Here is a 271,934-nt window from a genome sequence, read left to right as displayed (position 1 = left end):
CACACTGATTCCATCAAACATTCGACACAGTGTGGAGCAAATCTCCACACTCCGGCGTGTGGACTACTTTTCACAATAGGAATTCATTAGATAAACCGTAATGACCTCTTCTGCATGGAGCCGCGGCGCCGCCATACTGCTGGCGCTCTGTAAAGCCTCATGTAAAAGAAACTCTTAAGCAAGAGACAAACAGACAAAAACAAAACAAGGGAGAATATCTTCCCTGCTGTCGTGTTGGCAGGCAGGTTTAAGCAGGCATAGATAAACAATTTCTCCTACATTGTTTCACTTTATGGTTAAATTTTCTCATATCAAATTCCTCACTGATACAAATGCTCCCTGAAAATATGGCCCCTCCAAAATACACTCATATTTCAGCCCTCATAATGCGGAGCCCAGAGTCATCCAGCCTGGAAATTGCCCATGGAGAATTCTTGTTCGTCTGGATATTATATGTGCCACATCCTATCCCAGCCTTTGTGAAGACCCTCATCCCTGAATGGCCAATTTCCCTCTCTCTTCCAGACTCTGACATTTCAGCTATCACACTGCCTTCGGTCACAGGGAAAGAAATCCGGCCCCCCCCCCCCCCCCCTCCCTTCAAATGCTGTCAGAGGAGAATCTCTCCCAGATACCCTGATACCCCCCTACCACCATCCGCACCACCTCTGCCATACACTCCATCCCCGGCGGCAACATTATGCTGTCCTTGATGTTTTATCATTAGTTTGGGAGTGTGTGGTCCCCCACTGCTGTCTTTTGATGGAGTGCAGACAGTAAAGGCATGGAGACAGCCAGCCAATTTCCCCCGCTGCGACTCTCCCACAGCAAGGGGTCGAGCTATCTTTCCGCGGCGCCACAGCCCGGCATACACTCCCCTGATGAGGAAGCTTTCAGTCCTCCTTAGTACTGTTGCAGACCTGAATTGCCCTCCATTTTGTTTTTCTGATTATTTTGTTTGGGGGTTAGTGACAGGCCTAATCAGTGCGGCGCGGGGCAGAGGATGCTGCTCGGGGCTCCGCGGCGCCGCTGCAGCAGGAGACCACCGGAGTGGTTTAATTTGCAGTTTGACTTAATTATTGAGACTGTGGAAAACGGCAATACCTTTCCCTGATTGCCTGGCATTATTATTCATACATAATTAGAAAATTAATCTGAAAAAGAAACACAATAGCTTGCCATAACGTAATATCATACCGCCGCAGTAAGGTGAAAAATGTGGCTTTTCTTGGCGCTTTCGGCCGTGATAGCAGCACCACTCTGCCGCTTGAGCTCGATAATAAAATATCTCAACACAAACAGGATAGCCTGACGTGGGCATTACTGCAGGTTCACAAGCACCAGATAACGTGCGTGAAATCTTTTGGTGAACCTTTGCAGGGTTTTGAACCGCCACCATAAAGTTGGTGTTTTTTTTGTTTTTTTCTGTTTAATGAAAGTAATCACAGTTATTTATTCACGGTTCCCTGTGGAGTCATACGTAAATACCTCAGTATCCACCGAGCAGCTTAAAAAGTATATTTATCCTTATCCTCAAATAATCTATGACAAACTCTTCAGTCATTTTGTTCCATGTAATGTATTTAAACAGCATGAATTTGTATGTAAACATTTTTGACTTTGACGGTTACCTGTATTAAGATATAAAGGAGACGAGTGTCAGGAAGGATCTGATAGAAAGGTCTCGGTGAGTAAGACCAGCTTCAGTGTAAGGCTTAACAATTATCTGCAGTAGCCAAAACACAGGAGGCTAAACTAGAGGAGGCAGAACCGAAGGTTTTCACTGAAAGTGAGCAGAATGGACACGAAAAGGAATGAAGGATGAGTTTTGTCATAAACGGTGGAGAGATGACGGCCTCTTGTAGCTTTGAGGCAAACAAAGAAGAGGAGCTTCATGGAGGTGACTGATGTGAGAAAGAAAGATCCAGGAGACCAGAAGATGATCAGGACAAGGTGAAAGAATACTCTCCTCATTGCCCCCTGCTGGATGGTTAATAGAGAGGTCATGAAACCAAAACCTGCCCCCCTTCATCTTCTTTTGCCCTGTAGACATGCATACTGATCCCTCGTTTTGTTTTGAGGATTTAACCGTTTATTAAAAAGACAGCAGCGTCACGTCATCTCGTCACTGCTGCCCTCTCAGAAGAGCTGGTTCAGGTAGGTACTGCAGCCACAGGTTGAGGCGGATCTCAAGCGAAGCTGGCTTGTAAATGACGTCGCCGTCCTTCCTGAGCTGGATGGCTTCATTTTCCACAGTGGGAAACAGCAGAGACCTGTCAGTCTAAAAGACAAACCTTTTCAAAATAAAGAGGAAGCCTGCTAACATCACCTGGACCGCTCCAAACAGGGAGGCCAACCGTACCCAACATGCTCTGTTTCAACGCTCCCATGACTTTTCCCCTGCAGAAGTGCAGAGCTGCCCTTTGAGTTCAGCTTCATAGCTTTTAGCATGGGCTCACACCGTAGCTAGAAACATGTGCATGTTATGATTTCTGTAGCGCAGCTTCTCATCCTCTATGACTTTTGTCCCTTTCTTTACTCTTGTCTTTATTTCTTATACATGTTCTTTATTTTGTTTTACTCTTTTCATCTAGATGCTCCCACTACTCTCCCCACACCCACCACCAACCCAGTCAACACGCAAGGTACTGTATGCCCCCACTGCTGTCGCTCTCAGCACCCGTGTGTGTGTGTGTGTGTGTGTGTGTGTCTCCCATCTGTGTGTGTGTGTGTGTGTGAGCTTGCATGCACGTGTGATAAGGTGTTTGGGAGAGAGAGAGAGAGGGAACGAGGGCTTGTAACTACAGCGAAAAGAGACTGTGGATGGCCAGTTTTAATCAGATAGCGCTGCTGATAGGTGACAATGAGGACAGGCGGCGCGCGGCTGTCAGAGACACCTGTCACAGCCTTTTTCCAGTCACATGTTTGATCTGAGAAAATTTAGAGACTCTGCTTTGCTGTTCTGCTATCTTATCAGCATCTGCAGCTATATCTCGCCCGGCCCATCCATCATATTATAATGCCCTTTACATCTCCTCTACAAATGCCAGTCACATTCCGTCTTTCCCCGGCCGAAAAACATCAATAACTATTTTCTCAAAGACATACGAAGTGAATGAAAGGCAGTTCGTTTCGCCATGTTTTCTGACAGTGCAACCTTTTGGCACCTCGTGTACAACCTATTTTATACTTTGATCCCCTTCTGTTACAAAAATTCATTTCAATATCAGCCATTAAAGAGGAAAAACATTGCTATTATTTCAAAAGCACCGTCAAGGCTAGACAGCTGGGGAGGCAACCTTGGGAGTTGACATTTGGATATGCCAGAATGTGACATTTCAATACAAAAAAACTATCCTTAAAGAATAGATCAGTTTATCAATAGCTGCTTTGGAGATATGGCAATTTTGCTCTTTTGTCACAGCCACTCAGTAATTCATGTAGCCTACATATCTGGAGAGGGAATGTATAATAAGTTTGAAACTTAAAGTGAGAGTGTGCGCAGTGTGACAGCTCTCAGGTCGTTCATCCTTACCTTCCTCTGACAGAAAAACTCGCCTTTCTGTCGTATCTATGTTGTGAAATGATTAAAACCAGAGTCCGCTATGCGGGCTTCTCTTGAACTCTCTGCTGAAAATGACTCAGCTCTCCTCCGTTGCATGTTTCAAATCACTTTCTTGTGCCTGAAATTTCTCCTCCAGCCCGGCGTTTCCTCCGTTTGAGTATCTGCAGTGCTGTCTGTCAGCGATCGTGCTGCATGCTCTCAGCTCTCTGACTGTCTCCGGGCGAGGCGCAGCCAGAACAGGAAGTTGCTTTGCGGAGCCGTGCATTACTCTGCAGTTTTCTCTAAGCTCTCTCTTCCCCTGACGCAGCCGCGTCTGTGTTTTCTACTGTAACATTCCAGTAATTTCCGAAGGACAGGCTTGAAAGAGGATTTAGCGTGATTTATGCAGTACATGCTGGGAGGATGTAATTGAGCTTTCTTGCAGTTCACTACTCTTCTAAATACCCTGTCACAGGGGCAATGCTAAGCTGGCTTGCGGTAGATTGCTTTGCACTACCTTAATCAGCATACCACCACAGTATCGCATTTTTCCCCAGCCAATGGGAGAGTATACGGTGAAATGTCTTACTCACACAAAATAACCGCAGTGCCAGTTGGTTTAACCTCTGCCGTCACCATTTCTGACTCAGTGACGATACCAGGAGCCACTTCGAAGGTAAAATCTGTCCACTGCTGAAGGAATTCCTCTCAGTGATATCGTTGCCTTTGTTGATGTCTCAGTTGGTCGAGCGGATCGCCTTCCGTTTCAAACCCTGGCTGTCCTGAAGAGAGATAGTGAACCCCACATTGCTCCCAATGGAGGTTGAGTACTTGATAGAGTGTCCGTTGCCATTGGCGAGGAGGTGTGTGTGAATGGGTGGAAGTCCTTTTACCAGATGTAGACCAAATATCTTCCACAATAGTCCACTTCCTCCACAGTGTTTTGGAGGAGCTCAGGATTTTTTGAGGAATTGCAAACAACAGTCAACAGCGACCTGCGCTTGTTGCTTCATCCTCCTCACATCAACAGCAGGTTCTCTTACATCCACTGACAGCAGTCGTCTGCTCGGCCCCGTCCGCACAGCCGATGTAACGACCACAAGGCGAGCATCGACGTGGACCAGAGATCCGGCAGTGTGAATCGTAGCGACTTCGCATTTCAGTCCATCCAGGGAGCACAGACCTGGTCTCCAGACCAGTAAAATAGCAGCATCTTTGACTGCAGTATTTTCACGACTCTACACGTTTTCAACGTTTCAGTGGAAACATGGTAGAAGATAGCTGAACAAATGTAAACTTCTTGAATTGAAAGTAACGTTTTGTTGTAACTTAATTTGTTTTATTCATGTTTAATACTCCGGTTTGAGTAAAGTTTACTTTCATTATAAAGTGATGCAACCTCAATTTATTGACCTAACCAGCGCCAAAGATTATCTGGTTCAAGCTTAAATAAAATTCTGAACTCATTCAATTGAGGAAATTAGTTTGTTAAATTCATGTTCGCCACTTCTGAAGAAAACACTCCTTGTAAAAACTGCTGGTAATAACTGGATTAGCTGCAGCATCACTCAATGTAAAATTACAGGTCACCTAAATAATTTCAAAATCCTTGAATTGGAATTAAAACAATTCTAGTTCAATATCATATAAAGTAATCCACAATGACACAATTAAAAGTGTCATGAATTCAATAATTGATTAGCTTCACAGAAAGAAAAATTAGTTTTAGTCATTTTACAGAGTCCAGATGAGACCAGGTGGTGGGACGGTTTTGGTTAATGTTTAACACACTGTGGATATTTACTAATAAACAGACTAGAATATATGAACGGAGCCACGTGCATGGATCATGCTGTGTCCTCGTGGCTTTACACTGATCAGGGGAGTCAAACACACTTTGTATTCAGGAGCCACAGACAGCCCAGTTTCATCAGTAGCAGGCCGTACTGCTAAAATCATAACCATTAAATTAAAATTTTTTTACGTTTTTCTTTAAAAACGTACGCAATGAAAATGTTTATAATTGGACTAAACCAAACAATTACTTTCAAAAATCATGACAATCTCAACCTAAAGCCAATTTTAATGAAACTTCTGATGTTCAATAAAGTAAAATATGAAAAGAAGATCTTCTCCTATAGCTGTTGAATTATGAAGCTCACCCTGACAGCATGGCTTGATGTTTGGTTAAGCCATAACCGGCTTTCACCTGCAGCATCACTGATATCGAGCTCAGTAAAGAGTATTCTGATTCTGATTCTGAATCTGAATCTGAATCTGAATCTGATTCTGATTCAGGTCTCAGTGTTGTGTTGTGTCCCCAACTGTAAAGACTTTCTTTTTTTTTTTTGTTTTTAAACGTTTTCTTTGATATTCTTTCTATTTGCTTGGTGGCTTGGCGACCAGATTGGAGCCACTTGCGGGCCAGTTTTGGTCCACGGGCCTCATGTTTGACACCCCTGAGGCAGATGATCATGTTATCCTGAGTTTGCGGTCATTTAGGACTGATGAATTTGTGTTTTTTGGCCGCATGGTGTAAGATGAATCCTGCCTTTAGCTGTCGTGTTAATCGTTCAGTGTTTTGCAGACGGTTCTCAGTCTTACATCCCCCAAAATATAAAAGGAAACATGTAAGGTGCTTGTGAATGCTTAAAACCTATTCTTAACTCAGTTGTGGATGATAATTGGTGCAAGATAAATCTTTTTTTTTTTTTTTAGTGTTGTGGTTTTTACTTGCCAAGTTTTTTTTTTTTTTTTTTTTTAGTTTTTTTTTGGGTTTTTTTTTTTTTTTTTAAGTTTTTCTTTCTTCTTCTTTTTCTTTTTTCCCCGTCTCTCCTCAGAAGTTCCAAGCCTAAATGCTGTTTACAGCAGTCGGGGAGCAAATGCCACGATGAAGCACACAAACTCTCAGTTGTTTGTGTTCTGTGTGTTTCATGTTCAGAAAGTTTCTCAGGAGTTCATATTGTCAGGTCTCTCAGTGTCTTTAAAGATGCACGGAGTGCGTGTGTGTGTGTGTGCGTGTGTGTGTGTGTGTGTGTGTGTGTGTGTGTGTGTGTGAGTGCGTGTGTGTGTGTGCGCCACCGGGGAGAAATAAGTCACTGTTTCATAACAGCATTTCTTTCATGCGTTTGAAAGTTCTCAGACCTTGTTTCTCCGCGCATGTTTATCGTTGAATATTTACACTGAAACTAAAAGCATTTAGTTGGCGTCTTGTTGGGGAAAAGTTGCGGCAGATATCTGTGACCTTCACTCTCATTGATCTAAACATTTGATCCAGACATATCGCTGCAAGCGCTGTAGTACGCAGCTTTTTTTTAATTTTTTGTGTGAATGAGGCAGAATATTGTCCTCAGATCTGAAAGTAAATAATCAGAGCATCATGGACTCGAAACGAATAAGTAAATAAAACCGTACCCCCCCCACTACATCTTTGCCGGTGGGTGTACTTCTGGACAGAGGGGGGGAATTTACCCAGAATCTCCAGCTCAGAGGGAATAACGGGAGTCTGTGGCGATAATGCTCCAGCTCGTCAGATGCTCAGTGATGATCCAAGGCAGGGACATCATATCCTGACTAAGCCTCCAGTAAACCCCCCTCTCCCCCGGCTTGTCGAGAGGAGCCAGCGGAAAGACATGGAATGAGGAATTATGTTGTAGACTTGATTGAAATCGCCCTATGTTTTCACAGATCTGCCTTCCAGGGTAAATTGTTGTTTAGCATGCTTTAAAAAGACCTCTGCTGATTAATTGAAAGGCAAACGCCGGGCGGGCGTGCAGAAGGGGCTGGCGTCCCTCACGCGCCTTTGTTTCGGCGTTTCGTAGCTTTACATGGGAGTTCTACTCCATTGTATAAGAACTGCTCCGCAGATTTCAGTTAATAAAATGCAACAAAGGGGATAGCGCTTCGTACCTGCATAATTCATGAGCTAAACATGATGGGTGGAAGGCGCATTTCACAGGTTCGCCCTCATTTGCTCTCTCGACAGAACAAAGCTGTGAATTAACAGCCAATAAGAGCTTTGAAAGCAAACATTACACCACACATGAACCCGGACGCGGCCTCCATACGTCTCCCCCCAGATTTGCTAATGTCGCTAACACTAATATAGTTTTTATTGCTTGCTTGGCTAAGCTGTCAGGGATTTGTAAATCTTTATGACTTTATAACGTGCTGTGCAAAGGAAACATACGTGACTCGGGGGTGACTCTCGTGTGTTTGCTTTGACAGAGCACGTGGGATTTCTTTCTTTCTCCCAAGTGAGGAACTCTTGCGATTCGGTGCCAGATGGTATTTTAGGAATGGGTTTCTGGCAGGTTGGCAGACATGTTTTGTTTGCTGTTTCCTCCCTCAGCACCAGTGCGTTTTAGGTGTTGGCAGGTCTCCACTGCTGTTTAGTGTTGGAATTGTGGAACTCTTAACTCCGTGCACGCCACTGACTGCCACAAAGACGGTTACCACTGCATTTAGTATGCGGCATAATTAGTCATTAAACGTTTACCAGCATTGCTTTAACCCTCACATGTATCATCTCTCTTTGAAGTATTTCATTGGAAAAATTACAGACTCATTTATGCTAATTATTTTTTTCCCCTCACATTTATTTACTCTGATTCCCTGACTGAATAGTTTTTTTGTTTGTTTGTTTTTTTCTTCCCTCCCTGACATGCAATATTTGTTTCTCTCTTTAAATAGGTATTAAAGAAAGAAAATATTGTAATAGTCCATTTTAATTGGTCTCCAGGGAACAGGTTAGTAAGGCTGGCCCACCCTGAAGTTAAAACGAGTAATTCACTGCAGTTTTTTTTTTTTTCTTTTTAATGGAACGGTTGTAAATGGTTATGAGAGCTCTTCTTAGCACATTAGGGTTTGAAGATTGAATGCAATGTGCCGATGAACTCACACCGCGTCCTCGTTTCCAGCTGATAAAGCATCGCTCTGTACAGTCTGTCTCTGCAGCCAGAGTGCAATGATTTCCATTATTTTGTCAACATTTTTCCTCGCCTTGATCTCCGGCGGGGTGAAGCGGGCTGAAGGGGAAGGCTGGAGTGTCGATGGGTGCTCCTCTGCTCTGCGTGGGGAATTTTGCCAATTTCAAAACACACAATGCGCTGTCATTGAGGAGTTCAAGTTCACTGTCACAATTTCCATTCACTTGCCGTTTTATAAGCTGTAGTCAGACCTTCACTTGCATCTCGGCTCCTCCGCTAAATGTCAGTGTTGTATTTGTACATCTTCGAATCATTGTTTGGGTTATTACAAAGGACTCGGGGAATCTATTTAGCGAGCAGGCAGTGGCATTGGAATTCAGCAGAGGACAATGTTGTGCTCTGTTGACAACAGCAATACAAAATGTGATTTGGTGGAGATTGCCCACGTATGCTCATTTTATTACATTCATTTCCCCTTTCGAGAAGTAACAAATGCTAGGGCCATGGATGTTAGCAGTTCAATGCTGCTGAACAGCTATTGACAGTCCTGAAGTTTATTTTGCAGCAGAAGCGTTGTGCTGCTAGTTTATAAAGAGTCTGTTCAGAGCGTGTAAAGCTTTTTCTCCATCAGTGCAGAGTCATTGTTTCAATTATACTGACGACACTACAGCTGTAACGCGATGTTGCATGTGTGGGCGATTTGCCTGAGACAGAGAGAGGGGAAAAGACGAGCGTGTCCGGCGTGGCGGTGACGGCGGCGGTCTGATAGGACGCTCTGTTACAGACCGGAGACGCAATTAGTCACTCCGGTACAGAGAGGAGACGGAGCGGCGGCGAAGCACCAGGTACCGAGGAGTTCAGTGGACCAGACTTCACCGCTGTGCAGACCCGGGCATCAGTTGCAAATCCTCTTTATTCCCCCATAAATCCCCACGGCTGTGCACATGCTGTCAGGACGCCGGTGTGGGCATGTCGGCGCTCCCCGATGGAGGCGTGAGCCGAGCCGCGCTGGCGGAATGGACACCAGCCACATTACAGACATAATCAAATTCCACTTAATTCAAGTGAGAGGCCACAAAGGCTGCTGTCGTAACGCTGTCTGTCATTTGGAGCCCGGTTCTCCTGCTACTGCAGAGACATGTACGTTTTGAGCATGTCGGCCGCGGGGAGTCACCGTCCTGATGGCCGCTGCGCCGAATCACAAAGTCATGAAAATGTAACACGGCAGGAAAACGCACCGATCAGCTCCTTTGCAGATTAAACCTCCATTTTGAATCTGTTAACCAAATGAAGTGAGCAGACAAGAACATGTCTGGGATGACAGCCCGTCGAGGCGGATGCCGCCGCTCAGCAGGGAGACCCAGACGTGACAGATTCTGGAGATCGCCGGAAGTTCTCCGACAGTCTCAGGGGTTGTCCTGTTTGTTCCTCGTGTCTTTCAGCAACAACACTGAAGCCAGATAACTTCAGTAGTTTGACACGCATGCTTGAACAGGAGAACAAAGCTCTGGATGTGTCATTTTTGGCAAAATATTTCAAAATAAAGTTAAACAGCTTCATTCTCTTGATGGTGTTTTCTTTGTAATTTAGTCACAACCCGAAAACTGTGGACACATTCTGTGTTTTCTGATGTTTGTTTTAGTAAAGTGAGACATGACCTTCTTTTTCAGCATGTACATTAAAACTATTAACTGCAATGAAGCCGTTCATCAGGGACTCAGAAAGAACGGCAACATTTCAACAGAAGCTTTCAGTGCTGTGTAAACACAGCTTCACTTTACATACACATCCAATGACATCTTGCTGTAACAGTGAATTATGGGCACAGAACAAAAAAGAAAGGTGTATGTTTCCTTGTGTCATAATGCACAAACATCCCGGTGTTTGATTCAGCCCATCAGTTCAAACCGTTACATAATAATGTTGGAGAATAAGTAAATATGAATGTAAAATAAACGAGAACAAAGTCCTAAATTTAACTGGAAGAACCCCTCAAAGACCTCCTAATTGTTATGTAAGCGAGGTGTGAGTCTCCGCTTACAAAACGCTGCTCTTCTGTGTATATTTTAGTCCCCCAACATGAGTCAGGCTCCCAAAATGCCGCTCTTTCATTCCTCGTAATAAGTAGAATTCTTTTTTTCTCCCCGCTTGAAATCATATTCATTTGTGAAACACTGAATGTGTTTGCTCTAGAGCACGCAAGACTGAGCGTTACTCCTCAATAACCAGTGACCTTTCTGTTTGAAACCCTCTCATAATAAACTTTCGCCCGGTGTTGGATTGCATTATATGCCTCTAAAGCTCCTTATAATAAGCATGTGTGGGCTGCGTCGCCGCCGCCGAATCGACGGAAATGAGCATGACGGCGTTATTCATTGCGTGCGTATTGAATGCGAGGCCATGTTTTCCCAGCTCTGCTGTGTAGTAAATACAGAGCTGATAAACAGAAAACCAGTGTTCAGTAGTGTACTTAATGCAGGCGACATGAAACGCAGCCAACCGTAGCAGTTGATACTGTGGGTGTTATGGGATTCTTAGTTTCTCCCTGACATTTTTTTGTGACGGAGTCTCGGCGCTTTACTGCGGGCGAATTCCTCTGCCTGTTAAATAAAACTCTGGCCGGGTGTGCAGAGGCGGCCCGGACCCCGCGTGTTTCCGTGCGGAAGTGTCAAATGGGAGACAGCGGGGAGCAAGGTGAGGGCAGGAAGGTGCGGGGCGGCGGAGCGGAGACGGCGCCGTGCACAGGCCTTTTAGCGGCCGCGTGTTCATTAGCATGGAGCGCGGGCCGCTCCCCGTCCTCCGGGAACGAGCGGCGCTATCTGACATCCCTGATACAGTAAACAAACGGCGCCGCGCGCACGGCAGCCGTGAAGAAAAGTCCATTTTAAGAGAGCAGTCAGCTGAAACCAAACTTTTCTCATTAATTAGCTTCGGCGGAGCTCCTCTTCCAAGATGTCCGCCCGCTCGGCGAACGCAGAACAGTGGTGCCGTTTTTTAGGGGCGGCTTTCCTCGGCTCCCGCTCGCGATGCCCTCGGAGCGCCGAGAAACTCTGCACCCTCCACTCGTCTTTTATCAAAATCGTTCAAGTTCAGGGCATGACTAGTGAGATTGATGGAAAATTGAGCTGCTCTCTCATGCAGCAAAGAACAGTGCAGCCATTCGCTCGCCCGCCACTCCTCCATCAGCCCAAATGTGCACAGATATAGACTATTGATAAATGCCTCTGAACTATTCTGAGACTGGAAATTTAAAGGCTTCAGATTTTGCCTTGTTCTTCTGTGGTGCACGGATAAATCTGGCTAAGTGCTAGACAGTGATACTCTCTGACACCTGAGGCTGCCACGTATTTCTCTGCATGGGGACACCGGGCGCCAATTTATCTCCAGACTTGTGTCTATTTCTGATGATTGAGCTCTATAACTTCCAGAAATGGCCTCTTAAATCACAGTGCATTTTACAGTGTGTGAACTCTCGCTGAAATTGCAGACGGTGTCTACTGTTTCATGGTGAAATAACTGTCTTAAAACATTTTTCAACATTGCTCACTCAAGTGGCTCGGGCAGCCATTTCAGCTACGGGAGTGCTACAAACTTTCATATAATGAGCCAGGTTCAACAGTGTGACACCGCAAATGTAGAGTCTATAACCTGAAGACACAGTCCGGTTTCAAAACCATCTTAAAACCAAAAGTGTAGGGAGGTTGCAGCATTTTGACAAGTATATATATTTATCTTTTCAACCACATCATGAGCATGAGGATGAGATTTAATTTCAAAGTCTCTCAGTGTGTCCATGTCTACTTCTTCTATTTTAACTGTGGATGAACTGATTTACACCCCCACCCACTTTAAAAGCCTGCTTGGTCATTGCTATTATGAGAGCAGATTTATTAAATAATGCATGTCGTGTGTGCCATTAAAATCCTAAAGCAAACGCTGCTCGGACTGCAGGAACAAACTGCTTTCTGATCCGCTTCAGTATTTCCACCAACGCACCTGACCGCATCTGATCTCAAGACAAACAAGCCCACCGGCTCACACGGGCCTGCCAACACGTTTACTAAACAATTTGGGCTTTTTCGTCACTGAAAACCTGACAAAGACACTTTGATGTTAATCTGAGCGGCGCTGCTAACAAGCTGCAGGCTGCAGCCGTACGTTTTAGAAGAAGCGTAGTTTTCTCCTTCAAAGTGAATCCAACCCCGTTCGACTTTCACATTAAATGTAATTTTTGAATAGATTGGGTGAAGATGGACTGATTTCATGAACATATATAAGCAGAAAGGGGAATCGATAAGGAAAAATTAAACATCGTAATGAGCAGATCGCCTATTTCTGGTTATTTGGATCAGAATTGCTGGCAGCGTTTTCCAGGGTTTGTTGTCAATAAGCGAGAGCTAAATAGTCCAAAGCTCTTTTGAGGGGCGCTTAGTTCCACATCGTGCAGCATTTAGAAATCCTCCGCAGACCAACCTGGGCCGCGGTTCCCTCGCTTTCTTCTGCTGGTAAACAATGTGAGCCGGCGTTTCTCCCAGCAGCCCTTTTCAAGTGTTTCCACTCGGCGGTTAGGTCATGCTAAAATGCTTTGAGACAAAACAAACTGATTTAGCTTATTTTGGCAGCCTAATGGTTTAATGGGCAGAGCCTCCAGTGCGGCCCACCTCTGTGTGAAGGTATTAGTCTTGTTCCTGGCTGAGAGGGTTTGCTGATCATGAAATTATTTACGGTTATTGTCCTGTTTTTAGACTCCAGAGCCGGCGAGGGGGCACCGCAGAAAATTGACCACGCTGTCATCGGAGGAGTGGTTGCCGTGGTGATGTTTGCCATCCTCTGTGCACTCATTGTTCTTGGTCGATACTTTGCCAGACACAAAGGTAAAGCACCGGCGGTGCAATCATACTTGATCATGAACACATCTCAGAGTTCAAGTGTTTTCTTTGTTGCGACTCAAGTGCAATAAAATTGAAGGGTCTGGGGAGGTGGGGGGGCGTGGGGGGGGGGGACGTGTGGCTAATTTGTGTTTTCTCTCCCTTCGCAGGAACTTACTTCACACACGAAGCCAAAGGGGCGGACGACGCGGCCGACGCCGACACGGCCATCATCAACGCCGAGGGAGGACACAACAACACAGACGAGAAGAAGGAGTATTATATCTAAAGAGGACAGGCCAGGAGAGACGGGTGGGGATGCTGGGGGTGATGGGGGGGTGGGGGCTGGAGGAGCATTATGTCCGACTGCGAGTGGTTACGAGGCGGCGTGGGGGCAGAGGGGGCGGGGCTTGAAGTGGAAGAGCAGAAGGAAGCAGTGGAAAGTGGGACTGGCAGTGGCCATGTGGCGAGAAGAGGCTGGTTCTCCTGTCCGACCCTTCCTGGACTGCTGGGGCCTATTCTGTACAGTTTAATTATTTTACAGACAATTTTGTGCCTTGTTCTATTGCTTTTATTTGTTTTGTTGTTTTCCCTTCACATGCTTGTTGGATTGGATTCCCCCCACATACTCCACCTGATCCTTAGTTGCGTTGGGCTTTCGGAGGAGATTAAATGATTCCGGTGTTTGTGTGTGTGTGTGTGCTGCAGCTCGCTTTTAGCTCATGTACGCAGATCTGAGGAGACGGCTCATCTGCACCTCTTCTCTCCCCCCTAGTTATCTGCGGAAACCGGAGCACAGTGTCAACACGTCTCTCCCCGCTCAGTCAAATCCAGCAGTGCCTGCGAACTCGCCACATCTCCCACATCCGGGCAGGTCTGATTGGTCCTTGACGCGACTCCACCCAGACTTCATTCAGTCCCTTCGAGGTCCGGCTCACTGTGCGCGCTGCTGTTGTGCCAGCCGTGGGTGATTGCGCTCATCATAGAATGTATTTGTTTATGGGACTAAAAGTAGGAGAGCCGTCACGCATCGTTTCACACCAAACCGCAAAGTACGACCGATGAGACAGGGGCGCGGGGATCAGCAGACGTGCAGTCAGTTTGGAGTCCGTGGGGTTCGGTCGGAGGCTCGCTCTGGCGCCACCGTCGACGGAGAACATCTGAAACGTGTGCTGTTCCTAAGTCTGTATCAGCATCGTCTCATTTGCAGAAATCGGCGAGAGCAGAGAGCAGTTTGTAGGGAGAACGTTCCTGTTTTGTGCTCGGATCACCACTGCCATGTCTGTACGATGAACATGAAGCTACGGCCTGCAGTTTGTTAGCTTAGCGTAGAATCCTGATGGGAAATGGAGTCTCGACAGACCTGAGCTTTTTTTTTTTTGTTTGTTTGTTTTTCGTGTTTATTTGTCAATTTGGTTAAATCAAGCGAGTTGTTTCCACCCTCGTCTAATAATGAGTCTGATGGCAGGAGGCGTGTCGGCTGCAGCTTCAGACTTTCACCCTTATACCAAGAAAAAGCTGTAAAAAAAAAAAATAAATAAAGGAAAAAAACAACCTGGCCCTGCTGCATTGATCATAAAACCTTATTAAAATGTAATTTTTGTTAGTTATTAGTACAGCCTGCTGTGTGTGCTTTTGCTTTAAACATGAACTTTTTCACATTTTCATACCACACGCATGGTCAGCCCTGGACCAAATATAATAATTTTTCAAGTGTGTGTGTGTGTGTGTGTGTGTGTGTATGTGTGTGTGTGTGTGTGTGTGTGTGTGTGTGTGTGTGTGTGTGTGTGTGTGTGTACAGATACAGTAAATATTACTTGTATAGGGAAAAAGGCTGAAAGTCCACTTTGCAGAGAGCTCTTCTCTCTATATAATTGACTTTTTATCTGACAGTCTATTGACCACTTTACAGTGAAATGACCCAGAAGGACTTTGATTAATACATTTTTCAAGGTTTAAGTTTTTTCTTTCCTTCTTTCTTGTTTTTTTGGATTGTCCTCTGTTGCAAAAGGAACAAATGTTACTCTCAATGTTTCCTTTCAGTTATGTATACAGTATCAAGGTATGTCTGTCTCAATGCTGATAGCAAGTTAAAAAAGAGAAAAAAAAAAACCTACTTTTTTTTTTCCTGGCTTAGAAATGCTTGCATATCACATATTTTCTGCCCTTACCCATACACCAGTAAAAAGACGTTCAATCACAGCAGACATGAATCGGCTGTACTTCCCAGCTGCCTGTAAAGACGTTTTACCTTTGGGCTGCCTTTGATAACTTGTGAAGGCTCTCGGCCTCACAACTTATCAAAGATTTGCGTATAGCTTTCGCCTCGGTGTGGGAGAGATCGTTTTCTCACCGTCGTCCTGCAGCCTCAAACCTTCACAGAGGAGCCGTTTATTGCAGGTTTTTTTTTTTTTCTTTATCTTTCCAGCGTTCATTAACACTAATCAGAAATCGCCCGTGTGAAACGCCGTGCATGCTTCGCGCCTCCGTCGCAGCTAGAAGAGCAAAGCCAGCGATTTCATTGCATTGCCTGAAAAAGAATAATCAAAATCTGTAAATGTATTATGACAAAGGATGACCACTGCCTTAAACCCGCCTCTTGATACTTATTGTTATAATGATAAAGACTGAAGGACTTAATGTAGTGCCTTCTGCTGATATCGAGGCGTCTGGTTAGTTTCCCTCACGCACCGTACCGTGTGTGTTTCCGACTCGTCCGTGCTCATGCGCCGTACGCCCGCGTCTCGGTTCCAGCCTGCAGTAGAATACCCCCGTGCTGAAAAGAGAGTGTGTGTTTCTGGGGTGGCGTGGCAGCTCCCACTGACTCGAGCGTCGTTTGGTCAGCTTCACTTCGTTTCTTATTCATCTGGACATCTTCAAGGACAAGGCTCACTGCTATTATCAGAGAGAAATACAGTAGTAAAAGCTATAATAAGCTACAGTACGAGTAACTTTGTTTGGTTCTTTTCTGGATTGTAGAGTTTTCGGTGTCATGGAAACAGTTATGTGCATGACATTCTTTATTCTGGGGTTTGATATTTATCTTTAACGGTGGCTGCGACTTTTAATCTCGGTACATTAAAAGATTGTGGGAAGCGTCATTCTAATCCAGTTTTCTGATTTGTTTTTGAATACTTGATATTTAGTACAGTACGTTTGTTTTCACTCTCTCAGGTTCATGAGTGTTAAATGAGTGTTAATAGTTGTGTTTTTTTTGCATCTCAGGTAGAATGCAAAGTTTAAGGCCCCAAGTATATACTGTAGTACCACGGCTATTCAAAACGTAAAGAGAAACCACAAGATGTACATGTTTTTCTCAGTTGTACATGTTTCTGTGTTCTTAATATGGTGCACTGTTACAGTAAACGTTAAATATTATTTTGCATAGACCTAGTTCACAAAGAAAGAAAAACTAGATTTGTTAAGCAGACGAAAACGATGTACAGTCAGTGTCAACAAAATCACAATGATGTTCATGAAACTTCTTCTTCTTCTTCTACTTCTTCTTCTTCTTCCACTGTAACACTTTGCTCATGCAGTATTGGTTATTTAGTAATTCTAGGATGTGACCACAGACAGTCAATCAAGCATCTGTTTGCATTCAAGCATAATGTTTCCTAGATGAAGATGGTGTATTTACTGTGACATGAAGTTTTCTGAATGATCTGTAGTGTCCTGGATATTTGGATGGAACTAATGTTTAATGCCTGAGGGGGGGAGGGCGGAGGGGGCGGAGCAGGGAGGGGGGGGGGCTGGCTGTTTTATAAACCCAAAATGATGGTTTTTGTTGTTAAATCTTAAATTTCCCCTCTGTTCCCAGGTGACTTTTTTTTTCTTTTGTGTAGTGAAGAGGATGTTTCTCATACGACCATGCATATTTTGTATTGGTTCACACCAACATTTTTACAAAAGAAAAAAAAAATCAGATGAGTACTTGTCTTAATAAAAAGATCTCAATGTTTAAAGAGTTGTGCTGCTGTTGCTTGATCAAAACCTGCTTTATTTCTTTAGTTTTTTTCTTTTTTTCCACGTTGTCGTCCCGTTTGGAGATGCAGCAGAATCTATTAACTTGTATTTGTTGTCATATTCTCTGAATACATTATCTGGATTGAACCTGCTCCTTCATCCCCAGCTGCTGATACTTGTCAAACTTCTCCCAAGAAGCAAAAGATCTCGGAAAAACAAAACGGCAGCGTAGCAGGCAGACCGGATGTGGCTGAGCGTCAGCCGCGGCGGCAATCTGAGCTCCTGTCAGCGAGCGACGGAGGCGAGGAGCGTTTTAAACGACACCGTGACTGACACCGCCGGGCTCGGGGCCCCGGTAAGGCTCCCAGCCCAACGCGTGGATCCCGGTGATTTGACAAATTGATAGGCATTTTGAGGAACAAGACCTAATTCATAACCATAAGCTCCTCTGTCGTCGTAATTCTGTCACTGCCACCGTTTCCCATTACTTTAAGTGATCCATTCCAGGTAAAGGTCAATAACATTATTCAAACTTTAATGGGAATAGTTTAACCTTAGAAACCAGCCGCTTTCCTCCCTTATGCACACAGTCGCTGAAATATAATGCTTCTCACCAGGAACGTTAAATAGCTCTTCGTTGATATGCCAGATTTGTTAGTGTGCCTTAAAATTTTCCTTCAAGTTTAAACACCTCAGTTTAGTCTGACTGTATGGAGCGAACGTCGGCACCACCAGGACGCTGGGGGGGGGGGGGGGGGGCTTTCAGTTAGATGCTACTTAATCCCATTTAAATGTTCAATTTTAATTTGGAATGACATGTTTAAGTGTAATTAGCACAATGGGGAAATTGAGAGTGAACGAATGTCTGAGCATGGCTTGTTTAGTTGCCTAATTGATTGATTGAGATTGATGGCATGTAGCACTTGGCTTGGCTGAGGTATAATTAAATGATGTGGGATTAAATAGCGGGTGAACAAAGGCAAACACAACCGGCTCTGTCTGCACGCTCATCTCCCTCTACGCCACCGCTCTTTAGCACAAATATTCACTGACTTGTGTATATTTTTGTTGTTGTCTGATGCAGTTGTTGACGAGCAGACCGAACCGGAGAGGCCCTGGTTTTAAACTGCATGTTTATTCTGCACACAGAGCAGCTTCAAGGCTGTTTGTACTGCTACGCATTTCTGCACAAGGTTTAGCCCATCTTCTATACTGTATTTACACTGTAGGAAAAAAAAAAACTGATTTATAGCTGAATAGTTTTCAGTTGTTACATTTAATTGAAAACCATCATGATCAAACAAAACGGCCAGATAATTTAGTTACTGTCAAATAAATGGTGCTTTGAGCACTTTTCACAATAAAAGGATAGTTTAATGGGTGAAAGGTGCAGGATTTGACAAAAATCACCAAAGAAAATGTGACAAATTGGACGCCAGCAGCTGAAGAGCAAATTTCAAGAAAGTAGTCTGAGTCAGAACAAGTTGGTGAATCCGACATTTCTTCTCTTGAAGTTTTTGAACCGGAGACCTGTTCGAGGTGCGCGGTGTGATTCACACAGGACTGACTTTTGCAAACAGGAACCAGGTATGAAAAATGAATGAGACACAGAGTGAGAGACAGTTTAGAAATTCCAAAAGAGCCTCAATTCAAAAACTGAATTAAGAAAAAAAAAAAAAAACAGAATGAGGGAAAAATTGCACATTTTTAAAATCCTGCACTGTAAAGTGGCCAAATCTAATGTGAAATATCAAAATGTTATTATTTCTGAAACGACAGGTCTGAATTTAAATGTTAACAGAGCGATGTTTATTTTCTGTGTTTTTTAATTATTATTTGTTCTCTGGTGATCAGAGCTGCAGCTGTGCAGACACACAGACACACTGGAATGAAGTCAGATTTACATCGATAACAGCAGATCAGACGTCAACTGCTCCGTTTGTGAAAACTGTGAGAAAAACTCAGAAAGAACAGCTTTAATCAGCAAGTTTTTAACACCCAGCAACAACCACAGACATACAGCAGTTATGTTGTCTGCTCTGAATGGAATAAAGCCGATAACATAACAACATGCCGATAATGTAATAGAATAAATAGACACTGTGTTTTATGAATGAGCATAATAACTGTCCGGTCCAACCATCTGTTCAAAAGCACATTGTAGAAAACCTGAAAAAAGACTTTTATCTCCCTGAAACGCAGTGTTGTTTAAGTAGTATTGCAATATTGTCTGATTACAGTAATTACATGTTTAAAGGATTTGTTTAATGCTGCTTCCATCATATTATGAATTTACATTATTGACAGCATGGTGCTATGATAAAGGATTGAATATGGTTGCAGGTTATTACGCTATGGGCTTTATTACACTGAAAAAGTGCCAAGTATTACTTTATTTTCATTTGTTATATTATTGGCCATTGCAGCATAATTGTTGTATAATTTGATATAATATTAGATCTGAGAGACAATCTCAGTATTGATCATGTGATTTGTCATATTATCACTCTGTTCTTTTAATTACAAGTCTCATGAAATGGGATGACACCTAAGTGCTACACAAGTAAATCATTTGTAATGATTGGTTTTTATATTTTAATAATGATATATCTGATTCTATATATCTAATAATGTAATCGCTTGCGGATGACAACATGTAAACAAAGTCTAATTATACTGAGGAAGCTGCACCTTCATGTGTTACACAAATTAACAATTGCCAAAAAGAGGAAATTGGATTGACTCAGTATTTACTAACAGCTGATCTGGGTATGTAAAGAGAAGCATCGCTGGCGTCTCCTTCCTGTCGGGGCGAAAACGCTCAGTCATGTCTGGTGAAACAGACCAGCTTCTTGTTTCAGACAATGATGAAGGACAAGCACCTGAAGCCTGCGATAACCACAACACAATTATCTCCCGCCGCTACAGTATGACCCAGAGAAACGTGCGTTAATTACGCCACACACAGGCCGCCTGCTAATCCCATATGAGAGTGTCAGGGAGAGGAGACTTGTGTTTGTGAGGTGATTAAACTCCCAACCTGAAAGATGCTGTGAACAGCACTATAGGCTCCAGTGTCAGCCGCCGCCGCCGCCGCCGCCTCATCTTTAATACTCTGATGCTTAATCAGACACTGATGTTTACCAGAGGGAGGAAATGTGCTGGATGTTGATGTGGAACTTTTAGGTGTTATTAATGAGGGAGAAAAAAAGAAAAAAAAAAAGTCTTTTTTACCCTTCGCTCCCCCAAAAAGGTTAAGTGTTTCAGACAGGAAATCTGTAATTATCTGCTGAGCCTAAGCTTCAAGCTGCATCCTCTGAAGTTCCCTCAACCAAATCTCAAGGTGACTTCTCTCTGCAGAGGCAAAGAGAAGTTTTATTTCGCCAAATTTACATTGATGTTCCGCTTCATAGCCGCCGCCCAGCGACAATAAGCAAGGCAAACATTTTCCAATCTTCTCCTCTTATCTTTTATTCAGCTGCGTCTTGTGCGTAATCTTTCTATCATATTTAGTATTGTCAATGCATAATTAATTTTCATTTAAAGCACATTCCTAATATGAAGCACTCAGATAGCCATGTGCGATTATCTTTCAGAGGCAGCTGGAAAAAAGCCATTGTTGCACTAGAAGTTTATTTAGTCATCCAGCTTCTTTGTGAAACACCGCAGCTCCTTTATGGATGTTTTCCCCCCCCCACTTCGCTTATGTTTTGTGTGTGTATTTCTGCTGTCAGCATATGAAAGCGTTCTATTTTTGCGGGACAGCCTGTTACAGTCGTCTGTACAGAGCCTTGAAGTCAGTCACATGGAGCCTCGGCGAGCTGCAGCAGGAACATTGCCACCTCAATAATTTATCACTCCGAGTCTATTTTCACTTATTAAATTAATTAGTTAGGTAATTAAAAGTTACATGTTTTAATTAAATTGGCATTGAATTCTAACACAAGGCCTCCACCTGGAAAGAAAGGCATCGTGGGATGAAGTTCATCAACTTGAACGAGCTTGAAGTTAAATTCAATCCCGTTTGGGGAGATGTGGATAAGTTAAAACTTATCTGTTTCATGCTCTGTAACCATTTCAGCCTCTCCCTTTATGAACGGGAGCTGCAGATAGTAACGCCTTGCATTGTCTTACAAAGGCAGGCAGCGGCGGATTGAAGTTCAGAGAGTGAAAAACAAAGGATGGAAAAGTTTGGGAGCTCTTCAATAAAACTTCAGAACGCCAACGCTTCCCACTACGGGTGGACGACTGGAAAACACAAGAAGGACGCATCTTTATCCGTATTTCTTTGGGCTCCACTGTCCAGTTGAATCCATGTTTAAAGGAAATAAAGTTTAAACAGTGGAAACTGAATGTATGGCAATCCTTTAATTCACAACTGACTCAACAATTATACCCAAAAATATATTTTACTCCAAATAAAATACGAATTGTGAGTGAAATCCAAGTGTTTTGCGTCTATTCTATCTGTTTCTGCACAGGATCTAAGCTAGAAAAACCAGCGATTTGCTGAAAGCCACTATTATGTGCTGGTGTTGGCACGGAGTGAGGAGGAGCACGTTTAGCGGAGCGGTTCTGTCTGTTTCTAAACAGGAGGCGTTCAGGTGAAGTGCTGTGGAGTGTTTTGGAAGAGCTCAGAGTCCATTGACTGCAGCAACATATATGAAAAGGAGGATTTAGAATGGCGGTTTTGCCTGCGGTTTTAGCTCAAGGCTTCCAAAACTAGGACGCTAAAACCTGAATTCAGTGGATCATGATTTCTATGTGAGGTTTTCAAAGATATTCATGCCAAAATAAATTAAAACAAGTTACTTCTTGTGAAATAAATGTAAAAATAAATTCATAGACCTGTCCACGAGTCCTTCTCTTGCAGCGGCTTCATATTTTGGCGGCAGGACCTGCAGCCTGTTCCAGGTCACACTGGGAGAACAGCAGGGTTCATCCTGAACAGGACGCCAGTCCGCCACTAGACCTCCTTCTCAGGGCCACCAATTAACCTTATGAGCATGTCTGCTGGTGGGGGGGCGGAGGTCAGAGAACCCGGAGAACAGCCGCACAGCACAGAGAAACACTTCAGTTCAAAATCGCAACACATTTCCCAAGATCCATGCAGTGTAGGACGTTTCCGCTGCAACAGATGAACATGTTGTACAACTTCCATTGTATATTATATTGCTCTGTTTGTCAACAAGGTCACTTCACTATGAAATCAAACATCTTAAATAAACTTTTAACCAGAAAAAAGCTCCAATTTCATTCCATTTTGCACCTAAAAGTGTCATTTGAATTGGCTCTATGTTGAGATTGTAATTGCTTTTGGTGTGTTCTTGGTTTAAAAAAAGAAGAGGTGTGAAAACAAAGAAAAACTTTAAATCTTACATTTAAAGGTTATTATGGCACTGTTTGACTGGCTCGGCCCCTCAGGATGACACTGGCTCCTGAACTAAAATGTGTTTGACACCCGGATCTAAGAGAATTGTAGATAATTCATTGACAAGTATTTGAAGCAATGCAACCTATAAAAATGCTTCTATAGGTCTGAGGCAAATATCCCAAGGTCAAACAAAGGAAAACACATATTCTGTTTTTGATTTAAAAAAAAAAAAAAAAGATCACAGTAAGCTCAGGTCTTTCAAGTTAAGATTCAACGGAGGGAAAATGAGTCACTTTCAAAAAGCCGTGCTCTGCTTTCACACACACAACACGTCATTCATAACAGCTAATCTAGATCAATAATGGCTTCACCGAAAACTCAAACCATCCTGCACAGCTGCTGTCAGCTCGGCAGCGTTGAGAGAATTGATTCTTGAACCAGGGATGCGAGCAACTAGTTGACTAAATGATAAAATATCAAACCTAGTCTGCAGCAGCCAGCTAAGTCCAACTAGCTAGTTCGCCGCCGCTCTGCTGTTTTCATGCTGTCGTGATGTTTGAGTTTGTTTTGTTTTGTTTTTTTGTTTTTTTTTAAGGAAAAGACAAATACTCTTTAGTATGATCGTTTTTCAGAGTGAGGTAAGATGTCAACAACAGTAGTTATTTGGTTTGGCAGCACAGATTAAAAGTCTGGATGTAAAGATCTACAGACAAATACAGAGAGATGTCTGGTGTTGGCTTTCTTTGTTCAGCTGTGCAGAGGATTGGCGTTTTGGTTGGTGAAACGCCGCCGAGAGGAGCTGTTGATCCAGTCCGCCCGTGTGGTCATCTCTACGCGTCGACGCCACCGTCGAGACGGCACGCATGCGGCGGGACAAACTACCCCGAGGTGAGGGAAGCCGCCATCCAGAGCGTGATTCGGGTCTTCGCTTTGAGACGACAAGAAGAAGGACCCAGTGTTCGAGCGCCTCTCACCAAGTCATCGTGACGGGAACAGAGACAGCGGAGCGAGTGAAACCAGGAGGAATGTGTACTGAAAAGAACAAAAGAGACAAGTTAATGGAAACAAGATGGAACACACGTTTTTCTCCTACTGCAGTTAATTAGTATTTTGAGGAATAGTAGCAGTTCCATAAGTAATTAGGGAAAAAAAATTCAGGTTTGGAAACTGAGTAATGATGGCAAACTTCATTTTTTTTTAATGGCACTCTTCAGTTACATCAATAATTACCTGTAAACACATCATTAGGTCCTTAACCTCCATTCTAAATAGTTGGTCACGTCTCGCTCTATCAGGCTTCTCGCTGTATTTCTGCGTCAAGCTGAACCACATTTGCATCTTTCACATCTAATTAACGGCAAAGAAGCTTTTTATGATCAACTGTTTGCCGACCTCTGTCAGAGAATTCGTCCCAAAGCTCGCCACAAACCTATTTTTAATCACGCAAATTACGAGGAAACATAAACAACACAGGCGAAGCTCGTGTCATTAGTTTACTTTTAAACATATTAGCCAGAACACGTGTTCGGTAAGTGGTTTAGTGGCTGCCCAGACCTTAAAAAGATTTTTTCCCTTTTTTTTTTTTTTCCCAGAAAACATTTTGCCTTCACCCTCAAGCGTATTTGATTTAGTCCAATTTAAAAAGGGCATGTCAGAAAGATAAATTATATCTGAGCATGCTTTGTTTCTTAATGCAGAAATTTAATTCAGGTCTTAAATGCATAAATTAAATACTTGTGAAATTACAGAAGGTGGAGCCTGAAGCAAGGAAAGCTCTCTGTGCTGATGTGCTAAATGACTGCATGAATGTAATTACCTTTTTGCTAAGTTATGGCGTTTTTTTTTTTTTTTTGCTAAGCATATAATTTCCCTTGCTGAGTTTTGGTCAAACATATCATATTGTGGTTGTGTGTGTGTGTGTGTGTGTGTGTGTGTGTGTGTGTGTGTGTGTGTGTGTGTGTGTGTGTGTGTGTGTGTGTGTCACCTGCAGCAGAGCGTCACCATTGGTAACCATAGGGTTTAGTTTATTTCTTTAGTCGTTTTATCTGATGGTTCCACTCAGTGATCCTAAAACAAACATCTTCCTGGCCTGTTGACGGATGGAGCTCCCTCCCGGTTGTTGTCTTTTGTTTCCATCCCCTCATTAGTGATGCCTTACGGTTCTAAATTTTCCAAAATTCAAAAATCACCCGACTGTATTCAGCGCGGAAGAGCCGTGCCCCAAAATAACAGATGTAGCATTTACAAGTAAATGCCCCAAATGGATTCACATGGCTAAAGCTCACTGGGCTGGTGGTTACCTTCTGGACCAACTGTAATGCCTTGGATAATTACATTCTGTTTCTCAGGCTATTATTCATCAACTAAAGGTCAAGAGCATTATTTGCAACGCAAACTGAGCCCTGCATTGTATGGACCGGCACACCGTCTGCTAGTTGCTTAGTGGCTTTGATATGCATGTGAATGTCAAATTAGAGAACTGAGCCCTAATAGGCAGCCATTACTGCAAGTGAGAAGCCTTTGTGTAAACCTGAGGTCTAATCACTTATTCAATCACCAAGCATTGTGTCCCTGTTCTCCTCCAGCCTGCCACCACTGCTCCTTCTAAAAAGCAGCTGATTTTCATTTTCAAAAACCATGGATACACTTGAATAAAATATTTATTTCTGCCCATAGCCGGGGCCTAATTGGTTATCTGAAGTACTAACAAGGTTCTCTTGGTTGCTTTAATTAAATGGGAATCTATTGTCATGTTAACTAGGTAATTAAGTGAGACACAGATGATCTCTGAGAAGTTTCTCCGGTCTGTGGTGCGACACTGCGTTCTACAAACAAGTACACAAATGTGAAATCCGCCGGTGATTGCGGCGCAGAGAAAGCCGCGGCGTCTCCTAACTCTATAATCAGCGAGATGTTGGAAAGATAACAGGAACGTGCCTAAAAGTAGAAAACGCCGCCTTCTTGTTTAGCTCTCGTGAAGCTCGTCTGCGGATTGTCACCGCCGAGGACGATGTGGCACGGAGCCAGGACGGCGGCGTGCGGATCAGACTTCTCCTCCGCCGCGTGAACGAGGGAGAGCTCCAGAAACTCACGTCTGAGGCTGTAATAAAGCCGAGGTGCTGCTTTATGTGTTCACGAAAACATCTATTCTGAGGCACAATGTGGGGCCATCACACACTGCTGTCGACGTACAGTGGCGCCGTTTTCAAAGACAAAGCTTCTTTATACATATTCACAGAGAAAAATGAGAAAAATAGATCCATATTCAGGCTGATGGTGGATTCAGAACTAAACACCAGCACTGTTCATTTCTTTTTAAAGCGATCGTACAAAAGGTGCAGGCCCTTTACTGCCGGATTTCACTATTTGAATATACTCTGCACTTCACAGTCAAGATCCATCAAGGAAACAATGAGGAAGTGTACATTCGGAAAGTTCCAATAATGTTTTGTAATGGAACATTACACTGTAATGAACAACCAAAAATGGTTCTTTATGGAGCCACTAAAGTGCCGCGAACCGGAGAAACACATCCGCTGCCATGTGCTGTGTTGCTAATAGATGTGCACACTGCAGTCACACTCACAGCCATTAAGGTTCTGAAACTGTTCCTCCACAACCTAAAGGCTCTATAATGTACCATTTTTTCTCTGGAATCTGAGGAGTCATCTCCACAAGTGTGTAGGGCAACTATTATCCAGCAGATCGGCTGCCCCCGGAGAGGCGGCGGCCCTTTCACCTTGCACCTGCCGCTGTTTGGCTCAGCACGCCTCGCACTTCCCGTCTCTGCATCTGGACCACAGCAGATGTTCTTGAATAATTTTTGCGCGCAGGTCGAAGTTCCCTTCCTTCATCGCTGAACCTTGACTCCCTCTCCATTTCTCCCCTGCTCAATTCAGACACATGAAGACATGCGCACGGAATGCCTCCTCCGACATTGCTGCTTTTAAAAACCTTCGCAGCGGCGAGGTGAGGTGAAACCCCAGATGGAGGGACACCAGGGAGGCCGTCCTCCCCACCCCCCACTCATTTCATTTGCCCCCCTGCTGAAAAATAAGACTTTAACTTGATCCTGAAAGGTAGCATGTCTGAAATGCATCACAATGTCCAGAAAGCGGACGGCTGTCTAGCAGGGCAACAATTCTTTCTCTGAAAAGCTGAATAATACATGCATATCTCGCTGTGATCCAGCGAATTCAATAGCCTATAGAACGGGATTGCTCTCAACGTAAACCATTTTGCTAGAGGCCGCTCGCTTTCCTCAGGTCCAGTCTCCCATAAATAATTTGCCTTCAACCTTCACATGCATAAAAATTGCAACTTGTTGGTTATGAGAGAGAACAGTGAGGATGCTCTTTGAATGCCAATGTGGCGATGAATAAACAATGGCTCGCTGCTCCAGGAGCAATGCAGAGCTGCCAGGAGACATTGCTTTGAGTCCGCAGGCTCTCTTAATGGTCTTTGCCACAGACCAAGCCTTTCAGTCAGCTGTGAATGGGAGGCTGTTTTGATCTGGGGGGGGTGGGGGGCACTTTAATAATTTTTAACAAAGCAACAATTCCCAAGGCATTTTGGACAACCTTGGCTGATTCCCCCTGATTATCCTCCAGCCACTCAACAATCTTTAAACCATGATTGAAAGGGCTTTTTATGGCTACCAGCTTATGGTGTGAGGGAAATAACCTCCTGCTGGCGTTTCCGAACATGCATGTCGTCCGCAGCTGAGTCCACCTGAGGGGCCTGCCAGCTCTGAACACATCTGCGCAACAAATCCAGGTAGTTTTCATATCAACCTCTGCAGAAATTCAAAGGCAATACAAACAATGAAATAGTCAGGATCCTCTGCAGTGCTTCAGAGCAGATATGAGATGACTGAGAGGAGAATCAAAGTCTGTGATCTCCCATACATGCAGCAGGAGCTGGGGAGGTTTCTGTGGCACCACAGTGCCATCTGGTGAGGAGCTCCGAGGGTTTCAACCACAAATCAACCTTTAAACCTAAATGACTGCAATATTTCTGTAGATGTAGTTTCTGTTTGAATATTAAGATGTCAGCAAATGGGACGTGATGAACATCATAACGTCCATCAAGATATCGACATAAACCTGAAGTTTACTGTCCTTTTTTGACATGCTGAAAATGTAAATACTAGTCAGGCGACAAACGACGTATTGTTGTTTAAGTGTCTCTATAATCTTCAAAGGCTTGACAGCCCAGATGTGATCATCTCCTAAACGATTGCTAATATCTTAATATCTTAATCTTCCAAAGATCAGAGGGTACCACGAGACTCAGATCCTCATTTTCATTAATGATGCTGCAGTCAGACGGATCAGTCGGCACTGAATACTGTTTATCAGATCATTGGCCCGTTTCTGCTCTTCTTCACACACGTTAGTGTTTGCTTGGCTTGTCTCAAAATAACATTAAATCCAAGTTTAATAAATCAGTTCTTGGTGTAGAAAGCGTTATCTGCTCTCAGTTAATGATGCTATCAGCTCAAAGCTTCATTTCCATGAAAACACTGAATGGCACCAACAGCAGGGCTGCCATTCATTTTGTTTGACATTTTATTTAAATTCTTCAATATGAAAAGGTAAACACTGAGTATATCGTAACTTGTTATTAACTTGCAAACACACAAACTGACATAAATGAAGTTCAAATTTATTTCTACCTCTCATATTCATCTCTGGTATATGTATTAACAGGATTTCTTTTGAACTCAAAAAGAAAATAACTGATTTGAAGACTGACTTGGAAAAAGAGAATTACTAATTACTATCGTGTTATTTTGAAACTGCTAAGCCATAGAGACACACTGCAAATTCAAAAGACTGTTTTGTTACCATCAGCTGGTGTTGGTTGAGATTCCCTGCAGATACGACAGAAGCTGGTTTTCCTTCACAGTTGTTGGAAAACATCTGCAGCATTATTATTATTATTACTATTTGTAAAACTGACCATTTCCTATTGAGGCCTGTTAGAGAAAAGCTTCTCCTCTAAACTACAGCACCGACACAAGAATGGGACAAACTGCATTCATTGATAATATAGCTTTATTTTTGATCACTAAAATAACGCATTTAACATGTCTTAACAGAATATCGTCATCTACATGTTTAAATTTGAAATAGAATGTTCAGTGGTTAAAACAACAGCTTTTTTCTTTCTTTTTTTTTAGGTAAAACACCACATTGTTAAAAGTTCCTTATAAAGAGGAAAGGAAATGTTATCGTTGTGACAAAAACCACAATGCCATACAAAATACATTGATCCACTTAACTCAATTAGCTCGTTTGCATTTAAGTCATGCCATGATGGTAGCTTCCATCGGAACAGAAATCAGAGCACTGGTTTTTATCTTAAGACTGCATTGTACAATAAGTGATCAAGAGAACTGCAAAATGTTAGAAACCATGAGGTCTTCATCCGTTTCCTCCCCCCAGACTGCTAATTTAGCATTAAACGATGATCCAAAGCAAGCTGCTTCTCACAGAAAAAAATATATATATATGCTGTATATCAAGAGGCTTCATGTACACCACGTTAAGACAATGTGTTTCATACACAGTTATCCTCAAAAGTGCTTGTTGGAGTCTGGTCAGACTAGAATAGAAAACAAGATGTACAGTACGTTGGCCACGTTTTAGCTGTGTGTGTGTGTGTTATCGATACAAATATAATACATTTGAAATGAACGTCGTCGTATGCACATTCCTAAACTTTAAAATCATTAAAACCAGTTAAGTTACCTTGCCAAGTTGTTTAGACGTTAAACAAAATATTTAAACTGTTTTTTTTTTTTTCTCAAACATGCTTCTTACAGTTACTTCCAGATATTTACACTTAAGACAATATCTGCAAACGGTTCACGTGTTCCCTTTCAACTCCCTCCAAAAGCCACTGCAAATAATGAAACCGCCGTTTCGGCTGCTGCCGCCGCCGCCGCCGCTTGATCCCCAGCAGCAGCCCCACGCCGCGCCGTGGCGGCGGCTCCTGAAGGTTAAAACAAGCACACTTTGAACAGTCTGTTGGTCTGGCTGAGGATAAAGTGCAGTTCTCCTTTGGCCCCGAAGTGGAATCAGATAAAAAGCCGTGGTCAGAATCAGTCGTAGACCCCGGCCTCTGATCTCAGTGCAGCGTGATAAAAAGCCTCCGGACCCAGAGCCTTGGACAGCAGCATGTGGCCGCGGGGAGACATGCAGCCCTGGCTAGGCAAATATCCTGCCGCGGCTTTAGCGGCTCTGGTGGGTTTAGGTTTGTGTGCTGCATAATACCCCTCCATGTGGTCATATTGTGTGGGCCTGACTTTAGTGCTCTGGGTCCTTCTGTTGGGCTGAGTGGAAAAGGATCCCAGATGTTCGGGATCTAAGGGGATTTGGAGTGGTAATGATAGTAGTGGCGGTTTTCTCTGGTGCTCTGCGACCGCCCAGGTCTCCTGAGGATGCTGGGTTTCACAACGCCGGAGTAGCTGTTGACAGCGTTGGTCATCTGCGATCGATGCTGGTCGTGACCTCGCGTATGGCTTCTGTCGTTGTGCTCGCTGTTCTTGAGGTTGGGACAGCCCCTCTCCGGGAGGGACGGGACCTTGCGGAGCGGCGGCTGCTGCGATGAGCCCTCTTTCATCTGAATCCGCCTGGACGACCTGGAGTCCGCACTTGAGCGGTGACCAAACTCGTGCCTGCTGACCCCGAGGTCTGCGTGCTGCGACGGCGGAGAGACCGGAGACGTCACCACGACATTCTGGCCTTCCATCTTGTCCGTGGAGAGGAGGTTGGCGTTTCCGGGGTCTGACTTGCTTCTGGTGTGCATGATGTCCCTGTTCCTGGAGTCGGGGGGTGAGGCCGGACTGGCACACGGAGACGTTACGGGATATGTGTTTTTGTGTCGGGACTTGCTCTCATGCTTGACTGGCTGATAAACGAGTCTTTCAAACACCTCGGCGTCTCTGGCCTCGTAGACGACGGTGTCCCTGCTCTGGATGTAGAGCTCTCTGTTCACAGGCGGCGCGTGGCGTGGAGAGTAGTTGTAGTACTCCGCCTGTGGCCCGCCTCTAGTGGAACGCACGGTGTAAGACTGACTGTGCCGGATCCCGCCCTGGCGGCTGGGGTCCACGTAGTACCGCGGGCCGGCTGCTGGATTCATGTCTGAATAGGGGTTGTAGTGATAGTCGAACTGCGCGTTCTCGAACTGCGAGCGAACAGGATGCAGGCCGGTCTGGATCAGCCTCTGGTACGGAGCTTCCTGGCCCGTCGTCTGCGCCACGTAAAACATGGTGTCGGGAGGCAGGACCTCGGTCTCCGTCAGCTCGTAGTGGCTGACGTGAGGGGCGTGGAAAGAGCGAGCCCTTCGGATGGCGGGGTGGCCGACGCCGCGGAGGTCCTCCGCCCGCTGCCACTGGCCGTGCGCTCTGGGCGACCCGCCGAGGACGTGCTCGTCTCTTCGGTAGCGTCTGTACTGAGGCGACAGAGGCTGTCTCAGGCCCAGGGAGCTGTAGCGGCCTTCGGACGCCTGCCGGTACAGGCCTCTGGGGGAAAGGTGAGGCGGCAGGGCGTCGGGCCGAGGGCAGTGAGGCGCCGGAGACCGTCCCGCCTGGAAAGGCCGGTGGAGAAGATGATGGCGACGGTGACTGCTGTAGACGTCGTCGAACACGCCCGCGGGCCTCTCCTCCTCTGGGCTGTAGCGATGAGCGGTGGAAGACTGCAGCGGCCGGGGGAAGACCTCCTCGATGGAGGCAGGCATGGAGGCCTCGGCCAGAACCGCACGGAAATTAAAAACATTGATGGCGTCCGTGTTGACGTACACGGGAGAGGTGGACGGGCTGTCCGCCGAGCAGACGGGCTGAGTGGGCGTCGACACGCCGACGCTCTGATAGGTGTGCTCTGCCTGGGCGTCGTCTCTGAGCCCCCGCTCCTCCCTGCACTCCCGCCTCTCGGCGCTGTCCTCGTCCAAGCTGCCCGACCCCAGCGGGCTGACGTTAGGGGTGAAGTTGCAAAGGCTTTCCTGTCCGTCAGCGACCTGTGGCGGTTCTGAGCAGAGGTGTGAAGGTAGAAAACGAGCAGGGGGGGGGCAGCGGCGGGTCTCCGCGGGGCTGTGGCCTGACGCCGGAAACTGCGAGACCGAGGAGACGTGGGGGCCGCAGTACTCAGGATACACTTCCAGGTCGAGAACGGAGGGCCGGGGTAATCTGTCCTGGGCGTGAGGCGTGTCCTGTCGCTGGAGAGGGTGCAGCGGGGCGTGGCTTCTTCTCTGGGAGCCGCCGCTGGCCTTCTGGGCGGATTCAGCCAGCGCCAGAGCCAACTTGCGTGCAGCACTCGTCAGGGGAGGGTGAGGAGGGAGAACAGATACTGAACTCATAAGTCTATCTGTTCCTGGGGAGGGATAAGACAAACAACGCTACAGTATGACAGGACAAACAAAGCTATGGTAAGACATGATGGGACAAAACACAAAAGCTTTCATAAGAAACTACAGAGTGCATTAATGTTTTTAAATAAACTAACTATACAGCATACAGTCGACACGTTTAGGCTGAGGAGGGAGTGGCACTGACCTGGATCAGGCAGATTCTGCGTGGAGGGACTGAGGTCTGTGATGGCTGACGCCTGGCTCGCTGTGCTGAGGGGGCTGCAGTGTGGAAAGGACGCTCTCGTGTCTTTTTCAGCCGCCGCCAAGCCTTCGCCCTTCTCCTGCACGTCTGCTTGTGTCTTAAAGGATTTCTTCCTGAGTTTAGGAGAGACTTGCTTGAAGGGAACCCTCTTCCCAGTGTTATCCAGAACTGGACTGATATCTGGAGACTGCGGACTGATGTTGTTGTTGGGAGACGAGATGGGGTCGGACTCGCTGGAGCATCCCGCACTCTTCCTCCACTTGCTGTCATCTTTGCTGCGCTGTGGCCCCGGGGTCGCCGAGGTCGGGCTGCACTGATAGGACATGGGGTCAAAGTCTAGCGTGGAGATTCCTGCAGCCGGCGGCGACAGGTCCAGCTCGTCCTCCGGGTGTGGAGGGGAAACGCACGGCGCCCTGCGGAACCGATCGGCGCCGTTGTGACGCTCGTTCAGCGGCGTCCTGCGCTCGTCCTTCGTCCTGCTGCCGCGGAGGTCGTCTCGACTGGCGCTAGAAATGGCCTCACTGGTTGAACGAGGTCTGAGGGGACGGTAGCTTGGAGGTTCCCCTGAGGTGGATGAAAAAGAAAACGCATCAAAAATGCACATTTATCGGGAGTCTGGAGTCTGTGAAGCAAGAGAAAAACATTCAATTACAGATTTACCTTCAAAATTGTGTAAAGAGGTAAGAGACTCTTCACTTTTGGTGGAGCGCAGAGTCCCGCTATCTCCTCTTCCGCCTGCAAATGTTTAAACAGATTTATTTCTCACAACATTAAAATCAGCATTTCAAAAGCAGCATCGCCTCCAGCTGTGACGATTTGTAGAACAATTCGGACTGAAAAGAGAGGAAATGAAAAAAGCTTTGAGAAGTTGTTCTGGGGTTACATAACAGGAGCCGTGAGCTGACCTGGCAGTGCGATGCTCTTTATCTCGTTTGGCTCGCTGGGGTGTCGCTTCAGTTTACGTTTGGACATAGAGTGCGACTTGCCCAGGTGGAAAAATGAAAGCCAGTTCCCCACAGGAGACTTCTTAGCCTTGGCAGTGGGTCGCTTGCCGCTGCAACACAAACACAGATCCTTTCCAGCACTTGTTTCGTTCAACAAAAGTACTTCACGAGAAATGATGACAGATCATAGCAAGCTGCGGCTGCAATTATTTTGCTTCTCTATGTTCTCGTGTATCTTTACCCACATCATTCTAAATGCAGCACACATTAGCTGGAAGTAGGCGAAAGGAAAGACAACAAGCAGGTTGTCAGTCAGTCAGAGGGTTTCTAGAGGGAGGCACCATCAGCCACACACTCAATAATCTGTTTTTATCCCTGCTGTGATTGTTTGAATTTGTTTGTGTTGCGTTGTTTATGGAAAGCCACACTGCTGTGTGGATTTGTTCCACTTGTATGTTTTATATATTATAAAATGTGAATAAAAATCCATGTTGAAGCACAGCTGAACATCTCAGCCCATCTTCATATAAAGTGCTGATAAGCCCACCTCTCCATCGGAAGCTCGATGACTGTGTGAAACTTCCCCAGAAGTGCTTCTGGTCCCTCGCCGACCTCGATGTAGTCGCTCTGGGTGAGGCAGGTGGGGGTGGCCGGGGAGTTCAGCTGGGCCTGAGTGCGAGCCTGGGCCTCCTCCAGGGAGAGCAGCTTGGTGGACGGGGAGCAGACCATCAGGGACTTCGGTCTGGCTAACGTGTTGTTCCCTAAAGTCAGCGTTTTGAGATACGTACCCATGAGCCTTTTCTATCTGTTTCTTTAACAGCTTGTTGTTTGGATACGGAGAACGTACCAGTGCCGTCTCTGATGATGGCGTTGAGTTTGGGACTGAAGAGCGTCTCGGTGTTGTTCAGGATGAACTCCACCACCACGGACTGGATGCGCACCTCCATGAAGGCTGCTGTGCCGCTAAAGCAGGCCGACTCGATCTGCCTGGACCTGAAACACAGTTAGAGAGCGGCCTAGTTCACAGCTCCGGACCGCTGAGACCTGCTCCAGTTCACTGCCACAGAAAGGCTGGAAGGAAGCCGCACTGCCAGCGCCGACGCCGACGCCGACGGGACTGCCTCACGCACCTGAGGAGGTTCGGAGCCCAGACGATGGCCAGGTTCTTGGTGTGCATGCTGGTTGTAGAGCTGAAGGTGGCGAGGCAGGAGAGGTGTCTCATGAGGAACTCCAGAGTCCTGAAGGAAGAAGAAACATTGACCTTCGACTTTTAAGAAATTTTAAATCTTCCTTTCCAACATCCAACATGCCATTGAGGCTCAAACTCATCTAAAACTGTCATACTGACTATTTCCAGCAGGTGGAGTCATGCAGGTGAGCTTCATGTATTTTCCAACACAAATGAAGAAAAAAGGCTTGAACGCTGCACTAACTACACTCCACCTCAACCACAGCAGGCTGACTCCAGTTTGCAGTGGTTACGTTTACGCTTGCAGCCACCAGGGGGCAGCAGTGGGCTTCCAGGCTGACCTGTAATGTGGAGGAGGCAGCTGCTGAATGACATTGTGGATTTTGACAAGCCGTTCCTCATCCGTGGCTGCAGACACAGCCTCCTGCGAGAGAGAGAGCGGGGAAGACAAAGCACACATCACTGGAGGCCGAGGCAGCCGTCCCCTCGCCCCCCGCCCGCCCCGCCGCCCCCCCTTACATTCAAAGCAGTCTGTGTTTGGGCTGCTTAATCTGCCACTGGCTTTAGGCATGCACATTCCCTGCTGTTCTTAGAAAGCCCAGTGCAACGCAATGACCTCGTTTTGAGCAGCACTTCAAAAAAGGCTGAAATCATTTCTGCTGTTCTGTCCTTATCACCGGGAAAACGGGAAAACTGTCGCCTACAAGCTTCTCCGCGACTCGCAGAGCCTGACAGACACTTAATATCTGCTCCCACCACATCCAGTCCCAGCAGGAGTCCCTGACGCGGCGCGGCGTCTTACTGAGAATCTGTCGTAGAGCTGGTAGGTGAGGAGCGGGTTGGGCAGCTCCCTGAAGTACAGCTTGCAGAGCGAGCCGACCGAGTGGATGTCCTGCCTGAAGACGTCTCTGCCGAGGTCCGGGATCTGCTCAGAGTCAAACTCGTGCCTGGACGGAGAAGGACAGACAGAAAGAACAGCGTGGGAGTCATCCTACAGCCCATCTGCCAGGGCGACACGGAAAAAACTACACAGATCTGAGCTTCATCCAGGCTGTGTACGCTGATGAACTTCTTACATTTTTTTTTAAACCCAAGAACGCCGTGGAAGAATTTTGCTTTTTCTGCAATCCACATTTTCACAATCAAAATATTTTAAAGGTTCAGTGTGTAATATTGAGTAACTTTAATTTCAATCTGTTTACATCCTGACTTCCATGGTTTTTCCAGACACTGTTGAGTTAACGGAGTGAGTCTGCAGTCCAGACCTGTCCTGCGAACCTCGGTAGGTAAAATCTTGCTGTTCACCAGACTGTAGGTCTATCATCAAGTCAAGTACCTTATGTGATAAATAGGAGTAAACCCACTGGACCAAATCTGGGCCACTGCTACTACCAATCAAAACTCTTCATTCCAGACCAAAGACAGAGTGATATGACTCCACACAAATCATGTCTTCAGTGCCTAAAGACAACGCAGAGGACGAAGCAGTGCAGAACAATACCTGCAGAAGGGAGACAGTGTGAGCTGAGACCTGAAAGACTCATTTACTACCAATGAAAAGGAGAGAGACACGAGGCAGGCAGCACACGACGCAGTGAGACCTCGTTTCCTCCAGCAAAGCACGAAACAGATGAGCTCCCGCCGCAGCTTCTCAAAGACGCACAGCTGGAAATAAAGTGTGTTTGATGGAACTCAGGAAAAGCAGCTCACACACACACACACACACACACACACCCACACACACCCACACACACAACTGCTGCTGGACTCAATCTTTACAGCTATCATATCAAGATTTCCAGTGCATTTCCATCTCCTGCTCGCTGGTCTATCGCCGCTGCCCCTCGGTGCTGAAAGCTACACCGAAGACCGGGGATGAATAATTGACGGAGAGCGGCCCACCCGGCGCTCGGGCAGGATGCTGAATGCTCAGAGGGCAGAGGTCGGGTCTGGAAGAGGAGCCACACTGCTTGACTCTGAGCTATGATGTGAATTAAAACCGGGCAGGAAAAAGAAAAAAGAAGCACCAACCTGAGTTTCTGGATGTTGGAGGAGATCCCTGAGAGCCTGTAGATACCGTCCACCACTCCGTGCTTCTCTATGAACTCGGCGCAACTCTTAACCACCTGCGGGACTATGGGAAACAGGAAGACAGCACGGTCAGCAGGTGCCTCAAATATCCTTCATACAAATTCATTCAATCATAATATTACCTCTGACATACTAAATAAAAGGTGTTAGCCAAAAGATAACTTTATTCTTAGATACAGAAGGTGTCCACAATATGAACATTTGTATGTGATGCAGTGATCCGGATGAAACCATCAGCCTCATTTCATCCTGAACGAACATGACTTGGAGCCATCTTTCACAGAGGAGGTCATAAATAGGATTTAGTTCATTATATGATGTTAAAAAGGTTGAGGATCTCTTCATCCTTTGACTAGAACCCATGTGATATAATCCAATAATCTGCAGATTACATAATCAGCCCTAGATGAGTGAAATCCTTGTGAGCTCCCTCTGCCTGCAGCGCCAAAGGTTTCCGTAAGACTCACACAAGAATTAGAGTCTCGCAGTTTTCTGCCTCCCTCAAACAGCACAGACAAAAATCACGTTATTGTCTGTGAATACTTATATAACACAAACACCGAACACTGTTAAAATGCACTAAAAGATCAATAAAGGAGAATATAATGATAATTTTTCCATTAAAAAGTTTAACATAAGGTCAAAGTGTCTGATTTTTTTAGGAAAAAGTGCCTGAGAATGATTGAAAATGTCAGAGAGTGGGGGTTTTATTTTAGTAGCTTTGAAATATACTAAGGATCGACCAATTATCGGCCTGGCCGATAATATCGGCCGATAATTGCACATTTTTCTAATAATCGGCATCGGCCTTTTTTTCCCACCTATAGTTGATAAAATAAATGTATTTAAAAACGTGCTCTTTGGATCATATATACAGCCGTCTCTCTCTCTCTGCCTGAAGCCACTACTCTGGGCTGTGCAACAATATTAAACTATTAATTATTAAATATTAAAATATACAGTACAATTAATTAAAAAGTGAGTTCAAAGTAATGCTTGATTGTTGTATTTCTACCAAAATCAGGATAATTATAATAGGAATTCTGAGTTTGGTTTATGATTTGGCGGTTGAACTGTAGCTTCCTGGAGGTCACTGGAAGTTTTTTTTTTTTTTTTTTTTCCCTATATCAGTGCCTGGACTGAATTATTTCATTCGTTCAGAATATGACATTCTTATATTAGAATAACTGAATCAGATTAAGCAGAGTGGAGGATGGTTGAATGTGCACAAATCTACCCAGAAGCGTAAATGAACTCGATAAAAAAAAGCCTGCAGACCGTCACAGTTCTTCCCTCTTTTAGAACCGGCAGTGTTCTCTGAAATGTGAACTGCCAGCAGGGAAACCAGCGAAAGACGTGGAATAAAAAAATAAAATAATAATAAAAAAAAAAGCCTATTGTAGGAATATTCTACCTTCATGTCCTGAGTTGTGAAGATGCTCCCCCAGGTCGCAGCCGAACACTCGCTCTCGCAGGATCCCGCGCTGCCGGAGCTTCTGCGGCGGCGGCCGGGACTTCATGAAGGACCTCAGGAATGTCACCAGCTTCCCGTGCTTCTTACACACTGATGGAGACGGAACACACACACACACACACCGATAACAGCCGCTTTGAATCAATTTGACTCATATCCTGGGAGCCAGAGTTAAATAAGTCATCAAGGACACACACACACACACACACACACACACACACACACACACACTGAGGACTACCTGGCTTCGGCACTGAGCTTTGAACACTGGGGGGAATCTTGTCATTTATCAGCTCGACACAGTCGCAGGGGAAGAAGCCGACCTGTGAGAAGAGAGACGAGCAGACACACACCACGATACACTTCAAAGCTGAGCAGACCCGCGGGGCTGTTTAACGCTCCGGCAGACGAGGTGCAGAAATGGGTCAGGAGGCAGGAGGGTACGCCACGCCGCGGGCTCAAACCCGCCTGTCTGCGGTACCTCTGTCTTCCCCGTCATGCAGCAACAACAACAGACCACCTTAAAATTGGATTTTCCTTCTTTGAAATAGAGGTTAACATGTGTAGTGTTCCTGACAGCCAGACGGGGAATCTCAGAGCGAACAGCTGGACTCAGGAGGAGGATCTGAGCTGTATTCAATGTTTTACTGCAGTGGATTGATTCGGTTGAAGCAGGAGAAGTCTTTACTCAAGCCTTTTCAGTCTACATTTTTCTTTTCTTCTTCTTTTTTTAATTTAGGGGTTAAACCAGGGGTGTTGAACACTTTTCACTTCAGATGCCACAAACAGTCTTGATGGTTAAAATGGTGTCCTAATAACCTTTAAATTTAAACCTTAAATCTTTTCTTTGCAGTGTATCAGACGAAAATGTCGATATCTTCTGCAAAAACCAAACAATTCAACACAATGTTCAAAAAACTTCACCAAACAAAATGTAAAACTGTCAAAGAAAACACTGATTTCTTTAAGCATAGGGGGTTTGGTGGGCCGGATTGCAACCTCTTGCAGGCCGGTTTTGGCCCACGAGCCTTATGTTTGACACCTGTTGGTTAAACTACTAGTTCAATGAAAAATATCTATTTAAAACTGGATTTATTTTCACTTCAAAAGATACTAATTAAACATATAAAATGAGCTTCAGAACAAACAATAAGTTGCAGACAATCTGTAAAAACCATCAGATTTCTAATTAATGTTTTTATTGCCTAAATATGTGTCCCAACAGCTTTTAATTCAGGAAATATGAAGAGAAGAGCCTTTCTGGAGAGTCTGTATGAGAGGATGTATGGAGGCTCATCCTCCCACGCTGCAGTGTTAGACGAAGGAAAAACCAGCTTCCAGCCTTCCTCAGTAAACAGTGTGTGTTCAGTCGGGGGGCCGTGGAGGATTCTGCTCCCTCTGGTTTACGTATTATTCCCCATTTCTGCTCGATTTATTTTTACCAACAGAATATTAAATGCTCCTTCAGCAGCAGCCCGAACAGAACGCCGGTCACGGCTGTTGTTACCTCGTGATGGCCAACTCTGTGGAGCGACTCCATCAGAAGAGGGAGAACAGAAGGAGGACGGAGAATACACTCCGGTGTGAGCACATGGTTCGCTGGTGCTCCAGCACCACATTGGTGTTCTGCTCCTTGTCCTGCTGTTTTTAAGCCGTTACTTTTATGAGTTCTTCACAGGGAATTGTTTTTGTATTTGTTGTCATTTTCTGTGTATGTATGGGATTTTTCCGTGTACTTCTGGATTCTTTCAAATCTAAAGGTTTGATTAGGTTGATTGGTGACTGTGACCTGTAATTGTGTTATTATCAGTCTTTCTGTGTGTGACTTTCAAGGTTCAACCTGGCGTTGGGCGACCGTCGTCCTGGATAAACTCCAGCTTCATGTAACCCTGAGCTACATGGAGCAGATACAGGGCAAAGATGATTGAATTAAATCCTGTTTCATGTTGACAGGAGGATAAACTGCATTTGCTGATGAGTGCCAGTTAAAGATATATGATGAAAAGGGAATTTTTCAAGTTTTGATCCTGGCTCAGTGGGCTTCAGTCACCTCTGGATCTCTCTTGAATTATCGCCCCCTAAAAATGCTATTTTAAGGTTTTCCTTCCTTTAAAGTTCTGGAGGAATCATTAATTGACCAATAAAATATCATCAAAATCTGAAACACAGACACTCTACTTTTAAGTATTTATAATGGAAATTAATAAATATATATAAAAAAAACCATTTAGCTGATTCATTAAAATAAGTTTTAATTGAGCATTTACTCCTGAGAAAGCCTGTTCTATTTAAAACTTTATTTTATCAGCTCTCTTTCCAGAGCACGGCAGGATTACACGGGGAGAAGCTCTGACTTCAGCTTTAAAGGATCCGCAGAGTGACGCAGGTGTTTACCTGGAAGCCATGTTTGCCCCTCCACCAGCCCGTGTCTTCCTTCGGCGGCATGTCGATGACGGACACGATGTCTCCCACCTGATCGCCAAACGAGCCGTGAGGAGGATAAAGAGAGTCACAGCTGAGCTCAGGAGGAAGAGTCAAAACCCTCCAGTCACATCGAATCTGCTCAGGATGCAAAAAAAAAAGCCCCATGTATTTTTATGTGCTTTCTGTAGCGGCTTGGCGGCTCACCTCGAAGGTCAGCTCGTCTGTGGCCTGGGCCGTGTAGCGCTTGGTGACGTGGGCGGCGGCGATGGCGGGGACATTGATCGAGGCTTCTTCAGACACCAGGAGATGGTTCCCCTTGTTGTCGATCTAAAAATAAACGCAGCAGAGACACGTTGGCCTCGCTTTGCTGGGAGATGAGAAGCAGGGAGCGGGAGCCGCTCTGGATTCGGTTACCAGAGACAGGAAGCAGCAAAACACAAAAAACCAGAACGCCGACGAGTTTTCCGCTTTCATTTTTACATTTACATTTTTACATGTTTTTACATGTCTATTTGATAACATTGCACCATCAGTAAAACATCTGTGTAACATGAAGCAATTTAAATTATGAGGAAATATTTCTAAAAATAAAGTTTTCCTAAACACAATAATTGTGAATGTCTCCACAAGGAGATAAATAAAGGCTCATCTTAGCTTTTCTTACATAGAATATGACTTCGTTGAACCAACTGACAACATTAGTAGTGAAAGTATCTTTCAGCGTGAAAAACTGGAGAATGAAAGTTTGAAACTTCAAGCTGATGCGATGTCTTGAGAAACAGTGAATAAACCTAAAGAGTTTCTGAGAGAAGGAACCGGTCTTTACAGAAAGTTCACAGGGAATAATTTCCCGTAACGCGTCCTCTAAATCCTGGAGAATGACCTGAAGTCTGCTCAGTTGCCTCCTTGTTTTTGTATCTGTGGCCACAGCCTAAAGCAGCAGTAAAGAGGGAACTGCTGGCGGAGGACGCCTCCTACCTCCATCCATGTCAGGACGGGTCCACAGTTGATCTTGTTGTCGGCGATGGCGGAGAAGCGGGACAGGTAGGCTGCCAGCATCGTGGAGACTGACTGAGGACGGACGCCGGAGAGTCAGAACTCAAAAAATGTGTCGAATATCCATGAAATGTTCACTATATGTTTGATAATTATGGCCGTTCATTAACAAAACACAATACATTGAGATGCTTTTTCTCATTTTCATGACTTGCAGGTTAAAATAACAAAGAATCACACAAAAAACTGTTTTAGAATTACACAGTTAAATAAAGGAACTTTTCTGCTGCGTGCTGTGGAAACGCGAACAGACGGCGAGCCGTACCTCCACCGTGTCCTTCAGCGCGTTGTGTCGCGGCAGCTCAGTCAGCTCAGAGTAACGCCGGTCATAGATGCACAGATGCAGGTGTTTGTCCAGAACCCGGAAGTCTTCGTAGGACCGCTTCACCAGCCAGCTTCGACTCTGAGAGGGGGAAGCATCAGAGTGATGAAGAGATCTTTTACCTTCATCATCAAGCAGCAGCAACAAGACATCAACAGCAATGTCCCAGTAAATATAATTAAAGCACAATTTCTCATGTTTTTTGGGATATGCTCACTTTTTTACTTGTCTTGTTTCTGCAGAATTAACTTTTAGAAGTTGCCAACAGTTGCAGAACACATTGATTTCAGATAATAAACTTTTACTAGTTGTGAAAGTTTCCTGAGCTCATCGAGAGAATTTCATTCTGTTTGCATATATTTTGATTAGAAATTGTGAAATATTTTGGTCCCCAGCGGCACAGAAAGGTGAAGACACTCCTTTTAAAAAGTTGTGTTACCTGGCAGGTGATCTGGACCAGGAAGACCAGTTCTTTGGAGTCCGGACCGGCCCTCTGCGCGTCGCTCTGCCCCTCTGCAAAGGCCAGCTGAGGAGAGAGAACAACGCCAAAAACAGGAGAGGATTGAGAGGAGTGGTGTTTTGAATAATGGATGGGTGTAATACAGGAACCTTTCTGAAGCGACCTGGTCTACAAAGAGGAACATCATGTCCATGAAATAATAAAACCACTTTCACACTGAGTGCTGGAGTTTAAACACTCCCTCACAAGTAACCAGGTAACACCTTCAGAGAGAAAAAGGCTGCAGAATTTTTTTTAAGAGACTCTGACTGAATCAGAAAAAAGAGGGGGGCGATGTCTCTTATTCACAAACCATGCTGGTTTTTATTTGTATCCTCACTCCTGCATAAATCCTGCAGTATGAAATGCATAATAGATCAGCTGCAGAGACGTCAGCGGCTCGTAGGCGGTGGAAATCCAGCACAGATTCCTTCTTCTTCCTCTTCACCAATATTTAATCTGCTCCAAAACCGAGGAGATCAAAGACGGGAGGAGTTTGGGAGTTTCTTGATAGACGTTACTGTACCAGCAGCTTCAAAGGCCTCCGCCGCCGAGGGAAGTTCTGGTTATTTATAACTGTTCCAAACTCATCTGGATACGCCGTTACACAACACGCAGCGACCTAGTTAATGCAACTAATACTGCGAAGCCAGACGGACGGAGCGCTCGCTGAGGAATTTCAGAGAGTCCTGACGGAAAGCCAGGATTGTTTGGTATGAAGTGACGAAGCAGAACGGCGAGATGAAGTTCTGAGGGCGGGTCGAGGGGCTGAAGCAGGATCACAGAGAGATTTACGCATCAACAGAAATAATCAAGCTGCAAACTACTGAAAGATACGGAAGGAAACAGGAGGAAGTTTTGACTGAAGGCATGCTCCCTCCATGATGCTCACACCTCCAAGGCTACTCCCTTCAACCTGCAGCCAAAACCTCCAGGCTTTGCAAGGAAATATCCCTGCATCATGCTGTCTTTCACCAGAATCTGCAGACAGGAGCTCAGATCAACACAGAATCATCCACATGTTCATGTTACCTGCCACTAAGGCATGTCAGAGATCCGTCCGCAGCAGGGGGAGGTGGCTTTCTCTTTGTGTGCAGCCGCAGCCGCGGACCCAGGCGAGCTCCTCCGACGAGCCGAACCCCGGCCGAGGGCGGCAGAGTCCAAATTCTCCTCCTCAACTCGTCCGCTAGCCGTCTCGAGCCGCCTCACGCAAAAAAAAGCTCATTCACAGGATCGCCGCACGCTCAAGATAGACCCACAACAGAAAATATGAAAGGAGGATGCTTCCTGCTGAGTCTGGCCCCCCTCACTGCCTCCCTATTTCCATCTCATCCCCCTCCTCCCGCTCCTGTACTCCTCCCGTCTGCGCTGCCCTCCCCCCCTCTCTCCATCCCTCCCTCCGCCGCTCTCCTTTCTCCGGCGACAAAGAGGAGGGGGTTTGCCAACAAATGCGCTCGACCAACACACACTCGCATGCATCCGTCATACGGCTGCAGGAGACAGATAAACGACCCTGCCTCCCTCCCAAACCGTTCTCATTCATCGCACTCTCAAGGCGAGACTGGAGCTGATCCGAGGAGAGATCAGTCAGGACGGAGGCAGACGGAGGCAGACGGAGGCAGTCTGCCGTCCTTGAGGCTATTCTGCCATCAGGACACATGAGACCTCATCGGCGCCTCGCCTGCTTGCTGCCCCAGTGTGAGAAATGCATTACAGAGACGAGTAAAACCTCAGATTTCACTGGGACCCGTGACCCCCGCATGCTTTGATTCAAACATCCTCCTCCACAGACGCCTCCTGCAGCTCAGCTCTTTGTCTCCTTGAGGAGCTTTTCAAGGTCGAGGCTTCACACCCACCAGTCCACAACAGCCACGGCAGCCCAGCCAGATGTTTACCCCCCACAGACTGGCAGAGCGAGGGAGGAGGCGTCCTGTGAGGAATACAGTCCAGCCTCCTGCACTGCGCCCTCGTCTTTAATGCTGCATGCTGGGATTCAGTCAGAGAGCGAGCATCACTCAGACACTCCTTTCTGTCAGGCCACAACCTCTGGTTGTGCAGGGACGACTGGTGCCCTCTGCTGGCAGGCAGACACAGCTACAAGGTGAAACAGGTGGGGAAAGCAATGAAATACAAATACTTTGGTGCCGTACTGAAGCAGAATCTTTAGGTGTACATACCGTAACAGCCTTGTTCCTCATATTTCATTTGGATTTTCATCATTCCAAAAAACATCTCAACACATCGCGCCATCCAGATGGACTTAATTTATCTGTGAATGATTGAAAAGTATAAATAATACTACTCCCAGGCCCTGTCGGTTTGTGCACAATCTATTCGCCCCATTAAGAGGCCCAGCAAGAGCTACAACCAGCACTGCTCCAAATAATCCAAACACACACAACACACTCTGTCCTGGAGCCAAACTAGGCAAACACACACCACACACTCTCCTAAATGTCAAGACAATCTGCACCTTAATTTATCATGTGCAAACATTCAACACCCATTCAGCTCTGTGAAACTCCTGTGTATATATCTTTTTGTGTTTCTCACATTTTTCCATTATATTGTACATGTGTCTGTCCTAGATTTCTATTTAAATTATATTTAATTTATATCTGTTAGTTTATATCTGTCCTAAATTTATATTTATTTTTTCTATGTATGGCTGGCTCTGTGAATTTTCACATTTCACATTTATATTTCTTTTCTCTGTGCTGCTGGAACACTGCAGTTTCCCCCTGTGGGACAAATAAAGGACTTTCAATTCGATTCAAATGCTTGAATCCTAAAACGACAACTTTCGAACAAGAACCGTGAGCGAATAGCTTTCAAAAACTCAACATCTAAATTGAAAAAACACTCTGAGGTACACTGAAAGTTTATTATGATCAGTCACTTATTGATCAAATATTGTACTAACCTAGTAACGCATTAATGGTCAATTTGCCATGTTTGCTCTGGCTATGTAGAACCTATTTTTCTGATTAATCACCGGGATTAATCATTCATTCTGAGAGCGCACTAATATAACCTGTACTTCAATGTTCTTGTCCAGCTTGTTCATACATTTACATTCCAGTGATGGTTTTATTGAGCGCATGCCTCTGAAGTCTGACTTTCTGGCATCATTCCAGTCCTGAGGTTTACAACCAGTCGTCATATCAAAAGGGAGCACATGTAGCGTCATATGGTTCTTTCATGTATTTGGATTGTAGTGAATTTTATTAATTTTCAAAATTAACATCTTAATATAGCATTAAAGTCATTATGGCATTTAGAGAAATGTTGGTTTTGTTGGCAGGTGAGTTTGTGCACTACAGAGCCCTCTGCTGGTTTTGTCCTTAATGGCATCTTTTTCTTTACATTAGTTAAATGTAAACTTTGAAGTTAGTATTTTCGCTTCTACTTCAGTAAAACGCTTGAGTAGATACTTGAGCTTCAACAAAAGTCTTTTTAAACTCCAGTATCTGCACTTCTCACTTGAGAAAGTAATTAGTAAATATGAGAGACACACACACTGCTGCCACATCCTGCACTCGATCCACTCGTGGATTATAAAGTATCCCGGACATCTCTGTCCTCCAGCTGCGACCCAGAAGTCTATCCTCTTCAGCTGGTCCCGGTTCGACCTCCAGGTCTCTCATCCAGGAGGCATCATAATCAGATGAACCACTGCAAACAGACTCCTCTTAATGAGAAGGATTAGCAGCTCGCGTCCCAGATGGTGGAGCTGCTCACTCCGTCAGAGTCTGCCGCTCGGAGCACAAAACTCATTCCAGCCTGTTGTATCCACAGCCTCATTATTTCGTCACGACCCAAAGTTTATGACCTTACGAGGGGCGGGGATAAACAGAGACGGGATTACTAATGAGGTAACTGAGATAACTGCGACGCGGCCACGCCATCTTGTTCATGAGAGTCCTGGAATCAGACCTGGAGCCGCTCACCTGTGCTGGATACGCCGTCACTCATCACAGGTTTTAATCACTAACTTACTCATCGAAGTTCCTTTTTTCCCACACTGACCCATCCTATCTCTGCAGGACGCACTGGACACGCACAATACGGTGCTCCAGGGGTCAAAGGTGACAGATCTGACAATGTAATGCCCCCCAGAGGGGCATTACATTACACTACAGGGATCATGGCTTCATCAAGACGCCATTTTTAGTTCCAGGCAACATTCATCTGTGTGGCCAAAGCTTTACACTGTCACATAATGTTGTTTTTTCAATCTCCAAATTGTCATCTGTGCCGATTCCTGAATAGAAACATCCGTCCAACAGCTGTAATGTGGATTCAAAGGAAAAGGAGAGAATCTGTACTGATGAACATGTACTGTCAAGAAAACAAAAAAACCTAACAAGGACATCGATTCAGCTGCCACACTGCATTTAACAATGATGCATTTCTGCAGTAATTCCCCAAAATGGCCACTGAACCGGAGCCAAAGACTCTGAATGTAGTGAGAGTGTGCAGCTGGAGGCTGCAGGAGCTTTTCTCGTCGCTCACCTGGACGTTGCCAAAATCCACGGTCTCGTAATGGAAATGGGCGCACTCTGCCAATCTGGGGAAGTGACCTCTGGGGAACGTCAGCCTAAAAAACACACGCAGGAGCGAGTTATCAGTATTCACAACACAGCGAGGCTGTGATGGAGAGGAGAGCGCAGTGAAAGAGAGCCGAGGGGGGAGATCAGCTCTGCATGTGAGAACAGGGTTAGAGACGCAGACTCGCCTGTCGGTGTCGCCACCATCGCTTCACGGGTCCTCATTTCTCTGGCCTGAATAAGAGGCCTGGTTTACAGCCTATAATAGCAGCGACACTGTCGCCAGGAAAACCTACTTCTTCACGTTCTTGACCTTCATGCTGGCCGTGCTGACGCAGGAGCGCAGGAGGGGCTCGGCCGGGGGCTCCGTCACGTCCTCGCCCCTCGCCTGGGGAAAGCAGAGAGCAGTCAGCGAGAGGCGGCCGCCTGGTTAAAGTCCACAGTCATTACGCCGCTTGCATAAGGCGGGCGGGGCCGCGGACGGCACGAGCCGCACTTTAAAACATCAGGATGAAGACGTGAATCATCTGCAGACGCAGATAATCAGCACTGACGACATGCTGCAGCCACGTCACAGTGTCAGGCAAAAACCAATACGAAGCTCAGATAATAGCATGTCAGTATCACACAAATATAACATTTATCAGACAACTGGATTTGGAAAAAACAATGTTTACTAATGACAATTCAAAATGATGAAAACAAAGCAAACAAGGTGCACAAAAGCTTAAAAAATGTGAAAGATCGATGTTAGAAATGGTGTGTGTAATGCACATTTATGCAATACAGTACACAACACAACACAACGTAACATAACACAACTCAACACGACACGGTACAGCCTCAGAGTGATGCTGTGCAGCATGACTGGATCACACCAGGCCTTCTGATGCCACACTATTTCTTTCCCTCTCATGTTGTTCTGGGCTCTGCTCTGCTCAGGTTACATTACATTCTGTTGTGGAGCTTGTGTGAAGCATGTATATTTATATTTGACTATTCTGTGCTTTGGCTTACGCTGCACTACTTGTATCGTAATGCAGCTGTACATAATATTGTGCTTATTTTATCTGAGGTGTGTAAAGTTATTTATACACAGCATATCGATCTCTGCTCCAATAAAGAGAACTGTTACAGCATATAGAAGCTAAGGTTACGTTCAAGTCATCTGATTTCATTTCACTGTGTGAACAGACTGGAGGAGAAACAGCCGCTTTGTGTAATGAGTGCTTCAGATGTCTTTCTTTAATTTTGGAGAAAAAAAACCCAATAACACATCTTAACTAAGAGGCAGATTATATGATCGCTGTCGTCACACCAGGCAAGGTGCCAGCACACTCAGAGAAACGTAAGTTTCAGAGCGTTGTTAAAGGACTTTAAGACACATGAACAGGATAAAATGAGGGAACGAACTCAAACCAAGATGAGCCGATCGGCATCCATCCCAATAAAATAAATTCTCCACATTCATTAGTGCATTTCCAGGAAAGTGAAGAGACTCCTTCTGCAGGTGGTGCAGGTATAACAAGCTTCTTTTCTCCTTGGCTTCACAGAGGTTTATTTGTGTTCTACGGCAGGGAGAATTAGATTTCTGGGAGGTGTGAGTGAAACCAATTCACAATATCCCGGTGTGTGAAAGAAGACAAAGCCTGGGGGTTCAAAATCCGGCCCAGCAGGAACCTCTTCAAAACACACCCTCGACTCCAAAAGCAGCCGCATGGAATCAGCGCCAAGCTCTGATTTAAACAGACAAACTGTGGACTTTTCTTTTTTTAATTATACATGTATTATTGACCTGCATCCTAAAATGACTTAGCTACACACACTCTTAGCCAGCATGTGTTTGGATGCTATAAGCGCTTTATAGTCTATATACATCCATCTACAGTGCAGTATAATGAAAATGTTCTGAGTAAACTTTATATTGGGGATATTACAACTTCAGCTGTCTCCCAAGATAAATCACATTCACCTGTTAACACACACCATCCACACACTCCTGCAGTAACAGCTGCCATGCACCATGTTTACACACCGTCTCAGACTCGTGGACACAGAGAAATGGAGGAATGACACTCTGGAAAAGGACAACGAGTCGCTCCATGTTTAAACCAGTTTACGCTGAAATTCATGAACTAGAGTGGGAAAGGAAGTGTGGTAGTGAGATTCATTTCAACTGTCTGAGTTTCTGAATCAGTGGATTCCCCTGGATATATGGATCTAATTATAAAGAGATAAAAATAGAAAGAAAGACAGAGATTAAAAAAAAATAAACAAAATCCAAGAGGCTTAAAGCACAAATCCTTCCCACGAGGAGGAGGGAGGGAGGGAGGGAGGGAGGGAGGGATGTCGTTACGTCTCTAAAACAACAGTGTGTTTGCAGCCTCGCCCATCAGCAGATGAACCACGAGGCTCACAGGTGACGCATCCTCCAGCTCAGGGAGAGACGAACTGAGAAACCAGCTTTCTTCAGTTTGAATTAAAAAAAACATGGAAAGACTTCATGTTTTAACCCCCTCACTGTGAAAACCACTTTTACCTTATATTTGTAGGGCAAGGCAAGTTCAAGCTTATAGCACCATTCATACACAATGTTCACAAAGAAAGACACAAAAAATTATGCTAAAATCATAGAAACGAATCAGGGCATCTGAAAACATATAAACAACTTAAACAACAAAGTCAGTTAAAACATTAGAATAAATAGTTTAGAAATTTCAAATGAAGTTATTAAAAGTGCATTTGGAATAGTTTATTTTGTATTTTTTTAAATATTGGTATTTGGCGTCCCAAATCGCCCTCAAATATTACGCCCAAATGTCACACTGTTCCAGGTACTTTCACAAACAACACACTCGCTCCACACATGCACTACAGAACTGACACGTTTCTTTAAGAGCGGAGGAGGCGCTTCACTGCATCACCTCAAAAGTCAATGCACGGTTAATGTCAAGGAACAATTTACAACTCAATCACTGTTCCAAACATGAGTTACAAGGGAAAAAAACAAATAAACTTTACTCCGTTCTCTCATCAGAGAGGGTAAATATGCTAAACATGCAAAGAAGTTTCTGTATCTTATCATTTAAATTGTACTATATTAAAATAATAAACCTAGAACCGGCCTGCACTTGGTTATAGTCTAAACATGAGGCTGTTCAAACATATGATGCACTGTAGCTTTTAGTGTGTGTAGTCTGTAGTCAGTCGCTTTACTGTAATTTAATTTAGTTTTAACTACCTAACAAGATAATTTGAAAAGAGTCACATTAAATCCCCCCTGGTGTAACGAAAGTTTACATGAGTTCCCACTTCTGATCCCCAATGTGAAGCACGTGACCCCAGCGACCTGGAAGTGACTTCATGGTGTGAATCACACACACCGCCACATGTGAGACACGTAATAACTGATGAGTCACGGCTGTGTGTGTGTGTGTGTGTGTGTGTGTACCGTGGCAGTGGCTGTCTCCTGTCGCTGCGTCTCCTCAGGAGGATTACTGTTGTTTGCTTGAGGTATGGCGTCGTCATTCTCCAGGTCAGCAGATGGGAGCACATCACTGCAGGAAGACACACGTCTCAGAGTGACACGAGAAGCATGAGGACATGTCAGGCCGCCAGCGGACGCCTGTAGTTTGCTTAAAAAAACACCAGAGGGAGCAAGTGAAGGGGGGATTCACACTGTGTGGCTGAAATCATGACATTGCAGCAGCATGGCCCAGAAAACATCATGTACTCATTTGGTGATCTCTTAATATACTGGTATGTGCAAATAAAAATGAGGAAACGCCAGTTTTGCTGCTGTGAGGTGTAGCTGGAAGGAAACGCAGCAAAAAGCTGTCCTTCATGCAGCTCATCCAGAGAAATGGCAGCATTTCCGGTGGGGTCAACAGAAAGCCACAGGGTCTTTTGTATGCACTCAGGAGAGCAAAGCCCATCTATTCAGAGAGCCATAAAGGCAATCTACCCACAAGGGAGTGCTTCAGCAACAAAAAAGGCCTTTAGTGATGTGACTCAGTGTGTTCGTGAGAGAAGGGTGAGGTCTATTCAGCTTAACTTTCAGTAACAAAGGGAAGAGAGGCAGAGAGACAGGGCTTAGATTTGTCACAGTGATTCAGCGTGACGACATCAGGACATGAGGCCAAGAACACGAGCGCACGCTGTAATTTCTGTGATCCACACTGACACGGCCAATCGCATAAACAGTGTGTAAGTCAGTGGGGAACGCGGCGCAGCGTGAGCCTGATGAGGCTTGAAGCAGGGGCAGTTAGTGTTTCCCTCTCTCTCTCTAACAGGGTCACGTTTCCGCCCCGTCGTCTCACCGCTCCTCCTTCCATTCACGCTGCATCCCGAACGCAAACGTGCGTGGAAACGAGCAGCGCGAGTACATAAAGCTCAACTTCTCCCAGCGTGAGTCAAGATGGCTTTGCATCATTCTGATCAGCTGACATGTAGCGTGGAAGAGGAAGGGGGGGGAAAAAAAAAAAGGGAGTAGCTCACCCCTCAAGGACGTCACTACTTCCTGGTTCTCCCTGGGGTCCTGAGGCAGCATTCTCAATCACCGCGGCAACCACGCATCCAGCCTCCATGATGCTGCCTTACTGCACCGGCCCGCTGTGGAGACGGAGGAGGAGACAGGGAGAGAGAGAGGGAGGGAGGGAGGGAGGGAGGGAGGGTGAACGAGAGGAAGAGTTAACCCACATGAGGCAGCAGCCTGCGCGACTCTCAAGGCGAAAATCCACCCAGACTGTAATCTGTGATGGCATCAGGCTCCGGCGAGCCGAGCCGCCTCCGTGATGAGGCACGGCTTCGTCAGAACGCCAGCCTGTTTTTAGCACCGCGCTGACGGCGCACGCCGATCCGTCACGGCAGCTCCGGCGCCGGTCCCGGGGCAGCGCTACCATACTGAGGGAATAGCTTCACCTGAGGAAGAGCCGGCTGCTTTCCTGTGGCTGTTTTAAGAAACGTTTTACAACACTTGAAAATGAACCTCCGGTTTATGTGAGAGGAATAAAACTCCATGTGTTTGCGCCGCAACACTGTTTCTGCCAACTCCTCCTTCAACAGAGACAATAAAATGTGTTTTCCAAGAACAATTTAACTGAATTTGGTCTTGAGCTGCTATTAAATGGAGTAAGGTCTGCTAGCTGTCCAACTTGCTCCAGCAAGGTTAGTCCTGCACTACACGACTGAACCACAAGATGGTGTATTGAGTCACTTCAAGAGCGTAGAAACAGTTAAAGGTGCTGTAGGCAGGATTCCGCATCTCCGCCATCTTGCTTAGGGTTACCTAAGCAAGATGGCGATTTGACCCATCTAAGATGGCGATTTCAAACCCAGCACAGCCAATCCTGTCCTGTTTTCTCTGACATCACGCCCTTACGCAAGTTAAGCCCCTCCCACAAGAACGTGCGACGAACGCCCCTCGACCAATCACGGTTAGAGCCTCAGGGGCTCTTCTGATTGGTCAAAGATACCTGGAGCTGTCGAGATTCCGTTTCAGCTCAGAACAGAGACAAATGGAAACGCTGCGCCCTCGCGGTAGTGCAGTTATGCTACACTCCTAAAGGATTATCAATGAATACTCTAACATTTAATCCAAAGAAAACACAGAAAAATTAGCATTGACTAGCAAAATCCTGCCTACAGCACCTTTAACGCGACAATGTCTGAAGAGAAGAAGAGCAAAGACAAAACTCTGAAAGTCATTTTGAAGAAGCGAATGCTGCCACTCAATGTACAGTGGTAAAAGACTGATTATATTTGGTCTCTCCATTTTTCTCTCTCGCCAAACTAACTTTAAAATTTTGCGTTCATGGCAATCACAGAAGATATGAAAAAAACTGTAAAGGGATGCAGTAAGAAATGTGCAGCTTGTCTGATTTCTAGAATTTGTGTACCAAAGATGAAAAACCCAGCATTTTTCTGTGTAACACTGTCATGAACACTGATGACTTCTGTCTATTTTCCTTCAAAACAAGCCTCTTTTCATAGTAAATGCACTAAATCAAGCACTTATTCTAGTATTCTGATGAAAAAGACAAGATGTAATAATAGTTTGATATAATAATTATAGTGTGTTATCTATACAAAAGTGGCAATAGATGCACTGGGACAGACCTATATGAGAATACAGGACAGCAGCACTGAATGAGATGTGTCAACACTGTATTATGACCTTTTTCATCATGATATCTCATTCACACATTACTTTAATCTATTTCTCATGAAATATGTGTGATAGTTAAGCCAGTTTGACACACGTGGCATTTGATCATGTTAAATTTAGACCAAGGCGGCTCCGAATAGTCTCTGGTAAAAAAAAAAAAAAAAAAAAGTACCCTTGAAATACCAGTCAGAAGGACACAAGGGTGGAGATTTTAACTGTTAGGTGTTTTTGTGTTACTTATAAAGACAACAAGGTTACCAAACTATGCTAAAAGAAATAAAAAAGGTAACAAAATCCACAGTGCTGGGTCACTGTTACATTTTTACACTGTGGTTGTTGCATCCTGAATTCTTCTTTTCAGTATCAGCAGTGTTGAAGTGAGCAGAGCCATACATGAATATAATACTACGTTAACAAAATGACACAATGCTGTGGTCAGAGTTAAATATTTTGATTCACTTCTAAGGCTGTTTAAACATCTTGTGTTGTAGCAACTTAAAATAGTCACTATATTATTGGCAAACAGTAAAAATGCGATGTTATCATCAGTATATGTACATGGGGGAAAGCCCGTACAGAAAACTCCAAACCTATTTGAATGTATTTATTGCTGACAGGTTATAAATGTATTTGAAGCATATTTTATTGTTTTTTGTTTGAGGGGGGGCAATAATGTCAAACTTTAACTCAAACATGAGTTTTTTTGGGGAAAAAATGATCAAGCTTAAAACGTAATAGCACATTTTATATAACAAATTTTGTTTTTTCTCCTATTAAAAGAATAAGCGAATGATCTGATCTAATAGATTATTCTAAAATTTTTGAGATGCTGCTTTTACATTTATTTTAATAACTTAAAGCGGAACTATTATGCTATTTTTCAGTCACGTCATAGAGGTCACAGAAGCCCAAAAACATAGTATATAAGTTTGTTTGCCTCAGGGGGGGATGCTTGTTCCTCTTGTTGACATAGACAAAGTAAGATTCCAGAATCGCGTGTTTGAGTGTATATTTCCTTAAAAGTGGGGTGCGCAGTTGAGGGAGGTGACTGAATTTTTCACTCCTGGGGGATCATACAGAGGCTCTGGGAGGCAATATGACTGTAAAGACACCTTTTTAAAGTGAATTTTGCATAATATGACTCCTTTAAGACAAATTAACACAAAAAAATGCCTGAAATAGTTCAGTTTCTGGCCTAAAAATTAACAATACTTGGGAGTTCCACTCCAAATGTTTTGAAAAAAAAAATTAAAACTGAGTTAAATTTAAGATGTTGTATTTGCAGATACATAAATAAAAATAAAAGAATTTGCTTTCTCATGTGTAAAACTGAAAACGCATGTCTTGCTGCAGCTCTGCCGTTGTATGTCCGTGTCTAACAAGTCTTCTTAATGTTGTATTCACACACATGTTGACCTTTAGAGTTAAACCTAAGTTTAGAATAATTGAGTTTCGGTGATGCTCACATGGTTCCCGTCCATCCGTTCATTACATCGCCTCTCTGTATGTCAGCAGACAAACCACTTTACCAGGAAGTGAGTTTTCATGGTCCAAACTCAGAGTCTTCACGTCTAATTTGTTATTCGTTTAACAGGCATCACTGCAATCTGAATTAACACATGGCTGTAAATACCATCAACGTGTTAAAACAAGCATTTTCCTTTTACTTCCACTTCTGCCAATAATCACGTATTTCAATCATAAAATAAGTTTGAGGTGTTTAAAAGACGTACATTTGATGGTAATTGGTGATTCTAAATCGTTAATTTGAGTGTGTGTGTCTGTGTGTGTGAGATGTGAGTGTGTCCTGCCTTCGCCCAGATGAGTTCAGCTCCAGCGCCCTGCGTCCCTGAATAAGGCAAAGGGGTGAAAATAGATGAGAGGATGACTATAAAGAGGAACTACATGCATGCCTGTCGTAACAGGCTCAGGTTAGTGTTGATAAGAATTAATATCGACGTGTTTGGACTGAAATCACGATAAACCCTGAACCTATTGAGAGAGAAATGCATGCAATTCTACTTCAGACTCAGAGCAACATAAACAACTTTTTCCTGATGTTGCTTTAATCCTTGGTGGATAAAATGAATCTGCAGAAACAGACTTTAGATGCAATTACATCTGTGAAGCTCACAGTCTGAATCTGCAGCGGCTCTTAATGATTCCAACGAGATCAACAGCGGCGTGTTTCAGCGCTTCACTCCCTTGTTGTATAAACATCCGTCTGCATGTGCCTGGACCGTCTCAGCCTGCAGGAGGGCCGATGCTACGATGGCCCCCATCACTCACTGGTGAGAGCTACTCCTCTCTTTATGTACTGTAAACAAACAGGAGGAATGTCCTGATGGGGCAGAATAATTCTGCTCTAATGTTCTCATGGCTGGCTGGTAAACATGCTTATTGTTTCAACAGGGACTTGAGGGCATGCGGGCGGGGAAATGGACGACCCCTCTGAAGTCCGGCTGTCAGATTAACACTGAGGCAGGTTCACCTCTTCCCGGAGGAGCCCCCGCTAATCACCAGTGAAATGTTTGGAGTGGACTCGCTGGGGCCCGGCCTGCGGCGGCCAGCAGCGGCAGTTTCCCAGCAGCCCCTCTGGCTCCGAGCCTCACCGGGGTCTGCTGTTGACGGACTTCCACAAAGCTTCCTGACTCAGCAGAATGTGCGCCGGCAGACAGATCGCACTCCGCTCTATCCGCTCCATCTCGGACTGTATCTGCTCTCTAATGGGCAGAATGACCTTGGCAGGAGGGGAGCCGGCGCAATACACTTACAGAAAATTAATTCACCGTTTAGCCGGGTTACATCAAGCGCTGCTTCTCAAGGGTCACCTGGGAAAAACATCTCTGGAAAGTCAAAAGACGTAAAACAATCCGTTTCCTCTTCAACATGTAGAACAGCACAGAAACAAAGTTGCACTGCAGAAGTGTAGAAAGTTCAGATTTGTTACAATATCAGGGTGAGTTTGTGCTGAGAGGACACCGAGATTCCTTTAACCTCCATGAATTCAGCGATTTAAAAAAAGAAAAAGTTGCGCGGCTCTGCGTACAGTACCTGACCTTGCTGATTGCACCACATCAGACGGCAGGAACATGCTGTACGGACACATAGCAGAGGAGGACGGCCGGCTGAGCTGCCTGACAGAAAACTCTCTGAATAAAGCCGGTGGGTGAGGAGCCCAACAGCAACATGCGACGGAGCTCTGTGAATCTCACACATCAAGAGAGAGACTATTTTGGAAATGCCCCAAATAGCTCAAGTTATAAAAAGACAAGGCTGTCATGAGTGTAGAAAATTGAAATAAATAAATAAATAAATAAATAAATAAAAAAACAAAGAGTTCTCACAGATATTTAGGTGAGAAAACAAAACGAAGTCAAAGCCTACACTGGTTAAATGTCAGGTGTCACTGCACGTCTTCATTGTCCCGCTTGTCCATCACTCGTCTCCAAAGTAACAACGATCCAAGATGCAGGAATATGAAAAGTCTCTCCACCTGCCACTCTGAGAAACCGGCCGTCCTCTGATGTCGGGAGACTGGAGAACAAAAGGGAGTTGTCCCGGTATCTGATGGCCTACATGGAGATTTGAAGGAAAATAGGCCAGCCTACACAATCCTGAACACAGTCTCTGGAACCGGGACCGGCGGAAGATGGCCGCCCGTCTATTTGTGGCTACAAACAGAGCAGATGTGTCCGAGTGAGTCACAGACGCCTCATCACATGTGAGAGGAGCGAGAAAGAAGAAGAAAAACTGGCATGTCAACTTTTTAACAATAATTACACATGAAGCTGCCTGGCATTAGCTCTAATGCGGCTCCTGTGGAGGGTATTAAGAAGCTCGTCGGAGGGTCTCCACATGTGATTAAGACTCTCACAGTCTTCACAGTGGTCTGAGGTGGGCTGTAACACAACCGCTTCACTTTTTCATAATAGAAATTAATGAGTTGAGGAGGATGTAACGACAGGGTGGAGTAATAAGAAGGCTGATCAGAGCTGGAGGAGTCCAGTGTGTTTCACATCGGTTTATTCTACATGCACAGCTTTACTCTGCACTGTGCTGCAGTGGGTCGCTCCTTCACCTCACAGCTGAAGGTCTCTGGTTTGATTGACATATTACCATTATGCTTATTCACTGTTTTTACTTTTACCGACAAATGTAACATCTTGAAGCCCTCTGAGGCAACTGTTGTTGTGATACTGGGCTATACAAAAATAAATTGATTGATTGATTGATTGATTGGTTCCAGTCTGGACTTGGGAGCCTTTTTCAACATGCATCTTAAAACACGCGCTTCAGGTTAATTTCTGACTTTAAAACTACGAGTGTGTGTGTGTTTTTCTGTCTGTGTGTGTTTGCCCTGTGATGGATGGCCCGGTGACCTGTGAGCTTTGCAGCACTCAGTGAACCTCAGTTGGGTGAACCGCTAAAGAAGAGTTGTGCAACGTTTGGCCTTTTATGAGCTAACTTCTCTGTAATGTGCTATATGTGACCTGGTGTGTTGCCCCACTCTATTTATTCAGTTTGCTGTTTGCTCATATTACACAAATATATGTGTGTGCTCATGAAAGAAAGCATGAGAAAGACATATGCACTGAACTGCCTTGTTAAAAAGTGCAGCTGCACATATGCATATATGAAGGTAGTGAATGAGAGTAATGCTGGCATTCATCTGGATGTCCGTTTGTGAATTAAGTGCTAAAATCCCATCTTTTCTGGCACTTTTTTTTGCTATTTTCCTGTGCACCACCTCCTGAGGGAAGTACAGCTGCGCTGTTCGCCTGTCGTTTTGTGCGGAGCAGACTCTCTTTCAGACATGCTGTGGCTCGAAACGATGCAGGCGGTGGAGATTAGATGGAGCCCACAGAGAAAAAGTAAAACAGTCAAAACACTCAGAGGGAGCTCAGGCAAACAGCACAAAGTCTGGCAGGTAATCCCGCCGAGCTGAGGAGACGGAGCGGTGCTGTGTGAATTAGTGGAAATTAGGAATTGATTACAGTTATCAGGTGCTTGTAAAAGTACGACTTCATAAGGTTTAGTCTCTCTGTGGATCAGTGTAACGATTGACTCTCATTTAGATCTGCTGGGTTGGATCAGTTAGTCTGGATTCGATATTAGCTCAGTATTTTCAACGTCATGAGCTACTGGCAGGCGGACATATTTTTTAGATGTGTCGAAATTCTAGTAACACTGGTTCTTAGAAGAAATGCAAATATGAACTAACAACACTGAGGAAAGTGGAGCATAATAATGTTGCAAATAAATCACAGCAATAACGAGGCTAAAGCTGACTAAAGCTTCAGAGAGACAGCAGCTCTGCATCCGTCACCCTGTCATTAAAATAATAAGTACCAAGCACAAGGAAGCTGGAACTTTCATGGTGTTAAAATGATATTACTTATGTCCAACACGGGTTATGAATGACCCTGTGCTCAAAAGCACTCAATCACAATCTAATATTAAGCCAAACGCCCGGACTGCAGCAGCGTAAAAGTGGAAGCGGGCCGCTGGCTTCGGTGGGGGGTAAAAGTTTTGGTGTGGAGCTCTCATCAGCTCCGCTCTGAATCAAGCACAGACACGACGCACAGCGGAGAGAAAGCCCGGCGGTTGCCATGGCAACCCCTCTCCCATCCATCGTGACTTGATGCTCCTCCAGACTGAGGATGAGGTAACTCGAGGAGGCAAATGGAGTCTCGGAGGAACCTCCGACCGGCGGCGGCGCTGCCCGTCACTCCTCCCAACATCCAGCACGTCGCCGCCGCCGCCGTGAACACCCACCATCGATCACAGGAGCACCCAGTCACTCCTCCTCACAGGGCCAGGAGGAGGAGGAGGAGGAGGAGGAGGAGGAGGAGGAGGAGGAGGAGGAGTTGGGGTGTAGATGGTGACGGAGGGGCAGTCATCTGATCCTATAATCTTCTTGAAATGTACTGGAGTGAGATTAACTTTATTTCATCTGGTAGCGAGTCAGTGTCACGGCTCAATCTTTGCCCCTCACCCTGCGGAGTCGCAGTGATCCCTGATGAAGGGGCAGGAGGCGGGGCGGGCCGGGCGGCAGGCCGATTAAGTCGCGCACGACAAAGATCCAAATATTTAATCAACAAGCCGATCTGTCAGTCAGGATCCCTCCACCAGCCTCGCAGGGGAGACTCAGGGAAAACACCAGAAGATGTTGTGAGATGAAATGCTGAGATATGACTGGAATGCTCAGAAATACAAACCGAGCAACCTTTAACCACCGAGACGCTCTCACTCTGACACCAACACAACTAAAACTCTGTTCACATCATGTTCAGATACGACGACGTCGACTGCAGACAACGATCCTGTTTGTTTCCTCGTCAATTAGTTTATTCATTAAGTTTGATTTAGAAAATAGAAACGTTTCAAGAGAGTCTTTGATGCAAGTGGAACCTCTGGAAGTTTATAGATAATCTGAAATAAATTAGAAAAGTCTCAGTGAAGTATACAATAAAATATAAGACTAGCAACAACAAAAAGACTCCGTGTCTGTAAAGCAATGCTCTCCATCCATACTAGTTAAACGTGTTACCAGTTGCCAGGCAACGTTCATTACAAGCTACAGAAAGCAAAAGAAAACTGATATTCAGATTCACTCCTCTTTATGTTTTATCATCCATGCAAAGCATCACAGCTGGAACAAGTTCCTACTTAGAACATGTGGGGAACTGGGAAGTTTCCCGATTGGTGAAGACACTCGTTCCCAGTTGTACCAATATTATAAATAGTTGAGCCAGTTAGCGTCGTGAAGGGGACTGAACTGATAATAGCATCTTCTGTAATGAAAACCACTTCAACATTCAAACATGTTTGGTTTAGGACCATTTAATAAGCTCAAAATCAGGAAGTGATTTGTTTTGAAAGTTATCAACAGAGACTAATAAAAGCTGGAAACTATTTGACAACCACTTGACTTTTCTATGAACACGGATCCAGAAATACTTTCAGCTCAACATGAAAATCCAGACATGTGCTTCTCACTTTATCCTCAACATGATGTTGATGAAGTTTAATGGAAGATGAGTGGATTTTCATGGATCGCTCATTACTTAATAGTTCTATGAAGAACACCTCAGCTGAAATCCAAATGTGCAACGAAATAACTTCACATGTGGACATTTGTCTACAAACACTCTCACCATTTTACTCCCATTAAACTTCTTCACACCCGTCCCAGTGTAAAACACTCATCCTGACCCATTTTGACTGAAGATGGTCAAAGCCTCACAGGATACTGTGGAGATTGTATTCTCAACATTAAATTGTTGTTATCAGCTTTTGAAGTGGATATAAACTTTAACTCCAGTAATGCTAGCAACGTAAATTATTTGATAAGTCTTCATGTATAGACTGCAACCACCGCAACTGTTACACTTTATAGTTTTACACATAGAATTGTACTTAATGATGAAATAATTGATAGTTTTTCACACCACCTATTGTGAAAAATAATAAGAAAAACATTCAGCTTAAATTATAGTCCTGACGCCCCCACCCCACCCAATCCCACCCCCTCCAAAAAACACATTTATTTTGGCCATCTGTATCACGAAAAAGCAAAAATAAAGCATATAGCTTGGACGTATTTTTGACTTTTACACATAATAACAATTTATGGCAATTCTTTAATAATTTCTTTAGTACATCATGAAAATCATGAGTCTTTTTTTAACCTGGGGTTCCTCTTCATTACAGTAAAACTTTTTCTCTTTTATATTCTTTGAGAACAGACAACTGGTGAAGTAGCTGACTTTTTAAAATGCACGTTTGCAGGATATGTTGGCAGTGTGTGTGCTGCAGCCATTCAGGTTGTTATTTTGTGTCGATATCTGGTGTTTTCCAGTGTGTCCATGAAAAGAAATAAATATAAAAAAAAAACGAAAACCAGGAAATCTGGTTGTTTTTCTAACGTGATGTGATGCAAATCAAAGCAAAACTTCACCAGCAGTGTACTCTGACCTGTTCAGCATGACAGATCAGCAGTCACACACACACACACACACACACACACACACACACACACACACACATACACATGCACATTTAAACGCGCGCAAACACACACACATGCAACATGTCCGCTCCGCTGAGGATCGACGGTTCATGTGGAAATAATGAAAATACAGCAGGTGTTTTGCTGTCACCTGCCCCTGCAGCAGATGAGCACACGGGCGGTGTGTGTGTGTGTGTGTGTGTGTGTGTGTGTGTGTGTGTGTGTGTGCCTACCTGTGACTGTGCGCCGCGCTGCGCTCCTCCTCACGCTGAACGCCGCTGCGCTTCTCCACCAGCAAACATCCCGTCCGCATCGCACCGCGGCGGCCTCACCAGCAGCGCGCGGCCGGCCTGCTCGGGCGGGTCTCCCCGGGAGAACGACCCCCGGCCGGGTGCGGCATCGCTCCAGCGGCGCGCGTGTGTGTGTGGGAGAGAGAGAGAGAGTGAGATTGTGTGTGTGTGTGTGTGTGTGTGTGTGTGTGTGTGTGTGTGTGTGTGTGTAGTCTTTCCGGGCGAGCAGTGGCTGAGTGCGCGCAGAGCTGCGAGGAACTGCTGCCGCTCGGCGCCGGGAGCGCGCACTCAGACACGCACGCGTGCACACGCCGATACACGGATCTCGTGCCCGCGCCTGGGATGTTGGAGCCTCAGGGCTTCCCAGACCTTTTTTTTTTTTTAAATTTCAGAGTGGAGGACCCAGATCTGAGGGAGGCGTGCGGGCGCGGGCGCGGGCGCGGGCGCGCGGGCCCATGCTGGAGAAGACTCAGCCCATGTGGCAGGTTGGGTGGTGTTAGGTAATGCCTGGTACCGGATTACATAACCCTCCAGTGTAGGTGGGTGGCAGCAGTGAGAGGAGTGAAACCTGCTGGACTCATCACTCACACTCCTCATCCTCCTGCTTCCTCTGGAGGAAGCACAAAGAATCCTCGTTTGACCCATTTCAACCAGACCGGAGTGTCATGGACGGCATCGCTTTGTCAAAAATGTCTTCATAGTCTTCACATTATCACATATTTTATTTTCCCATGCGGCTTGCTGCCTGCCAGGTTACCTGTTCCATATGGCGTTTGCCATAGAGAAGCACCATATTGGATTTGTTGTCTATTTTTGAAACGTCAATGTTTTTTTCCATTCACTGAATGACTGTCAATGCAAACACAGTAAAATCTATCTGCCATGCCACTTTATCGAAGATGTCACTAGTTTGACTCAAATGTATGTTTTCGGAACTGGAAAACCTGCAGAAAACACAATTAGAATTAGAGTTTTTCCCAGGCCTCATCTTGGAGAACCACCATCCTCCACTACCTCCTCAAACTCAGATAACATGTTACTCATTATCAGGCAAGTCGGATCTCTCGGAGGTCTGAAGCCTGCAGGACTATGCCGCCCACCAGTACCAGGGATGGGCAGAACACAACTCCAGCCCCCGGTTATATAAAACATGCCAGATTTAGCTGCTCAAACTGATGTAACATGTTGGAGAAATCATGATTTCTCTTTTCTCTACAGCCGTATGCTGCTTCATTCTTTCAGTCTGTCACAACGGTAACTGATGAAGATATCTGAAATTAACCTGACAAGTAGATTGTACTGATTGTCAGTGATTAATGAAACTTTTTAAAATAAATAGAATTACAGCTGTTCCTCACGACTGACTGATCTCAGCTGAATGTCACCTGAAGTCCTGCAGCTTTATCATGGTGACCATTAGAAATATTTGGTTTTAGACGAGAGGATTTGAGGCAATTTGGACTTTAAACTGATGTATTTACCCACTTTCAGACTCATTACAAAACCTATATGAAACACATCTCACAGTTTAGGTTGTCAGATTCAGACAAAGGGTCAAATCTGAGACACCAAGACTCCCTGATCGGATCACTGGAGTTCCTTAACACTGTCAGTTTCCTCATCTTAATACACAAAAAATAGGAGCTTTGTATTGAACGTAGACCACATGGTGTATTGGTAGTAATGCATCAATTAGAGCGGCTCACTTTCATTCCTCACAGTGGGAATATCATTGAATATCACCTTTTTTTTAGGATAAATTTTACTTTCTCATGTGTTCCTTCTCTCTTTCATATAACGATTTTACAAAGTGTAGCTTGTAACCAGGAGCTTGCTGGTTCAAATCCCACCACACACAGGTCAATACTGTGGATCCATTAGCAATCCCTTCAACATGCAGCTGCTCCGGCTGTGTCACTAAAGACACATCCGGCATAATGTGTGTGTGCCAAACCAAACATGCAAACTGGAGAGAGCTTACACACTGACAGAGCTGACAAACACTCACCATTAACAATATGAATTCCCATCTCTTTAGCCTGGTTTTCAGGTATTTAAAATTCAGATATAACTGAAGATCCTGTCATTTAGGTGAAATAAAGCGACTCTCCTATTGGCTGTTACTTATACTATAATTAAAGGACATGTAACATGAAGAGCCTGCTTCCACATTCATGCCTCTGATGATCTGCGTGTTTGAGCAGCGGATTAACTGAACTTTTCCTTCTGCTCAGGTGTATTCAGATGGCTGTTCATTTGTTTGCTTCCCAGCCTGCCGCAGGGAATTTGAACAGGAGCACAAAGGTCAGCCTGACGGACCTCATCCTCTTTCAGCCTGTTTGTTTTCCTCGCTCCGGCTCCACGGCCGACACACACTTCATTCTGAACATCTGCAATCAGATCGCTGGAAATATTACTCAATAAATAACGAAAGGTTAGGCTTTCGCTTCACTGCTCTGCATGATGTTGCGTTTGTCAGATTTAACAGTGAATTAATTGTTTTTTTAAGAGAGCGATACAAAGATTTCAAATCCTCCTCTGCTCCCGTTTCTGAGTCCAAGAATTAAAACAAAAAAACAAAAAAGGCTCCTGACCTGATTAAGCAGCTCACTATCACCACCATCTCCTCCTCTCTCTGCCCAACACTTACACCCTGTGTCCGGCACATGAACTACACCTGCGTGCTCGCAGACAAAGGCACCACAGCAAGAATAAAAGCCTCTTTTCATTTTTTTATTATATCAAAATACAAAAATTTGAGAGGAAAATTTCATATGGGACTAAGCATTTGAAATGATATGGTGACATGGATACAACACTGCGTTCATCTTCTCACAGACATGCCATAGATAGAGCGCAGATCATGTGCCAGGCCCATGTCTACGTCCTGATGAGCCACCGGGAGCCAACCTGTGCGTTTTCCCCTCTAAAGGCTTGTCACTGTACATCCAGGCCGGGTGGTGACAGGCCAGAGCGTTGGTATCATCATCCTTTTTTAATCTTTTAAATCTTTTTTTTTTTTTTTTTTTTTTACATCATAGTTCATTCGGGTTTCTGTTGTTTTACTCAATAAAGAAAGAAGATCCATGGCAGTTGAACATGAAGAGTGAGTCAGACATGGTCTCAGACGATACAGAGTTCACTGGACAGCAGTGGCAAAACAAACAAAAACAAAACAAAACAAAGAAAAGGAATACAAATATTATACATAAGGCTTTGGTACAGCACCATACAGTATGAGTTAATCGTTCACAAAAAGTTAAGTGAAGCGTAAATATAACCGATGCGGCGACCAAACAGATGTCTAAAAACCGACAGAAAAGAAAAGAAGATAGAAAAGAAACATCAGGTTATAAAAAGCCAGAAAAGTAAAAATAAAGTTTGAGATATTTACATATGAACAGGATGGAGACAGATTATGCAGAGAAAGCAGAATAAACGACAGGATGTAAACATGTGATGTACAGCACAGAGACCCGTGATGACAGCGAGATGGATGAAGTCAATTTTCTTCCTTTTAAGCACTACTTGGTTTGCTTGAGTATGAGCATCAGCTAAAACAGTCAACGATGTAGTGCTTATTGTAGCCTACAGTAATCAGAATCAGAATCAGAATAATCATAAGAATAATCATAATAATACATTCTAGTTTCTCAGTGCTGGTACACATGAAAAAACAGAGAATATAGAAAATACTACATATTTCTATTTTCCGTCCAATAACAACCAGCTGGGATGTCCATGAATGACTGCTAAATAGGCGTTTTTGTATTGTCTCTACATGCAAGATTAATACAATTAAAAAATCAAATTTGTTCTAAGTATCATCCTACCAGCACCTAGTGATGCACTAAAAGCTGTAAGCAGAAACGTTTGGAACATAAAACATATATAAAAAAAAAAAAAAAGAAAAGAAAAAAAAAGAAAACAGGAATAGAATTCAGAAAGAAACCAAACGGAGCTAACAGTACGTCCAAAGCAGCCCTCTTTAACGCTGTACATGTTTCTGTTGGATATGCAAAAGAAAAGAAAAAGCCCGGAAGACGACATCCATTCGTTTGACAGCCATTCTTCAGGATGTGTGAGCTTTTCCCCCAAAACCTTTCTACCCGCAGGGGCGAGATAAATGTGGACTGATGGACCACTCATGGCTCTACTGTACAGTACTAGAGGGACCTTCCACGAGGCGGCGGCGGCGGCGGCGGCATGATCTGAGACGGTTACGCCCCCCTGCAGTAGTGTGCTTGAAAAAACAGTGCTGTTAACCAAAACAAGAAGTCCTACAGGAAGTGTGTAGAAAAGGTTATGTTTCTCCTTTTTAGGCTGGGTTAATATTCTCGTTATCATCACAAATATACTTTAGAGAGGGTACCTTGGAAGCACAGACAGACATTGCAAACACACGATAGAAAACAGGTCATCTTGAATTCATTTGAATGTCACAAGTCTCTATTATTTGAGGTTATACTACTACTTTCCAGTATTGTCTATCACTGTCGTCACACCATGATACTGTTATGATAAGGACCTATAGTGCCCGGCGGAGCCAGTTCAGTTGCTCAAACACACAGGGCCCCGAAGAGTTGCTTGTGGAAACAGAAAGACAACCCCACCCCCCAAAACGAAACTAAAAAAAAACAAAATTGTTAGACCTCTATTCTACAGCACCACAAAGTTAAACATAGCACCAAGTCGTAATGTTCAAAGCAACTATGCCCTAACACACTTTTTCTCCATCGAAACTAATGTAAACACAATTTCCTCCACAGCACGTATTGTACATGACTATAGCATGTCCTCCACGCTCGGGAAAAAGTCTCCGTCCGGTTATTTGCTTTGGACACGTGAAGGCGAAGAGATCTGGAGCGAATCTACATGTGTGCTCATGAACGGGCAAAATACAGGATTACTTTGTTCCAGAAATATTATAGAGGGCAACACACTTCTGCTTCTAAAGCTTTTCCAGTGGGCATTCACGTACTATACATCAGAGAAAATACTACTCAACTTGTGCAGCCAGCGGGCTATGGCAATAATACACTGTACGGTACTAACATTGAGTTTTCTTTTCTTCTCAGATAAAATAATGTCTGCTAAAGTATGACAAATTAGGCACCTTAAAATGTTTTAAAAACATTATCCACTTAAAGCCGTACTGTAAGCAAATACTTTGATATATAATCTAATTTCTTTTTCGGTGGGATCTGTCCCGTCTTTTCATATATCCCTATACAAGAACATCTTCCTGTAAAACATGGTTGGATTTATCTTTACAAATACAATACACACCATGTACAGTACATAACAAATATAGATTTTTTTTTTTAATCTCCTCTCGTATCTTACACGAAAACCAATTGGTTAAAGTAGAATATGTACTTTTGACGCTTCGCTTTCAGGCAATCACCACTTCCTGGAAAGTCTGGAGAGATTTCGGTGGATATTCCGCGGATCGGTTGAAGGAATCTGGTTTGACTGATATGTCTCGGAGCAATTTAACTACACGTATCACACAAAGAACGCAGATTAGTGTTGGGTGGATTGCTTCTTTGTGCCACGGTGATTCTAGGCAGTAAATCTGGTACATTTTAGAAAGCCGTGGCTTTTAGGAGCCAGCTGGAAGCAGACCTGAATAAATGAGTCTGCACAGGGAAAACCAACAAGCCTGTGAACGTCCAGAACCAGGTCCAGCTCTCTGGCCTCCAGGCCTCCGATGCCACCGGTTTTCCTGGACTTTGTGGGATGAGCAGCAGAGCTGACTGTCTGGTTTACATCTATAATACAACAGATATATTCTCCAGTTCATTCTGATTCTGCCATTTGTTGTTGTTTTAGACTCTCTTGAACTCACCAGCAATCCTGACCTCGACTCCAGTGAACATTTCTCAGCTCACCTTAGAGGGATCAGAAGGAAACGTCAGTCTGGATTTTCTATTTTATTTTCTAGGTCAAGTTGCTTTAGACTTCAAATATCCAGCAAACTGCAAAAGAATGGTGTTTTGCACTGGAGCTCAAGATTTAACAAAGGAAACTCCCCACATACTCTTTGCTTTGCTGCTCATATAATAAATGCATATTCCATGCAAGCAGCGCCATTAAAAAAAACCAAAAAACTATCCAAACTGACTTTTTAACAGTGCAGAAATGCTGGAAAACACTTAGCACAAGATTAACCTGAACAAAACAGTTTAATCATCCATTCTACGAGCTGGCATTAGCAGGGAGGATTGCCAAAACACACATATTAATTGCTGCTCATCCCACAAATGCAGCCCCTTTTACAAAAGGAAATAATTGGGCTTTCCAACAATTTAACATTAGTTACCAAGAAGCTCTGTTGAAACAAAGAAGTTCTCCACCAAACAGAAATGTCCTTCCTTTATGTTTAGATTTAACAACACAAGGAAAGCTGTTATTTGTAACCGTCAGAGCAAAAACAAAGAAAAAACAATTTTTTTTTTTTTTAAAGAAAAAAGAAAATAAAAAAAGAAAACTTGGCTTGGAAAAACTGCACAAACAGGAATCTGGACTTGATGTGCCGACTGGTCGTCTCACTGCTCACAGCTGCACTGTGAGCAACATAGTGGGTCATTCAATGTACTGCGACATTGGGACATTCATCTCCTGTACAGCAAAACATACATTCATTATCGGTTAGTGTCGGAAAAATCAACAGACATACAGAGAAGTAGCTAGCAAGTAAATATACAGTTGTTAAAGATAAACAGTCAGGGTGGCCATTGTTTGAGTTTTTCCCATTGCTTTTGAACAGCTTTATGAAGCGATCACATTCTCTTCTAGCCGACGTTAAACATTAACATCCTCACTTTTTTCTTTTTGCATGAAATCTTTTTGCACAAATGGTGCTTCAGTACTTTTCCTCTACAGTAGAATGTATTCGTTGTCCACCTCCCCACAACTAAATGTCTGTATTTTTTCTTTCTTACATTTATGGTGGTTGTGTCCCACTACTTGGATTATACACAGTTGAAGCAGGTTAAAATCAAACCGAACAAGAGTTATGCATTTTCTCTCACGTGTCCTTGGCAGAGAAAGTAAAACCACACAAAGTCCTGGAGTCCCTCACTCCCCCAGAGAGACAAATATATGAAGGCGAAGGAAAAAGGCAAGTTTATGTTAAATAAAAAAGAAACAAAAGAAGAGAAAAAGGCAAAAAAAGGCACCTCGAAATGTGCCACATTTCACAAATGATTCCTTAATAATGAAATACATACTACAGTACACGTCACGACTTTTCACCCCCGGTTCCTCTGAGTCTTCTCAGCATTTCAGTCCCAAATTCATTTGAGAGATCTCTTGAAGGCTTCGATCTTAACGCAGCGCTGCGGCGCAGACGCGCCCAGCACCAGGATTAAGACTCAGGAGTCGAATGGTTGGCATCGGATCACAAACTGAAGCAAACACAATAAGCCAGCTGTCGCTGATAATAAAAAAAGCGTCTTAATCAGATAAAGTTAGGCCATATTGTTCATTTGAATGAGTGGCGTGTGTGTGTGTGTGTGATATAAACCTTTTTATCCATACGTTTCATATGTAAAAAGGTCAAGTACGTACAGTATACCACAAGAATTACAGCAACTCTGCGTTTACTCTGAGGTATATTTTGTGGTAAGAACCCTGTGTTTAAATACTGACACTATTTGTATTGTAGGAAAGGTAGAACTCGTGTCCCCGTCTGAGGACGCACCAGGATTAACAGTACGCTGTATCACTGAAAAACCTAAAGTTATGGACCCCTCGATGACCAGTGAGTGAAAAATCTTTAACGTGTTGTGACATACTCAACCAACACTTTTTTATTACTGTAGTAGGAAGCTTCATTCCCTTGTTTTACTATTTATATACATTATATATTTTCAGAGCATTTTCAAGTGAAATTCCTCAGAGACAAGTGGTGGTGACAACTCATAAAAAGCCATTGTTCTTGTCTTGGGAGACGTTTTCCAGCCCCTCGGAGTCGTCGCCTCCGCGTTTCCCCGCTCCCCGAAACACACGAGACTTTCAGAGATTATAAGAAAGGTGTTTGTTTGTTTGTTTGATGGAGTCGATGTGGAGCAGGGGGGGGGGGGGGGGGCTGAGGCGGGGTGGAGGGGGGCGGAGTCAAGTCGAGTCCAATGGCTTGGCGGACACTCGGGTCAGCGTAGAGTCCCGTAGTTGGGGCCCTCAGAGTCTGCGCTGGCCAGGATGCCGGTCTGGTCGTCCTCGGACCGCCTGCGCTGCAGGAGGGAGGTCAAATAGAGATAGGGGTTCTTCTTGTTTTGCCTTTTCCTCTTTCTGCGGAAGTTGAGATCCTCTCCCTCCGGGGGTGTCTGAGATTGCTGCTGGGTCTGAGAGGGAGAAACACCTGAAAGAGAGTGACGACCACCGATTTATCAATCAACCAGAGACCAAGGCCTCGTCTACAAGACAACCCGTGGCAGTTTTCAGGTTTGGCATGGTTCTGACTCCCTCATGGACATTTGAGTGTCATGTTTCATGTTCTTAGCATGTTCTGTTCTGTTCCTCTGTCTTGTTTCGGTATTTCAAACCCAACGTGTTTGTTCAGGTCACAGGCTTTCGATTGTTGAAAACTTTGTTCACTCTTGTCTCTTCTTGAAGTTATGAAAACACAGTGCTGACAGATGTAAGACTCTTCTGGTCGAGCTCCATCCCGTCTGTTCTCACTGCTGCTGGGTTTCATAGGTTTTAAATCATTTTGCTTTGGTTTCATTATTTCCATGTGCTTCATGTTTTGTCATGTTTGATCCTGTGTGGTAGACTACATGGTTTTAGTCATAAGGTCAGGGTCAGCCTGACCCTGACCCCAGTCCAGTCATGTCATACGTGTTCATATGGATGGAGACGATGATTCGATGAATGACTGGATGAAAACCCGGGGTTAAAAGATCCCGTGGTAATGCCCTAAAAATAGAAAATACCAGCAAAAATAACACTTGTCAGGCTTGTCAGAACTGTGTGTAATGGTGCTTTCATAAGCAAATATCAGTAGGATTAGGCCTCACTTCCCTCTGGGAAAATTATAAAGTTGAACGTAGTAAAAGTGGTAGTTTCCCACTGGGAAAGTGGGAGGATCTGAAGAGCTTTGAGATCCAAGTCTGTCGTCACTCAAAACTATCAAACTTCATAGAAATAGACTGACTGTAATACCTTTATCTTAACAGGACTGCACTGCAGCTCCAATATACTTCTGTATAGTACTTAATTTTATATTGATGTGTTGACGCTGGAAGTCTGGCTCTGTTTATGGGATATTTCAGGTAAATTAAAAGACGGCATGGCAGTCCCAGGTCCCAGTTACTCTGCAGGAGTAATTTATCTGCCACGCAGCAGAAACAGGTCCGTCACATCTTTTGTGCGCCTCTCCTGTGATCTTCAGACTAACCTGTTCTCCACCTGGAGTTCGTGTTGTTATTGTTGTTGGCAGCCACTCCCTTGGCTTTAGTAATACAGTGGTGTAGCAGTGCTGGTAAGCTCTCAGACCCGGCAGTATCACTAGACGCACCTAGAGGTTCCCTGAGAAGACGAGACACAGCACAGCACACATCGCTCTGCATTAATGGATCGGCCGCGTTCGGCGCTGAAGCAGTGAAAAGACAGAAATGTCTCGCTCATTGTTATTTTCCGGTAGGCGCTATCGGATGATTGGATGAGCTCTTCAACTTCTAGTGCGAGCTCTTTCACTAAGATGATGAGTTTCCACTTTCTACAGGCTTTGATGGATGATAAAAAGTTAGATTCAAAGAAATGAAGAGAGAAAGAAAAGGCAAAGAATGAGAAAGAGAAAGCCAAAGGAAGAATAGCTGACAAAAGGTGGCAGTGGATCTGGTGGAATTATCGGCTCTACGTTCATCTCAAGCAATCATCACATTAAAGACCCAGCCCAAGATTGTCAAGAAGTTTGGGATTTATTTTGTTTTTCTTTGTCGTAACTTGTAGAAATAATTCAACTGAAACTCAAGAGAGTAACTTGAGGAAATTCAAAGAAAAACTTTGCAGTCCAGCCTGACAGTAACAGCGCTCAGTCTGGGCCTTTAAACTGTGACTGCTTCAGAAATGCGGGCAATATTGGTCTCTTTGTTGTATAAAACTCATAAAATGAAAATAATTTCTGGAACTGTGAAACTTCTGTTCCTGGTAACAATTATCCAAACTCTTTTGAAATCCACCAATAACACTCTTTTTAATAAAGTTTCGGCCAGGAAGGATCTGCAGCCTTTACCATAAGAGAATAACGTAAATGACCATTTATGTGTAGGTGATGCAGTTTGAATTATTTCCTGCATGAATTCCCAAAATTTGGCTTAACTTATTGTTACTTATTGTTAGTTTAGGCACCACATACAGCTCAATTAACAATTGTCTGAAAACATTAAAATAAGAGCATATAATAAAGATATGGATAAAGTTCAAAATGTACCGAAGTTTTACTGCAAAAAAAAAAAAGCCAAACCATGATGTGCACTTAGCAGTAAAAACACTGCATGCATGATGACAGAGCTAGTTTCTTCATGCCTAAAACTACACACACAGCGATGACTGTTAATGGAAAACACAGGTTTACTCTTGTATTCCTTCTTAAACTTCCTGTAAAATGATGTCAGATGCCTGATTTCTTATCCTCAGCTCTGATATGCATCCAGTAGAAATGAACCTTTACCTTCACAGGCGTTTCTTCTACACCAGTGTTTTATTTTTCCCAAAATACATAGTTATGCAGTACTTTAAGAGGCTTTTAACCTCTTTATTATAAAATGGGCTCAGTCTACCTTTATTTAATTTGTGAAGATGAGTGTTTTTGAGTTTACGGCTATATATGTGACAGAATGTTGCCTCTGCTTTGACACTGAGACGTAACTTTAATAACAAATATATGGGTGCAAAGCACCATTTCACTGCTTTCTGTAAGTTTTTGAAAATGTTTGACCTCATGGATGACCCAGAAGTTTCAGTTCAGGATCGTTGGTGAGGCTTTCTGCATCTTTCATCCCTGCAGCGTTAAAGATAGAGGAGCTTTACATTTTCCTCATCAACAGATCCTTCTGTCGTCTGCGTGAACGACTGACTGGATCCAGTGCAAACACCGCACCTGCGGCTCCGCCGGTACAGTAAACAAAGTGTGTCAACAAGCTCTCTGCACCGTGTTAGTGTTGCTACAAGCGTCACAAGCCAACACAGGAAAAGGCTGCAGACCCTCGCAGTGAGCTGCACTCAGTCAGCGTTTCTCTGGCCGTTTGCTCAGCGCGCTGAACAAGAACCGACGGCAAACAAAAACTCAAGAACTATTTTCATTTTATGAGTGATACATGCTAAGTTGGATGGAAATAATCGATGTTTAATCAGCACAAAATAACCACATCAAGTCAAAAGAGTCTTCCGGCTCAGAGTCTGTTTTAGAAGCAGTTTTACCTCATACCGAATACTCTGGTTTTGCTGTCCATCTCTCATAGAAAGATGCATTAAACGTTAAATAACCTCACAAACATTTAAGTTCACGTTCATGAGGCTGAACGGCGGCTCTCTTTGCCTTTCAAAGAACTGAATACAAACAGCCTCAAAACCTGACTTAATGCCGCCATTAAGTCAGGTTGTTGTGCCAAACATGTATTGTTTCAAAAGGCATAGGAACACAAAGCTTTAGAGATGCTGTCCATCATCTGTCACTGCGGAGAGAGAGATTGAGAACCGTTAGCAGGGAGGGGGGGACAAGTCGGAGAATGTGCAACAGTCCTGGACAGATAGAGAACACTTCCATCATCAGAGGCCACAGCGTGTTAAGGTAGAGTACATTTCCATAGACATAAACACTATACAGCACAGTCTGATCAGAACATGAACACTGCGTACAGAGGCTTCACCATGCTGACGGGAGGAGATGGCAGGAAGAGGAAATGGCCGTTAAAGAACGAGTCACATGACAGGAGGAGGAAATGGCCATTAAAAAACAGTCACATGACAGAAAAAACGAAAGCACTTAGGACGACAAATGTGACAAAGAATTTAGTTTGAGAATTGTTGTTATTTGTTTGGTCGTAGAGAGAAGTTTAGAGAATGCATGCATGGCATTTTGCACATGGAACAAAACTTTAAAGGGGAATACTCCAGTCTATCATTCATGTGCGCCCTCTATTGATTCAAGGCTTTTTCTTTTCTTTCTGTTTGTTTGTTTGTTTGTTTGTTTTTTTCTTATTTTGAAGCAGGGAATCATGTCTGTATTCAAACAATGAAAAAGACAAAATCAAATGCTTCTCCACGGTCCAAAACCACTCCTCGTGCTTGCTCTCAGGAATACTGGCTGCAGCCTGCGCCTCGGCAGGCGAGCTGAGCCATGGCACTGTCCGAATCATGTGTCCTGCACTCATTGTTACCATTAGTTGAGCTTCACTTGAATCCAGCACAGAGGCACAACCCAAAGCGATTCCCCTTTAAAGGAGAGAGTGATTAGAGCCCTCCCCCTGCTGACCCCTCCCCTCTCAGACATGGGTCCGACCCTTACCTATTGCGGCGTAGGGGACCGGGTCACAACAACGCTGCCCAGATAGCTGAGATCAATCAAAAACAAATGAGGTAAGACCCTTACCCTCTATAAAGCAGCAGCAGCAGCAGCAGCAGCAGCAGCAGCAGCAGCCCTACAAGCTACCTTCCCTTTCCGGCCAGTGAAGAGCAGGAGCTGACCTCTGCTCCGGCTCTGGCTACCACTAGACTGACGCCTCTGGCTGTGAGGAGGCTGTGAGGGGCTCAGGAGTGTGTGCTGTGGAAACTCTCTGGGGCGTGGATGAGTCTCTAATACACATAAATCCTCCTGCTTCGGCGAAAGCGTTTCCCACTGTGGGTAAAACACTCTGCTCTTTTTGGGCACAGCTTGTTTTTAGAGGCGATGCTTTTGTGAATAACCAGTTCAATAACTGTCTATAAAACTTTTAACTTTTCAAAACTTTCATCCATTTCTTAATTTGTGTTTTAAGCTCTTAGGAAGACCCTCTGACGACCTCTGGCCTGCTGGGAAACGACTACAGAGCACCTGAATGAAGCTGACAGCTTTTTATTGAATAATTAATCAAAGAACTCTGAAGATCTTCCTATTTATGTCTCAACATCATAAAAATATAATTTATCAAAAGATATGACCGCATGCTTGATGGTTTGTGATTCTACCTTTAAATAATACATGAATGAGAGTATCTAATGACTTTATTAAACGTTAATCAGCTGCTTACCAATGCTTCATAGATTAGTCATGATCACTTTTTTTTGGAGGATAAATCTCCTGTACTGTTTAACTAATGAACAGTTCCTCCTAAACAACTGTAGTGATTATTACAATCATAATACAGTATCGCAGGGTAATTTTCAGATTATTTTTTTCCATGAAATGTCTTTAACATGCTGTTGAACCATTTGATCTGATCAGTTTTTTTGGAACCCCTTTAGACCCTTTAGGGCCTGGTTCGAATAATTCAGGAACCCCTTCATGTCTGGCGGAGATTCAAGATGATTAAATTTTAAAGTTTAAAGATAAAAATCACTGTAGTATTTTCAATCCACACTAACGAACAGATATTAAGTTTACAAAGTGAGTTTGCTTTCATATAATAATTTAGCACAGCGTGGCATTGGTATGTTAATATTATAATACTGCGTATGGATTTTATGACATTAGGAGAAAGAAGAACAAACACATCAGTCCAAACTGCAGCTGCGTTTGGTCCTACGTGTCAGTAGAGATCAATCTGATTTCATATCTGTGTGTGAAAAGTGATTTTTTTCTGTCTCTCTTTACAGACCGTTTGCTGGTGATAGTTTCTCTTATCAAAATTCTACTGGATTCTTTCAAGTTTAAACTACACCCTATTTAAAATCTTTTTTAAACAAACAGTGTCTCATTTGTGTAAAAAAATAAAATAAAAGTGAATTATAAAGTCTGAATATATTGTTAAAAGTTTGAGTGGTTTAAAAAGTCCAGGTGATTGGTTGGTTCAGTGTTACTTTAAAAGGGCCTGAGTGAGTTTTAAAAAGCTCCGCTCGGGGCTCAGAAATAACTTTGAGTTCTTGTTTTTTTCCTTGAGAGGATATTAAAGATTTACCTGAAGTGGTTACACACACTTCACACACACACTGTCATTACTTTGCACCAGATGGCATCGCAGTATAAAACCTGCTCTCTTCTAAATGAACAGAACAGACACACAAAGTTCCCCGATGTTTTGAGGGAAAGTCAGAATAATCTGAGTTTGTCGTTGTGGTGCAGTACAAGCAAAAGTCTCCTCAAATGACCAGGTGTGAAGTTACGCTGTGATATATTGACAGAATATGGAGCTGACACAGTCGTTTGGACCCATATTGTCTCAGAAGAGCGGGACAGGATTCAGTCCTGCAACACTATTAGTGCCAAAGGTTCCAGGATAAGCAGTTGTGTAAAATATCAACAAGACAGGACAAAAAAACAATAAATGAACAATTTAAAAGAGGGTTATTATTGAAACTGTTTCATATGTGGTTAATCTGTGTCTCTAAACGTTGGTGCTGTCTGAGTTGTTACTTTTGTGATCTGTTTTACTTCTAACTGGAGGCCATATGCATGAAATCCCTTTTTTAAGCAGCCATTAAGATTAATGAAACATCAGGTCTGAAGTTTCATACCTTATCGCTTCACTCTTTACTCTGAATTAGTAATGAGCTAAAAGCTCAGGTTAGAAAAACACACATGCTGTTTTCTTCAAATAAAACTTGTTTCATAAATGATGGCCTGAAATCACATTTTTAAGAAGAGTCGTTAGAACATTTTTATCTTTATTTCTTAATTCTATCTGTCAAGTTTACGAACTGTAACAAGAGGAATGCCAAATCATCCATCCTGCTTTTGGAAAATAGAGACTGAATAATGATTACAGCACTCTAAAGCATTAGCAAACAGTTTATTAACCATTATTCGAGCTGGCCTTAAGTTCAACTCTATTTTTTTCCATTTTAAAACGTGTATCAGTCACTGATCAAATTAAATTGAAGTTTATCTTTAACTGTGGGAATATGTGAACTAAATCCTTCTAGGTTTCCATTATATGGGTGATGTGGGGGGTGGTGTTGGGGGTGGTAACAGGGGGGGAAACAGTTTTAAACATCCTAAATTTGATCGTTTCTGTCGTCAGAAGCTGAGTGCTTCATGAAAATGATCCTTTTAAAGTTGATTGAACTTTTAATTGTTGTCAATATTTGATCAGATTAAATGCGCCTCATAGAAAAATAAAGACAAAAATACATGAGTGTCCATTCAAATTGAGCTTTCACATGCCGTTAAACTGCAGAGGGCTGTCAGAATGTGCTAAATGCAATTACATGCCTTCTGCATATTACAGTACAATATGCATCTTAATTATCCCTAAATGGAAACATCAAAGTAAAACTGTGGATACGTTTGGAATAGTGAGCAGACGAGGAGACGAGTCTCCTCATCCCATAAAAGTGTGACTATTCTCTACTGGAGTGGATCACCTACCCTGAGGCTGATATCTGGAGCTGGGAGGGCTCTGAGGGCAGCATCTCCTCCTCTGTCCTTCTCTGGGATGGCCTCTGCCCGAAAACATCCCTGCCTTCCGGAGGGGGGGAGGGGGACTGGGAGGGGTAACTGGCTGCAGTGGAGGCGTAGGACATGTGGGCGTGGTAACTGGGGCTGGGTTGCGTGGCGCCCTGGCTCTGAGTGGGGGAGGCGGTCAGGGAGGACCTCCGGGAGAAACTGACGGTGGCCGAGGGCTGCAGGGTGATCTCCGGCATCTCCAGAGACCGGGAGGTGCGGAGGATGCTGGGCCGCGGCGGGGGCCGCACCAGGATATCCGGGGACCCCGGCTGGGTGCTAAGGGGGCTTTGGGAGAGCGGAGAGAGGCGGGAGGGCTGGAGGACTAGCGGGGGTAGGCTGGGGTCCGCCCGGCGCCCCGCCCTCGGGCTGAGCCAGGACTGAGGGCTACTACTGGGGGCTGTGCTTGGGCTCCCTGCGCGGGCTGCCGGGTCAGGGTAAGGCAACACTGGTACGCCCACACCGTGGGCCGTGTGTCTGAGCTGGCCGAGACTCTGGGCCTGTTGCATAGCTAAGCGCCTAACCGGGGGCCCCGGGGGCCTGTCCCTGCCCGGGGGAGCCACAGGGACCTCCAGCTGCAGGAGTCCAGGGCTTGTTGGATCCTTCAGGGGAGGGAGGTGCAGGCGGCTGGGGGGCAGAGAGTGAGGAGGGTACGGGGGCGGGTCGGGGAGGTCCTGGGGGTGGTGTAAAGGATGGTGAGGTGGGTATATAAACCGCGGGCCCTCGAGGCCCAGGAAGGGTAACTCGTGAGGCTGCCAGCTTTCGGGCGAGCGGGGAGGGCTGTGTGTGTGAGAGAGAGAGTGGCCGGAGGCGGTGTACTGATGGTGCTCCAGCTCTCCACTCTCCTCGGGGATGGAGGGGTAGCCGAAGGGCCCCTCCGCCGTGCCCGGGGGTGACGACAGAGCGGAGCTACGCGGGCTGATGTCAGGCATGTAGAATGGCGGTGGAATCCCTGATTCAGCGCGGCTGCCTAGATACCCATAGAATGGGCCCTGGGGAAAGCCCCTGTAGCGGGAGGACGGGGCCTGCCCTGAGGCGTGAAGTGCACTGCCCTCTGCAAAGCTCATACCTTCCATGGGCCTGTGTAGGCGGGGGCTGTAGGTGGGGGGCTGCGTAGACTCCAGGCTGGAGGACGTTGGGGAGAGCTGGGGCCGCAGCGTGGGCATGATGGGCGGCAGAGGCCCGGGGTCAAAATCATTCTCCTCATCGGACTGCCGGAACTCGGGGTACATGTCGGACTCCTCTGCGAAGGGGAAGCCCTGGATGCGGCGGGGAGGCGGGCTGGTCTCCATGACGAAGCGGCCGTCGGGGCCGCGGCTTATCAGCTCGATGGGCGTGGTGACCTCCGCCTCGTGTTTGGACACGCTGTATTTCTTGCTGGCTATGGCACGCTTGGTTTTCTTGTAGAAGGAGAGCTCTTTGTCTTTTTCCCTCTGAGGGCTGGGCAGCTTCCTGACATACAGGCCCGGTCCGTGGGAGCCCTCCGACGAGAGAGAGCGAGGCCGAGATGGAGGGGAGCTCTCTGGACTTATCTTCCCCGATGATAACCTGATTTTAAAGAAAACGCAGAAACAAAACTTAATCCGACAGGTAGGGGATGAAACTCAACGAGACAATGGGAAGCTTCAAACAGAAAACTTAATGCTGTAAATTAAAAGGCATGGTTGCACTTTCTAAACAGATGAAACAATGCAAAGCTGAAGCGCTCGATCAGGCAGCCATAATGAATTACATTATGATAATGACCAGTTTATGGCAGCAGCAGCAGCAGCAGCGGCATCCCAACAGGGTGGCAGCTAATGAACCAAACCACAGTGGCGAGATGAGGAGAACCAACGACGCGAACGTGACAGTCGTATCCCAGATCTATTGACACTACATCTTCTTGAGCGGACGTGAGGCCGATTCTCATATGCTGCACCAAATGGTGATGTGAGGGAAGCAGATGACTTCTAACCAGGCCTCATTTGCCCACACCAGGAGCAGCACACTCGACACTTACTGTACTGGGTCACCCAATGCGTCGGATAGGCACTGTACTTAATGAGTGCATATACACGCCCTGGTACTGTGCATGCAGCTGAGCTAACACAATTTAACCCTCATTAAGGTGCATGGAGGTCTGTGCATGCAAACTAGTCAGGAGTAGGCTCCTCTACGGCTACGAAAGGCCATCATCAGCTGATCGTTTCTATGCAATGCATTAACCATGCAGCCAAGCCAGTGCAGTGCAGCACACTCTGTACTTTGGTGCAGGCAGGCACTCACAGGGGGCTGGCCGGCGGGGGCAAGAAACTGCTCCTGGCAGGCTCGTCCCAGCAGGGCTCTACCCCTGGCAAGGGGGTGAGAGGAGGCCTGCGATGGGAGACAAACGACACGGGCCTGGTTCATCTCCAACTATGCTACTTTCAGAAAGGACTAAGTGTGAACTCCCTGACCTGCCTGGACCATTTCATTTAAAAAAAAACAAATAACAAAAAAGAAAAGAAAATTGTCAAAAGTGATCTGAAAGCTAATCTCTCAAGCACACAGACATTTACACTGGAATGGGATTTACACAGATTACTGTCTGAGATTGAAATGCAGTCATAGATGTACACAGGATTTACAGACAGACAAATACACACATGTAGCTGACTGATACTGTAGAGGAAAACAGCATCTCTGAACACTGAGGACCATGCAGAAAGCAGACAGCGTTTGAGGTTAAAGAATACAGATGGATCAAAAATCAATACACATACTGCAGCTCGGGCACTCGGGGTAATGTGCTCAAAAATGCTGACTTTGCTGCTTTTGAACTCTCCTTAATTTGCCCGTGATCTGCTAGAGGTTGCTACTGTACATGTTCTTCCACCCTCCAAGTAGCCCCAACATTTAATTACCATTCACCTGGCCTCCTTCTTGGACGCACACCATGTCCTGCCAGTTTACCTCTTGTCCTGAAGCACCGGAGATGCATGCTGTTTGTAATCATCGGCCTTCCAAATGTCATTCTGAGGAGTCTCCAGTGTTACTTTATCGTTTAAATGCATGCCTGTTGTCACATCATGCATGTGAGGAAGACTTTTTGGAGAAGGTGTAGAAGAGGATGGACAGTAGCAGCCGCCTCTGGCAGCCTGCAGGGGCTCCGGTGTGGCGTTACTTACGGCGACTCAATGCTTTTCCTGAAGTGTGTCACCGACAAGGGAGGATCTGAGAGGACAAACACATTTCAGTTCAGCTTCTGCTCTGCTGAACACCACAGAGAACAAGACCACAGACTAGACGCACGCTGAACCTTCATCCGTAGATGCTATAGATTAGATATAGATCAAAGATAAGCAAGAAAAATATTTACTCACTACTATTTGGTCAAATTCAACATGTCTACTGCCAGGATACAGAAGTGTAACATGTATGCATTTGATATTTTTCACCCTGAACAGCATTCATACTGTAGATGAATTCTGATTGATGTATTTGTCAAAAATTGGTTAAACTACAGGAACCTGAATTATTTATCCCCCAAGGGAAATAAAACACACAGAGGAGACTCATTTCAACATATGGCAGATTTTTGGCATTAGTTTGAGAAAACCAAGACCTGAACAGCAAAACCCCTTCATGAGGTAAAGCTGAATGGGAGACTTTATGAGGAGCTTTCATTCGACGTCTGAGGCTTAAAATCACGTTTCAGATAAAAACAAAACTCCAACCGGCCAGTCTGTAGGCGACATAAAACAACGACAGCAACGTATCGCGGCCTTTCGGCGCTGCTCGTGGTCATTCTGCGTCTCTGTGATCAGGATTAGGCTGTACTGGGTTACTTACACGTCGGCTAAAGACAGAAACCAACAGAGGTCAAACCAACCTGGTTTACGTTTGAGTTTGCGACGATGCTGCTTATTGACAAAACAAGCTGCGAGAGTGCTGAACAGTACAGCCGCTGCCAGAAAACAGATGGTTGCCACGACGCCCGCCACCACGGGCCGCGCCAGCCCCTCGTCGGGCAACTCAGCAGGGGGGAAGGGATCTGCTGGGGCGGTCAGACAGCTGGAATGAAGCAACCGCACCGCAGCGCGCCGACCGCGGCTCCCCAGAGGAGAGACTTACCTGTGCTCGACACTCCCACTACATTACTGCTCTCACTGATCAGGTCGTCCATGACCGCCATCACTCGAAACTCGTACCAGGACTCCTGCGAGGCACACACACACACACACACACACACACACACACACACACACACACACACACACACACACATTTTAATATTATTATTTCTATTTTTGATGTAAAAAATCTGAAAAAAGTTAGATCAAGGTGAGAAAGAAGGTCATAAACTACAAGAAAATACAAAATTATATTAAATGAAATTAAAAAACTGTAATTTAAATAATTAATACGAAAAAAAAATTATTACATAAACCCAATAAAATACATTGATTTTTGTATGATTGGACAAAAAATAATGGTCTCAGTTGTCTCAAACTCAATAAAATATAATAATAATATAATATAAACAAAATTTCAACATTCGATTTAAAGAAAGAGGGAAAAACTTGAATCAGGTGTTTTGACCAACCGACCTGAACGAGGTCTCGGGCGATGAGCTCTGTCTCGGTGGACGGGATCAAGTCGTCCAGGACCTCCCAGCGCTCGCCCAGGCGGAACTCCATGATGTAGCGGTCGATGGGGGAGGAGTGGTTGGCCGGGGGGAGCCAGGTGAGGAGGACCCCGTGCTGCGTGCGGTTGGCTGTGAGGCACCGTGGTGGAGTAAGAAGCACCAGAGGTTCTGGGGTACCCAGAGGAGAGCCTGAGCACCGGGGGGACACGGCAGAGAACCCCCTCAGCCAAAGCTTAATGAAACGTTTTATGATCACAAGATTCATTTCAGTGATGAATCTACTGTAGATATCGAAAGAGAGGAAAAAGCCATAGCTTGAGGTTTGTGGTTTAAAATGTAATCAGTCAGTTCCGAGCGTCTGCTGGCTGCCGTCCCAGCGTGTGAATCAGGTCAACACTTTGCAAGCCTCATTTATCCTTTGTTGAAAGAAGGGAAACTTTGATTGTTGGAATCCTGCTGTGGACTGCATGGAAACACAGCAACCCCCGTAAAGATGTTCTAATTAAAGCCTCGACCCCACTGTGTTCTCTAAACCCAAATTCTTTAGTTTCCTCTGATTAAAAATGCTTTTTAACTGAAATGAGTGTTTCGCTGCTCGGTAACCTGAAGACTTGATGCATCGATTTCTGCTGTAAAGTAAAAGTAAAACAGCTTCGCTGATGAGTGCGCAGCTTTGTTCCAAACCTTCCCTTCTTTTGTCTTTCCCATTGTTCAAGCCGTGCGCTTCTGCTTGCACACTCTGTCTTTCTGGCTGAGTCATGGATTTTAAATAGGACACACCTTGAATTCAGTTTCTGTCGGAGGAGAGGAGGAAGACTGAACTGGAGGCGTCGGACAGGCAGTTTCTCAGACGGACTTTATTCTCCACTCATCAAACCCAGCTACTCACATCAGTGACGCCGCTGGTGTTTGACTGGCATGTCTGGAGAGACCAGCACCAACTTTAAGGTCAAAGGTTACACCTGCGTCTTCCCTCAGACCCACTCGTCATCGTGTGAAAACTTTAACGCTGTTGGGATTTTTTGGAAAGAGCTCATTGAAATATTTCAGAATTTTAACACTCAGGAGAATATTTCAAGGCTAACTATTAAGGTTTGAGATGTTTTAGAGACAGCATTACCCAAATAAATGTAAAAAAAAAAACGTCCAAAACTGACTAAATTTACAGCATGATTAAAATAAATCTCAAAATTAACAGAATGAATTTCTCACTTGATGTCGTTAAAAGGTTTTTAGAATTATTGTGTCGTTGCTGTATTGATTGATTAATTGATTCCCTTCAGAAACTAAATTATTTCCTTCAAAAACACAGCGTTCATAGCTGTTAACATCCAGCAACGGTCAGTTTTAAAGAAACCAGAAAAGATGAAGAAGTGACCTTGCTCAATAAGAAAAAAAAAAAACAAAGACTTTTTCATTTAAAAAATTACACTTTTTATGTTGCTGACTTTAAAATCACCAAAAACATCGACAAATGTGAGTCTGATCTGTTTTTATAAATATGAGGGATTGATGAGGTAGAAAAACATCACATATATTGTTTGTGCACATTTAGATCAGCATCATTTAATTGTTGTTCATGGTATTGTGGAAATATTAACTTTCTATCTATAATACTGCTTTGAAATGGGAATAAAACATGGCAAAGTAGTTTTCTGATTAATAAAATGTTCACATTCACATACAGAGGGTCATTAAGCATCATTCTCCCAAACAGCTCTCGAATATTAGCATTATCCTCAGCACCTGGACTTCTGTGCTTCACCGCATTCATCTTCAAAAAAAACTTTTAAACCTGATTTTATTAGAAAATTGTTTTTTTTCTTTTTTCAGATGCTACATGATGATCTTCCAGGAGGGACTGATGTGTTTCTGAGCCTTGAATGTTCGTCTGCTCCTCTTCAGATTCATCTAAAAACATTGTGTCAGAGTGAACGTGGCCTGAGAGGAGCATCTCCAAGGTACAGAAATCCCATAAAACCCTGAGTCTGATTTGGATCTTTGAATAATTATCCTAAAAGACCAGAAGAGAAGAAGACAGGAGACTGATTTTCGGCTGGATGTTTTTCCTCCTCCCCTCCTCCCGATGAGAGCGCTGAGTTCCACCCTGACATACGTTAATTTAAACATCACTAGAGGGCAGTGTGCTTCATGCCCACCATGTTCTAAAAATAAAAAGTGTCTCGGAGGCTCGACTCTGAAGTCAGAAAGCAGAAGAGGGAGACGGCCGGAGCGGCGCCCACCTGCAGTGTTGACTGTCACAACTTCACTGAAGGGGCCGGTGCCCAGCTTGTTCTGCGCCAACACACTGAACTGGTACTCCGTCCCCGGCTCCAGGCCCGGCACCAGCAGCCAGGTCTGAGCACCAGAAACCGGCATGGAGTGCCAGTCGTGAGGACCGAAGTCCATTCTCTTTGACCTGCGCACAGAAATAGGGAGATGGATTACTGTCGGGAGGATGGATGAGAAACGGTGAAACGAGGCCGAAACACCAGGCTGCGGCTCATTTAAAGGAGAAGAACTGAAGAATTCATTATTTATATTACGCCTGAGAATCTACTTTCTCTTGCTCGTGGAGTTCAATCAGTGACTCCACTCCATCGTATCATCCACTTCATTTGCAACAGTCTATTTTAAACCTGCACAAACTGTGAGTCAAGTTTTGCAACAAAAAAAAGTGGTGAAGATCAATATAACTCTGATAATAGTGATTTTAGATTTGCATCTAGAAGTGCCATCAACTATTACTATTTAGCAGAAGAGTGAATTTTTTTGAGTGAGAAAACATTAAAAAAGAAATTAATTACTTGATTTATTCTTACATCTTCACTTCTATACATATTTATTTATTCACTTTCTATAATTATACAATTTCATTACTTTAAACTGTCTTATTTTGTCCATGTTTTTTGTACTTTTAGTGTATGAAGTCATGATACGGCGGTCTGTACAGTATGAAATTTATTATTTGTGACACTGTCTCATGTTAATAATGATGTGGACAGTCCATTATCTCTTTTCCTCACATGTTAAAAACCTAATGAAGCAACCTGTGTTCTGACGGCGTGTGTGATGCTGGGTGGGATGTTGGTGCAGCGACACTCTCTTTACACTCCCAGTGCACGCCATGAATTATGCACCCGCTCACTTCTGCTAAATACCCCGAGAGATCTGCTGTCAAAACACTTCTGCTTTGAGCTTCTGATTGAATTTCTTTCCTGTTTTAAAAAAAAAAATGTAATCCTCAGTCAGCGAAGAGGGGCCTGTCAAACTAGACTGACACTGTCCGGCGAGTGTGTCTGCGGCCGGCCGCCATCGATGGGAAGTGAAGCGGAGAGCACTCACACTGGACCGTACCACACGGAGAACGTCTGCTCGAAGCCGCCGTCGTAGCCCGGTTCCCAGGACACGTTGGCGGAAGTGGTGGAGGGCAGGACGTGGATGTTGCCGGGAGCGTGCGGGCTGGTGCCTGAGTGGTGCAGACACACACACACACACACACACACACACACACACACACACACAGTGGGAATACACACCTGACCCTCAGGGAATCACTCAGTTCTGCAACCATGGCTTAAATTCACTTAAAATCTGAGTTTATGAGCTTTTATTCTCTTTATAAATATGTGACAGAGTCTTTTTTTAATCCTTCCTGGGGAAGAGCGCTCCTGCAGCAGCTCTCTGCCGTGCGGAGGCGGAGTTCAGCAGCAGCGGCGTTCTGTCTGCAGCTCCACAGCTGTGCGGCGTGGCCCGCCGCCAGCGACAGTCTCCCCGGGATGAGAGCGAGACCGGAGCCCGGGCTGAGGTGCACGGATATCCGTGACACCTGCCGGCTCGGGGTCGGTCGCACGGCGGCCGGCGCGGCGCTGCCAGCTGTGCGACACCAGAACGGCGACCTGCTGACCTGCTGGCAGCTCAGAGGCAGATTATAGACGGTCTGCTTTGATTAAAGATGGGAGCAAAATGAGCTTTAAGTCTGAAGACCGCTTTCAGATCTGGAAATGAACTCACACTCATATTTTTGCTTCAGCTTTCGTGCTGTATCTTCTTTTATTTTTAATCTTACTCATTATTTAATTTGGTGTAAAGGGGGGGCGGTTGTTATTTCTCTCTACTTCTGTGTTCAGCCCTGAGGGAAAAGAATCACTTAAGGTTTATATGATCTAATCTAATCTGAATAATTCTATTTAACATGTTCTGTTCTCAGTTGTGTTTCCTCGTCTGAGGCAACCCCACTTATTTGACCTAAAATTAGCCTCTCATAAAGTCATATTAGGTTCCACGCATCAACTTTTCCTTTTTCCTCCATTCTTCACCGTCTCCATCTGTGAGGGTCAAACTAACACGATTCTCACAACTTCCAATTCACTTTCTTAGTTCGGATTTTCATTATATGTGAAATTTAAGTGTCTCTAAAGAAAGAAAAACGTGTTTTTTTCAACAGACACATTTCTGACACATCTTTTTCTCTTATTTGTAAAGAGGCTGCAACTGTTAAACAAACTGATGTCTCATTTCTGGAAATAAAAGCTGATAAACTTTATTTACTCAATGTTTCCATTGTATTATTCCACTTTCAGTGGGCAATTTATATTTCAAAAGAGATTTTCAGTTGAGTTTTATTCCTAAAGACTAAACTAGGCTCTTGAAATAGGCTGTAAATCTACTGAAGATTTGGAGAAATCTGTGGCTGAGCTGTAAAGACTGTGTCTAAAGGCAGGAAAAGGCATAATTAGAGCAACAATATCAATCAGAGTCCAAGGATGCCTTGATTATAAAAAGGGCTTTAAAAACATTAAAGTAACATGGTTGGTTATTAAAATCTGAATGGGTCAATTTGTGTTGCAGCTCCTTTATGTTCTAAATGAATAAAACCAAAGGACGGCCTCTCGCTGGACATCTGCACCTTCAGTTAACTTTATGACCCTGATTGTCTTTGTCAACACTTCAGTCAATCAATCTGCGAGTAAAAAGACGTCCTTGGTCCACTGACTCCTCAGACCAGCGTCTGCAGCAGACGGCGGATCGGGCTCACTGTACTCACAGAGCCGGGCTTTAAATTGACGGTATAAAGCTATTCCAGATAAGATCAAATTAAATTTTAATGATGCCCGGGGGGAAATAGGGAAGAGGCGATGGAGTTTGAAGGACGAGGGTCACTTGTGCCTCATGCAAATCACTGGGACTGGAGGTGACCGGGGAAGGTCGGTGGAGGAGGCGGAGCAGGCGGCAGGCGCCGTGCCGGCGGTTTGTACCGATGACTAGGATACGCGTGCTGGCAGTGATGCTCGTCACCACGTTGGTGGCTACACACTCCCACTCCCCGTGGTCCTCCTTGCTGAGGGACAGAAACTGTAAGCTGCCGCTGGGTAGGATGTTGTGCTTACTCCTGCTCGGCTTCCCCACCTTCAACGGACAGGAAAACCAGGGTTAGGCGCAGACCGAGGCGGCGAGCGCTCCGAGGAGGCGCGAGACAGCGGGCGGCACCTTTCTCCAGCTGATGGTTGGTATATCAGGGTCTCCAGAAGCAGCACAGGGGATTACTAATTCTCTCCCCGCCTCCTGACGGTACTCCCCCCCAGGCCGAACGTTAAAGTAAGGGGGATCCTGCACGAAGACACACACACACACACACACACACACACACACACCAGTTACGAAAGATCCGAAAGCAAAAGTGGGGAGGAAGTGAAAGAAAGACAGTGTGCAGCGATGCACCTTTAGCACCAAAGTGGCAGGGGGGGACATGCCCATGGTACCCAGGGCGTTGTAAGGCACGCAGGTGTAGGTGCCCAGGGAGTCTTCTGTAGCCTCCGCCACCCGGATGCTTCCATCAGGCAACAGGCTCCAACCGGGGTACTGCAGGGAGAGCAGGGCGGGACAGGCCACTGTCAGGCTCATACTGAAGAGTTTTTAACATGTTTCAACGTGCAGCATGAAGCTGTGGCTGAGGGACCTTCTCCACTCTGAGCGGATATCCGTCTTTCTCCCACTTCACTGATGTCACGGGCGGGTTGGCGTCCACCGGGCAGCGGATGATGCCTGGCAGTTTCCGTGGGACGTAGATGACCGGGGGCATGTTGATCACTCGGGCAGGATCTGCAGGTGAAGGGGGATCGGGGTTAGAGGAAGCTCCAGTGCAAACATGTTCACGTGTTTTGACTCTTTGTCGACGGTTGAATGAAGTAACTCCATAAAGAGACTTCGGTATAACTTATCTACCGATTCAACTTCTTTACTTTGAGAAAAGTTTGAATAAATACAATTCCACAAATGCATTCAGGAACATTTTGAGTTGTTGGTATTAATGTGGTTATAAGAAGGTAGATGCACACAAAAACACATCATTGCTGTTGCCACTGCAGTGCTTTATTGAGGAACTGGCGAGCGAATGTGTGTGTGACTGGGTGAATGTGATAATGCAGTGTAAGGTGCTTTACACCCTGCTGTAGCAGTGTAAAAAACACAGTGTAGTCCATTTTCCATTTTTATACCATCTTTATATTTAACATTTGCTGTTTGTTGCACTCTGTTGAGTATACCAGCAGATAAAGACAACACACATCTGTTATAATAAGTTCTAATAAGTATTTATCTAGGAGCCACTTGGGAAAATTTCCCATCACTACTAATAAAGAGAAGCAGAAAAGACAAGCAAGGAAAGAAACAGTTGGGCTAACGATAGAAATAGGTAGTAATGTGTTTGTGGAATTATCCTATATTTCTCCAATTTAGAAAAACTGTGCTTAAAATGAAAACAATGCGATTGATTACTTCTGCTGTAAATAATAACCGTACTCCATTGAGTTAGTGAGGTTTTAACAGTAAAACTTGTTTTTAATGTAGCTTTACATCATTTTGCTAGAGAGCTGACTGTATAATTGATATAACTGTGTATCTTTATACTGAGTTTAAAGTCTTAAAGTATAACAATGTCCTTCAACAGATTCACGGGTCCCTCAGGTTAAGATGTTCAGTTCTGTACTGAACACACACTGTACCTCAGTGAGCACGCTCTGCAGGGCTAACATGCAGTGTCGGTGCTTCCAGTGAGTCTCAGGGATTTTAGAGTCCTTAAAAAGCCAGGGCGTGTTTTCCACGTGTCGCCCAGGACGCTGCGTTTGAAGCCAGTGATAAAACCCGAGCCTGCAGCGCTGTGCACCCCCCTCGCTCGCTCTCCCATACTGGAGCACAGTAATCAATGGCCGGCAGCAACTTGGGAGCAAATTAGCTGAACGCAGAGGGCTGGGGATGAAACGTCGTATGGCGGGGAGTGGCGCTGCGCTCTCATCAGTCGACGCTCATGCACGTTCCCCGTGCATGAGCGGCGAGCGGCGTGTTTTCCTTTTCGTATTGAAAGGGCCTGAATCAAAAGAAACCGAGAAAAATGGAGTCTGTCTCCATCTTTGTGCGCAGGCGAGGGGTGCTGAGGCTATGTGGAAATGTTCGCTGTGCCGGACGAGGAAAACGGCGTGACCTTGAAATTCAAGACGGGGGCTTTACGTTGCAGCTGCGGAGCGGCGCTGCCAAATACTACAGCCTCCATACTGCTGCTGCTGCCGTCTCCACCGCGCAGCTCGCTGTAGCGGCGGCTGTACCCGCCCCTCCCCCCTGCACTTTGTTGCCATGGTAACACTCACACTGAACAGTCAGGTAGGCTGATGCTGACGGCGAGATGCCGAGGCTGTTGCTCGGACTGCAGGTGTACTTCCCGGCATCCTCCGGCTTGACCCGGAAGATGATGAGGGTGCCGTCGATGAGGATGCGCACTCGGAGCTTCAGATCACTGCGAAGGAGACACAGAGGTTCTGCTGAAGCACATACACACACACACACACACACATACACACACACATGTTGGCTCCATCCTTTCTTTTTTTTTCCCCCCTTTTCCTTCCTCTTGTGCTAAATTACATCAAGGTGCCATAAGAGAGCAGCAGAGAGTCAACCAGCAGCCAGCTGAGAGGCGTCCAAGGAACACCGAGTACAGACCCGAGCAGCACACTCAAATAAATCTGCTAATTGCCATCATCACCAAATGGTGCAGCCCTCGTGTTTCCCCCCTCGACACCATCTGAATCAAACACAGCAGCACATATTGAGCCCATTTATTTTAAAGCAAATAAAAAATATAAAAATATTTTTATGAACATACAACACTTTCAAGTAAAATCCTACTTTAATTCAAATTTTAATGTCATGTTTTTTTAGTTTGTCTGCTTGTCAGTCACAGAAGATACTGTTTAGACACTATAACCACTTCTGGAAAAAAGCTGAATCAAAATCCCTCCTCAGTTTATTAATGCGTAGCACACGCTGCCCCAGCAATGATTATTTAACTCAGCATCCTGTGCCGTCTGTTGCCTGCGGCTCTTTACTTTTTGTCATTAAATATCTCTGAGTACCCTTGAAAGTACTCTACAAATAACTATTATTATCAGACTTCACTTTAAAAGCTTTTATTGGTCTCCATGGGAAAACTGACACGGAGCTGAGCTGAGAGGTAAGAAAGCAGATCTACCTACTTATTGAATAAATGCCACAAAAAGGAAACATTTCAGCAAAAGAGGTCATTTGCAATGTTTTAGTTGCATTATTTGTTTAAGTTTTATGTGAATCACAATCAGTTCCCCACCCTCTCTACATGCAAGACAATTTCCAAAATATGAGACATGATTGGTCTGACAAGCCACAGCACTACAAAGGTCATTTTTCAGATATTTGCTGAAATCTTGCAGAAAAGTGCAACAAACCGCATGATTACTAAACTGACGGCACAAATGCAGAGAAGACATGCTGGTGGAGGGAGATATCAATCATACCTGTTACTATAAACAAGTCTCAATTTGACAAAAAAAAAAAAAAAAAAGAAAAGAAAAGAAAAACTGATAACAAAATCCACAAATAAAAGTCACGGGGCGCCAGCTAAGAAAACGCCTCATACCACTAATAACAGCAGATCAGAGTTTGCTTCATGTTAAGTAGGATTTTGTAGCTTATAGACTGTGGTGACCTTCAGAGAATAAAAGGGACTGGAACAAAGCTGCTGGAGTGTTTTTTACTTTCAAAAACCAAATTCACTTTTATATACAGGCTCTGAATCACTGGAGCATTTACACTCGCTGTTGGCGCCTTGTGTTACAGCCATAAATATGTTTTTTTATTTTATTTTATTCTATTTTATTTTATATAAAGTGAAATAATAAGTGTAATAATATCTGATTGCAATAATGATATGATCTGCAGTAAATAAAAAAGCTGAAGTGGATGATGTTATTTTCCTTGTGGTTTGAGCCAGTGCTCTTTCTCGTGACCAAATTTACACCAGCTGTCACTTCTTCCATTTACCTTTATTTAATATTTTAATAAAATTCCACAAGTTAATTGTAGACTCATGAACTTTGAGCATTTTGTCAATTTGCCCTTGCTATCATAATTTTCTAGAGAAACTATTAGAAATAAGAACGCTGGGAAAAGACACTCCAACCAAAAAAATATCCCATTGTTACATTTCTTAGCAAATTAGATACACAACACACACACTCACACACACACACACACACACACACACACACACACACACACACACACACACACACACACATACCAACATGTACCTACAGCTCAGCATACAACCTCTTAATAAAAGCTGTGCTACTTCGAGAGAAATGCTTTAAATCTCCATGTTATCACTGCAACATGTCTCAGCAACCGAGCATGAAATGAAGAGTGGCATTAAAGCGGCGCTCTGGACTGAAGTCCCTCAGACACTTGTTCTAAAGGCCAGTCGGAGCCTCGCTCACTTCTCCTCTTCCCACTTGTCCTGTCTGTCACTGGTTGGCTGTAAAACCCCTCTCAGACTCTGAAGCCTCGCTCCGGGGGGCCGCGGAGGTCCCGGCGACGCTGCGGATCATCGCCGCATGAGCGCCTCATCACGACACAAGGCCTGAGTCATGTGACGTTCCCGTCAGACCGCACTAACTCGGCTGGCACGCTGCAGAAGGAACCCCGGCGGGACCGCTGTGACTGCCCCCGGGGCCGCGGCGTGCCATCACACACACACACACACACACACACACACACACACACACACACACACACACACACACACACACACACACACACACACACTGCTCGGACACACACGGCGGTCATCTCATCTCATTTGACTGCAGCTACAGCACAGAAGTGAACTCGATCATAACTTTACTTCTTGAAGTAGACGTTGTCCTCCTCCCAGAACCAGGTGTAGGTCAGGTTGCCGGGATACGCCTCCGCCTGGCAGGTGAAGAGTGCATTTTGGGATATGTTTACAGTGATGTTTTCAGGTGGCGAGACGATGAACGGAGGACCTGAAAGAGACGAGGAGCACAACACCAGGGTCAGCAGCAAGAACAGAGACGTCAAAACATTTAGCATTTAAAGGTGCTGTCGGCAGGATTCCGCATCTCCGCCATCTTGCTTAGGGTTACCTAAGCAAGATGGCGATTTGACCCATCTAAGATGGCGATTTGAAATCCAGCGCAGCCAATCCTGTCCTGTTTTCTCTGACATCACGCCCTTACGCAAGTTAAGCCCCTCCCACAAGAACGTACAATGAACGCCCCTCGACCAATCATGGTTAAAGCCTCAGGGGCTCTTCTGATTGGTCAAAGATACCTGGAGCTGTCGAGATTCCTTTTCAGCTCAGAACAGAGACAGATGGAAACGCTGCGCCCTCGCGGTAGTGCAATTATGCTACACTCCTAAAGGATTATCAATGGATACTCTGACATTTAATCCAAAGAAAACACAGAAAAATTAGCATTGACTAGCAAAATCCTGCCTACAGCACCTTTAAACTATGTGTAAAAAGATGTGACGCTGTTTGAGGTGCTGAACCAAAAAGAAACGGCTTTTGTTGTACATCAGTTAGTTTGGCGTTACAAATCACAATGTTTAGGCATCATCCACTTCATGAAATTAAACTATAATGCTCCAGGTCCACTGTCATACTTTCAGCTCATGAATTCAAGGCAAAAAATGCCAACAAAGCAGCTACAAAGGACACATAACTAACACAGACTCATTTTTCAATTGCTGTGAAAATGTTGATTTATACATGCAGCAGTTTGATGAGAGACGAATCTGGAACCTTTTTCCTAAAACAATCACTGACTATGACAATGACTCTGCCTCTGCTCTGGTTATGGTCTCTGCCAGTTTCTGAAGTTCAGGTTCATTTCTGAGAAAATGTGCTGTGAAATGTTCCCCAGTTTATGAGCCACTGGACTCCTGATAAAAGTTGAGTTTATTATAAAACAGTTTGAGTAGAGATATGACTGAAATGGCATCTCCGATGAATCTCTTTCTGCTTTAGCTCTAAATTTGGTCTCCAATAGCTTTCTGAGAACATAATCATAAACAAATGAATGACAAAAATTAATGGCGAAACTGGCTGATTAGCTGGGTGAGAAGATTAAGATTTAGTTGACTCATTGGCTACTTTATGAGCTGCATTAATCATCCGCAGCCATCTAACTCATGTGATCCAGGACAGCAGCTGCTCTCCTGTGCAACAGCCTCCACTTTGTAAATGTCGGCCTTTTCTCTCTCAGGGACGCATCACGGTGACAAAAAGCACACGCCAAGTATTATTTACAAGACGCGGCCGCGCCGTGATGTAAAATACAGTGAGCAGCCAGCTGCTGTAACCTTAATAGTAGTGGGTGTTGCAGCTCATGCGTGCTTCACATCGCAACCTCTCAATCCCCCGAGGCGCTCCGGCTTCGCTCTTAACTCTCAATAAACCGGCAGAAGCCATGAAAGGTAAGCTGTCTTTTATGAGCGGGCCCAGATACAGGCCCTCTGCTTCTTTTCCCCGCAGCTTTATACGTCAGGTGGGACGAGCGGCGGCGCTGCGCGGGGGCGTCTCCTCAAACAATTAAAAACAGATCACCGGAACGAGCGTCTGAGAGACCGACTCGGGTGTCTGCCTGCGTTCTGCTGCCATCAGCCATTCATCTTTTCTTTAATATTCAGACTTTTACCTCAAATCTTTGTGGTTTTTCTTTATTGCTGCTGTGCAGAGTTTTGCACGTTCAGCCAGCGGAGGAACGTATTTGTCCCTCATCACTCAACCTGCTGCAGGAAGGTGCAGGCCTGAAGTCTTGAAGTTGCGTCCCGTGCACGAGGGGTTCGCTATAGGTAACAACCGGTTTACTGTCTGCAGTGAGTGAGCCCACGTCAACTCCACCCTCAAGAAAGACGAACGTAATTGCTGCGTGCTGAAGCCGAGCATGGAAACAGACCTTTCGCCAACTCGACCATGAAACCAAGACGCTCAGCCGCTTGTTAAATACACAGTGCTGGCTCCCCAAAGCCCCGCTGCATCAGGAGAGCCGGAGGAACTGCAGGCTGGTATCACAACCATCTATCTGATCTGTGTCTAGCAGAGAGCCTGGTTAATGGACCGGAGACAGACAGTGGCGTTCTCGCAGACGGAGAGTGTTGTACACACACACTGTGGCTGTGCACAGGCGCACACACACACACACACACACACACACACGCCCAGACTGAGCTATCGACTGCCTGCTGCAGACCCACAAGGTATGTTACAAACAGCAGTACATCAGGGAGCTGCATGGATTTGCCTGTGAGTATAAATAATGAAACTCGGCTACATGTTTCATTTCCAAACGGGGCGATCTGTGCAGATGTGTGTGTCCTACTTGGAGGTATTACCTTGCACCAGCAGGCGGGTGGTGTGCAGCACCTCTCCCTGGTCGCTGTAGGCTCGGCAGGTGTACGCCCCTCGGTCGTCTCTGGTGATGCCCAGGATGGTGAGAGTGCCGTCGTGGACCTGCAGGTAAACCCAGCAGGTTAGCATCCCCCCGAATGCTCCACAAAATATGCAAATACTGTAACGTTTAATGTTTAAAACTCAACTGAAACGAGTACAATTAAAAACAAACAGTGGATCCTTTAAAACTTTTCCGTTTTAATTCTACTGAGCTTCTTCTTAAAGATGACTAATTCCACAGGGTGGTTATGAGTTGGTCTAAAGATGGCTAAATTATGACTAAAGATAATTTATGAATGAATTTAACCTTAATTATTGTTAACAATCCTAGAAATCATCTAGATTTGACGTGCATTACTGAAATTGGAATAATAAATACTGGCGTCACCTTGATTCATTAAAGCGTTACTATTTTAAGTTTTTATTTGATCAACCTTTAATAACCAGTTTATCTGCAGATGGATCAGATAATTTGTCTGATAAAAATCAATTAATCCAACAGTCATCAAATGATTTACCTGCTGACACACTTTCATGTAATTTATTCACATTTTGTAGACACTTCACATATATTTTCATGGAAAGCGTCTTTTTTAAATTCAGTTTTATTTATACAGTGTCCGACAGATGATCCTGCACTCCACCTACCCGATACACCGTGAATCATGGATAAATTAATCTACATTCTGCTCATGCACTGACAGCAGATTTAAAAGTATTAAAAACATTTAAGCACTCTGGCACAGTCCCTTAAATTCTTACTCTTTTCAGTGCTTATCGACTGCAGATCAAAAAGACACGACACTCCCGCTCCTGAAGTAAGTTTGGAGTGTGAGTCTTCTCTCAGAAAAAAATACATCGATGTTTCCCACTTTAGTTGACTCCAGGTCTGCATACGGTAACCGTGGAAACGTCCAAAGCCGCGTTGCTGCGCGCCGCTGTGTACAGCCTCTGATGAGAACCAATAAGTGGCGAGGAAACACATTAAACAAGCCTAATAGAAACACCCTCATAAATTATACAACAGGTTGCTGGAGGCTCTGTCCATTCAAGTCACACACAGCTGTAGTCTGTCCATTCACACAGCCGAGGGCCGATCTGCTGCGCCCGCAGAATCCACCCTATTCATGCTCCTCTCCAATATCTCAGAGCCGAGCGAGGCCACGAGTAGACCAACCCGAGCAGCTTTCAACTTGTGCGAGTCTGCTGGCAAACCGCTTCTTCATCGTCCTCATCATCGTCCTCATCGGCAGCAGCAGTCCGTCTATCGCAGGATCACACTTTGTGCGTCGCTGTTGTAAACACTGCAAACTGGCGGCGTGCTGAGCGCTGCGAGTGTAAACTCATCTCCAACGTGCTGTGAGGAATCACAGCGAGGTCCGGAAATTCATTTCAGTTAGTACAAAGAGAAAGTAGCAGGATCTTAAAATCACATACATAAAGATTTATTGTTCAGTGGAGTGACTGGCGGATCAGTAAATCCACTTAGTGCCAGGATTTCAGCTGGACTTGCTTCAAGATTTCAGAACAACGTTTTGACCCTTCAACATTGAGTTCATTCACAGGAAACCGACCCAAACCGACCGCCCTCTAATCAATCCAGCTGAAGCTGGGAGTGATCGGGAGCTCCCATCTTCAGTCTGATGATGTTCCAACAGACAAAGAGGAATGAGGAGCATGTGAGGACCTTTTATGAGCAGTGGCCGTTCACCAAATCCAAAACAGACCAGAGGAAGACAGAGAGGAAAACAGGGAGCACAGGACTGCCATCGTCCTGCTGCTATGTTTTCCTTCTGCCATTTCAACAGTTCTGAAGATTTGTTTTCCTTTCCTATCTGTTTCAGGTTGTATCATGTTGTCATTATTTTGATTCTTGCTTCTCCATGTAAAGAGGGAAAACACTACCCTTCAAAAACGGAGAGTACTGCAAGTGCACAGCGTGGCAGCAGTCAGTATTAGTCCCTGCATAAGCCTGATTAGATCGACAACATAACAAAACATCCAGGGATCTGCAGCAGAGCCACATTGGTTAAAATGAATCTGCTTGTTTAAATCAATGTTTTTTCCAGATGAGATTTAAGAGTCCAGGGATTGAGCGTTACTGGGGAGAGTGATTCCCAGAATTGAGGGTCCAGCATCACACTGAGGAGTGCACAGAACACACTGAGAAAATACAACAACGTGGGCACGAGGAGATGACTCCTCAGGACAGGACTCAACTGTGAGAACAAAGCTCAACCAAAGAGGGGATCTGACACCCTCCTCTCCACGCAGAACCTAAAGCCTTCCACGCAGAGAAACCAGGCCACACGAGCAGCTCTCACCTGATCACAGTTTTCACATATGAGATGTCTTCAAAGGCGCAGGCAGGCCCAACTGCCGTCACCATGTGAATTAAAAAGAGTCCGTCTTGCATCAGGGGTGAAAACTTCACTTTAAAACCTGAGCAGCAAAAACTCGCCGCAAACTGGCATTAACATCCCGTTCAGTCAGTTTCTGAGGCGTACCGGGAACCCAATCACTCTCACCTGAGTGATCAAAACAGGACTGCTGCTGCTCTGCCTGGATTTTCTGATATGAAACAGTAACCTGACCCAACTCCCCTGAATTTTTATTAATTTAATTTTTTTTTAGCCTGAAGAGAACAAAATGTTTCTGACGGCTTGAGCAGCAACAACCTGAGCACATTAATCGGCACCGTGGGATCTCGGGTGATGTGCTGCATCGACATGTGAAAATAAAAGGTGAGATTCAGAGGTGAACTTTGTGGAAGTGATGCAAATGACTGAAATCAGCTTCTGGTGTGTGAACAATGAACAGCAGGTTTACCCGTGTCTGTTAGCAGCACTTAAAGTTTCAGCGTAAGAAGACAAAAAGGAAGATATTAAAGGGGCTGTTTCATGCTTTTTTAGCTAGTCCAACCCCTAGAAATGGCATTAACATGGTAATAGTTTATTTTTGGCGCTAAGGAAAGGTCATTTTGTGTGGAAATAAAAGATTTTCTGGGGCTAATTCTGAAACCCGAAAGAGAAAACGCTCAGAAAACGCGCGCTCAGGGGAGCCATCTTCACCGTGTGACGTGAACATGGGAAACAGAGCGTTTTCACGGGTGCGGGAGGGGCTGCCTCTCTGAGCAGCAGAAACACGAGGAAAGCTCAAACACGCAGGGGGTGTTTTTGGTGAGTACATAACTATATAACAAGGTTACAACATACAAAAAATGAATTTTGCATGATACAGCCCCTTTAAAGACTGAGATGTGGGGAAATAAGCACGTTTTGGACGTGTTGACTTGGTCCGATTAAGATCAGGTTTTGTCGAAATGCTGAACTGACGTCCATTTATGCTAGCAAAGCACCTGAGTTCACACCAGATAGATGGACCATTTGAAAAGCAGATCTCGGCACTACGGTGTGGTTCAAACACAAAACTGGTGTTTTAGCTCATTCATACATCTGGTAAGTGAAGTGAGTGAGTGCAATTTGCTTTATAAAACCGTGAACAAAGAACACGGCCCTGGAGAAAACTGGCTCTCAATGGTTAAAAAGAAAGTCCGTCCGTCAAAATACAAGCTGAGTACAAACACATTGGATCACACATAGAGTTTTTATGCCACTGTGCCATTACCGGCGAGCCAGAAGAAGCCATGCATGCAGTTTATGGCTGGTTTTTTTGGGGGGGCTGGTCCAGTTTGTTTTCAAATCCTGGGATTTGATGTTGCAGCAAATCTGAAAAAGTCAAAGACTCCAATCTCAGCTGGATGAAGTCGCTGCTCAGGACAGTAACCTTAACAGGACGTGACGCCACGCGGTGGTCATCCGCCTGCTCCAATCCGCTCTGAGCTCCGTCCAAGACGAGGGAGGAGGGAGGATCAAACACGAGCAGGAGGAGGACGTCTGCGGTAGATATGGTGAGGCGTGAGATGAAGGCAGGATCTCACTTTTCTGTCACACACACTTCACTCACACATCCAAACAGATCGACGCGCAGTCCTGAAACAGCGGGACGCCGCCGTGGTTCTGCTGCTTGTACTTTTGTCGTTTGTGATTTTTGAAAGGTCCCATATAATCCCAGCTGGGTTTCCATCTTCTAACGTCTCAAGGGTTTGTTTTTTTATTCAGTGGCTTTGTCTTTTATTTTCTGTGGGTATGAAAAAAGAAAGTAATGAAGAAAAGCAAAGAGAGGAGGAGGATTCCTGCTTCTCGCTAACCCCGTCTGTCACATTCCTCCCGTTCTCCATGACGTCTCCATGGATCTGAGTATGTGAGCGAGCAAACATACCCTCATGCCTGCTCTGTCTCTCTTTCATGCATGCTCTCCCTGTCTTCATTGTGCTTTCCCACTGCTGTAAAACACCTCACAGCCTTATAACTGAACCCTGAACTTCACAGCTGAGGTTGAAAGGTTTGTGCAATAGTAGATGCAGACTTGACATTCACACACAGGTGTGAGAAGGTGGATTTATTAATGGGACCCATGGATGACTGCGACTGATGGACGACAGGACCTTCATGAAAATGGAATATTCGTTGTCGTCCAGATTGCACAAAATACTGGGAAGAGTTTTTCCTGATTCTAACCCCAATTACAACCAGCGATGGGAGTAACTGCGTTAAAATAAACGTTAGTTTTTATTAATGAGAAATCGAACCAATTACTTTTCCCAGCAATACAACGCCGTTATAATAATATGAGGTGCAGTTCTGTAATTCACTGCTTTCACCTTTTTTATCCTCCTCCCGAGTCCAGCTGAGCCGATGGAGCATCAGGTTTTTTCAATGAAAGAAGGAACCACATTGGTGCAAAGTGCATCACGTGATGCGACAGAGATACAGCCATAGAGTCCCGATCATTCAAAGGCAGCTTTTAAATGGAAGCACAGACATCTATCAAATGTGTTTTATTTAGGGCTGGGTATGTTAACGTGTTATTAACTGCTTCCATAACGTCGACAAACATTTTATCAGGCGTTAACGCCCCCCTGTCCCCCCATACCCACCGTGCTCCAGCTGAGTGTCAAAAAAAGCACACAGGCCACGGCGCTTTTAGCGGTGAAACACGGTCCATTCCTCATTATTTGCCATTGAACTCGGCCGAATTATCAGAAAAATCACGAGGAAAAGGCCGGTATAAGGGACAAGCTGAAGTAAGGAGCGCAAATATCACAAAAATGAAAGTGAAAGTTAAATTGCGTGTTTTGCCGGCTCGACCTTTCTGCCCGCTGGACCTCCTTCAGGAACTGAAAACACGCAAAATAAAGTACATATCCCTTTCAACACAAATTCTGGTTCAATAAAGGGAAGTACGAGGCACAATTCGGCGTGACTGAATTTATCCTGTCTTCTTTGTCTGAGGGTCAGAGATAGAATTTGAGGAAGTGTGCGCTCAGAACAAACTTCCATTTTTCATCTGCTCTGCTTTTCTTTCCAGTTTAGTGTAAAATGGACGAATATCTTTCGGATGAAGATGTTGTGGACGAGAACTTTGAATGATTTTCTCTTTAGCAAAAGCACCGTGTGTAGCCTCAGGTTGCCCCGAAGAAACAATGAGCCGTACTGCGCATGGCGCGGCAGCCGTAAACAAAGCTTTCAGTTCAGAGGTCAACAAAACAACCGAAACATTTATCTGTAATATGCTTGAAAGAAGTCCAGAGGCGTTTGGCAGCGTGAGGACGTTCATTCCAAGAGCAGGTATCAGAAACATGCGTTAGGATCAGCAGTCGAAAAAACACACACATACAACAACACTGCGGCTCCCGCCTAGACAAACAGACATAGATATCTAGATGTAGGCGTCTAGATACGCGTGGACGCCAAGTAGTAAATTCAAATCGAACATATATCTGCATATATATCTCACGACACCGGGCTGTGGTGGAGGACAGGCGTGAGCGGACCGTGATGAAATATTGGTGAAACTATTGAGGTTTTGGACGATTAAAGCCGTTTTACGAGCGGCGTCACCGATGCCCCGTCTGCTAACAGTATAGGGATGTGCGCCGCTCGATTTTGGATCTAAATTTCTCCCAAAGCACTGTTCGGATCAGAAAAGCCTTCTGGGTGAGTATATTGTTGTACTTCATTCTATAAACAACGTGAAAACTGTATAAACCGCACTCATCCTTTAATCCTCACAAGTTTCTCATTCTCCTCCTGCGAACATCAAAACCTCCACCGAATTGTTACCATCGCCTTAAAACCAGATCTTCACCACTGGCAGCATTTCCAGAAGTGTTCTGCGCTCACACTTCACAAAAACAGAAATAACAGTTGAAAAGATGAGGAAAGCTGACAAATGCAAAGTGAGCCCAGTGAAATATGGCCTTTGGCTCTCACCAGAGATTTTCCTTCTGAGTGTATCATTATTGTAGGAACCGACTGAATACTGATGTAGAAAAGTGGTTTGTAATGCATCGGAGTTATCTAATCGCTAACTGGGAGAATTGTGTTAAAAAGAAAGAGGCAGTGGGGGGATAGACGGAGGAGCCAAGCAAAGGCCAAAAATAAAAGAGAGAGAGAGAAGCTGCTGTCACTTCCTCCACTTTATCACACGGGTAACGACTGCAGCGGACATACAGGAGTGAAGGTGTGGGGAAAAACAGAGATTCCTAAAACGATGATAAAACACCATCACATCCGAATAACTTATCACAGCAGAGGGAAATCCTGCATAAAATGTGAATTATAAAGAAGAAATGAAACTGTCATGACACCAAGGATTTGTTAAAGTCTTCTCTTCGTCCAATTTTGTGTAGAGTTAGTAAATCCTGCTGAGCCGCTAGCGCCCCCCGCTGAGAAGGAACTATGTCAACTGGGTGGGGATATTTTAAGATACACAACAGAGAGACACACGTAAAGTGAACAGTGAATGAAGCACAGGGCTTGTGGTAAATAACCCAATCATACAACAGTGACAAAGTGGCACATTTCCCATCAATCAAACCATAATTTACACTGCCTGGTCTACGATGAAAGAATGATCACGTTTCACTCTGTGAACAACAACACGCCAATTTCAACAGAGGAAGGTCTGCTGTAAGGCCACAAACAGGTAAGGCCAAGTTAATAAGGTCATTTTTGGACGGATCATGTTTCCATTTATCCTTTAAGGAGAGCATCAACCCTGCAGGGAAAAGGCCAGAATTCAGAGGCACAATGCAATTTAAGTTCAAATCTTAGTAAAAAAAAATAAATGTTGCAGCTACACAACATAATAAACTCAGTCTATGAGTTGTTGTTTCATCATTAGAGTATCATAGCAATACTCAAGAGGTTTTACTTTTCAAAACTTCTGCTGTACCTCATGTTGTGCTGAATACACTGCACACAATCTGCTGTTTTCAAAAACTTGGAATTTATTCTTTTGTTCAAATTAACCTGTAATTCCAACTTTCACACGCCGAACTTCTGACGAATCCCAGATGTGAAGGTGGAGAAGTTGAGAGACGTGTGGGAGGGAGGAGTGTGTGTTTGATAGTACGGTGAGAGCAGATTATCCGCAGGTGACGACGTGACGTTTCCACCTCTGAGTGAACACGCGACCTCCCGCGGCTGCAGTGCATCATCGCCTGAGACTCCGCTGCACATCTCTGATGCTGTGCGGCGTGAAGCCGACGTTTATTGCTGTTGCTTTCTGCAGCCGGGATGTTTTGTTGCAATCAAACCGTGCTGAGACCGGGCCAGAAATATCTCCTCGTGACATCAGCCTGTCTGCGTTTTGGAGTCTATTCACAAAACCAGGCTTCACCCAACAACAAAGACGAGTGAAGAAAGCGAGGCGTGCTGCCACTGGCTGCTCTTAATACTGTGTGAGACAGACAACAGTCGGCTTGTTTCCATCCACGGAGCCAATTTACTAAAACCTACTTGTCGGATGCCAGCTGACGGGAGGAGGAAGGTCAGTTTAGCCACATGTCAACCAGATATCACTTGCTTCTAATTACTGTGCCACAAAAAGCGCTCTAAAGCAACATCAAGAACACAAATTAATATGAGGCCTGCTTCCCTGTTTCACTTCATCGTTTCAACATCATCATCAGAAACACAAAAACACAATAATCAAGAAAAATGGCTTCTGAAACTGGTCTCTCTGACTAAAATCGGACCAATATCGTACAGCTCTCGCATGTGTGAGGACTTAATAAACTTGAATTTCAGACATACAGTTCTCATTACTGCCACAATGCTCAAATATCCTCGTGGTCAAAGCGCTCGATCTCGATGTGGAAATGTGGAAAAATAATCTGAAAGTAATGAGAGTTGCCTGGTTTAAGTGATTCATGGTGTGTTTCCCATTTTCACTAAACACACAGCAGGAGCAGACATAAGTCACTACACATTAATCACACATTTCTCACTTAATTAACCAAATAGCTCCAGTTTTTAACCACTTGATCAGACAGACAGAAATGAGCTTGTTTCATACTCTCACTATTGCTAAACCTATGCTGTTGACATTTGTATTGTTTGCAGGATGTAGATTACATGAACTGGATGGTGCGGCAGTACCTTGAATGGGAGAGGTCACTATTAGAGAAGAAAGCTATAATTTCAGTAAAATCGATTTAACGTTCTCCATTTCAATGGATTTTAAAGGCAGACACAGCCATGAGCTGGATTTTTATTTTCTAAAATCCATCCTCCTGCAGGAAATGCACAAAATAAATTGACGTGAGTTGGAGAGAAACATGTCCTGAAACATACTTCCAGTGCAGATGGACTTGGTGAATGACGCCATCTGTGCAGAAGCCCGGCTCAAGCAGCCGTACAGCAGGAAGGGACCCGTCACATTGTTTGTACTGGTGGCGTTCTCACCGAGTATTTAGCGTTGGTTGCGAGTTCCTCCCCCTCTCTCAGCCAGCTGATCATTGGTTTGGGGTTTCCCTGGGCAGAGCAGCTGAGCAGGGTGCTTCCTCCTTCTTTGGCCTCCACATACTGAGGCGGTGTTGCTGTAAATGAAGGCGGGGCTGTGGAGAGAAGGAGGAGAGCTTTTTGAAATGACAGTGACAGCTTAGGGTCAACAGCTCAGTTCCAGAGTGCAAATAATGGATCTTTAATTAATGCTCATCATGGCCGATTGGGCAAATCACCCCAAGTGGTTCACAGAAGGGCTGGTGATTTCATCGACCCGGCGTTGAACAGAAAAACACAACACGACCTTTTCTTTACCAAAACTACCATTAGGTCACACAGAGAAGGCTTCATAAAAAAAAAAAAAAAAAAAAAAAAATCAATAAATATCATCAATGTTGTCTACTACAGTTTTTAATCTTCCAACTGGCACACATGGAAATAGTTTTCAGTGTGAAAAATTTCATCTTCTGACTTCATGGAAGATTTTTTGTCACTTCTGTGACTTTAAAGTCAGTAAAACGTCGTCTGAGGCGGGAATTTATGATAAATCAGATGTATTGATTGAAATCCTACTTATTAGGAATTCCAGTTGCTACAATTTAAAAAAAAAATAGTACTTAAGTACAATAATTTATAGGGCTACTTGCAAAGGACAAGAATAAAATACAATAGTGTGACTGACTTGACATTTGTTGAATATAGTGTTTAACATTTTTATGGTCATGTTTGAACCAAGTCAGAGGAATTCAAAGCAAAGCAACAAAAACTATCATTTCTGCGATTTTGAGACACTTAAAGTAGAAGTTAAACCCTGGTCATCCTACACCTGTCTTATTGATATCTTTATCATGTTTTTAAGGATTGTTTTTTATTCATCTACTCTTGTTGTCTGAAGTGAGACTACATGCAGGACGTGTGTATTTTAGTGATGGAGGTGGTATCTCCATCCTCCATCCAGCTTAGTTCAACCGCTGTTACTTGGACAGTGGTGCGGAGCCTCAGCTTTGCGCAGCAGCTGCAGAGTGGGTGTGCACCCGGCCGATCCCCTCCTCAAACTCTGCTTACATTTTTTTTTTTTCCTGTAAATCCTTGGAAACCACTTTGCAGCGTCTCCTGGAGTCCCTGAACTTCCCCGGCAGCCCCGGGGGAGCTGTTGAAGGCCACTAAACTGTAGCTCCTGCAGCCAGCTGCTTCCACAGCTCCACTGTAATATGTTGATTATAAATAGTGGCGCTGTGTTTAGTTAAATAGAAACACACAAAAAAAAAAGGCGCTGCCATACAAGTGGGTCACTGCTCGCCGCTGGGAGTGCTGCCACGCTTCAGACTGCACACAAGCACCTGGCATGGAGTAAACAAATCGCCCAATTAGCACATTTAGACATCTGCCCGTCTCCGCTGCCCTCTCACTCCGAACGCCCATTACATTATATGATACAGCAGATTAATGGAGTTCCTCATAAAACGCACCACTGATTTATGCGTCCCTCGCTCGTGCGGCTGATGGGTCAACAGCCACATTAAACGGATCATAATGCCTCATTTTAGTGATTAGGAGACAGTCTTGTGCAGTTGTTCCGAGATGTGATAGTGCTTTTAATATAAGACGGATCGATTGTCACCCGTCTTTCACTGCATCTATTCTAATGACGCCAAACACTTTACCAAACAACTTTTTACTTAAATTCCAACTTTATGGTCTCAATGAGTCTTCAATGTCATTGCATTTTTTTAGAAAACAATGGACAATCAATACTTTTTCTTCTTTATTTGACCTTTTGTTTTATTATTCCTGAGCCCCGTTAAACCATGACGATTCAAGTGAATTAAAAAGACATTGTTTTTTTGTTTTCGTTTCAGGGAAGTTTCGTATTTACACAACAACGTTTTGAGGACAGTGTCTGTTTGTACTGCAAAACTGCGACGGTGGAAGTGGTGAAAACAATGTAGCTAGGATGCCAGGACGCAAGCGGGTGCCTTTGCTTATGTAATGAAAACACATACATATGAGAATATCATGCTAGAAACAGCAGTGTTTCAGATCGAACTAGAATGTGGCAGTCAGAGAGCGCAGACCTCCGCCACAGCTCAAATCAGTCACCAACAACAATAAGAACAGCATATATGATAAAAAACATTTTATTTCTCCCCAACACAAACAATGTAAGGGAGAAAGCTGTTTGCTACATGTTCATATCTCAATGTGTTGCCTCACAGTGACTGACACTCCGGAATCCCCCTGTTTTTGTCTGTTCTGGATCCAGATCACGGAATACTTCCGTGATCTGGATCAGCAGCTGATCTGTTAGAGTCATTGAAGAACTTACACTGTAATTTTTTCCTAAGCCCCCTTGTCATTTATTGTTGAGTTATGCCCAACTATGTCAAAGACTGCCCTATCTCTCAATGATAAAGAACCCTTTAAAACATTCCTGGATCCAGACAGTGATCCAGATCATCACCACAATTTAATGGATTCTAAGGTAGCCCAAGACCCACCTTTCCACAAAGTTTCATTGCAATAACTTTTTCCAGAATGTTGCTAACAAACCAACAAACCAACAAGCCGACGTGATTGCATAACCTCCTTGGCGGAGGTAATAAAATGTTTCTTTAAAAAAAAATCCGCTGAGTAAGTGATAAGTCTCCTGTACTCTCATCACTTTATTTATATTGTTGATATGAAAAGAATCCGAAAGTTACTAAAATTACTTGCTACGTTAAAGGAGCTGTGTCATGCTTGCAAAAGTCACCACCAGTCAATAATAGCCCTCCTAGCATGACAGAGTGCCTCTATATTATGAAAAACTAGCAATTTTACATGCTGTGTTTTCAACAAACAGCTGACTTAACTGAAGTTTCTATGAAGTAATCACATACTAACTATGATAAAAGCTCATAAAAGTCCATTTTACACGATGGGGCCCCTTTAACTTCATGTTGTTGCAGTCAGAGTCAGTCACAGGTTACATTTTCCTTGCTTCCTTGTGTTTGGTGTAACATCATCGACCCACAAAAACATAACTGCGGTGGCGTGTAAGAGCGTTGCTTTTAATTGGAATTCCAGATTCGGATGATTTCTCTCGAGGGAGCAAACATCAGCTGACGTGAAAAAGCCTGCTGACTGCCGCGGCGGGTGCGCTGGGTCGACCGGGGATTTGTTTGGTGCCGTCAGGTACGGCTCGTCACACAGCGAGTGTCACCGTGTTCGGGAAACCAGGGAGTTGCTCTACAAAGAAAAAAAAAAAAAGTAAGCCGAGCGTTAAAACTCTCGGCCTACTTACGGCTTCTCTTCGACATTTCTATACATGAAGAGAGGCTTGACGATCCCACTCTCCTGCTGTTGTCCTGCTGACCACCAGCACATCAGCAGATGGCCCGCCAGCTTCAGCCGCTTCTCACCAGCTTCGCGTTCTCCTGCTATTTGCTCGCCAACCCAACAGCGTGTTTGTATCATTTTTAGTCCCGCGCTTGGTTTTTTCTTTTCTCATCCCGGCCCCGGAGAGAATACGGCTACACAGAGTACACATTTCCCATTGATTTCACATCATAAAACGTTTGAGAGCAAACCGTGACCGAGAGACGAGAGAGACGAGAGAGCCGCTCTGCTCTCTCCTCCGGAGTCCGAACCCTTCACGTCCGCTCTATCTTATTATGAAGAGATTACGCTGAGACATTCAAGATCAGGAAAGATAAGTTCAAGATTTTCAGAGAGTGTTTTATGAAGTTGATATTTGTTACCGGAGAGAGTCACCATAAAGTCAACTGAAATCCTCTCTGTAACGTTTGATAATGTTGTAACAACCCCTCATGTAATCTTACAATAAACTGTTGTTGCCTCGACCTATTTGAGATGTTTTGCTGCCATCAAATTTAAAATGGTCTATTTCAGCAGTTTGCATGTGGATTCAAATGGACGAAGCTTTGCTGATTCAACTAAAAGTTGATTTCATCGTAAATTAAAACCACTCGTTGCTGTCCAATATGCAGTAAAAACCACACTGTTATCAGTGAAACAATATCAATGCCGATGGTAACTCGGAGATTCTGTGGAAACAGAAAGACAGAAATGCACATTGTTTGATGTGACTGAAAGTGATTCAGCAGAAGTGGGGATATGTAATCATGCCATACATACATGATTATCCAGTTCAGTCATGAAATGAACCAGATCATGAACTGATCAGTGGAGTAATATAAATACTAAAAGACACAACCAAGTCCAGCTGACCTGATTCAGTTGCTTAGAGATAGATTAACATAAAAACGATGAAGCCCTGATTCTGCCTCCTGTAGGCGATTACATTTAGTAAAATACAATCTGAGGACAGTTTAATATCCTGTGAGAAAATAAGATTTAAACGCTGGAGTGGATAATACGTGTTCACATTGACTGAGCTTCTCTAGACAGAGCGGCGGCTGACAGAGACGGACAGGAGGAAAACATGGAGCTGATGGATGAATGCGATGGCATTCAGACCCCAGTAGGGTCAACCAAACGGGGCCTAAATGCCAGGCTGTCACCAACACAGCCACACAGTGACAACGTCTGATCTTCCATGGCCGCCTTTGTCCGGCCGGCTTAAAGTCAGGTGTACAAGATGATGTGACGGCACATTTCTGTTTGATCTGTGAAAAAGCTTGCTGATGCTGGGGAAGAAGAGCAGGGGAAGAAGAGGAGGGAGGGAGAGAGAGAGAGAGAGAGAGAGAGAGGTCTTAGTGTCTTTTTCGGGCACAAGGCCTTGCCATCTGACACCTGCCACTGAGTGGGCATGAATTCCCTGTCCACTTGGCAGGAAGTGGAGGGCAGTACACAGGAACTCAAAGGAGGAGTGTATGCAAATACCAACGGCCAAAAGGAAATGAGTGTCCTTAGTGTCTCTGCGGACGCCAGACGAAAATGGCACCTGCTTCCCACACAGACTCTCATTTAGAGGGCGACAGTAGCAGAAAGTCTTCGTCACAGCTTCCCCTAGTTAGACGTCTAGACACACAAGCGGCTTTTGATATTTCCATAAAATGATTGCCGATTATTTACATGGCTTCCACGGGAAAGCTAAATATTTGCAGCATTTAAACGCTTCCACCTGCTCGCACATGTCTCGCAGGCGCGGCCGCATCCCCACAAAATCACACGCCAACACCAGGTCGCGTAAAACGCCGTCATTGGAAATGCCAAATATATGTGACATTCAGAGATATTACTAGTTGTGCTGCAGCCTGAGCTGCTCAGTTTGTGTTGAGAGGCCTGTCAGGACTGTAGGGGTGGGGGTGGGGGGGGGGGGGGGGGGGGGGGGGGGGGGGGGGTATTGATGAGGTGGCTACAGGGACGCAGTATGCCTACACAACAAGACATTCATACGCACCCGCCTACAGACATTTGCAGACTCCAAACACCACGAGAGAGTGCAGGTGACACTCAGCGGGGGTGTATGACCCCCACAACCCCCACCCCCACCCCCACCACCCCACCCACCCTGTCCAGCTCTTAAGCAGATCATTGAACTGCACTCAACAACGCGTCCTCGCGTAACGACGACAAGAAGCTACAGAACGTGGAGGACGGACACATATCGGCACACACAAAAGAAAACACTGATGATCGTCATTTGTACAGCTCAGCAGATTCTCCTTTAGCGCTACAGTGATTATGCAGCACGACAGACTTCATAAATGGTTCTTTACAGGATATTTTCAATGCGGCGAATTGCAATCGTTATTCAAAGGGGAGAATTGCAGCCATTGTGAAACATATGCAGGATAAAATCGAATATGCATGAGTTTCACACAGCTCTCATAAGTTCACAGACCAAAAATATACATGTGAATGAGCTTGACAGTAAAGTCTTTCTCCCTACCAACACAGAGGATTAGTTCAAAACCTGAGACGCAAGTAAATCAGCACTTTTAGCCCTGATATCTCCTTCTTCTTCAAAGCCTTTTAGAAAATGTCATCCTTCATATTAACTAATTACAAAAGCAGCATCAATGTGATAATACAGATGTGCTGCAGCTGTGTTGAGCATCTGCAAGTTTAAAAGCTGCAGTATCTTCCTGAGCAGCATTCCTCACGTGAAACAGATACTGGGCCTGAAGTCACAAAACACAAAGGCATCATTGTCTCCGACGCTCTGCAACAATGTGAAGACACACACTTCACACAGGATTGTCCGAGCCACTGGGGCATTCCTGGGAAATGCAAAGGTGCAGATTTCTTTTCCGCCCGGTCATCAGTTTGAAAGCTCCCAGACTGTCACGAACGATCGCTGCCGGAAACGCCTCAAACTCACCATAATCAATCCTCCTGTAACCAGCCTCTCACGCCCTCCGTGTTTTGAAAAAAGGAGGACTGTGGGAAGCAGAATCGTCTTCAAACCGAACTGAGGATACACCTTGAAGAGCTGCAGGTCAGCTCTGAGTGAAGCTGCAACTCATGAGGAGTTATGATATTGATTAGCCAGGTTGCTATTTTACCAGTTAATTATTTTCTGAATAAAACTTCAAAGAAGAATTAGCCTAATCGCTGCCTGTAAGGCCGTGTTGTGCTACTTCACTGGCTTATTGGGCCCCACTGTGGCTGTTTGCCCAACCGGTGGGTGTTAGCTCGGCAACTGCTGGCAGAGGCGCTGTTTGTGCGTCCTCTGAACAGCTTAGTGGTACCTAGTTTAGCTGGTTAGCGACACAGCTAGTGTTAGCTTTGTTAGCGACTTTGTCAGTGGAGGCACCGTTCGTGCGCTCTTCTCCCGACTTATTGGTTTCGAGCCTGATCGTTGGCACACGGTTTGTGCTAGCATTAGTTGCTGGTCGAGAACCACATTTGCGCTCTTCCCTCAGCTGATCGAGGCCAACCGCGGCTATTAGCAGTGCGGTTAGCTGTTAGCTTTAGCAGTACAGGCCGCATTGGCGCTCCCTTCTTTCAGCGTATTGACACTGATCCCGTCAGAGTGAGCTTGGGGACAGTCAGCATGGGTTGCGTTGCGCCCTTCCTCTGGCTTATGGTGCTGCCCACCATTAGAGACACAACTGCTGTTGGTCTGTACCCTCCGTAGGTGAAAGCTGCGTTTCGCCCTCCCCCCAGTTTCTTGGCACTGAGTGACTGAGTGATTGTTGGCGTCAGCTCGGGCTGTGCATGGTGAATGTGGCATTCGCGCCCCCTGCTCCTGGCGCGTGGCGTCTCTAGCGGGAGGGCAGGAGGAAGAGGGAGCCGGCGGGCAGCCGTTTTCTCTCCTGGACGTAGCTTCAGCCAAGCTTTACTGGCGCTTACCATTCAGGCGACCCCGAGCTGTGGGTCCTGTCAGCGGCCTTCTGGGGCCCCTTAGGGCTACAGGGGCAGAGACTGACATCCCTGGGCCTGCTGCTATTGCTCTCCTGGAGGAGGTGGTTGGACGGATTCTACTTGGATGCCAAGTGACGCCTGTCTGGAAGGCCTGAAGGGTCCTGTATCTGCTGGGGCCTGAACTTGCTAGCAGACTCTCTCTCCTGTCAGAACCCTCCAACAGGCGATTGGTCGAATTACTATTGCAGCAACACATCGTCAGTAGGGTAAAACTAGCCCGTCTCACGACAGGGGCAGTGCACACAATTTGGGGTCGCTTCAGAGGAACCAACCCACTGTCCGCTTGGGTTCCCCTGAGGAGAACCGCCAGCCTCTGGGCTGTTCAGGAGTTTCCCAGACTCTCTGTGCTGCCACTCCCTCGGAGCGGTGTCCATACTTTGGGCTGCCCTGAGGGGAGTACCACTGAATGACATGCATGCCGCTGCCTTCTGGGCGATGCTGGCTATTTTCTGGGTTGTACAGCGTGAACGTTGCCACTCCCAATCCACTGGGTGTGGTCCTTGGCTCTGCAGAGGTTTGTCAATGAGGTTGGTCTCTGGGATTCCTCGAGACTACGCTGGTATTAGTGATTCTGTGCTTTCAGCACCGCCTCTGGCGGTCAGGAGGGATGAAATAGAATGAAACTTACAAATGTAACTTCGGTTCTATTTATCCTGGATGACCGCCAGAGCGTTCTGTCACTCACAATCTTGGTGATCACAAAAGAAGATTCTGTAGGAACCGAACCTGTGTTGGACACCAGAATTTATTGCTTTTCCTGGGTCACCCAGGGTTCACAAGTGACGTTGTTGGTATACATACTTGAACTGAGCATAAATGAAGGGGAGCGTTCGATGCTTTCAGCACCACCTTCATCATCCTCCGGGATTCTTAGAACCGCAGTTACACTGGTAACTTTCATCATAGATTGTTTTTCTTCATTAGAGACATCTGTAGTACACAATACTTAATCTGTCCGATTTTGTCAACCATTGATAACACACAAATATAAATGAAATACAGCAATAGAAATTGATTACTTATTTCTGACTTTAAAAATCCACTAATACAGGCCTATTATATCCTACTATCACAAGGTTAAATTGATTTTTAAATCTAATATTGCTATGATTGTCCTGTAAAGCGTTAACCAGGAATCAAGTTTCTGTTAGCAAGAGTATTTCATTCTCCCGGCAATGTTTCTGCTACAGTGAGACATCTACAGCAAATAAGTTTTGCGCAAACAACTTTAATTGAAGCATAAAATATTTGATTGTGAGAATCAAGATTATGTCTGCAATTTAAAATTGTGCATGAGGAATGAGTAATAAAGAAACCAAAAACATTGTTTAGCTCTTTGAAAAAAAAAAAGAACTTGCTAAACAATTTTTTTGAAAGTGACTTTTATGTTGATTAATAAGATTACTGTGAGCTTGAATCCACAGAAAGATTCAAGGCTTTGAGAAGTGATGTGTGTGACGCAGGTTCTCTGGATTCATCCACACCCACACACACGCGTTTCCCCGGTATGAGAGCGGGCTGTTTAGCCGGATGACTCACCGTTGACTGTGAGGTGCACCCAGCTGCCGTTGTGGAAGGTGTTGGACTGTTGCTCCAGCATCAGGACCTTGCACTCGTACCAGCCCTGGTCCTCGGAGCGCACCGGGTCGATCTGCAGGGAGGCCTTCCCGTGCAGAGAGGCTCGACCTGCAGGCACAACACCAGCGTTAACCACTTCACCCCTGGAAATTTATCTTTGTAGACAACTCCGAGCTCATTTAGAACGTAATAACACACACATACACACACCCAGGAGCTTTGCTGGTCTCCACAATGATCCATCACAGCAGTCGGGGGTTAAGTGCTTTACTTCGGGGTAGCGGCTCGGTGTGGGTGTGGGTTATCTCTTTGCATTGCCTGCAGGTCAGTGTGGCTGAGCTTAGGTGTTAAAAATAAAGCTTAAGTTTAAATTCAATCACCACTTTTGTTCCCATTTTCCCTTTTCTCTGCAGGATCCTCCAAGTTACTAAAAGAAACTCAAACCTATTGATGCACCGAGTCTGCAACGGCTGTGACAAACAACTCTTCTGTCTTTTTTCTTTTTTCACTGCTCATTGGTGTTCGGGCCGGGCAGCAGCAGTCTGGAGTCTTTCCAAACACTGGATGGAAGGTAGGAAAACACCCGGGACAGACTGCCAGTCTCTCACAGAGCTAGAGGAGACAGACACTCTCTAACAGCGACTGTACATTCATACCTATGGGCAATTTAGAGCCTTCAGTCCAGCTGGCTGCAACTGCTTGGACTGTTGGGGAAACTCACTCAAACTTTGTAGACGTCCCACAAAACAAGAAAATCTGCAGAATAATGATTTACTTTACATAAAAGACAAGAAAGTTGTCTTTTGTGCTGCATTCATGTACTTTGTGAATGGTAGGAAATTTAGAAACCGCTCTTCAGACTTAAATGATTTCAGGTTTGAATTTCGAATAGAAAAAAACTGATATACCAGCATTACAGCTTTCTTCATCTACGGCAAAAGAAGATACTTGTGTTAAAAAAGGCTAAATGTATTTTTTTTTGCTGTAACCTTAAATAATCAGCACAGCAAAGCTTCTTGATAGTTTTGTGAAGTAGTGCTAAATACACCAAGCAGTGCAATACTAGTTTACACCACTAGGTGGTGTATAGAGTGGAGATGTTTTATTCACATTTTATAATTAAGTAGTCTAAAAAAAAGGTGTTGTGTATTCGAGGCCATTAAAAGCAGTCAGTTTTCAGCTGCATTTTCCCTCCTGGCACCGTGGAGCCTCAACACATCCCAATAACCTCATAAATCCATCAGTTCATGTTGTTCCCCAGTAAAATTAGTATATTCCTGGATTTCTGACCCAGCCTATGTTACCTTGTTTTTTTTTCTTGGTTTGAAGTACAAACTGTTTTTGTGTGAGTAAATTATTAATATTAGAGATCCTGTCTACTCCTGGAGCACCGTGCACATGAATAAAACACTAACCGGTTCAGACGAGTGGACGCTTAATCGTTTAAACTGCTACCAAGGACTTGAGTCGCTCAAAGAAAATGCAACACAGCACGGCTGAAGGTCAAAGGTTAAGTTTACATGACATGCTTGTACAACATTTACCTCCTGAAACTAATCTGAACCTCTGCGTCGACCAAAACTGGGCAACTGGCACAAAATGTACAGAATAAGAACAGCAGGATTTTCACATGGTCCCTCTTTAAACAAAGATCTTGTAGCTGGCATTTGACTAACCTGTTAAAGAAATCCATCAACTTTCAGAAGAAAAACTCCAGAAAACACTAACTTATTCCAGAGTTTTAATAGTGTCCTGGCTCCACAGCTTCAAATCTACAAGGATTCTGAGCAGAGAGGAAAAATAAAAATGTCCTCCAAAAAGTTTTAACCATTCCTTTAACTGATAACGTGTCCCAATACTGAACCACAAATGAACACCTGTCAAGCTTGAAGTATTAGGATTAATGCCTGACGCTGCCTGGGAGCCACACCTTCCAGATAAAATAAAACCAAGTCTCTGGTGTGGTGCTGCAAAGAGGCCGGCCGTCTACCTCGCACAAATCCCACTTCTTATAAAACTTTTCCTTCCCCACCTCTCCTCTCACTTCAAGGCTGCGGATAAATTGGAATTCTAAAAGGAGGAAATCACAGGGGATGAGAGACGTTGTGGAAACCGGGCACGGTGAAATCTTCAGCTGCTAAGCTGTCTGTCTTCAAGCCTGCAGCCCGCTGCTCACATGGCTGCCTCTGACAGCCTGACTAAAACTAAGATGCTCGCCGCCGCCACCGCCGCCGCCGCTGCCGCTGCGCTGTCTGACGACGCTTCAGAGATGGAGCATTTTTCCCAACTTTGATGTGTAGATGTACTGTAAGTGCAGCTTCCTGTTCCTTTCAGGCTGAGTGACGCTGAGGGCGGACTGATTCCTCGCGATAGACGGACGTCCGGCCCCGGGACTGCTGCCGTAGCTTGGATGGAAAACTGACGGCGTCTTTTTTTTTTTCTCTCTCCCTCTCTCTTTTGCAAGCAGGAAATCAATAAAGCAAAGAGGGAAGTGAGAGGAGTGAGGACTGCAGCCTTGCAGTAAAAAAAAAAAAAAAAAAAAAAAAAAAAAGGTAGCCTGTCTTCAAAAAGTCAGGTCTATTTTTGCGCGGGCATTGAAGTGCTGAGCGGGGAAGGCGGCGGCGTGAAGGCTAGGGATCAAGCTCCGCTCCCATTTGTCAGTCAGTGAGAGGCTGCAGCTGTAAACAGAGTTAACAGCACTGTATCCACGTCAGGACAGGCCCCCTGGGCACAGACCACTTACACGGCGCAGGCTTCTGTCTGCGCACAAAACACCTTGTTCAGATCACATGGCGGCTCTGTCAGACAGGAAGCGGACGCCGAAGATCCGAAGTGACAATGCTGGCAAAAAAAAAACCCAGCACCTTTAAACCCAATGAACTTCACTGAAAAGGGGAAACGCTGTGTGTTTTACTGAAAGCAGCACTATTTCTAATCTAGCTGGAGCCAATTTATCAAGCCAATTAGCAGACTAAATAAAATAAAAAGGCTTTGCAGGCTCAGATCTCCCTTAATTTTCTTCAACAAATGTTTTCCAGCATAGATTGACACCACAAAGCAAAGTTTTTTTTCCCTAATGTCTCCAATTTCAAACTGATTATCGATGTTTGTGATCAGTATTTTTTAAGTCAGTAAGTTTAATACTTTCATAGAGGAGAGCAATATCCATAGCAATATCTAAAATATCTTTTTTTCAACAATCATACCTTTACACAACAAAGTTATAAACGCTCTATACAGGGCAAAGTATCAGTGTCGAAGCTGTTTTCTGGTGATCCTTTTAGCTCTCAGGTCGATAGGACTGGATATTTAAAAAGTATGTAAATTGTCCAGCTTTCATTGTTAATCAATGTTACTGAATTATTTGTTATTTGTGTTTTTATTGCTTTTATAGTCATTTAACAGTGGAGTTAGCTAGTTTCTGCTAGGTTCAGGTATTTGTTCAAAATTACAATAAAACAATAACTGTATAGTTTGTTTGTAAATGGAAAAATCAACCTACGGTAATCAGAGCTCCAGAAAGCTTGTTTTTTATTTGTTTGTTTGTTTTAACCTGTATTTAAACCAGATAACCCAAAAGATTCACTCATATTCGTATTAGATGACACCTGAAAAAGCAGCAAATTAATAGTATTGGTTTAAAGACCTGTGGAATCATAGGAAGCCTCGTTTGAGACCTAAACATTTAATTGGGGAATAAAAACGAGAGAGAATATTGTATACACCAGAATGGATAACAACTAAAAATTTCAACAAAGTGGCACGAAAAGAGCAGAAACACTAACTTGGCCCTATAAAGTGAATGAATAAATAAATAACATAAATTATTATGTACATTTGTCCACTTTGAGACAAAAAAAAAATGCAAAATGACCACAAAATGATGAGAGATGATGCAAAACACCTGCAAGGTGGAGACAGAAACCAGAAAAGAGTCCTGTCTGCACGGTTTGTTCCGTCTCCTTCAGCGTGGGGGTTCAGGTCCTCTGTCAGGACAGGCGGGGGCCTTTAATGTGTCTGAGCCCAGCGGCCTGATGTCTCATAATCCGTCTCTGCATGTTAACAGGCTGCTTTAGGAGCAACTCAACACCTCAAAGACAAAAAGGCAGATCATTATTAATTATGTCTTTATTGTAACAGCGAGGGAAAATGCAACACTTTGCATCAAGCCCGACTATAATAACATTACACTCGTATCCATAACATCGGCGTGCACAGCGCAGCTAAATCTGGAGGCAAAAGAGATGTGATTTACGTTTTGGGGTTTTTTTTTTTCCAGCAGCCTGTCCCATAGCGGGAGGATCTGACACTAAAATTTCACAGGCTGCACATCTGAATTATTGATTGCGCCTTTGCCAGGGTGGGCACAAAAATAGATGTTTTTAAATGTTATAATTTCCATATAGCCTCCGGGCAAACAGGCAAAACGATCCCAGATAGCAGGATAGCATTTCACAGCGAATTAGGCAGGGAAAACACACACACACACACACACACACACACACACACACACACCCACATTCCTAACGAGAACATGTCTTCCCTACGATTCGGATTGCATATTAAAAATGAAGATGCTCCAGGTCTCTTAACAATTAGCAGGAGTGGCAATAATGCTCAAGAAGGAAGGAGCAGTTTGGGGGTGAAGAATGCGACCGGTGCTGGCTTTGTGGACCCTGTAAAGTACAGTAGTCATTGATAATCATCTCCATTTTTGCAGCAGCTGTGAGATGGAATAATTGCACATTTACTCTATTCATCAACTTTATTCATACTGTGTGATAACAATTCATGGGAATAGCCTAAATGAGCTCTGAGGCCACATGGAGCCATTAAAGCGCCCAAACGAGCGTCTCATAAACCACAGTCCAGTGTCATTATCGCGCTGTCACAGAGCACACGCAATCCCCACAATGCACTTTAATCTATGTAATGAGACCGGCCATATTCATGTTGCATCTGTTCCCTGCTAATTCCTCAACCGTGGGACTTGACGCCACATGGCAGCGGCCCACCGGTCCGGCCCGGGCGAGCACGGCGGAGTGCTGGGAGGCGCTCTCGGTCCAGACCCAGCTGCTAGTTTGGAGGTTAAAGTAAACAATGAGACGCTCGAGCAGCTCCCACATCCGCTGCAGACGCCACAACGCGAGGAGGAGGACGAGCACAGTTCCTCAGACAGCCGGTCACCCCGACTCCTGATTCTCAGTGAATTCAATACAACAAGTAAAAACACACAAACACACACACACACAAAATAAATCTGTCAACATCCGCATTAGGACGATCAGACTGGGGAAGCGAGTCCTGCAGCCTCTGCCGTTATTTCACAGCTTATTAGCAGGTCAGATGAGGGTTTTGTGCTCATAAGGAGGTGGGAGCAGGAGGAGATAATTCTGACCTCATTCTGACAACTCGCCATCTTGTCACAGACACCGAAGCAACATCAGAGGAACCAATTTCCTGCTGTAAGGAATCAGAGCGCAGGCAGGCGGGCGGGCGGGCGGGCGCTGACGTCTAATCCAGGAGAGGCAGATCTTAAAAAATGTGCTGCAACGACTGCGAAGGAGGACGTGCACGTCTATGCACGAGTGTGTGTGGCTCCAATTTCCATTTCAAAGCATTTGTGACCAAACTCGTCAATACACAAATGTGAAATGTAGTTTTTGACTCTTTGGAACCAAACTGTACATTTCGGCGCTTGAGGCAGGGTTAATGTGTTTGGCTTGATCAATCATGAGTCGCTAGTTTCCCCACTTTGCCCTCACAGCCCACAGCTTCATCAGGAGATGTACCCTTCACGAGGAATCACCAATCGATTATTATGCTGATGTGAAGTTTATGCTGCAGAAAGTGTTACAAAAAAGACATTTCTGTGTCGTTCTGTGTGTTTCAGCGTTGTGCGATCTATGTTTGTCTGTTTACATGTGTTCAAGTGGAAACACAACGCTTCCATCTTGGTGTTTGTTCGTGCAGTGAGGTGATCCGAACTTCTGAAAACTCAACTTTTTGAGAAGGTGGAATTTCAGATATGCTCCAGCTCCATTCCTGTGTAAACAGGGGAAAACAGTAGTTTGTGAAAGCGTTCGGACTCCACCTCGGTGTCGACGGCAGAAAAGCTGCTGGCGCCACTCGGTTTAATTTCATGACCTGATAGTGCAGTGGCAGAATAAACACTGTTCAGCGTGCTTCCTTTGTCTTCTGGTGGACAAACACTGCAGATATAGCAAATATGAAATGTTATTTTTACAGTTAATTCCTTCTTTCAGTTGATTATAGCATCAAGAAAGCTGCTGAAGGCTTTCATGCTTGATCATTCTGTGGATCTTGGATTTTTTGCAGCGCATACAGAGCTGTTTTATACACTGGCTGTAAACTGCATGCACTCTGTGCTGCATTGTCGCTGGAGTGTGTGGGAAGGCATGCATGTACAGTGAAGTGCTGAGGCGCAGTTTATTTGCCTGTGTGTGCTCCGGCTAAGCAGACGCCCCTCTGCAGCCCTGAACACCGTGTTCCAACAGAAAGATGAAGAGCGGCACAACGAGCAGGCGACGTTAAGCTGCAGTGCACCGTTCCCGCCTCGAACTTACATCCCAAAAAGCTGAAGCGCCGCTCTGAGGGGGGAAAACACTCAGGTCCTCGCTGTAAATTACAGGTCAGTCTGCTGTGTGAATTACGATTTGTGCTGCAATCTATTTAAAAGTAGCTGTCAGAAACGCTGGTGCTCTCAGCCAGGAGCTCATAATTAGGTCTGCAGCAGAGCAGAGAAATCCATACCCAGCATCATAGAAATGTTTACACAATGATTAGAGCCACGCAGCTCGGCCGGGTAATGTGTGTGTAGTAATACATCATCAGCGCCGGCCTCAAGTTTGAGGCCCTCAAAAAGGCTGATTTCGGTTTGTGACGTGCTCCACAACACAGAGGAAAGGCAGGAGCGCCGGGCTGGCTCCGTTCCAGCAAACTTCACACAACCAGGAGCTAAATCTGTTCAAAAAGAAAGAGCTTCGGCGTCTCGATGCGACGGTAACAAAAACAAACACCCACAAGCATCTGGAACACTCAGCAAAATCAAGACAACAGGAGCGCTACAAAGACAGACAGGGGTGTCAAACACAAGGTCTGTGGACCAAAACCGGGACGCAAGAGGCTCTAATCCGACCCGCCAAACCACCAAGTTGATCGTAAAAATTTTCATTGAAAACACGTAGCAACGTAGCAGAAACGACACCGAGACCAGAGCAGAGATGTGATTTGAAACAGTTCACTGCATTTTACACCAGAAGGTTTCATTGAAATTTGCTTTGAGTTGAGATTGTAGTTGTTTTTGGTACTGCTATTTTAGCTAAAACACAGACATTTTCATCAAGTATACTCTGCACCGCCACAGAGAACATCTTTGAAGTTTGAATTTCAAAAAAGATTTATTTTATTTTTTTTATTTCTAAATCATATTTTATTCTAATAGACTCATCAAAATCCTTTTGCATGCTGAAAGTGAGTTTATGTAAAACAGCGGCAGCGATGCATCTCGATGCTTTGGAACAGAGACAGAAGCAACAGAAACAGCTGAAGATCACTACATGGCGTTAGTTAGATTTTACAAAGTTTTACAACTTCTAGAAGCTGGGTTTTAGTAAGTTGCATGATAATATGAGTTTGAAGAATTTTTTGGTTTCTGAATAAGATTCACCAGTACGATGTCAAAACACATTTACATGCCAAAAGTGTGTATTACTACTGACATGGCAAGACGTCAAATGATGCTCCAAATGAGTAATTTACTAAAACTGGTCTCATGAACTAAATGTATGATGAAGTGTGTGTGTGTGTGTGTGTGTGTGTGTGTGGTGTGTGTGGTGTGTGGGGGGGGGGGGGGGGGGGGGGGGGGGGGGGGGGTGTTAGGAAAATTGTGCAGAAAGTGGCTCACAGGCCCTTTTTATAGAGTTTGCATGTTCTCCCTGCGCCCTTGTGGGCTTTAACCAGGCACTTCCTCCACAGTCCAAACACAAGCCGGCCAGGTTGACTGATGGCTTTCAAATGGCCACGGGTGTGTGTCTGTCTGTGTGTGTTAGCCTGGTGACTGACTGGCGGCCGCTCCAGAGCGTAACCTGCCTTTCGCCTGCAGGCGGCTTCACTCCACAATGCCTCGGCTCCAGGCACAGGGAAGAGGACGGACCAGCACACGCGGGAACACCTGGTGGTTCACAGAAAGGCCAGCCATAGCCCTGATGCTTGTAAACGACTCCAGTGTAACAGTAGCCGTACTTCTCTGTGCTGCCTTCCACCCTCCACACCGCCATTTCTCACCATGCAGTGTGAAACTCATTTGTCAACTTTGTTTCTGCTGCAGTGTCAACAAGACAAAATCTACAGGATTTACTGTACTTGGCGTCTTGGCAGACGCTCCTCCTAATATGCATCCAAGTCTTCATTAATTCAGAAGTTTCAGGATCGATGAGTTACAGATAAAAGTTCGCGGGACCGACAGCTCTGGCAGCGCCGGATTACGAGGGTCTTACCAGTGTATTCTGGATCCACATGAGGAGGGTAGTAGCGGAAGTTGATGAAGAAGGGAATAGGCACTCCAAACTTGAACCACTCCACCACATAGGGGGGCTGCTGGCCGTCCAGGGGAGGGGACACGTCACACCCCAGGATCACGCTCTCTCCGGCGCGCGCCGTCACAAAGCGGGGCTCCTCTCTCACTCCGTGGGCACCTGGGGGGCGGCAGAGGGAGACGGTTAGAGCTTCACAGGCTGGAGGAGCGGCGAAAGAAGACAAAAAAAAAAAAACCTCATGCGCCGATTTCCTGCAGACCAAGCAGAAAAATCTCATTGCATTCAAGTCATCCAAGACTAATTTACAAACAATAATTGGGAGGCAATTAAAAGTGATTGACTGGATCAATGGATTGAAACCACATTTTGCTTAATGTGTGCGGCGGCGTGCTTCCAGGCGGCGGTGATCACTCTGAACGGTCACCGGGAACATGGTAGACCGTCTCCCTCTCATCAGCCCGCCGCGTCCCGGCGGCCAGCCGTCATCTGTCACCTGCGTCTGCCGGTGAGTGTTTAGTGGCCGTGCCATACTGTACGATCAGCCAGCTGCCAGGGGGCTCCATTGATCATGGCTGGCTGCCGCCCGGATGAGCTTTACTATGAGCAGCGCCGGGCCTGGCGCCCGGCCACGGATGTCCAGGCACGCTGCCGAGCGTTGACCTATCAGATGACTCAAAGGTCGGCGTACCTGCCTCAGCAGAACGCTCGCCCTGGGAATGGATTTTCTCCAGCTGCCACCCCCGCGCTCATTGAGCCGCCTGGATCTCCACCGTCAGACGGAGCATGACTACCGGCCCGTGCCCCGGGGGTGGAGGGGGGGAGTGGAGGATCGCTTCAGGGATCAAGAGACATGCTGACGTTTCACTCCGGAGAAACACCATCTGAATAACTTAACGCTTTCATTAGTCGTATCATTTGCATTATTGGGTATAATTTTTTTTTTCCTGGAGGCAGAACAGGCTCAGGCAGCGCCGCCGTCTGCCGTGACGTCTTATCTCCATCACTGCTGTCAGAGCTGCTCTCGGGTCACACAGCCACACACTAAAATGAAAGATCTAACTCCGCCCCTACACGCCATATGCACCACTCAGCGATTGTGTTTACCAGTTTAATCTGCATTATCCTGTGACGGAGTTAATCCACTTTCCTCACTTCAGCCAGCACTGATTCTGGGCTGAAACAGTGCAGATTTAATCAAATTACACTTTTTACAGTGGAGATGTGGCCTGCCAGCTACGGCCTCGGTGCTGAAATCTGCTCTGCTGTGCGGCGCCTCTTTAATAAGGAGCAACAAAAAAACAGCCACGCTTCGCTTAATGAGCAACACAAGCTCAATGAAACATGCAGGCATGCCTCAGCGAGGCTCACGTGACCATTTAACAGCTCTCCGACAGACAGGGGGTCAACGCAGCATGTAGTCATCATGACGGGGAAGTTTTCATTGGGATGAAACTGATGAGGAATCACTGTTTGATGAAATGAGGAACTGTTTCATCAAATGACTGAATGAGATGCGCCTGAAGTCCAGGAAAACTCAAACCCGAGCAGCCAACACTGAAAATCATCTTGTGTTGAGACGTAGGACGCAAAACTTTAGTGTGAAATTCTGCTTAGAAAGACAAAATTAACAAGGGAATCCCTCAGCGGGGACACTTCTGAAAATAACAGCCAGTCTGGTGAATTTCTCACTTCAATAAATGCTACAGACATTATTAAAAAGAGGGATTCTGAGCTCTCATGCCACTAAACAACAACAATAATCATCGTACACTTTACATTCTGCAGAAGCCATTTCACATAATCAGAACAGAACTGTTGGCCGTTTATATTTCTGCCTCAGAGCGAGGTCATTATCACAGAAAATGCTTTTTTTAATCATATTTGTGAAAACGCAGTCTTGTTTATTTGAAACCTGAGCAGCTTCCAATGAATGGGTGAACAATGTGTTGATGCTTTCACAAACCATAACTGTTTGTTTCTTGGATGGATAATTGTTTTAAATGCAATTTTTCCTATTCCTCTACATTTTCTGTCTCCCCTTATTATAGAATAGAATCCCTCATTCATCATGACTTTTATGTTGCAGTTCATATTTATTAGATAAAGTTAATAATAAGACTCTTTCCCTTCATAGCATCCAAGTGATTTATTCATACATTTTATAACATCAGATTTTACACCAGAAAGTAGATTCTATTTGATGTAAAAAAACAACAACAACAACAACAACAACAACAAAAACAACAACAACCTAAATGTGATTTAAAAAAAATCACTTTCTGAAGTATGTGTTTTATTTATTTATTTATTTTTTGGGGAAATTAGTTTAATTAATCAGGGCCTCCATAAAAGTAATCATGGTTTCAAACTGAAAAGACGAACTCAAACAGAAGCCTTCTGAGTTAAAAGTCCAAAATCTCATCAATAAAGGAGGCTGTGGTGATTGAAAGATCTCAGAGTGTTGATTATGTTGAGCTGTTGAATCAGCTGTGGACCTCGCTCGCCCCCCCCCCCCCCCTCTCTCTCTCTGACTCATCTGAAGGTCAGCCAGCGTTTGGGGTTCTCCACCAGGATCTTGTCCACCTGGTGCTGCGAGACGCCCCTGCTGAGCATCTTGGGCACGATGCTCTTCAGGATGTGGGAGTAGCCGTGGCCGCCGAACTCGCTCAGCCGGTTCTTGGAGTGGATGTCGTGGGAGATCAGCACCTTGTCCTCGTAGCCCTCCTTCATCAGGAACGCCACCGTCTTGACCCTCTGGGCGTCGCTGGGCATGTCCACCGCCGGGTCGAAGGGGTAGTTCAGCATCTCGGTCCCAAACAGGTCGTACTCCAGGTAGCTGCCCATCTGGGCGAAGTCCAGCAGCGCGCCCCGGTGGAAGATGGTCCTGTCCAGGTGAGACATGACGGTCTTCCCGATGTCGGCGCCGGCCTCCTGGAGGATCCGCACCACGGCGGCGGGCGCGGCGGGGTCTCTGCCGGGGTGGATGATGAGCGGGCAGCCCAGCTGGGCCTGGGCGTGCGCCGCCGCCCGCAGCACCCTGGTCTCGCTCTCCGTGACGGGCCAGCCGGTGCCGATCTCCCCGATCACGCCGCAGCGGACGTCGGTGCCGTCGGCGCCGTGCAGCACCTCGCCGACCATGACGTCCGTCAGCTTCTCCACGCTCATCTTCCTGGTGTCCTCCGAGTGGGTGCAGTCCACGTAGAACCCGGCCCCCGCGATGATGTGGACCCCCGTGTCCCGGGCCAGGCGCCGCAGGGCGGGCAGGTCGCGCCCGATGCCGGCGGTGGTGTTCTCCACGATGGCGCCGCCGCCGGCCCTCCTGTAGGCCAGCAGCTCGTCGCGCACGGCGGCCGTCTCCTGCTGCAGCAGCAGGTTCTGCCGGACGCTGTACGGGTTCTGCCTCAGCCAGTGCACGTGCCGCATGTGGAAGGGGTCCGACGCCACCGCCTCGTCGCCCGGCGCCGGCGGGAAGTAGCAGCACCCGGAGCTCATGGAGGTCAGGTGCTCGTGGGTCATGGTGCGGCCCAGCTGGTCCGGATCCACCAGGCCCAGGACGGTCTGGACTTTACCGCTCAGGGACGACATGATGCTCAGGGTCAGAGGTCAGATTTCTGTTTTAAAAAAATTCCATAAAAAGCGCAGATGTGCTGAGATTAAACTCTGATCGATACGGAGTGATAGAAGCTGTGCAGCCATCTACTGCTGAGTCTGTAACTTTCTCTAAACAATCTGAGGAAGCCCAAGAAAAGCTTCATGCAAGACTAAACTCTAAAGGTTGCGTTTCATGTTCATAATCTGCAGGTGGGAATCCTGAACAAAACACCGTCAACACCGATTCAACAAACCTACATCCAACATTCTGGTTTGGATGTAGGTTTATTTAACAATTTTTTGATTTTTGTTGCATGAATAATACAATTCAAGACCATTTATACACATGGACAGATCAGACGTGTGTGTGTGTGTGTGTGTGTGTACTTATTTACCAGGCTGTCTGTGCAGACAGGGACCTTTGGACTGCAGCCTGCACAATATAAAACTTTCTTAAATCATAACCGCTTGCATGACTTCTCAATCTGGATTATTTAATCTTTAGCGACCACTGCCCTGGACATTATGCACAACTTTGGATTTCCAGTATGATGTATGATTATTATCATTTCTTTTTCTTAAGGCTTAAAACCAGACGTGCAATCAGGCTGCTGCAGCAGTAAAACACAGAAGTGTTGGAAGTTCAAGATAAATCATTTAAATCATGCATTTCATGTAAGAAACGTGAAGAAAAACAGAGATTTGCTGACCTTGTCATAAACAACAGTTGTCTCGCTCGCCACACGGCAAACAATCGTCTTCTGTTGCCAGATCTGACAGTTTCCAGCAGAAACGTAGAACAAAACACACCCCCAAGGAGCAGGAACAAAAATATCTCCATGCAACGCAATAAAGTAACATAATGCTGGAATTCCAAACAAAGAGTTTAGATGATAGATAGAATCAGATCTTTTATTCTGCATAGTTTGTATTTTTAGGATAGTTTTTATTTTTCAGGCACAGTCCCTCTTTCCAGTGGAAACAAAGCATTTTGAAATCTTTTCAGCAACAATTTAACAGACCTTTTGCAGGATATTTCAAATGTAACTCAGGTGGTTTTAGGGCCCTGGGGAGCCTTGAAAGGCGGAGTGTAATCCGCGCTCACGCCCTCTCTCTCCACCGTCAACAGACCAGGAAGTGCAGGCAGACATGTGAAGCATGTCAGACACTGGAGGTGAACTCAGGTGGAAGCAGCGATCAAGGGAAGACTTCTGAAGGGGATGTTATTGTTCTGGCACCGAACGATCCGCTGCTGGCCCTGAACAGAGGAGATGATGTGACAGTAGAGCCTGACGTACTGCTGGGACAGACATTAAAAAAAAAAAAAACCCCTCATAATTTCATTTTATATTGGATTTAAACAAACAAAAATCTTAAAATTTTAATCCAGAGAATATCAGTGCTGACAACACAAAGCCCTGAGTGCTGCAGTTTTCCTGCAGCTCAGACTGCAGACAGCAGTTCACCGCTGCTGGTTGTCATGGCAATGCTAAACACTTTCCAGTGCGCAGGCTGCTATGGTGTGTGTGTGTGTGTGTGTGTGTGTGTGTGTGTGTGTGTGTGTGTGTGTGTGTGTGTGTGTGTGTGCGTGGGCGCGCGCGCATGTGTGTGTGTGTTCAAGTATGCCGCTGCGGAACTAAACCTGATTGAACAAAAGCACATGAGGACAGCTGTCTCTTTTAGGTCCTCATGAATCAATAATCTCTTCAGGTGAAGACTTTGTGAAATATGATTATCTGACCACCAGGGACGCACTTCAGTGTGACTTATGGGGTGAATCAGGGTTACTACATCGATGTAGAAACTAACCTACATTAAAGGTCATTTCTAGATTTTTACTAGTCTTTCTTTTGCCAATATATTTTTGAGTTCCAGCTCCATGTGGCCAAATATTTTACATTTTCAGGTTCAGGTTTGTCATGCATTGCAAAAGATAGTTCAATGAATATGAACTTAAACAAAACAAAAACAAAGACAGAAATTAGAGCTCTAGTCATATATATATATATATATATATATATATATATATATATATATATATATATATATATACATACACAGTCCATTTACTAATGGGGCCCTCTTGGGATCAAATTGTGCTGTTCCTGACCCCTGAAGTATTCGACCCCCCCCTTTGTGATCCTTCGATGTCGGCTCTTCCTATCATTGTGAAGCAGAATTCACCAAGCGTTGGATGGTTCACGAACTAATAGGGAACGTGAGCTGGGTTTAGACCGTCGTGAGACAGGTTAGTTTTACCCTACTGATGATGTGTTGTTGCAATAGTAATGCAGTAATGTAATTAGACTATGTTGGTTAGGCTGAGAAAACCAGGTTTCAGTAGAGCATCAGGAAGTTCATGTAAATCCACGTATTGCTCCCATAAGGCCTTAAATCATGCAACATGTGTGTTTGATAAGAAATTATTGCAGGCAGTTCAAGAGCCCTTGTATTGTAACACTTGAGCCGCGCGGCTCGCAGAATGAAAGCGAGGGCGGGCTCCCCCCCATAATGAAACACACTGGACACATTGTTTGGTTGCAGTAAGTAGAGTCACTTGACGTGAAGCACAGGCTCAAACCTGGTGCCACAGCAACGCACGCTGCGGAAATCCTTTGTTTTCTTAGCTCAGGTTGCAGAAGTTGCACAGCCCAGGTTTCTGGCTGACATTATTGTTGGATCCTTGTGGTGAATTTGAGGATTTGCGTTGATATTTATCATTGGGACAATAAATCTTGGGTTGTTTTATGAGGCGCTCATGAAGGGACAATCAACACAGGCTTGGTCACCACTTTTCATTTTCTTAATGGAGACACGCTGACCCAGTAGAGTTTATGAGAGCTTATTCAGGGGAAAATATTTATGTGCTCAACAAGTCATAAATGCAGTGCGAGGATCCACCCTCCAAATAAACAGCATCCTACACATAAAGGCATGGGTACAGTAGGGAGATGATTGCAGTCCATGATTGATTTGGCACTGTAAATGTCACCCGAAGTCTCAAGTCACACAGCGAAGACTGAAACTCCTCAAACACACAGGCAGAAATCTGTTGACTAAGATCTGCATAAATCAGACATCTAATAAATCCCGCAGAGCAATATGTTTTATGTTATCTGTCCTCGGCCCACAGCAGATTTACCGCCACGATCATGAATTCCTGGAGGGTAACAAGTCAGTCACCTGTCAGATAAATCACATATACGGCCCGCGGTCCAGGTACAAAGCGAGACACGGAGTGAATAACGTCTCAGTGTTTGCTTTTGTTTAAATATGTGGGAACAGAGTCAGAGGGAGACCTACTGACTCATATTTTCATCGATGATCGCTGATGCTTTGACATAAGCACATTCTTCTGATTAACTAAACGTCCCACTATCTAATTTACTGTCACGACCTTTGAGCCAACTGATGTTTGAAATACGTTGTGAAAACTATATGAGTAAATGAACTGAGTCAAATTGAACAACTCCTTTAATTAAAAAAAATACAGATTTCTGCTTTAACATGTTTATGTCTTATCGACTAGAAGACCATATTTCCACTTCTGACCCGTCATCTACTGACAGCTGTGGAAAAAATGGATCCAGACAGTCGAGGTTTCGCGTGTCGCATCCCTAAAAAACCACAAGGCTCCAGTTACTTGTTACTGTTGTGTCTCCAACGCTGCAGACAGTCATATTATAGCGGTTCTCGCACACCGACCCAAGCTGCAGGTGAACAGCAGACCGCGGAGCAGACAGAACGGGACGATGCACCAACCGCCGAGAAATCAGTAGAACCATCTCCTCACAGTGAAGACGCAAGATGAAGGAATTGCTGCTGCTGTCTTCATGCTTTCTACATCCACTAGACTGTGAGTTCTCAGCTGGTCAAGTCTCACCATAATAATCCAACATGCCTTTTCAGCAACACTTTCATCCACATCTATCTATATGCATCTGTTTCTCTTAAAACATCTTGTTGGAATGCTTCAGTTATTTTAGAAGGAATCTTAAACAAGTCCAGCCATCGAGAACCACAACATAGAGGTTTCTGTGACACACATCACGAAAGTCAATAAACAAGCAGAACATCTCCAAATGGGCTGAGCACCTTTATTTTGAAAACCAGCTCCATGTTTGTGACAATAAAGGTGATCACTTAAGAAATCAGCTTAATATTCAGACATTTGATTCAAACCAACGGGGTGAGAAACACTCCTCAATGAAGGAAAGCAACAATTCTTCATATTTCAAGCTATGACTATATTCCTCAGGGATTTGTTCAAATTCTATGGTAAATTTCTACCTTCAAAAGGTAAGAATGCATTATGATAAAGTTTACATTCAAAAAACCTGAACAAGTTGAACGTTATTAAGTCAAATAAGAGCAATTTCAGTAAAGAAGCTCATTTTCTCTGCTGCATCGCTGATCTATCAGCTCAAATAAAGTAACAGAGGTTCCTTTGACAGAACAAATCTGGGAAATGTTCTTTAAATTTTAACAGCATGTATCATTGTCCAGTTGACCAGATTGGACCCTCTGGTGTTGATTTTGGCCCGTGAGCCACATGTTTGACACTCGTGTCCGGAGTTTCCGTTCGTTTCCAACGTATGTATCATTTTTTAACAGAGCTTCAATGTGTCAGTCTGGTTCGATACTATAATATAATATTAGCATAAATCAATATAAATTTTTTCTTATGAGCCCCGCCTTCATCTCATAGACCCCCATGTTATCCGAAAAAGCGCCGGTCAGCTTCAGCCAATAGATTTCGAGCTTCCGCTTTGTCGTGCTGTCAATCAACGTGTGCGCGCAGCCAGAGAGAGTTTACGCTTACCTCGGATATATCCATGGTCTGCTAAACATCCACCGTAAACAGCTAAACATGCAGGATGTTGTAGGACTCGGAGGCACTAATTTTTGCCCCACAGGTAATGCGCGAGCACAATTAAAGGGGCGTGTCTTGGTTGCTCATGAAAGCAGAGGGAGGGCGGAACCTCCAGACATTGGATTAAAAAAACCTCTCTCTTTCAAAACTCCGGACACGAGCTTTAACTTTGTATGTCTTATATTGATGCCCCTGTCTTTTCTTGTCTTCCTCTCTATGCCACCACTGCTGGAGGTGATATAAACCACCTGCTGAGGACGGATTGTTTCTTTCATGCTGGTTCCACTGGTCTGACGCTCACTTCTGTCCTGTTCCCCTCAGAACCTACAGAACTTCTCCTGTTCTGGTGGCCAGTCCTCACAGAGTCTACCCTCTACATCCATTATTGTCACAAGATTTCTAAATTAAATAAAGTCCTCAGTAAATATTGTGTTAATGCTGTCTCAATGTGAACAATGATGGATGGACGAACACAATATATGGTAGAGGTGTCAATCCTGTGGAGAACCGCGGCGCTGCATGTTCTCCATGTTCTCCCTGCTTCAACACACCTGAATCTTATGAATGGTTTCACCAAGTTCAGCAGAAAGCCTGATCAGCCATCCAATGCTCAGTTACAGTAACAATATCAGGCTCAGAAATCTTCATAGTTGATATTATAGTGATAGACAAAAAACATCATTTCCAAAAAAAAAAAAAAGGCCAGCTGACTGTGAAGTGTTCACTGATTCACACAATGAAAACAAAGAAACACCATAAATCAGTAAGGCGCGTCTGTTCGGGGTCAATCAGCAGCTGTCACATCATGGCAGCACAGCAGGGGGCGCGGGGTTAAATCCACCAGACATTTCAACTCAAAGCTGGGGTTTGGTTTTTTTTTTTTTTTTTCCCCAAGAGGCAGTGGGTTAAAATGGCTCTCTGCACGAAAAGCACTACACTGTACTTTCAGTAATGATCACAGATTTGTACAGTAAATAGCCTCTCAAGGCAATTTTTTGCAATAATCAGGCGGAGTTGAGCCGGGGAGATGTTGTGACAGTAATAACGTCCAATAACACCGAATCTGGAAACTGAGGGAGCTCAGTATGAGACCATTTCAGATGAGCTCAGATTCTCCGACAAAACCCTCTCCTCTGAAACATCAACAATTCTGCACCCGGTAAAACTAAAATCTAATATTTACCGCATGCTTGGATTGGAGAGGGGATAAACACCGCTCTCTGCAGTCGGAGATTTGGTAAAGGATACATCAAAAGTTGAAACGGCGAGCGTCGCGAGGAGGATATGAGCGCCGCCTCAGGCTGGACGGAGGATGTAATGGAATCTAGACTGGACGGAGGCTGGAGGGGGAGTCTCAAGGACGAGCAGCCACTGGGCTGGATGGGCCACTGACAGGGCGGTAATTGAATGCCAGCCTGTATGTGCTGAATGAAGGTCACATCCGTGAATGGCCTGAATGTGTTCGTGTGTGTGTGCGTGTGTGTGTGTGTGTGCGTATCTATACATATCTGTGTTAATCTAGGCTACAAAATTCAATAATGCAGGCTGATTCTACATCAACGATTCCCACAGAAGGAAGCAGGAGATACAAACCGCCGCGTTTCGTCGAACTGAAAGCACTGATTTCTCTTTTACTCACTACTGGAAAAAGGTTCAGATTCCTGCTGCTCTATCATTCATAGTTAATCACCACGCTTCCCCTTACATCTCTTCCTCTCTTACACTCTCTACACAAAACTACTCAGCTGCAGAGGCTCCATTCACAACCGCTGTGCGCAAAGTGTTCCCCTACACATATTGAACGCTGTCTGCCAACCAGGAAGCAGGAGCACAGCCGCCTGCAGCGATATCCATACTGTATTTAGCACTTCTGCACGCACATTTACTTCCAGCAGTTATTTTCTAGAACTAATATGTGCAATGAAAAGATACATTAAATAAGAATAATTTAAACAAACATCAATTCACATTCACCTTAATGTTTCATCCACAAAATACAAGTACATGCAAAAAAAAAAAGGATTTATACATATCTGAATGCATTTACGATGGACACACACTTGTCTACACGTGCACACACACACGCACACACACAGCAAAACCTGCAGAAATTCAAATCTTACCAAGTTCATTAGTCTTGTTTTCAGTCAAAATGTCCCATCCCACTTGATTTAAGATACATTTAATTTATTTAATATTATGATATCAAGATCTCTTTTTAAGTAATATTTACTTGCGTACAATTTCACTCGTTTTAAGAGTAATTTTCTTAGAGTTGGTATCTTGTGTTTAGGCTACTCTTTTTTCAGTGTAGACTTGTACACAAATATGCACACATATACAAACCCCTAATAAATAATCTACGAGTATATAAATAATAATGTATAATATATATATATATATATATATATATATATATATATATATATATATATATATATATATATATATATATATATATATATATGTATTATAGAGAGTATATAATAATCTCGTATATAAATAAATCTATATCCAGTATTTACACACCTATCTACACATACTGAAAACTCATAACACAAGTATGTCTACTTCAATACATCTATGTTCTGCCATTTTTCTAAAAATAAATGATCAAATTTGAAAAGTCTCTAGTTTTCTTAATCTTATGTAGAAAAAGAAGAAGAAATTATATTTTGAATATCCTAATGAAGAATGTCATCAAATATATTTGATAATAAATTTGATTATTTGATTATTTGATTATTACATTCATACATAGATATACATGTGCACATTCAGAGATGCAGACACGGACACACCTATACAAAATGTACAATCAAGCTCCAACTCTTAAACAAGAAGGATCCAAACTAGCCCTGATCTTTTCTCCGCCTCCACCCCCTGACAGGCGCTGCTCAGTCAGGGATGCAGTGGATGTGCTGACACCCGCTCGAACGGCGCCGAGAAGAGAGCGAGGCAGGATGTGTGAAATGGGCCGGGCCTGCCAAAGGCACAGAGGGCGGACCGACGGACCAGGACGCCGCCGCCGCGCTGAGGTGCACGCTGCACGGACTGCAAATCATTCAATTAAAAACACAATAAGTCTTTTCTAGCACAGACTTCACATGAGTTATACGCGGGTGAAGTCACATATCTGGAAGTAATTATTTATCCTAATGAATCAACACTTACTAGTGTTGCTACATGAAAAATCTACACACAGTGAACAAATCCCATGTTCTGAGGTGTAACACACATGACCTGCTCAGACATCCAGAGAACAACGCCGGCTCCATATAGCTTCCAATCAACACATCCACTTCCATGTAATTCCCATTCTCTCCGGCCCTCACTTCCTCTTTCCACGACTCTCTCACTCGAGCTGCATGAGAGCGCTCGCTGTGGATTCAACACTTGTCTGAGGTGGGAAAGTGCTTCACGCGCAGGTGGAGCCACAGAACAGACACTGCAGATGTGAGAAATGTGTTCAGGCCTATAGGAGAAGCCATATAGTGTCTGTATTGAGCAGAGGAAACACAAAAATTGTACGTATTACACCAGTTTATCATCACAGCTGTTTCATTTCAACAAGTCAAGTTTGAAAGATCTTGAAGGAGAATGTCACACTGTGTAATTTAGGGGCTACATACAGTCTAGTTTGGCTAAAAGTGGCCCAAGACAGTGAAATGTAAGCACAATGACCTTTAAATACAGATATTTAGACAATTGATACTGTTTCAGTTAGAAAACCTTAACAAAGCAAACAAATGTACAAATGTGATTTAAACTTTTTCTCAATTTCATCAATGAAAATGCGTTCTATAGGCTGCATATGGCAGCATTTAGCGTGCACGTTTTTACAACATCAATGCTACTTTGTTAATACAGAAGCTACAGTTCTCACTGATATAATCAGCTCGGGTCTCATTACTTCATGTCTGCGGCATTTCAAACCCAAGGAAATCAATAAGAAACATCAGTTAGGTTTTATGAAAAACTTCATGTCTTTGTCTTTTTTTTGTGTCATTTTCACTCTTCATCCATCCAGACTGGAGCCTATGGAGGAGACGAGGTCGCCCGGCTGTAGGTTTGATACCCCAGGTTTGGAAAAGGAATCATTTAACATGTGCATACCTTGGTTTGTTTGTTGATTTTTTTTATTTTTTTTTTTTACCATTTGCTTGTTTTAGCACCTCTTAATGTTTTTCATTATGCACAAACGTGAAATTCAATTTCACATGATTGTCAGTTGATGCTGAAGCTGATCAATGAGCCTATGTTACAGAAATTCCGTCGTAGGGGTCATTTGACACAACGCACCAAAACAATGCATAGGAGTGTTTTAGCATCGCCACCGAAGAAACAGAAACTATTGGACCAATAGCAGATTGTGAACCGATTCTTAAGCTTTACTGTAGCAAGATTACAGATTTAGCTAATGATGTGAAACAATGACTGTTTGATTAGCCTTAAAATCTTAAGCTACTTGGTTCATTTAGGCAGGCAGCGTGTTTGAGGTTAAATCAACAGTAAACTGGTGAGGAAGTAGGACATGAAGGGAGCAGTGTTGTAAAGATTCCTCAGTGACTAAAGTAAAGAGGAATGAGTAACAACAGTCCGTCTGAGCTGCTTCACCGAGTCGCCTCTGTCAGGACTGGTATCCAGCTAGCATTTAGCTCAACCGGTTAAACGCATTTCAACATTGAACATCGATTACTGGTGACGGTGCTTCACTGCATGTCATCAAATACTTGACCGTCCTCGTGAAGACGACTCCGCTCTGCCTTCTTTAATGAAGTGTCTCGATATTATCAGCTCAGTCCAGCCCAGTCTGAGCGTCTCGATCCTTATCACCCACCCACAGGCCTGAATAATCAGGGGGTCAGCAACGGCTCATTGTGTTCGAAACCCACTACACTCGGTGTAATTTCACAGATTTGGATCTGGAGTCGGCTCTCTATCACTGACTCTCCTCCATCAAGCAAGAGCTAATGAGTAAAAGAAGAAGGTCCATTAGTGGAGAAACATCTGGGCCGACACCATGAAGCACACACTGATCTGCAGCCCGGATCGCCTTCTGCACTCAGAAGACTTTTCCTTGGTCGAGCGGTTTTGTTTTTCCAAATCTCAGGGGTTTTTGTGTTTTGTTTTTGCACATATATGAACTCTGTCTGATTTTTTATTTATTTAAATAAAGGAACCAGGTTTGTGTAAATGAAGCTTTGCCCCATGCTGCACCACCCTGCTGGAAATGTGGACATGGTTACAGACAGCCCGTGATGCTTCCGCCTATCTTTTAACCAGAACACATCTTTGCTTCTTTGCACTGGCTTCCTTTAAAACACAGGATTTATTAAAAAAAAAAAATAAATAAATTAGTCTATGAATGCTTGAATGGTCTGGCCCGTCTCTCTGCACCAGCGCTGCTCCATCCCTAAACTCCTCGTCACTTACTCAGGTCATCAAATCATGACTTTGTAATTGCTCCAAGACCCGGACTTGTGCTCCGAGCTGACGGAGCGTTTTCAGCTGCAGCCCCAAAACTTTGGAACAGCCTCCACGTTCACATCAGGTCATCTGCCTCCCTGCCAAACACTGTTATTCTCTGTGGCGTTCTCGGATCAGCCTCAGTTAAACACCACCCGGGGGCAATGTGCTTCGAGGGAGGATACGCACCGTCTGGTCTACGTGCCGAACGAGGGGGGCCAAAATTCAACACCCACGCAGAGCGATTAAAGCTAATTCACCAGCAGTCTGGACAAGAAACATGTCAAAACAAAGCATTTGTAAATCTGAATCAGAGCCTTAGAAGAAGAAGATCGAACTCTAAACCTACAATCTACCTGGTGATGCCGAATAGACTTTGGTTCATTTTTTTAATTTCCTCTATTTCCACCAGAATATCTTATTTTCTTAAACATGAACAATTGTTTGTTTTGCCACCAGGAAGGAACCATATACTGTTCTATGATCTATGTTTTCCCCAAAAGCTCATGTTGTACTTTAAAGGTGCTGTAGGCAGGATTTTGCTAGTCAGTGCTAACTTTTCTGTGTTTTCTTTGGATTAAATGTTAGAGTACCCATTGATAATCCTTTAGGAGTGTAGTATAATTGCACCGCGAGGGCGCAGCGTTTCCATCTGTCTCTGTTCTGAGCTGAAAAGGAATCTCGACAGCTCCAGGTATCTTTGACCAATCAGAAGAGCCCCTGAGGCTCTAACCGTGATTGGAAGAGGGGCATTCATCGCACGTTCTTGTGGGATGGGCTTAACTTGCGAAAGGGCGTGATGTCAGAGAAAACAGGACAGGATTGGCTGTGCTGGGTTTCAAATCGCCATCTTAGATGGGTCAAATCGCCATCTTGCTTAGGTAACCCTAAGCAAGATGGCGGAGATGCCGAATCCTGCCTACAGCACCTTTAAATGTGATTTTTTTTTTTTTCTTCTTTTGGTCCATCCATTGTACCTGTTGGTTTTACTGTTTTAAGCCCGCAGTTTTGTTGTGACCGCTGAGTAAAAACCTCCAGTTTAACCTGAGCTTGAATTTCCACAACTTTTATAAAGTTTTCATGAATAAATCTTCCACCCAGCTTCTTTCTAAGACTTTCCTTAGGATCATAAAAAAATATTGGTTTTGCTTGAGTAAAGCAGCGAAAAGAACTGTTTGCATTTCTTTGGTAAATAAGAATCTTTCTAGAATTTTTAATTTACTGAAGAACGGTGTGAAATGCTCATGTCTTGCATTTGTCTGATTCTTGATCAAACCTTGTTATTTGACCATTATTGAGTGTTTAAGTGTTTTTGCAAAGAAAGTGGAAAATATACAACCAAATGATTTAGTCATTAAGTAGCTACTCCATTTTGAAGAATGTTACCAATAAATAAATATTAAATCAGCAAATTATAATGCCATCAAATCACTCTGTCATGCAAAAATCCATCATTTACCACTTTACCCAACTGATCCAAGCAAAAAACAGTGGAGCTTTGAACACATATACTGTATATCGGGACAATACCCGAAGAAAGCCCACATCTGCACAGGGAGAACATGCAGACTCAGCCTGTAAAAGCTACACACCCAGGTTCAAACTGACGATTTCTTGCAGGAGTGCTAACGCTACACGACCATGCAAATCTCAACATCATATTCTGCACAAGTTATTTGCATTCTCTGGATTTAATACCTGAATGACCACAGGTTTGAGCATGTTGACTTTCACAACTTCAGTCTCTTCATCATTCCAACTTTCTGCCACACGACCAGCAGCAAACCGTTACGCACTTTCATGAAGGAGAGCTCTGAGGGTCAGACCGTCCAACCAGAGCCACACGATCTAGAAAACTGGCTTTCCCAGAATGCCCCAGGCCTTGTTTGCAAGGAGACTCCCGTAGGACCAGCCTGGCTGAGGGGAGTAGAGAGGAGGAGGGCGAGGAGGAGCGGAGGGAGAGGGCATCACCAGAAAGAGCTGGCACGTGCCCAGCACTGCCAGTCTGCCATCCACAGCTTGAGCACAGCCCCTCTCCTAAGCTCATTACTGGGCTTTACTCCCACAGCCATGAAGCAGAATGTACAGCACGGAGAACCAGAAACATAACAGGAGTGGAAGTTACGCTGTTTGTGGAGGAATCGTGAACCAAATCAGAGGAGGCGACTTCTGAAACTGCTTTGCAAGCACATTCAGAGCACATGTTGAGTAGTATACACAGGTATCCACTCACTGAGGGAGGCATATGCCAACATTCAGATGGCTGAAAAAACTTGGGCTGTAAAATATGAGAAGTCCTGTAAGATGACCTTGTGCTTTGTTTTTGTTGTTTTGGTGTTTTTGCCCAGTTGAGATAAGGCTATCAGCAGGGTGGAAAACCAGCTGAGGACATTTGACCTTATTACGAGGCATGCCCGATGTGACGTTCTCTATTTTTAGATACTTTATAAGGCTACTGTGATTCTACTCAAAAGTATCTGCATACTGCACTGCGAGGCTGGTTACTTTTCAGATCAAAATGTTTCATTTAAAACCCAGTAGAAATGGTACACCAGCAATGAAATGACGTGATATAAAACATACATGACAATATACCATCTGCTTTTAGATCTTCAGGACTTAAACTGTACGCTGTGGCTGTTTCATTCATTATTTCAAATTAAAAGCATCACAGCAGAATTTTGGATATTTTAATTTCCACAATCATAAACCCTTTGATTACAACCTTAAAAATACATGTACATGTAGTTAGTAACAGAAATCTCTGAATGCATGGCAGTAACCCATCCAGTACAGTCTAATATGAAGCCTTTCACTGCTGGCCAGCACAGAAAATGCACACGGTCGTGCACAGCAGTGGCCAGTGTGCACTCACTATAGTGCTTTTGTCACTATGGCAACATATAATAACCCATTGTGCAACATTCACAAAAGGTTTTCACTGGAGCTTACAAATGAAAATGAAACACCAAAGCAATACAAGTCATATAGGTCTTAATCAATACATTGCTTGAATATTACTTGCTTAATAAATTTAAAATTTCATCAGATATGTTTTTTTTTTATATATAAATTAGTTTGTGCAAATTTTACAGCTTTCATGGCGAATATTGAGAATGCGTTTACATCTGAGTTTGAGTGTAAATGAACCAACTGCACTCTGGTGCACCGAAACAAGACGCAGTGTGAAAGCAAGCAGACGCTGGAAAATGCTGATTCGCTTTGATGAGCTGCGCATTATGACTCTTTCACATCTGATCGAACATGATGAAGGAAAATGAAAAACAAGCCAAAACATGAGTCGACCTCTAACTGATATTTTTTCCTGTAATATCCTTATAATATGCTGTGTTCGGTTAATTCTTCACAGAAAGCTACCTCAAACCCTCATTGGGGCTAAAAGTTTATACTTTCCACTAAAAGCATAAAGAGATGTGATTGCAAACCACACCAACTTCACCCTGGACAGGTCTACAATTACCTTCACATACATGTTCTTACAAACTACGCCCAGGGAGAACATGCAAACTCAACACAGAAAGTCCTGACTGACAATTCAGTCCCCGACCTGCAGTCTGCACAAACAGCTGAACGCACACTAAGATGCAGCGTACGCTTTCCTTATCAGGAATATAGTAAATTAGACTTATAAATCAGTTTCAGAATTTACTTTTGATTTCATGCTGAGGTCAAATATACAACAAGAAAACAAGAGTGTGCTTCTTTAAATAAGATGATGAATCATTCCTGTGTGCACACTTTAATTGATTTTACTGAACAGTGTCTTTTACAATGACTCGGTTGATGTTCATCCAGAACAGCAAACAAAGACCATCAGTAACAGAGAGGATAAGATATAATATGAGTAAATATAAGTTGGTGGAATGTTTCTGAATTTAACACAAATGCAGGAGGTTTTTGCTTTTCAGTATGAAACAGACCATTTTGACATGTTCTTCACTGTCAGTTTTAAATAGAAGATGCAAGATGCACTAAAAATGCAATTTTAAAGAAATGATCATATCAAGACTGTAAATGAACTAATAACTCTTCAGAAAAATAGTTCCTGGATTTATTTGCTGCATTGATTGCTCTATAATAAGTTTGACCCTGTCATAACCTTGATTTGTTCTTCCAAATCTGACAAATATTAAGCAACAGATCAACCAAAATCTACTTGTTTTGTTATCTAGTAAGACTGACCCTTCAACAGAAACAATGTTCAGGCTTTATTAGGTTTGCAATCAAGAATGCAGAGAAGCAGCAATCAAATGAAACGTCATTAAACTGCACTGTCACACACATTCAAAGAAAAGACACTGGTGTCCTGAATCCATATCATTAAAACCGCTGAAATCACTGCTCATGTCAGATAAATTATATCTCTGCTGTCAAAACACTGCAGCAGCGTCTCTTCGTGTCACAGACAGATCCAGACGTTTATCTGAGCTGGACCCACAGGAGCAGCGGGGGCCTTTTCAGACATCACCTTTCTCCCTCCGGGAGGTTTCAGACGACTGAGCGACATTTCTGACACGTTCACATAACCTGTCTGCTGCTATGGACTGTGTCCCTTGTCTTTTAGGAAGCAGTGTGCCAGGCCAGGGCTCACGAGGGAGCTCCAGATTCCTGCAAATCATCAAGAAAGGCCGCTCACAAGAAAGGAATTACAGATGAAAACCATCTGGCCCAAAGCCAGCTCCACAAATGCTCTAAAAAAAGACCCTCAAAGTCCCAGCTCAGGACCTGAGAGGAGAGTCAGGCTGCCATCAGTGAGAATGGTCCTTCAAATACACCCCTCCCCGACACTTCCCAATGACATTTAATTACTTCTATATTGCCGTCAGAGTCCCGCTCGCTTCACCTTGATTGGTTGCCAAGTCACTGTTGACTTTGTTGAACTAACCCCGGGTCTCTGTGACCATATGCTGTCTCTCCGATGGGCATTTGGCAGGAGAAAACTCCTCCGGACGTCCAGTTACCGTGACTGATGGCTGCTACCTGAGCGCTCCTCTGTACATTCATTGACTAATGTGGTCCGGCCGACCTTAGAGGAGCTCATTTGTTTGCTGTGTTTAACACAAGCGGTCACACTTTCTGAAGAGGTTTGGAAGAAGGACTTTTCAATAAAGTCGTAACTTTCCTCATCTTTAACGTTGAGCTGGTAATTTAATTAAACACCTAAAGCGCAGGATGATGCAACGGCTGAGTGCAAAGCCCAACACTTCTTCATGAAGTGAGGAAAATTAAAAAAAACTGAGACATTCGTGAGATTAATGACAGAGTGCACGTCTTTAAATAAATTAAAAAAAAACACACCTCGATCGTGTTGTGTGAGTGTGTTGTGTCAGATAACTCAGTTTTGAGTGTGATGAAATGCCTAAACACAAAGTGCCTCACAGCGCTTTAACACTCCATTATAATGTAATCCTCCTTCTACCAAGACACTGGTGTCATTTTCCAACTTTTAGCCAATCTCTGATTGAGCTTGACTAATATGCCAAACCAGTGGACTAAGTAAACGAATCAGAGGTTCACTCATTAAACTTCACTGCTGTTTGACCGGACAAGTCTGTGCAAACTGCAGCAGTCACAAACAAAGGTGGTCTTTCTTTCAACTAAAAACACACATTTATTTTTTTTGCCACAGAAGCAAAACGACAGAATAGCTCTCAAGATACACTGACAGAGGCGGATTTCAACTGTCATAAATGTCACACAAGGCAATACAAACTAGCACCATAAACCTTAAACATACAACCTGAGGTGTGTTTTTGCACGTTGGTGTTCACTGGTATTATCACCTGATGCTGGCTTTGAGAAGATAGTTTTCATAAGTTGTTCTCACTTCTCTATAAATAAAACCTTACTTTACGTCAGCACCGTTACTTTGCTGGTAGCTTTAAATGCATCACACAAACCATAAATGACGTGTTTCTGATGCTTCCAGAATAGAAATCTGATGTTTCAAGAAAAGACTGGATGCTATAAAGAACAGCAGTAAGTAATAAAAATGATTTTAACGTTCATGCACTGGAGCCAACAACTGCTTGAAACTTAACCTGAAGCTAATGGACAAACTACAACTCAAGCATTGAAGAACTGCTTAGTGCAATTTCATGTGAGAATGTGAATTTCTACTGTCTGCACATCAATGACTGTGCGTCTTGCTTTTTTTTAAGACTAAACCTATATGCAGATGACACAGTGTATTATATATCACCTTCAAACTGCAATTCAGACCTGTTTAAAGTTAAAGCACACCTAAACATAAATTATATTATCTAGACCACCTCCAGTGCTTGTTTAAGTGTGTTTTTAAACAGTGTAAATGTGAAGAATAACCTGAGCAAAGCTGAGATTGAGGGTATCAAAATCCATCACACAGTTAATTTAATCATTCTGGTAATCATCAGCTGGTGACATTATCTTGATGTTCGTCACTCGCCGTAGCATTCATCCACACATCAAAACATTTATTGTGTTTAGCTCAAACACAACAGATTAATCTATTTTATTGCCTTGATGGATCATTACTGTGAACATATCCATGACCAGTATATCACAGTGGCCCTCTGAACGTATTTCTCACGTTACACAATGCTGTCCAGTCACACAGTGGAAGAATATTTGCAGTTGTTGCAAAGCCAGTTCCAGCATTTGCTCATTCTGTTTTATTTAAAGAGCCTCCAGTGTAGTTTCCTGAGAGTAATTGAAACATTTTATGTCCAACATTTTGCTGTGGACTCATCCACCCCGTGTTTATGCCTTACAGCGAGCAAAGTGCACGTACAACAGAATACCGCTCGTCAGAGAGGAGCCAAGTCTCCGCTCGCTGAGCCGCCCTAATCCAACTTTTCTTCTTTGTTTTGGACCAAGTTCGTTTCTGACCATCTGTTTTAATTCGTGTGTGCTGGAACCTCAAAATCTGACCTGCTGCTCTCACACATGGAGAAAATTAACAAGATTAAACCACATTACCCACACTGGCTTACTCGGGAAACTTTCTTTAAAATATTCATTTCTAAGCGGCAGGCTGGATTCAGGTGCGAGCCGCCATTTTGTTGCTATGACAGACCAGTCTGGTGCAACGGCAAAGCATATGGTTCCAGCTTCGTCTGACAGGCGAGGTGTGCAAAGATGGCGCTCCGCTTTAAGGATTAATTTGAGATTTTTCAGATATGTGCACGTTGTCGTTGCTCCTCGGAGGGCTGAGATGGGGAGAGAATATCACAAAAGCTGCAGCAATTAGTCATTTATTTGATCAATCAAAACGTTTTGATGTAATGTTTCACATCTTTGGATTCAGACTAATCACCTCATGTTGGGAGCAGTTCAATTGGGCAACTGAATGAAACCAGGCATTCTAAAACATTAGTCCACACTTTATAATCTTTCCAGAACAAACATCAGATTATTTGATAATTAACATTTATATTCTAGCCTGAGAGAATGAACGAGTGTTATGACTCACATGACTGAAAGCTTTCTTCTTTTAGACATTGTTTCTTCATGGGTCACCTTTCATTTCTTGTATTATTTTTGAGACTCTGGTTCGGACTTCCCCTCGTCGTGTCTGATTGTCATTGCCTGCCTGATGTGTTTCACTCTGCCTGAGAGCGTGACTGTCTTCACCTGGTGCTGTTGGTGGTCTTTTGTGTGTTCTGGCTGTTGGTTCGTCTGTGTTTCCATGTGGGTTGTTCTCTAGTGTCTCAGTCTGTGCTCCTGTATCCTGCTTTACACTTGCATTTTGGTCATTTGATTTTTTTGTTTATTTGTGTTGGAATAAATGAACTCCTGTTACACATACAGCCATGTCTGGTGCCTTGAGTCCTCCTCTGAGACAAATGCAATAAATTTCTGTGCCATTTTTGCCAAGATTTGGATATGTTCAACACTGTAAAATTTTTAAAAATCATTTTTTTTCAACTTTTAACATTATAAGTTTTAATATCATTATCTTAACCTCAGTATTATGCCAGTGGTTCACAGTTGTTTGGAAGGACAGCAGGGATTAATGCAGTTGTTGAAACTGAACTGACAAAATGAGCTCAATGCCAACAGTGGGAACAAAGCGGGCAAAGTTATCCTGAATGAACCAAAAGTCATATCATCCTCCTGCTGTGCAATAAAAACTCAGCTTACATGCATGAAACAGCTTTAAAGGGCAGCCAACTCATCAATTACAGTAGAAACAGAGAGACACTTAGAAACCTTAACATCATGCACCCACTGTACAACACACTGGAAAGCTATTTTTTGCATGTTTTAACATTTAAAAGCTCTCAAGGTGTTACTTTCAAGGAAAGCACTTTGTGTAAATTCAGGGAAAAACTTAAACTGTAATGTTACACACCTCCGATAAAGGGTTAAAAAACATACATATTTAAAGGAAAATCCATACTATCTATTGTTTTCCTCTGTTTCTGATGAGATAATAAACTAATTAGCTACAGACACAATAAAGATGCCATATTTCCCTCAAATTGAGGGTGAAATGATTTCGGAAAATGTCTCACGGTAAACAGGTTACCATAGCAGATGTATACAGAAAATTTCAGCTCCCAGCAAATAATCTCAACTGTGTCCTTAAAGCACATCAGTTCTCCTCAGAACATTATTGAGAAGAAATCGTCCTTATTATTTCCAGTAATCCTTTAAATCTGACGACAGGGTTGTGTGTTATCGTCATCAAGACTAACAGTGGATAAAAATCAGTCACAGCTGGCGTTAAAAGCCATTTCAGTGGTGCTGTGCAGCATCACGCTGCAAGCAGACACGACGGCAGATCGCGGGACAGCGTAATATAAGAAGCAGACCGGCTCTCATTTGTAATTACTAATAGGCCACAGTGTGATTTGTGGCTCTCCGGTGCAGCTTGTAAGACTTAAATCACCTTCAGTGCAGTGCCGATACCAGACAACACCTTTGAATCGATATTATTAAGCCACATCTGTGCCTTTCATAGGGTGGATAATTCGTGCTTTAAAGAATGACACCCCTGAGAGACCCCCTGTTCCTAAATCAAACGTGTTTCACTGCAATACAGCAAGTTTTCATAGTGTGCTCATCTCAGCCTCGACTGGAATCACAGGAGGAGCCAGACCTGCCGGCAGACCAGTTTTGACTGGGTATGTGGGGTCATTGGGATCAGTCGGCAGCCTACAGCTTGGCACATGTCTCCCTCATCTGGACGCAAGTGGAAAAGCAAGGTTAAGTAAGTACATGGGTCAATACAGAGTGCCCGGGAAAAGAAATATGAACAAAAGAAGAGATTGTGCCGCTTGCTGCTGCAGGGATGGCTAAATGAACCTCTTGGATCAGCACTCGAGGAGGCTGGCAGCTTGGAGGGAGCGCGCGCGCACACATATATACACACACACACACACACTGTGACCCCCCCCCCCCCCCCCCCCCTCCTCCCATCCCCTCCCCAATGCATGTGCAGGGTAGAAAAAAAACCGTGCATATGACTCCCATGCATGCAGCAGTGGGCTCTATCAAATCCAGGAGAGCATTTTATCTGACACGTGATGCATTATTTAGTTACTTTTCCATCTTGAGGGCTGAGACGGTCACACCCCTCACTGTTGAGAACTCAAATGGGATGATACAGAGCACCCCCCCCCCCCCCCCAACACCCCCACCACCACCATCATCCTCTGCTAAAAAGGGGGGGCTCTCATCTTCCACTGTGCTCGCGCACGCCACACACATCAATCAGGCTATCTCTGTCGGGATCTTTCACTGTGGACATGTGAGCATGTGAATGATCCCATTTCCAGACAATCTGGGTCCGATTATACTGAACTTTCACGTGACATGACGGGAGATATGCAGCCATTTGTGAAGGATGAAATTGCCCCCACAGATCACAGGAGCAAACATAGAGGAGGGGGGTGGGGGGGTGGGGGGGTAATGCCATGCAATTGGAAAAAAAAAAATCTGCACCATCGCACAGGCAGACAGCAGAAATCATCAGCTATGTGCGGCACAAGATATATTGCACTTCAACTCACCTTGAGCGGCCGTTCCTCTGGTGCTGAATACACTTGCTATCAGAGTGGCCACATACCAAATCATAGTACTATTGCCGACCAGCTATTACCACGCAAAGTGCCCCGTTCAACCAATCTCTCATATTCGACCTTGCACCTCCGCGGTCTCTCTAGCAGAAGCCCCTGCTCATATCCTTATTTTCTCTCCTTCTTCCCTTCCCTCCCCCGTCCTTCCATCCGCATCCTCTCCCGAACAGACAGAGCACCTGCACCGCCGCGCTTGTAGTAGACGGAGCCGTTTTTACGAGCGCATAGTGAAACCAAGTGTGAGAATGCAGCCACAGGTCCGCCTCTGCCGTCAGTGGATTGGCTGCTGATTGAGGCTTTGGGGCGTGTATTGGTCCTCCTCACGCCTTACGCACGGGAATGACAGGAGAAGCGGCCGTGTGCGCCGATTCAAGGTGAGTTGGAGCGTGCCGTAGTAGTGGAGCCGCAGTATCATGCGCACTGACGGAGACGCCGTGTCCACATCCCTTAAACACCTCTCCTAAAGTGGCCCCACGTGCACCATCACCCATTCAGCCTTTTCTCTCTCTCGCTCTCTGTTTCATGTCCCTCATATCAATATCGGGCCCCCCAGCAGCCCTCTCTGCTGCAGGGCGGCTGTATCTCTAGCGGAGGGGAGAGGGGGGTCTCTGTCGGAGGGTCTGTGACTCATCCATAGCCCTGGGCTGTTGTCATGTCGCTGTCGCCGACATTAAACGCTCCTTTTCTCCCCCGCCGTGTCTGGCTGAGTGTGATGGGTGTGGCGGTACATACAGCACCGCGGTCCTCCGGCGCGCCTGCTTTTTTCCTCGACGGCGGCGCGTCGCGGCTGCGGCTCCGCCGCGCCGCTGCCCACTGCGCACTACGGCGAGCCCTGATGCCTCTGGCTCTGTTTTCTACATGCATGACCACAGAGGATTCAGAACGGCCGTGTGCGCCTCCGGCTGCTCCACATCAGCTCACATTTCACCCGAATAGCGGCGCGGCCGCGCTGCGCACCGGCCGGGCGGCAGCTGCTGCGGCGCACCGGGGGAGGGACGACCGCGCTGCGTGTGACTGAGAGATGCTCAGTCTGGGATCGTTTTGTTCAAATCTTCTGCTTCATTTTTGTCTCGACATTACTGTCTGTCTCCCCTCCTCCTCCTTTTTTTTTTTTTTTTATTGCGTACTGAAATAAGGTCTGACATAAAGGAAAATCTAGAAATGTGCCAATACATCAAACATGATCACATCTGCTCCTAACCCTAACCATTACCCAGTTAATGAATATTGTCATCAATTAATTTAATCGTCTTCCAAAGCAAACATGTCCTGCAGTTTCATAGTCCCAACAAATAACTCCAACAGGGTGAACACTACCAAATATATTTCTTTGTTGTTTCAAATATGATGATGACAAACTGTATAAATACAAGGTTCCGTCTCATCAACCAAGGTCATGACATTTGTTAGAGCTGTGTCAGCATAGGCAGATGAGTGGTTCTTTAATGAAACAGTTATAAAAATGATAGAAAAAAGAGCTAGATGTCATTTAAACTTGTGTTTTTTTCTTTAATTTGAGTTCTGCTTTTGATTCACACATCAGGTCTTTAAAAACTAATTAGATTGAAGAGGAAAACAGCAGCTCTGGCTCAGGTGATTGAGTGTGGCGTCTTCCAGCCCTAAAGTTTGATTTCCATCAAACAGTGAACATGAACGATGTAATAATGAAATCAGTTTACCTGTGTGACATTTGCAACTTCTCCACAGTGCTCCAAAATGACGAGGCTGGTGTCAGATCACAACCTCTCAATGCGTGTTTGCCAGACATTCAGTGTTTGTTACAAAAGAGTGAAATCTGGATGGATCATGTTTCCTTTTCCTGCCGAAAATGTTGCAACTGAAGAGTCTCGATCCACAGCAGCTTCACACACCTATAGGAGAGGCGGCAGCTGCTCCTCTCACAGCAGGTCACTCTGTGCCATTTGCACGTCTCCCTGCTAGCAGCTATAAGTGTGAGACCTGGTGTTGGGAGCTAAAGAAAAACCTCCTTTAACAAGTATTATGCCTCACAGAGAGCAGCATATAGCTGCACAGCAAGCTTTCAAACATCATGAATTATGAATCCTATTGTTAAAAAGCTGTGAAACAGGGAGTCCCTGTTCAGCCGTTTTAAACTCTTCTCCATGGAGACAGGCACATGAGGCAATAGCTGGTTGTCAAGGGCCAGACTGTTGGGAAGGTGGAGCATCCGTCAGACCTGCAGGTTCTCGCTGTGCAGCGCGGCAGAACAAGGTCATGTTACCGGCGAACCCCCTGCAACCCGCACCTAAAGTTACAGAAGTGCTGACACCAACACACTGTAGGCCTTCAGTGGCCTGAGCCCCGCTCGGTGACTGTCTTTCCACTGTCACACACACGCACACACATGCACATATAGTATTGGCTTCAGAAGACCACGGGAGCGATTGCCTTTCTTCTTTTTCCACACTGAGTCTGATTTTCTGTAAACCAGAGCAGAGGGAAGATAACAGTTCGGATAATCTCTTATATAATACCAATACTATTAGTTTTACAGCTCTGCTAGGGAAGACTGCATGTCTGCTGCTAAAGGGCAGGGAAGGGAAGATGAAATGTTTCTACATATAAATTACAGCGGGGAGCAGTGGAGCTACCCAGAAGGATTACACACTGTGGAAAACTCTTATATCCCTTGTTAAACGTTTGATTAATAAGATTTCTTTTTAACTGCGCCAGTTGTTTGTACTTGGAACAGCCTGTCATTGATCAGATGAAGGATATCCCAATAATGAGTCCACCCTGCTGTTTTTACACTTAAAGCTTCTGCAGACACGAGCAGTTTTACTTCTGCATCTCTTCATTTTGCAGGGAAATTTCACAAAGTTTCACTCAAGCAACTGCTTGAGGTCCCAATAAGCAATACTTAACAGCAAACAGAAGAGATCATAAGAAATACTGTACGAAACAAAACAACCATATGAGGCAGAACTCCTCTGATCTCCAGCAGTCTCCTGACCCTTTGGAGAAGGCTGACCCAAAGCTAAACCTCAACCTCGTCCACAGATCACAGCCAAATATTGATGCATCAGCGCTGCCGATCTAATGATCTAATGCAACAGCCACGTCTTACTGCAGTAGAAAATTTGGTCTTGATACCTGAGTTTATGTTGCAAATACTGTGTCTGCACTTCTGCTTGTTAAGGATTTTTATGGGTTTTATTCTTCTATTGTTTTATTTGCACTTCTCAGGTTATAGCTTTGTTTTATTTTATTCACTAAACAGAATAAAATACAACAGAGGATTTATGCTCCGTAATAAATGTTGAGTTACTTGTCTGTCAGGTACTTTTCCAGAAAAAATGGGGGGTTGAAAAATTCCTAGATATTTGTCTTTGAGTGGAGCACGCTTGGATATTTTTAGGGTCACTATCCAGTGGGATCATTTCCATCTGTCACCACTGTGAGCAGGCAGCTTCCTGATGCTCACAACTGTGACTACTTTATTCTACCTCTTCTGAAGCACAAGAATGAAAACCTAAAAAAAGACCGCAGTTTAAGCCTCACTAATCCTCCACGCTCACTGAAAATCCCAGCAAATTCTTGAACTGCTCCTTTATCTCCATGTAGTGGAAATCCGTACATCAGTGAGAGTGTGCGAAGGCCCGAACGCTCCCACAGGCCGGGATGCTTTAGTGACAGAGACATATGGGTGTGTGTACTCCGAGGGCCCCATCCAGCATCAGTCAGTCAGCCTGCAGCTCACTAACCTGCCGGCAACCAAACGAGACACCCAGCGCTCCGGCTGCTGAACAGATGTTCTGCTGCATGTCTGTTTATGGTGTTTCCTCTGCGCTGCATGTCCTTCCTCTGCTACCCTCCTTTAGAGCATCATTCATCCGTTTGGCCAGTAGTGGTCAGCAGTGTTTTACACAAGAGACCAGCTCTGCCTCTCTGTTACTGCCTGTAAAGCCAATGCTGGTTTAGTCTCTCTACTTTATTCATGTCACTGAAGATGAATTAAAGGCTTGTAAGAGATCCTGCTGCCCATGGAGAAATTAACATAAAGTGACACCAGTAGTAAAAAATAAAACCATCTTCTTATCTTCATAGAAAGTAAAAGCTGCACCATGAAGTCAGATCAAAAAAGAAATTCAACTGCTAACTGATCTTTTACAAGCAAAGTGATCCATTAAGACAAACAGCATGAATAATGAACGACACGACATACCGGTAAATCTAAGTTTAAACCTCCTAATTTGACACACAGCAGCTTTTAATCACTTCTATGCAAGAACACTGACAGATCATTGATTGAAAAATAAATTCTTTAAAAAATGCTTTAGAAGTCTGATTAGTTATCTATATTAGTTATATACACACACACACACACACACACACACACACACATATATATATATATATATATATATATATATGAATCTTTTTGAAATTCTGCAAAAACTGCAAATTTTTTGGGAAATCTTTAAACTATGATAAACAGTACATCAAATATATCATCTTCTATTCATCTTCATCTTCTATTCTGCTGTATGAAATTCCAGATGTTGCGTATGATTGAAAGTAGGTTGTTAGTCCATCACAAAGTATTGTTTTACTTAGTATTCATAATTTCCTAGATTTTTTTGTCCCTTAATAATGTGTACTGTGCTGGCTTAACATTGTTTAATTATAATAATAATATGAAAAAAAAGCTGGTCAAAGCATGTTTTACTACCAAACAGGAGTTGAACTCCTTGTACAAGTGTACACAATTTTTTTATACAACCTGACATCAATCTTTCAACAGATGTTGATATCTAAATATCAGAAACTGAAACAAAACCTAAATCCAATCCGGAATACAACAAACTTTTTGAAATCCCCCCCCCCCCCCCCCCCCCCCCCCAAAAAAAAAAAAAAAAAGAATAAATAAATAAAATAATGGAATGGAAAATGGAACTAAAGACAATAAATCATTGGGAAGGTAGTCCCTCAGACAGGAGAAAACAGCTACCAAAGCAGAAGAAACAAACTCACATCTTCTTCTCAACTGATTCCTGAACACCACAGCTCCCAGACCTTGCTCAAGGGTGAAACCACCGATTCTCAACATGCTGTTCAGCTCAGCTTGTCTAAAGCAATTTCATGAAATGACATCTTCTCCTTATTAATTCCGCTCACTTCTCCTGTTTTCTTTGGCCGGTTGTAACGTGACAGACCTGAGGGAAGGTTTTCTTTTGAGGCCTCATTTTCTCCCACGAAAATCCATCAATCGCTTATTGAAATCCCACTGCCACACATGGAAACACTGCAGGTTTATTGTAGTTCTCTTACAACCTGGCTGTAAAGAAGAAGGTTGGATTTGTCCACTGTGGGAACCACCAGGACGAGCAATCAGGTGTTCGGGGCTTTGCTCAGTTATATCCTTCTCTCTGCTAGAGGGGGCAAATTTTCTCTTTTGTACATAAAGACTGTAAAGAATGTGTGGGGAATAAGACAAAGGGTGCAAAATAACGTATAAACAGAAAACACTAGAGACAATGGGAAGGGGAGTTTATGGAAACATTACAAGTTAAAGGATAAGTTCGCTTTAAACAGTTTTCACATTGTTTATAGAATCAAGTAGAACAATATACTCGCCCAGAAGGGTTTTCTGATCCAAACAATGCGTCGGGAGAAATTTAGATCCAAAATCGAGCTGCAGACATTCGTATACTGTTAGCCAATGGGGCATGTGTGGCGCCGGCTCCCAAAACGGCTTTAATCGTCCAAAAACTCATTAGTTTCACCAATATTTCATCATGGTCCTCTCACCCCACTCCTCCACCACAGCCCGGTGTCGCAAAATACCTGCTGTTGTAGTTTTACAGATCTCTGAAGTGAATACGGTGATCAGGATGTAAACTGAAGTACATTCACCAAGAGACACAGTAGGTGGCGCTGTGCACCTAGGCTGTTGGTCGCCACCCGCTCCAAAGAAGAAGAAGAAGGTGTTTGCAGTTCAGAGATCTTCGCCAAGCAGCTCGATTTTGGATCTAAATTTCTCCCGAAGCACTGTTTGGATCAGAAAACCCTTTTGGGTGAGTATATTGTTCTACTTGGTTCTATAAACAATGTGAAAACTGTTTAAACCGACCGTATCCTTTAAAAGAGCATTAAACAAAAAAAGAAAGACACCAAGGACTTAAGAAGACATAACAGTACAAACAGGAAACACATGGAATAAGATGGGAATCCAACATGAGCAACATACAGTCTGAAAGAACATGAAAACACAAAACAAGGAAAAACACAAAGTAAATGCAAGGTTGTAAAAATGTAGAACTTGAGGAGTCAGGAGAGGCCATGAGTTTATAAAGCTGAAATGAAAGCAGCAGATTAAATGTTGAATAAAATGTCTAATTCCAGGACTGAGAGCTGACTGGATCTCTGTGAAGCAGCAGATGTGAATGGCACATGCAGCGTGTTGGCAGCCGAGCTCTGGGCCTCAAAGTCACTTTGATTCTCCGCAGCGCGCCTCACATGAGAATCACTTGTCATGTTTGGTGGTCATCAGAGGAGTCTGTGAACAACCCGCCCAACCGCTGAATCTGTGGGGTGAATATAGGAGTGAAGCACCGTTTTTCCCCCCATTTGTTTTTGTCCTCAGTAGTGAACTGACTCTAAAATATGCCCTTTACATTGGATACAACCTCATATTCTTTTCCTCCTCGTCCTATATCTGATGGTGGGCGGGAGCTGGTGGAGCCTGTTTCAGCAGTGATGCACCATGCTGCAAAGCAGAAATAGTGCAAGAGGATGTAGAATAACACAGCACAGTAGAAATCTGGTTTTTGCCTCCGAATTTCACAGATCTCAATCTCATCAAGCATCGTTACGATGCACAAATGAGACCAGTCCATCGAGAGTCCATCCACCCAGAGTTTCCAGGATTTAAAAGTAGCCAACACTATTATTCATTTGGAAGACATCCTGAGGTGTAGCCAGGTCCACACCTCCACCAGTCAGACTAGTTCCATTTGGCTGAGTGATGATGTATTTTCCCTGGATTAGGTTCTTGATATGACTGTTTGGATACATTTATGGTTTAAATTTAGGTAATTTATGGTTGCCATGGTTATGGATCTGGATTGCTATTGTTAATCCAATTAAGATACTTAGTTTTTACAGCACAAGTACCCCCGTCCCGTTTCAGCATTTCAGCTGATGGTGTCTGAATGAACACTGTGGGAGCCAAGTTATGTAAATTCATGTTTTAAGTTAATAAGTAAGCACAATTCACTTTTTTTTTTTTTAGAGTTAAGTTCATTGAATAAATAATTTAAGAAAATATTGTTAAAATGCTGTTTAAGATTGATTTGGTTTAATTCATGTTTATTTGAAAGATAATTACATTTAAAAGACAGTGTTTTATTATTGTATTTTGGTTGGAGTAAAATAGGTTACTTCCGCTTTAAGAAGGATGAAAAAACGCTGCATGCAGAGAGCAGGCATAGAAGAGAATTGAGGAAGTTGGAACTGAAGTAATTAAGGACTGAGCCACATGGTTTTCTTACCTTAGAATTGTTTATTGTTTAGGAAGACTTAGATTGGAATACTCCTGTAAGAAGAAATAACGAACTGTGGATTAAAGACTTTGTTTTTTCATTTTTACACCTGAGTGCTGTGGAAGTTTTTTCCTACTCATATAAACATTCACGAGTAAGCCAAGGCTATTGGATTCTGAACCCAACAAACACCAAAGCATCTTACAAGTTTGTTTTAGTTTTTTCAAATAAACCCTTTGTTTTGAGGAATGGAGGGCATGTACCATGATGAATTCAATCAGTCTGAAAGAAGTTTTCAGACTTTGTATGTCAGCAGACGTGTTGGTGTAAGCAAAAAGTTATTTTTTCCCCCTATTAAGCACAAAAAAAGTTAAGTTAAACTACATGATAACTAAAAACCCATTGGATTTATATGAACATTTTTTTCTCCACTTAGAGACAACAAACAAAACACTTCCTGAAACAGTCTGAACAGGGTTTAAAATCAAAAAACATTTCTTTTACCTGGAATATAGCTTATCCTCATGCGTCAAGGGCCGGCATCCTGCATGTTTTCGGTCTCTCCCAATTGTAACACAACTGGATGAACTGAAGGGCTCCTGACTGGGCTTCTAGACCATAGATATCTTATAGAACACTTGATGCCTTACGGCAGAGTCCACAACGTCCGCAGAGGTCGGCCATCTTTGTATGGGAGAGGTGTCAGAGTTTCTGTGGAACACAATGTAAGGTTGGTGATCTGTGCAGACGTTTATACTCTTATTTCACTGAAAATTTTCAATGGAACATCTTAAAGCACTATAAGGCAATTACTGTTGTGACTCTGAGTTATATAATAATTGATTGATCTTGAGATTCACTCAGTTGCCTTTTCTTTGTTTACTTATATTGTGACTGTAATTCCATTATTTGACTTGAGACTTTCTGAGCTCCTTTTATAAATTTTACAAAGCCTAATTCTGTATTTTTTTAACAATGTGTTTTCTGGTGCACTATTTCATGTTTAAATAATCTGTTGGGGTACATTATACATTCACAATAGATTTAATAATGTGGAAGATTACTGTTTAATGTTATATATTAATAGATATAATATAATATATGCAATATAATGAGGTTCATGAGATTTAAGTATTTCTGAAGTTTCAGGTGGGTAAATTGTTTATCTTCAGCCTCCACTGCAGCCCTGCCACATCTTAAAATATTTCCATACAAAACTAAAAATATGGACATGTATGGTTTATCTAAATTATTCATAAGTGCTATAAATATATCTCAGTTTAAGGATTTGAACATGGAGCCTAATATGAAGAATATTATGAATGTTAAGGATATGATATATATTTATTATATATATTTAGGGCATGCCATGCTCATCAAACATATGTCATGTCATTAACAGAGATTTGATGTTTATAACAAACCAAACCGTTTGAAAATCGGTTGAAATTTGAGCAAGTTGTTAAACAGTTCATGTCTCATCAAGACAATGTAATGAGCGAGCGAGATTCCCGTACAAAGATGGAAGACCTCTGCGGACGTCTGACTTCATTGGCCGACAGCGGTGCCGAGGCATCTAGAGTTCCGAGATATCTATAGTTGCGTTCACGATGGCAAAGCCAGAGGTAGACGGAGCTAGACAAAGTAGACGGCGCAGCCGTGGGGTGGAGTTGTAAGTCTGCCTCCAACTCTGACAACCCTATGGTTCTCCATGTTTGGTTTCTCATGACTCCCACCGTGGGGGGTGTTTATTTATGCAAATGAAGTGTGTTATCATTGATGACGAGTGGGCTCGGGTCCAATCCCCTGCCTGTATGAAACAGAGAGGTGGGCCAGGTAGCCGCAGTGAGTTGCTCTCGAGCAGCTCACAGCGGCTCCTCTGAGACCGATCTCGTTTAGGTCTCACGAGTTTTCGATGCCCTACGTAGGTCCTACGTATCAGTGACGCCGGGCCAAATCTGGGCGGGGCGGCTCAAAAGTCTTAAAAGTCTGCCTCTGGCTTTTTCACGTCGAACGCACCTTATGTTCTAGACTAGCTGGATGTTTTGTAGCCTCGTGAACCAGCCCTGCCCACTCCTCATCTACATTTGGATTTAGTAGCTGGGGTGGGTTTGGGGGCAAGCCAATACGAACTCCATGCAGGGGGCGTTGGTTACTCCTTTGACTGACAACGCACTTCAGAAAATCAGCGCTTCAAAACAAATACGTCATCAAAATGCATTAGTGTCTCTAAGAGTTAGCTTTAGCTCCTTAGCTTTAGCTTCTCTACATGCAAAGACACGCAAAACGTCTTTTTCTGTTAGAAACTCACCAGGCGCAGACTCTTGCTCTTGTTTGATTGTTGTAATACTTGGTATTTTGGCTGTAACTCTACTTATTGCAGCTTTCAGACGATGGTTAAAGTCCGTAATCTCCGCTATGCTCGGTGATGACGTCACTTCCGGTTTAGCCGCTGGAATTTACCAAAAAAAATAATTGAAAACAAAAAGCAGCAACGCTGATGGGCTCGGCCGTTTCATGGCCGAGCCGCATTCTCTTTCTATTGTGTTGTCCCCAGACCCACCCCAGCTGCTAATTCCAAATGTGGATGTGGAGTGGGCGGGGCTGGCTCACGAGGCAAGATGTTTTGGACATCAACATGAGATTCCGGTGAGATGAGGTTTCCCATGCACCCTGAACGCACCATGGTGCTGCTAGTGCAGAAGTCCGGTGACCGGTCTGCTCTGAGCTGGCTCGTGTAACTTTTGAGCCAAGGAAAATAATGAAGTTTTGTTGAAGAACATCCCGTTGAGTCTTGCACATCTGTAGAATTTGATTTGAGAGATGTTTGAGGTAGAAACCAGTCAGGATATGAAATATGAGATTTTGAGAAGCTTTGAAGCTGCTAGACGTTGTTAGCCATGTTAGCTCCGCTCAAAGTAAGCTAGCGAACCATGTGCCAGGTGTGAGTCTAATGTGAAATAAACTTTATATGAATAATTTGCTGTAGACTGAGATGCTTTTTAAACATGAACGTTTTTTGACCATTAAGAACTGAGTAAACATGTAAAAGACACAACTACTAATTGGAAATGAGTTGTTTTTTTTCAGTAAATGTGATATGAAAAATTAATTCCAGTGGCTCATATGCTTTATTATTTAACTGAAGTCATTTCTCTGTACAATTGTGGACAGGCATTTTTTTTCTCCTGACAGGTAAACTCCTCCACTACTGAGAGAGGTGGGCGTGGTGTGAGGACTGGATGTAGGTATGTTGCCATCTGCCTGTGGAATCCTGGGAACTTTGAACCCTCATCATTAGAAGAAGTTGATTGCTTTAATTTGCATTATTGAAATTTTTTCCACCGTCGCATTTGGAAGTTCCATTTGTTTTGGTCATCAAAATCACTCTTGATGTAAAAACTCATTTATCCACCTGATAGACTCTTAGAATATCTAATATTGAGCTACAGTTAGGGATGGGATCACGAGATCTCGCGAGATCGAAATGCCGCGAGATTTCTCATCCTTGCGTTGAATGATATTGAGTACATTTACATGCAGGCAATAACCCCTTCTTAACTGGAATATTGACAGAATAATACATTACATGGCGCACAGCCATGTAAACACGTGCCAAAACCCGAATATGCTCATATTCATATTTAAAAACCCGGTCGAAAGGGACATGAAATACTGTTCTGCGCATGTTCTATCTGCAAGGAATCTTGGTCTTTTGAGTACAAAAACTACTTGCGATACAGTTTAATTACTTCGATGTTAATAAAATGTGCAGAAACGATCGTTCAATTCTTCTCTTTTATTGAAAAAACAATGCATCGCATCATTGAACATTTTACCACGTCTTGCCGGCTCACACTCTTTTTCTAACAACATGCAGAGAGAGCCTGCAGCGCCCTTCTTCCTCTGTGGTGTCTGTGTAAAATAAGGTTGAACTGCAAACAGCACACCTAGTGGCATGAAGTGTAAATGCAGCCATGGTGTCATCTGTGCGCCGTGGTTTGAATGGGGATATCGCTGACCATGTAAACCAGGGGTGCTCAGCCAGTCACCAGGTAGACCGCGAGGTGCAGGGGAAAAAAACAAAGTTCCTGCGGTAAAAAAAGAAAAGAGCAACGTGTGCGCACGCGAGCGAGTGTGTGTGTGCGCACGCAGCTCTTCATGCATGAGAAACAGCAGTGCGGCTGCGGGGGTGGCGGATCCCCACCGCTGAACGGTGGACGATGGGGGCGGTACCACCGCCCGCACGGCAACAACACCCCCCCCCCCCCCCCCCCCCCCCCCCCCGATGTAAACCTTACAATCTCGTCTCGTCTCGATCTCGTGGACTCAATCTTGTGAGACATCTCGTCTCGTGGAATTTGTGTCTCGGTTCACCCTGAGTTACAGTGCAAAGTTTCTTTAGCATTGAAAATCTATCATCCACAATGTGTGAAGTGGATGCTCACTGAATGGTAAATTCAATCTTGTCTTTTGTCTGTTGTCTTTTTCACATATATAGGAATATATTAGATTTATTTATATTCCATAACTTAATCCACAACTTAGTCCACCATTTGTGCCCCACGGAGTCCTCTGCTGATCGAGTCCCCCTTTAGCAGCTCTGAGGATGATGATTATGATCACGGTGGTGGAGACTTAGACCCGGACAACGACGACACCCTGGACATTCGTGCCTCCTCATCTGAGCAGGGTAGAAGTGGGGTGAGTACGGAACCCCTTCTTCAGAGGAGTAGTCGGAGCCGCCGGTCCAAGAAGAAACGCTCAGCTGCTAGGTGTCGGTGGTAGTTGTGTGGGGCCTGTTCGAACCCCTGCTTCCTGTGCTTGTCTGTGGCTCTGCTAGTCCCATGTTGACTTTCCCAGCCACACTTTACAGCCACACATCAGCTAATTGGAGTCACCTGTTCAGAGAGTGGCCTCATCGGTTCCACCTGCTCCTCTGTCTATTTAAGCTGGCTGCAGTGCACTCTCTGATGCCGGACCGTTGAACTCCCTCAGTCAGTGTACGAGAGTTTCATCGTGTTAAGCCTTCTGGCCACGCTGCAGCTGACCTCGTTTTCTCTTCTGCTTCAGCCTGGACTACCCCCGTCTCTCTCTCACCTGCCACCCTGCTCACCTGGCTGCTCTGGAGCTTGGCTTTCCCTAGGGACTCGTCTCCCGGACTGTTTCCCCGCCTGGCTGCTAGAATCTCTGACCCTTCCACGGCTGCAGGCGTGCAGCACCTGTCTCCCTGCCTGGCTGCAAGAGTGTGTGACCCGGCCCTCGGACCCAGATCTCGGACTTGTTTAACTCACCACCTGTTCAATAAACTCTTAAACTTTCACCCATGTCTGGTACCCATCTGCATCTGAGCCTCCGTCTCACGCACTGTAACATTTTCATCATTTAAAGACCACCAGAATGCATCTAATCACATTAAAGTTCTTAATTTCACAGAGGACCTCATAACTTCCCTCTCAGCTAATAACACGGTTAATGTCTTTGAATTTTGTGGGAAACAGAATCTTTTACTTGCTTTCGCTGTATTTCAAAGCTAAAATGTTGAGAAACCATGCAACAGCAGCCTAAATATGTGTGCATTCCATAGCCCCAAAACGAATATCTGCAGTGATTTCAACAGAAGAAATATTTGTCAAATTAATTTTATCTATTTTTTATTTTTTTGCTTTAATATCTGGGTTATCTTCATACTGACATCTACTGGACAAATGGGCAAACTGCACGCAATTGGCCACTCCTGAAGTGAGTGGAGCTTTTTTGTGAGTAGAAGGCTTTGTTTTTTAACAACAATGAAGTTATTGACAGAGTGACTGAATGGAAAGAGATATTACGTCTTGAAAAAGAAATAAACACTCCTCACAAAACCATTCTAACAAATCAAACCACATAAATAGGCAGTATTGCTTCAAGACTCAACAAATGGTGCTATGATGAATGAATACTAGTTTCCCAGCTGTAATCTGGAGGGAAGTACGTATTTACAGCCAGTTTCCTCAGTTATATCACTCTTCTTTGCAGTCCTTTAGCTTGTCTGCCTTGTGGAGTTGAAACATTTCCTATTGTGATCTGGTGGAACTACCGGAGTAACTTCGCAGGTCGAAACCATTGTTTTAATTATTTTTTTGTCACGTACATATCGGGAAAATGCCCAGGTCCAGACCGTCATGTCTTCAGTGGTATCTACGGCCTTGCCAATGCTCCTCATCTGACTGAAATCAATGAGCCTCAGCATCTTTTTCTCCTGTGCATCAGTGTCTTTCAGCTCACTTGTGAAATCTATAAATACCACACTGGTGCTGAAAGAGCTGCAGATGCAAGCGCCTGCTAATTCCTGCCTCTTGATCTGTGTAACATCACAGCGTCATTTAGCCTGTGTGGAAGTGATGAACTTCACTGCGGAGAAAAGTCTGCCGACTGCGTGTCTCATCTTCTCAGAGGGAAGGGGTTCAAGCTGCCGGGGCCATGGGGAGATTTACAGTCTGTTATTGTTTTTCCACTTTCTACAGTAACTTGGAGAAAGTTCATCTCATTACATCCAATACAGAAGCTCTCTGCAGAGCTCCTGATTCAGCCGGCTGATCAGTGCAGTCTGTCTCCCAGTTATTAATACTGCAATAGCTGCCGAGGGTTTTAAGCTGTCCCCGGTCGTTTATATCATGTGAAAATGATGCAGAATACAAGAGAAGTATGATTCCGACTGATTTTACCATGAATGCTATGATGGAAGTCAAAGTTTGAAAATGATTCTGATATGAAAAAAAATATTATAACAGTATTAATCCAGCATCTACACAATTTTTTTGTCGAGTTAAGGTTGAAATGGCCAAGTGCAGCTCACAATAAAGACAAGTTTACACCCTATTTATGAAAAGAAGCAGAGCAGAGGAAAATGGTGATACAATAATCTTGAAATTAGACACGGTTTGTTTTTGATCTGGATTTTTTTTTCTGTGATATAGAAGATGGAATAAATGTGATTTTTGTTCTAATTCCTAACATTTTGTTAGTGAAACTATCTTGTTTTTTAAGCTCCACATTAGAAATGCTTCAATTGAAGCTGCAGACTAAAATGACGAGATGTAATGTATGTAGGTCACATTCCAGAAAAGCCTGGAAGTTCACTGGAAATCATGTATTTTAGTGATTTGTTATATAATGCTGTAGAAAGATGGGGGCCCTGCTCATCTGGAAACCTGAATCCCACTTCAGTGCACACATTTCAGCCCCTCCTGTCTCCCTCACTCAGCCACCATGGGAAGCCTCCACTGCTTTCCTCATGCATTCACCGTTTTCCATCATCTGGGAATTTGAGCCTCCTCCTTATCTGAAGTCCTGTCCTGAGGAGCCCAACAGACCCTTCTGCCAGCAGATTTTTAGTGAAAGCTTCAGCCAAATGTGTCAGCGGCAGTCTGCGACGGGAAGAAAAATGTAAATCAAGAAGCCGAAGTTGCAGACGCCTCTTTGAGGAGTCACCATGGTTTCAAACGCAGAGCCTCCGCCTGTACATATGTACATTACAGCGTCAGTGGAGGAACAATAAGCAGCAGAAATGTTGGGAGGAGGAGGAGATGTCTCACTTCACGATGCACACTAATAGTAGCTGAGAGGAGGGGGTTGGAGGGCTTTATGGGAATCATCAAAGAGCAGGTTTTCTTACTCCCGCAGAAGGTTACTTAGAGATAAGAAAATCCATCAAAGAAAGTGAGACAGTTATGACCAATGTAGGGCCAGATATAGAATACATTAGTATTTCCTTCAATCACTTAAGACATGGAGTGCTGATAAGTATTCAGGCTGTGCGTCATTGATATTGATGTGGAGAAGGTGCGATACGTGACACACAACTGAGCCTGAAGATAATGTGTTTTTAGATTAAATAATGTGTTTGGAAAGTGTAAAAGTTGGTTTCTGTAGTGCAGCGTCCTGAGCAGACTCTCACTATGAACAGTGTCCTTCCGTTCTGCTTTTCCTGTAAATTCTTCCCTGATGGATAAACTGAAAAGACCGCAGCCATGCAAAGGGAACAACTACTAGAGGCCCTCAGGCCTGATTTAACAGAGGTGGGCTCATGAAAGCACAGGAAGTTCATCTACCAACATCCACTCAATAAACTTAGTGATTCAATTTGCCAACTTATTAAAAATTTTTTATGTTTCCTCATGTTTTCAATATTCTGCCTGTCTTGCTTGAATGTTCACGAATGTGCCCAAAAATTCATGAAATACAAACAATTTTCATTACGATACAGTTCACTTTATCACATGTGAAATCCACAACCATTAATAACCTTAATAGCAGAGCTTCCGTGTTAACTTTAAAGTAAATTACCAGCGTGTGTCTAATAAAGTGTCTTGTTTGTGTGAATGTAGATATTCTTGGGTTTAAAAGGTTAATCATAAGTTATTCTTTAAATATATTTTTTCATAGAAAAACAATCTGTGTGCAAACTGCGGCTGTTCCCATCACTGTATTCTGTTTCTCATTCAACAGAAAATGAATTCAGCAGAAAAAACAGTACAAAGGATAAACTTTTCTCATTTATTCCACCTGCTGCACCTGAGTCTAATAATCTTATTTTATGTAAAATACATTTACTGATCAATTCACTGAATAATGTTCGCTGCTGATATACTTTAATATCCTGTGCTTATTCCAACACCTTAAATAGCTTTGTACCTGTCCGTCAAGCCTGCAGGCAGACAGCTCCTGGGTTTGAGATTGGATAGATGACTGGATATTAAATTCTGAGATAACAGCAATGCTTTATTTATGACTTCAAAAATATTCTGTGCGTAAATGTTGCATGCGAACGAAAACAAGCAGTCACCTTCCCGAACCACAGCAGCACATGACGTGGAGGTGTCAGTAATCAGCACTGTGATATGACTCACTTATACTGTGGCGGTGAAACAGTGATTTTCTTTCTTTTTGATGTGATAGCGTATTAAAATCATGTTGAAACCAAACCTTGACAATTTATACCCTTTTCAGATACTCCGTCTGGGGGGATGCCAGTCACCCTTATGGAGTGAATATGGAGTAAAATAAAGTGTGCTTTCAAATTACCTAAGTTAATTTTAGCTCTGATAATTACCAGCTATCTCGATAACTTCAAAAAATTCTCAGTTACAGGATTGATTTACCTACATCAACTGTTTGATGGTGGTATACTTGCATTTGAGCAATTCAAAAATGACTGACTGATGAAAATTACTAGCAAATTAGAACCTTTCTGATGACTCACAAGGAATAGGATCAATTCCTAAAACCTACACCCCTAGAAAAGTATCTGATAGAGGTACAAACTGGAGATGAAGAAAAGAAATTGATTTCCAAATATGCTCCTATGTATGATTCAGCATGACTCATCAGACATAAGAGTGAGGTGGGAGGCAGCAGCCAGTGTGGACATTTCTCAGGATGACTGGCCGAATGTCTGTACCGAGACACATCTGGTGACTAATTCTAATACTTGGAGGGAATTCGAATGGCAAATAATCACTAGATATTTCACAACTCTGACAATAGTATCAAAGATAGGCCCACAACATGCAGCCTAACTCAAATTAATATCCAACCAAACTTTGCAATACTCCCCAATACCTGAAGGTTTGTGTGGCACAGTAGATAAATACCTCCTAAATATACTAACTACTGCTGCCTTGAAGTGTATAATCATCAGATGGCTTAAACCAGAACCTCCCCCATCCAGTAGATTCAAAAAGGTATGAAAATAGATAAAATGGAGCAGATCACATTCTTCTGAAAGTTACTTTTACTAAAAGATGGGAACCGATGCTGCCTTTACTGTTGCAATAATAAAAGAATTGTTGATGCAGGGATCCACCTGCTTTACACCAAAATACTGCCGTCTTTCCTCTGATGGATCTGAACCCTTTACCTTGTGATCTGGAGTGGGTGTCGTTCATTTTCTATGATTCAAAAGTTTCTATACAACTGAGAAGAAGGAAAATGAATGTACTGAATGTGTACTGGTGGCAGAGAGAGAGCCTGATCATGGATTTTTTTTCCTGATCAGGACATGAAGTGACAGAAGCGCTTCTCCATCAGGAGTGATCCTCTCATTGGCATCCCAGTTGAGGGTCCAGGAATCCCTGTCCTTTTGAAAGAATAGCTGGGTATTCAGCCCAGCATCCAGCAGATGTTGAGGTTGTGTTCCCAGCATGTTCTGCAATGTTTCATATCCACTGTGGCCTTAAAAAAATAGCATGAAAAGGAGCATGGCACCCATCATGCACTCCAATGACCAGATGTTGAAGGGCTCCGAGCCAGGAAGTCCAAACAGCAGCTCTGACTCAGTTTTCTTGGACTGAGCACTATCCCGTGCACAAGATGACTTCAACGGCATTATTATGCCCAGGATAGAATCATTTCTACACAAATGCTGTTTGCAAACAACAGTGAAAGCCTTCTGATGTCAAGCTCATCCCATAGATATGTCTAAATAATGCAGAATACTTTTAGGGGCAAATAAAGTTAACCTGTTAGCGCTTGCCACCATTAGCCCAGCTACAATAACAACGCTACAAACTATTGTAAAGTCCAAAACTCGATTCTTTCAAATATAGCTTCACAGGGCAATGTACAGTGTGCAACTGTAGGCTGTTTTTGTTTCTTTAAAAGGTGTCACTTGAGTGGGGCAATTAATTCTTCAGAAGGGGTCACATTAAAAAAACAGGAGAACTGCATAGTTTAATTCAGTGCTGCTGAACATAATGGACCTAATCGAGCCAATGAAATTAAACAACCTGTAAACTTGGTAAAGTATAACGAACAAACTATTCCCAACAATTTGAAATCCCTATTTATCTCTCCCTTACAAGCTTCTGAAATTATTGAAATTGTAAGATCTTTCAAAAATAAAAAATCAACTGATTGCTTCGACCTAGACATGTCCTTGATCAAAGACACTATTGAAAATTTAGCAATTCCATTATGCTACATTTGCAATCTCTCCTTTACATGTGGTGTCTTCCCATCCAAAATGAAAATAGCTAAAGTTATACCCATTTTCAAAAGTGGGGACAAAAAGCAGTTCACAAACTATAGGCCAATCTCATTGCTGCCACAATTTTCTAAAATCCTAGAAAACCTATTTGTAACAGACTTGACAGTTTTGTTGAAAAACACCACCTGCTAAGTGAACAACAATATGGCTTTCGATCAAACAGGTCAACATCTATGGCAGTAATGGAACTGGTTGAAGAAATAACAACTGCAGTCGACAAAAAAGAATTTACTGTTTGTGTCTTTATAGATTTAAGCAAGGCCTTTGACACCATAGACCACACATTACTTCTAAATAAAATGAAGCGGTATGGTGTCACAGAGGTGTAGCACATGATTGGCTCAAAAGTTATCTTGAAGGCCGGGAACAGTTTGTGCACATGAATTATACAAACTCAAATAAAAAGTGTATTACACATGGAGTTCCTCAAGGGTCAGGACTGGGACCTAAATTATTTATAATGTATATCAATGATGTGTGCCAGATTTTAAATGAAATTAAATGCATTCTTTTTGCTGACGACACAAGCCTGTACTGTTTCGGACAAGATCTTGGCCAACTATTAAAAAAAGTAGAGCGGGATCTTCAAATACTTAAGCATTAGTTTGATGCTAACAAATTAGCAATAAATTTAATTAAAACAAAATACATAGTCTTTGGAAGTAAGAAAATTAATTAATCATGTCACATAAAAATAGGAGACAAGGAAATAGAATGGGTGTATTCAACAAAAGTTTTAGGCATTAATATAGACGACAAACTAAACTGGAAACTAGATATAAATTCACTGAAAATAAAACTTTTGAAAATTATTGCAATGCTATGTAAGATTAAAAACATGGTAAATCAAAATGCACTTTACATGCTATACAACTCTTTTGTACTTCCATATTAATTACTGTACGGAAATATGGGGTAACAATTATAAATCAAACATACAATCCATTTATTTGCTTAAAAAAAGCAGTCAGAATCGCCAGTTATGCTGAGTATTACGATCACACTTATCTTATTTTTATTAAATTACAGGCATTGAAATTACAGGACCTCGTTGATCTTAATACTGCTATTGTGTTGTTTAAGGTGTGTAATCACTCACTCCCTCAGCGTTGACAAGACAAATTCAGACTCAGGGAAAGTTCTTATGATTTGCGAGGGTCTTCGGTCTTTCAAAAAATAAAAGTCAGGACTAGTTTAAAAAGTATGAGTGTGTCTGTCAGGGGGGTTCGTCTTTGGAATGGTTTGGAAGAACTGAAATGCTCCAGTTCAATCCACACATTTAAAAAACTTTTAAAGCAAAAGCCATAGGAAAGTATAATAATCTTGAATATAATATGTAACTAGTATATGCATATAAATATATATATATGTATGTGTATATGTATATGGATGTATATGTTAGGAACATGTGTTTAGCTGTAGATGGACTGTTTACATATATGTGCAAAAATTGTATAGATGAATTCATAGAATTTACAGTATATACAGTTGTAACTTTAAGTAAGCTTTAGTTCTAAATGTTGATGTCTTGCCAACTTGCTATGTCTTGATTTAAGTTATGTCTTTAGGGTTAGATGGAATAAGTGTTAAATGTCAGCCTAAATCCTTTCGGTGTGTGTAAATGTTAATACAGATGAAATGTGCTTCTTTTTCTTTTTCTTTTAATTATCAAACACCAAAGAATAAACTTAATTGATTGATTGATTGATTAATTGATAAATGTTTGAAGAAATATAAACAGGGTTCTAATAAACGTCTGTTTCTGCAGCAGTCAAACTCTGATCTTTCTTTAAAATTCATGCAGAAATTAAAAAAAAGGTGCATTGAAATTATTATTCAGGCTAATTTACATTTGAGCTATAATTTCTATTCCAGGATGTAAAACTATAGAACAACTAGAGATGGAATTATCTAAATTTTAATAATTCCCAAAAATTACATTTCTACATACATACAGAATATGGTACTTGAATAGTCCCAATATTCTTTATTTAATGATTTGTGGTTATACACTGCCATCTGCTGTTGATATAGAGTAAATCCAAACAGCTGTTTTCTCCGCCTACATGACCACTGGAATAATAATTTGAAGGAAAAATCAACATATAGAAATACATTTGACTTTAGAGAGGATGAGATAAATGATGTTTATGGGTTTTTATGACCATGGAGAACCGCATAATCAAAATAATGCTTAGTTCTCAGTGATTTTAACTGAGTTTTGCTAACGCAAATTTAAGGCCAAATCTTTGGCCTGAAAGATAATTATTTGTTGACATTGGTGCTGAAAAAGCACATTAATAAAAAGACATGAGGTCGAGGCTGCTCCTTCCTCCCTGATGCCCTTGTAGTGGACATTAATGTTGAGAAGTCCCTCAGTGAGGGCTTAAAGGCAGAATAAAGTTGCTTCACATATGCCTGCATGCCTGTAGACTGCACATACAATCCTAATGTCAGATTATGGTCTAAACCATAATTCTTATTTCTGTTTCGATTTGGATCATGTAGAGGTTTTGTAATGTTCTCCTGCTGTGACGGGTTAGTCCGAGCTTCTTAACAGCTGCAACACCAGACTGTGGTTCACTGTGTGTGTCTGGAGCCTTTCAAAGGTGTGGCAGTGTTACTAGATGCTCTGCTGTTGATGTACCTGTTCAGATGTTCTGCAAAGATTATCCTCGAGGAGTCAGAGTTTTTCAGTATATCAGCAGGATTACTTCATGATGATGATCACTGCTCTGCAACATTTCTTCAAGCCAACCATCAACTTTACTTCTGTGTTCATTTTATTACCTCCTCAACCTGCTCTGTCAAGCCAAAGGGAAAAACCTACAGATGGAAACAAATTGCATTCAGTGACATTTCATTTGACAGCGGTCAGGGTGAGGGGATGACAGCGTCTGTCACTCACTGGTGATCAGGAAAGAGGAAAATGCCTCTTGTGTTGGATTGAAGTTGCAGTGCAGACACAGTAATGCCAGAGATACTTGATATTTTAATCACATGTCAGAAAGTTTATAGCGAGACACACATCAATACAGTGCTTTTGTGTGAATCAGACAACATATTGAAGGACTGACGTATTCAGGTCTGTGAAAAAATATAGCAAATTTAATAGAAACTGTTCAGATTTTGTTTTGTTTTGATTTTTTACAAATGTCTTTTCAACAGACTATGTCACTTATGCCAGATAATATATTTGATTAAACAGTTCATTCATAATTATTACAAATATGAAATTAAAATAATAGCAAGAAAAGATGCAAAAATTTAACAGTCAAAAATGCAACCAAAACAGCTTCACTATACAATATAAATCATATCTAAACTATACTTATGGCTATTTCAATGTCTTCAACCACATATATACATAAATATATATGTAAAATAGTTTAAACAGGTAAATCCCACTACTTTTCTATTAATCACTGATGATTAAGCAAACACATTTTCACTTCCTGGTGCCTACATATTTTCTATATATTATTGTTTGAGAGCATATGTTTATTGGTCTGTAAGATGTATATCACATCATGTATCAACACAGAATGGAGTGGCAGTGTGTTTGTCAGTACGTTCCTGGGAGCGGGAAAAGATGCATTTTTCAAGGTGAAACTCAAAGCTTCCCACTGGGAGAGAAAGAGGGATGTTTCCACAAGCAGATCTGAAATCTCTTCTGTAGTTAATTATTTACTCATACACAGATATGTTTTAATGTAATCAAAATATGTTTTCATTTTAGATTTTGTCATATTCAGAAGTGTGAATTAGAAGACTCATCTACAGACTACAACAGTGGTTAATCATTCAACACTAAATCTCCCCATCTTTCATGACCTTTTATCTGATCTAGAACTGATCAATCTGTCCACCTTGGACATAAATAAATACACCTTCTGAGTCTGCTTCATCTCCTCTTTTCTGCAGGACAGCAGGTGAGTTGCATGCTGGGTAATGTGTAGCTGTGACAGGAGACTTTCCAAACTGGGAGCTATCGAAGTCCCCAACTGCAAAACGTTCATCTCCTTTATTGCACAGAAAAGCCCTCACCACTAGAGGGAGTAGCTAGCAGGGAGGACGGGGAGGAGGAGGAGCCATGAGGCCACGCCCCCCGCCTGTCAGGCAGCGTTCAGGGCCTGCCTCTCTCGCGCTCCTGTAGCTATGGAAACTCGTCGATGGCAACATCCAGCAGTCTGCCTCTGCCTCTGCCTCTGCCCCCATCCTCATACCTCCGAGAGGTGCTGAGTGTGTGCAGCTGGAAAACCACAAGCGATACGCTGCAAGATGGCGATGGCGCGACTCGTGGCGTGCTTTGTCCTCTCCAGCAGCCTGGGTGAGTTTCTGCCCCTCTTCCTTTCTTCCCCCCCTCCACCCCCGACCCCGGCGGGGGCTTTTAGTCGAGCGGACTTGGCGAGGTGCTGCTGTTAGTGGAGCGGAGACGGAGCTGTCAGCGTTTAGCCTTCAGCCAGACGTTAGCTCGACGTCCGCAGCCTGGAAGACGTCAAGGCGGCGGGTCGCGTTCTCCTCCGGAGCGTCTTTAGCGGAGGTTGTAACCCGGCAGCGGAGGTTGGAATGACGGTCAAAAGGACGGAGCTGTCAGGGCGTCCCGGCCGGCTAACAGTAAAGCCTCAACAGACGCTCCCTGCTGTCAAATCTGCTGCTGCGAGGCGACACCGGCCAGCCCGGGTGTTCAGAACCGCTCACACGCTCTTATTTCTGAACGCATTTGCAGATTTGAAGCCAAGCAAGCGGTAGTTTGATGTTGAAGAAAGGGCAGCCACATGGCAGGGACCTGTGGGTTTCAGAGATCACAGGCCTGAAGGAGCCTCGGAAGACACAACACCTCACTGCATCTGTTAGAAACACACTTACTGTCAAATCTGAACTCTAAATGACCTGCCCGAGCGCTGCTGGTTTGGACTGACCTTCACTGATCTGAAAACCTTCACATGTGCATGTTTGGAGTATTTATATCCAGAGAATGAAGCAGAACATCTCATGTGTTTGTCTGTTCATCATAAAGATAATGTATGCACTGGGTGCTGACATATGTTCAATATGCACCGATTATATTTCTTTGTTGTGTTCTGTGTATCACTACTGTCCTTAAAGCATCTTATTGTGAAAGTTTGAAAAGCAGAATATGACTCAAATAACAAATATCTGCTGTATGCATAGTTGTGCACTTAAAATGTGCTGAATTTAAGTTATGTATCCCGTTTAGATCTAGATTCAAACTCGCCTGACCTTCACTCATCTTAAAAAAACCTAGATGTTGATATTTGGTGTATTTCTTTCAGTTTGTCAGAAATATATCTTGTTTTTTTTTCTTTTGTATACAGTATATATATAAATATGGATTTATAAAAGCACCTTATATCATGTATCTCTCCAATGTATCTCCAACAAACTGGTCTGTGCCTCTTAAACCCCTCCTGATGTGTGTTTGGGCTTTTACTTAAAACTTGTCTGAAAGACAAAATGTTCTCAAAGTGAAATGTTCTTTGCAGTTTGACTTTCAGCCAGTTTGATTTGTATATTAATTCTCGGTCCTGCTCTTAAAGTAGTCAGTGGAACGGTGGGTGGTGAGCCGGTACGTGGAGGTGTGTGTTCCTCCGTCTCGGCAGAGCGTTGGGCTGCATCAGTAAGTGCTGATCTTATGACCCTGACACTCAGCAAGCGTGAATCCAGTGACAGGAGAGTGACAGGCAGAGCTTCACTTGCTGTGCCCTCTGCAGCGTGAAGCTTCGGCTGGATACACACTGCTCGCAGCAGAAAGGGAAGGAACGGAACTTCTCGGGAAGTTCTGAGCGTCCGTCTGTCTTGAGCTTTGAATAAAGGCGATAAATGAGAAAAGCTGCTGCTTTGTTTTTCAAGAATGTTGCTGTTAATCCATTTCAAGGTTGGGGCGGTCGTGTTGCTGCGCGTCAGCTCCTCGTAATTGAAGTGATCAATGCTGATGATTATCCTTGGGTTTGTATGTGTATGCATTTTTTTTTTTTTTTTTGTAGTTGATGGGGGAAAAAAATCCCCTCTTTGATTTCCTGCAGAGTAAATAAATCTGTTGGGATTGTTTATTTCAATCAAAGCTCTTTTCAAACCACAAATACAGATGGTATACAATCATATCAGACGAAGAAAAGCCACAAATCTCTTCCTTTAAGAGGCAGGAACCCGAGGAGTGTTTGGTGTTTATTTGTTTAATCCGTGACCCGTTGTTCTCCTTCAAATGAGGGTTTTATGAACGGTTTCACTTCATATTTCAGCGCCTCGACATGTGGAGATCTCCACCAGGATTCCTGGTGAGGCTGCCGTCTGACGCAGAGCTCACACCCTTCAAATCATTGATCCTGCAGACATACTTCTTCACTCTTGTCCAACCGTTAAGTGGTTTCACACACCTCACGTGTTCCATAATTGAAATTTCTCTCAAGTGCCAGTGACAGGCGAGCGGCCTCCATGCTATCTGGCGCGCTGATCAGTTGCTCTTCCTCCAGTATGCTGTGAATCCCCCCCGGTCTTTGCCCCATCCTCTGCCGTCAGCATATTTGCTGCGGCTGCACTGGAATGTCTGGGAAAAGGCTTTTTATAGATGCACTGGATCAACAACTTTCGTTGCAGGGACGGGGATGGGTGGCTCTTTTCATATTTAGCACGTAAGAGGATTGCCGAATGTGGCTATTTAAACGCGGCTCCTCTCCGAACGGCCTATAGTCCCACTTTATCGATGCATCGTGACAACAGAGGGATTAACAGCCGGCCTGTGTTTGCTTTCCAGAAAACGCTAAGATTATTTTCATATTTTCGGAGTATCGTCTTCCCTTCAGCCTACACGGTGTCACGGGGGAGGGGGAAGGCATTGTTGTCTAAATGCTTTTATTCCACGGCTCCTATTAGTGATTAGTGGCACACACATTGTCTTGTTAATTGACTGCCGCTACTCTTTCCCACGGCCCACATTTTGTTTTGTTTTTGGGGGAGACGTGAAGACTCTCTGGTGTCAGCTCTGTGGCCGGATGTGCGATCTGCGCTCTCGCTTTAGGTTTCGGCTCACGCAGTGTTATCCTGGTCCTCTGCAAACTGGAACCACAGCACCAAGGGACTGGAAATGTGTTTTTATTTATTTTTTTTATTTATTTAATTTTTTTTGTCAGTTTGTTTTTGGCCAAAAGAACATGAGGGGGGGTGACACACTGCGAAGGTTGTCTCCAAGGGCCCTTTGGTAATGCTTATGAAAACAGATGGAATCTAACAAATCCAAAGTGTTTTCGCCACACGAGGCCGCGTAGCAATCTGTAAAATTGTGAAAGCTGTTGTTTTTTTGTTACTCGATACAGTGTGATTGTATCAGATTTGATTGTTTAATCATTTTAATTGAAGAACCGCACTTTTAATTGGTTCCAGAGATCCCTGGGGGCTCTCTTGAAGCTGATCTCGCTGTAGAAACACCTCAGAAGTGGCGTTTCCAGTCCCAGTACAGTGCATATGCTGGCTGCTTGCTGGACGACCTCTCCACGCGTCTCCCGGGATGTCCAGTCACCGCCGGGGTAAAAATAGCCCCCTGATGAGCAGGGTGGGAAAGTCAGCTCCGGAGACCTGAGAGCCAGAGCTCATCACTGTCCTCCGCCGTCCCCGTACGGCCGCATCGCGCTCGTGTTTCCGTCCTCGCTCCCGGTCATACTGTACGTCACCCGTGTGCTAACACGGCCGCTCTGAGTGGGAGCTGGCAGTGAGAGTGCACGGCGCCCCGGGCGAGCAGGAGGGCCGTCCCGTTGCATTCACAGTCTGCTCTCATGATTGTTATTGTCTCATTTCAGCCTTCGTTTGAAGAGATTCGTGCTGCCCCCACCGGGAGCAGGAACGCTTTCATTACTCAGCATGGGCGCTGTTAGTTGCATGCATACCCAACAATTACTGCATTTAGACTAAAAAGGTTGAGTGTAGGGTACCAGCAGAAGGCAGAGACCTAATTATCTGTATCATTTTAAAGCAGCCACATGAATTATCTGTACGTACTGAGTAGTAATTTGCCCATTCTTCTAATTTGTCATTGCACAACACACACCCCTCCTTTAAATTCCCTTATTTTCTGCTCAAACTTCCATTCTGCTGGTTCAAATCTGTACCAAACTTGAGAATTCTGCCTCTTGCCATTAAAATCTGACATTTACAAAATAACACTGATTGCTTTGAGCAGTTCAGCCGTGCATGGGAGTTAAAATAAGTACATCTCATGTGTTGTGTTTGTGCCAGAGGGGAACCACGATGGCTGATTAAATATGGTTCACATGTAAGCGCAGTCCCCCTGTTAAGTTATTTTTGTACTTGTGATTTGATTTGTTTAGGGATTTTGATAAATAATTTATTTCATAAACGTCAGAATAAATCAGCGTCGCATTTCGCAAAGAAGCTCCTCTAAAGCTCCAAAGCTGACAAAATAAATTTAAAAAAAGATATGTTTTAATCTTTCACGGTGTATGACTTTCAAACTGCAGTGCTGGGGAAGTGGATACTCGACGTGCTCCTTCACTAAACCCTCCGTTTTCTCCCACTGAGTAAACGCTGAACGAGCACATTTGAGCAAATGCTGAAATGATTTGGAGCTGTCTGTCCTTAAACTGGCCACCGTTTTTGGCCTTCTCAAAGGTATATTTCAAAGATGTAAGGTTTATTGTGTGCTAAAGCTTAAGAATGAACACTAATTCAGTCTGTCTTCTTAAGAGTAGTGAACACAAATCTCAGAAAAGGGAAGCAAAAGATTTGAACCCTGTATTTCTACTTTGATATTTCTCACCTTTGGCTGTCATCACAAAATGTTTCAGACTCAAATCAGATCTAAAACCGCTCTCCGGTTGCTTGTTCTGTTTGTTCTTTCCACAGCCAGGTTCTCCTGAAACCGCATACAAACACCCTCAAACAAAAAGCTGAAAGCCAACACTAAATCCTCAGTCGGGGTTTCATTTCAAATGCATTGTGATGGATTAAAGCCGAAACAACAGGAACAAAATGGGTCACCGTCCAAATATCCACACACCGCTCTATTAACCTCTTCACTGCAAGACTTTCACATAAGAGCCTGCTTTCTCTTTTGATGCTTCAGCCAAATGATTATTTGATTAACCAGCAATCAGGAAGCATATTAAATATTCCTACTGAGAGTTTATTTTAAAAGCCTTCACGGTGTGGTACACATGTTCATTAAGCTGCAGAAGTTTGGCCCTGAGCGTCTGTCTTCTTAAATAGAAATGGGAAGTAATTAATGAGATGTGTTCACCTCTCAATCAGATCCCGGGCCTCTCACCATCCCCGCGTTTATCAGTCTAATCCACTGTTTATTAGGCAACATGCCCGCCTGATAATGTCTGCTAATGAAAACGTGTGTGTTCAATCAGGGTTTGTTTTTTTTTGTTTGTTTTTTTTTTTCCTCTGCAGGCCACATCCCATCATCAGTCGGAGTAATCCTCAGAACCACGGACAAGATTGTGTGGGCAAATGAGTTTGAGCGTAAGTTGCTAGAAAATCACTCCAACCTATTTGCGCAAAGTGCCTTCTCTTTCCTGACGTGCTCTGAATGCTGCTGCTGCTCTCATGGATTTTGGTTTTTTTCTCATTGGTCTCTCTTCCACAGCCATCGAACTGACCTGTTTAATAGAGTCCATTTCCACAAACAACCCGCGGATTGAGTGGAAAAAGATTAAAAATGGCGTCCCCAGTTACGTGTACTTTCAGAACAAGATAGCAGGTAAACCTCTTGGAAAGTCTCTCTTTTCAAAAACACCCATCAGGCAGCGGAGCGCAGCGTCTCCGGACTCAGAGCTGAGCTGAATGAACGCCACCTTGAAGGAACTTGGCTCTGAATGCTGTTTGGGAACAGTGGAGTCATGCAGTGTGTTTGAATGACCAATTGTAAGGTGTTTTTTTCTTTTTTTTTCCTTCCCTCTTTCTTTTCTCTGAAGGGGACTTGGAGCACAGAGCTCAGCTCAGAGAGCCGGCCAACATCCTGATCTTCAACACCACTCGATCAGACACGGCCGAGTACCGCTGTGAGGTGGCCGCCATCGACGATCAGAGGGACTTTGATGAGATCCTCATCAGTCTTGCGGTTAGAGGTGTGAGGAGACTTTCTGCGGTGTTGCCACATCTCTAATATGAAAACAGGATGTCAGATTTGTTATTAATTGTCCTACTTTCAAACCAACGTTCCACTTCACACCTTGGTGCTGGGTTGTGTGAACTGATGTATGTGTGTGTGTGTGTGTGTGTGTGTGTGTGTGTGTGTGTGTGTGTGTGTGTGTGTGTGTGTGTGTGTGCAGTGAAGCCCGTGGTGCCGCGGTGCAGCGTGCCGGACGCCGTCACAGTCGGGACGTCGACAGAGCTGCGGTGCCTGGAGAACGAGGGCTTCCCGGCTCCGCAGTACCGCTGGTTCCACAACAACGAGGAGCTTCCCCAGGACCCCAAGAACAGCCCCAAGTTCGCCAACTCCTCCTTCAGCATCAACCCCGACACCGGCGGCCTGGTGAGGGGGAGGGACGAGCAGCAGAGTTTATCAGGACTAACTAGGAATCAGCGTCTCCTTCGCCTGCTCTGTTTGTGGATGAGACTCTTAACCATCAATAGCTTATCTAATGTAAATGTGAAGCTTAATCTGGATAAAACATTCACAGCTACATGACTAATAGCAGCGTGAATCACTGCTTTAACAGCTGGCCGGTGAAGCATTTATTATAAAGGAAGGATCATGTTAAGAATGTTTCTCTTTTCCCTTTGAAAACATTCCAACCAGCTCAAAAAGCATCAAACCGCATTAGGAAACAGTTTCTCAGGTGCATCTTGTGTTTATATAAGATCAAGTTTACTCACACACCTTTTAGTGGGTTTTTTTTGACAGTCCGGCTGTTTTATAGCACTGAAGGTTTTCCGTAAATGTCTCTCCAGAAATTTCGCAGAGTGAGGAAGGAGGATGCCGGGGAGTACTACTGCCAGGCCAAGAACGACGCAGGACACGCACAGTGCCTGCCTCAGTCGATGGAAGTCTGTGAGTGACGTGCACGCACATGCACCCTGCTATAGACAGTATATGAAGCGATGATTCGGTATTAATGCGTCACAGGATCAAGACGCTGCGTTCAGTCAGGCCCAGGTTCAATAGCTTAATGATAGATTTACAAAGAGTTACTTCAACGGATTTATAGCCCAGAAAGCACCGACCTGCAGACCTGGAAACGATCATAATCAAAAACACGTCATTCACACTTCGAGGAAGAAACAACAGAAAAGTATTGCATAGCCATCTATTTTGTTAAAGTTCTTTGTCATTCCTAAACATGCTTTGAGAAGCAAAAAAAAAAAGCACATAACTCAACATTTCTTCAAAAAAAAAAAAAGCATAGAAGACAGTATTTTCTGTCAGAAGTCCCCGAGCAGCAGCGTTCCCATGACTCCAGCCATCTGAAGGCCAGCCTCACTGTGCCCTCGCCTGCCCGCTTTGAAAATAACTGGCGTTTGAAGGCAGCAGGGAGAAAACCTCCGAGGCCGATCAGCATGCTCGGCCCGCAGCGTGCACAGACAGACCCCAGCAGGCTACGTCAGCTTCAGGCCTGGCGTTACGTCGCTGCGAGCATCCTGTCAACATGCAGGTGACAGACGGAGAAGAACACAAGGCTGGGTAACTTAGAGTTACTTACTGCAGTTTAGCTGCAATTTACTGTGACTGGGAAGAAAAAAGAGTTACTGCACATTGTAAAGCAGTGTGGAGGGACGGCCTTCAGATTAATGACGTGGATTTATTTCCAGGCTGCTCACCTTTCTTCCTGTTGCAGACGACGTGGACATCCTGGGGATCTTCCTGAAGGTGTGCGCCGTGGTGGCCGCCTTCCTCGTCCTGACCATCTGCACCTATCAGGGCTGCAAACGCGCATGCACCCCCAAAAAAGGCCACGCTGAAAATAAGTGAGTCCATCTTCAGGATTTAACCAACATCTTTATTCTGAAGGGAGATTTTAGTCACTTACTCCGTATTTCTTCTCTTCTTCCAGCTACAACTGGCCAGCACAGAGTAATGTTTTCGACTATGTTGATGACGATGAGGTAAAGATACGTCTTCCTTATTTCTGAGAAAATTTATAATTTCTGCCCATTGTTCACTTCTGGTTTTTTTTCACAGGGTCATTTCCGCCACAAATCCTCATTCATCATTTGACGGCTGACATGAAGACATGAAGAGATGAAGAGATGGAAACAGCTGAGGTTATCTTGCTACAATGAAACGTTTGAAGTGTAACATGGCACATTGTTCTCTGATGCACATCGAAATCAACTCAAACTACTTGCCAAAGTATTTTAATATCATTTTGTGGCACTGTTTCATGTTTTTTATAAAGCCACGGAGTTTTGTTTCCCTGTCTTGGTGTCGGATTAGTTTTGTCTCGATCCATTTCAGAGCTGTGACGTTTGATATTCGGCCCGCCGTGTCACCACAGACCATAGTTTCTTTCACTGGTTTTTTGAGGAAAATTCCTTTTTATAACTCTCAAACTTTTTACTATGTGCATTGAAGTTGTTTTACAGGGTTGGTTTGATTTGTCTGTCATTATAATTTGTGTATATCACATGCATAAGAGTTGGGACTTGTTATTTTTTGTATATACTGTAGTTATACAGGCAATAAGTACAGTAGTGGACTGAAAAAGGCTGATGGGCTCAGATGCATAAGGCACAATTCATCAGCCTGTATTTACAAATTATTACAAATATGTACAAGTACAGATAAAACAGTGAGTTTGAATACTATATATGCCACCATGCTGCAGACGTGTACTATAACGGTGGTGAAGTATGATTTTTTTTTAGAGTGCTGTTTTCTGTGTATAAGTGACCTTTTGTGCTTTACTAATTATTTTGTGAGTATTGGACATATTGCCCAGGTTTGACTACGTATTAAATGTACATAAATACATCCAGTTATTTTTATCTTTGACGCATTACACTCCATACCTTATTGTAAATACTGCAGCAGAGTGTCGGCGGGAGCGCCATTTCCAGTATTTACTCTCCAGTGTGTATCTGCCGTGTTGAGCCTGTCAGTGACAACAGTGCGTCATTTCAGACATTAGTGTCGATGATTTGTGTAACAACTCAGGAACTGTTGTAAAATGTCCACTGTTCATTTGATATTATTGCTCTATGTTCATGTTATTTTGTTACTATTAAAAACATTTGAACTGCAATTTTTTTGCGGTCTTGTGATTCTTTTTTGTAGGAATTGTCAAATTTGTCTGATTTATTTATTTATTTTTTAGAAAAGTGGAAAAAAAGATTAAAAAGAAAGGAGACTTGACTATAACGGAAAAACAGCAACGTTTGTGAAAATGAGCTCAGGCTTCAAGTGTATTTTTCAAAAGACTCCATGTCGAACAGAGTCATTTATGATTTATGCACACGGTAAATGCAGCATGAATCATTCAGTTATGAGTCTTACTTTGTCATGGAAATTGTCGTCAAACACACTGCCGTTTTAACCTTTTATAGGGCACTCACTGAATATGAGATGGAGTCTTTATCCGCTTTTCAGGCTATTCCAAGACACGCCGGTTTTAACATTGTAATGTCAGAAGGAATAAACACAGACTTGTGATTATTCTATTATAAAATCATTAGCAAAATGCAAAGCTCACCAAACTGAAGCAATACTTTGCCAATATCTCTAAATGGGATTGAATTTTCACTTAATGTCAACACACTTTATAGTACTGTCATGCAGAAAAAAGACATTTTCTGAAAGATGACGTTTACGTGTCTGACTTGTAACATTTAAAAAAAAAACAATTAGGACAGCTTGCTTATTTGACTGCTGGAGGTAAATACTAAATTACACAGATTAGCTGCACAACCACAACTGTACTCACTCAAAGCAAAAAAAAAAAAAGGTTTATAAATTAATTAGTTGCATTAGTAAAAATAGTTCACCTCATTTTCTTTCAAAGTGCATAAATAGTCAAGTTATTGAGTATATTTCTTTGTAAGATTTAAGACGGCATGAAAGACAAGAGTTGAATTTGAACATTTCATGTCTGCTCAGCAGCTTCCCTGAAGGATTCACCTCAGCAGGTCTTTCCAACCTGATTGAACTAGTTTTTATTTCCGATACACTTTCTGCAAAGCACTGAGCATGCACACTATCTCACAAAAATCTGCAAAATGTCAAAGATGAAACACAAATAATCAAAATTAAGACCACAAAGAAATGCAACAACGGAAGAGCGATGACCAAGAAAAAGATCCATGTGCAAATAAAACCCCCAAATAACTCATTTAGATACAAAATTATCTTAGTATAGTGTAATTGTTAGTAGTGTTAGTAATGTTTATAGTGTAATTAATCTGTTTGAACATGTTTTTTGCTGTTATTTGCACTGTTACTGGAATTTTAATGGTGTCATTGAACTACATAATGACTTTTTTTTAAGAAACAGAAGAGACCTATAACACGAAGTGGTCAGACATTATTAATGCATGAGTAAATTCATGTGTTGAGACTAAACTATCGATGAAACGTTAAGAATAAATAAACAGAGGAAGATTAAATGCCATCAGTTTGATTTACAAACAACAACAACAAATAACGATAATATATGAATAAGAAAAACTAAGCAACCAACTGTGAGATGAACGAGCACTTGTGAATTCTGAGGTTTTCAGCTCAGTCCACATTACTCCACTGGCCTGGAAAAACATCTACAAGAAACCATTCATCCCCTCTGCAACAACTGCTCTAAACAGCACAGAAGAGGCTGCACTGTTCTTATCTGTTTTTGAGATGTTTATGTGTTTGTAAGTCTGCTTTTAATTTGTGATGATAAAGCTGTGTGGAAGACAAATTTCTGTTTTTACTGAAGAAGAGAGAAAGTTTCTAGCTATGGGTGGTCAAATGAAGTCCCTGCAAACTGAGCTGGACCACATGCTCCAACAGCGCCTTGCATACCTTTTCCAGATGAGTCACACAGCAGTGTGTAAAGACTGAGTCCAGTGCCGTGGAAGCAAGAGGCTTCTGACCAAATCGATGCCGCAGCTGTGCAAGGACGGATCCATCACTGAGGACGGTCCGTCACACGTTGTTTTACCAATGAGGGTGTTGCCTGAGATGTTGATGAGATTCTCTGGCCAGACCCAACTAGCTGAGAAGATATGTAGTATTCAGTATACAAGCTACTTTTAAAAAGTAATTAGTTATAGTTATCAGTTACTTCTTCAAAAATAGTTATATTTTCAAGTAACTAATTCCTAGGTAACGTAACTATTGCAATACTTAAAAAAAAAGTGTTTAAATATATGTCAATGAATTTGGATCCCTTCTTAATGAAATTTTAAGATGCATGTGCAATTATTTATTATAAAACTGAACATATGATTAATGAAATAAATGGACACTTGACAGAATGAATTACAAACAGGAAACATTACGTTAATCTAAATTCTTCAAATGTTGCTGTGAGAGGACAGGAAATAAGACATCAATCAAATTTAATTTGTAACTGTAGATGACATTTCTGCATTTGTAAGAGAATAATAAAACACAATAGATGTATGTCAACAGATGTCTGCACTTCCTTTTATAAGTTGCCTTTGAATGATCAGGGCTCTATGGCTGTATTTCTGTCACATCACATGACTCACTCTGCACCAGCATGGTTCCTTCTTTCTGTATGATGATGTCATTTAGAATGTTCCTGACTGAGGAGTTGGCAACAATGTATCAGTTTTGAATGACATCATCATCTATTTTGACCCAGATATGCAAATGAGCAGCTATGCAAATTAGATGATTTCACTTAGAACTCACTTAGAACAGCAATATAGTTTTTAAAGCAACATTGGTTTTTTTTTTACAAAGTGCATAATATTTGATGTCATGATTAAGCATTTCATGTAAATATCGTCATGATTACTATTGCAACAACACATCATCAGCAGGGTAAAACTAACCTGTCTCACAATGGTCTGAACCAGCTCATGTTCCCCAGTAGTGGCTGAATTCTGCTTCACAATGACAGGAAGTGACATCGCTATGAATGCTTTGCTGCAACAAGTCAGTCCCTGTGGCAACTTTTCTGACACCTCCTGCTTAAAAGAATACTCTGAAGATTTTGGACCCACGCCCTATCCCTATAATTTACAAAGTGAGATAAGCTCATAATTACCTTTTTTGTGTCAGTTCATCCAGTGCCTGGCTCCCAGCTGTTAGCATCGTAGTTAGCTTAGCTCAACTACGGCAGGTGAAGAGGAGACAGAGCCAGACTGAGAAAGTGGACAAAATCCTCCTTCCAGTGGTCCAGGGGACGGCGTGTTAGCACGCGAAGTAAATCCGAATGGTTATAAAACATTTTAAAAGACGTGTTTTCTTTTCAATCCGTTAAAATAGCGTTTTGATACACACAGATCTGTACAAGCATAGTGCGCTGCGGAAGGATATACCGGCGCACAGCGGCTGAGTCTATGCTTCTACTGCTGTGCTACGGTATATCCTTCCGCGGAGCACTGCGCATGCGCAGGTCTGTGTGGATCAAAACATTATTTTAACGGATTGAAAAGAAAACTCGTCTTTTAAAATGCTTTATAACCATTCGGATTTACTTCACGTGCTAATACGCCGTCCCCTGGACCACTGGAAGGAGGATTTTGTCCACTTTCTCAGTCTGGCTCTGTCTCCTCTTCACCTGCGATGCTAACAGCTGGGAGCCGGGCACTGGACGAACGGACACAAAAAAGGTATTTATGAGCTTATCTCACTCTGTAAATGATCGGGATAGGGCGTGGGTTCAAAATCTTTGGCGTATTCCTTTAAACCCTAGAAAATTAGATGGATGGTGAGGCCCTGGCTTCATAGTCTGTATCCATACACAAAAAAAAAAATCAAAATCAAACAAGCTTTTGCCCTTCTGCCCATCAACTCTACAAGAGGCTTTAGCCTTAGGACACCTGAGTTACCGTTGACAGGTGTACCTCCTCAGTCCCACCTGCCACTGACAGAAATTAAATTTTATTTGTAACTGTAGCATTTCTACATTCATAGTTATACATCTATTGACAACATCTATTAACAGAGATGCATGAAATGATAGTAACTTGTAAAACGTTGTAATTTTAATACAGTTACTTTCATCACTGGTAGCATTTAATTTATTTTATTTAAAAAAATCTTTTAGCTTTCTTCTTTTTCTTTCCAGTACGTTTAACTTGTACTGGCAGTACGGTATTTTTATTTGTCGATTTTCTGTGATTACAGTGTTGTGACTTGTTTTGTTGTGATTGTCTTTGTTGACTGATTTTGGTTATATGAAGAGAATAAACCATATTTTCAATCAGTGTGTATAGTTTTCACAACGCTGGTTCATTTTGGACAGGATCTGAGGTGTTCTACATTTTGTGTGTGTAGTTGTGCAATAAATAAACAGAGTTTTCAGTCTCATAAGATGTACTGCCAAGAAGCATTGTCATTGGAAAAAAAAACTATGTACATTCCATGCTTTATGTATATAGTTTGATAGAGAATGTACATTGTTAATATTGTTTTTCTAGCTTGTTACTGGTTTTTGCCCACATAAGTTAATGACTACTTTGATACCCATTTAAGGGTTCGAATGAGTTGCCAAAGCAGTTTTCACATTTGCTGCAGACTTCAGTATTCAAGTAATACAGACATTAGTTTTTAATTCTAAATGTTGAAAAAAAATCAATTAAATTTTTCAATTTCTTCTCAGAATTTCTATAATGTATATATTTTACCAATCAATTTATCCAAGATGAAATTTATCCATTATGAAATGAAAAGTAAGAAGCCTTGCATAATAGCTGAATCTTCACCAACTTAGATGTTATCTTAAAATATTTGTTCTGGCTGCTGGAACACACATGCACAGAGATTTACTTAACAATTTCAGAAACATCTGAAGATGAGTTATATGTGTAATGGAGCAAAAAAAAAAAAAACAAATAAAAAAATGAACTGAACTAATAAAAAATAGTAGTAATGTGTTAGAATGACCAGTTCCGGAAATGACAAAAAAAAATTAACCTAAAATAAAAAATGTGCCGAAATTCAAGCGATAAAAGTAAAACGTTACTAGGCAAATACGGTACTTATTTCCGTAACGACGTATTTGTCTTTTGTTACTTCCGGTCTTCCATCAAATTCATAAGAAGTGACCCCGGGACCGCGGTACTTTCAAAGTAAGGGAGCGGTCAATGCGGCGTGCGATGGACATCGTCCGCACTTGTGGTTTTATTCTGAAAATCTCTACCCGGAAGCAGACGGACTAACGCCGTAAGCTAACATTACAGCCTGATGGTTTGACAACATTTATAGCGATTTCTCCCAGAAAGACAACAAACATGTGATATTTTGCTGTTTACCCAGCACCGTGTTCGCCGCAGACTCTTTCGTTACATTTGCAGTTTGTTTTATCGGTGACATCAAGTTGAATAGAGAAGAAAAAAAGACTCGGTTGATTCTTATTATTGTTATTGTGCGTTTGTAGCTGAACTGTCTTTTTGCTAGTTGTCTCTGTACGGACATGTAGCTGAGCTGGAGTTTTCTCACACCTATCTTCACACTTTTCCATGTCTAACTGTGCAATTTCTCCTCCGTTCGTGCACCGAGCTCACGCACCCTGCCAGGCCTTAATGTTTGTTTGTTTTCTCTGAAGCGTTAGCAGGATTTTTTGTTTTTTGTGCTTCGGTTTAAAGGTTACAGTGAGTTTAGAGGGAGCACACACGTCTCGTTATAATAATGAGTTTCTTCAGTTTCGGTCAAAGTGCAGAAATCGATGTGGTCTTAAATGACGCCGAGACGAGGAAAAAGGCTGAACACAAGACCGAAGATGGAAAGAAGGATAAGTACTTTCTTTTCTACGATGGGGAAACTGTCAGTGGGAAGGTGAATGTCACACTGAAGACTCCTGGGAAGAGGCTGGAGCACCAGGGCATCAAGATCGAGTTCGTGGGCCAAATAGGTGGGTATGCATTGTCATCAGAGATAGAAACACTACTGCTGCTTTGCCTTTGTTTTTGATCAGTTCTCCAGTAAAAGTGCATGACGTCTTTTCTTACTTTCAACCTATATCTTGCAAAAAATAAGCTTTCACTGAAGAACATTTTGATACTGTATTTCATTACAGAACATTGTGTGATAATTAGAATAATTTCCCTTTCTATCCATGAAAATGAAAACTGAGCAGAAAGCCACAAAGACAACTCTCCTCCAGAGTCCCATATTTGACTTGATCATTCAGTGATCTGAGGAGCCATGCTTTACCGTCCAGTCTGGGATGGATCCCTCAATGCACTCTGCTCTCCTGAAAATGTTTGTTTGTCATGTTCTCTGGTAAAGTCACCCTAACAGGAATGCCTGTGTCAACTTTCCCCTGATCACCAAAGCCACTGACCGTATCAATATTCGTGTGGATTTTTTACAGACAAACAGAAGTCCCTGTAATTTACATAATATTCCATCCATAACATACATTTCTGTATTCTCAATCTAAATCATATTGCTCCTGGTTCCCAGACTTTAAGTGAAGGTTAGTCAGTACCTCCAGAAGGAAAAAAAAAGATAACTTATTTGATTTGGAGAACCCATAAAACACTTGTTACATTACATCTAAAAAGAGGCCTTTTTGTGTGTTCGTCCTTTTTCCTCTCTAGAGCTGTATTACGACAGAGGAAACCACCATGAATTTGTTTCCCTGGTGAAAGATCTTGCGAGACCTGGTGAAATAACCCAATCACAGACCTTTGACTTCGAGTTCACTCACGTTGAGAAACCATATGAGTCCTACACAGGCCAGAATGTCAAACTAAGGTATGTTTGATCGTGCAGACTGTGAAATGATTTACCCTGCGTGTCACTCTGTAACCAGCCGGCTGATATTTGAGCTGAGGGTATTTCCACATGTAAATTCTTAACATGGATACAATCATGTGAGTTCTTTACTGTTTAATCTTCTTTTTCCCTGTTCAGATATTTCCTTCGTGCCACTGTGATAAGAAGACTAAATGACATAAGTAAAGAAATGGACATTGTGGTGCACACACTCAGCACCTACCCTGAACTCAACTCCTCCATTAAGATGGAAGTGGGAATAGAGGACTGCCTTCATATTGAGTTTGAATACAACAAATCCAAGTAAGACCTCCAACGATGCACGAAGCAGCTTTTTTCTGTAGTTAATAGATTATATAGACTCCACGATGGTCCTTTCTAATGAAAATGGACATCAGGTATCACAGACATGAAGTGAAATTCTAAAGATTCAAGAAATGTTCACATTAATATGGAATATTATTATTATTATTTTGCACATTTTGTTAACACTGTTGGGTGTCTGTGTGTGTTGTCATTGTAATGGAGTTGTCCAGTGTGTCTTCTCCAGCCAGCTGGGATTTGATCCAGCGGCTCTGAGTTGGATTTAGCAGTGTAGAAACGGGATAAATGCACAAATGAATCAGAAATGCAAAATCAACATTAGAGATTATTAGTAGCAGATTTCTTTAGAAATCAATATGTCTAATGTCTACCTAAATGAATGAATCATCATGTCCAGTCCAGCCTGTAATTAGTTTGTTTAATAACCTGCTGTGTCTGATTTTTACGTCGGTTGATTACTAGATGTCGCTGACTTCCAGAGCTCTGTTTTATTTGTGTTTGTGTTGTTCTTTATCAACAGATACCATCTGAAAGATGTGATTGTGGGAAAAATCTACTTCTTGCTGGTGAGGATTAAGATTAAGCACATGGAGATCGACATCATCAAACGAGAGACAACAGGCACCGGCCCGAGTGTATATCATGAAAACGACACTATCGCCAAGTATGAGATCATGGATGGCGCTCCGGTCAGGGGTAAATGTCACCAACACAAAGCAGATCCTCACTGTGTAACGAGAGACACTGTCCACCGAGCCTAACAGTGAACCTCATGTTCCAGGAGAGTCCATTCCTATCAGATTATTTCTGGCCGGCTACGATCTGACGCCCACCATGCGCGACATCAACAAGAAGTTCTCTGTGCGCTACTACCTGAACTTGGTGCTGATCGACGAGGAGGAGAGACGCTACTTCAAACAGCAGGTAGGCTTCGTGCAGTTCTTCAACACACCCGGTGACAGCGGGTTCAGCGTGTGTCCTGTGCTCGTTTGAGGCTTTACTGTTTTTGTAAAATATAAAGATGATTCCTCTCTTGGAAGGCAAACACACTTGCTTTAAAAAAACAAAGGCATTGGAAGGGAGGCATCATTTTCTGTGTGAGTCTCAGTCTACAATAAAATTGTTAGAGACCATGGCATTAGAAGTGGGAGACATTATATAAACATGCTCGTATACTTTAATATGTGACTGCAGATCTTAATGGATTAGAGCAAAGACTCCGACTCAGTGATGCATTTCCTGATTTTTATCAGGCTGATCCCCAGCAGTAAGTTCTGCTGCAGCTGCACTCATTGTACTGCTGTTCCTGCGGATAAATACCAAGAAGGGATCCATAGGTTCTAACTCAACCTGTGTACAAATGAATTCAGTGCGTCACTCAAATAATTCAAATAGTCACATATATCCCAAAGATTAAGAACATATAAAGACCTTCTCTCTGTGAGTTGAGAGCTCTTACCACTACCCTACTGTGTGGCCCCAGTAGAAACCAAGCATTGTACTGATTTGAGCTCACATGCATGTTTATTGTATTTCTTTATCATGCACAGACTGCGGTGTGTGTGTGGTGTGTGTAAGTCAGCTGTTGTTCTCCAGTCTAATGACTCGGGGTCGTGAGGTCTCCGGTCTGCTGCTGTCGAGCTCCTCCATCTGATGAGCGTGAGGATGTTGTGCAGTCATTGGTTCAACTGCAACAGCTGCTGGGATAAAATCAATGTGGCTTTAAATATTGCCATGTGACCTCGCCGTGCTTCCTCCGGAGCCAATAATCCCCTCACTGTACAGATGCAACCGGTGCATAGAATCAGCATTAACACCCATTAAAAACAAGCGTGCGGCGCTTAACTGCGGGTATACCGGCTCTGATCTCAGCGCGCACCGATTAATACATGATACTGTAATATGTTGGAGGTCAGGGGTCAGAGGAAATACAGAAACCATCATTCCATGACCTGTGAGGGGCTCCGTAGAGAAAAAAAAAAACAAAAAACACACAGGTTAAGCATTCTTGGGACGAGAGGTCAAGAGGAAACGCACTGAACCCCCGGCCCCGCCCCGTGTCTTGTGCTCCCCGCTGCAGGAGATCACCCTGTGGAGGAAAGGCGACGTGGTGAGGAAGAGCATGTCGCACCAGGCCGCCATCGCCTCCCAGAGGTTCGAGGGCTCGGCCGCGTCGGAGAGCGCGCTGGAGCAGGCCGCCAAGGAGGAGAGCGGGTAGAGCCGCCTCCACGGCCCTCCGCCTCCCAGACTGGTCCGCCTGCTCCCGTCCAGCCGGTCACCCCTGGACGGGCGGCCGTCCACACTGCAGCCAGGGAGAAGGCAGACTGGACGGACGCTCAAACTGTGTGTCAACTACAAAAGCAGACGTTTGCATGAGGCATTCAGAGCGGCTTCCGGCTGCTGGTCTTGTCCTTCCTCATTCTCACATTTAGTTCTTCTTTGCGGGAATCAAACTAATCACCTGTTGCCATGTCCGCGCAGTAAAAATCATCTAAATCTCTTGAATTTTTAAAAACTTGTGTTTGTTACTTAACACTTTTTTCTGGGATCGATTGATTTCTAATCTCTCTTAAGTTTTGCTAATGAATTTCAAGGTGTATCTCTGACATTCCACATCTAACAAACGCATTCCTAACAGAAATCCCAGATAACTTTGCACTGCTTTTATCTTGCTGAACTTTTTTTTCTCTCTGTTTGTCCGTCTGTGTGTGCTTGCACAAAGAAAAAGGAAAAAAAAGAAAAAGTGGCGGAAGCGGAAACTGGAATCTCTCGTCCGCACTCGGGCGAGGGGGCTAAAGTATTAACCCACGTGTGTGTTTTTGTTTTGGAAGTGTGTAAATAAGAGCAGCTCGTTCAGCTCGTGTCCATCGGTCGTCCGGTACACAGGTCCACGGTCATCTGCTTTACCTCGGCATTCCAGTGGTGTTAGGAACGGCTGTCAGCGTCTGTGTTCCGGTCCGATCGGACCCGGTCTTCTGTATTCTTTTCATTAGAGACTTAAAAGTTGTGCCTACGTGTATCAAGCAAATGAAATCCTCCTGCCTCTAACATAATTTTAGTCTTTTAACCAGACAAAGAATTACAGTAGAACTATCTATCTTTTGCAAAATGCTAATAATTAATCTTTGTCCCCAAAATGTCAAATAAATTGATGCCAAATGGTAAAAGCTTGAATGTGATTGTGTTGGAAAAATGAGTTCATGTGTGAATCTGAATGTTCTGAATATCTTTCGGTACACATTAGGGACATCAGGACGGAGTTTCATGGCTGTAGTGACGGAGGGTGAGGAGCACAGGGATCCATAACATTCTCTTGTGCTGGCTCACGAATAGAAATCCTCCTTCCCCTCAAGACATCAGCTGATCCCTGCTGGTCGGGCTGAGCGTTCACAGCGGTGGAAGGAGAACCGTCTTTAGCTCTAAACACTGTTGTTCCATCTGTGCAGCCTCGGGCTGAAAATCTTGACAGTAGATGAGTTCATTTAAAGCTGCTTTTTATTTTATCTATCAAGCTGAGACACATTAGAGAACTTCAAGTGAGACACATGGATGTCCAGATCATTGAAACGAAGTGACAGGAAGTCAAACAAAATAAGATCAGCTGCAATTCAGCGTTTCTGTTTCTTATGTGGGAAAGTTTTAAGTTTTTCAGACTAAATGAAGACATTGTCTTTCAACGTTTCATCACAGCAGATCATTGTCTTCCAAGACCCTCTTGTCTCGTGTCTTTTCCTCTTCTCCGATGACGTGGCAGCTCTTTTAGACCAGTTATGTCAAACATAAGGCCCATGGACCACAAGGTAGACGTTTTCGTCCTATACTCTGCTCCAGAACAAAGAAAAACTTTTAAAGGTTTGAATAACAGTTTTACTGATACTGAGCTGTACTTGGCCCCTGAACTAAAATGTATTTGACGAACCTGATGAAAACACAACAGATGAAAATGAAAGGCTGCATCAGAATAAATGAATGAATGGATCCAGGCGACCTTCGTGTAAAATCATAACATGCAGGATTTGCAGCTGAAAGAATATCTTGAATAAAACCACTGAAATTTCTCCATCTCCTGCTAAACTTGTGCTTCTATCCTGGATTCCTGCCCTTTTGGCGTGGAGTTTGCATGTTCTCTCCTGTTCTTCTGGAGGTTTCTTCTGCAGGCAGGCAGCCTGTCCAGGTTGTAACCTGCCTTTTTCTCCCTGTCAGCTGGGATCGGCTGCAGCTCATCATAACTTTCATAAAATATTTATGGGCGATGGACGGATGTCACCTTTAATATTACAGACTAGAGGTTCCAAAAAAAAAGAGTAATAATGTGACAGTTTCATCGACCATAGCAGACTTTTTTCTGGTCAACTGCCTCAACTATTACATTCTTTCCTCATCACAAGTCATGCAAACAGCGATCCTTCATATTTATTGAAGTCACTTCAACCGGTGAGCTGGCCAGCAGTGTGCAGACGTCTCCGTGAAGTCTGAGGACACAAGCTGAAGGTCTTTGTTTATCTAATACAAAGTGGTCAACAAATCTGTTATTTAGAAAGGCTAAAATGCAGCTGTACAAGAGACTTTGTTGTCTTGTGATATTTTATTCTCTCAGGTATTAGTAACACTGCAAACCGCAGTGCGACACATTTAAGATGTCGGACGTCTTTTAATGTTTCTGTTCACCTCATCATCACCGGGCAGCGAGCAGCGACCTTATTATGGAAATTTATGGAGCGCAGAGTGTGAAGGTGTTCTAATCTGAGAGCAGAAGTTAGGAAGTGGAGTCAGACACTGGAACGTGGTCTCTGTTCATAACAGACACATCTTTGGAAAAAGAAAAAGCCATAAAAGAAGGCTATAAGGTACTCTGGGGTCACAGTTCAGCTTTAACCAACATGACAGAGGAGACACAAAGTGCATGGAAATGTGAAATTTACTAAAATAGAACTACTAACTCTCGGGAATAAAGATAAAACAAAAAAACATCAGATTAAACCAATGTGTGTGCGCGCCATGCGTTCAGTTTGTGAAGTCACCCGTCCACAAAGCCACAATAACTCCACACAAACAAGTTTAATGACGGAAAGTTTACGGCGCGTCGCTCAATAACTGAACCGACGGCTTCACTGCGTCAGGAAACAGCTCCTCACAGCGGCTCTTCGTCCTCCAGACTCAGGATGAAGTCAAACTCCTCTGCAGGGCAGAAAGCAGAGTTCACAGCTCCGGTTTCTGAAAAGAAGAAGGAATCGTCTCGCTGCGGCTGCGTGCTGCGTACCGGCGGTGAGCGGCTGCACGGAGAGCCGCGCCCTGGTGAAGAGCGCCACGTCCTTCAGAGGGCCTCCTTCAGCGCGGTGCTGCAGGTGGAGGCTCTTCAGCTCCGACAGAGGGAGAAACCTCTTCATCATCCTCTGGTACTGAACGTCTACCTGAAAGAGCAGGAACAATGGGCCTTCAGGCTCGGCTGGTCTCCTGAGCCGAATGGGGACGCTGCCGTCGCGCTCACCATGCTCCACTTCGGGTTGTCGGGTTTGCTGCTGGCGTCATAATGAACGTCTTTCTTGTCGAACTGTGTGTGGTCCACATAGGCTTCTTTAACAATCTGGAAGAGAAGAGACAGTGGAGACATGTGGACGACTTGATTCCTGGAAAGCTGATGAAGCTCCTTTAACCACTTTTAAATCACCTGGAAATACTCCGTTACAGGAGAGTTCCCAGTTTATAATCAGTATTCTTTAGTGAAAATCATTGAATACATAAATATTAATTCAGGGTTTTTGCTGCCACAGTCGATAATGTGATCAGCAAGTTTAATGTGGCACGTTTCACTCCGGATGTCCTTCCTCGTGCACTTATTGACTTTCAATAAGTGCTTTACATTAAATCAGTAGCCATAATTCTCAGGTTTCCTGGTAGGAGAGGAGCCTGGTGACAACTGATCCACTGTAGTGAGAATAACATGTTTAACCATCCCTCATCTCATATTTAACTACACCATACTGTCCTTACTTACAACATGTGGTTATTTATCATTTCTATATAAGGCATGATTTTCAGCTCTGACTCAAACTTTCATATACTGCTTAAAAACACAGGTGAAAACGTCTGTGTGCGTAGCTTCATCTATTTGGAATAGAACATTCCAGGTTCATGAAACCCGACATCAGGCTAGCCTGATCCAAACTCTGTCAGATCTTCCAGCTCTAAGCTGCAGTGTGAATATTCCGTTATGTTCTCCTTGTGTTGAGCAGCAGGATTGAGCTCAGTCACCTTCATGAGTCCGGCGATGCCTGGCTCCTTGCAGTTGCTGTGGTAAAAGAAAGCCAGCTGCCCCTCTTTCATCTGCCTCATGAAATTGCGCGCCTGCACATGCCAGAAACAGACTTCAGCTTTCAGGGGTGTGTTTTAACTTTCCATGAAGGTTGGTTCTGTTTTTGACCTGGTAGTTGCGCACTCCGTCCCAGCAGCTCGTCTGCTCAGGCAGAGCCTTCAGGTCCTCGATGCCGAACTACAAAACGGACAGCGTCATCAGACAAGAGCGGACAGCTTTACAGAGCTGACGCTGCTGCTGGGTAGTTTACCTTCACATCGATGCCGTTTTCAAAGCGGCTCTCGGGTTCAGACTTCATCAGCCAGCGAGCGTACTGTGGAGGATCCGGTGAGCTCTCCTCAGATTTCCTCTTTTTACCAGCGACGGAGCTCGATTTGTGCTGGCCGTCCTCCCCTGAGTCAACTTTAGTCAATACTGATCCAGAAGAGGTTGTTACTGTGTGTGACCTCTCTTACCTGAGCTCCCTGCTTTACCTCCCACTCTGGATCTTTTCTTTGGTGGCATCACACTGTCTGGAAAGATAAATGAAACTGTTCAGTGAAGCAACGTGGCCTGAATACGACAACATTTTAGTTCCTGGGGTAATCCTTGGTCTAACATCCCTGTGTCAAGGTTTTAGGCTGTCAAATTAATGCAAGGACCCAAACCCAAACCCCTCCACATGACCCGGAGCAGGCCCTCCAACAGTTATTCCAGCTGCTGTATTCATGCAAAGGTTCACTGACCTCCTAAAAACATTCACAAGAAACCAATTATTCCCCTTTCAACGTTTGTCCTGAACAATATCGTGTGGATAGCATATCAGTGTTTCTATCTTGTCATGGGGCAGACAATAAAGTTTACCAAACTCTGTACACATCTTTCAACTTTATACTTGGTGCAGTAAACAGGCTTGTTTACAGCCAGTCTCAGCTTTGGACATTTCTTAAAAAAAAAAAAAAAAAAAAAATTGTCTGCCTCCGTGACGTGGATATCTGCGATCACACTGCTGACTCTTCTTGTAGCTGTCAGATAGTTGATGTTTCTCACACTGTGTGTTTGAGGTCGTTGTCCTTCGCCAAAATAGAGACTGACCAGATCAGCTCCTGGGTGGAAGAAATATGCACTCTTTATACAAAGGGAAGAATGACTTAATACACTGCTTATTACTTTATTTATTTACATTTTAATTGTTATGCCATTGATAATTTCTATTAAACCCTTTTTCTTTTTCCCCCTCTTTCTTTATTTTAAAATTTGCAGCCAGATTTCTACCTTTTACAGGGGACTTTTTCCCTTTCTTCAGTTGCTTATGCTCACTCAGGTCGAACTGTTGGATTTTTATATGTAAAAGTTTCTAAAAATGACTGTGTTGTACTTGGAACTATATAAATAACGTTTTAAAACTGATACATTGTTGTCAACTCTTCAGTCAGGAAACTTCTAAATGACATTGTCATCTCATTTGCATAGCTGCTCATTTGCATATCCAGGTCAAATTAGATGATGATGTCATTTAAATCGATAGATTGTTGCCAACTCCTCAGTGAGGAAAGTTCTAAATGATGTCATCATCTAATTGGCATAGCTGCTCATTAACATGTCTTGGTCAAACTGAGCTGTAAATGTCAACAAGGTCTTCAGTTTTATTTCCAATGTGCAGTGTTAATGAGAGAGGAGTTAGTGGCAGTCCATTCTAGATAAAACAATTCAGACATTTCTGTGGCTGTGATGTTATCAAGAGCATCACCAGATTGACACGTTTTCTTATTTAGCTTTGACAACTTAACTTAACACACGACCGTGCTTCCAGCATTTTAGTGTAAACTGATTTTAATGAGCATCTCATACTAGAGCGACGTGGTACGTCACGTGGTCAATATGAACCAGAGCAACACACATGGAACCAAACAAACCCAACCTTTCAGTCACATGTTAAAAAGCATCTCCTGTCAGTAGAAACAGCTAATAAATGATCATGAAACCTACCGGCTGCAGAGCAGAGTCTCAGTCCACATTAACCCGCGCGAAAAGCTGCAACACGTGACAACAACAAACTCACCGGGACGCTTGATTTATCCTCCCGCTCGTCCCGTCTGTGACAGCTGCACTGCACCGCCCCTCACACTCATTTCCGGGTGACACGTGAGGATGGGAGGATGGAGGGGAAACAAGCAAGTAGCGAACCAGTGACTATCATCATCAACATCATCAAAAAAAAAAAAAGTTACTTCTCTCCATCTGGTTTGCCTGAGCTGTAAAAAGTACAAAAAAAAAAAAAGTGCTCAGGTACACTGACTGAAAAGTGAAAAGGTACTCAGCTACAAGGACTGCGGTCAAGCCCGCCCTCATTTCAGAAAGCACGGTCAACCTAGCACTCAATTGACTCTGTGGTGCGCGCATACTCTGTGCATTACGGGAACAGCGTTTTCACAGTGACTTCACAATAAAAGTTGGGTTAAGTTGAATGAGATCTTCCTTTTGATTTGGTTAACCGAGTTAGTTTTCTTAAGTTTTCACGACCTGGAGTGACAGGCACAGTGAAACTGATATTCTCCTGCGACAATACAAAGTATCAAAATAAACACGAACACACACCAAACACGAACAGACGCCCAAAAAAAAAAAAAAAAAAATCCTGTTGGCAACAACCCAGTCCACTTCGCACTGAAAGTAGGCCCCCCCAGGGTGCAATTCACCAAGTGTCATCCAGATCTGATGTGTATTTTCAAAGTAAGAGCCCTCTGAAAAAGCGCATTTTTGACTCATCCAGCCAAATTCAAAGTTGCATTGCTCCAAAACTCCCTGTTGCCGAGCAACCATTCCACTTCTGACTGATAGTAGGCCCCCCCAGGGTCCCATTCACCAAGTGTCATCCAGATCTGATGTGTATTTTCAAAGTAAGAGCCCTCTGAAAAAGCACATTTTTGACTCATCCAGCCAAATTCAAAGTTGCATTGCTCCAAAACGCCCTGTTGCCGAGCAATCATTCCACTTCTGACTGATAGTAGGCCCCCCCAGGGTCCCAGTCACCAAGTGTCATCCAGATCTGATGTGTATTTTCAAAGTAAGAGCCCTCTGAAAAGCGCATTTTTGACTCATCCAGCCAAATTCAAATTTGCATTGCTCCAAAACGCCCTGTTGCCGAGCAACCATTCCACTTCTCACTGATAGTCGCCCCCCCAAGGTCCCAGTCGCCGAGTGTCATCCAGATCTGATTTGTAGTTTCAAAATAAGAGCCCTCTGAAAAGCGCATTTTTGACTCATCGAGCCAAATTCAAAGTTGCATTGCTCCAAAACTCCCAGTTGCCAAGCAACCATTCCACTTCTGACTGATAGTCGGCCCCCCCAGGGTCCCAGTCACCAAGTGTCATCCAGATCTGATGTGTATTGTCAAAGTAAGAGCCCTCTGAAAAAGCGCATTTTTGACTCATCCAACCAAATTCAAAGTGAGATTGATCCAAAATGCACTGTTGCCAAGCCACCATTCTGACTGATAGTACGCCCCGGGGGCTGCTGCGTGTGATTTTGCCTGCCGCCGCAAGGCATGATGGGACGCGGGACTGGGTTTTGGGCCATTTCTTGCCGGTTTGCGTATTCTGTGTGGTTTATTTGTGTTTCATTTATTATGCATGTGTTTTGTTCATTGTTCTCTGCTGTTGCCGTGTTTTCCTTCATTTTGTGTTCCTTTTTGTGTGCACCGTGGCTCAGGGGGACCTTTGGGGGAGGGATGCGGCCTTCGCGCCGCTGGGGAGGGCCTGTTGCTTGTGAACCTAAAGGTCAAACTCAGTCTCCTTCGTTATCTCCGCCGCTCGAAATCGCCACATTGGTGTCAGAAGTTGGATGGAGCCACGGCAAGCTTCAGATAGAAGACGCCCGGAGAACGCAGGAAGGATCGCCGCGCAGTGGGGGACTCCGAGCCGGCCCGACGGGTCCAGCGATCGGCCGAAGCACCGTCCAGAAGCGGCGAGGATGGCTGAGGACGGTGGCGATCGCGTGGATGCGGGAGCTCGCCCACCCACCGCTCCAGCGAGAGCCGCCGTCAAGCTGCGGAAGTATGATGGCGCCGGCTCACTGGAGCTCTTCATCAAGCAGACACGAGTCGCCGCAACGCACAACAGCTGGAGTGGCCAAGACACCGCCGCGCATCGAGCCCTGGCCTTGGAAGGCAAGGCCCAGCAAGTTCTCTTCGACTTCGTGCCCGGAGAAGAGCGGATCCTGGCCGCATTAATCACCGCACTCGAGCGGCGCTTCGGGCGGCGCACCATAGAGGCCGCTGAAAGGGAAAAGCTGAATAACCGCCGCCGTCGCCAAGGAGAAAACCTGGGCTCCTTCGCCACTGACGTCCAGTTATTCGCACGGCAGGGCTTCCCCACCTTCCCCGTAAGCGTGCTGGAGTAACTGGAGTAACTCCTCCATGCATTCCAGCAAGGACTCCCGCCCCAGGCGGCTGCATCAGCATGTGCAGCTCGCTACACCACAGACCCTGGAGAAGGCCCTCTGGGAAGCAGAACTAACCGAGACAATCTCCTCCACACCGCGGGTCGGCGCCAAATCACCGCCGCCCCGTGTTCAACTGGCTCACGCCGCCAAAGAAGACGCCCTTCTCCTTGAAGGCGGTGGCGGTTATTCAGCTTTTCCCTTTCAGCGGCCTCTATGGTGCGCCGCCCGAAGCGCCGCTCGAGTGCGGTGATTAATGCGGCCAGGATCCGCTCTTCTCCGGGCACGAAGTCAAAGAGAACTTGCTGGGCCTTGCCTTCCAAGGCCAGGGCTCGATGCGCGGCGGTGTCTTGGCCACTCCAGCTGTTGTGCGTTGCGGCGACTCGTGTCTGCTTGATGAAGAGCTCCAGTGAGCCGGCGCCATCATACTTCCGCAGCTTGACGGCGGCTCTCGCTGGAGCGGTGGGTGGGCGAGCTCCCGCATCCACGCGATCGCCACCGTCCTCAGCCATCCTCGCCGCTTCTGGACGGTGCTTCGGCCGATCGCTGGACCCGTCGGGCCGGCTCGGAGTCCCCCACTGCGCGGCGATCCTTCCTGCGTTCTCCGGGCGTCTTCTATCTGAAGCTTGCCGTGGCTCCATCCAACTTCTGACACCAATGTGGCGATTTCGAGCGGCGGAGACAACGAAGGAGACTGAGTTTGACCTTTAGGTTCACAAGCAACAGGCCCTCCCCAGCGGCGCGAAGGCCGCATCCCTCCCCCAAAGGTCCCCCTGAGCCACGGTGCACACAAAAAGGAACACAAAATGAAGGAAAACACGGCAACAGCAGAGAACAACAATGAACAAAACACATGCATAATAAATGAAACACAAATAAACCACACAGAATACGCAAACCGGCAAGAAATGGCCCAAAACCCAGTCCCGCATCCCATCATGCCTTGCGGCGGCAGGCAAAATCACACGCAGCAGCCCCCGGGGCCTACTATCAGTCAGAATGGTGGCTTGGCAACAGTGCATTTTGGATCAATCTCACTTTGAATTTGGTTGGATGAGTCAAAAATGCGCTTTTTCAGAGGGCTCTTACTTTGACAATACACATCAGATCTGGATGACACTTGGTGAATGGGACCCTGGGGGGGCCGACTATCAGTCAGAAGTGGAATGGTTGCTCGGCAACAGGGAATTTTGGAGCAATGCAACTTTGAATGTGGTTGGATGAGTCAAAATGTGAGATTTCAGAGGGCTCTTATTTTGAAACTACAAATCAGATCTGGATGACACTCGGTGACTGGGACCCTCGGGGGGTCGTCTATCAGTGAGAAGTGGAATGGTATCTCGGCAACAGGGCGTTTTGGAGCAATGCATCTTTGAATTCGTTGGGATGAGTCAAAATGTGAGTTTTCAGAGGGCTCTTATTTTGAAACCACACATCAGATCTGGATGACAATCGGTGAATGGGACCCTGCGGGGGCGGGGGGGGGGGGGGGGGGGGGGGGGGGTGTTCTATCAGACAGAAGTGGAGTGGGTTGTTGGTAACAGGGTATTTGTTATTGGCGTCTGTTGGTGTTTGGTGTGTGTTGGTGTTTGATTTGATAGATTTAGTTCTGACATTGTCGCCTGTGCCTGTCAGTCCAGGTCGTGAAAACTTAAAGAGCGTAACTTGGTTAACCAAATCAAAAGTAAGATCACATTCAACTTAACCCAGCTTTTATTGTGAAGTCACTGTGAAAACGCTGTTCCCGTAATGCACAAAGTATGCGCGCACCATAGAATCAATTGAGTGCTAGGTTGACCGTGCTTTCTGAAATGAGGGCGGGCAGTGCTACAAGGTTAGTGGCCATCAGACTCTCACTGATCCCTGTGACTAGTACTTGCTGAAATTGCTGTTAACCTTATTATTTAATCAGTCTGTACAAATTAATATTTTATATTACATTAATAATTTAACAGTATCTTGTATTAGTTGACATTTTACTTTTTAAAAAATTCATTCTCACAATGTATTAAGATCATTTCTCTCAACATATCAGGTCATACCATCGGCTGTAAAACTGTACAACAACATTACTGGCTGGATGTTAACACAAACCGGACTACATCACAACATCATCATCATCATCATCATCACAACCATTACAAGAATTTTGCACAGAAACTCTTTTACACTACTACACATTTCTACATTTTATCAATGAGCTACTTCATGGTAATGCTGTCTATAGTATATAAATGCTGTATTTGGTAATGTGTCATCCTTATATAGATTTTATAATTTTGCAGTGTACAAATACCCTCTTCCTTGCTTGTATATTAATGTTATTATTATTGCTTATATTTTATTACCTATATGACCATATGACTGCTATAACAATGTGAATTTCAATGTGGCGTGGGGAGTAATAAAGAATATCTATTCTATTCTATTCTGTCGATGTTCTATTTAAAAGCCTCTTTCCCTAGCATGGGGAAGGCACACCCCGCCTAACTGCACCTCTGATTGGCGTATCGTAGTACCTCGTGACTAATATGAGCCAATCAGAGGCTGAGTTGAGCTGATTGGGCCTTTGTCATCGTAGGATTAAAAAAAAGGTGTCCAGCAGCTCTGCCTGTGTCAAACCAACAGAGCTCACTGCTGTGGAGGTAAACATGGCGGGCCTCGGACCTTTAGCACGAATCGCTCGACTGGGCTCCAACCTGTGCAGGAACCACCGATTGATATTCAACAAAAGCTCCCAGCGAAGAGGAATCGCTTCATGTATCGACCGTAAGTTCCGGAAAAAAAAGAACAGAGCAACTACAGGAAAATGTATTGTGTAACTTCATTAGATAACATGCGGATAACTTACATGCCAGTCAAAACAACACACCAGGGAAATGATGAAAGCAAGAGAAAAAGCACAGATTTTATCCTTTGTATTGTTGAATTTATCCCCGTTCGCTGTCATTGGTTAGTTTTGGCTGTGGAGTCCTCCAGTGGTGAGGCTGAGGAGGCTACACGCCTCTCTAACACCGCCCCTCTTCCCCTCAGGGGCTGTTTGGTAACAAGATGACCTTAAAAACCTGGACGTCTGATCTGATGTGCTCTACATTACTCGCAAAGAGATTTGGGATATTTGGCATTAGGGTAACGTTTATGGGAAAACGTGAAGTAGATACTGTGTTGTGGAAGCAGAACAGTTTGACACTGACTTCTCGTGCTGCTCACGTGTGGACAGTAGAGCCATGGCATCCCACTGCTCTTGAAGGTTGGCCCTCAGGTCATCCAGGTTCTGAGTTCAGTCATGAGTCTCTGCAGGGCCTCGCAGGTGGTCACAGAGGTTTGCTCTGGGATTCAGGTCTGGAGGAAGTGAAGTCCTCTCCATTTGAGGAGCTCCAGTGTCCAGCAGTCACGATACCTCCTCTGTGAGCTGGAGCAGGCTGATCCCTGGAGATGAAATTATACCTGTGTTGTTCATTCAGGGGCGTACTGACTGGAATAATGTCAGAACAAGTCGTGAAACATTGAACAGTTGCTCTTTCAAAAGTTTAGATAAGGTCAAATTAAAGCCCGCTTTGAAGGTTCCAGTGCATTTTAGGTTCATCCTGAAATTTCACCTGCAGATCAAATAAACTTAGCTTTCAGTGACCAGTGTGTCAGAGTTGACTTGATTCGAGTTGTGTGTCTGAGCTGCAGCATTGTCATCTTGTGGATATAAAATAAAGTAAAACCAACAGCATTTCTTACTTAATCTACTTTTCTATTTTACACAGAAATGCAACAATAATTGCCCCTGCCTGTGCTCTGTTTCCTCTGCTTTTTCTCAACAGCTGCTCAAGGTCTCACAGATGAACAGAAGGAGTTTCAAAAAGTGGCTTTTGACTTCGCAGCCAATGAAATGGCTCCTCACATGGCAGAATGGGACCAAAAGGTGTGTATAATAATGAAATATGATCGAAAAATGTCATGGCGAAACCTGTTGAGATCACTAAAATCTGGTAGATTTAATTTTATTTGCATTGTGCTGAATACAACACAGTCATTTCAAAGCACTTTCAAAGCAAAGAGAAGAACCCAACAATTTCACATGTGCAAGCACAGAGAAAGGGAACAAATTCTCTTTAAACAGGAAGAAACCTGCAGAACCAGACTCAGAGGTGAAGACTTTCTGTTGTTCCAGTTGGGGTTAGGGTGTAGACGGAGAGAAAAGAACTGGACAGAGAGCAACAAACAAGGACTCTGGACAAGATCCTGTATCAATAAGTTAATAACCACAAAAAGAAATACTGTCCGTCTCCCAGCATGGGAAACAACAGCAGCTGGACTGTTCAATGAACCATTGTCATGTGACCCCAAACCCAGTTTGGACAATATATGAAACATTGCAGGGACTGTGCTTATTTTACAGTCTCTAAATATCCTTTGTATGGTTCCCAAAAAGGATTCATGCTAAGCAGAATAATAGAAACACTAATGGTTGATACATCACTTTGGGGCGACAGTAGCTCAGTTGGTAGAGCAGGTCGTCTTATAACCGGAAGGTTGGCGGTTCGATCCCCGCTCCTGCAGGCGTAAAACTGTCGTTGTGTCCTTGGGCAAGACACTTCACCCACCTTGCCGAGTATGAAAGTTGTGAGAGTGAATGGTTGGTGGTGGTCGGAGGGGCCGATGGCGCAGATTGGCAGCCTCGCTTCCGTCAGTCTGCCCCAGGGCAGCTGTGGCTACAGTAGTAGCTTACCACCACCCAGTATGGAGAGAATGAATAATGTAATGCAATGTAAAGCGTCTTTGAGTGTCCTGAAAAGTGCTATATAAAACCAATGCATTATTATTATCACTTCACTTTCAACTTCATTGATCTTTTGGGGAGTTTCCTCAAGAAGATAAAACTTTATATCAGCATCATAATTTGATGAATGAACTGAAACCTTTTTAATTAAAGAAGTAAACATAAAAAAATGAACCTTAAAGATAACAGTAGGGAACGCCGTACAGTTTGATGGCATGACAGAAGACTTTTTGAGAATTAGGAATTTTACCTGTGAGTAAAAGCATTCAGGAAGGACAAGCTGCAGATGTCTAACACTTACATAAGTCTACGTAAGTTTACACTTCTTCCCATTCCTTTTCAATATATTTTTTTATATATATGTCAATTGTGGAACATAGTGGTTGTACAAAAACGGAAGCATGTATTCAATGTCTTAATAAAGTTTAAAGGACTGATGACTGTATTGTCTGAATAATATTGTTAAAAAGGCCAAATGAGAGCGCTCATCACCCCGCAGTGTGTCATAATCTTTGACACTAGTGTAGTTTCTGTTTGGAAACATCCTCTGAGCTTCATTGTTTCCAGCCACAGCACCTATTCCTGCTGCACTTTCTCACTTTGTTATTAGCAGAAGTCCGTGTTCTAGTGTCAAATCTGCATCAGTGAAACATTCAAGAGTAAAGCCCCCTCTTGAAAACCTGCCTAATTTTACGCTTACCTCTTTACAACGCTTAAAAATATCAGTATTGTGTCCCACATCCTGGTTCATCTTGGTTTTATTGATTTTCTCCAGGAAATCTTTCCAGTGGAGACGATGCGGAAAGCAGCCCAGCTGGGCTTCGGTGGCATCTACGTCCAGCCAGATGTGGGCGGATCCGGTCTGTCCCGGCTGGACACGTCCATCATCTTTGAAGCCTTGTCCACAGGATGTGTGAGCACCACAGCCTACATCAGCATCCACAAGTACGTATCCCTCTCTCAGTCTCTGCGTCCCGGGTGTGTCACAGTGCAAGAGTTAGAGCAGGACGGACGCTGGGACATGGATGGGTCTCAACAACTTTTAGTTCATCTCTTTGTTCTGTAATTGATATAGATAATCTTTAAATGTCTTATGAAATCCTGCACAGTATGCCAAGTGAAGAACTGCTCAAGTCTTGTTTTTTTTTTCCCAAGGCCTTTACTGTGCATCATTTTTAATATGCCTAAAACATCTGCACAGTATTTTACCTGGGATAATTATTTCATGACCACATTAATGTTATTTAGTCATTGATCGGATTTGTCAAGCCAGTTTTCAGTTTTCTGTCTTGAAAGTTGACTCCGTAGTGAGGAGATCGGCATTCAGTGTTTACTGCTGTGACGTCTGGACCTGCTCACCCACAGTTTGCTCTCTCCGCAGCATGTGCGCCTGGATGATAGACACGTTTGGAAACGATGAGCAGAGGGAAAAGTTCTGTCCTGATCTTTGCTCGATGGAGAAGTTTGCCTCCTATTGCCTCACTGAACCAGGTCAGACTGGAAAAGATAAAAAAAAACACTGAATTAAATGTAACGGTTTTATAACAGTATGGCGTTGTAGACGTGGGAGCGCTCCCTCATGAACCTGTGATCTTTGTTTCAGGCAGTGGCAGCGATGCAGCGTCTCTTCTGACCAGCGCTCAGCGGAAAGGCGACCACTACATCCTGAACGGCTCAAAGGTGCTTTCAACTCCCCTCCTGTCATTTCATGTTTCTTCAGGCTTCCAGAAGATTTAGTAGCACTCAGAACCTTAATCTCTTCATAACTTCAGGCGTTCATCAGTGGAGGAGGGGACACAGATGTGTATGTTGTGATGTGCAGAACAGGAGGGAAAGGACCTAAAGGCATCTCCTGTCTGGTGGTGGAGAAAGGAACGCCGGGCCTCAGCTTTGGCAAAAAGGAGAAGAAGGTACGGCTCGTCTGCAAGCTGCCACTAGATGGCAGGATTGAGCCACAGCAGCCTCTCTCGCTCTCTGTCCTCTCAGGTAGGCTGGAACTCTCAGCCGACCAGGGCGGTGATATTTGAGGACTGCGCCGTCCCGGTGAGCAACCGGCTGGGAGAGGAAGGACAAGGCTTCGGCATCGCCATGAGAGGCCTGAACGGAGGCAGGATCAACATCGGTGAGGAGGAAGCCATTTTCCAAGTCACCCTCCACATCTGTTCACGGTCCTCTTCCCCAACGGTCACAGGATGTTTGGATTCACGCAGTTCTCTGTATGCATGACCAGGGGCGTCCTTCGTTTACCTCATTAAACCTCGTCACGAATGGAGTGATCTCCTCTAAACCAGCCGTAGTGACTTTGTTTCCTTAAATATTCAGAAATATGATCAACCTACACAGTGAAGAATTGACCTTCTGACCTCTCCGCCTCCAGCCTCCTGCTCCCTCGGGGCGGCGCACGCCTCCGTGCAGCTCGCCCGGGACCACCTGCTGGTGCGGAAGCAGTTTGGGGAGACGCTCTCCAACAACCAGGCGAGTCCCTCACAGGCCCAGTCTTCCTCTAAAGCCATCAACACCACAGCACTCAGACTGTCTGAATAACAGCCATGTATTTTCTGTTACTGAGGTAACGTCAGTGTCATGGCCTTCTGTTTGACACCCCTGCAGCTCTGACCTGATGTTTGTTTTTCATGCACAGTTCCTCCAGTTCAAGCTGGCAGAAATGGCCACCAAGCTGGTTGCTTCTCGTCTGCTGGTGCGCGAAGCCGCGACGGCGTTGCAGGAGGGCCGTCCGGACGCCGTGTCCCTCTGCTCCATGGCCAAACTCTTTGTAACCGACGAGTGCTTCGACGTGAGTTACAGCGAGCAGCGAGTAAAGAAATCCGTTGTATTAATTTTATAGCAATCCGTTTATTTTCTTTTAAAAAAACCAAACAGATCTGCAACCAGGCTCTGCAGATGCACGGCGGCTACGGCTACCTGAAGGACTACGCCGTGCAGCAGTTTGTGAGGGACATCAGAGTCCATCAGATTCTAGAAGGTGAGTTTCTCATTTAGCTGATATTTCTTCCATGTTCTGGTTTTGTACAGACTGTTTATTTGCCCCTCTCTCTCTTTAAGGAACCAACGAGGTGATGAGGATGATCATTTCCAGAAATCTGCTCACAGAATCATGATGAACTTTTTTTCCTCCAGATCCTTTTCCCGATCATGTTGTTATGATCTTCATATCTTTGATACTTTATCACCCTCCATGAGTTGATCTTCCTTCTAAGGGAAACTTTAGGCACACTAGTCAGTCACACACATTTTCTAGTGACATATCTGATCTTTCAGTGTTCTGAGGCCTTAATTCCAGCTCATAGTGAGGCGTCTGATGTTCAGGTACAAAACACACCGTACGGCAATTTTAATAGAAAATGCTTTGAATTAGGAATGTCTTTGTAAGCACAGTATCATAAAATGTGAAATCATAGAGAGTGACATGATGAAAAGGACATGGGTTTGTTTTAAAAGACATAGTATTTTCTCTGGGTAAACCTGCAATAGAAATATAGAATGGAGTTGGGTTTTCTTTGAACTGTGGCTCCTGTGAAGCTGCTTTTCTCAACATATGGTTTCTTTTCTAACAAGCTGCTCATTTACAGTTAAACTGATATTCTGTTCCGGGGTTTTTCACTGCTTGTTCAGTTTACTCTTCAAAGGGTTAATTTAATTTTACATTTTTTTCATCTAACACTCCCTTATGCTAAAAATGTTTCTTTTTTTTTTCACTATTGGCCTTTACTGCGTAACCTGCAGCACTCAGTTCTTGTAATTTCACCCCTGCCTCACTATCTTGCTGGTAGCGTTATTTCGATCAGACTACCTCAAACAGACACTCAGACCATATCTGAGCTTTTCTACAGGGCTGTGTTTCTCGTGTCGTAGCTTCAGAGTCTTTAGTGGTCCTGCTTTTCATTTTCTTACATAAAACACACAAGTAATGCATTTTAAATAGTGGATTGCAGGAAAACCCGGCAACAAGCCCTGCAGCGCAAGCTAATGGCTGAGAACCCAAATAAATAAATGCATACATACATCAATAATCCAGTGGGTTTGGAAAAACACCATATATCCCCTTTAACTCGACTGTGGTTGTTGTAAATCACATGCAGGCTCGGCGTCTCTGTCCAGGAAGTGGCCTTTTAGTTTCTTTCTATGATTTGGTTCCTGCTTTGTTACTGTACTTGACCCCGTTTCGTTTTGTTCTGTAGTCTGCCTCGATGTTAGAAACGTGTGTTGTGGATTACTTGATCTGTTACTTTACAGGATGCACTCCAAATAAATTTATAAGTGAAAATAAAACTGGCTTTTTTTGTCATTATTTGCAAGTAAGTAGGTAATTTGGTTGTATATATGTGTGTGGAGGTGATTGTTTTAGCCGGTTCAACCTGACAAAGAAGATTCAAACACTCCAGAACACTTTATTGAAAAAAACAAACAAAAAACAAGTCAAAGATGTGCTACATGTAGCCTGTAAATATCAACACTTCACTGCGATGACGCTCCCAAATCTCAGAAGAACACTAAGAAAAACAAGACCATACGCAGAAATATTGGTCGAAAGTTTGAGAAACAACCTGCTGAACTGGTTTCTTCACCCAACTCTTCTCAACTAAGCACCGTTTTCAACAAACTGGTCCAAAAAAAGACCAGGAACTCAAACAATGTAGCACTCACTATTTCAGTTACAATCCAGCTACCATGAAATACTCCTAAAGAAAGAACTGTCATGAAACGATGTTCGCACGGTTACTGTGGGCTGAAAACACCCTTCAGTGACGTAAATACACGGGGCACAGAGAGTGAAACGTCTCAAACTATTAGTAGTACCTGAATTGTGAGGTTTTTGCTTGGATCTAGTGCATTTAGCCTGAGAAAAGTGACTCAAATCACATCCGTCTAATTCGGTTCTTCGTAGATGAGAGAACTGTGACCGAAACGTATTTTGGAGCTGCAATAAATCTGAGTAGGTTTTCAAGTTTTAAATAAAGAATGGAGATGAAGACGCAGTGCTGCCTAGAACTTTGAAAACACAGCTGGATACTATTTTAATGGTCTCGTTCTACGCGTGTAAATAAAAATAGAATATTTCTGTCTGTCTCTCTGGCGAGGCCGAACGCAGCGTAGAAAAGGAAACTGGAACGAGGAACACTGCACTGAGTCAATGTCACACGGACGGGAGGGCTCGCTCAGGCGGCGGCCCCCCCGTCTCGCCGCGTCACAGGTCTCCACGGGGGGGGCGGCCGGGGGGGAAAGTGCTTTCCACTTCAAGGCATACTCTCTCTGTCTGTCCGTCCGTCGTCCCGCTCGCCGGCGGAGACGCTACACCAGAGAGCCAGCTTGGCTCTGAGCAGGCACCATGACGGCCACCCCTCCCATGCGGGTCAGAGTGGAGGAGCTGATCTGGGGGGCCACGGTGAGGGGGGGGCCCACCTGGGGCTGGGCCCCCTCAGTCCTGTTGGGGACGGCCGCCGCGGGGCTCCTGAGGACCTGCGGGGGGCCCCCGTTGGCGCTGGGCGGCCGCTTGTGTTTGCGCGACGGCGTGCCGCCGTGGTTGTAGCCGGGGAGGCCCTGGAGCGCGTTGGCTTCGCCGGGGCGCAGCTGGTAGGCGTTGATCACCGAACCCGTGTCCGACGCCGAGATGGGGGAGTATGGGTAGTGGTAGCCGGGCTGGTGGGGGTCCCGAGGCCGGGGGCTGGTGGCGATGGAGGACAAGGTGCCGTTCTTGGACATGATGTCGGAGCCGGTGTTGCTCTTCGCCCACGACACTCTCTTGGGCGCCTGAGCGTCCTCCCTGTGGCACACACACACACACACACACACACACACACACACACACACACATCACACATCACACCAACATCATCTGATTTTTCCAGTTTGTGGTGAGACCACCCAGAACCCTGCTGACCACTCAGACCCGTCAGCTGGATTCGGCTCCGCCCTGGTCTGGATCCTCTGGGTGAAACTCACTTGATCTCATTGGCGATCTCCTCCTCGGTGTCCCGCCTCCTCCTCAGGATGAAGATGAGGAAGAGCACCATGGCCACCAGCCCCACCACGGAGCCCAGAGTCGCCGCCGCGATCATGCCTGCGTTGGAGGCTGAGAGACGACACACACTTCAGTACAGCGGCGCGGCGCCGTGGAGGCAGAACGGCGGCGCCGCCACTGCTGCTTACGTACAGGTGATGACCTCCAGGTTGATGGAGCAGCTGTCGGAGCCGGCCGTGTTGCTGGCTCTGCAGATGTACTTCCCCGACATGCCTTTGGTGAGGTTGCTCAGCCTGAGGGTGCCGTGCCTCTCATCTGCAACACAACCACGGCTGTTAACAAACCACTTGTGCGATCGGCGTGAGTGGAATAAGCCAAGGGAGCGGTAACCGCCGAGTTATTGCGGCACGCAACGACACGCCGGGGAGCTACTTCACCAGAGCCACACACACAAATCTACTGCACCTGTGATAATACTGCAACGTGCATTTCTTCCTCAGATGATTTCATCACTGTGCTTCGTGAGGTTTTATATGGTTTCAGTGTTTTTGGAGTTGTGGGTGAAGACTGGACAAAGTGAGAACTGACATTCACACCTGTGAGCAAATTCAGTCATCAACTGGCTCAAACGCAGGTTTATGGACTGGCAGAAGAATCAGAGACTCCCCAGCCCTCCAGGATGAGTTGAGACTGCTCACCTCCTCATAACCACGTGGACGCACAACACCAGCCTTACATCTGACACACACTGTTAGAGAAACCTTTAGGACCAGATTTGATCAACTTTTACCATCAGAACCGACTTAATTCTCGGTGGCGGAGTTTCAACAAGGTGCTAGAATCTTGAGATGACTTGAGTTTTCTGTTTTCGGATCAGTTGTTTGAGTTTTGGCATTTTGCCCAAGAAAACTGCTGCTCACTGGATTCTTTCTGATTACCTATTTTTGTGAATGACTGAATGAATGACGTCGTGAAACAGCTGAACCTATTAAAATGGCCTCTGTCGCACACAGCGGTGTTAATTTATCAGTGACTCTTAATCCATACCATAATCCACTGTTGGTGTGCTTTCCTCTGCTGACGGTAAACATTTGGGTTTGGTTCAGTAACGCCGGTCAGCATTTTTCAGTTTTATTAGTTTCTGTCGCCAAGGTCGCGACACGGCGCTGCGTATGGATCCGTGCGTCTCTCGGCCTGTCCCCTCAGCACATCTGGTTACACGGGACGGAGAAAAATAAACAAGCCTCATGAGGGGCTTATCACCACAAATCCCCTGGAATCCAATCTTGGACGTCACACTGCAGCGCGTCTTCATCTGATGCGTTTTTGCTTTCGTGGCGACGTGAGGACGTGACGGCGGGTCTGCCTGAAGGTGTGGCTGTTTTTTAGGTTCCCGCGGTTCGGAGTGGGTCAGTCCTCGGAGACAGAAGAGTCACGTGAACCCGGAGATTCGCGCAAAACCGTCCCCAGATGAAAAGTCAAAGTTCACACTACGCCAGCAGCCACATATTAGAGCGGGAGGCCAGAAAATCCCTCGCAGCTGCCTGCAGGCCAGACTTGGGGTGAAGGAAAGGTGGACGGAGCTTTGTGTTTTTTTGTTTGCGCCATCTGCTGCTGCCTCCTCGGGGAGAAGGTGACTGTGGGGCACACAATTATGAAACTACTGCAAAGCCGTTTCTAACAAGAGTCAGAGGGAGAAGCCGACCTGTCTCGGCATGTCTGATACACTGAATTAAGCAAATCTGGGTGCAAATAGATGACACCTCCACTCCAGTAATAAGCTTTTGACCAGAATATTAAAATCCTCTCTTGGAGCTCAAAATAAACACCGAGCGCCTAATAAAACTGTGGTGGATGAGTTTGATGTGCACCTCTCTCATTATTTAATCCCCGGCCTTAAAAAACAGCTGTGAAGGACCAAACCCAATTGTGACAGATTAGCGGTCCGTCAGCTGACTGCGAGCTTGGAGCGGGTTCAAGCCCGGCGCGGCGATGGGATCTGAGCGGCGGACACTGCCGCTCCATAGGAAGACAGGAGCATTACTCATATTACACCGCCACCGCTGCAAGGTCACGCTGCAGCGGTTTGTCACATCCTCCACACCCGACACGTGAGCGACGCGCGGCCAGCGCTTTTCCCCATATGCAGAGCGCTCCTACCATATTAGCAATATGACGCTTTCAGACCAGGCAGATTAGTTTGAGAACAACATCCACACACGGCTCACATGGCAGCAAAGCACCAAGCAAAACACGATCGCTACTGGATATAATCAACAGCAATAATTCATGTGTCACAGCAGATGAGGTCATCATGTATATCTATAAATTTGCCCAAAAAGAATCAAATACTTGCTCTAGTTATGTGATGTTGTTACGACATTCATGTTCACAGCAGTCAAAATAATGAATATTAGCAGACAGAGGCCCTCAGGGCATCCAGCAACATAAATAAAGTTAGTCTGCAAGCAAGGGAAACACAAACAAAATACCTTTTTGTGAATGAATAACTATGACTGAATAAATGAATCAACAGCAGGACATTCACAATTTACCAAGTTACAGTTGTAGATAACATTGTACGGACAGATCTTCACAAACAGGAGTCAACAGGAACATTTAATACCGTTCTGCTATATAGATAATAGATAATTCAATCTAAAGCCTCAGCTGCGTGTCTTCCAAACTGAAAAATCTTCAACTTATTCAAGAATACAGCAGTTTTAATAAGATGTTTTAACTTATTGACATCACTAGAAAATGTGATTGATTGAAAACTACACTACAATAACCATTTTATTACAATATGAAGCAATATTTTAGTCAAACTGATCAACAAAATATGAATCACTTTGTCTAAAAATCAAGTGAAAGATGAATGAAAGCAGTAGTGACTGTGCTGTACTAACAATCCATTCACCAACACATCTACTGTCAAGATTTAAAGGACAAATTCAACCCTCTGATGTTTGATTTCACTAAAAAAAAGACCTGAAGGTTTCATTTTCCAGCGTTAAAGGAGAGAGCGAATCCTCTGAGCCAGTTTCTTGATGGTAGTCATTTCTGAGAAACCATAATCCTTGAAGGATTCTTCCAAATTGGGTTGATCTTTTTTCCTTTAAAGCTTCTCTAGAAAACCACGTGAGCTCTGGACGTGCGGCTTCTCCGGGAGGGGTGGGGTGGAGGGAGAAAATGGAAAAACCCTTACCCATGAACCCAAGGACAAGCAAGGGCTGGGGGCAGGATCTCCACCCTGCATTTCATTTTATTTTGAAGAAGAAAAAAGAGGGAACGTGAATGAGAGGGAGGGAAGGAATGAAACACGCTGATGAGGAGGGCATGGACCAGCGGAGGAAAAAAAAAAAAAAAAAAAAAAAAAAGAAAGTGCTGCACTCTGAGTCCCAAATCCAACTTATGCCTCTTAGAGGGGTTGATCAAGTAATGACATGGGGCTTGTTAGATTAGGCACTAAGGTCAGCAGGAAATGAGGAGAGCCACGAGAGGATCAGCAGCGAGCGCTGGAAGAGAGGCGGCCGCGGCGGAGAGAAGGTTCAAGTGTCACAGAGTTAGTGTACATCAACACAAATAGAATCAAAACCAAACCAGAGCGGGGCTTTAGCCGGAGTGTGAGAGGGAGCCAGCACACATGTGACGCAGGCGTGAGTGGGTCTAATGCACAATCAGAGGGAGTAGCTTTCATTTTATGAGACGGGGGACTTTTCTGCTATAAAGAGATGAGGGCCAGAGATCAAAGCAGTTAAGCCAATATTCAATCAATCATCCTAAGTCATGTTGTTCAGAAGCAGATGGTGTTTTCCCTGCTGTAACATTTGGAAACAAACAAAATAGAATGCAAGAAAAGGGTTTTTTTTTTCCTTCCTTTTTTTTTTTTTTTTTTTTTTGATGAGCAGGACTTTGAGAGGAGGACAACGTGTGTCTCAATCTGCAAAGAGGATTTCATGCTGCATATTATGGATCTTTCTCTGGAGAATTTTTTTTTTGGGACATTTCTGACTTTAGTTTGAAATTTTGAGCCCAATCATTCTGCAGGATATTGCAGGGAAATAATTCAGGCATGCAGCTGTACTTGAGGTTTTGGGGCTATGGAGGATGCACAATTCTTATTTTCTTATTTGAAACAGGAGCACAAGCAAAACTATTCAACCAATATTTTGATCTGTAAAAAAACAAAACACATCTTCCAGCTCCCAATTTAGCTTAATCTCTTCAACTCTTTAACTAAAAAAAAAAAAAATCTAAAAATGAAGCACTTGGTAGTTCTGTAAGCATTCTTCTGATGTTTCATGCTCAAAAAAACTTTCAACAAATGGGAGTGTTTGTAGCCTGGGAGGCAGAACACAGGGCAAAAAAAAAAAACAACCCACAGAAACCCGTAAACTCAACTGAACTTTTCAGATTGAGACCATCTGTAACAAAAACAATAAGGTGAATAAGAGACTATAAAAAAGCCTCAGTCATACAAATCCAAGAGAGTTTGAAAGTTACATACTTGAGTTATACTGAAGACTTGTCGTTACTGATTTATCTGCCTTGTGTTTTTATTCTTGTCATGTTGTCGTGGCTCATGTTACACAGTTCATATAAATGATGGATACGTCCCTTTATCCTGTGCATTATTTTCTAAAATGTACGTATATACGTGAGGCTACCTCTGCAAAATGACTTTTTCTTTAGTTTAATGTCTTAAAATATAATTATGGTTGCACCGTGTCAGCGATGAGATGATTGGTGATAAATACTGCGTCTCATGCAGTAGCTCTTCATCCGATCGGTCAAATATTAACATGCGAAGCAGGAAGGCTTTGAGTCTTGCTAATACTGCTTTATCTATTCATTTAAGTTTTAAGCAATGAGAAATTCTCATTGACCTACATATTGATGGCAGCCAACATTTCTCTCCTTCACCGCCTCAGGTTTACTCTGATCTGCCGCTTAGTTCAGGATCAGATGAATCGGCTCATGCTCCATTTATGTAGATTATCTATATAGATCTTAATATGGATAAAAGAAGCATTTCTGACAATATACTGACACGGCTTTCTGTCACCATGCGAATTCCTGAAGGTTTTTCTTATCAAGCAGCAAAGCCACATTTTGAATGAAGTACATTTGAATTTAAAATAATCTTCGTTGAGCTTTTATTGTGAAGTGGTGTGGGACTCACTCTGCATGGGGGAGAAGAAGACCTCGGACATGGGGGCGGCCTTGGTCCACTTGTACTGCGGGGCCGGTTTGCCGTGGCTGGACTGGCAGCTCAGGGTCACGTTGCCCTTCACCACCGGGTTTCCCGTCATGGTGCACACCGGGGGAGAAGGCGGGACTGAAACACACACACACACACACACACAGCGTGATCAACCTCACACATGTATGATGGAAAAAAAGATCCAACGACCCTGCACTGAACCGGTAGGTTATCTTTAATCCAGAGATCTGTAGAGTTCTCATTCAGCGTGCGCATTACATGGAAATAAGATCACGTTTCCATCTGCTGCTACAAGTTGACTTAACCCTTTATCAAGGGAATATGGGGGAAATTCACTGTCAACTCAGCTTTGTTACTGAGGACATTTCAAGAGGTTTTACTTTATACTTGAGTCACTTTTCAAGTCAGTGAAATTAGATGATTAGAAAGAAAATGGGTTTCAGAGTGTAAAACTGAACAAATACAGTGTTTTGTAGTTAAAAAACAAATTGAAAATTTCACCTTTCAAACAAATCTAAGAGCCATTATCAGTGCAATATTATGTCTTCCCAGACAAATATGTACCTTAATTCTGACTGTGACTGATTGAGGATCTGTGGAAATACCATAGAGAGCTATTAGAAGACGCTTTTTTAATTATTTTTTGAAAATATTTAACTTTTTTAAGGTAAAACAATCATATTTTGTTGATAATCACATGTATGATGCAACAAAATCTGAATTTATAGCTGAATAATGTCATGAATTAGGATTCATTTCTTGCTGAATTCATGTAAAAAAGTTAAACTGATTCATTGCATTTTATTTACTGGATTAGAAGAGTAGAAAATAATGTGTCATTGGTAAAAAAACACATTGAGAACACGTGACCTGCTTTTCCTTGGAGACCTGGAATAACCTTTGAGAAAAATGCGGACTCCTGATCTTTGATCTCTGACTGTTTAAACTTTAGTAGAAATGAATATTCTGTCCCATTCACTGTCCCAGACTCCAGTGAAAATGATCATTTACTGAATGGCAGAAAGCTTTATAATGATGAGCACATCTGTTTAACTCCTGCAGTTGAAAGCGGCTGACTTCACGTTGCTCAGTAACAACCTTCTGTAGTGACCAGCAGTTGCTGGTCTGCAGGACACCGCGGGGGCGGAGCCTGCAGTGAAGGGTTAACCAGGCGCCGCTGGGAGTCGTCTGGAAACTGCTTCCTCAGATAAACATGCAACACCAACCTGACACGTCTGATTCAAAAGCCTCCAAACTACACTCAGCATTTTGCTTCTCGAATCAAATGAAACGTGTGAGCCGCCACCGCCACGGCGCTCTGATTGCATCTAACCTTTGAGATTCCTGCCGCGCTGCGGGCCAAATACCTTTGACATTAAGGCGGATCTCTCCGGAAAGGCCAGGACCGTCGCGGACGATGACATTGCAGACGTAGCGGCCGGAGTCGGACTCCTGCGTGTTGTTGATGTAGAAGGAGAGGTTGGCCGAGGGCATGGCCACGCTGAAGCCCACCCGCTTGGTGAACTCGTTCTTGCCGTAGCCCACCTCACCTGAGCTGAAGTTGATCACCTGCTCCAGAAAAAAACCACAACAAACAAGTATCGTCTGAAGTGAGGGGGATTACATTTGGTTTGGTGCCATATCAAGATGTGTAGATTAACAGCAGAAGTCAGCGTCCCTCATGAAGATAATCCAGACATGTACAGATGGTGCGCGCTGAATTTTTAGGCTGATTTTCCGAGGGAGATAAGCTGACATGCATCGGACACTGAAACTGTTTAGATTATATTAATCATGTAACACACAGCATGCACACACACACACACACACGCACATGTGCAGTGTGTGCGTGCAGCTCCAGCGGCGGTCCGCGCTGCACGCAGGCCGGGCGGCAGAGAGGGGAGATAAAATGTCATTAGTGGCATTAATAACACCCATCCGCTCCTCAATCCTTCCGCCATGAATGAGACATCCGCTGCGGTGTTAGCAATAATCCAAATCTCTACACTTTTTTTTTTTTTACCTTAAAAACCACTGATTTCATGTCATGCAACTCAAAAACACTCTCCACATCTGTTCTGTCTCAACCTTTTGACATTTGAGAAATTTATGGGGGAGATATTTCAGCCGGAGTTACTCTTGTTTTGCTGTATTGGGATGAAATATTCCCCAAGTTGATAGATTCATCTCCTGAGTTGCAGCAATCGAAGGATCGGCTATACGTCGCTCTAATCCCTTTAGAGAGACTCCCTTTCCTCCGCTGCGCTCAAGGTCGCCTCGGGGTCAGCCATACAGCAGATCATTACGCCGCCGCGCTGATCTCCTCACCTGCTTAGACTCGTTCCCCGTGAAATGCCAGATGACGGAGTTCCTGGAGATGTCCGAGTTGGGGCTGTACCAGGCCTGCAACACCACCATCTGGCCCCGCACCACCTCCATCTCCTTCCTGGGGATCTCCACCTTCTGGGTGTCACCTGGAGCCACCAGGAGGAAACACAGAGTCAGCGGCTTTACTCATCATCTCCAGTGATACCTATAACATTTCTAAACCTTTAAAGCAGCAACTTCAGTATTTTCTAGTGATCATTTTAAAAAACTGGTAAAGTAATTCAACTTTTTTAAGTGGAAACTAGTGACTACAGTTGCATTCTACTAGTCTTTACCTCCTTTCCTACTTAAAGGAACTACAAATGTAATGAAGAATTAATTTTCAGGTACTAGTCAAGTAATTCTTTCACTATTTAAACCAACAGCTTTGACTTCAATCAAGCAGTTCCTTTGAGTAGCTGCTTTCAAAGCATCAACTTTAATTATAAAGATGTACTAGTGTTTAAAGTGCAGTAAACCTTTGAGCATTTATTTTGTGTAGGTCCTACACTGACTTGATAATCATTAAATATGAGATAAATGTAATAAGAAATAGACAAAAAGTATCTCAAAAAACATTCCTGCAAAAATGTGCACTGAATAAAAGTCAATATGGCACTAAAATACATAAAATGCATTTTATTGCATGGACTAGATCCGATTTATTTGTCTTATTTTATAGATTTTCATTTTTTTCATTCTGAGAAAAAAAAAAAAGATAATCCAGTCCAGAGCTCTGGACCTGTAGCCAAACTGCCCCAACATCTGCTATGGAGCAACAACAAACCCAAAAACTCTGGAAACACAACACATACCACTCATCTGCAGATTTCATGTGACTTAATGTATTTCTGCTCGTATTGTTTTTTGCTGAGATTAAAGTGGCTGATTATTTCCAATGTTAAAAAAAACACAAACCAATGGAAAACTGCATATTTAACAAATTCATATGTGGAATTACCAACAATAAAAAAAAATAATTAAAAAAAAAATCTCCAGTGATTAAAATGAGTGATAAATAATGTTTGCTTCCTTCTTGTTAATATTTGCTGTCACAGACTTGAATCAAATCAATCATCTGAAGGTGAGTTTAATCGGTGACCTGCGGGTGAAAACGCTGCAGGACGAACGGTGGCAGTGCGGCAAAGTTGTGAACTGAAAAAAAAAAGCTGGAAGCTGATATTGAAAAATTCTCCTGGTGTATTCAGTAATCAAGTCTGGTTTATTGACTGAGATAGATAATCTGTTGATAATCCCTTAAACAAAACCGTGCTGTGTGTGCATGTGTGTGCGTGTGTGTGTGTGTGTGGAGAGAGAGACAGTCTGACCTCAGTGTGTTCAGGTAACTGAACAAATCCTTTACAAAACAAAGCAGCAACATTAAAAAAAACCGCATGGCGCTGAAACGTGTGTATTGTTGACTGTAACACTGAATAAAGCTCCTTTTTCTGGAACGCTGCTATGAAGACGTACTGAGAGGTAAAAACAATCATCAAATAGATCAGAGCTTTAGTACTGACGTTTTTAATGTAGCTCAGTAGGAAAGTTCTTTACAAACGCACAATAATAACACGTTTTAAATAAACTTGAACAATTACACCATTACATTCATCACTATGGCATCAGTGGAGAGAAGGCCATCAATCAATACTTTCTGCTGACTTTCCTATTTTATTTCGACCTTGTCTTTATTTACAGATGAATCTTGTTTTGCAGCAGTTCCCGCTTTAGTCATGTTGGTGCTTTTTGAAAAATTGCGTCTTGTATTGAGAAGTTTTGTTGACCTCCTCCCAGAGATCGCCCTCCAGACGCCTCCTCACCTTCCTCACCGTCCTCCTCCTCTGTTGATAATCCCTCACACATAACCTGACTGTTCTAAATGAAACTTTGGAAATGTTAAATCTGCATTAAAAAAATAAAACACAGACACTCCAGCAGTCAACATTCACAAGGAGACATTCAGTAAAGCAGAGCTGCTGGATGCCGGGACGATGGTGATGCTGTGGTGTGAAGGATGGAGATCATGACACAGATGAGCCGTCAGTCACAGCAACAGACGGAGGAGGAGATGGAGGCGAGGAGGAGGATGTGCGACTCACAGGGAGCCCAGTCGCCCGAACCGGACTGCTGCAGCTGGATCAGCTGATCCCAGCAGTCGGTGTCCACGTGTGTCTCCAGTTTGAAGCTCGACTCAGACAAAAAAACACTGATGCAAGGAATCAACGGGAAAAATAAAAAATAAATAAATAAAAAAAAGGAACTACAGCTGCCAGTAAATCCCCAAACTGAAGAGAACAAAACTGTGAAAAGAGCCCGACATGAGGTCTGAAGGACCGACGGCGCAGACAGGCAGGTAGAGAGAGAGAGCGAAAGAGAGAGAGGGAGGGAGGGAGGGAGGGAGGAGGAGGGGGCGAGCGACGAGCCGCAGACAGCCACAGCCGGCTGAGATCTCCACATCTGTCCAGCCAGGCACGCCTTCCTCCCGTCCCAGACCGGCGGCGTGTGGAGGCAGCAGGACGAGGAGATGCTGGTGGTGCTGGCAGGGGGGTGGGGGTGGGGGGGGCTTCACGGCCCAGAGACGCATTAAAATGTGTGTCGGATTGAGAGGGGGAAAAAAAAAAGTTTGCTCACCAACCAAAGAGGCGGAGAGCAGGAGGAAAAGCGGCGAAGCCCGCTGGGGCTGGACTGCGGTGACTCAGTGCTTTCTTATTCCTCCCGGGACAATGTGACCCCTCCTCCGCCGCCGCCACCGTCGCTGCTCCTATCTGATAATTTCAGATTCTCTGATTCTGGTAAGTCCTGCTGACTAATCCCCGAACAATCCCGGGCTCAATCCACCTCACGTGAGCAGAAGAGCTCAGTCCGACATGGATATGATGCAACACATGGTCCCCTCTCCCACCGACACCGGGGTCACGGTCATCGTCACCATCGCCGGCGACAGCCACAGCCCCCCCCCCCATAGATTACAATTAGCAGATAACTCAGCTTTACATTTAATCAGTCATGACGTGACTCCTCTGCTGAGCCCGTTCCTGGAGGCCACATGTTCAGAGTTTGGCCCTCAGGCAAAGGATGCCCTCAGGGACGTTCACTCATTTCAATCTGATTAAAAAAAAAACAACTACTTTTTAATGCAAAAGAATGATTTGAAGCATGATGTCTTCACAAATCACTGATCCTGTGTGGAGTTCTCATGAGTCAAATTCACCTTTAGAAACTTGAATATCCCCCAAATTGTGCTATTTTATGAGATTTGGAGGGGAGGGTCCCAGTTTACAGAGTCCATGCCCATCACACACACACACACACACACACACACACACACACACACACACCCAGAGCTGTTTCCTGCATACCAACCTCTGTAAACACTTCCTCCTCATATCACGGCTTCAGATTTCAGTGCACCTGTGTATCTCTCACAGCTGTCTGCTTTTAGCCTTCGAATAGAAACAAATAAATCCAAACACCGGCCGAGGGGAGACAATAGTCTAGATTGTAGTTTGGAAATAGACTCGTGCAGCTGAGCGTGTGGCATTGCTGTCATGAAATATGTTGAGCAATGTCAATGTATACTGAGAGACATAAACACTGAAATCCTCTTTCATTGAACCACAGAGCACGTGATCGCGTCCCCCATTTGCTCACGCTCGCAGGGCTGAGCTGTAAAGAAATCTATTGCGTGAGATTCATTTCTATCACGATGATCAGCAGGCCCACCGCCGCGGTCCTCTAAGCCCGGGTCTGATTGATAATGTGCAGCAGCTCGGGCCACACCAGAGCTGTTGCTTTGTTTTCCAGGTCCGAAACGTAGTTTTTCTCTCTCTCAAATCCAGTTAGTGCTCTGCTTTCATTTACATCGGCAACCGTCCTTCATCGCACCAGTCAGCGGTGCGCATGTGCCGCAAACAATTACATAACAATTTTGAGAAAAAGGTCTCATTTAATATGTGGCTGTGTCTGCTTCAGCAGGGGTTTTTTTCTGGAGTATCCTGCATCATATAATGCTGTGGAGGCACCGCATGCTGATTAATGCACATTGTGAGAGACACAATCAGAGGGGATCAGGGTTTTCTGGAGGTTGATGAGACTGGGCTGCATGTGAATGAGCGCCAGCTGCAGAAACGCAGGCAGGCCGTAATTCTGAATGATACACGGATACTCTGTGATGAAGCAGGATAATGCCCTGTAGTCTCCTCGCTCCAGACTATACTTGCGCTTCTTTGAGCAGGTTTATCCTCAGAACTGTGTCATTCAATTGTTTATTAAATGGAGGAAAATCTTTGCTAATCCACGGCCGCCTCCATCTGGGTTCGGTGTTTGTTTGGCTACAGACACAGACAGAGCTGCTTCGAGATGTGGACGTGGACATAAAGTGAACTTAAATCCTCCACTAGGAGTAACGAAACATGAGGGAAAGCTGCTAATAAAAGGGATGTAGATACGATACTACGAAGCCTCAGTAAACTCTGTCCTAATTATTTTTTGCCAGGGGCTATTGTTCAGCCGAGCTACGCTTTATATCTGCTAATTGGATTCTTCTCTTTAGAAAAAACAATGTTTTCACTTATTTATTTATTTCCTGCATGGCATCCTGGCTGTGAGATATTGGCAGAGGCTTAGCAGTGTTTAAAGCTCACAGACCTATGGAGAATAAATAAAAAAGAGAAGTCCACCATGTCATGCACGTCTAAGCTGAGGCGCAATTAACAGAGCAACTCTGTGCTTGCTGTAATATCCAGAGCCATCCGTAGGGGGAAGCACACTCACACGAAAAGGACAAATAATCTGATCATCAGATCAAACCTCAGAGGGAATCAAGGCATCAAAAAAAAAAAAAAGAGTCAAATCAGAAATAAAGATGCAACAAATGAGTGAAAGTAGAATAAAACCTCAAGTTTATTAGGTCCTAAGAAAAAGCTACAGCAGGTGTCAATAAATAGATAGTAAAACCTCGGTTTTACATGTTAGTGAAATGTGTGTAATGCGTGTCTAAGTCAGCATCCAAACCAGCTGTGCCGTGTTGTTCTGATGGAGTGAAGGATAAAGAGTCAGTCCTCCTCTGAAAGCCCTGAGGGAGCCGTGTAGGCCTGTGTGAAGATAAACTGATCCTCTTTAACCAGCCCCACTCTATCTCCTCGAGTAATCTCTGCCTCCACCCATGTTTCTCTCTCTCTCTCTCTCTCTCTCTCTCTCTCTCTCTCATGTGAGACACTCTCTGGATCTAAAGCTTTAGCTGGGGCGCAGATTTACTCTCCATTTACACCTCACTCCTCTCTCTCGCCTGACAATATGCCGAGGTGGGCCTGCTGCCTTCTACTAATAATAATCTCCTCACACGAGCGACAGCAGCAGCAGAGCAGCCACACGTTGGGTTTAATGTGTTTCAGACTCACGTTTGTCAGAGTGTTTGACAATGAAAATATTTATTTTAGTGTACAGCTACTGAATATATATTAAAATAAAGTTATCTAAAAATAACTGACAGTACTGAGTAAGTTTTTACAGGAACAAAATTAAAACCATTCCTCTGTTGTGCATTAGGTGGCGGTGTTGAGTGACTTTAGTGCCAGTCTGGCTGAACAAATGCTGATGCCTCCTATCACACACACACTACACTACTGTCTGGTAACAAAAAAAAAAAAAAAAAAAAAAAAAAAAAAAAAAACCCACCAAGAGCTTCATACATAGTTGTTATTCTTATTTTTAAATGACTCAAAACACCCTCTTGTGGTGCAAACCTGCATTGCAAGCCTCAACAGGCCGGAGCATGCTGGAAACCTTCCTGTCTGGGACGGATTTACAACAGAATATAGCAAAAATGTTTTTGAGGCGACGTCAAGACTGCTGTTTTGTCTCATTTCGGCTTATTATATGGAAGGAATATTGATTTACGTTCAACTTAAATATTACATGTTATGAGAAAGTCGAGAGAATTCTCTGGCTTACAGCCGCATTGAATGTGTAGTTTATTTTTGATAATTCACTCTTAGAATTGTTAGTTATTTGACAACAAAATCTTATGTTAAATTTTGTAAGCATTCCCATTTACCCATCTAACTTCAATATTTCTTCATCTGAGATGTTAACCATGGAGCTGAATGGGGAGAAGCAGGTTATGGAGTCAACAATCAATCTTAAAAGGAATTTGATTCTAACTTTTCTTGTGTGGAGACTTGTGGAAACCTGTCTGATAAACTGCGGACGGTGAACTTCCTGTCACACTGCTGGCTCCGTGAGGCCGAGCTTCAAGAACCCGGCAGACGATTCGGGACCGGAGTCCTTCATGTTTGCATGTTCTTCGTGTACATGTGCAGGATTTCTGCGAGTAATCCAGCTTTCTCCTACAATCCAATAGCATGCATGTGAGGTTAATTAGTTACCCTCGATTGCCCGTAGGTGTGAATGTGTGTGTGATTATCAGCGTCTCTGTCCAGGCTGGACACCACTTCTTGCTGCATGTCTGCACGGAAAGGCTCCAGCCTGGGTGGATTCTCATCTTGTGTAGAGGAAGGATTGGTTTATGAAATCAGCCAGAAAGTTTGCTCTGAAAGAAGTTTGACAATATATTCTTTATTTTAAGAACCTGTGCCGCGAACAACAACCTGACTTTGATGTAAGCTCCTAAATTACATGTTGCAGAGACGGTTTCATTCCGTCTCACTACGAACGCACACAGGCAGCTTTCACACACTGTGAGAGGAAAAAATGCAGAAAATAACGGAAAATGTTCTGGCAATTTTCTGCCAGGACATTGTCCACTTTCCTACAGAGATTTCCATCAATCCTATTTCTGTGTACTTACAGGATATTCTCTGAACCATTTACAGACACTCTGTCAGGGGCGGAGGTCCTCCCTCAACCAGCCCCCAGTGCATCACATGGGGACAGACAACCACATATGCCTGGAGGCCGTTTAAGTTGACAGACGTGCTTTTGGAGCATGGGAGGACTCCCGCGCACGCACAGGGAGAACATGCAAACTGCAAACCAAACTGCCCCGGGCCATATCTGAACCAAGGGCTTTCTTCCTGTGAGGCAAGAGCGTCAATCGCTGCACCACTGCAGTCACAGGAAGTGGACATGAAGCCTGAGCAACATCTGGCAGCAGGGAGACCGACGGGAGACGAAAGACACAGAGAAGGGGGCGGAGCCGAGACGTAGCAGGAAGTAGACCAGTGTTTTGTTTGGTTTTGTTTTACATATTTGGTGAATGTTTTAGCTTCCATTTAAATACTGTGTCCTTGTCATCTGAAGACATCTTGTCAGTACTGTACTTCAGATTATTCTTATTTAATTTTTTATCAATTTTCTTTATTGGAAACAACAACCAGTAAACATTGAAACATGTCAAAAAAGGCAACAATTGTTTTGTTTTTCTGGTGTTTCTAACAACCCTGTAGTGGAGTTGAACGGGAATGTGTATGGCGAGTCAAATCCCAGATAATCCATGAATCAATAAATAATGATTTTACTTATTATTATTGACCACTAGAGGCCATACAAGAGCACTGTGTCATTGAAGCCTCCAGTAATAAACCACTGTTTGAATCAAGTGTAGAGGCGTACACAAAGCCTTGATCGTCCATCACTAGGGATGGGTACCGTATCGGCTCACCATCCTAGTCGCTGACCGTTGAAGCTTTCCGAAATGGAGACAATTTCCTGGATATTTTCCAACAATCGTTAAGGAGAACAATGGAGGAAAACCCATTGCAAGTGTGTAAGATGGACAGATCGTGTGACTCCAAAACATGAAGTCTACCTGGAAGTCTAAAAAAAACTGCGTATATCACAGTGTCCACCAGGGGCTGCCTCTGGAAAGGCTGTGACTCCATTGACTCTATTTCAAAATGAAACATCAAAACTGGATCGGCTGACTTTCTACAGCTCAGAGTTGTTTTTTTTCATTGCATTCCATTGCAGGTCTGCATCTAATTTTTTAGAGAGCGTTAAAGTTTTCATAATGAGGGGGCGTGGCTACTGGACTGACAGGTCTGCTCTGGAATGACTGACAGATCCTTCCAGCAGCTTTCAGGAGGTTTACTTTAAGATTAAGTTTTCTAATTGTTATTTTCCACAGTTCCTCAGTTTGGTGACTTGTTTTAATTAGTTGTTGGTTCACTATAACCATGACTAATTCCTGGATTAACCGCTCAAAAAAACCCTCAAAGGATTCTGTTATACAGTTTTTTCTGTAAGTACATTCTTGTGTATCTAGTTTTAGCAGTAAATATAGTGCGTGGTGTTCCCAAAAACTTTGTCATTTTTTCTGAGGTATTGTGACCTGAACATGAAGTTTGACCAGCTTTAAGTGAGCAACGGTTTTGCTTTCCTGGCTCTCACCAGGTTCTGCTTCATTTTGGAGACTGGTCGCCATGTCCTGAACAGCCAGGTTCAGGGTTCGATCGGCCAGCGAGCGCAGAGCGAGGAGAAGCACTGCCAGCAGCTGCTGCAATAACTGTAAACTGCTACTGACAAGTAAATGATACGCAAACACTGTGGAATCAGTTGATAGCAGATGATTACAGTATCACCACACCCCAGTCCTGGGCTCTCAGTCAGCACCGCCCCCTGTTGCTCTTTGGCCCCGCCCCCTCCGCAGTCTTTTTTCCGTCTCTGGCTCAAAAATTCAACGTGTCAGCCGAATGCTCTGTCCACCTTATACACTATCAATGGAAAAACCCTGTAAAATAAGCAAAACGGAAAACTCCTTCATATTATCACAGTGGCATCTACTGTATTTTTACGGATTACTATTTAGAGTGCAAAGTAACGCATCCATCTATCTAAAGAAAACCCATCATACACAGAATATGCAAATTCCAAAGGATGGGATTGAACTGGAGCATTTTTACTGAAATGCAGGTCTGAAAACCACTACTGCACTGTACAAGCATAGCAAATAACCCTGGTGACTGAAGCAGCAAGTTTCCAGTATCTCTGAGCATGACAACATGACATGATGCTGGAGTTTGTGCAGCTTGTCACTCTGCATTTTCTCCTTCTTTCTGCTCCATCACATCCTGTTTCTTCCATAAAATTCATTATTAGTTCATCATAGTCAAGTTTTCTACTGACTGAAGTTTCTGGTGCAATATAAACATCACTGTTCTTATGTCAGTCTTGGTGCTTATGCTTCAGTTCAGTTGGTGAGTACATGGCTACTGCGTTGAATCAACCCAAAACTGAGTCAACCGACAAAAACAACAACCACATTTAAATGTGGTGTCCACAGTCGGCTAAAAGGCTTAGTGATGACAAGACTGATTTAAAGCAACACTTGTCTCCGTACATCCATCCATGCATCTTCTGCAGCAGCTAATCCTGTGTGGGGTCGCGGGGCGCTGGAGCCAATCCCAGCTTACTGGGTGAGAGCGGGATACGCCCAGGACAGGTCAACAGGGCAAACACACACAGAGTCACACCCAGGGGTGATTCAGAGTCACCAATTAACCTCACATGCATGCAAGAACCAGGAGGAAACCCAATCACTCAACGGGAGAACATGCAAACTCCACACAGAAAGGACCGACTGGTATTTGAATGATTGTTTTCATGAGGTGCATCCAGTTAAATCAGAATATGAACTGCAGAAGTTATCACCACATTAACATGTGTTGATGCCTGATAAAACACTGGAGAATGATCCAAACTTTTAGAAGAATTTATAGCATATTCCTGACTGAGACATTTTGGCGTGTAATGGGCCAAAGTACATATAACAAATTTTAAAAATTCAAATCACCTCCTGTTCTGCATCACAAGGAGGCGATATTGATGATTTGTGTGCACTCAGTGAGCCGTTACTGGCTCGCATCGGTCCTCAGGTACTTTGTTGCTTATTGCATCATTATTCTACAGTAAAGCCTCACTTCATCTAAAGGGCAGGACAGAAATAAGACGTGTATCAGTACATGACAGTATAAAAAGTACTGCATTTAAAGAAGGATTTAAGTCTGAGTACTTCCACCCAAACAGAGGCTTAAAAAAGGCTTTAGATTTATTACAGACCAATTTCACACTAAATCCATCTGATAATTGTTGAGTCATTTCAATGAAGCCAAAAAAAAAAATCAAGTTTCTATTTTTTTTTTAGATGACTAAAGTCAGGAGAGTTCAGCCTCCCTCTCATTAAACGTCTGCACAAAATTTCACAGCGTTCCTTCGCATGGATGGAAAATGCTCCTGAAATAAAGCAACCTACATTTTTTTAATTAATCCACAGAATCCTGAAGTGGTGGCGGTACATCGGGAGGTTCGGTATGAAATCATCCGTGGCAGCCGGCTGATTCCTGTCATCTCTCAGAGTAAGAAGCAGGAACGTCGCCGTCCTGCTATATGACGGAGGATTCGCGCTCACAGCTGCTGGGAGCGAAGCTCTACTTTGTTTGAGCAGAATTCATGAGAGCCGAGCTGGAATCTGTGCCTCGGTGTTGATAACAACGTCTTTAAATGACCCTACAAGCTGAGCAACAAAGAAAAACAACATGATCATAAATTATTCAAGCAGGAACATCTTTTTGCTTGTTATCTTTCTTTATTCCAGCTGGTTGGTTGAGACTGACCTTGAGTTTAATAACAGTGAGTCATTTTTCAGATTGATTAATTAAAATCGATCCAACAGCTGACTCTTTTTGACAGACTTGACGAGTACAAATGTAGGACAACAAAACAGGCGGGCTGGAGTGAAGCTGCACCCTGGACTGACCCTACCGGCTCCAAGCAGATGGTGCTTCAATAATAAATATTTGGGGAAGGCTCCTTTAAATTGGATTACATTAGTGTAATCTCTGCAGCTATTTTAAACCATTTTGAGAGTGCTATCTCATCACAGTAGCTTTAATCCCTCTTAACTTTTGATTGTGTTTAAATTGATTCTCCTCGCACACATGGCTCCAAACTCCCACAACCTCCCTCTGGTCCTCAGCGTAAAGTCACACATTCTCACTTTTTTCCTCCCCTCCCTTTGTGCGCACAAACATACGCACACACAGACACACCTCCAGATGAGTTAGCATCTCAAAGAGCAGCCCACTCCTCTCACAGGCGTGGAGACAGTCGACAGCGTGGGAGGACTTCAGATGCAACAATGTTTTGTTGAAAGTAAACATTTTCATCCATGTTATCAGATGCAGACCAGAACAGCAGCCCGAGGCTGAAACAGGGACTCTAACTCTAACTTTCAGGTTTGTAGAGGAAGTTTTAGACCAAACAATGCACACTGCACACAGAGATCCCAACTGCTGTTTCAGCTCTAAAGCACATTCACTAAATCTACTCTGTAATGTTTGACAAGAAATGAGGGAGAATACATTTTCAGTGCAGGAAAGAACTGATATTAATGTTTAATAAAATACTGTTTTGAAACTGTACTGATGCAAGAAAGAAAAATCTGTTTCATTTCCTCTGAAAATAGTTGTGAAAAACTTTGGAAATCTGATCTATAATATTCATAGATAGATAGATAGATAGATAGATAGATAGATAGATAGATAGTTAACTGGCTTTAGAGTTTTACACTTTGATCATTCAAGGAGGAAATTGAAATCAGATTATATGAAAGAGACACAAAAACACATTAAACTCTCAGATGTAGAGTTGAAGCGCCTCGGTCACCTCGACCATTTGTTGCTGCTGATGGGAAACAATAACTCAAGAACAACAGGCCACCTTTGAAACACAAAGCCAGGAAGCATTTAACAAAGCGCCGACTCTTCATTTCCTCTCAGACTCATCCATACTGCTGTCTGCTGCACGATGTACCATCACAGTTCAATCAGATTCAAAGATAACATCTCGCATAATTGCAGCCTGTCATGACTATTTATGACAATAATTTCATAAATCCTAAGAAATAGGATTACTGCCGTCTTCACCTCTCGAGCATTCAAATTAGTGGAAGCTAAAACCAGGCTGCACATTGATTCATCCCGCGTGGCTTCGGCGTCCTCGCTGCCGCGGCTCGGCGGCCCTGTGAACTCTCCCACATGCCAGCCGCTTGTCATCTGACTCTCCTCATGCCTGTTTACATGTGTGATTATACCGCTAAAGCAGCCGAGAGGAGAAAGCTGGATGCTTCACATGTTTCCTTTACGGCGCCGGCATCCGGCAGATTTACCCACAATGCCCTCTGGGCCGACGGAAACACAGGCGCAGGTCTGTGCAGTCAGAGAGGGAAAGAGGGAGCAGTGGGCTGAGGCTTTGATCACATGCAAATACCGCGTGCACGGGGGATGTAGGTGTTTACCGAGGAGAACAAAGACTCCTGCTGTACAGCAACTCTGGCTCCGTGAAGAGTTTTTATACAAACATGGGAAAGAGTGATTCTGACCGGAGGAGAGGAGCTGGTCAGTGTGGAGTGTCCTCCCAGCTGTCCATCACCAGCCCCAGCCCGCCGCCCCCCCTCACTCCTGGGCCCTCATGGCAGGGAATGAAAGGCGAACTGAGAGCTGCTATGCTACGCCACAACAGAGCTCATAACCGCCATGCCACCCCTCGCGCCGTGCCGGGTCTTTGAAGGAGATATTTATAAACCATTAGTGTGGCAGCGGGGCGAGGACTGGCTGTTTTATCTCCCAGATCTGTCATGTGTTCCCATGCACGAGGCGAGCGGCGCTGACAGGAGTGACGGAGTGAGGCCCGATCGGGCCGCCGCCGCCACGCAGGTCCAGGGTCGACGGCGGCAGCTGGAGCCCCCCCCCCCCCCCCCCCCCCCCCCGAACGCCTCGCTCCTTCGCCGCCCGTGGGACACGGGGGAGGGCTTAACGCAGCGAGACTGTAATTAAGACGCTGAGTGATCTGATTTCAGATTTCCACTGAGCTCTCATCAGAGAGGAATTACAGGATGAGACTCATAATCTGAGAGCAACATCAGACGCCTCCCAAGTTCATCATGAGGGAGGTGAGCGGGGGTCTGGACTGGAAACCGTTTATTACAGCTGTTTTCAGTCCAACTGTATGCCGTTCGGCTGGTGGACGACGTGCGTCAGCAGCTGTCTGTCACTCACCGTTTACCGTTAATGAAGCGAGGAACCCGGACTGATACCGGCCGGGAAGGTCCCGTTTACCAAATGTGGAGAGAAACGGGACGTTCTAAAAAATTCATCTATTTGTTCAGTTATCAAACATTTAAAAAAAAAACTTTAACCAAATCCCCTGCCATTTCAAGTGATGTTAATATTTGGTAATTTGATGTTTTCTCATGTTTCTCCCAACCTCATGTTGAAAAAAAATGATCACAGATTACAGAATTTGAGGTTCTCGCATTGAGGAAATTGAAGAAAAAGAACAACAGTTGTTTTGTGCAGGTGAGGACATATTTTATATCCAGTTTTTCTAATCTTTCACATGAGGGTACTTTCAAGTGCATGGGATGTTTCACAGATTGTTTTAAACCATTCAAAGAAATGTTGAAATACCTGTGGTGTTTTGGTAAGTTCTACTTCCTCTTTTCTTTTATTTTGTGCGCCCTCTCTCAACGTATTTTTCTATGACCTATAATATTCTCAAAATACCCTTCAATGACATGTTTAGGATTAAATTTCAAACTGTTGTCATTTGTATTTCTCTCAGTGAGAAGTTAAAGAAATTAAACCAATTTTCTCTCCTGAGCCTCTGGACTTCTAAAACCATAGTCTGGCACTATTTTTTTTCCTCTCTCTTTCTCTAATTGTTAAACAAACATATAAAACGAGGGTGAAGTAATGACTTCAGTTCAGCTTTCAGGAGACACTCCGAGGTTAAGCCTCAAAGCTCAAATATAGATCTTATGAAGTGGATCCAATCAATCTCGCTGACTTTGAGGTTGACAATCAATACAATCGGCACACTTCTTTTTATGGAGTGAGCTTTGTGTTGAGAGCAGAAAACACATCCAACTCAACACAGAGGGGCTATTTTTCAGTGTGTGAAAACTTTTCTAAATGTCTTTTGTGAGTGTTTAGTGCAGAGATGTCAAACTCTCACTGATCCAGCAGTCACAAACTGTTTCTTCTTTACCTGCTGCGTCATTAATCAGAGTTGCCTTTAGGTCTCGACATTTACAGTAACTGCAGGATCTCTGGTTTGTGGCTTAAATACACTGAACACATACATCTCATTTCTAAATGAAGAATTGGTCAATAATTGTTTTTCCTAATTAAACTGTTCAGTGAAGAATAACCTAAACAATCTGTTTTTATAAAGTACCGTAGTTAAAGGTTCTCTTTGGGGACATGCGAGGTACCGTCTGCCATCCGCCTCGCCTTACATCTTAATGTCTATCTCTACCTTAAGCAGAGAAATGAGGTGCTTAATAATTAACATCACCTGCTGCACAGGACATTACATAGGGTGAATCAATATTTAAAAAAAAAAAAAAAGAAGAAGAAATCCTAATTATAGCAGGTGAGTTTAACATGTATTCAGGTCACGTTGGGCAGATTTCACCGGACATTTTCCAGTAGAAACCCAAATAAAAAAGAAAAAACAAAGGGGTTTTGGAGCCTGTTGATGGATCCCACCTAATGAGAAGGCGTAATTAAATCCAGTGAGACGCAGACACGGTGGCGTGCTGGGCTGAGGCGCTCAGCGGCGGCGGCTCCTCTGGCCGCATCCCCGCCGTTCATTATTCCAGCCGTTTGATGCAAATGAACCCAATTGACCGGCTGGCCCGCCCACCCACATGTCCACCTCCAGAGGGGCCGGGAGGCCGGGCCAAGGTGAGAGAGGCGGCTCAGGAAATAACTCCCACCTGAGCCCTGAGCTCTCCGTCTACCACCACGTTCGATTGTTTCAACCTCAGTGTTTAAGTTCAATCAACATGTGGGAATTGGCAGTTTACCCAAAAAGCAGAGCGACGTGGCTACGACTCGGGTTTCCTCTTCACAGCAAGACTGTTCACCATCAAAAACAGAGGTAAGTTGGAAAGTTGATGTTATCTTCGAAAAAAGTGGCAGAATCACTCACTGACTGCACATTCTGACAATTCTACTACCATAAAATCCGAGTAAATGTTGTCCATCTGGTAGTGAAATTCAGCCGGCGCCCTGAACATGCCTCCTCTCCTCATGTATTTTATTCACATAAATCAAACTGACATGAAGTCCCAGACATTTCACTAATTCATTAGCCTTCTAATTCACTTTTCGAAAAAAGATCCGGTTAATTTTTTAAATGAAAGGTTAATGTCTGAGCCAAATACCTTAGTGTCACAACAACACTGAGTTTTGATGACTAAAAAAAACAATCTATGTTTAATGAGAGTGAGTTTGTACCTATAAGATGTTCCTGCGACGACGTGTGAGCGGGACTGAGCCAGAAACATGCATTCACATATTCACAGGAAACAACGTTCAGTACATTCAGAAAAAAAGACGAGGAGAGGAATGACTGGATGTAGGAAACAATAAGGTAAATTCATCTGAGAAATAGATAACAAAAGGACAACTGATAAAATGAATCATGTGATTTAAATTGATAATTAAACACGGTGAAACGGAAAAGCAATTAACTGAAATCGACGCTTTTCCGACGGAGCGAAAAACTAACAGAGAAACGACCGATTAAGATAAAATAGCTGGAAAGGAACGAGAGGCTGACAGTAAAACGGCCCAGTGAACATGTTCTCTGTTCTCTCCGGCCTTTATGCTCCCGCTTCACATGGCATTAATGAATATGTCTGCAGAACAACATCACATGGGAGAGAGTGGGACTTACACAGATCAATAAACACAGGCTGACACACAGCGAGGCCGAGGTGACCGGAACACTGAAGCCCACAACGCTTCCAACATTTAAAACCTCTGTCCTCTTCAGCCAGGACGAGTCAAGATTACAGATCTGACAAGAACACCCTCCTTCTATTGGTGTTTCACAGTAGAAAAAAAAACGACAGTGTGGAAGAAAAAATAGAGTTTTTATTTACTTAAATTGAAATTTTGACCATTTTAATGAGGATTTCCAAACAGACTGTGAGGAAAACTGACGCCGAGTCACAACAGATCATAGAAACTGTCATAAAACTGCCTTTCTTAAAAGATTATTATTGAGCAAAACTAAGTCAACTTCTGAGCCAGTTTAGTTTATTCTGTAAATTACTGAAGATTATATTAAAAACTTATCTCATCACCAGATTCTTGAAAAAACTGTCAGCTTCACTCCCATGTTAGTAACAGTATCAGTATTATTCCAGCTTGGCAGGACCGCTGTTGCAGAGCGTCTGCAGTAAAACCGGCCGCCGTGCCCTGCAGGTGCAGAGAGAAGTCACTCCCGCAGCTGACATGCTTGCAAATCGCAGACATGATTAATGCGGCGCAGTGATTTGTGCAGGTAATTTCAGTCTTGCTTAACTTCCCTGCTGTGCATTACTGTGCTAATGTGACACTTTATTGATCCCTGTAGGGAGCTTCTGTCTTCCCAGCAAGGTCTAAGTGCAGGGTCAGTAATAGGAGAGGCAGCCCTGCCGCTGGTGAAGATTCAGTGTCGTGTTGAAGGATGTTTGCCGACATGGGGGCTTAAACTGCTGGCCTGTGGTTGAAGGACAGTCACGGCACTCTGTGTGCCGCCCGGAGCCGCCTGATGTTTCAATTTCAGCCTGATTCTCTATAAATAATAGCGCAGAAAACAACATTTTACTACTTTGTAGCCACAGCTTCTGCAAGAACAAATGATGACTTTAACGCAGCAGTGTAAATTCAGTCTTAATTAAAAGTCACAGGCTGTGGGTTTCATCATTACAGCTGTTATTTCTCTTGTCATCAGATATGGAGACACAGCTGCAGATTCAATAAAGGAAAACATTAAAATCAATCAGTTTGTTAATAGAATGGTTAACGCTGTAATTACTCAATCTTGCAATAAGTCTATTTTAATCTTCAATGAAGCTTCTTCAAACTCCAGCGTCTTTGTTTTCTCATTTTAGGTCCCTATTTTAAACATTAACTACATCAAACGAGCTGGGATGATGAGTGGGGGATCATTTAATCTAAACAGTGGATGTAACCGACTGTGAGAGAACCTATAGTGGCCACGACACGCTCGAAGAACACACACAAGAAAGACTTCTGTTCTACATGTTTTGTGCTATGATGCATAATACTCCCATTTTTCACACTGCTTTGCAACATAACTACTTCAATGAAACATTTAAAGCAGAAATATCTGAAAAACACTTTTAGAATTATGTAGTTTATTATGATATCCAGGCTACTAAATCATTTTTATTGTGAAGATCAGTCAAATTCTTTAGTTTGTTTAAAGTGAATTTCTTTTCTTTCTTTTTTTTGTGCTGTTTGCTGAATAAAAAAAATCCATTTAAGGACATCATCTCTGGGACAGGACAGTGTATTTTCATTTCTATCTATCATGTTTGGACCAAATTGCTATTTCTCAAGTGGCGACAGCAGACTTCTCAGTGAAAACTGCCATTAGTTCAACCTCTGCATTTGCTGTTAGGTGACAAATATTCAGTTGATTGGTTGGTCCGAATCCCAAGGCTGTAAAAAAAAAAAAAAAAAAAAACGCACACACAACATGAGATTTCCTTTAAATGGATGTCAGGCTGCAGAGCAGATTGCTCACTCAGGATGATCATGAGTGAGTGACGGCAGAATGGACCCAGTGATTAAGTTTGTTCTCCGTCGCCGCCAACAGCAAATAGATCCATCAACGCAAAGCAAAGACAAATTGTAGCAGCATGGTGGACCACATATAACTCCATTATAACCTTCACTTCTTTTCTGTTTCCAAAGGAATAAAGTGGAACAGGCGGCACACAAACACACCGGAGTGGACACAATTAGGAGAAGCAGTAATTTAAGTGAGGTGAGAGGGACTGTGATCAGCACAGATTACATCAAAGTGTAAAAGGATTCGATGGGCTCACACCCTGACATGACAGATTAAGCGAGAGAGGCTTTTAAGGCCTCTCGAGGGTCTCCTCGTGAATGCATTATAAACCCTGCTTTTGTAAAAGTGCTCCCGTCGGTGTCGGGATTAGACGGAGAACAGTTGCTCCCCCGAGACTGACCGTGTGGCGTCTCAGCGCGATGGCCGCAGACATATGAAAGAGATTTATTCTGGTGTTTGTGTAATCCTCTCGAGCTACTTTACTTTTTTCTCCGGCACAAAGTTGATAGATATCAAGCTGGTGCTTTAATACACAGCAGGTCTGCCAAGTGGCATTTACTCTAATGTGTGGGCTGAGAGGAGAGGGGCTGAGATGTGTGATATTAGTGTTTGCTTCAATTTAAGCTCCATCTAATTTGTAAAGTAGGGCTGGAGAAAGCTCAATGTGAAACCTCAGCATATTAGCATCAGTGTTTCAAAAAGAGATATGCTGAGTGCTACAAAGAAAGCAAGATGAAGCGTGAAAAATGGACACACGCTGACAGGGCCTCGGATTAATTAAAAAACAGCACCAAAATGCAGTGGGCGGAGCAATAGGTGAAGTAGAAAACACGCATAAGGAGAAGCATGCCGGTGGCGAAATTTTTTAAATCAGGACTAGTCCACCCCTCCAGATGAGAAAAACCTTCAGAAGACGGTCAACATTTTGCAGCATGTATTCAAGATTTGCAAGATCCACGGATTTCCTGCAGGATTCAGCTCCATCAGGGTGAAGCGGAAGCATCACAGCATCTCAAGCTAACGCCGCTAACAGCCGTCTTTCCATGAGGGTTAATATACAAGTGTAACATGGTTTGGCATTGCTACTTGAGAATTATTATTTTGGCACAGCCTCCATAATACTTCATTTTTCTCCTGTCTAAGGGCTCTGGAGCTCCGACTAGTGGCAGGTGGCTGCATGACGCTTCGGCTGGCTTGTGCAGGAATGAAAAACCGAACGGCTAATTCACCTGCGAGACGAAAAACGTAACTGTATACATCTATAAATATATTTAAAGAAGAATCGAAGAATAGACCTCTTGTTTTCTGTATCTTCTAATCACGTTTTGACTTCATATGTTAAGTGTTCAGATAAAGCTGTGTGGCTTCAAATATCAACATTAATAATCTGTTCAATAAAACATGGATACTGATTCCAAAATGCTTCAGAAATGAGGAAATCAAATGATCTAAATCGATTTAAACTGCACTTCATCACATATTTCAATAAAAATCACGGCATGCTTTAAGTTGGAAGAAAAAGTTCACGAGAAATTGGCATGTTGATATGTGATGATAATTATTCATGAAGTAAAGAATGTCAAATGTTTTCTGTTTTACAATGAATCAGGAGTAAAGTCGCAGGTTGCAGTCGGCAGAATGAACTGAACTCTCACTTTGAGCGAGTGAGAGAACCTAGAAGACTTGAAATGGATCCCAAAAAACACAAAAATTCCTCTTCACTACATATCAAATGCTTACATACTTATAAGGTACAAAATGTTCTACATCTTCATATGTATGTTCTGAGATTCTGTACGAAGAGGGTGCAAGACTCTATGAAAACTATATTTCCATGCATGAATATAGAAAATTAAGCTCAAAGGTAATTAAAACATTATTTTTAGTTTCAGGCAACCATTCACTGATGAAAAAAACAATTGTGATAATTATTTTTCATTTGATCCAATTAATCCCCTCTTCACTATATTTAGTGGAATGGAGACATAAACGAATCGGAAACAGCTCTTTCCGTGCTGATTTCTGCAATAAATACAGTAAACATGCAGAAGAACATGAAAATGAGAGATCGTGTGAATAATGCATTACATATATATAAGATACCGTAACACAAACGCCAAAGGCTCAAGAGATTAAAAGATGTTTCCTTCATGTTTCTCAAATGAAGTTCAACTCAAGGAGATGTAATAAGTATATCGATGGCATTTTGTTCTTGTTGATTTTGAATCTTCGTTTTGGAAATGCTGTTTTCCGATTCTACGTCAAAGTAACCAATAATGACAACAAATATTAGTAGAAATGGCTAGAAAAAGGATCCCTGATGTGCAGCGACTGCACAAATGAATCAAAATACACCCAAAACAGTGGTTTCACAATTGTGTGTGTGGGTTTTTTTTTTTTTTTTTACATTTCTCTTTCCGTGTAAACAGACCTCACATTCAAAATGTTGCTATGTAAACGTGAACTTTTCTGAAACAAGGAAAAAAAAAAAAATCAATGTTTTCATTTGAAAAGTGGTGTAAACAAGTCTTTAAAGCACTGGACAGTTTTTCAGGTCTAATCATTCCTTTCTTGTGCGAAGGTTATTTTTACACCTTCGGAGCGGGTTAAGCCTCAGGCCAATCCCCTGCCCTCGTGTTATGACTGACGGGGATCCCGGGTCAGAGGTCAGGGGCCAGCAATCTAAACAATCCGCTTTATTATATATCCGACATGTTTGTTTTCGCAGGTATTAGAAAAAAAAATCCCAGCCTGCTACAGCGCCTCGGCAGCTGCGGGCAAATCGAAAACACAAGCTTCTGCAATCGATGCAAACACGATCTGAGGCCGGACGTCACCACGTCTCACGGTGTTGAATGTGGCTCACGCAAAGCAAGACATATCAGAGTCCCTTCAACAGCAGGCAGCAGGGGGGGTTAAGCCTTTAATTCTTCCACAGTTCAACAAAAGCATTGATTCGTTTGGACGGATGAGGTCGGCGATGGAGGCAAAAGTTGTGCTCCGTGTGAAGGAGGTGATCACGGATGGAGGCGTGAACACATCGTCTGAACGCACATAAAACAAGGCGCTCGGTTTTGACGCGCCTGTGCAGCGCTGGGTGTGTGCAGGCGTCGCCGTGAGGGGAAATGCCGCAGTGTTCTCAGCTCGGGGCGCCGCTCGTGCAGCGACTCAGCTTCGGCCGTCGCCCTTTAACCTTCACAGCCTCGCACCAGCTCGCCGCCCCGAGACCTCTTCCCACTCTGCAGATAGACGATCAGTGTTTCTTAGGCCAGGTCGCTAAGCTAAAGCTGCCTCTCCACGCTCTAATCTTATTATCAGGCCAAGCTGGCTAAAGCCAGCGGGGAGGGAGACAGGAGTCCAACAGGAGAAGACATCACAACATGACCACCGTCAATTATATGAAGAAAGGGGGGCAGTCAGCGTCCAGAGGGTGTGTGTAAACATTTAACATTATCTCCTGGACTGAGCTCATCAATAAACACCAAAAACCTCAAAACAAGACTTTCTCAGCCATGAAACAACCTGCTGTAAGAAAAACCTGGGAAACACACCATCCCGTCAACATTAGCATGAACCAGTTTCACCTGAAAGAAGGAATAAACCCAAAGTTTTAACTCTTATTTTGTTTATTTCTCTGTTTTGTTATTTGAATTTACTTTTTTTTTTTTTTTTTTTTAAGAATTAATTTTTAGCTCATTGAATGAAAAACTACATAGCAGCACTTATTCAAATCTGGTAATATATGAAGTTTTTTTTTTTTTTTTTTGCTTGCCAGAAATCCTTACGTTAGCTGATGCTGATTGTGAAATAAGGAAAAATGGTGTGTTGGGGACAAATCAGCATTTAAAACTTAAATGCATGTCTCAATTTGATATAGTATTCAGGCTGAATAACTATTAATTAGGAAGGACAAAAAAACACACTGACCTTTACATCCATCTAAATTTCATCAGTGCGTTGTGTGAGCACAGCCGTTCACATATAGCAACATGCATCCTCTCACTTCTGGACTTCTGTGTGGATAAATCCTACAACTGAAACACTGAACTGTCTTTCTAACCTTTGTTTAGAAACCAGTGCGCAGGAGGGAGGATCATGGCCCCGAGGGTACTAACTATTGTCCGAGCGCTCAGATAAACCAATTATGTGTAAGTGTTAGAAAACTGCTGTCCTCTGATTCAACGGAGCCGCCTCAAAAGCAGTGCGAATGCACCTGCAGCACGGCGGACGGATTCCTGCTTTTAACAGAGCGATTTGTCTGATGGACTGTTTGCAGCCTGCCTTCTTCACAGCGTCATGCATTAAGTGGATGTGTGCGATATTTCTGCAGAGAGCGTCATTTCTAACAGAGACAAGACGCTGAGCGGAGCGCGAAACAACAATCATCACACAAATAAAGTCGAATTACTCAGATGCCTGATGAGTCCAAAAAAACTGCCTGGCAGGTTCTTTGGTGGCTCTAAATGGTTCCCAGGTGTGAGTGTGAGTGAGACTCTCTGGAGACAAACATTGTTCTCATTGTTGATCTACTGAACAGGTACTGAACAACTCTTTACTACGACTAAGGTGAGAATGAGCATTTCAGGAAGGTTGCATTTCCCTCCGTCGACACAGAGACGGAGTTGGAGTGTTTCCAAAAAGTTGTGTTTTCAGACACCAGAACGTCCAAAGCCTGAGCTGAGAAGGCTCCCACAGTAACACATTCAGCCGCAGATTCATTTTGACATTCAAATATTGGGACGTGACACTCATCACCACCAAACAAAACAGAAAGATTACAGCTAATCTCTTACACACACACCGTGGTGAATGTTTGCAACACACAGATGCGCATTTTTATATGAATGATAAAAACCAAACAGATTTCCCTGACAGTTTGTTGCAGGAACAGAAACATCGGTGCATGCTGTAAATGATTCTGCTTCTCCTCACAACAAGCAAACAGGAGAGCAGGAAATGCACCGGATTTATTCACTGAACTGGCAGAACGTGAGACAGAATGTAAGATCGGCTGTCACCCTTTGTGCAAAAATGACAATCGCATGAATAAAACACTAACATGTATCGATGAAATATTTAATCCCACAACTTTCTCCTTCACTTCCGAGTCACTTTTCAAAAAGCGACGTGAGAGCCGGGCGTCCTTGAATACGGCGGCTCTATTTCAGCGACTGCAGCCGTTGCACTAATGTTCTCATTTCGAGGCAGAGAAGACGTACAAGCGCGCTGATTAGAAGAACCAAATGCACGACGGACATCTCCACTCCAGGATCCCAGTGAAAACTCCAGCAGGATCTCTGTCCATTGCCTCGTCTTTGGGTAATTAGTCATTTTCAGAGTGAAGGAGAACAGATGAATAATGAAATAAAGCCTTAAATGCCACAAAAGCAGGAAATGTTTAAGTGGGAATGAGTGATTAGGACGAAAAGCTTACGTCTGAAACTGGAACAGCTGCGTTTTTTAACTTATAAAATGGAACAGCTGTATTTTAAGCTCATAAGGAGCTTTTTCTGCCTTCACGCTGAATATAAATGCATTTCTATAATAAAATTATTTGTAGCCACTGACAATTATTCTCACAGGCGCTTGAAAGCAGCTGTTAATCTCTGTTTTGTTTCCAGTCAACACTTTGACTCCAAACGAAACACACACAAAAAAAAAGGGTGTAAATTTCAAGGTGACGCTTTTCTAATTGCTCAAAGCCAAAGAGCTGAAAACAGACGCTGCAGAGATGTTACACTTTTATGTCTTTTATTCTGGAGGCTTATTTTTAATAAACTGAAAGCACAACAAAAAAACACTTTAAATATATATCTACAAAACAACATTTTTTTTTTCAGGTTTATCTTCACAGTCGTATAAAGAAATGGCGCCACAATGAAAGTATCAGTGCGGGAAATAACAGAGAATCCTCTAAGAAGTAAAAGCCAATAAAAAAAACAGCTTTGACTTAACAGCCTCTGGAGTCGAGCGATGCATGCTGATGGCTTTTTTCAAGCAAGGATCTGTTGAATCAAACTGAAGCAAAGTCTCGATTGTCCAGAATGTGAAGTGCTGGAAAAGAGCAGGAATCTCTCGGCCACTACGTCCCACGGCGCAAAGCGAGTAAGTTCAGTATTAAAACTCTACACTTCCTCCTACTTTTTAGCTCTTCTGCTAAATTAATTCTATGTATCTCGCTTTGCCGTTATTAAAGTTACTTCAAGGTGAAGCTTCTGGCACACCGGACAGAATGCCAAATAAATGGAATTTAGTATTTTAGTGAAGTAGACGCACATACTGTACACCTGACTTGTTGTAAGAGGCAAAGGCAGCTTTGAAAGAGGAAGTGGCACAAACACATACCTTCACCACTGCTCATGAAGAGCAAGACTTATCTTTTAGTGAGTTAATAAATCCTCCCAGGTTCAAAACACCACACATATCAGAATGAAATATCTCCTGTGAAAACTATCAGCCTTGATCTCACTCTGTGTTTTATTTGGACCCAGACACGGAGTCACATGAATCTTTTCTCTACACCTTCGCCTCTTTACTGAGCTCCTCTCAATGGACTCAGGTCCCACTTACATCTCATTTCCACCTCATTTACGCCACGTTTCCAGCCAAAACGCACCATTTCTCCATTTTCATTTCAGAGAAGTTTCAAATATAGATGGCAACATTTTGAAAACATCTGTGATCACAGAAACAGCAGGAACACTGAAACTAAAGTAACTTATATGTAGGGCCACCAACAATGAGAGAACAGATGAACAACTTGGATTGTTGTTACACTGACTGTCAGCTCTAAAACCACTAAATCCAGGACGACCTGGACTGGGAGTCACGACCCTCTGGAGGAAAATGTTGTTATTCTCTATCTACTCGAGGATGTGCAGAAGAATGTTCTACAAACTGCTGCAGCATTTCAGCGTTTGAGAAAATATATCATGACTCACTCACCTGTTGTTTGTAAGACTGTCTTTTCATTGGTTTGAAATCACTCGGGCGTTGTGGATTCTTGGTTTTGTGATGTTAGTTTTGGATCGTGATTATATTTGGATTGGATTGTAATGATATTTCTCTGTATGAACCCTGATTCAAATAAATAAATTGACTTTTTAAAGTCTGAACTGTCTGATTCCAGTAAGTGAGCCTCTGATTTTAGTGATGTTATTTCCTCTCCAAACATCTGAATTAAAGTCTCTCTTTAAGATTCACTTTGCATTCATCCGATAAACCAAACGGTTGTCAATCAATATATTTTCTGTTCAATTCACCTGTCGTGGTCGAATATAACTTCTCCAAGCAAAAACTGCCTCTTTAACGACACTTTGTTAGTGGACAGCGGCTCTAAAGTATACATGTAAATGACATGAGACAGTTTTTTGTGACGGAGGAAGTCGTCACGCAGGAATTCAGTATGAATTGTTGCTGTGAGTCACGTGGGGCCGTCCCGGGGTCCACAGTTCAAAGTACAACGGCAAACGAGCATGAATGAATACATGATGCTTCCAACACAGTGAGGGTGCCTGTGTGTGCTGAGAGGAAATGGAAATGTCTAATTGTCGTGTGTGTGTGTGTGTGTGTGTGTGTGTGTGTGTGTGTGTGTGTGTGTGTGTGTGTGTGTGTGTAGAGTTTCAGGCCAACAAGTTGAACACAACTGAAGCGACTGTACGCAGTGGCGCTCGCTTCACGAGACTGAATCATCTCTCTCTTATGTCTCAAAATAATTTCTACATTTTTTTTGGGGGGGGTGCGGGGGGGAGCGGAGGATTTGAAACCAGAGGAAGTTCCTGACTTCACCTTCCCATCTGAAATGAAGCACATTTGATGTCTGAGCCTTTCCGGTGAAGGTGCCATGGTTACTGAGCTTATCAGGTGTGAGCAGGTTTCTTAGAAGCAGCTGTGTTCGCCAGATCAATTTAGAGGACCGACCGAGCTCTGGGCTTGAAATAGGAATGAGCAAATTCCTCTCCTACGGAAAAAAAAAAAAAAAAAAAAAAAAATGGGTAAAAGTCTATAGATCCTAATATATGTAATTTAACGCCTGACTTCCTGCTGCTGCTTCGCTGTCAGAGATACAGACACCTGCTAAACAAGGCAGGCCGTGTTTTTAGGCTAATTTAATTTCAGGACTGCTGAAAGTGTTTCTTCCCTTCTAAAAATGCAATTTTCAACACTCACTGGACTGTTTGAGAGGGTATGAAAACGATCACCCAGTTACAGTGCGAGCGTAGCGTCTGCTCGCACACTTTCAGACGTCTTCGTCAGACTTCCATTCATACACGGCGCCAGAGGCGGGTCGGCGTTTATTCCAACGTGCTGACGTGTTTACGCTCTGCGCGGTCCGCAACGCGCACATCTGTAGAAATTAGAATTGCAGATTGTTTTTTTTTTTTCTTTTACTATGCGAAGACCATTTATTTTCTTCAGTGTCAATAACACAGAATGATGGAATGCAGCTTAAACGTATCCAGTTATCAAATAGGAATTTATCTTAAGTCTCTGTTCAACTTCCCATGAATAAATCCAAGGACACTTCATCAAAAGAGGCACAATTCTGCCCAGAAGCGAAGCAGTGAAAGCAGGTCTTTGTCCCGAAGTGGACGCTTGGTGCGGCGTGGACTGTGATCTGGATAGCAGCGCGAGGCGGAGGACAGGAAATGGGATCGGAGAGGAGATAAATGAGACGCACCTGCGAGGAGGGGGAAGGGACCTGACAGGAGCAGCAAGGAGGAGGGCAGAAAACTTTTTCTCTCAAACTACCCAATCTTATTAAGAAAACAAGGAAGTGTGAACCCAGAAGAGGGTCGTCGTAAAGGGCTGGCTGGACGGCTTCCTGGATCTGGCTGTGCGGCAGAAGCACACTGATCCCTGGAGCCGGTCTGGAAGGAGACTGGCCTCCTTCTCCTCGGATCCGCTGCCAGATTTGGAGTTCAGAATGAAGAGAAGAGCTGAGAGTTAAGTCCTCCTGCCTTTTTAACGCTCAGAGTTCCTCCCGTTTTCCGCTTTCTCATTCCGTACATTCAGTCCCTCCACTACAAACCGAAACCAGAAACATACTGGTTATTATTTTTTTATTGCCCCATTTTTATTTTTTTAAGTGTTGTAGTTCTCACTTTCAGCTTTGCTTGGTTGAAACTCCTCAGTGCGTCTCAGAGATTTGACAGAGAAGGATTTCCTCCCTGGTCTCTGCAGAGATTGCTGATGACGCCCGGTACTAATTTTAGTCGGTGTGCACAGTTGTGCTGTGGTTGCCGGGTCTAAATCAAAAAAAAAAAAAAAAAAAAGGTGGGGGGGACAGTTTGCACTTGCTTTGTGCTCACAGTGGGATTTTTCATAAAGCAGATCAAATGATTGAAATCAAACAAAGAGCCGGACAGCTGTTGATTCTGTGACTTTCATAACTTTCCCAGCGACGCTGTCTGCAGGAAAATATGCGATGCATGTGGGATTACTGTGGCCAGCAACAGCTTATAAAATGTATGGAGGGCTGGACTGAGAGGATTTTCTTTGTTTCGCACATGAATCTAAAGATATAATGCAAGGATATGGAGCTCTTAGGGCCGGCCGTGTCCACTGTTTGATCCGTTTAGCGATCTTGGTCAGTGCTGCGTTCAGACGTCATCAAAGTTCAATCAAACTGTGATTACAAGCAGACAGGAACCCTTTTCTGTAAAGAGCCTCGGTGTTTACACTAGCGATGTGATATCCTGACCTAATATGGGGGAAAGATAAAGAATGCTCTGGAACATTTGTGTTCACACTGGCATTTTAACATTAAAGATATATTCAGAATACATGCAAGACAACTGCTGTGACGTATATTCTGCGACATGTCTACGTACAACGAGACACGTGGGGCTAAATGATGGATTACTGTGGTGAATTTTCATATGCAGACAAGTAACTCTGTACTGTATGAAATGCATATAAAGCAAAAATTCCTGTTGTGTACATCAATAATATTAAAAAGTGAGGACACGGCTTCTGTTTGGTCTTGTTGCAGGTCTTTGGTCCAGGCTGCATAAACACTTCAGTGAGACTTTAGAACAAGTAACTGGGGCTCAAAACATATTTCAGACGTACTTTTCAAGGAGACTTTTCTGGCTTGTTTGGCCAGACCGAGGCCTTCAGGTGTCACCGATCGACCAGACCAATCTAACAGACACGGTCGGGGTGTGAACAGCGCTCAAATGTGTGGAGTTTTATGGCTCTAGCACCAAAACTGTGAAATTAGCTGCCTCCTTCTTTCTGTTTCACTGACACCCCCCCCCCCCCCCCCCCCCCCCCCCACTCACCCACCCCCCCGAAACAGCTCAAGACATGTCTCCTCCGTGTGGTCGTCAGGTGTTGTAAAGAGTGACTTCTCACACGCTGTAGATATGTCGTAGATAATACACCATTGTTTCCATGACGATGCAGCTTGACAACACCGGCGCCGACGCAGCCACAGACCGGAGATTAAAGGGTCTGAGGAAAAATTTGAAGACAGCAATGGAGATAGAAGTGAATAAGTTTGTGTGATTGTCGTTTCCCACAGTCGGCTGCAAACAATCCCGACACAGCACACCCCTCAGGGGTGCAGGCGACTGTTGGTCACTGTTTGCTTTTTGTTTGTGTTTCCCTTGAAGCAGAATGATCAGTTTCACAAAGAAACACAGCTCCAGTGTACAAAAAAAAAAAAAAAAAAAAAAGATGTGTGCATTCATTATGCAGCAATTAATTTTCCTGAAACCACTGTGATGGAATTACACTGAGCTGATCAAGTTTTCCAAAAGAGGTGTTCACCACATGGTTCGTGTATCCTAACTTGTATCACTTGGTTAAATTTCGTTAGTTAAAACCACAAACTGATGAGGCCTAATCAGTGTGTCACGTGTGATTTGTCCTTCAGGAAGCTGGCCACAACACGCTGAAACGCTGCGTGTCCCCGGACGGCCCGCAGAATAATCAGCCGTCAACTGACTCAGAAATTAATACCGCGGCTGCACCGAGCCGCATTGACATTTTAAAAAATGGTTCAATTACAACGCTCCACCTACTCAGGAGGACGTCGTCTTGTTCAAACAGCCCCAGCAAGTCCTGACCAAAAAGCACCAACAGTGACCCAGAAAGAAGGAGAGTCGAGTCTAAATTCACTTATTTTACTGGTCAGCTGTGGCTGAATGAGGGGTTTGTACTTTGTAATGATCTGTTCGCTCCTTGTTTGACATAAGCAGTGAAAGTGGTGTAAAATACAGGTTTAAATGGGAAATTAGCATGAAGGAGTTTCAGAAATCTGTTGGTGTGCAGAGTGAAAGATAATGTTTAGCAATGCGAGCCTCATCCGGACCGGCGGAGAGTCGGTCCTGATGGAAAAACTCTTCTTATCAAAGCTTCCGGGAATCCGAACGACACCTCCAGAGGCTCACGGTAAAGAGCGTCACATCCAGTGACGGTAAGGTCATTACCGAGTCTGACTTCAATTCTCAGTCATCCCGAGGAGCCAATTATTCCCGGGTTTGACAGATTCCCTCAGATTATAATCTACTGTTGGGCCCTGTATTCTGCTTGCCGGGTTGTTTCTATTTTGAGCGTCGCCACCTCGAGGTATTAATTCTAATGGCAATCGCCTCGCCACCACCAGAGGGACCAAATAGAGAGAAAATTTGATCCACAAACTAAATTGATGTTACAGCTGCAGTAAACACTGGAGGGCTGGGAAGCCAAGCGGAGGGGATTTATGGAAACAACAAAGCCACTTCCACAAAGGATTTGCTGTAACGTACGTTGTAAGTGGCAAAGTATGGCGAGTAAATCGCAGAAAACCTGAATATCACTTTCAAACATCTAAATCTCAATCATTTAAAGAAAAAAAAAAGCTTTATAATGTGGTTTTTAACTGGTACAAACCAATCACTGTGAAAGAATTTTCAGAGCAGAAATCTCAATCAGTCCGTTCTTAGTGACACTAAATCCAAACTGAAGTGGAGATGAAAGCCTTTATGTTGTCAAAACCATCAGCTAACAGGTTGCACCACTGAATTTCACTTGTTAATTACACAGTCCGCGTCGCTTTTTGTTAGTGACACTGTTACTTTTGAGATTACGGCGCCAAAGAAGCAAACGCAAAGCGAAGACGTGTGAGCTCTGCCTCCGTGAATCTCCAGCCGCCGGAGAGCAGCGGTGTGTGGGTTTACGCCGACGTCTTCACAGCTTTGGCAGAATCAATGTAGGACATGAAAAAGGGGACAACAAGAAGAAAAGAAACATGGGTATGAAAGAAAACATTATGCACGATTGTATTAAGAGTACAGAGAGAATATTGTAACACTTTGAGGAGATAATGCAACTATGTGCCGACAGCCCCCTCACCTGCTCTTCGTGGTATAAAACTGTTCTTTAAACCACTGATTTGCAGGGAGGGTGTTTCTGGTTGTTCTCTGATGGTCTAGTGGTTCCTGCAAAACCAATTTACGCAGCGATCCTCTCAGCATAATTGTGGATTTAAAGGGCATCACAGCAGACAGTTGGAGTCTGCAGATAAACACCTACTGTCATTAAAAAGCAATAAAAAGGGTGAAAGACGGGACCTGACTGTAAGTAGCTAACAACGACGGATTAAAGGGCTGAGAAGAATCACTTATCTGTATTTTCTCACTCTCAACATTTTTACTAAACCTGTTGCCACTTTAGCTAATTTAAAAACGGCTTCGTGCTGCTTTCAGTGTGGCTGCACTTCCACGAAACACAAGTCTGAACATTCTGGAGCAAACCAGGAGGAAACTACTGGAAATAAGATTCATTTTGCCAGTAAGACTTAATCGTGCTTCTTCATGCTCATGATTAGCAAACAAGTGTCAGTGCAGGAAAAGACGAGGAAAGGTGAGTCTTAGGATGGAACGAGATTAGAAAAAAAAGTTTCTTTTATTTCACGTGTGTAATTTTTGCCAAATAAATAAAACTTTTTTCTCGCTATCATTCTTTTTCTGTCTCGCGGCAAGTCTATTCTATTGCAGCAGCAAAGAGTTAAAAGATAAAGAAAATGACTAAACATAAAAATATAACATCAAATACATGATATAAAAGAATATATGTGCAGAAAAAAGATTTGCCCAGTGTAGAAATATTCAATATATGTAATAGATAATGTATATACATAATTTAAATAAAAGATAACTGGAACTGAGTGGCAGGTGAAACGTGTATCAACCACACAACAAAAACAGTTCAGTCACAGCTTTAAAAAATTCAACATGAATGCTGAATTCAGTCCAGAGCTGCTCACTGTGTAACTCTGCTGAACAGGATTCAGCCTCATATCATGTTGACCCATCCTGTGTTTGGAAACCTTCATTTTGCAGGAGAGGATTCACTTCCTGATCTATTAGCCGCCTTGGTATTGTACACTTAACTGAAAAAGAAACCCTTTATAGTGGTGCTATAAAGTGAATGCTGGCTTCACACGTCCACTGACGGCGGTTTCAAAGCCGAGCTCTGTGTTAAACGTGCGCGACATGAGACGGCGTGACATTACAGACACACACAGTGTGGATCACCTTTAATCTGAGGGGAAGAATACCTGCAGCCCGTGTGTCCGAGTTGCCTCGGCGCTGCAGGATTGACCTGAAAGACCTTCTTTAGCCTGGCATAACAACGCCTGCAGCCTGTAAGGCCAGGTTACACCTCGAACCAGATGACAGCATTAATCTGGCCACAGCAACCCTCCCCTCCATCTGTCGGGCTCGCCGAGCAACAGGAGAAAGGAGCGCGGATTCTCTCCCCGCTCCATGAATACTAATCTCTCACCTCTGCACAGACAAATACCACGCCGCCTCCTTTACAACACACCGCTTCTCCAGTTTTCACTGCGAGGAAAGAAAGCCGCCGTTTCACCGGGTCTATCGTTGGTCATTTTCAAACCAACCCATCAGCGGTACGGCCGGGCGGACAGCCCGTCCGACCGCGCGGCGCAGAGAAATCACATCTCCCATTGCTGTAATATAACAGCCAAGCAGGTCTATAATCTTCTCGCTTCTTAGTGCAAAAACTCATCTCCTGCCAGCAGACAACCCATTTCCTACCTGCACTACAAAGTCAAAAGAATAAAGGTGTTTTTTCAGAGACCAGCACTTTTTATGCCTTTTGCCCTGGAAAATCAATCTTCCGCTTTGGATAAAAGCAAACATTTCAAAATGCTGATGAAACCAGGTTTTAAGTCACTCTGCTTAAAAAAAAAAAAAAAAAAAAAGAAGAAGAAGAAGAAAAAGCAAATTATACTTTTTATGCTGAGTATTTATAATATATTGCAGCAACTGTTAAATTCATTTCACTAGTTCAGCTCTACTTTCTTGATTCATGAACAGCAGAGTTAATGGATTCCAGGGTCTCAAACATCAACATAAATGATTCCTCCTGAATCAAATGTCACTGCACATGGTAGTTAGCGGCCTTCCGGGGCGCGCGCACGTGTGGGTGCACACGTTAGCTGGGATTTTCGAGTTCACATATCGGTTTCAACCCAGAGCAGAGGTCGGGCTTAGAGAGGGAATGTGCCTCATTACTGTGTGCCGTTTTCCCAGAGTGCACCTGGCCTGCACGGTCGTGACCCTCGCCCACGCCCGGGGGTGTGAATGACACACTCCTCCCAGATGCATCATTTATGGCCTGCGATCGGCGGGGACACAAACGCAGCACACACACGCGCAGCGTTTGGCGGCTCCTTCATTTCGTTTTCTGGAGACGTGGCGATCTAATTGGAAAAGTGGACGCGCTGAAAGATGCGCGCTAACGCTAATGCTAACGCTCTCATCTCCCCCGACGGACCACATCATTAGCCACGGGAAACACGGAAGCACTGCGGAGCTTCACCGGCTAACTGATCACTTACTGCACCGAATGTTTAATTCTGCCACACACACGCCGTTTGCCGCTCACGCTACGGCGCAATTAGACTGCGCTGGCCGCTTCATCTCCCACGCTCTCTGCCAGACGCTCCTATAACTTTAACGCTCCGTCGCCAAGAACAAACAAATCATCGTCCATCTGACATTTACAGCTTATAAACAGGAGATTTATGCACCAAGACCTTAAATAAAGCTAATTCTCTGGTGCAACGATCGCAAATCAGTCTGTTTTTTTCACACACGGAAGATGTTCATCTCGTACATTGATCAGCCATAACATTATGTCCACCCACCTAATGAGGAGGAGCGGTTTCCCTCTTTTCTGTCTCCAGACTCATCGAAATGAGAAGCACTGTGTGTTGACACACGCAGTGTAAAAATGTTCAACATGATGCTAAATATACTGTCTGAAATATAAGGTGTGATAGTAAAGAGATAGTGCTGACAGATTACATTTATAATTGTCTTTAAACCTCTACTGTCATGGAAACGGTGTCAGATGAACTCAAGCCCCTCAACGTCAATATCTGTCTATAAATGCAGATTTCCAAGGAGACAACAGTGAAATTTTTCTTTTTTCATGTCTGAATGAGCTTTAATAGCCTCAGCGGCAGGAAAAGTCAAGCTTTCTGGCAGCAGCGACGACGATGATGATGATCTTCTTCTTCAGTTCAACTCCTTCACGCAGACTTGAAGCCTGGAACCCTCTCTGTGAGTGAGTTAGTTACCGAGCTTATCAAACACGCCGTTCTGGAGACTTAAATGCATCAAATGCCCTCAAAGCGCCCTCCGGTCATAACCTGCAGCGAGGCTCGGAGGGAGATTTAAATCAAGTCGATACGCAGTGTGTGAACAGCGAAGGCTTTTTAAGTCGGATAAATAGATAAAAGCATGCCACTCATTGGGAAAAGAGAAACAAGCAGTGGGAGTGAGATGAATTATGAAGAGTCTTTGAAGAGTTTGGGGCTAAGCTACCTCCAGTTCACCAATGATTCAGACTAGAGGAACACAGCGTCTTGATTTTGAGCCATTACGAGGTTTCAGATGTTTCGAATACCATGCAAATGGAAACCTTTCCCCTAGTGAACAAACCGTTATACTGTGAAAACATTATGATTATTATATAAGTATTGAGTCAATACAGAAGAAAGGCTCATTTAGATGCTAATTTCTTTTATTCATGCCATCATGGTCGATTTAATTCAGCACTTTCAAGAAGATTCCACAAAAAAAAAAAACAGTCTTCACGGAATAAAAGCCCGTTCTGAAGGCGGTGTGAGTGCTCCTCTGGAGCAGGATCTCTCAGCCGTGGTCCTCAGCTGCATCTTTTAGAGGTCTCTCTGCTCCGTCACCGACACACCACTAGCCACCCCGCGCCTGATAACAAACACTCATCTGAATGAGGTGCGTCGGGACAGAGAGACGCCATAAACATACCGGCTAATGGTTCCCAGAACCAGCCTGTGCCGTGGCCGTGTGACGACACTCAGAGCAAGAAACATCTGTCTGAGAGAGCGGAATAACTGTTGCTGTAGTTTAATAGTAAAAGTGAATTATACAGACATACGAGGGACGTTATTAAAAGGCAGCATTTGGGGTTAAAAAACATTGACATTTCTTTACTTTACATTTTCCCTGACATTACGGTATTGATTGTTGAATTCAGCGGTTGGCTGCTCTGAAATAGGAACATGGAAAAGGGCAAGAAACGGCTCGGGTTGCGTCTTTAGCTGAGTAATTTCACACAGTGGCTCTTTGTCAGAATAGACCACATGGCGGCCGGCCCGCTGAGCCCCTGATGTAGAGACGAGGTGAGGAGTCCAGGTCCATGCTGTGTCCCTGCAGCGGACACTGTGAACGATGAAGTGATGTAGACAAAAGCGAACAATCCTACTGCACCACTTCTTTTAACAACGGCGATTAACCAAAGAATAAAAATCTGTAGATTTGCTAAACTAATTATATGTTAAGAAGAGAGACAAACGAACATGGCAGAATGTTCTTTAGGCTTTTCAGGCTTTCTAAGATGAAAATTGACTACAAATTATATCTTGCATTGTGGTCTGAAAAGGTTGCTTAGTGAGAGGGAAAAACTGTTCTAATGTCCGTAATTCACATCTCAGTGTGACTTCCAGGACCTCCGGTCACACACAGCCAACAGCGAAGAGGCAGAAAGCCATAACTCCAGAAAGAAAATTTTCAAACCACAGGCCACATCCCGTCTTCTCCTCTCCTCTTTGTTTCCTTCATGACAATAAGAACAAAGGTTCATCTCTTGGTGAGCTCCATTATTCATCTCTTGTCATTCCTGCATGCTGACGTACGTAATAACAGCCGTCCCGTCTGACTCGGAGCAGGTTGACATCGACCCGAGTTAATGACGTTAACAGCGCAGCCTGCCATCAAACTTTAAGATTGCTGTAATTTCCAGGGATCGACCGATGAGAAAAGAGAAAAACTTTCCCTCCAGAGCGGAGGTGTTTCTGAACGCTCAGGCACAGTTCAGGGGTTCATCAAACCAAAATACCACCAGGTAAAACTACAAAATAAGATAAAATAAATAACTATACGTATATATCTGACTGGTCGATAAAATAGTTACAATATATATCGTAAAAAATAAATAAATAAAAAAAGCTGCTAGCAGGTCGTCGCTAAGCGTGTTAATGTTTGGCCTGCCTCAGCCGTGAACCTCAGCAGTACGCTGACCCATCCCAAAAGCTTTTACTGGAGATTCCATCCATCCTCCGCTAAGCAGAAATATACAATCTGGAGAGAACACACAAAAACTAAAAGACATTTTTTTTCCCAATGCAATGAAAATATTTCAGATCTGACGTGTCGAGAAGAAAAAAGAAAAGAAATCCTGTGTGCGGCATTAGCGTGGCGTCTGTGTGAGGTCTCATGTCTCAACAGGTTCCGTTGCAGACGGGCTCCAGCACCGTGAGGCTCTCAGATGAAAACGAGAGAGAAGATGGACAGAAAATGTCTTCCACGGATTTTTTTTTTAGCACATTTAACGTTTGTCACTCATAATGACGAACTCGTCACACACAGTTCCAGCTCAAAGCTTGGCTCCTGAAAGGCGAAGACGCCAGGTTAGAGACGTGAGCTGCTTTTCCCCCCCGTCTTCAGATTTCAGTGTTCAGAATGGTTCCCCTGAAAGCGATTGTTGTTGGACTGTTAAGGACAGCAAATCAGTGTACCAAACATCAAAGTGAGTCATTCAGCAGGCAAACGCTGATTAGTTTGTGAGCATAATGGTTAACGTTGTGTGTCATACTTCTGTCTGATGTGGAGGGGGAAACGCAGCTTACTCATTTAACGTGCATCAGCTAAAATGTGCACGACCGAAATCTAACGATATTATGTGCACAACGGCAAAGCAAGCAAAACTCACAAACTGTGGCAAAGCGACAGCGGGGGAAGACAACATGTTGGTAACATGTGGAGGACAAACTTGAGCTACTGTTTCAGCAGGATGAGAGTCTGCTGTCTGTGGCAGAGTGCAAGGATCCGTCCCGGTCGGCGCTAACACACTCGTACATCCATCAGCGTTAACTCGGCGAGTTCAGACTGTTTTGATCAGCTGCCTCAAAGTCACATTAGCTCAGTGAGCCGGCACGCAAGGCTCCAATCAACACCTGTCAGCCTCCACTGCTGCAACTGTCCGCACGGATAACTCGGCGTTTTGATACGTCTGCGTCAGAACAGGATCCTACAAACAGCCGAGACATCAAAACTCCGCTCGCCACTGTCCTCTTTATTGTGTGCTGAGCGCGAGCCAATTAATTTGACCCAGTTTTACATGAGAGAATCCTTTAGGTAGCCGGGGCTCTTTGTGCGTCCAATCAGAGGCTGTGGCCTCGACGGGGAGTCAGTGGAACGCAGAGTGGACTCTGGTCAATTAGGCTCCCTCATGCAACGCCCACGCTAAGGTATGTGTCAACCTAACAAATGGAGCCGTGCACGGAACTGGTGGCAATTTACCAGCTGGAGCCAGAGAAGAAAAGATGGGGAAAAAAGCAGGGCTCGCAGGATGTTTTCTCAGCAGCTGACGAGGGAGAGCGATGGCCAAGACGCTCACATATGTTCGCAGCTTATTAGGCCGCAGGAGGGGAGACGACTGCAGCTCTGTTTCTAAACCATCCTGGTAAATAATATGGATTCAATGAGTCGATCAGGACAAAAAATAACCAGCAGCTATTTTTTCCTTTTTTTTTTAATGGTCGATTTAGGTCATTTTGAATCAAAAACAGAGATAAAATGCCAAATGTTCAGCGATTCCAGGCTTTCAAATGTCAGCGGTTGTCTTTTCATGTTTCCCTGTAAACTGAATAGCTTTGGGTTTTGCACTAAAAAAAGAAAACTTCAGTAGAAAGTCAGACTGTGATCTTATTTTGTGTCATTTTTATTGAACAGATCCAATGACAAAAGGTCATGTGGACAGATTATACTATTCAGTTCTGTGCAGTTCTTTAACTGGAAGCAGAATTTATTTGCATTGTTCTATCCTGAATTTCAGACTGGAATAAGGTCATTCACTATTTCTTCCATTAACCTTTAAATTATGGACAAAAAAGACAAGAGAAATACTGAGAAAAAGGGTAATGTGACCATGAGCTGATAAATAAACCTAGTTTAGTGTTCACCTTGTCACTTTTTATTCAGAATTTAAAAAGATTCCCTGATAATGAAATGTAATAGCAGATAAATGTTATTGCATCTGCCCACATTAATAAGATGAATGCATCATTATATCTGAACAGAGCAGGAGATTAGCTGGCCTCTTTTAAATTTTAGACCAAATTGGGCTGTGTGCATGTTCCCAGGAGGGGCTCGGTGGTCCTGCGCTCCGAGCACTGGACTGTTCATGTGGATTTTCCAGATTGTGACCATGAATAAAACACATTATTTTTGAAGCCATTAATATTTTATTCATAACTTATGAGTAAAGTTTGAAGATAAGAATGAAGCAGCTACTTTGTGGCAGTGACATTTTATTAACTACATGGACAAGATACTTCACTTAATGTTAGAAGTTGAATAAAGCTGCTGTGCTGCAGAGCTGAGTGTTGCTGTGAACTTCAACCAAATGTGTTATCTCCAGTTACTGTTTTGGTGAACTCCTGTTTAAATGCGACCTGTTCAACATCAGCCTGCCTCCAGAATACCTGATGTGATTTAATTACCTTTATGATGCTGTTGTCTGCTGGTCGCTGTAGTTTATCTCAGCTGTTTAGGCTCAAGTTTTTATGAGGTGGTTGAATTTTAGCAGGAGTGGATCAATACATTCGAACAGAAAGAGGACAATAATATAAAAATAAACGCACACTTGACAGATGTAACTGGAAAAGACAATCAAAAGCAATGCAGAAGCCACTTTCCTCCTCAAAAATGGTGACAGTTCATAATAAAATAGCTAGTAAAATAATACTGGCATCTAAAGCGGCTGTCACATTTAACTTTTCTGACAGAAAGTGAATCACAAACATGGAGAGGATCAAAATATGAAACAGTATAATAAGTGTTACATAAGGATTAATTAAAGTCTAGTCTCAGAGGCTGAATCCACTTGATTTTAAATTCGTCATGATGAAGTCTAATGGTCAATGTCAATTTCTCTTTCTTATGTATTAAAAGCATTTTTTGTCTGAATTCTTGCTTGTGTTGTACGTCACTTTGGACAAAAGCGTCTGCTAAATGAAACTGTAGAATTTTTATCCAGGTTTTTCAGTGAGGGCGACTCATGTTTCATCTTCTTCTGAGTTATAACTTTTCACATCCTGTTGACTTTTGTCGCATCTTATTTGCACTAATCTCATATTGAAGCAGACATGAGGGTGGCTCAGTGGAGCAGTGGATCAGCCTCCTGCGTGGCGTTGTGGCCTTTATCAGCCTGTTTGTACGTTCTGGCTTCCTGCCACTCTGGAAAGACGCGTTTGTCTTGTTTGGTTAATTGGTTAATCTGCTGATTGTCTGTTTCTTTGTGCTCCGACCTGCTCAGTGCGTCCGCTGTGTTTCACACACGGTTAACTGGGAATGACCCCGGCTCCCGGAGCTGGACCAACGCTGAAAGGCCGCCAAGCCGTCCTGCTACACCGATGCTCTGCCTTTTCACTGTCATGTTATATTTAGCATGACTAGAAGGTGCAGGATATCTCTGCCTGGTTATCTGAGCTACACTTTAACACCAATCTTCAACCGTATCCTGTCTATTAGAGGTTTTTTCATATGTTTTCATAGCCATAATTCCAAGAGCGATGATCGCTCAAAAATTAAAAAAGCTCCCTGAAAGCAGAGCGACTTCTACGATTTCCTCAATACGTCCAATCAGCATTCACAGATTCTGAATGCGAGCTTCTCAGTGGCATTAAAAACACACACTGAAGTTAGAGGCAGATATTAAAAGTTGAGAGGTACAAAGACTCACTCATTTCACTTTTTGATCATTATTTTAGATTTATTACACATCCGCTCAAAACTGTCAACTGTTCTGTGAACAATCTGAGCTCTTAAGCCGCCAGAATCAAAGATGCGGCGTCAAGAAACGTTTGCTTAACTTCATCTCTCTCAGCACGCTCCGAATGAGACGGTGGGACGGAATGAGACAAAAGCCTTCCGTCTCTCACACTCTGGTGTGTGAAGAGCTTTGACTTTGACTGGGGTGTATCTCCAGGATCTGCGGCGGCTGTCGTCTGGTCGCCGCCAAAGCTTCACGCCGATGCTTAATTCTCACGCAGAAGCCTTTCGGGAGCGCTGTTTGTTCCAGCGCTGGACCACGACCGACTAATTTCTTGTTTAGTTAATCATGCGATACATAATCAGAATTACCCTAAGCTCTGCGAGTTATTCTCTGAAAAGGGATATAGCTGGCCGGGAAACATCAGCCTGCACCGGAGCCAAGTGGCTCCCGTCTCATTAGAAACCAGCTGTCAGTGAACACAATCAGCTGAGGACATGACAATATTTTAATAGCCTGGCCACAGAGAAAGGCATTTCTACAAGAGGGGGATGAGCTTCGCATGCCAAGTCACCTTGCCACTGTCCTCAGGCCAATCCCAGCTATCTGATGGGAGGCAGTTATGAGCTTCACGCACCGAGGGGAGCAACTCCACTCTGATTTATTTCTGTTAAAGGCCGTTCAAAATGTCCAATATCTCTCTCAAAACATCCAAGTGAAAAGATCCTAAAGCCAACAACATATTAACTGAGTTATTTAAACATTTAGTGGCCAATTAGTCACGGCTCTTCTCGTGAGGAGCAAATGAGCTGCTGCCGTGTTTCATCAATACGTCTCTGGCTCATTTAAAGTCGCGTCAGGCCGATGGGTTTGTGATTGGCCGGACTTGCTTTTGACAGGCCGCTTAGCTGCGGTCCCCCCCCCAAAAAAAAAGAAATCCATCATGCAAATGAAGACACATCAGAAGAGGACGAGGCTGCAGTGGCTCGTCAGCGAGCCGCACGCTGAATTCATCCGTTTGGTTGCGTTGAGCGGTTACGCAAATCACAGCACGGCACACGTAGCATCACGCTACAGCGGATCCAGCCCGGAGAGCGCTTTAAAACACACACTCAGGTGTCCTCTGCATCGCTGGAAGAGGACGGTGAAGTTTTCAAAGTTACTGCAGCACTCAAAACTAGGTTGAAGATGCATCCGTTGTCCCGTTTGTCTTGTCTAATGAAGCTCTTCAGTCAAAACCCCGATTTGAAACAAACACATGCTGACATAAGGGACAGACGCTGTAACCGTCTCTGATTTCCACACTGGGAGGGAGCCAACATCTGGGCAGAAGGGCGGCAGCAGCAGCACAGTTGACGGGAACAAGATTGGCCAAGTCAGAAGGTCCTGAAGGGCTTTTTGGAGACGAGCCTGGATGTATACGTTTCCAAAAGGGGGGAATTAAATGTTTAATACATCGGCCATTGATTTACAATGCCAAGCTCAAAGGAAAGCTTAAAAACAAGAGACGTAGAGGTATTAATTATTAATGATTGCAATGCTTCATTAGAGAAACACTGGATTTCAATGCATTAATTGCAAACGCATGCAAAGCAGCAACAGCAGCATAAAGCCAGGAAGGAGTGCTGGAAGCAGGACTCTGCAGCCGCTCAGACGTCAAACACTTTTCTGTCTATTCTGGAGCCGTGCTGACTTTAGAGAGGCTCAAAAGAGGACCTACAATATTTATTTTTAATAGTCTACAACTTGCCCAGTGAAATTCCAAGTTTTACCTTTCAGACAAGCTTCATTGCTTTTTTGATTATTACACTTTATTTACACTTTAGCCCAAAACTATTGTGAATGACATCCTGCTGCTCATTCATATCCACTCGTTCCCTCCTGTCATTTTCACCCCCACAGGGGACAATAACCATTAAAAGAAAGTTTAAAAAAAAAAACTTCCCTGCAATTCATTTCAGAGCATTCAACCATGCAACAACATTATGCCCTCTTAAGATGAAGAGTACTCTGCTAAAAAGGGACCTCTGCTTTAAAAAAACACACACACACAAGCAACCACAGAGGAATTCACAGCAATAAAAATTACATTTTTCATGAACTGTCAGCTGCTTGTTACTGCATTTAAATCCAGAGAAGTCCAAAGGAAAGGAGGCACATGAGGCTGGAAGCCTCCTGAACGCAAACACGTGAGATCCGAGCAGACTAATAGGAGTTGATAACGAACTGTAAATCCCTCAGGAATTAATCTAAGTAATGCATTTGGATGCTTTTAGCTTTAAACCAACACGGATTTAAAAAAAAGTAGGGAGTGTGAAAAGTTCATGCAGGTATGTTGGAGTGCGTCTTTAATTGACGTGAATCATCAAGATTAAGTAATGAAGCGTATGTGGAGATGAAATTGTTGAACACTTGACTTGTTTGGAGTTTTTTTTTAATTTTCTTAACAGGTTCAAATGAGTTTGAAGAGAAGTAACGTGTCCACTTTGAGTCGGAAATACGAAGTGAAGCAGATTAGACACTTTGCTTGACGGTGGTAAACTCCCACGCCGCCGAGTGACGGAAATAATTAGCCTACCTTGGAAAAGCCACATGAACATCAGCATGGCTCGGAGTCTGCTCCTCTTCTCCATGGCGCACCATCCACCGGCTGCTGCTCAGCGCGCACTCCTCCTCCTCCTCTTCCTCCTTCTCCTCCTTCCTCCGCGCAAACTGCCGCCTAATTGTCTTCAGGTAACAATTAATGACCGTGCTCCACAGAAAGTGCACGCGCAGCTCGCGCTCCTCTTCCCATCCCGCCTGCAGACTGCGGCTGACATGGCAGACCGAGCGCAGCGCGCGGCGCACCGGCGGCTCCGCTGCGTCCCGCACTCAACAAGACGCGCTGCGCTGCGCTCCACGGCGCGCGGGCAGGCAGGCGGTCTCTTCCTCCTCCTCCTCCTCTCCTCCTCTTCCTCCTCCTCCTCCTCCTCCTCCTCCGTGCTCAGTCCAGCTCCTGCCGCCCGGATCCTTCTGCTCCAGCTCTCACGGCAAAAGTCAAGGAGCTTATTCACCTGCCTGAGCTGCTCGGCGACGCCCCCTGGCACACACACACACACACACACACACACACACACACACACACACACACACACACACACACACACACACACACACACACACACACACACACACTCAAGAAACTCCTGCAGACTCACGTGCACATTTATCATCACCAATAATAAAACGCCATCAGATCATAAACTGTCCTGGAAAGTCCAGGGAATTCTCCAAGTTGGAAACTCTTCATGGGAATCATGGGAATGAACCAGGAAGTTATTAAAGCTTGGCTCTCAATAGGGAACTTTAGTGAAAAGATATCCAGATTTCATGTGAACACAGTTGAATATCCATCCCATTCATCCATCACATGCAGGATCCTGGAGCACTTTGAGCGTGAAGCCTGTGAACACAACGAAGTACACAAAGTGAAGAGAGTTTTGATGATATTATGTCTTGATAGATTTAACTAATTTGATGTTTTACTCGTTTAACACGCAAATGAATATAGATATTAGTATTGCTGAATGTAATCATTGCATCGATTCAGTGACAAAACATAATCGATTGGAATGAATATTTCCCAAATTCCCCAGATTAACTTCCCATTGAAATTTACTGGAGCAAAGCTTCACACCTTATTATAGAACATATTGCACCAAACCATAATGTGCAGGCTGCAGAGATGTATTATAAGTTTCAATATTCCCTGTAGGAGGGTGACATATTGTGGTCATTAAAAAACAAAAACCCTCAGCCCAGCCTGACATGGTCCCCAACACTCTCAGACATGGCTCTTACTTATTTCACACTGTAATTATGGCTCCTCTGTGTGGACATATGGTTTAGTTAACAACAGCATTTCTCTAAAACAGTTTGCTTCAGAGTTTTGAGAAATGGTGCAGGTTTGATGTGGGGTCAGGTGGATGTCTTTTCCCCCAGAAGAATAAACTGATAAACTCCTGAGAATAAAGAAATGATTGAAGGATCACTCTGTGTTGCATATTTTCTTATGACTTACCTTAGTTTAGGTGTAGTCAAGGTGATTCACTTTATTTTAACCGTTTAATTGGACGTTCATGTATTGTAATTTTCCCATTTTCCATTTAAACAATCAAAAAGGTTATGTGTTTTTTTTTAAATGCACAGTATAAGGATGGAGTTTTGGTAATACAAGTCTTAAGGATATCAAAGATTAACAACTAAAAGTTTCTGATTTGTTTCATAATTTTTATGCCGTGCCCAATGTTTCATTACTTATCCTCATTTAGTCATTTTGACCAAAAATACCCTGCTAGCTGTCATCAAAGCCTCATTTTCCAATCTTTCTCTTATCAAAATACAAGATCAAGCCTCCCTTTTGATATATTATAGCAGTTTTTGCCAGGAAGAGGAAGTGATAGTAAATGTCTGGAGGGCATCAGGATTAAAGCTGCGGATGCGTCACGGGATGAAGTGAGACATGCTTCACTTCGCCGTCAGCAGGACTGACTTGTTTCAGGATCAAGAGGCGCTCCTCTTCCAGCTAAAGTGGAGTTTGGTGAAATGCTCTTGAGCGGGCAGGACGGAGAGAGACAGCAGCTCTGCGACTCTACAACTGCTTTTCTGTGCAACTCAAGTCACAAACGAACAGACGTTTCAGCAATTGGTTATTAGTTCTGCCTTTCTGCAATAATACTATAATTATACATTTAAGTTGGAAGTTCACCCAAAATGAAATGGTAATTACACTTTTCAGAGAACTTTCATACGATCCGACTTCAAATTTATAGTGAAACGTAGCAGCTTTGTTTGTTACTTTGTGAAATATAAAACTTTTGTTGATCAGTTATAGTTTTGAATGATCACGTCTTTGGCAGAGATGGATTATGTCTCGGATACATTTACAGCTCAGAACACCACCTGTCTCTGTCCTCGAGTCAAACTCTAATTTGTTCTTTGACACTAAACAAACTTCTGTGGAAGAGAAGGAGCATGTCAGGCTGAAAAGAAGTCCAATATTCCTGGATTGAGAGTTTTGTCTCTTCGGGGAGTCTTCAGAGTTCTTACTGGCGGGGTTTTGCATGCCCTGCATGAGTTTCCTCCAGTGTCCTCCCCAAGGACTGGAAACTTTATCGCCGTCTCGTTCCTGCACGGGATAAAGCTGCAGAAGATGGATACACTGACACAAATGTAGGAACAAAGGAAACAAATTATGTGAGCGGCATGCAACACGAGCCTGAACAGCTTGAGTTTCACTGTCCTCTCTGAGCAAAGCTCTCCTGATGCAGCACTTTCAATGGGTCTGCAGGTCCAAATCATTTATAGCTTTACAGGATATTTAATATAAAACAGCGGTTTCTTGTTAAAAAGAGAGTGTTAAGGTTGAATGCTGTCTTTCTGCCTAGAAAAATAATGGTGCAAATAATTACCTGCTGACTAAACCCAGAAGTGGACATTAATGATGCACTCTGTTCATTAATCTGTTCAAACTATGCCGCTGCAGTGAATTCATGTGATGCACAAAAAATGTTTCACTGTGACTGAAGATCAAAATAAAACAGTGATAAGGTGAACTTGTGAGGAAAACACAGACAATAAATTTCTTTCTCCAACACAAATCACCTGCTGGACGGTTGAACGTTTGACACCAACACTCTATATTAAGAAATAATGTTATTAATGTTATTAATAATTTTAATGTTCTTGCTCAAAGCCTTAATTTCCATCTTGAACTGATCTTAAACTTGATGCATCTTTAAAACCATCAGCGTATGAATATGCTGATGATTCAAGTTCCTGTTTTGAAAAGGCAAAACGACACGGTAAATGTCGCAATCTGAACCCAGAATACATGAATAGTAAAAGTGTCATAATTTATGCTGCGTAGCACTGACACTGTGAGAAGCTGCAATGTTCCTGTTACCTTGGAAGAGCTGAATTATAGATATATGCGACACAAATCCAGTGTATTAAATGTTTAAATGGCTGTCAGTGCTGTCTTGCACCTGAAAACACAATTATGGGATACCACAGTGACACACTTTGTTGTGCAACTTTACATCAGTGTGGTGGGATCAGAGGTTCAGGAACAAGAGGTCACACATGCATATTTCAGATATAGACACCTCAGCATAGATGTCAGTGTGTGAGATTGAAGACGTAAGCTCATCTCACTGTTTCGGGATACTTTTTTCTTGATGCTGCACGAAAACTGACTTTGAGCTGACATTTCAGCATCTTGCACATGTGATCAAACAGCTGCTTGTTAGGACTTCCAGCAGGTTTTGCATTCATGTTCATGCGTTTCTACGATCAATCTGAATGCTGCAGTTTGAGCAGGTGATAGGAAGACATCTGGACACATGAGAGAGTGAAAATATTTAATCCATACTACATGCAAATAAATATCCAATAACTTTATCTCCAGGGACTACAGCCAAATCTGTCACTGATTAAAGATTTTGTGCAGATGCAATCAACCTCTCACATCTTAACTTCAACCATTGACTTAATACCATTAATATGTCCTCCTATATACCCTTGAAACTCACCTGTGTCCTCATAAATGTAATGTCAAGTCGATTACCCTGCGTCGCCTGACGCATTACAAAGTCTAATTCAGGGCCGAGCCGAGTGTCACAGGTAAGACGCTCGGCGCAGCCTCTTAAACATGAGAACAGTAGAAGCTCTGGGGTTTCAGATCGGGACGTAAGCCTGAGTCTCGCCTCGGCACACAATAAATGCGATGTCAGGTGAAATATTAATGCAGGTGGTCTGATGCGATGCATGTTTAATGAAATATAATGGGTTTATTACATGATATTAAGCCTAACATGTTCTCTGAGAGCATTTTCTGCACCTTAGCATGCACCAAATTTGACAATTAAACACGCTTGATGCCACCAAAGCCCATTCAGACACATGGAGACACATACGTAATGCACTGTATGTGTTTTTCTGTGTCTTATATATACTTCAATAGAGTCACTGTCAGATTGTCCTGACTTATTTATGTCGCTCTCATATTTTAGAGCCTCGGGTCTCCTCTGTTTCTTCTCTTGTTGTCAGATTTTATGAGTGAACCTGCTGAAGTTTTTTTTTTCTCTTCTGTTTTTTAATAAAATATCATTTTATTGAGTGTCGATGTGAGAGAAAATTTGATTTTGAAATATCCATATGCAGCGCATGCAGACAAGTTGGGGAGTTTGGTAACACAGTGGAAGTTAACAAACGTGTACAGCACAGAGCAGGACAATCACACCAAACAACACAACTGTACATAAGCATCTGTTGAACTGAAAGGAAAAACGAAGAAAGCAAAGGATTAATGATTTATGTTATTATTACATTCTTCTTCTTCGAATGTAAACATTATAAATTAATTTTTTCAGTTTCTTTCTGTAGCTTCTAATATAATGGAATATTTTTTTAATCAACAGTGTTAACTTGTTTTTAAACAGCCTTGTGTGCAGTAAAGAAGAAAAGCCTCCTGACAGAGCAGTTGTGATATATAAATATGATGTGTTGCAGATCTGGACACATTCAGTGTAAAGCTGTTCTGTAACTTATTCCCAGGTTCCCTCCATGAATGCAAATGTGTCTCATCTTTCAGCGTCGGCCGTTTCATTCAAATCAAAAATACGTCTTTATGGCTGCATCTCTGAGCGAGCGCGTGTGGAGAGAAGTGTCATTGGTAGACGACGGTACATCAGAAAATAGATGTTACAGCCATGTGTGAATAATTGATTTCTTAAGTGTGAAGAAAGCGCTGATATGAAACTGCTCTGCTTGCATGTTCGGGCCTCCGCCGCCCGGTTCCCCTTCGATGAGCCACATTTTCAGTAGGTCAGGTGGATTTCTGTGAGTTAGTTCAGCAGAAATCACCACCTGCGCTTTCATGATGAATTAGTGCTCAGGAGACCCAGAAATGACAGAATCTAATCTGGGCTGGTATTTCAGGATGTTTCTGCAGTGGATTTCTCCAGTATCTCTCTGATATGTGCCACACTGGGACACTCCCTGCAGTTTTCCCTCAGTACGTCCATTGTTGGAGACGACGCTATCTCCGAGCCAGATGGTGGAAGGTGAGCTCGACCTTGACCCAAAACTCAGGCAGAGCAGCCATGACTGGACCTCTTTGTGCAGCCCGTGTCCTCCTTGTGTTTCACAGAGGAGCAGACTGATGGATGGCTGGAGCTCTGCTCTCACACAGGGCGGAAGTTAGTTGATGTTGTCTGCCACCTAGTGGTGCGCAGGTGCAGCGCAGCCCTCTGCCTGCTCTCCATCACCTCGACCTGCCTCTGTGTGCTCAGCAGAGCTGCTGCTTGGCTGCAGAGGGGAGCAGAAGCTGTGTTGGGGTCAGCTGTCGCTGGCAGGCTGCGCAGACACTGACAGGCAGTCATTCACGCTCACGCTCCTACCTGGTGGCGGTCGGTCTCCTCTCTCCTGACCTGCACGGTTCAGGACAGAGGGAGGGAACACCCAGAGGACGTCCACGTGAGAGCTGGACGCACACGCAAGGTCCTCCCAGGAGAGGCTGCAGCAGGGGAATTCAACCCACAACTTCTTTATTTCACACACTTAATAACATTTTATACTATGAAATGTCGGTCATGCAGTGGTTAAACCGCGTGTATCAAACTAATTTCTTATGAAGGGTCTCACACTTTTCTTATTTGACCTGCAGAAGTTTGCGATGCTGAAGTTTGCAAACCTACGTTTTCCTGTGTTCATGGATGTTATTAATATTACTCTGCTGTGATTGAAAAGCTGCTGCATCACATCAGTTTTGTATTTGCAAATCTCGCATGTTCTATGACTGTGATTAGAATCAGAATCAATAAACACCATGAATCACAAACAACTGCTTGACACTGGAGTCATAGAAATGGTTATTTGAAGATTACAGTTATTGTTTGACTTGACTCTGTTCAGTTTCACCGCCGCAGCCTTCAGCTTCCATGTTTTGAAATCCTCTTTCCTTATAGTCATGTTAATATTATTTTACCAGGAAAAGGGCTGCTGGATTTGACCACTGCTGCATTTCTGTAGGATCTACATCCATCTGCTGTAGTAATCTGGATCTCAGTGTTGGCATGAAATCATGATTAATGTCGATTTTCATAGGTTTCACACTGTGCACGGTCATATGGGCTGGATTGCAGAATTGCAGATTCCTTCGGTGGAGAAAAATTGTCTTTAACCCTTCTTGTGAGTCCTGCAGCAGGACGTTTCTTACGGCCGTTGTCCATTCTTTAAAAAGCATTGCTCTTGGATGTTGACTGCTTTTAATCAGCGAGTCTTCCGAACACCGACATTCTCATTGCCAACGCATTTTCTTCAAAGTCCATGAGTTAGTGTGTGTCTCTTTTAACACCCCCGAACTTCCTCAACCTGAGTGTGTGTCATCAGGCCTGTGGCCCTCCTGCTGTGTCTGCACACACACACACACACACACACACACACACACACACACACACACACACACACACACACACACCGTTTCTCTCCGGGGCGCTCCAGTCTGAAATGTGAAGTAGCCCAATGCCAAGCGTTCAGTCTTACTCACTCCGAGGATCTTATAATGTCAGGAATGAAGTTCACAGAGTCGCACCGCGCTGCGTCCTCGCTCACTGCGCCTGGATTATTAGGAACCGACTCGTTGTTCCATCGTAGGCGTTATGTAGTGGTGTAAATTCAGATTTCCACTTAAGATCATTTAATCACTTAGACAGCCGAAAATGAAAATTATTGAAAATTTGGACACTCGTACAGTTCATTCATTCAAAGGCACTGACTTTCTTCAGTGGCAATAGAAATAACAGAAAAACTAAAGTTAAAAATAAGAAGTCCAATGATTGTTTTACTCATCAAGTTCAACTGCAGCTATAAGTCAGACGGCGGTGCACACACGTTGTCCGGACAATTTGAGTTCAGATTTCATGTGTAAGGTGAAGTATTTTTAATTGCAGGTAATTCTGAGGCGGATACTACATTCAGTGGTCGTACAGCAACAAAACACAACTAAACCACCAAAGCCCCTCTGTGTGTGCAGTAAATCAGTGTAGAAACCAGCAAACCTCAACATGAATCCCATTTTAATGATGCATTCTGGTGCAAAATGCAGTGAAATGTCCAAAAAAGCGTCTTCTGTGGCTGCTGCATTATGCATATGTGTTTACAAACGCAGCCTGACAGCATGGCTTTGAGGCTCGGTCTTTCATGGCAGCATCAGCGTGTCTCAGCTCGGCTCTGCGTTGTTTCCATGAGGAGGAACTTTGTTAAAAAACTGTCTTTTCTAAGAAACATTAGCCATTTGCTTGGTGGTTTGGTGCCGTTTGTCTGATTCCCCTGTTCTGTACTGTTCTTACAGCCTTCAGGGTGCTGATACAGATACAGGCCACCCTGCTTAACTGGTGCATCACTGCATAAAATTTAAAGTATGCCAGCGACTTTCATTGCAATCAATTCCTATTTTTCCAGGACGGAGCATTTCGCCATGCTTTGGTCATTTTTCATCCAGTTTGCTCTGTCAGCTTCAGTCTTGTTTTGCTGTTGCTTTTCACTCTGCTCATTTAAATCTTATTAATGTGTCTTTTAATATTCCCCGGTGTTGCCCTATTAGCCACACTGTGAGGCTGCGATTCAGCACAGTGCGGCTAAATGAAACTTCAGAGGGGAAACATTTCCACAGTATCAGTGCCCACATGTTGACAATGAGCAGGCGTAATGTTCAGCGTCTCGGTAATTAGCAGGAAACACACGCTGCTGCAGCGGAACAGGAAAGTGTGACCTGATAAAATGCTTGTGTGTGTCAAACTTTCGTGAGAAAACCAGGAAAAAAAACGGCTTAATATAGACAGATGGCTTCCACAATGTGTTCACCTGATGGAGCAGAGCGTCTGCCGCGGTAAATAAGTGTTGTCTCGGCGTTGAACTCCTGATTCAAAGCAGCCGTTTAGAATCTCAGATGAACATTATGACTAGAATCGTAAATAATTCAAGAAAACTGAAAGTTCAAAGAGCGTAGTCACTTCTATTTTAAGCTCGTGTCAATAGCAATATTCTCATAAACGTCCACAGTTTAGAATATTTCGTTTTGTCGATTGAAGGAATCGTCGTTTTTTCAATCAGAAGGTTGCAGGTTCATCTTTCCTTCTCCCACATTCACATGTCGAAGTGTCCTTGAGCAAGACGCAGAGAATCAATTTGCTCCAAAGTGTTTAGTGATTAAAAAAATGTCCTTGTCATTCCTTTTAGTGATTTTGTTGACGCCTGTCTTGTCCAGATATAACCGTGTCAATCAGTGTCATTTCGTGGTTATTTGATAGTAAGGCTTGGATTTTTCTGATATTTTGGCACGAAGCCTCGTTTTATTAAAAGCCCCGCAGAAGCTGCTTCTTATTGATAAATGTTTTTCCTGCCAGAATCCTCTGACCACGCTGTCATTTCTTTGAAAAACCATGTGTGTAGGTAAGAAGCAGAGCTTTTATGGAATGCATTAAAATCCGCCCACACGGAATCTTATGGTTCCTTCAGTGACCTCCAAAGTAAATCGTATCTCACTGCCGGTGCAGCCGCCTTTAAAGAGGAGGTGACACTTTAAATTCATGCTTCACAGCTAAACTTTTGACGCCCACTTCTACGAAGTCTTCAAAAGGACAGAAAGCGTTGTGAACGCAATCTAACAGAGAAGTTCTGCAGCTGAAATTAGAAGTGAGCACTCACACGAATGGCAATTGAATGAAGCAAATTCTCCAGTTAGACATCGGCTGCTTGTCATTGGAGCCGTTTGTTCTGAAGTGATGCTGTGATGCAGGAGGCATCTTCTCAGGAAACGCCCGGCAGGAAAGGCAGGTGACCGGAGGAGTTTGAGCGATCCGCGCTGTGAAATCGCAGCTATTAGTTTGCGACGGGCATTAACTGCTTTCCTCCCACATTCCCATTAAAAATTCAGGAGTCACGCCGACACACTCACATTGTGCAGGGACAGTCGGCCTGTGAGTAATCTCAGTCTGTGTGTGAGAGGGAAATGAGAGAGGCTGGACGCCTGCCACATGCTCGCTGATAGGAGCCCTCTGTGTAATGGGCCTTCTGTTGTGTATCGCTCTCCACCGGCAGCACGGACCAGATTAGAGGACAGAGGATATGAAAGTGACTTGGTCTGATACATGCGTCAAACTGGCTTTTTTTTTGTTTGTTTGTTTCCATGACCAGGAGATGCAGCTGTGAGTGAGCAACACAGCAGTGCAGATTTACAACTTTCATCCTGTTTGTGGATCTGAGAGAGGAAACTGTAAAGTCCGTAAACTGTAAAGGGAATCCGTGCACGCACAAGGAGAACATGCAAACTTCTCCCAGGAAGGCTCACTGTGGATGGAGGTGGAGTACACCCTGGACATTCAGACGCTGACTCAGTCAACCCGACACACATTTCTTAGAATCCGGGGAAGAAGCCAGAGTATCCTGTGCAATCTCCTTTGTGCACAGGGAGAACATGCAAGTTTCTCAAGCCTGGAATTGAACCAGGATCTTCCTGCAGGGGGAGTATTTACCTCCACTCCACACGCAGCTTGTTCAGTATATCTTCTTCCATTGTTTATCAGCAGTGAGCGGCTCCAGGTGGCTTTTTGAGTTCATCCTCACTGTCTCTCCTCACTGTGTCCTTCAGCTCCTCTGACGGTCCCTGAGCCACTTCCAGACCTGGACCCACTTCAGATCCAGGCTCAGGGTGGTGGTGACGTGCACTGGAACCTACCTTCTCCTCCCAAGTCAGGTTTCTTGTTGCTTAATGGAAGGCTTTCTGCGTGGCAGTAAATATCAGTCCTTGCGGTTCTGCTATAGAGTGACTCAACAGGCTCAGGCTGGGAGTTCTTTCCACCTCGTTCTGTTACTCCAGCAAAAAGCTGAAAACATTCTGATTTAATCTTAATTGCCAATTTGCTTCACGCCAGCTCTGCATCTGTTTTATGCTCCCCCCGCGATCGACCACCGTTTCAGAGAGAGCTCCAATCCAGACAGCTCCTACCCGAAGCTCACCTTCAACCAACTCAACGGCCGTCCGAACGGGAACACGACGTTTCCTTCTGCAGGCCGACTGGCAGGATTAGGATTCACAGACAACAATGAAGCGCATGAAAGGACGCTGGAAATAAGAAAGATCACAGCTGAGCTTCATCAGTGTCATTGTGCATCACGAACAAGACTCCATCTTCATTTTATAATAAGAGCAGCCCGGAGAATGTTCTCTGATTCTCCCTCTCATAATGAATTTCATTCAGAGAAGGAGACAACAAGCTGCGAGAGATAATGAAAGAGAAACGGTGCACACGCTCCAAAAAAGAAAGTTGTTGTGTATGTTGTGTATTTACGAGTAATCTTGGATCATACGACACAATGACGCTGCAGATGCTGCCACGGCAACGAGATGCGGAGCCAGGAAATGAATCCAGATTGTTTTTTTCTTCTATGAAAACTCACTGAAGAGACCTGTGACGCATCTCTCTGTGCTTCCATCCAGCTCTCACAGACTGGGCCCAGTCTGTTATTATTCTTTCAGCTATGACATTAACTCATTGATCATTAAAATACCATCAGAGAGTTATAAAAAAAAACTTCTGATACCTGACATCAGCTGATCTGTGGTTTGATTCCAGGTTGAGGACTTTCCTGTGTTTGTTGTTTGCACCATGCAGGCTCGTACAAACTGCTCATGCACAATGACTGGTGTGTGTTTCCTGGTGAATTTTAGCGTGTGTGAGTGTGTTTATAACGGTTTTCTTCTCTCTCTGGAGTCTTCCGGTGCTGCTCCTCGATTGGCCTCCAGAACACGAGCATCTTTTAGAAAGTGGGCAGAGCCTTCTGGGACCAGGACGAGCCCGAGCTCCGTACACGCTGTTCACAGCCAGCAGCGAGGCGCTCCGCTCAGTCCTGATGTGTTCTGGAGAGGACATCATCAGAAATGAAATGGAAAAAAAATCCTACCATAAGGATGAAAGATTTTTTTTCTTGTACTCACTCTCAGAAATATTCCACCTATTGTTGTGAGCTGTCATTCATGGTTAGAAAATATAACATTTAACATTTAACATATTTCTATAACATCACCTATGGTTATTTTACTCCATGACATTAACTGACTGAACACACTGAGTGTTAAGAGGTCGCTGCTGTACGGAGTCCAGGAGTTTCTGTCAGTCACTGCCGGGAAATACCAGGAGGAAAACGTTAAGCGGTTCCAATTATCAGTGCAATATAAATGAAAAACGACTCAATGGATAAGCGCATGGTGTCAGTTATGATTGAGTCTTTTCAGAATGTTGCTGTAACTATGAAGACAAGCTGTGAGGGAATTTGATATTAGAGTAAAGACACCTGACTTTTGTTTGAATACAGGGAACAGGAACAACGGCAGGACGACGGTTCACACTCACAGTTCTGATCTTAAACACGACTAAACTGACTAGATGAACTAAGCCACAATAAAACACTTTACTGAGTTCTTTATGTGTCATTTGTAAAAAAAAAAAAAAAAACCTGTCTCCCAACTGTTGAAAGAAGTTGGAGATCTTCTCAGATTTCCCGGTCGGACTGTCGCAGCCCCTCCAGAGTCATCTGAGGTTATACTCTGGATCATCGCTCCGCTCTAGAAGCCAAACTCCGTTCTCTTTCATATGTTTTGAGTGACAGCAGACTTTGCTGATTTTCAGTGGATTTCTCTTCTCGCCTGTGATTGAGCTGTGGCTGTGTTTCTTCAGTAAACCTCTGTCAGAATGTTTCCACCTCCTCAGCAGCTACACCCTGCTACTTTCTTCAGTCGCTTCTTATTTTGCTCCAAACTGTCAGCTGAAGATGGTCTGATTGTTGAAACAAACATGGATTGTCTAAATGCAGTATAACTTTAGAGAAAAGGTTGCCTGGGACCGTGTGACACTGAGTAACACCTGAACTCCCTCTGCAGCTCATTTACAGTCACATGGGCTTTCGGAGGTCGCTTTGGGCCTTTCTTGCTCTTCCAGATCTCACCTTTCCTTCTTCTGGACCTCTGATCTGCCATTTCCTCGTGACATTTCAGACAGTAGAAATTGCTGGCTGAAAGCACTTTTTTTTGTTCCCCCACAACCTTCTCCTGCTTCTTAGGCACCAATTATCTTCATTTTCAGGTTTTTCAGTGGAGGACTTGATGAGCTCGGGCTTGGATGACCGCCACATTAGTTTCAAAGCGTCAGAAGCTTTTCAAAGGTGCTGAAATGTCACCTGCTGACTCCTAATGGCGATCCTTGACCCGGCTTAAAAGTCCTAATGAGTTAATTAAAGGCACATTATGTGAGTCAGGAAAGTTTAAATTGGTTAGCTGAGATGCTGCTCAGTCTTTTTTTCCACAAATAGGGCTTAACTGTGCAGTGCAACATTTCAAGTCAAGCTCATTATTTGCTGCTTTGCTTCTAAAACAAACAAAACATGTAATTTTCCTCGCGAGTGGCCAAACATTTTATATGCGACTGTATCTTTGGCAGGAGCTCGCTCCAGTTCTTCTCCGGTTGTTTGATGATTTGCCCCACATTGAATATTCAAATACAGATCTTCATGATTCCTTTATAGAGACTCATGATGCTCTCATTTAAACTACAAAGCAATTCCTGCATAATCACAGGCAAACAAGAGCGAGTACAAGTTAGGAGCAACAATAACAAGCAGCTGAAAGAACACGGTTTCATGTCCAGAACAAAAGATGGTAGAGAAATCAACAATCTGTTACTGGTATCAATCAATCTAAGAGATGCTGGCATGATGTCTTGATTCATTATTGATCACTATTTGAACTATTTGCCTTAAAACTTCTGGAAAATGTGCTGTCTGCATTTAAAATCAATTCAACTTGGACATATTCATGTAAACTATGATGCATCCAGTTAAAACATTATTTTTTTTCCTGTTTAGGGTTACCTGGTGTTGAGGAGCAGTCAACTAGATCATCAATTTCATTCAGTTAAACTGTGGCACTGCAGTTTAGGGGTCAAAGCTGTTCGCTGATAGCAAGAAGACCCGGTTTGATTCCTCACTGTGTAGAATTTGCATGTTCTCCCTGGGCCTGAGGTGGGTTTTTTTCCCAGATATGCCAGCGTCCCTCATCAATCAAAAAAACAAGGTGGATAACAACATTTGAAGCAACCAATAATGTAACAATAATGTCATTATTTTGAACATTTTAAATGCAATGAAGCCAAAAACACAGTAAGTTTCCTGTAATGTAATAAAACTGCCTGATTAAATGGGCAATATGTGCAAACGTGTGTGTGTTGCTGGAAATCTCTGCATCCTGCGATGGACTGGAGGCTTGTGCAGGGCTCAGACTCACTCCAGTCTTTACAAATGGAATATTGATTCTAAGTTCCACGGGATGAGTCCCGACTACAGAACTAAAACTGCATCCAGCCTCCCCAGCCCACCCACTGAGAGCTCAGGAGGTGAACGCTGGATTTCCTAATAAGACATGTGAGACACATTTAAAACATTTGGAAACTGCTTGTATAGCCTGCTGCTGTTGCTGCAATGAAGAATTTTGAGGCATATTGCAAGATTCTAATTAATCTCAACGACGCCCACAACCAGCTCTCTAACGAAAAACGCATTTAAATGAAATGATTTGTTGATTTCTCCTCAGTGACTGTCATTTTGTCCCCCCTCCCTCCGAGATTTCTCCTGCTGCTTCCCGTTCGGCAGCTCTCTGCCCCATCGACTCCGCTCCGTCAGTTTTTGGTTCCTTTACAAAAATATCCACAGTGAACTGATCACTATTCCAGATTGATTTTAGTTAGGTTTTTTTTTTTTTTTTTTTTTTAAAGTTAGTTGTTGCTCTAAAACTTTCAGTGTGTGCACAAACAGCTCTTTTCTTATTTCCTGTTCTAGGATCCAGATATTGGAGTAAACATTTGGCTGCAGCACAGAGGCCAAACAGTTGCCTCTTGATTTTGAAGCCAGTCAGTGTGGAAGCTGATGTGTTGACTTGAGCAGCCCTGAGGTCTCCCAGGAAGTGTGCAGTTATGAGTGGAAGCCAGCAGAGGACTCCCATGAGCCTCTGCTGGAAATAGCTGCTGCTGCTGCTGCTGTGACCGCTGGGTTCATCCTCATGCATTGCCTTTTCCCCTGCTCTGATCCGCTCTTTTCATTCCTGCTCATAGAAGCACTGTTGGACAAGGACGCCGTCGATGTCTGCGTGCTGCTGAACGTGTCAACGCAGAAGCAGAAAACAAGGACGCAGCCTCGCCGTGCACTGCACATGAACTCTGCTCGAGCCCCCGCAGATGGAGCGCTTCATTTCTGATATTTCACCACAGAAACATGCAGGGGAGGCGAGACAGGCGGGATGTGACGCAATGTTGCAGAATAGAAAAATGGGCTCTCAAGCATAAGTGGCAATTACACAAGAGGTCTATTTGTACCGAGTAATCAGGGAGTGAAGATGTGAAAGCCGAGAAGACTTTCTTTTTTTTCTTAATTTCTGCAAATATCAGAATCAGTGGATGGTGTGTTTAAGTGTGGCTCGTCTCATCCAATCTCAGTGTTTTGCAATCTGATGGAACAAGTCGCAATTTAATTGCTTTTCCGATATAATATGATTTCTTCCAAAACAATAGAAGTGGGAGGGAAAAACATCTCTCAAAGTTGCACGCAGCAGCAAGCAGAACTGTGGCAAACTGCTGACATTTCCATCCCTCGGTGCACGAAGCCATGAAACACGGAAGGATCTTTGTGGGAGAAATGAAAGATTTGTGATGTTCCCAGTCATTCCAAAGGATAAATGTGCAAGAACACACACTGGCCACAGTCTGAGATACAGCTGACTTAGAGGTTCACACAGAAAAAAAATAAGTCAGTTGCTCAGCATGCAGGTGTGTGGACAGGACTGACCTGCTGACCTCCACGACTCAATTAGACGGAAGGGGAGGGATAACTATTAAAGTGACCATTTGCATGACTTTGTTGATGATGTTGCAGATATTGACACAAAACTGTTTCTCAGGTTTACAAAGGATGGTCTGAAAAGATAAATATAGGTGAAGCTGCAACCTTCAAGCTGAAGATGCTGGACTTCACCAGACAGACAGTGATCGGCCAAAGTCAAAAGACTCTCCAGGAGCTACTTGCTGGGCCTCAAGTGTGCAGGAGATCATCCTGACGTGCTCAACACACGTCATTCACCAGAAGAAGACCAGAATCATGCGGATGCAGTGTTAAAACTGACCATCAGACCATCCAGTTGGACGACCGAGAGAGATTTGCCTCAAGGACACTGTTGAGTCGATATGGACAAAAGATCACTTCCAGCACCTCGCTGGTTCGTCAAGTCTGCTGCCAAATAGAAAAGAGGGTGAATCCAGGCACTGGTGAAATATGCTTATTGTTCAGGCTCAAAATACATCTTGAGTTCAGTTTTTTATTAGTATAGCATTTCATGGCACTTCCTCATTGACGTGAGCTGACAGAGGAGGAGGAGGATCTTTACATTTGGCTCTCGTCACTGTGGGCTTCACTCTGCTCTGGGTTTAAAAACTCTCGGATCTTCGGCGATGTTATGAAACCACCGGTTGTCTGGGGTCAAACCTGATTTCTGCTCACAAAGCTCTTGCGGAAAATACTTTTAGTTTTCATGTAACAAATATTTGAGCGAGTTCCTAACCTGCAGGATGCTCCAGCTCTGACTTCTTTTAAAACAAGACTGAAGACATTTCTGTTTGCTGCTTCTGCCTTTCAGGAAAACTGTGACTCACTTCATGCTGCGGTGCATCGACAGCTTCTACTGTATTCACTTTCTTTATTTTTTCACTTATTTATTTATTTATTTATTTATTTATTCAAACAATGCATTGGTCACCTTTCCATTTCTCTAAAATATCCTGGTTCGTGTATGTTGGTGAAATCATATTGCTGTGCTCTATAAATAAACTTGCTTTGTCTTGCCACAGATTATACCTGATAGGCCACTGTCAGAACAAAAGTACAGGCAGATCTTAAAGCATGTATTTATGGGGAGTTTTATCTCCCCATTTACTCTTAAAAAAGCGTTTCTCCTTAATTCATGTTCATCATATTGATATATGTAGTATTATACTGTATTTTGAGGACAAGTTCAACCAACCAACAAAGGAAGTATTGCTGAATGAAAAATAAACACAATGGCACCTGAACAATGCAGCATTTGAATTAAGCTGAAAAGAAAAAGCAATTATGAGCCAACACATATTAAGTTTACAGAAGATTAAAGATTTCATCAAGATAACATCTGGCTGTGTTTGGAGGACAGAGAACCGGGGGATTCGAATGCCGCTCCTCCACTAATTTCACTTTGTTTTCACTGCTGTGGTGTTTGTCAGCATTTTATTGACTTTCCATCTCATCAGATAACATCTTATGATCAGATATAAGTAATGCGTTTGGTTAAAAAAAATGCCTACATTAAATATTGGGTCAGATTTTTGGGCGAGGCTGTTTGTTTATATGAGTGGAAGGTTTACAGGATCCTAAGAGGCTCAGGCGTTTATATTTATGTTCTTTATACAAAGTTTCTGTCTTTTATTCCACTAAAACGCTGCCTGCTGATGAAGATTTTGGCTCGTGTGTGCTGGGTTTTCATAAAATCTAAAACTGAGAAGTTGCAGCCGATGGATTTTGAGCCCGGAGACGGCTGTGAGGCAGAATGTTCAGGAGAGCGAGAGAGAGCACGACCTTTGAAAACACTGGCTCCACTCGAACCAGTCGAGTGGATCAATCACAGCTGTTGTACTCTGCATAGTAACCACTCGATAGCGGCGGTGTAACTGCTGCCACACAAGTGGTTAACACTCGTTTGTCCAACAGTTAACAGCAGACATGATCGTCTCAGGTATTCCACCGTCGGCGTTGGGCTACGTGTTGATGTTTGCTGCACAGCCAGCATGAGAACTTGTGCCTCACATTGATCACTCAGTCGCTGGGTGCTGGAGGGAAGCTTCTTTTTTTATACTTGGGAACATTGTTGCCTCACAAAACCCAACAGATGGATTTTAATTAGACTCAATAGACTTAAGTGTCTTTATCTATAACAGGTGGCCGAGAGTTATCGTGTCGTAAAAAGCAAAGGCTAGGTCCCAGGCGTGTGGATGCAGGAGAGAGACAGCCAAGCGATAAATGGCCATTTCAAGCAGCTGACCTGCGTCTTGGGATCAAAGAGCCGCAGATGGCTTGGGAATGTCTCGGTCAAGCTGAGCCCAGTACCTATTACCGATAACGACTCACTCCCTTGTCGTGTTTCGTGCGTCTATCTTCTCGACGGCTTCGTCCACCTTGGAGCAGGACGGGGTGTACAGAGACAGTCACACTCTCACAGTCACATCTACCGGTAAATTATTCACCAGTTGGCCTCATGCACGGGTTTTTGGACTGTCTGGGGAGAACATGCAAATCTTCCTATGGAAAAAGCCTCAAGTGCAGACTTGGACCAGAGGTTTATCATTGCGAGGTGAGAACACAGACCACTGCTCGA

The 271,934-nt window shown here is 43.9% G+C and overlaps 9 protein-coding genes across 21 annotated transcripts in view; 4 read left to right on the top strand and 5 right to left on the bottom strand.

The window, feature by feature from the left end:
- The window catches only part of cadm1b (cell adhesion molecule 1b), a 168,464-nt gene extending 154,724 nt beyond the window's left edge, over positions 1 to 13,740 (top strand). For 2 of the 3 annotated variants that reach the window (XM_030108049.1, XM_030108048.1), the window contains 3 exons: positions 2,595 to 2,645; positions 13,218 to 13,346; positions 13,511 to 13,740. In XM_030108049.1, coding sequence (XP_029963909.1) covers positions 2,595 to 2,645; positions 13,218 to 13,346; positions 13,511 to 13,629 — 299 coding nt within the window. In that variant the 3' untranslated portion in view covers positions 13,630 to 13,740. The remainder of the gene's footprint in view (positions 1 to 2,594; positions 2,646 to 13,217; positions 13,347 to 13,510) is intronic. The other variant, XM_030108050.1, reaches the window with a different exon arrangement.
- A 14,981-nt stretch (positions 13,741 to 28,721) lies between these two features.
- On the bottom strand, positions 28,722 to 61,501 carry arhgap32a (Rho GTPase activating protein 32a). The gene is given in 23 exon segments (XM_030109085.1): positions 28,722 to 30,060; positions 30,063 to 32,054; positions 32,237 to 32,857; positions 32,954 to 33,028; positions 33,199 to 33,347; positions 33,785 to 33,998; positions 34,085 to 34,230; positions 34,368 to 34,475; positions 34,768 to 34,850; positions 35,229 to 35,373; positions 36,458 to 36,560; positions 37,932 to 38,081; positions 38,233 to 38,314; positions 40,386 to 40,463; positions 40,620 to 40,742; positions 41,394 to 41,486; positions 41,737 to 41,874; positions 42,233 to 42,319; positions 46,808 to 46,892; positions 47,139 to 47,230; positions 50,294 to 50,399; positions 51,340 to 51,453; positions 61,256 to 61,501. Coding segments are annotated over 22 exon segments (5,031 nt in total). The 5' UTR covers positions 51,429 to 51,453; positions 61,256 to 61,501; the 3' UTR covers positions 28,722 to 29,788.
- A 6,643-nt stretch (positions 61,502 to 68,144) lies between these two features.
- igsf9ba (immunoglobulin superfamily, member 9Ba) lies at positions 68,145 to 144,872 on the bottom strand. Of its 4 annotated transcripts, none has more exons than XM_030109086.1 (20): positions 144,570 to 144,872; positions 120,579 to 120,776; positions 112,021 to 112,167; positions 103,108 to 103,259; positions 94,237 to 94,354; positions 91,721 to 91,862; positions 89,151 to 89,296; positions 87,467 to 87,609; positions 87,229 to 87,369; positions 86,998 to 87,117; positions 86,766 to 86,916; positions 84,853 to 84,976; positions 83,751 to 83,926; positions 81,470 to 81,696; positions 80,994 to 81,078; positions 80,752 to 80,916; positions 80,048 to 80,093; positions 76,824 to 78,446; positions 70,716 to 70,846; positions 68,145 to 69,677 (listed from the first exon to the last, which is right to left on the bottom strand). In XM_030109086.1, exons 1-20 carry the CDS (start codon positions 144,631 to 144,633, stop codon positions 69,469 to 69,471), a joined length of 4,308 nt encoding a protein of 1,435 aa, XP_029964946.1. In that variant the 5' UTR covers positions 144,634 to 144,872; the 3' UTR covers positions 68,145 to 69,468. The 4 variants fall into 4 exon arrangements, with proteins under 4 accessions (XP_029964946.1, XP_029964947.1, XP_029964948.1 ...); XM_030109087.1 differs by having other exon boundaries at positions 80,752 to 80,913; XM_030109088.1 differs by lacking the exon at positions 68,145 to 69,677 and adding an exon at positions 73,827 to 73,872 and having other exon boundaries at positions 70,761 to 70,846.
- LOC115400986 (phosphotriesterase-related protein-like) lies at positions 123,118 to 124,231 on the bottom strand. The gene has a single exon (XM_030109090.1). It carries the CDS (start codon positions 124,200 to 124,202, stop codon positions 123,150 to 123,152), a length of 1,053 nt encoding a protein of 350 aa, XP_029964950.1. The 5' UTR covers positions 124,203 to 124,231; the 3' UTR covers positions 123,118 to 123,149.
- Positions 144,873 to 167,311: 22,439 nt separating the features above from the next.
- jam3a (junctional adhesion molecule 3a) lies at positions 167,312 to 176,389 on the top strand. 2 transcript variants are annotated; one of them, XM_030109137.1, is made up of 9 exons: positions 167,312 to 167,499; positions 172,599 to 172,670; positions 172,795 to 172,908; positions 173,123 to 173,275; positions 173,480 to 173,682; positions 174,102 to 174,201; positions 174,986 to 175,115; positions 175,202 to 175,253; positions 175,330 to 176,389. In XM_030109137.1, the coding sequence occupies exons 1-9, from the start codon at positions 167,451 to 167,453 to the stop codon at positions 175,363 to 175,365; spliced, it is 909 nt and encodes a 302-aa protein (XP_029964997.1). In that variant the 5' UTR covers positions 167,312 to 167,450; the 3' UTR covers positions 175,366 to 176,389. The 2 variants fall into 2 exon arrangements, with proteins under 2 accessions (XP_029964997.1, XP_029964996.1); XM_030109136.1 differs by lacking the exon at positions 167,312 to 167,499 and having other exon boundaries at positions 172,357 to 172,670.
- Positions 176,390 to 181,468: 5,079 nt separating this feature from the next.
- On the top strand, positions 181,469 to 186,528 carry vps26b (VPS26, retromer complex component B). Its single transcript, XM_030108212.1, has 6 exons — positions 181,469 to 182,173; positions 182,865 to 183,021; positions 183,181 to 183,345; positions 183,887 to 184,062; positions 184,148 to 184,290; positions 185,447 to 186,528. Exons 1-6 carry the CDS (start codon positions 181,951 to 181,953, stop codon positions 185,582 to 185,584), a joined length of 1,002 nt encoding a protein of 333 aa, XP_029964072.1. The 5' UTR covers positions 181,469 to 181,950; the 3' UTR covers positions 185,585 to 186,528.
- Positions 185,194 to 203,156, top strand: acad8 (acyl-CoA dehydrogenase family, member 8). The gene is made up of 13 exons (XM_030108211.1): positions 185,194 to 185,198; positions 188,131 to 188,134; positions 196,729 to 196,867; positions 197,911 to 198,011; positions 199,645 to 199,814; positions 200,251 to 200,360; positions 200,473 to 200,549; positions 200,642 to 200,779; positions 200,856 to 200,991; positions 201,247 to 201,344; positions 201,511 to 201,663; positions 201,750 to 201,852; positions 201,933 to 203,156. Exons 3-13 carry the CDS (start codon positions 196,750 to 196,752, stop codon positions 201,986 to 201,988), a joined length of 1,260 nt encoding a protein of 419 aa, XP_029964071.1. The 5' UTR covers positions 185,194 to 185,198; positions 188,131 to 188,134; positions 196,729 to 196,749; the 3' UTR covers positions 201,989 to 203,156.
- On the bottom strand, positions 186,884 to 197,121 carry thyn1 (thymocyte nuclear protein 1). Of its 7 annotated transcripts, none has more exons than XM_030108215.1 (10): positions 196,950 to 197,121; positions 191,721 to 191,851; positions 190,709 to 190,764; positions 190,135 to 190,191; positions 189,930 to 190,072; positions 189,788 to 189,856; positions 189,619 to 189,711; positions 188,855 to 188,950; positions 188,627 to 188,777; positions 186,884 to 188,544 (listed from the first exon to the last, which is right to left on the bottom strand). In XM_030108215.1, the coding sequence occupies exons 4-10, from the start codon at positions 190,181 to 190,183 to the stop codon at positions 188,498 to 188,500; spliced, it is 648 nt and encodes a 215-aa protein (XP_029964075.1). In that variant the 5' UTR covers positions 190,184 to 190,191; positions 190,709 to 190,764; positions 191,721 to 191,851; positions 196,950 to 197,121; the 3' UTR covers positions 186,884 to 188,497. The 7 variants fall into 7 exon arrangements, with proteins under 7 accessions (XP_029964075.1, XP_029964073.1, XP_029964076.1 ...); XM_030108213.1 differs by having other exon boundaries at positions 190,135 to 190,187; XM_030108216.1 differs by having other exon boundaries at positions 190,135 to 190,187; positions 191,721 to 191,785.
- Positions 203,157 to 203,457: 301 nt separating the features above from the next.
- Positions 203,458 to 254,259, bottom strand: esamb (endothelial cell adhesion molecule b). Its single transcript, XM_030108209.1, has 7 exons — positions 253,971 to 254,259; positions 212,405 to 212,550; positions 211,444 to 211,645; positions 210,035 to 210,190; positions 205,042 to 205,164; positions 204,831 to 204,960; positions 203,458 to 204,651 (listed from the first exon to the last, which is right to left on the bottom strand). Exons 1-7 carry the CDS (start codon positions 254,023 to 254,025, stop codon positions 204,180 to 204,182), a joined length of 1,284 nt encoding a protein of 427 aa, XP_029964069.1. The 5' UTR covers positions 254,026 to 254,259; the 3' UTR covers positions 203,458 to 204,179.
- Between the last annotated feature and the right edge of the window lie 17,675 nt (positions 254,260 to 271,934).

Source organism: Salarias fasciatus, chromosome 14 (assembly GCF_902148845.1).
Source record: "Salarias fasciatus chromosome 14, fSalaFa1.1, whole genome shotgun sequence".
Lineage (NCBI taxonomy): Eukaryota > Metazoa > Chordata > Actinopteri > Blenniiformes > Blenniidae > Salarias > Salarias fasciatus.
Note: the sequence above shows the minus strand (reverse complement) of the source record. Positions and strands in the feature narration are given on the sequence as shown.

What these genes read in the sequence shown, in the direction of transcription:
- vps26b (XM_030108212.1), top strand. Translation starts at nt 181,951, where the DNA reads ATGAGTTTCTTCAGTTTCGGTCAAAGTGCAGAAATCGATGTGGTCTTA. An exon ending in GGCCAGAATGTCAAACTAAG is followed by an intron (nt 183,022 to 183,180) that starts GTATGTTTGATC and finishes TTCCCTGTTCAG; the next exon opens with ATATTTCCTTCGTGCCACTG. An exon ending in GACGCTACTTCAAACAGCAG is followed by an intron (nt 184,291 to 185,446) that starts GTAGGCTTCGTG and finishes TCCCCGCTGCAG; the next exon opens with GAGATCACCCTGTGGAGGAA.
- acad8 (XM_030108211.1), top strand. Translation starts at nt 196,750, where the DNA reads ATGGCGGGCCTCGGACCTTTAGCACGAATCGCTCGACTGGGCTCCAAC. An exon ending in GCCTACATCAGCATCCACAA is followed by an intron (nt 199,815 to 200,250) that starts GTACGTATCCCT and finishes CTCTCTCCGCAG; the next exon opens with CATGTGCGCCTGGATGATAG. An exon ending in TAACCGACGAGTGCTTCGAC is followed by an intron (nt 201,664 to 201,749) that starts GTGAGTTACAGC and finishes AAAACCAAACAG; the next exon opens with ATCTGCAACCAGGCTCTGCA.
- esamb (XM_030108209.1), bottom strand. Translation starts at nt 254,025, where the DNA reads ATGGAGAAGAGGAGCAGACTCCGAGCCATGCTGATGTTCATGTGGCTT. An exon ending in GTTCATGTGGCTTTTCCAAG is followed by an intron (nt 212,551 to 253,970) that starts GTAGGCTAATTA and finishes TGGTGGCTCCAG; the next exon opens with GTGACACCCAGAAGGTGGAG. An exon ending in GAGATCGCCAATGAGATCAA is followed by an intron (nt 204,652 to 204,830) that starts GTGAGTTTCACC and finishes TGTGTGCCACAG; the next exon opens with GGAGGACGCTCAGGCGCCCA.
- igsf9ba (XM_030109086.1), bottom strand. Translation starts at nt 144,633, where the DNA reads ATGATTTGGTATGTGGCCACTCTGATAGCAAGTGTATTCAGCACCAGA. An exon ending in AGCCTACCTGACTGTTCAGT is followed by an intron (nt 87,610 to 89,150) that starts GTGAGTGTTACC and finishes CTTCACCTGCAG; the next exon opens with ATCCTGCCCGAGTGATCAAC. An exon ending in ATCCGCTCAGAGTGGAGAAG is followed by an intron (nt 87,370 to 87,466) that starts GTCCCTCAGCCA and finishes CTCTCCCTGCAG; the next exon opens with TACCCCGGTTGGAGCCTGTT.
- thyn1 (XM_030108215.1), bottom strand. Translation starts at nt 190,183, where the DNA reads ATGCCACCAAAGAAAAGATCCAGAGTGGGAGGTAAAGCAGGGAGCTCA. An exon ending in AAAACGGCATCGATGTGAAG is followed by an intron (nt 189,857 to 189,929) that starts GTAAACTACCCA and finishes TCCGTTTTGTAG; the next exon opens with TTCGGCATCGAGGACCTGAA. An exon ending in ACGGAGTGCGCAACTACCAG is followed by an intron (nt 189,712 to 189,787) that starts GTCAAAAACAGA and finishes TGGCATGTGCAG; the next exon opens with GCGCGCAATTTCATGAGGCA.
- jam3a (XM_030109136.1), top strand. Translation starts at nt 172,535, where the DNA reads ATGAAAACGTGTGTGTTCAATCAGGGTTTGTTTTTTTTTGTTTGTTTT. An exon ending in ACCCCGACACCGGCGGCCTG is followed by an intron (nt 173,683 to 174,101) that starts GTGAGGGGGAGG and finishes ATGTCTCTCCAG; the next exon opens with AAATTTCGCAGAGTGAGGAA. An exon ending in GCCTCAGTCGATGGAAGTCT is followed by an intron (nt 174,202 to 174,985) that starts GTGAGTGACGTG and finishes TTCCTGTTGCAG; the next exon opens with ACGACGTGGACATCCTGGGG.
- LOC115400986 (XM_030109090.1), bottom strand. Translation starts at nt 124,202, where the DNA reads ATGTCGTCCCTGAGCGGTAAAGTCCAGACCGTCCTGGGCCTGGTGGAT.